This window comes from Magallana gigas, chromosome 8 (genome assembly GCF_963853765.1).
Source record: "Magallana gigas chromosome 8, xbMagGiga1.1, whole genome shotgun sequence".
Lineage (NCBI taxonomy): Eukaryota > Metazoa > Mollusca > Bivalvia > Ostreida > Ostreidae > Magallana > Magallana gigas.
Genome location: NC_088860.1, coordinates 27,795,553 through 28,038,569, shown reverse-complemented (window position 1 = coordinate 28,038,569; position 243,017 = coordinate 27,795,553). Strand labels below are relative to the sequence as shown.

At 33.1% G+C, this 243,017-nt stretch overlaps 7 protein-coding genes and 1 long non-coding RNA gene across 35 annotated transcripts; 4 read left to right on the top strand and 4 right to left on the bottom strand.

Moving 5' to 3' along the window:
- Positions 1–11,611: 11,611 nt before the first annotated feature.
- LOC117690083 (uncharacterized) lies at positions 11,612–16,027 on the bottom strand. Its single transcript, XM_034473128.2, has 3 exons — positions 15,665–16,027; positions 15,072–15,571; positions 11,612–13,675 (listed from the first exon to the last, which is right to left on the bottom strand). Exons 2-3 carry the CDS (start codon positions 15,201–15,203, stop codon positions 12,890–12,892), a joined length of 918 nt encoding a protein of 305 aa, XP_034329019.1. The 5' UTR covers positions 15,204–15,571; positions 15,665–16,027; the 3' UTR covers positions 11,612–12,889.
- LOC117690082 (uncharacterized) lies at positions 11,843–15,015 on the top strand. The gene is made up of 3 exons (XR_010708550.1): positions 11,843–11,983; positions 12,329–12,468; positions 12,645–15,015. It is a non-coding gene; the product is annotated as an uncharacterized lncRNA (long non-coding RNA).
- A 4,055-nt stretch (positions 16,028–20,082) lies between the features above and the next one.
- On the bottom strand, positions 20,083–79,563 carry LOC105327381 (serine/threonine-protein kinase 26). 20 transcript variants are annotated; one of them, XM_034473131.2, is made up of 16 exons: positions 79,275–79,563; positions 70,623–70,856; positions 66,124–66,289; positions 61,338–61,495; positions 59,884–60,069; positions 56,750–56,892; positions 55,144–55,240; positions 51,469–51,573; positions 45,983–46,075; positions 45,626–45,739; positions 40,905–41,021; positions 40,295–40,405; positions 37,954–38,058; positions 29,428–29,639; positions 29,107–29,167; positions 20,083–23,629 (listed from the first exon to the last, which is right to left on the bottom strand). In XM_034473131.2, exons 2-15 carry the CDS (start codon positions 70,848–70,850, stop codon positions 29,116–29,118), a joined length of 1,887 nt encoding a protein of 628 aa, XP_034329022.2. In that variant the 5' UTR covers positions 70,851–70,856; positions 79,275–79,563; the 3' UTR covers positions 20,083–23,629; positions 29,107–29,115. The 20 variants fall into 20 exon arrangements, with proteins under 20 accessions (XP_034329022.2, XP_034329021.2, XP_034329020.2 ...); XM_034473130.2 differs by having other exon boundaries at positions 37,954–38,055; positions 79,288–79,563; XM_034473129.2 differs by having other exon boundaries at positions 79,288–79,562.
- Positions 79,564–81,325: 1,762 nt separating this feature from the next.
- Positions 81,326–106,314, top strand: LOC105323720 (thymidylate kinase). The gene is made up of 5 exons (XM_011422796.4): positions 81,326–81,675; positions 81,786–81,894; positions 94,990–95,080; positions 96,077–96,265; positions 105,542–106,314. The coding sequence occupies exons 1-5, from the start codon at positions 81,516–81,518 to the stop codon at positions 105,662–105,664; spliced, it is 672 nt and encodes a 223-aa protein (XP_011421098.3). The 5' UTR covers positions 81,326–81,515; the 3' UTR covers positions 105,665–106,314.
- Positions 106,315–108,567: 2,253 nt separating this feature from the next.
- On the bottom strand, positions 108,568–148,019 carry LOC105348881 (phosphatidylinositol 3,4,5-trisphosphate 3-phosphatase TPTE2). 3 transcript variants are annotated; one of them, XM_066068213.1, is made up of 15 exons: positions 147,840–148,019; positions 141,103–141,436; positions 140,473–140,679; positions 134,103–134,195; positions 133,824–133,990; positions 127,220–127,284; positions 126,620–126,680; positions 125,397–125,478; positions 123,595–123,745; positions 117,363–117,443; positions 117,058–117,163; positions 115,175–115,272; positions 114,848–114,943; positions 111,471–111,544; positions 108,568–111,277 (listed from the first exon to the last, which is right to left on the bottom strand). In XM_066068213.1, exons 2-15 carry the CDS (start codon positions 141,414–141,416, stop codon positions 111,175–111,177), a joined length of 1,698 nt encoding a protein of 565 aa, XP_065924285.1. In that variant the 5' UTR covers positions 141,417–141,436; positions 147,840–148,019; the 3' UTR covers positions 108,568–111,174. The 3 variants fall into 3 exon arrangements, with proteins under 3 accessions (XP_065924285.1, XP_065924287.1, XP_065924286.1); XM_066068215.1 differs by lacking the exon at positions 147,840–148,019 and having other exon boundaries at positions 140,473–140,675; positions 141,103–141,240; XM_066068214.1 differs by lacking the exons at positions 126,620–126,680; positions 127,220–127,284.
- LOC136270799 (uncharacterized) lies at positions 134,811–140,088 on the bottom strand. Its single transcript, XM_066069488.1, has 2 exons — positions 138,303–140,088; positions 134,811–135,930 (listed from the first exon to the last, which is right to left on the bottom strand). Exon 1 carries the CDS (start codon positions 139,837–139,839, stop codon positions 138,319–138,321), a length of 1,521 nt encoding a protein of 506 aa, XP_065925560.1. The 5' UTR covers positions 139,840–140,088; the 3' UTR covers positions 134,811–135,930; positions 138,303–138,318.
- Positions 148,020–153,836: 5,817 nt separating the features above from the next.
- LOC105317077 (mitogen-activated protein kinase kinase kinase kinase 4) lies at positions 153,837–222,343 on the top strand. Of its 7 annotated transcripts, XM_034471618.2 has the most exons (34): positions 153,837–154,118; positions 155,853–155,918; positions 156,736–156,792; positions 158,753–158,797; positions 158,981–159,061; positions 161,256–161,304; positions 161,797–161,858; positions 163,539–163,629; positions 166,831–166,903; positions 167,991–168,048; positions 171,044–171,098; positions 171,329–171,407; positions 172,272–172,441; positions 173,841–173,919; positions 174,698–174,742; positions 177,136–177,362; positions 177,679–177,756; positions 182,425–182,459; positions 191,075–191,214; positions 191,863–191,877; positions 195,503–195,564; positions 197,262–197,362; positions 215,406–215,499; positions 215,606–215,733; positions 217,242–217,485; positions 217,699–217,764; positions 218,091–218,236; positions 218,355–218,418; positions 218,607–218,707; positions 218,872–219,021; positions 220,640–220,718; positions 220,837–220,917; positions 221,123–221,262; positions 221,515–222,343. In XM_034471618.2, the coding sequence occupies exons 1-34, from the start codon at positions 154,068–154,070 to the stop codon at positions 221,596–221,598; spliced, it is 3,096 nt and encodes a 1,031-aa protein (XP_034327509.2). In that variant the 5' UTR covers positions 153,837–154,067; the 3' UTR covers positions 221,599–222,343. The 7 variants fall into 7 exon arrangements, with proteins under 7 accessions (XP_034327509.2, XP_034327511.2, XP_034327512.2 ...); XM_034471620.2 differs by lacking the exon at positions 174,698–174,742; XM_034471621.2 differs by lacking the exon at positions 177,679–177,756.
- Positions 222,344–240,802: 18,459 nt separating this feature from the next.
- LOC105317059 (uncharacterized) lies at positions 240,803–242,000 on the top strand. The gene is made up of 2 exons (XM_011413596.4): positions 240,803–240,963; positions 241,158–242,000. Exons 1-2 carry the CDS (start codon positions 240,915–240,917, stop codon positions 241,844–241,846), a joined length of 738 nt encoding a protein of 245 aa, XP_011411898.3. The 5' UTR covers positions 240,803–240,914; the 3' UTR covers positions 241,847–242,000.
- Positions 242,001–243,017: the final 1,017 nt, after the last annotated feature.

Here is a 243,017-nt window from a genome sequence, read left to right as displayed (position 1 = left end):
GCTGGCTGACTTTATTTCCTTTTTTAAATGCTAACCTTGTTGATATATACAGTGTACGACAAGTTATGAATACACTTGCTCAGTGAGTGAAAACAAGACTAACGGTACCTTTTCACCAACCGAGACCGTAAAATATGACTAAATGTCATTGAATTTAAAATCGACATGAATCAAAAGATCAAAGTTACACAACAAATGTTTTTAAAAATATCACGTGAATCAAAAGATCAAAGTTACACAACAAATGTTTTTAAAAATATCACGTTGATAAATTTGTCGTCCTTTGAGGGTCTTAAATTTTTTTCTATGTAACTTTTGGTATAGCAACAAGACAAGGGAATATCTCTGATTGCATGCTTTGACATTCCGAGATCCGCACCACTGGCCATCCTTTGTTTACATCGCACAGCGGTCACCCAACATGCATCTAATAATAGCAGCATGGAATGTCGCGTGGCATGTGTAATCGCCAATGCACCCTAGACTTCACTGATATTGTAAAAGTTTGCCATTTGTTCGGATCTCGATTAAGTAAACCCACAACTCGACGTTTTTTTTGTAAAACCTGGGATCTTGATAGAAACTTAAGGATACCATGATCTTGCTATTTTTAGAATTCGAGCGTCGCTCAGCATGATCACTAGGTGGCGCTTATAAAAAGATCATGAAATTTGGTGCATCCCTAATAAGTGCTAGCGCATGCGCTTAGCGCTTAATAAAAAATGGCGTCATTATCCGAAAGAGACATTGCATTTGCAAGGGGGGGGGGGGGCTGTTGAAAGGATTGCATTAAGTATTTTTTCCATCGGGATATGTTTAAGTTTGAAAAATTGCATTTTCGTTTCAATTTCTTAGTTAAAAAAAATCCTTGTTTAATTAGTGCGTTATGTAACTCTTGAATATTGTTTAGATATTATCAAGATATAAACAACTGCGTTTTTAGATTTCATTAATTATTTTTAATTAAAAGAAATTAAAAAGTTGACTTAACCATCGTTGTCATGCATTTATAGATAATTACATGTATATTTTGCATCAGCTGAAACCAAATATTAAGCTCTAAAATATCCTGTCTGCAGTCTAAATAATATTTCCCTTTTCTTCGAATAAAAAAAATACAAAAAATTGATATAGAATAGATGAAAGCCGATTTCGGGCTCTTTTTTGCAAATCATATTTTAAAAAGATTCTTTATCGATCCATCAGATAAAATTTTGGTGTGTCGAGAAACTTTAATTAAGACAATTCTTTACGATCTCCGATCCTCAGCCATTTTCGATAACTCTAAATTATTCGGATTTTTTTTTATTCTGCCTTTTATATATAAAAAATTGAATTAGTCTTTTAGTATCACGATCAGTTAATCACTGAAATGCTTGGCGTAGTGGTGTCACGGAGATCTTCTTCATATTGGTCATGGGGCAAGATCAAAGATTTTTAGGTTGGGGGGGGGGGGGGGGGGGGGGGGGTTGGATGGGGATGGGTGACAAATATGGCCATTTAGTGAACATGTATTTTTTTTAGGTCACTTAAGACTATGGGTAACCTAATGCCGTTAGTAGTGTGTCGTCCGTTACCATTTTTACATTCTTTAAAAAGTTTATCTTGAAATCTGTAATTTCCTGTGCATTGCATGCTTGTAGTAATAAGCTATGTGCATTTTGTGTGCACTATTATTGAAACTGGATATCATAAAAGACTGACCATTACAGGCCAGCAGGTCTCGTGTTACCATAAGTGTACAATGTTTGGCCCCTGGATCTAGGGTATAGATACCCTCCTTAACGAATTGATGTTTGAAAACAATATTCTTAGATATTAATAATAAACGTAAGGGTAACAGTCAAAAGAGTCTTGGATTAGGGTTTAGACACCATAATGAAGCTTAAAATGCAATCATGGGAATCAAAGACAGGTCTATCTAGGGGCAGTGATACTCAGGTGACCATCAAGGAGGCAGATAGAGGTTCCAATTTTTTAAAAAAGACATTTACCTAAAAAAAAAATAGACAAACAGTATTATAATTCATTCAAAATTTAGATATCAGTTTTCAACAAAGATGACAATATATTGCATTACATGTATTTATCAACAGTTAGCGTTAAGTATGCACACTGCACACATTCACTGCTTTATCATACATGTAAATAAGTTCTGTAATTAATTCAAATTATATATTAGAAAGGGCAGCCTTCATTTGTCTCATATCGTCGTAAAAAGGTGAACTGGCAAGTGAAATAAACCGCTGTAAAACAAATTAAAAATAGAGGAACAGTTTGTTGTCACATATGTTTATGTCACCATGGTTACAGATGAAAAAAGTCAAAATTAAATATTCATTAAAAACACCCCAAATGCAGATTTCTCTAGTAGTTTCTCCACAAAAGAACCTGGGGGAATAAGCCGAGGCACATGCCCACAAATGGCCACAACCCTATCACGAGTATGTTCCAAATAACAATCACGCATTGAGTATAATATGATATATTAACATTCTACTGTGTTTTTCCATTAAATTCAGTGATGGTTAAATGCCTCTAAATGCAACACCTATTCACTGCGTATGAATTTACGAGTAATTTACATAAGTAGTTCTCAAACAGTGATTTCTATGTTATCGGTTAAAAAATGTATTTTATGAATGTTGTCAAAACACCATGTTTTATAATTATTCGACAAAAAAGTTGACTTTATTGTAAAAAGCAACATTTCAAGAGTTATTTATCATGGATTATATTTCCATGCTCGTTGATCTCCTCTCAACAGTCTATGTGAAAACCAGTTTAAACCGGTTTTACAAAACAGCTGTTCTTGCTGTTACTTATTCACTCCCTCCGTGATCTGCACTTAATATCGATTTATTTAAGTAAACAATTGATTTCTTCAGTAAGGGAATGTAAATATAAGTATTAAATGATTTATTTTTGACGTCGTCGTGTCAATAACTGCCGTCAGGTGAACAGACAAATTATCATAACGCGCTAACGCGCGTTATTCAATTTGTCTGCTCACCTGACGGCAGTTATTGACACGACGACGTCAAAAATAAATCATTTAATGCTATAGTGTATTCACTTCAAATATTTTCATTCCTGGGCCTACATATCTCCAATCTCCAGAGAATTTATTATGTGCATGTACATAGAATAAAGAATTCCAATCTTTTGTCTTTAAGTCCATAATTTGTACCCCGTCAGCAAAGAAACGTGTTTATTTTTTAAAATAATACTAAAGATAACTGATTTAGCAGTTATCTAAAGACCTATAAAATGATTACGTAGGTGTGTTTTATTCATAATAACGCAATTTTTACTTTCTTTACATCAAATGAGGTTTTCTAATTTAAACAAAGTAAACAAAGATATAAAAAAAAATATTTATCAAGATTAATCAGAATCGAACTACTACTTCAACATACTTATGTTCTAAGAACTCCTCGCTACCTGCCGCACCACGGAATTGAGTGCTTTAGTCCATTTAAATAACAAACTCAATTTAGTATTGCGCAAACATAGTTTGGTCTAAGCCATTTGATGATGATCTTGAAAATTGATGGAGAAAACTTGCTTTTTACCAAAGAGTGGGTTTTGAAACCATTTTTATTAACATTGAAAAAGATTGACATTTACATGTTTTATCAGTAAAAGTTCTTTAAAAAATGGTGTAATGACCCACTCTATAAAAAAACTATAGTCTGAACATCTGATTTCATTAGCGTTTTGTTTTTCAATTAGCATATACATATTTTTATGTCTTATATCAATTACATACTAGTAATAAGGTTGAAGGTTTTGAATGCAAATTATTGCATATGTTTAATAAATGTAGCAAAAGTAATATTTGTAAGGAAAAAAATGTGGGTGATTCAAATGGACTTAAGTGGTTTTATGCCTCGGCTTACTCCCCCGAGTTCTTTCAAAATCATTTTATCTGCCAGAATGATAGCCTAATTTGCATTCTGCTGTCTATATCTACTTCGTATATGAGCAAAGTTGTATAAAGGAATTAAACGTTATATTGCAACGGTATAAATACACAATTGTTTAATCATTGCATACAATCAATGAAAATGGCGATTTATTAAGAAGTACATGTATTTACCATCTCATTACATCACATAACAATGAGCTATCCGCTATACTTGAAAAAATGGCGTACGCCGGCAGATCCCAACTGAGAATAGCTGATAACAAGAAGTACCATCACTTGACGATTTGCAGAGCGATAGACAACACGTACTTTTCCAGCGTGCATAGAAGACGAGAATTACCGCTACGCCAATTCATTAAAGGAGAGGTAATAAGAACTCTATTTTATTTTGAAAAAGCCGCTGAGGGCTTTTCTGTCGCTGAGGACAGAGCTTTAAGTTAATGCATGAAATAAAAAAAAAAAAAAGCCGAGGAGGGCCATAAGTTCTTTCTGTCGTGGAGGACAGAACTTAGAGTTAATGCACGAAATTTTTTAAAAGCCGATGAGGGCCATAAGTTCTTTATGTCGCTGAGGACAGAACTAAAAGTTAATGCATGGAAATTTTTTAAAAGCCGATGAGGGCTATACAATTTCTTTCTGTTCCTGAGGACAGAGCTTTAAGTTAATGCATGAAATTTTTTAAAAGCCGATGAGGGCCATAAGTTCTTTCTGTCGCTGAGGACAGAACTAAAAGTTAATGCATGAAATTTTTGTATGTATATTTAAGGAAAAAAATTTGACACCCTGAGAAAACCATTGTCAACCTCTGCTTGCTTCGCGTCGGTGGACAATGGTTTTCTCAGGGTGTCAATTTCAACTGCTACCCTCCGAAACAGGCACTATTTATATAATACTGTATCATGTAAAATGATACAATATTGTATTATATAAATACTTCCTGTTTGGGAGGGTAACAGTTGAAATTGACACCCTTAGAAAACCATTGTCCACCGACATGAATGATTGTCAAAACAAAATTTTCTCAAACAATTAAACCTGTATTTAACTACTCAAAAAACTGACACCTGTCCAGCATCAAGATACATGTAATTGAGATGAAGCTTTGTATCTAAATATATCTCTATTTACACATCCACAGTTATATTAACTGTTTTAGTCTGACTAGGTATGAACAAAATCTTCGTTTTGTAACCAGCTCTAAGACCCTACCAAATTTGAGTTGTTCTAAAATTTAAATCCTGCCTAAGCATCTAGATAATCAAGATCACTCTAAGTATCTGAAGCTGCCATTGTGATTCATTTACATAGTTAAATCAACCATGCAAGTGTGATTAAGTTCTATTATTTTAATAAACATGTGGCCAGCTCCAAAAACCTTAACCCCCTCTAGCACCCGAAACTGATAGCTCAGATTTTGCATCCAAGCTTGTGGAGTGCATCAGTACCACAAGATGCTTCTTCTATCCAAAGTTGATAAAGATTAAACAACAATAACAAAGATCTGCCTATCACATGCTTCAAAAACTGTAACCAGCTTCAAAAACCTTACCATCCTTCAGCATCTAAAACGTATGGCTCAGATTCAGCACCAAAGCTTGTGGAGTGCATCAATATCACAAGATGCATCATCTATCCAAATTTGGTAAAGATTATATCAATAATAACAAAGATCAAACGGCACCTGCTCCAAAAACTTTAACCAGCTTCAAAAACCTAAAACCACTTCCATCATCCGAAACCTTAAGCTCAGATTCAGCATTCATGCCTGTCAATGATACAAGTATCATAAGACACATCATTCATGCAAGTATGGTGAAGTTTGGACTTGTAGTAATTGAGATATGGTCAACGAGGGGCACCTGCTTCAAGACCTTTAACCAGCTTCAAAAACCTTAACCTCATCCAGCATCCGAAACCTTCAGCTCCGATTCAGCATCCAAGGCTGTGGTGTGCATCGGTATCACAAGATACATTATCTATGTACAAGATGCAATATCCATGTAAGTTTGGAAAAGTCAGGAACAGTAATAACTTAGATATGGCCATCAAAGGGCACCTGCCCCAAAAACTTTAACCAGCTTCAAAATCATTTATCTCATCAAGCATCCGAAACCTACGGCTCCGATTCAGCATCCAAAGCTGTGGCGTGATTAACATTACAAGATGCATTATCCATGAAAGTATGGTGAAGTCAGGACCAGTAGTAACTTAGATATGGCCATCAAAGGGCACATGCCACAAAAATATCAACCTGCTTCAAATACCTAAACCTGCTCCAGCAGCTGAAATTCATGGCCCAGATTTAGCATCCAAGCCTTCCAGGTTCATAAGTAGGTCCAGGTACATCACCCATGCAAGTTTAGTGGAGATAGGACAAGTTTGATACTTTGATACAGGATTTGCAACAAAAACTTTAACCAGGTCAGGACGCCGACGCCGAAGGTATAGCATAAGCTCCCACCGACGTCGTCTATGTGAGCCATACGACACTAGTATTACACTAGTATTACATAGGTTGAACGCGCTATATTCATATTTAATAAGAACAAGAGGCCCATCGCTTAACCTGAGGAACAATAGCCAAACTCATAATAAAATCAGATTTATGGAGTCGTACACAAAATATCTGGACAATGTAGTAGAATAAAGATATAAAGATACAAACAAATTTCAAATTTTTCTTCAGGTATTATTTAGTTGAACACTGAGCCACTTTTTAACATGATGATTTCAAAGTCATATCACATAATGCGTATTACAGTTCTCGAGAAGATCTTAAGATCAAAAACCTTTATCAAACTTTGAGCCCCTGGTTGGGCCCAGAAATTTTCCAGGTTCTAAGCAATTGAGAATCAATAATGTCAAGATGCTCGCATTTAAGCAAAACCATATTATAAGATTTCAATTAACAAAACTTATTTTTTTTTCCTATATAAAAATTGCCCCTTCCCACATCGTGGCCCAACCCTACCACCGGGGATCATAATTTGTACAAAATTGAATGAACACTACCTGCTTCCACACAATTTACTACTTTTCTGGCCAATTGGTTTTTGAGAAGATGATTTTAATTCAAACCCCTATTGTGGCCCCACCCTATCCCTAGGGATCATAATTTATAAAACTTTGAATCTACCCTACCTGAGAATGCTTCCGCATAAGTTCAGTTCTTCTGGCCAATTGGTTTTTGAAAAGATTTTTAAAGATTTTTATATATCCTTATGTAAAATTCAACCCCATATTGTGGCCCCATCGTACAGCCGGGGATCATAATTTGTAAAGATTTGAATCTATCCTACCTAAGGATGCTTCCACACACGTTACAGCTTTTCTGGCCAATTGGATTTTGAGTAGTAGATTATCAAAGATTATAATTTTCTCTATATATTCCTTTGTAAAATTTGATCCCACCTTGTGTCCCCATCCCTGGGTCATGATTTTCATAACTTTGAATCACTACCTGAGGATGTTTCCACATAAGTTTCAGCTCTCCAGGCTAAATTGATCTTGAGAAAATGATTTATGTCAATTTATCAAAAATGTTCAATAATTCCAAATTATCCCCCCATGTAAAAGGGCGTGATCCTTAATTATCATAACTTTGAAACCCCTTTGTCTAAGGGTGATTTGTGCCAAGTTTGGTTGAAATTGACCCAGTAGTTCTGGAGAAGATGTTCAAAATCGAAATGTTTAAAGTTAAGGTCAGACGACACGTTCCTCAATTTTATATAACATTTTCCTGGAATTTGTTAATAGTTTACTACTACTCTGACAAGCTTTCTTGCAAAAAATTAGAATACCTTACCATTTCTGCAAAATACTAGAAAATGCACAGCGAAATTCACTATATTGGGCGGGGCTTGAACTCACAACCTCTAGAACCTACGCTCATGTCAGAGAACGGCCACAGCTCTAACCACTCGGCCATCTAGGCATCTATCCACATACAAGTAAATTTTAATCATTTTAAAAAGCATTATAAAAATAACAATTTTTATTGGAACTCTCTATTATGAGGAGATACAAAAAAGATGCTCGAGGAACGTGTCGTCTGACCTTAACGGACAGACGGACGACAGACAAACTGTGATCAGAAATGCCCTCTTGCCCTTCAGTTCTAGTGAGCTAAAAACCAATCAAATCAAAGAACCAATGAAATATCAGAGTTTACTCAGCCAACTCAATATTCAGTTGCGCAGTAAAACTTTCGGTTATTATCCCCTCGCGCAACTTGTTGCGAGGGGGATATAGCATCGCTGCTGTGCGCGTGTGTGTATGTGGGGGATATAGCATCGCTGCTGTGCGCGTGTGTATGTATGTATGTATGTATGTATGTATGTATGTATGTATGTATGTATGTATGTATGTATGTATGTATGTATGTTTGTGTGTGTGTCCATTTCAGCCTTTTTAGCAAAATTAAAGAAAACCCTCGCATGCATGTGTATCAAACCATGTTTAAAGGACAAACCCTATTTATTTTCAAGGAATTCCGTTATATATTTTTTAAGATATCGTTAAAATAACAACACTAAGAAATTTTATGTACGACTTCCGGTTCGTGAAAGTAAACATTTCAATTCAACAACTTGATATTTGTTGGATGTAAGCCCTGTAATGGTAAGGAGCAAACATTTTTGAGAAATGGGGAGTTGAAAGGATGACCAAAGTGAAAAACTGAAGCAAGCAGGAGATTAAGTTCACCCTAATTCTATGGAAGGGAATTACCGCCAAAATTCTATGTATTTTGCTTTTATTATCATTATGCTTACTTCTTTATTCTTCAGTACATTTACACTTGCATGTCACTTTATTGTTTTCATATTCATGCTTATCCAATTTCACTTTGATTCTTTTTGATCCTTCATTCTTTGCTTAATGCTATGTTGCAACATTCTCTTCTTATTCGTGTAAATTCTTTCTTCTATCTCTGTTACAAACGTGAATTCAAACACGCAAACCATAAGGCACTATGAAAAAAGACGAATACAAGTTGCATGAATTTAATGCTGCATTATGAGGCCAGGCGGCAGTGTGCGCGCTACAATTGCTGCTCCCCGAAAAAAAAAAACGTAGCTATATAGTTTAATAAAAATGTGGGATGTTTCGCACCATGACATTCGCTCCAATATTTATATGTTCAGATCAAGAAATGGAGGGGAGGTTTATGTACTAAGGGATACTTTATAATTTTGTTTGCCGGGGAGGGGGTGGGGGTGGGGGGTAGGTCGAGGTAGGTCGAGTTCTATTTTCAGTAGGTTTACTATGTGAATTTAAAAATAGTTTGAATTTTCAAGGATGGTGGGGTGACTGGACCCCCCTCCCCCCCCTATAATAACATAAAATTCTAAGTCTGCGCAGCAGTGTTATATATATGAGACGATATAATCTTACAGTTCTCAAAAATATCATCCGTATCATAATTATCATCATCGCAAGCTTGGTATGGAAGTCGGTCGACAGGTACACATGTATGAGGTTCATGTCTCTAGTTACATGTGTCATAGCTTAAACACCTTCAAATCTAAACATGGACACTCAATTACATGTTCATGATTTATATCAAAATAAACAAACCTACAATAAGCATGGCTGTAAATGATACATACACATTTTTATCACTTCGAAAATTTGTGTAAATAAGAAGCATACAATATTTATGTTTTGTATTTTGGAAGAAAAAAATATTCTATTTAGAACTTTACATAAATATTTTTATTCAGATTTGATTTAGATTTTAAACCAAAAACGTATAAACAGTCATATCACATACCGTTTTTTAATCTCTTTGCCTGGTTTGTTTTCGTTTACTCATGGTGTAATTAAGTCACTGATACTTTAGATTCGTTAATTTTACTGCGTATACGTATATTTACTTCTGCGATTCCCCCGTTTTGTTCCGAATCGCAAGAATATAAAATCGCATGCACCAAACTTTTTTTTCATATCACAAGTTCAAAACTTTTAGAAAAATAAGTGAGATTTTAAAACCTGTAGTTTTAAGTTTTTAACCCGGAATTTCACGCGGATATTAATTCATCGCATTTAATCAGGGATACACAATACTGTAGCCTAACGAGAGATACATAGTGATTCATGCAAGTGATAATTTTCACACGAACTAGAGCACAGGAAAAGCTACTTCTAAGCATTTCGTACCCCCGTCCTTTTATTGTTTTTCAAAAACATCTTTAAATTTGGTTTATTTTATTTCTATTTCATTCACATGTTCCACGGGTACCTCTTGACAGAACCGTGCACCACCCCACCTCTTTAAATTCAAATGAAAATAAAGTCCTGCCGACAAGTACTTACAATGTATGACATGTTCCTCTTCAAAAAATTAACCGTACATGCAAATAATTTGCAAATAATTTGTTATACTGCATATATACACGGTACATTGCATTGCGGATCTAGAATGAGATCAGATCCACCCCCAATGGAAAATTCACATTTATTTAATTAACCAATGAAATAATCAATACAAAATTATCTCTGAGAACCCACCACCCCCCCCCCCCCCCTATGATTTTTTTAGAACCGCGCGGAGGCATTGTATATGTATACAAAACAAGAGGCCCATGGGCCACATTGCTCACCTGAACAGCAGTTCCTTGTAACATTACATTTCGTAGCATATGCTTTTTCTATTTTAAACATTGAACCCCTTTCTGGGGACCCAGTAATGGTCCGAGGTTTATGGTTGGCTTGAACAACATAAATAGTAACATAGGAATGAAAATGTGTAGCACTGCGGTGGGACCGCACGTACACAACCTGAAAAACTGAACGTAGAAGAGTTCCACTTCAAGAGGAATAACTCTCAGACTGTACAGAACATTAAGAAAGATAACTCTTGGTTCCACTACATTAGAGTTTACACAATTTGAGGATCCTTGCATAGTAATCTCACAAACTGTAGCATTATAGTTCTCGAGAAGAACTTTTTAAAAACATTTTCAATATATCTTTCTATGTTAAACTTTGAACCCCTTTTGGGGCCACAGTATTAGTCCAGTGCTAAAGTTTTAATTATTTGGAATCTACATTATTTAAGGATGCTTGCATAGTTATCTCACAAGCTGAAGCATTATAGTTCCCTAGAAAAAGATTTTTCAACATTTTCCCTCTATATTTCTATGCTAAACTTTGAACACCTCTTGGGGCCCCAGTATTAGATTGAGGTCACGGCTTTTATAATTTCGAATCTACACTATTTGAGGGTGCTTACGTAGTTATCTGACAAATTGATGCATTGTAGTTCTCGAAAAGAAGATTTTTAAACATTTTCCATATATACCGGTACTTCTACATTTAACTTTAAACCCATCTTGGGTCCCTAGTATTAGTCTAGGGGTCACTATTTTAAAACTGTCGAACCTTCATTATCCAAGGTTGTATGCATGATAGTAATCTCACAAATTGAAGCATTGTAGTTCTCGAGAAGAAGATTTTTTAACCTGTTACCTTTATATTTCTATAATAAACTTTGACCCCATCTTGGGGCCCCATTATTGGTCCGGGGGTCACGATTTTACGAATTAGGAATCTACATAAGCGAAGGATGCATGCATAGATATTCCACTAACTAAAACATTGTAGTTCTTGAGAAGAAAATTTTTAAACTTTTCCTTTGTTTTTTAAAATGTTTAAATTTTGAACCCCTCTTGGTGCCCATCAATACACCGATCCATTTTATTTGTGGGTGTGTCGGGTTTGACCAATCAGATCACGTCATCTGATGCGGCGTATAAGGTCGGACATTGGTCGGACATCGCTACATGAAAATGGCGATTGTTTACGCATTGAAACTGTAAATCTGGGTGTTATTTTTCAATTGAGTTAAATATAATGGTGAAGCACTGTTCGTATGGGACATGTAAATCGGATAGCAGGTATCCAGAGAAACTTATGGGAGCAAAATTCATCCCATTTCCGAAGCCAAAGTCTGATTTGGAGAAATGTTTACGATGGATATCATGCTGTCGAAGACCACATGCCCAGCTTAACGTTGACAAAATTACGAAGCATACATATGTGTGTTCTAAGGTAAGTACACGTTCATTTTATTTTCAAATTATAGAATAACCTCTCATCCAGTAATTCGATATCCTTTGAACATGTTGAACACTGACTATACCCAGTAACGTTACATCACGTATGTACAACTTGAAAATGGCGTCGTTTTTGTTCCGACTTCTAAAATACCAAAATGCCCATACTGGCATAAACAAATTAGATTTTAACACTTGTTTATATGTCGGAATGCTTGTAAAACAAATGCAATAAAATTTTAAACCTGTAGCTTTGTGCTGTGACAGAGAGTCAGATAGAGCGCATTACATATCATAGAATATACTGATTGTATTACTATTTTATTTTACACTGTTTCAGCATTTCATTTCATTGGATGGCCCTTCAGATGAATACCCAGATCCTTGTGATGCCCAGACTGGTGAACTGCACAGAGCAAGGCGAAAGATCATATACTTGTCTCAACAGTCAAAATCAGATGATTTAAACAGCAAGACCAGGTTTGCATCAAATAAAACATTTCAATAATCAGCTGATAAGTGTTGGGTTTAAGATGAACATATTTGTCTCTGGTCAGATAATATATTGCATAACTTTCTCTACATCTGTATTCTGTATTCTACATGTTCTATACCGGTCTTATAAAGAAGTTTTTTATCAAATATTTTTTTTTCAGTAGTACCAGTACTGATGATTCACCAGACTCTCATGCAATGGAATGCTGTTTAACAACACAGACAACTTCAAATCCTGTCATAGATTCCTCATGCCAAACAGAAGAAGAATGTATGTATATTTGTCAATATCAGATTCTGCTTCTGTGATTTAGCTGGTTCCTTTTTATTAATTGAACACAGTAACACACTTTCATTTGTGAAATAATTCATTTCATAGCTGTAAAGTAACATTTGATGACTTAAACTATGCAGCAGGAATATTGTTCAATATTCTTGGTCTGTATTGAAGATAAAAATTAGCAAGCTTATCAAACATTTCTGTAATGAAGTCAACATTTTTGGTTATTTTTTCCACAAATAAATCTTTTCTTGTGTACACAACAAATATGCAGAAAGAAACACCTGTCACCATTAATTGTCCCTGAATTTGGAAATAATAATCATGATTCTTTTTCAATGTATATGAGTCTCCTAATATCTCAAGACAAAACTTTGGTAAGTTCACTGCCTCTGCGATGAGTAAATCTCTAGCTGAAAAGGGACATTTTATTTCCAATACCCCAGTCTGTCCTTCTATACAAACTTTACCATCAGGCGAGGCAGCAAGAAATGAAAATCTTGGATTTACTACTAATCCACAGTCATGAATATGTACATTGTGGAATTTTTCCATATATTTCTGTTTAGCTATGTTTTCATTACATTTGCCGTAGGAAGTTGCTTCAGTAGTAAAATTTTTACTTTCAAATATGCTAGAAACAAAAGTGTCGGTGATTTCTTTTTTCCTTTTACATATTCTTGCAAACTGGGAAGCAGTCACACGTTTCTTCCTCTCCTCATACCACAAAGCATTTCCAGATTGATCCACGGTTAATCTTTCTAACTTCTCGGCGTCATCTTGTGTCATGTTAAAAGCTTCATTGAGTTGTTGAAATTTAGAATTGATTAATGGCACATCAGTGTCTAGAGGAAATGTAGTATTTCCACAAGCCCCATGTACAATGGTCGGAAAAGATTTGTAGTTTTTCAACTGAAAATTTACAGATAATATAAGTATAATTAACATCTTTAATATGTACATAGGCTAATACATGGTACATGTAACTACAAAACTTATTGATAACAGAAGACTGTGAGAATAAAGTTAACTACATATTTATATATACCATATATACTTAACGGTATGCAAACTCTTGTAAGTAAGTAATGTAATTATGTATGCATGTAATTTTATCGGTATTGTTTCTGATCATATAATTTTATTTATTTTGATGTTAATTACAGTACACTTATTAATGAACTATTTTATTTACTATTCATGGGTTGCACAAGTTAGAAAACTGGAGGAAGAAAATGACAGGTTGCGACAGGAAATCAGACAGAGAGGGAAAGTTTCAGATGCTGCTTGCCAAACAGAGAGAGATACAAATTTCACTGCTGAAGAAGTTTCAAAGTCAAAGATCAAAAACTTGTTTGAATTTTACACTGGATTAAGTTATAGTAGATTTCTCATGCTTCTTGTGTTTCTCTTTCCAAGTTGTGAAAATCCAATCATTTATGAAGACAAAAGAAAAGAAACACATATTGACAAGTTTCCTTTGTCACAGCAGTTGTTTATGTACCTTTGCAGACTAAGAAATGCTTTAAATGTGAAAGATTTAGCATTCAGATTCAATATTAAGGTTCAAACTGTGTCAACAGTAATTAATGGGGTAGCGAAGTACATGTATTTGAGATTAGGTTCCTTAAGTTATTGGCCCCATCGAAATACAATCATAGGAATCATGCCAGAATCTTACAAACATGATTTTCCAAACTGTTTAGCTATTCTTGACTGTACCGAGCTAAAAACTGAAAAACCTTCATCATTGAAACAACAAAGTCAGTGCTATTCAGACTACAAATCATCCAATACATTAAAAGCTCTTGTTGTTTGTGACCCAAGAGGGTCAATTTTATTTGTTTCGGATTTATTTTCTGGAAGTATTTCTGACAATGATATCATTGAACAATGTGGTTTTTATGATTATTTAAAACATTTGAAAGAAATGGAGTTTATTGCTAATAATGATGCCTTAATGGCTGACAAAGGGTTTCTAATTGAAAAAGAGTTGGCACTTTTAGATTTGCAGTTGAATATTCCACCCCTTGCATCTAGTGCTAGGCCATTTAGTGAAAGCGATGTAAACCTCACCAGAAAAATAGCTACTCATAGAATACACATTGAACGTGCCATCAATCAAATAAAGTGTTTTAAATTATTGAAAAGAAAAATTCCTGTGAGCATGTTTAATTGTATTAATGCACATTGGTTTGTAGCTGCGATGTTGACAAATTTCCAAGATACTTTAGTAAAGTTTTGAAAATGAATGTTCTTGTTTTTATTTAATATAGTACATGCATGCAATCATTTCTGTGTCTTATACCTGATATGGAAGCATTGACCCCATCTGTACACCACCTAGTGTTGTCTCAATTAGCTGAACCTCCTCCTGAAGGAGGTAGGATAGTGGTGTTCCCACAGCTGCGGAATCTGTCTTTAGCTTTTTCACCTCCATAGCACCAATATCTGGTATTCTTAATTAATTTATATGCGGTGAGTTCATATATTCTAGTTTAGATTTATATTATTCAAACGTAACATGTCTCATGAAGACTTTATTATAAAAACCTTACAATAATTTGTCAGTACCACATCTTTGGCATAATGCTATGGATAGGCCTCTTTTTTCTTGGGGTCTGTTTAGGTTTAGAAAACACCATTGCAGAAAGTGGTTCTGGGCTGATTTTGGACCCCCGTGGTTTATGCCACTGCTGTGGCATACTAGTGCAGGCAAGTGCTGAAGGAACTTCAGTCATGCCAAGATTTTTGTAGTGAATTAAAGTGTATAGCATACCAATTGAATGGGAACAAGTACCGCTTACTCTGAAAAGAATATTTTTAAACACGTATGTGGAATATGTTACGATGGTTTTTTTTTTAAAATAAACATCATAATCTTTCGATATAAGTACATACCCAGCTTTGCATGAGCAATGACTCTCTGTGATACTTGAAGTTGTGATCGTAATTGTCATGTTTATTTTGTGGGGAGCTTCACTTTTACGCATAGATCGAAAACATTTGGCGGCGATATCTATTGATTCATCACTGGACTTGTACAATTTTAACGCATGTACATAACTATTCATGAAATAATTATAACCTCTTTCTTTCGCTCTCTTGGAAATTGATGTATTCTTGAAATAATCGAGAGAAATGTCCGAAGGGATTGATGTTAAGTTTATTTCGCCCGCCATGTTTACTTTAGAATGTCCGACCCGGAAGCGTCGCTATGACGTAACTAAGGGGGGCGGAGCTTATCGATGCAAAATGGATCGGTGTATTGCCCGGGAGTTACAATTTTTTGAATCTACATTATTTAAGGATGTACATGTATGCATAGTAATATCCCAAACAGTTGCACGATGGTTCTTGAGAAGATTTTAAAACATTTTCCTATATATGTTAAAATCTAAATCCCTCCTGGGGCCCCACTTTTGTTCGGGGGTCACGATTTTTACAATCTTCACTATATATACAACCTTTTGTGTATGTATTGGCATTTTTGGTGAAGTGGTTCTTGAGAAGAAAATTTTTAAACATTTTTCATATGTAGTTCTATGTTAAATTTTGATCCCCGCCTGGGGCCCCAGTTTTGGTCCGAAGGTCACGATTTTTACAATTTAGAATCTTCATTATGTATACAAGCTTTTGTGTAAATATTGGCATTTCTGGTGCAGTGGTTCTTGAGAAGAAGATTTTTTAAACATTTTCCTATGTATTTCTATGTTAAACTTTGAACCCCGCCTAAGGCCCCAGTTTTGGTCCGAGGGTCACGATTTTTACAATTTAGAATCTTCACTATATATACAAGCTTTTGTGTAAATATTGGCATTTCTGGTGCAGTGGTTCTTGAGAAGAAGATTTTTTAAACATTTTCCTATGTATTTCTATGTTAAACTTTGAACCCCGCCTGGGGCCCCAGTTTTGGTCCGAGGGTCACGATTTTTACAATTTAGAATCTTCACTATATATACAAGCTTTTGTGTAAATATTGGCATTTCTGGTGCAGTGGTTCTTGAGAAGAAGATTTTTTAAACATTTTCCTATGTATTTCTATGTTAAACTTTGAACCCCGCCTGGGGCCCCAGTTTTGGTCCGAGGGTCACGATTTTTACAATTTAGAATCTTCACTATGTATACAAGCTTTTGTGTAAATATTGGCATTTCTGGTGCAGTGGTTCTTGAGAAGAAGATTTTTTAAACATTTTCCTATGTATTTCTATGTTAAACTTTGAACCCCGCCTGGGGCCCCAGTTTTGGTCCGAGGGTCACGATTTTTACAATTTAGAATCTTCACTATGTATACAAGCTTTTGTGTAAATATTGGCATTTCTGGTGCAGTGGTTCTTGAGAAGAAGATTTTTAAAGACATGCACCCTATACTCACTGTTTCGCAATTATCTCCCTTTTGAAAAGGGCTGTGCCCTTTATTTTAACAATTTATAATCCCCTTTCCATAAGGATGCTTTGTACCAAATTTGGTTAAATTTGGCCCAGTGGTTTTTGAGAAGAAGTTGAAAATGTGAAAAGTTTACAGACGGACGGACAGACAGACAGACGGACGGACGGACGGACGGACGACGGACAACGGGTGATCAGAAAAGCTCACTTGAACCTTCGGTTCAGGTGAGCTAAAAACCAGTATCTTTTTGAGTCTGTGTATATCATGGCTTGTTAAATGTTGACTATATGCCATTTCTTAGTTTCGTTTTAATAAATCTTTGGGAGCAGCAATTGTAGCGCACACACTGCCGCCTGGCGTCATAATGCAGCATTAAATTCATGCAACTTGTATTCGTCTTTATTCATAGTGCCTTATGGTTTGCGTGTTTGAATTCACGTTTGTAACAGAGATAGAAGAAAGAATTTACACGAATAAGAAGAGAATATTGCAACATAGAAATAAGCAAACAATAAAGAATCAAAGAGAATCAAATTGAAATTATATAAGCATGAATATGAAAACAATAAAGTCACATGGAAGTGTAAATGTACTGAAGAATAAAGAAGTAAGCATAATAAGAATAAAAGCAAGATACATAGAATTTTGGCGGTAATTCCCTTCCATATAATTCAATCGAAACAAGCAGCCGTCTGAGCCGAATTTTGGACCATATCTTTAACGAATTACTTAGAGAAGAACAGGTTCATAATTCAGAAGAGACTTTGACAAATATCGTCAACATGATTAACCGGGAATTCGTTTCATGTTTATCGCTGAAGATATGTTACTCTTTTTAAAATATTGGGGTTAAAATTACGACATGTTAACTCGAATTTTCTCATAGAGCAGTCTATTAATCGGCAGATTTTAGCTACGTCTCCTTCTCAATATGAAACTTAAATTTGCCTACACTAATTGTCTAGGCTACATGCGTAATGTATGTCAATGGATAAAGAGAATTTATTAAACTATATCAGTAAAGTTTAACACGTTTGTGTTGTGTTTTCCCTAGTAATGGGAACAATTGTACAACCACGTAAATGCACCCATCCCCCACGGATACACACAGAGCGAGCATGGGGATAGGAAAAACGAAATATTTTAATTCAAATGGTTTTTAACAAGTTAAATATTTGGTCTCTTCAATTACATGTTTATTTCTGAATAATGCATTTCCCAGCACAATATTTTCATTTCGCGAGGGATTGCTCCGCTTTGCGGTGCACTTGTTTAAAAGTAAAACGAATAAATGCATATAGAAATACTTTTTTTTATACTATCACATTTAAATTATGAAAAGGTATGACAGTTCTGTGAAGCAGCTATAATGAGATCTTATCATAATGACAAATTCTGGTCTAAAGATAGATCTTTGGTCATAAGATTGTGAAACGGACCCCATGTACTAACACAGTTTTAGTGCACGGTAAATTGCAACCTTTTAGCACGTAAGGAACTGTAGCTCCAAGGTCGTCCATCTGATTTTTTTCAGATTGGAAGCTACAAGCCTGCAGACAAGCAAGTACGAGCTAACTTACATAACAAGATAATTTTGATGCAAAGGCTAATTTTTTAAGCCATAAAAAAAAACCAAGAGGCCCATGGCCCACATCGCTCACTTGATCAACAATAGCGAACTACTTCGACTTAAAACGCTTTAAATAATTAAGAACAGTAAAATTTAATATTTAGCAATGTTAAGTACCATAATTTTCTGATGTTAGTAGATTCAATATTTTAGAAAGAGGTAGGGGTGAAAATATATTGCGATATATAAATTATATACAACACCAGTATATTATTTCCTGCAGTTTTTGCACATATGTGAACAGTATTAGCTCTTTAAAGATAAAAAATTTCATACATTTTCTAAGACGTATATCAGTTTAAAAATCAGCACCCATTATGGGCCTGCCTTATCGTGTACAATCATAATTTGAACATGCTGAATCTACACAAATAAAGGATGCCAACATTTTATTTCATTAATATTTTGTCTCGGAGGTCATGCAATACATATCTATTTTATATGATGGAAATACTGGAAATGGTAGTTACCATTTACCTGCAATATTTTTTGCTTGGTTTATTGGTATTTATGAAAAAAAATCGAACTTAAACTAGTGTAATTTTCATTTTTCCACATCTAAGTGAATATTTTTTGCGCCAAGGACAAACTCTTAGTTTTAAAAAATATTGAAGTAAGTATATAAACGGCATTTTAAGCTTAGTAAACTTAAATGATAATTAATTTTCGATATTTAAATCAAATCTATATTATCCAACAAATAAACTAAAAGTGATTTAAACTGCAAGAAAGTCCAGGCTCGAATGACCACTCACTCATGCCTTGATTCTCGAAGCTTTTGTTTTCTTTGAAGCTTTTACATGTTAAAAAAGGCCATCACATGGCATGCTAAAATATTAAGTGATAAAATGGACATCTCATTTAAGTTTGTATTTATTTTATTTTGAAGAGAGAGAGAGAGAGAGAGAGAGAGAGAGAGAGAGAGAATAAATGAAGCATGCAACATTGTATCATTATTCTGGAATTTATTTGTGTATAATCATTAGTACATGAAATTGGAAAGCACAGTTTGAATGAACAGAAGTATATATAATATATATGTATATAAATGACTCTCTGAAATGTACATAAAACTTGTATAATCAAGGTATCTCATCTTTCTATTCCATAATTCTAATTCATATCTAATTAACAATGATCTATGTTAACAATAATAACATTTAACATTTTGACATTCCTTAAAAAGGAAAATCACTGTTGCACAAGAGTTTTTTCTATATATTGTAGAGAACAGTACCAGAGTACAATGTCGATTATTAACTGAGAAATTGCTTTTGATTTACATAGTTTACATGCATGTGGCTAAATATTCCCAATTTTTACCATCAGAATCGTTTTTTAAAAGTTTATCACAGAATATATCTGCAGGTGACTGAATTCCTTGACAAGGCTGCATTCCTGATGTCAGAGAACAGTCTATGGAACTAATCACAGATAAAAGGGATAACTGGGTCACCTATGTAATGTGGTTTATGTGGAATGTTACTGATTTCTCTGGATATAACAAAAATAAAAAAATAACTTTTTACCAGAACAAATATAACATTGCTGGAGGACTAAAGTTGATAAGACTCCATTATGCCACCTCCAGAAGGGGGCCAACTCCATAACTCATGGTTTTGGGGATCACCACCACACAAACCCTGTCCGACAGGTCTGGAAGAGCACTCCATGGTCTTGTATGTGGGGGATGGGAATTTTAACTGAAAGTTTCCTTTTTGACTGACGATTGGCTGCAATTTTCATATTTAAGAGGTTTAACACATCACTCACCCACCCCGTTTTTTTTAAACCCCTTCTTAGATTAAGCAGACAAATTACAATATTTGAAAAGGAGAAATGTGCCCCAATACATCGACTAATCATGGGTTGTTAACTGTTCTGGGGTGAGAGTGGGCAACCATTGTCATTTGGGCAATGTTAGGTAGGGACTTTTTACTGTACATATCTGTCCATCTGTCCAAACCAACATAGCAGGATAATAAACTAGATTATTTACAAGTGTTAATGATAATAAATATATAGACACACATTACTGACATCTTTCACAAAGTAAAACTTATACATATCACTCTAAATAAAGGTACAATCTACAACCATTCTTCATCACACACATTGCCAACCATTACTGATCAACAAACATACAAACATACACTACCGGTAAATGATTAGCCAAAAAAAAAATCCTAAAATTATAAGAAAACAGAGTTTAGACACAGCCTAATGTTGATTTGCATGAACAACAGTTGATTTTTCTCATTTCTTTTGAAAATAAAAAATGGTCAATAAAAAATCTTAATTAATTGGAATAATACATGTATGATTTACAATGATTTTAATGTTTTTCTCTGTAAAAACTAAGAATTTCATCTAAGACCTGTCTCATTTCAACTTTTCTTACTGACACAACTTTGAACACCAATATACATTATTTGTATGGGCTAAGGCCAATGTTCATACAGAATTAAAAAATATACACACTGATTAAACCAAAAATAATCTGCTTTAAATATAATTTTACAAACCTTTACCGTGATTACCAGAGACTCATAGTACATGAATATGAACAAAGATATAATGTTGGATATACTTGACGTTACAACTTAAAACATTGATGCAATTCATAAACTCAGGAATTATTAACTATTATTTCCTCATCCAAAACTAGTCTCCATTTAAGCACCATCAAACTTCATATCAACACATCAATGTGTTGAGAAATTCAGGAAGCTCAGACCATCAAAAATTTTTGGAAACCAGATTTTGACCAAAAGTATGAACAATTTTTTGGTCATCTCAAAGATTCTGCACAGAATATGATAGAACGTTAGAGTCTACCATTTCCTACCATCTTTGAGACAAATTGTATTTCAAAAATATCATAAAAATAAAATAACGTAATTTCAAAAAACCAATTTTCAATGTTATGATATAGAATGATATGTCATGATATACATTAATGAAGTACATACCCTAACTCACATGAAAAAAATTATTTAGTCTAAGAATACATTAATAGAATATGCAACTGAAACTGCCAGAAAAAATCCCATTTACACAAATAACACTGAATGACAACTCAACCTTGGAAACATCCCACTTCTTAGTAAAAACTTACTAGCTCAGATATACTCCTTTCACTGGAAACTTGCTCACACAATCACTCGATATGATTCGTAACATTCCGTGGACAGAACGGGAATTGCTCATCAAGAGTTTTCCCAAAATGTGTTTTAAAGTTATTCAACATCAGTTATTCCAAACAATAATGATCTCCAATCAAGCAGTCAGGGGCTTTATTAAAAAAAAACCCACAACAACAACAACCAAAAAACAGTGTTGAACAATCCCATCTAAACATTAGCACACTGAGATACATGCAGTGCTTTGCCTGTTTCCTTCTGAATTAACAAAGGCTTTTGTTTTCTTTAAAGAATTATAAATAAAAATTAATGTGTCGATGTACTACAAAGATAAAATGGACAACAATTTCGCCCCCATAATTTGCAATTTTTTAAAGTTTATCAGGTTCATGATATTATTATGCTATTTTTTTTTTAGAAGATTTAATCATTGATATATTTTTCATCTACTGTGGAATCATTATATTTCGTGGGGGCCAATTTTCGTGGATGACTTAAATTTTACAGGTTCGTGGGGACGTAATTTCGTGTATTCTCATATATCTACTAAAGGAAATATGACGTTATTACTTTAATTTATTCATTCGTGGAGGATGTTAATTCGTGGATGAGAGGTACCCACGAATTCCACGAAAATTGAGCCAATGCGAAATTTAATGTTCCACAGTATATTTCGTCTTCAATTTGAACTCACTGGCAGTATATGACATCAGAATTGGCATAATTATTGTAATTGTATCAAAATACATGTATGTCAAAATTGTATCATCGTTTTTTGAATGGGATATACAGAACGCAGCTTTGATCTAGCTTTATGATGTCATATTTCAAAATTAGGGGCAATATAATCAAAATGAAAATGATGAAAAAACTTCATATGAATATAACTGTACAAAGAAAACAAAGAATAGAGTAAAATGAATATTTTCATTTTGAAAGCAATTTTAGGCCATTATCATATAAAGTTCTTTAAAGAAGTTCTTTTGCAAACACTACAATTTTATTGCAATACATTAACAGGTGTGAGTGGTGTACTATCTGGTGTTGGTTAGGCTCCTGACTGCTGAAAGAAGTGTTATTAGTCTAAAACACAAATAAATACTTAATACAGTCCCTGAAACAAGTGAAACCTTTGGTCCTTGTATAACTTAGGAAGAAACATGGCTCCTGTGATATCATTTGCAAATTCAACTCTCTGATATCCTCTAGAATTGTCCACCATCGATTCATATCTCTCTCAATTCTACCATGAAAATGCACACATAATTTCTTTTCAATGTGAAGGGAAGTATTGGAACATTCACCCTGTAAGAAATTTGTGATTTCATAGAACCACAGAACTGTTCTTTCAGTATCCATTTAAACTTTGCCACTTTACAAACAGGACAACCACTAGACAGAGGAGTAGAATATTGTTTAAATGCTGCCCTCATACGGTCACTGACAAAGGGCATGTGACCGTCAATACAGGAGAAGGGGAGTATAATGTCATGTACAGGAATTCATCTCAGCCTTGTCTGCAACAGCAGTCCATACAGAAATAAAATAACACAGAAGAAATGTGTCCTCTCTGAGGAGGGGCCCTAATCCTCAGCCTGTTCAAGTCCTTGCCCCTCAATGAAGGATCATCCTCATTCCATTTTCTTTCTCCTCTGTCCAAGCACTGAACAATATATGTCCCTCTCTTCTTCTGCTAGGAAGGTCTGCAAATACAATTTATAAGTATACTGTTAATGAGAGTTTATTGAATCTATACAGTCATCTGGGTGAACTGACACCCTGTGAAGGCTGTACATAGCCACGTAAGATAAAATAATGAGGCAAAAAAAGGGAAGCTCAACAGGGTCTATATAAACTTTACAGATATTATCCGCCATCGTAAATTAATTTCTTTATTTGTTTTGGGGTGTTTTTTCTCAGAAAAATTGTCAATAAATGAATTTCATTAATGTAAAAAATTCTATGAAAAAGTTATAAATTTTTTTTTTTACCTAACTCTGCTTTAAGCAGGTCAATGGATATTCTTAACTAAGTAATAGTTTTTTTTAATAAATGTTACAAGATAACCTCTCATCTCAAAATGCTGTTCTGAAATGTAAAATAATGGTATGTATATTTTAAGTCCAAAGAGTTTATCCTGCAAAATTCAAAATCACAAGAAGTTTACTTTATTTCCACGAACATTGTTGTTATGTTTAGCAGGACGATTCTGAATTGGGTGAAACAGCTGCTCCAGTTTTGTTAGTAATGGCTGCTTCAGAAAATTTCCCCCCCCCCAAAAGAACTTTAAAAGAGACATGGTCACGATTTTGATCAAATTTTATATTTCTACTTTTATTGTTTACAATGCTTTAAAAATGTATTTCTAATGATCAATAAAAATTTGAGTGTCAGTCATAGAGTTAAAAGCCAGATACATGCAGAGCTCACAATTCTTTTGTTACATAAGTAAACAAGTTTTGTGCCATGTTTTTGTTTACATTGGTTAAATCAAAGTACCGAAGAACTGACGGGAGTTGATTTTATGGATGTTTATTTGTATTAAAATCAATGATATGTTATTTTGCATTACAAGTACGGGTAGTTTCTAATCTGTATTTGAATTATGCACATTTTTATAATATGAATTTTTGGACTTTTTCGACAAGAGAATGATTAAACCCCATATGAATCATGTTAAGTAATATTTAAAGATAGAATTATTTCAATCAAACTATGTATCAGTGATAGAAATATTTCTGGAAAATTTATGGATCTAAGCAATATTGAACTCTAGTCTTGTTCAATCTCCGACAAGCAAGAGAGACTCTCTGCTTGTCGGAGATTTACGGAGACAGCCGAGCGTCGAGTTGAACGAGACTATATTGAACTCTGGCGTAAGAATACATACGACTACAAAAAATATCTAAATTGTTTGTACTATTTAAAATCTGACTATTTTCAAAGTACATGTATTTATAAATAAGTTTCCAATTATAATATACAATTCTATACATAACAATATCATGAAACAATATCATATCATAAAATATCAAAGAAATTGATACAATATCAGATCATATCATATAACTTTTTACAATATAGCATATGATTTAATATTGTATCATATTAAACAATAATGTATCATATCATACAATACTATATCATAGGAATTATGTTATATCATTTAACAACAAACACATCTATTAAGCAGGTTTGAGTGAGGTAGGAGATTTTTTTAGCATCCTTGATAATGGATATCAGGCTCTGCATCTGAAGTTACCTCTACGAATCATTTATATTATAGTTAAATCAACTATGCAAGTTTTTATTTTTAAAACATGTGACCTGTTCCAAAAAACTAAACCTCATCCAGCATCCGAAACCTATGGCTCAGATTCAGCATTCAAGCCTGTTAGGTGCATCAGTATCATAAGACGCATCATCCATGCAAGTTTAGTGAAGTTAGGACCAGTAATAACTAAGATATATTCATCAGAGGACACCTGTTTCAAAAACTTTAACCAGGTCTTAAAACCTTAACCTCCTCCCGCATCCGAAACCTACGGCTCAGATTCAGCATCAATGCCTGTCAGGTGCATCAGTATCACAAGACACACCATCCATGCAAGTTTGGTGAAGTTAGGACCAGTGGTAACATAGATATTACTATCAAAGGGCACCTGCAACAAAAACTTTAACCTGCTCCAAAAACCTTAACCTCCTCCAGCATCTGAAATTCAGGATTCAGATTCAGCATCCAAGTCTTTCAAGTCCATAAGTAGGTCCAGATGCATCATCAATGCAAGTTCGGTGAAGATAGGACAAGTAATAACTTAGATACAGGACCTGCAACAAAAACCTTAACTAGGTCCGGATGCTGACGCCGACGGTATAGCATAAGCTCCCCCCCGACTTCGTCTTCTACATTAAAGCTTTATTAAGAATAATTTCACAACAGATACTTGATAAACATATTTAAAACTGTATGTATTACAAATAATTATTTAATAATTTTTATGGAAAGATTCAATTATCATCATGGAATTCGTTTTTTGATCGTAAATAATTAAATGTACCTGTGGCTGACTTTTCAATTCATGTCTATCGTTTTCAGACTTATATTTAAGATTTTCAATAAATGGTGTAAGAGGATTTAATGAGTCTAACATATTAACAAAATAACTTTAACTTTTTGAAAAAAATATAAATTTACCGGTATATTCGTGTATTTAGGAGTTACAGGTAGTGCACACCTTGTGTTCTGTTTTCTGTAATTACACAGATTTTTCCAAAACATTTTGCATGAATTTGGCATCTGGCTTTCATCATTCAATCTCACTACCAATAAATCTAGAAAATTCTGCCTCTAAACTTTATTATAAACAAAAATTGAAAACATGTGCGATGTCTGCATCGTAGTCTGCCATCTTTGTTTATTGTAGTAATGCATCACGCCACCATGCACAGGTAAATCACGTGATATCTTTATAGAATGAGTGAACAACCATCCGTACACATGGCCATGCAGGTATATACCAGTCAATGTCTTTTATAAACAACAGGTGTTGAGGGGTCTAATTAAGAGCTGTATATAGGGTGCGTCAAAAGTCGTCATTAAGGATATGGCCAGGGTCGTCAAAACGTGTCATTAAGGGTTAAAGGATAGAAACCTCTAAGGGGAAAAGAGCACAAAATTTTGCTACACATCTGGCTCAGTATTACAAATGAAGCATGGTACAATAATTTCATTTCAAATATTAAGAAAAATAACCCTGATGATAGCATTATTCTGCGTGTAAAATTTCAAAGGTGTACAATTTTTACTTTTTCTTTAATGTTATTTGTTCCCTACCGGTTCAACCAAAGAGGACTATAGCTTTCCTCTGCATCCATTAGTCCATCTGTATGTCCGTCTGTCTGTCCCAATTCAGTTTTCCACACTTTTTTCATTTATGCATTTGAGGAATAATGTGCAACTTGCTGAACAGCTTTAAAATGTCAAACAACAGATCAAGTTTACACTTTTGTAGCGTCTAATAGCATATTTTCGAAAAAATTAATTTTTTTACCGTACTCAAATTTTTTAATGTTTGGGTTCGAGATCGGGTTTGGTTTGTATTGAATAAAGGAGGCCAGTATGTGGTCAGTAATAATATTGTGCGTTACTTGTATCATTTCTTTTATCATTTCTAAATTACAAACAAATAAGTTCTGTAAAATAGTGTCAAGTATGGTGTTGTAAATCTAACCGGCAGTTTCTTTTTTTGAATTGTTAGGTCTTTCCAACTTTCAGGTGCCCTTGTGCATGAAAAGCTTCTTATCGCTACTCCTTTTCAACCATTAGAGGTAGAGACTTGAAATTTTTACTAATGTGTGAAGTTCACTTAGAGGCTTCTTCAATCTATTCATACCGAAAGGGTCTGAGGTCTCCTTCTATATAGCAGTTAATTATTTCCCCTGAAATTTTTGAAAATTCAATAAAAACACTTACAACTCGTAGAGACATCAGACCACTTGCAATGGAAGCGTCTCCCTCGGCCGCTCAAAATAGTCATTTGGAAATCTGTGTATTAATGAGTTTTCATATTTTTTTGGCATATGAAGGTATTGATAAACTTTTTCATGGATGTAGTAGGACCCTTAAGACATTTGAAAATATCATCCTTCAGCCCCTACCTTGAGACAATTATAGAACTATTTCCCCTATTGTATAAGATGCTTGTAATCGCTACTCCTCAAACACCGTTAGAGGGAGAAACTTGAAAATTTTACCAATGTCTTCAGTTCACTTAAAGGATCCTTCAATTTTTTTCATACTGAAAGGGTCCGAGGTCCCCTTCTAACAGTTATTGCCCCTGAAAGTTTTCGATATTTATTAAAAACACTAACTACTTTTGAACCAATTATCATAGATACATCAGCCCACTTGGGATGAAAGTGTCTACCTTGGCTGGTTAAAATTACATAAAGGTCAAAGGTCAATGATTTTGCCTCATTTTGATTCAGATTTAATTTTCTGCATGTAAAACCCGACCTATACAAGAAAACAAAATGGCAGAGTTGATTGCATAAATGATAACAGTAACAATATTCTCCCCAAAAAAGGAGATCAGCTTATTTATCAATCCTAAGGAGCTACAACGTAAAATATATCAGAGTTATATATATTTTACAGATTTAAAAGAAACTCTCCTAACAAAATCATGTTAGACAGCAGGTCACAAACAGTGTAAAAATTGCACATGTCTGGAAAAATACTCTTGCATTTCAATATTCAAATACATTCACAGATTTTTACATTTATCAAGCTAAATGTTATTTCAAATTAATCTTAACCGAAAACTGCAGAAGATTATTGGATATTGAATAAGTTAATTCTTTTAATACCCCTAGTTTTAGGAACCACATAGTGTTAAAGGTGATATCACAGAGATCAATGGTAGTGGTATGGGTTTGGCTGCTTAATTTAAGTAAAACTATAGACTTGTGAGAACAAGTTCTCCACAATACACTATACAAGATCTAACAACATCTTGTAGGAGGTCATCTAAAAGCAACCTTTTAAATAACCATGAATAAACATAAAAATGTTGGTAAATTGGATTCAAACTTTAATATATACAAGTACAAAATAGTTTGATAACTTTATCTTTTACAACTCGTATGCTCAGCCGATTATTTGATGCCAAGTTAAGTTTTTCCTACCAAAATTGGGAACAATGTTCGTCTGATTTGCTAATCCTTCTTGCAAACAACAATAACACAAACGACATATTCACTTTGCAATGACTTTTACTTATCAAAGCACCTCGAGGATTAGGTTTATGGGTGATGAAGAAACACAAACTACAAGCCAAGATTTAAACAGCGGTTATTTGATTTAAAAGATCACCTGAGATGACTTTGTAAGGGATGTTGTTAGATCGTGTTAGTTGCATAGCAAATCATAAACGAGCAGTTGGGTTGTTGTGTCAAATGGCATTGTTATATAGGCCTGTCTATTTAATTGCAAACTATTCAGCCACAGCTATTCAAAATCAACAAGATTTGCCTGGCTTTTGAGCAAGACTATGTAATCAGTGTGTAATTCACTTGAAACTAGCATCATTCTAAAATTATTATGAAGCAAGAAATAGATAGTTACATTCTACTGAAAGTTCAAGGCCTTTTTGAAATGGTTCTAAGACAAACTTAAAACCTCTATTTATCAGCTTGCTGCCAGATCAGTTTCCCATGTTACAGCCTTCCATTCAGGTGAGCTTAAGATAATAAAGTTATGGGATATCAAATATACAGTATATGAGCCATCCATCGAATGATTGTATGTTTTAATTGTAATCAAAGTAGTAAGCTTGATTTTTGTTGTTAGCAATATCCAATATATGAGCCTAAACAACCTGTGATTGAAAGCTGCACTAATGTGAGATGGCTATGAATTTAGTTATAGCGGTAATTAGGTATTTCCAGAGAATGGATGAAAATGTCTGACTTATCAATATGACACAATAAAACTTATTACCTTTTCACTTTGTCTATTGCTCTCCTGATCTCCACCTCTGACACTGTTGCTGTGGTAGCTAAGCGACTTATGACCCCTGTTAGGAGGTCATCTGTTATTCCAGAACATGACCGTTCTGCCAAATCAAAAGCATTTTTCAGCTCGTCTACTGCCTCTGTTCGCTGGACAGGGTGTCCCCGCCTCCTGTAGTCCTCTCTATAGTCATCCTTCAGCTAAAAAAAACCATGACAAAATCAGCAAATCAACCAAGATTGGACTGGATGCATTTATGATAAATTACTTTAAAATACAGACCTTTTGTTCATCAAAATAAATAACTGAATTTTATCACTTTATTTGCTGTTCATAATATCCAATCTACTGTTTTATAATAAATTATTCTATTATATGATTGATTAGATCTCAGCTCTCTGATTGCCTGATATCCAACTATCTGGAAAACATAGGTAATCACAGATTATCACAGATTACAAAGCTCACCTAGCGAGGCATCATTTTTATGAGTCATTGCCTTTATGAGACCACCTCTATCAATATGAAAATCATAGTTATTGATCTTTGATATTCATGAATACTGTTTTGACACAGTATTGTATTTGTTAAACATAGGTAATCACAGATTACAAAGCTCACCAAGGCGAGACATCACCTTTATGAAGCATCACCTTTATGAGACCACCTTTATCATATTACAGAGGGTTCTGCTTAATCTGATAGTCAATTTGTCAGAAAAAAATTATCAGACTAACCAATTATTAGATTAACCAATTTAGCATTTTTGTGCTCTCTGATTTCGGTATAAAATAAAATTTAACTTGTTTCAAGATACAGGTAACTCTCGATGACTCGAACTTCGATCGCTCGAAGTTCTTGATCGCTCGAAGTGTGTCTAGGGTCCCGATATTTTTCCCTATATAACGAAGCAAATTTACTCTTGATTTCTTGAACTCTTGATCTCTCAAAACTCTTGATCCCTCGAAGTCAAACTGCAGTCCCGTTGTTCATAATCTATAGTTTCTTACTCTCAATTCCTCAAAGTCGCTGTGTATCTTCAAGCGCTATACCTAATTAACACCTACTTGAACATTTAAATGGCTCCAGGCGCGGGACCCGTGTCACGGGTTGTTTATTCAGGCAACACTTGTCCTGCAAGGTGATAATTGTTTGGTTATTGACCATACTGATACCTGAACTATAATCACAACCAACCATTTTATGATAATTTGGAGACACAATGAAAATGAAAAATTAATTGAGATGAAATGATAATATTGAGCCATAGTCAAATTTTAGAATTATCAAACTGTTAAATTTATGCATATCAGCATCATTGTCATTATAATGATTATTGCTGAACAAGTTCTTAAAGCTGGTGAAGGACTCGTATAGTGGGAGCAATGGGTGATACTCAGTTATCACATTTATCATGTTTATGATATGTCAATCATCTAGCAGTATAGAACTACTGAGCAATCTGGTCTTAATATATTGCATAAAATAAATAATTATTATGAATTTATTCAATAATTGTTTTGTATTTATAGTTTTAAAAACATCCAGTTCTGCGTATTTTACTGAAAAGAAAACGTTCTTTATGCACATGCATATGGTTAGCACTCAATAAATGGCTGAATCATAACATCCGGTAAGACTAATTTTAAAACCCGTCGATCAACCCACAAAATTCCGAACTCTTGAAAACTTGAACTCTTGAAACCTCGAACGTTTTCTTTGGTCCCATGGACTTAGAGCTATCGAGAGTTACCTGTATAATTTATAAAAATTAAAGATATAATCTGTATGTCAGTAGTTTGAAATGAAATAATTTACCTTGGTTTAGCAATGAAAAAGCATTTTAGGCTTTATTTTGTTTGTAAATTCTCAAAAGAAAATGTTTCTCTTAACGATGGTTTCAAAGTGGCTGTCATTTTGACAGGAATGGCTAATTGTCTGAACAGTCCCTCTTTTCACCTGGACAATTTATTTTAATTCCTTTTCTGTTATATAAAATGTTCTTAAATAATTAGTCATACATGTTAAAAAATTATTTGAATTTTTTTTATTAAGTTTTCTACCCCCATGTAAAATTAAAAGTAATAAGAATTTCCTCGATATCAAATGTTCCAAACCCAGTCACATTTTGATTCAGAAATTACATGTTCAAATAATTCTTAATAAGTGGTGCAAGCCCCGCATGAAATCAACACATAAAATAGGTAAATTAACAAACAATAAAATGTGTTCACAGGTAAAGTCAGTCTTGTGTGCGGTCATCCGCAACAATTATCGATGTTGGTAGCTTTCATCTTATGAAGAAGGTTAGCCACCCGTATGTGTTGATGTGTAACGTAATGCCCTTCAAAGAGTTGCAGTGTACACAAAATGTTAACCAATTAAACAAACTTAAGGAATATACAGGTGTAAGTGGGTGGGAAATCATTATTACACAGTCACAATCCAAAAATGACATTTATTCCTATCAAATAATTAGGAAAAAAAGGATATAAGGGATATATAAGAAATGGTTTGGTGTTTTGATATTATATCAGATTAACCAAATTATTCGATTAACCGCTATCAGATTGAGTGGAACCCACGCTCTGTATATGAAAATCATAGTTGCTTTTGACACACTATATTATTACTTTATCAAATCTTAAAAAATTGTATCATATGATCAATTCATACATTATAATTAAATACAATGTTTATCAGTACAATAATATAAAATACGATATTGCATCCTATGATAATTATAAATATATCATATAATACAGTAAAATACTATAATAAATAATGATACAATATGATATTGTATCATATGACATTCATCATTGTTATACATTTATTGTATTTGATCACATGATACAATATCATAATATATAATATATATATGGTACAATATAGCATTATATGATACAATATCATATCACATAATAATTCACAATATTGTAACACATGATATTATACTGTATAATATAGTATGATATTGTATTGTATGATAATCATATTGTAAAATATTTGACACATAATATGAAATTTTGTTATACTTTCATGTTAAATACTGAAATCTGATTGGTTAAGACGCAGTTAATAATATTTACTATTACCCTCAGCGTTAGCAACGCACTTGGCAACGGGTAACATTAAAAAATGTTACATGCGCGAAAATTATGCGCGTACGGTTCGCTGTAGAATTCACGTTATTCCTATATAAAAGCAGTAAAATTTTCTTAAAAATTTTAAAAAAGACATTCAGTATAACAAAATAAATAGTGCCTGTTTGGGAGGATAACAGTTGAAATTGACACCCCTCGAAAACCATTGTCAACCTCCGCTTCGCGTCGGTTGACAATGGTTTTCTCGGGGTGTCAATTTCAACTGTTACCCTCCCAAACAGGCACTATTTATATAGTATCATATAGTACAATATAATTTGATACAATATAATTTGATATAGTGATATATCATGTAATACAATATTTTCTTATACAATATTATATCATATGATACAATATCATATATTATAATATCATGTAATACAATTTCATGTGATAAAATAATGTATTATATAAACCCATATCATATTGTACAAAATCATATCATATGATACAATATTATATATTCCAATATCATATGAAACAATACCATGTGATTAAACAGTATAAAATATCATATTATAAAATATTGTATCATAATATACAATATTATACATAAAAAAATCATTATACAATATCATATCATAATGTACAAAAAAAAAGATACAATATCACTTTGTATATTGTTTTCCCTCAGACTGAAATGTCACATTTTCATTGGATTAAACATGGCACATGATTGCCTCATATACCTCTATGTAGGTTCTGTGAGGATTAATATTAGGCCGTCATTGGTCGCCGCCTCACCTACTCATCTTGATATTTCATATTATTTAACACAGAAATCGTGTTCAGTAAGTCATTAAAATATCTAGAGTAGTGGCCCTTTGGAATTATTTTTAAATTAGAGTAGTTGCCCTTTGAATATTGACGTCATGTTGTTGTGTCTGGAGCAGAACAAAATGGCAGCGTCTAAATTTGCTCAAATCTCTGCAGAGGTTTAAAATTGAATAGCAACAAAACATTGTAATATGGGTGAAGCAAAGATTTTTTAAGCCTATTTTAAAGGTGGTATTGATAATTTTGAAGAGTTTAAATGAGTTTAATTGGACGAGATGTAAGGCATCTTGTACATGGCTTTGCGTAGATCACTGCTATTTGTGAATGAATATGTCGCTTGATAGTCCTCGGGAAAACAAAACACTTCGCCTCGCCATCTATGAGATTGATCAACCCAATATATTTCCGTAGTGAGTCAGTAACTAACCTAATAAGTAATATTATAACTTTTTACAATATAATAAATGCTTTAATATTGTATCATATAAAACAATAGTGTATCAATCATACAATACTATATCATAGGAAGCATTTAATATCATTAAACAACATATCAATCAAGCAGGTTTTAGTGAGGCAGTGGATTTGTTTAAGCATCCTTGATAATGGACATCAGGCTCTGCATCTGAAGCTACCTCTGCACATCATTTATATTACTGTCAAATCAACTATGCAAGCTATTATCTATAAAACATGTGACATGTTCCAAAAAACTAAACCTCATCAAGCAACCAAAACCTTAGGCTCAGATTCAGCATTCAAGGTGCATCAGTTTCATAAGATGCATCATCCATGCAAGTTTGGTAAAGTTAGGACAAGTAATAACTAAGATATAATCATCAGAGAGCACCTGCTCCAAAAACTTTAACCAGGTCTTAAAAAGTTAACCTCATCCAGCTCCAAAACCTATGCCTCAGATTCAGCATTCAAGCCTGTCAGGTGCATCAGTATCATAAGACACACCATCAATGTAAGTTTGGTGAAGTTAGGACAAGTAATAACTCAGATACAATCATCAGAGGGCACCTGCTCCAAAAACTTAAACCAGCTCTAAAAACTTTAACCTTATTCAGCATCCGAAACATATGGCTCAGATTCAGCATCCATGCCTGTCAAGTGCATCAGTATCATAAGACGACCATCCATACAAGTTTGGTTAAGTTAGGACCAGTAATAACTAAGATATTATCATCAGAGAGCACCTGCTCCAAAAACTTTAACCAGCTCTACAAACCTTAACCTCATCTAGTATACGAAACCTACTCAGATTCAGCATTCAAGCTGGTGCATCAGTATCATAAGACGCACCATCCATGCAAGTCATAACTTAGATACAGGACTTGCATCAAAAACTTTAACCTCCTCCAGCATCTGAAATTCATTACCCAGATTCAGCATCCAAGTCTTTCAAGTCCATAAGTAGGTCCAGATGCATCATCCATGCAAGTTTGGTGAAGATAGGACAATAACTTAGATACAGGACCTACAACAAAAACTCTAACCAAGTCCGGATGCCTACGCCGACGCCTGGGGTATAGCATAAGCTCCCCCTGACTTTGTCTCGGTGAGCTTAAAATAGGATGTAAAATTAACCTGCACATGACCTAGCTAGGAGGTCAACATAACATTTGATTCTCTCTATACATTGGACTTAAATAGATCTTCCAATGAAAAATTGTGTTAGAAGTATGTCCACAACAGCTAATGAAAAAATCGAACTATTTTTGAAAAAAAATATAAAAAGCTTATCTGGGTTGAAATCAGGCTCCGGGATCATGAAACTGTCTTAAATTTAAGTTAGAATTTTGTCTTAAATCTAAGATTTAGACTTAGTTAAGATTGCTTACTTAAGTGGATCACAAAACGATCTAAGAAAAAACTTAGCTAAGATTTGTCTTAGCTAAACTCCATAGTAACTCGCGCGATTTTTCGACAGAATTTGTTAAAAGTGGAACTCTTCTTCGTTTGAAGATTCCTATCGGCTGCATCGTAAACATTATCATATAGGCCTATCACAAAGTTTTAAAATTTATATTTAAATGCTTCACACAAATATTAGCATAGTTTCTTACTGGATAACAAATCAGTCATTATTCAGACGTGTTTACACACTTTCATTTTAACAAAGGGAAATAACTTCAATAGCAAGTCCACAAAGGTGAAAAACCTAGACTATAAATAGAAAACCCGAGGACGATGGAGGAACCTTCTTTGCTGATCATTTTTTCTTAAAAATCCAACGAGTGTCGCCATTTTGAACTTACTTAGTAACAATCTATAAACTTAAGTCTGCCTAATAGCAGTCTTAAGATTTAAGACAACATTTCAGACTTAACCCTAAGTCATTTTTTTGTGATCCACTTTAAGAACAATCTTAAAATTTAAGTGCAAATTTATTGACTTAAGTCTGACTTAAGATTTAAGACAGTTTCATGATCCCGGAGCCTGATTTATTTAATGTATTTATATCTCTAATAAAGGAAATATCTTATCATTTGTACACTAAGTGACAAATAAAAATCTGTCATTTTACTTTAATGTATTTGGGGGTATTAGTCTAACCCAATGACCCACTTACCACCAATATGTAGAGGATAGCCAACTGGTTAAATTATAATTGTTTTAGTTTCTATTTTGCATTAAAAATGTTTTTTTATTTATCAACTATCATTTTATTGCCAAGGAAGGTAATTTAAACAATCATGAACTCAGAGGACAGAATAAATTCAATTTCTTTTTATGAGGAAATTTTGGTGAAGTTACCGCAATCACAAAACTTTATTTATTCATTTTTGGTTGTCAATTTCAATTTAAGAATTTGCATTAATTTGATTTGATAATTTGATTTTCATAATATAAGTTTAAAACTTTAGTGGACCGATGGTCCACCAGGTCCTGAACTGTTGGTGGACCTTCCCAATTTTTGGTGGACTCGGGCCGATAGACGTTTGTTTCCTTAGGCTTAGTATAATATATACACTTGTGTATTATTAAAGAATAATACATGCTACATGTCAATGTCTAATAAGCATATTATAATGATTAAGAATTTGAAACAAGATATCTGTGAGCCAATGCTCACTAGTGATACCCCCACTCTGATGTAAATATGCAAAGTAAACAAAGTCGGCCTTTAACAGAAAGTTGGCATCCGATTGGTACAAAAATATATCCCACAATAGGCATGCCTAAACAAATACATGTACTGTGTTACAAAATTTCAAGCATCTACAATAAATAGTTGCTGAGAAATCTTTGACGAAAATTTGTTTGTAAATTTAGGCTAAAAATAAACAAAGTCGTCATTAAACAAGAAGTTGACGTCCGATTGGTACAACAAAATATCCCACAATATGGCATGCCTAAAAAAATACTTTGTTGAAATTTCAAGCATCTGCAGTAAATAGTTGCTGAGAAATATTTGACGAAAATTTGTTTGAAAATTTTGGCTAAAAATAGACAAAGTCGTTATTTAACAGGAAGTTGACATCCCATTGGTACAAAAATATATCCCATGATATGGCATGCCTAAAAAAATACTGTGTTAAAATTTCAAGCATCTGCAGTAAATAGTTGCTGAAAAAAATGCGACAGAAATTTTTGTTGCGGATGGACAGACAGACACACAAGGGTACATGTAAAAGAATATACCCCCTTCTCCTTCAGAGCGGGGGTATAAATATTTATATCAAATTGTGTGCAGCATAAATGAATCATTAATGACTTATTCTACTACAGTTATTGCCGAGATCAAAGAGATGCCGCGGACATTATTCTCCAATATACCACGAACGTCATCAGTAAATTATCAGATCAGAAATACCTATTTGTCTCGCACTGATCATGAAAGTACAACTTCAAACCGTAAAATGTTTTAAAATCATGTCAATTTTACGTGTTAGTTCCAGTCAAAACGATGTGTATTGCCGCAAATGTTTATTTTAAAGAGATCAATGCTGCTGTTCCTAGGACCTCCCTACCACATTTTCGCTGTGTGTTTTTACATAAAATATATAACGTTTAGTAGTAATAATCATATTAAATTGCCCTTAAAATATTAGGAACATGATTCACAGATATTTTATAAATAAGTGAAGAGTATTAAAAATTCAAAGAAAAATTCTGTCGTCTGCATGTGATTCCTTTGATCGATACACATGTAAACATTACTAACAAAACTGTTGGGGTTACACGGAACAGCCGTCAAAATGACCTAGATCGTCTCTCTATAGGAGAAATGATCTGTAGAAATACTGGGCTGTTAGTAGAATAGAAATAAAGTTAATGTTGCAGAATAACCTCCGGCTTTTATATTTCAAAACAACATTTCTCGACCTCAGAGGTTTTTCTGCAACATTCACGAAAACTCGTACTTTATTTCTTAATTAACTTGCTAACACAGGTTATGTACTTTTTCTGCAATGCTTGCTACTTTCATACCTGTATGGATCACCAAAGAAGGCACTTTATTGTTTAAATGATCCAATCTTAAACCAAGACACTGCTTAAATTGACCTGTGAAACCAGTCTTTAACTATCTGTTACTCAATTGAAATGTAATGCCTGACTATCTGATCTGACCACTAACCTGCAGCAAGAGAGGAACCACGGTGGAGGACAGGGAGGAGGACTGTCGCGGGACATCGTACTGTGACACCGGTCTCTGAGGGGGCTGGGGCGCTGGGTGGCGCTGCTGAAAATAGAATTGCTTGCCTCTTATGTTTGATTTTAAACTGACAGTATTAAAAAACCCATTACCTTAACAATCAGTACTGTACTGGTTATTTTTTTTTTATCAGAATGTCCATACACTTTAACTAAAAAATTGAAAATTCTTGAAATTGTATATAAAAATTTCTACCACCATATGTCTAAAAACATTAACATTTCAATAATTTTCTTTCTTTTCTCGCAATTTGACTTAAGCTGCCATAAACCCAAGCCATGATACCATATACATTGTATTTAACCAACCCTGCATTTATAATTAGAGCAGAATGCTACAGAAGAGTAGGACAATATATGACTACATACAAAATGTGTTACAATATATTTAAATCAAGCAGTAAAATTAAAAATACAACTATACATGATAAATGTGGAAACTATACAAACTTTATATATTTATATTACACAAACTATATATATATATATATATATATATATAAAAACAACAAACACACACTCTTAGGTGACAAAAGTATGTCAATTTTTTTTCTTTTCACTATACGGCAATACTTCATTGAAAACATTTTTCACAGAATTGTTTAAAGGTAACCCTTTACCGATTTTCAAAAGACCTGGATTGATAAGAATTTCTTTAGCTTTTTTACGCATCATATTCAAACATTTGTCCAACCCTCATTCCCTGGGATTTTATGTGAACAATCTAAAGGAAGATTTTTTGACTTGCATATTGCAAAAGATACATAGTAGAGCTCTTAAAAAATATTTGTGTTGTGTTTGAAATATCAAATTTAACCAATGAGTTGTAAAAACACTATTTCTATGCATGTCAAAAAGTGCAAATTGAATTTACTGTAATCAATATAATTTTTTTTTAAATCTGACAAAAAATAACACCAGAAAACCTTTTTTTTAAAGTCTAATTTTCAATGAAATATATAGGGGAAAAGAAAATATTTACATACTTTTGGCATGTGAATGTATCTATTCTCAAAATTGCTTTTAATTGTTACAGTAAAAAAATGATTGTAAAAATTAAAAACTTGTTAAGCAAAAACCTACATTCTTAGGAAATATATTTTAAGAGAAAAAGTACATCAAAGCATTTGGTGTATATAAGCTAATAATATTAATTCAAAATTTATAATTGATGCTTAGTTTGTGGAAAACTTTTTCAAGAGATCTTTGTCAAAAGGAACCAATGTAATAAAAATTTCTTCTGGTATGCATTTAAATTAAGTACTACATGTGGCATTATGAAGTTCTCACCCCCAAAGTGAAACTTCAGTCTAATTGTGAGCTTTAAAAATTTTTAAAATAAAAATGGTTGAAATCACATTGAAAATAAAAATGTAAAGAGCTATCACCCATGTGATGCCATAATCATTTCAAATTTCCTTTTTTCCAAAACTCCGGATCCTTAATTTCAATTCCAGATGGCCAAACAAGAGTGAAGAAGTATTCTCAAAATATTTATCATATCACTTTTTTAAAACTTTATGCCCCCCCCCCCTTTTAATAAGTGGGAATTATGAATTTCACAATTAATGTACCTCATCTCCTACTGATGCTATTTACCAATTTTGTCAACATTATTCTTGTAATTTAGGAAAAGAAGATGAAAATGTTCAAAAGTTTATAACTGATGCACAGAGTCAGAAAAAATGGTAGCAACAGATCACCTAACTGACTCAGGTGACATTAAAAAGAACCAGGTATCACTACATACAAGTTAGTAAAAAAGTAAAAACTGTAAAGTTATTAAATTCCTGGGAAAAAAAACAAAATTAATTTTCATTCCAATACAGAACTAAAACCAACTGCCATTAATACAATGGGAACAAGGGCTTAATGGATATGTACAGACTTTAAATCATGCCAACATGCATGTTAGTTTCAGGATGTGCATCACAATCCTCCTTGTTGGACAAATTGTTGCCAGACCATTTTTTCACTTTCATCTTATTACCGGTACATCCAATTAGTATAACTTCAGAACCAAGCACCAAAACACTTCATACCTATTCTATTGCAATTTATTTCTTCCTTATCACTCATTCTTTACTAACTAGTTTACAAAAAAATTCTAATAAAATTTTGCTGAGAAAATAATATCTAACAAAGGAAGAAGGGAAGAAAGAATTAGCATACTAAAAAAAAATAGGGATGTCCCTGGGAGGGTAGTGATGCTTCCCTGTTGTAATATTAATACAGTTGTCCATTTCCCTACAGTGAGGACTCACATAATTCTTGTAGGGTGAGGTATCCAACATGTGGTGTGAGGAACCCACATGAGTTTGGGGATGGCTAGAATTTGGTAAATCATACTGGGACTTAGGACGCGAGATGGGTGGCTGTTATACAAAGAAGAGAAGAAATTCAAGTACAATGTCAAAACAGTAACACCAATACAGAAACCATGCAACTACAGATTCGATTTGTAAAAGCCAGAGTGGGTAGATCAACTGGACTTAGATGCAATGTTAACTCAGAAACCATGTCTTTTAAATTCTTTAAAAAAAAGAAAATACAGCTTTTAATAATATTTTGACTGTACATAGCTCTGGCTTTTACCTTGGCTTTCATATCAACATGTATATACTAGTATCTTCTAAAGAGCATACCTACATCTCGATCAAAAGGGAAAAATGTTATAAAGAATAAAGTTGAACTGATATTTTCATCTCAGACATGTAATTACACAATATCTTGAAGAATAGTATTGAAGGTGTATAAAATGTTTCACTGTTATTTCACTAAATATTTCACTGGGGTATTAAGATTTCACATATATATTTTCCTTACCCACCAGAAATACTTTTGGTCAAAAGGGAGATAACTCCTTAGACTTACTCTATTGTTTATTATGGAGAGGTGGGGAGGTTGTCCAAACAAGCTTATATTGGATTTATAGGGTGAGATGATAGGGGTGGTGGTGTCAGATTTACTACGCAGGTGTACAGGGGAGCCCTGGAAAGTTAAAATCACACACAATTAACATAGGCACACAAAGATAACATATTTTGCAATAGATAAAAACCACACAAAAAAAATTCACATTCTGTCTCAGCCATTAATCATCACTTAATTAATTAAAGGTAAACATATAGTTAAATTCACAGGCTCATGATAGCACACAATCAAGTATATAGTTAAAATAGCAAAACAGACTTAAAGGAGTAAACACTCACAATAATAAAAGTACCGAAGAACTGACGGGAGTTGATTTTATCGATGGTTATTTATAAAAAATGATATGCTATTTTGCATGACAAGTACAGGTAGTTTCTAATCTGTATTTGAATTACGCACATTTTCATAATATGACTTTTTCGACACAACACACAAGAATGTTGATAAAACCCCATATGAATAATGTTAAGTAATATTTAAAGACAGAATAAATTCAATCAAACTATGTATCAGTGATAGAAATATTTCAGGGAAATTTATGGATCCAAGCAATATTGAACTCTCGTCTCGTTTAACCAAACCCTCGGCTCTCGCCGTTAATCTCCGACAAGCAAGAGAGACTCTCTGCTTGTCGGAGATTTAAGGAGACAGCCGAGCGTCGAGTTGAACGAGACTATATTGAACTTTGGCGTAAGAATACATACAACTACAAAAAATATCTAAATTGTTTGTACCATTTAAAATCTGACTATTTTCAAGGTATTTATAAATATATTTCCTTGAAAAACAATGCTTTAGCATACATTATTTCGGATTTATCAATTATTCTCAAGAACTAATTCTTGTCAGCAGCGATGATTTGTGCTTTGGTCCAAACACTGTTTCACTTTCGGTTTGTCAGAGTAACTGCATAGGAGAGTTGATTAAAATCAACTCCCAAAAATGAATATACATAAAAAATGCAGGCAAAATAAGAAATAGTATAAGAGATTTATTATCTGTTAATCCCAATTGCACATTATTCCATTATTAAAAATCTCAAAACATGAAAGTCATTCACAATATTAACACTGGTAAATCTGTTAATGAGTGTTAAGGAGGCTGGATAATGAACAAATTAACCATCAGACCTGCGTAAAAATTTAAGATATGATTCGTTCAGCTATAAACTATCATTTGTATAGAAAAAATCTATATATTTTACCTTTTAAATTTGGGTATTTTTATACAGAGCTCTTCTTCTAAAGGAGCCCACTTAAGCTATGTTTAAAACTTGCATTAAATAACAAAAATTCATAAGGAAAAAATCACCAGCACACAAATCAGTTACAAGATAACATTGAGATGGTGACCATCTCAAAGAGCTTTGCTAAGAAGTGGACAAAAGGATGAAAAGAATTACAGAAAATATTGCTTTGACCTTGACCTGTAACTTTGAATTTTTCAAGCTGGCATAGAACCTCTAATTCAATCTCATTATCCCTTACATACAGACCTTTCTGTTCAATCTGAACAGATTAAACAAATGGAAAATAATCTATGGTCTAAAACTGCCTTTAAAGAGATCTGCTTTGACGTTCACATTTTAATAGGCAACCGATGTTTGAGTGTCATTCGTTGAGTTATAAGCAAGTTACAGAGCTCACAATTCTTCGCTATGTAAACAAAGCTTTTGTTTACATTTTGAAGGTTGAAGTGAAAATTCCAGTTTTAGACCTAAAATTAATGTGTTACGCATTAGAAACTGTTTACAAATGCCTCAAATGATTAAAAAGATTTTTTACAGGTATATAAAACCTATGTTAACAAAAACAGGACACGAGCCTTGTTTACATAACAAAGAATTGTGAGCACTGTATTTTGATTATTACTAAATGACTAACGTTAAAATTTCAGTTGATAATTAGAAATGCATTTCTAAAGCATTGTAAATAATAAAAACAGAAAATTAGAATTTGACCAAACTCGATACCATGCTCCTATAAGTGCAATCATCCTTTCTTTTAATAATACAAAGGTACAAGAATACATATATTAATGTTAAAATTTTCAAATGGTAATCAGGGGTTGGGGGTTGGGGGTTGGGGGGGGGGGGGGGGGGTTTGTTCGTCAAGAATAAACAGCTCAAACTGATGCTAAATTGTCAGATTATAATCAAAACAGTTTTTGCAATTAAACACTCTAACAAAGATTAAATAAATTTCTAGAAAAAAGTGTGTATCATATTCAGCAAAATATGGTACTTTCACTTTCAGTACATATGCGTAAGTTTAAAAAGTCACCTGCCCACGGGCAAGTCGCTACCAATTTTTTACTTGTCCGATCTGAAAAACTACTTGCCCCGGGCGTCGGGCAATCGGATTTGTCAGCCCCTGCATACAGAAACTGTGCAGCTCACAGTGACCACAGAAGGAAGTGTCCTTTACAGAAACAAAAAACGTTCAAAGAATCAGCAGCATTCTAAACTATCTTGAAAATATATTAAACCTGAACAGCACCGTAAAAAGGCACCGTCACCCTGGTATATAAACCCTTCGATTTCGTTACACACGATTGCTCACCTAAAACCCATGGCCAACGTGTTGCATTCCTTTCGTGGTTTTTTGATTTTATGCATTTATTTCTAACATTATGTGCATATACTGTTTGTAAATAATGCATTGACCTGTTCATCTGATGTTAGTAGTATTCAGGCTTGAAAAAAGTGTGTAAAACTTGATAATTTCATTACGACTGATTAACTGATTAACGAGGAAAGATGTACGTTCACACAGGTGAGACCTCTACAATGAAATACTTCAAACTGTTCAGAGGTCTGAAGCTTATATATGGGTTGTAGGGAAAGTGGTGATGAAAGAGAAATATGGTGGACAGTGCCTATTTATGAGCGGTGTTTAGCTTTAATGTCTTTATTTTTCTTACTGCCTAAAGCCTTTTATTATCATTTATGATTACGTCTTATCATAATAAGGTGACTTCTACATTAATCATCGTTAATAAATTTTAGGTAGTGATCAGTAAAAAAAAAAATGGTCTTATTCCTAAGATGGTCCATTTTACAGATTTTTTCAAAAGTTTGTCTCAAAATGAGCAATTCATCTTATACCCAGCATCCAATAATAGTCCGTAAAAATACAGTAATTCTGTATGACCTTAACCTTAGACCTAGAAACTTTGCATATTTTTATTTTTAGCATCGTAATTTTGATATGTTTAGCACATAAAAAGCCTGTCTTTGTCTCTCATTAATGTGAGAGTCATTGTTTCCATCCCATCTACATTATTTTCGATATTACTAAAACATCTCGTTATGAAAAATGCTAATATCTATGAATGCATCTTCCTATAATTTTTGAAAATTCTTTTCTCCCACATCTTTTGATGGAGTGAATTAAATTTAGTTTGTCCTATACATCACAGACAGCTTGCCTAAACTGATGTCTAACAATTTTATCTTTATTTTTCATGTGACGCAGGAGATCTTAAAATCTGCACATTATAAATAAGCAGGGTAATTGCTTTAGGAAATTTTAATATAGGGAAAGTTTACTTTTGATCTGCAAGTCATGATTTCAAAAACCAATAGAGATCTGACCAATCTGACAAATATTGGTGCAAATTTAAAACTACAACAGTACTGTGGTTACTGCATATTTTTTTTCTTCAATACAGATCTGACCACTTTTATTTCTAAAATGAATTTTAAAATGCAGTTTATGGTACAAAATTGTACAATTTGAAACCTCAGAGTGTACCATACCATATTTGAAGTCCACACAGTACAAACAAATATGAAATCAAAGAACAATGTACCAATAAATAAAGCTACACAAAGCAAAGAGAAGCTATACATTCAAACTAGAAATAATAATAAAGAGTATTGAAAGAAACCTTCAATAAGAATATCATAAATGACATAAATAAATATACATAGGGGAATAAGTTATTGCAACAAACATGACTGATGCCATTCAGATGTCTTCATGTGGGAGTCATGGTTTAACAAACTTTAATCTGCTTTCATAAATGTTTCAGCTAAATCTTTTTTCAAATAAAGAAGATCTTTAAGGATTTTCTCATTACACTCCTATGTAAAAATTTGACCCCCCCCCCCCCCATTGTGGCCCAAACCTACCATGATATGGAAATCATGATTTGAACAAACTACCCTACCTGAGGATACTTCTACACAATTAAGTTACAGCTTTTCTGGTCAATCAAACAGAATTTTTAATGGTGAATATCCCCCAACTTTTAATAGAATTAAATCATTTAAGCCTGAAATAGTACAATATTGGCAGAAAAATGAGATTATGAGATAAGCACCTCAGAGAAAAAAGTTTAACTATTGTATTAAAATAAATATGGTATTTTCCTTTTATAATACATGTAATTAAAAAATTTTTCAAGGACTTGATGTTATATTGTGAGGACATTTGCAATGTTTGTTGCAATTCTTCTGGCCACCCAATGTATGTATTTAACTAATAAAGAATAAGTAAAACTTTTAGGAAAAAAATTGACTACAATAATTAAGGACAAGTAAAGCAAGCTGATAAGCTGGTGCTCTTCCCAAAGCTTGCAGGTTTTTGTGTCTCTTTTTTGTGCAACTTAATCAACAGTGAGCACATCACCAAGCTGACAAGAGTAGGAAGACTTACTGCATCTTTTTGATCAAGTAGAACTGGAGCCGACTCTGTTCGGCTGTGAATCACTGGGGCTTTATATATATTAGGTGTGGACTCAGAGTGCCCCATTTGATAGGGTAGAGAATTCTGTTGTAGGTAAAGTTGGTAATCAAATAACTTAAATTTCTTACTTAGAAACTACTAACAATTTATGTATAGGCTAATATTTACAGACATAACTAATACTAACTATTAGTTGTTCACATGGAATTGGAATGTTAGCATTCTAAAAAGTAAAAACTTATCAATATATAAAATGACTAGTTACTATATGCTTATTTGATACGACAACCAACTAAGACATAGATTATCATATGATAGGAATCTTACTGGTGCCATTGCCATGGAAACAGGTCTTCCTGGGTCACGATCAGGAATGTTATTGCGTCGGATGTCTAAACGTTGCATTCCATCATTAATATTCTGCAAGACATATAGTTGAAGAACATGCAGTGCAAGGTGCAACATCTACACAGAATTGGAGGCACTTTACAAACAACATAGGTTTACTGCACTAGGCTAGTCCAGACTTATTTTGATTACCATCCAAACATGAAATAATATATATTTGCTTCCTTATAAAGTAAGATCACACTCATTTTATTAATTTTTTTATTTTGGGGGGGGGGGGGGGTGTTAAAATTGATAGTCTAGGTTCATTAGTAAATTAGCTTGACGCCTTAAAGATATTACCGGTAAATACTTCATACAATCGATCCAGAGACTGCACAATCAAAATGAAGTCACCCTACCACTAGACCATGCTGTTAAATTTTAAGTGGGATGCGTTTTCAATAAATGTGGCTTTTCTAATACAACTGTATATGTACATATACAGTTGTATTAGAAAAGTCACTGAAATAATTGTTGAGTTTCAGTGTGAAGACCACAATAAACCAAAATTATTTCGATGTAAACGTGTACTACAATACCTGTAGAACATGATTTATTAGGATTTCTTTGGTTTAAAGTGGTTCACATAATCAAATATCCAATTTTTTATTGCATACCAACTATATATTGCTATGTATCTTTAACAAAACCTGAAGATGTTAATGATGTCATGTAAAATGGTTATGACTCTTTCAATATGGTAATTTTGTGATTTACATTTCTTTTCAATAAAATAATTATTGTATAATATTGAAAATGTTTGATGTTTGCAAAAGCACTATATTGTAGGCAAATTATGTGAAAAGGTGCTAAAACACAAGTATTAAATTTCTCCATCACTAAGTATTATAATTATTTTGTACATTATGCATTAAATGGTATCATGTGCATGTATGTTGTATTCCTTTCTATAATCTGTACCAAGTTATTGTTTCCATCACTTTTTGATGATTTTCAATAAAAATACACATACCTGTGAAAGAAATACAGTTGAAAGCGATAAAAGGGAATATATCCAAGATATCTTCATTGATCAATTATCAGTTTTCACTCATAAACGTGCACAGGAACGAAAACAAATTTCTTACGGAGATTTATAACGGGAAATGTTTACATCTTTTTCTCCATTCTGAAGTACCCGGGATACCTTGCGCAATTTTTCAACATTATCATCCGGTCTTATCAATGGCTGATGCAATGCAAATTCCCATAGACTTTCTATTTTTGGATGTGTATTGAAACCTGATGTGGTAGAGGGGGCATTTCAAAATAGATAATCTGGACATTTTTCATATTAAGCGAAAGATATTTATGGTTATCGAAATATCATTAACAAAAAGTGATGGAAGCAAAAACTTTGGACACAGTATAAGCTATATTTCCTTGTATAATATATTGAATACAAATAATAATCAATTTCAGTATCATATATTTAATTATCTACAAACATTCTATAACAAATATTCAAATATTTAAATTAAGTCTACCTGAAAAGTTTTTCTAATCAGTGTATAAGCATCAACACAACGTCCATATTCATGCTACATATCTTGAAACAGTTCTTATTGTATCTTTGCAACTGGTCACCATCCAGTATGCTCTAAATCTTTCATTATGATAATCGTATGAAACTTCAAATGGCTGCAAATCTAAGATCCGATAAACTTATTTATTATAGATATGGTAAATTAATTTCTTCTAACTTAAAAGTTGAATTCAGCTTGTCAGCTTACCATTAACGCCATGTACACTTGAATTTAATATGATATATGCCCTATTTTAAAATCAAAGGCCGGAACAGCCACAAAGACGTCGAGCTGACATTTTCTTTTATATAGAATGATATCAATAATTTGAATTTCTGTACTAATATATATAGTCGTTTATCAAATAATATTAGAATAAAAAAGGAAATAAATTACGTTTTGTGCTGTTTCAAAAACAATAATCAGTATACTTCGTTAAAAATAGGTAGTGATGAGTTTATAATACAATAACTCATCATGGTTACAAAAATCGAAGAAATTTCAAAGTTAAAAAAAAATTATTTTCTTTCTGCTTTAAAAAGTCTTTGCACATTTCACAGGCTCATAATTTGAATACATTAACAGTGTGTCCCTAATTATAATAATAAAACATACTTTTATTTATTTCAATTCCCGTTTAAAACAAGATTACCTATGCTATGGTTGTACAAACAAATCCACAACACGTGCTATCTAAAATGCTTCACCAATCCAACTGCATTATCGTGTTTATTAATTGCAACAAAATCTCTAGCTAAGTTTATCGCTTACAATTATTTTGGAGACCATGCCCGATAACAAATAAATTTACATATCAAATTTTATTTCTATCGTCTCCAATCAAAATGTAAGCGATAAACTTAAATAATATTTTAGTGAATGTTTACATTGCACCTTATTGTATTCATCCGCCATTTCTTGATTAAGCAAATTTATACCAATGCAATGAGTTGTCAATAACCAGGGAGGCAAAGTTGGTTTTTTTGTTCACAATTTAGTTGAATAAAAGGAATACAAATCTTGTAATACGTTTAATACTTCAAGGAACTTATTTTTTATGCGCATTAAAAAGGCGGTGCAGAGCATGAATTTTTGGACGATTGCCGATCCAGACGATCGCTAGAAGGCTGCCGAGCATTAGCTCGACGCCTTAAAAAAAAAACCATGTGATTGGATACCATTGTCTAATTGTAGGCCTATAAACACAATTTACAATATTTAAAATACACTTTGTTTTTACAACTAATATTTCTAAACCAAACAAATCAACGAAACTTTTTGTTTACTTTGGTTTCATTTTGTTTCGATTTTTGGTTTTGTTTCGTTTGGTTTCGATTCCTTTCATTTCAATTTCGTTTGCAATTTTCAAGTACCCACCATTTTCACCTTGAGATTTTCATGCTACAGGTATAAAAAAACTCAAGGATGAGCATACAACATAATTCTCATTTTACAGTAAGAATTTTATCAGTTTGAATTTTCCAGGGGGAGGGGTCTCTAGACATGCCCTCTTGATCTGCATATGCCACCCAATAATCAATATTTACAAATTATTTCCACTTTGAAGAGGACCTGTCCCTTTATTTTTACAATCTTGAAAGATCTTCAACCAAGAATGATTTGTGCCCAGTTTTATTGAAATCGGCCAAGTGGGTCTGAAGATAAAAATATGAAAGATTTTGAAAACAACGACAAGACAATGACTGAAACACAGACAAAGTTTGATCACAAAAAGCTCACTTAAGGTGGCTCTATACACCACTTTTTGATGACGCAGTACGCAAAAAAGTAAATCTGGAAACATGCATTTCCGGTACTGGCTGATTTAAACTGAGGTGAATTGTATGGGAACCGCTATTTTGAAAAATTTGTTAAATGGATAGATTTAATTTGATAATTGGAAAATTCATTACATACAAGTAATGTGGTATGTGACACCTTCACGTTGTGTCGTATTATTTATCGAAACAAACAATAAAATCAAGTATAAATTTTTAAAGAGTTTCTTTAGCATCTTCGATATGTTACACCGTAGCGCAGTGGGTTAGTGGGTTCACTACAAACCAGTAGGTCATGAGTTCGATTCCCGTTGAGAACAATAAATTTTTTAACTTTCCAAAAATTTTTAAAACGTATTTTTTGGTTGAATACCGTGAAAGAAAATTCTAAACAGGTGAAAATAATTCAATAATAATAGACTTTAATGCACATTAATATCGACACCTAACGGAGATGAGAGGGTTGCTTTGAATTTCTCTCAGGTTGGGATACATATAAATCCTATTAGCCTAGTCAATGTTCTCCTTTATTTATTTGACTTAAGTTTTGCATTAAAGCGAATATATTCACTTATACAGGGCAAAGTCTATAATGAAATATGTATGTATTTATCATTCACACATTATATTTAGGAAATTTTCTTCAACTCAGAAATGAAAAGTCCCCAAGGTGTTTAGGCCTTGGGACTTAGGAACGATAACCCTTACATGAGGAACTTTCATACCAAATAAAATTTAAGATATTTTTTGTGTTTATTTGCAATGGTTTTCATTCAATTTTTTTATGTCACATTTATTAAAATACATTTTCTTATAACATCAAGCAACTTTTTCAGATGATTTGTCAACAGAGTAAGAAAATATGAAAAAATATGTTTTGGGGAAATACTAAAAAAATTGCAATAATAACATCTTTGAATGTTAAGAAGTGTTATATTTTTTTTATGTGTCCGAAGGAAATATCCATCATATGACAAAATAATTTCTCTCAATTTGTTGAAAGCTGTCTTTTCAAAAAATATTTTACAAAAACACGAAAAAACATTAAAAAATTCTTTAAAAATACCTATAGTATCCCTATCGTCATTTTAATATTTGATAGGCATATGTTTTGTGGTCTTCTATTGAAAATTGGAATAAACTGTGGGTGTATAGAGCCACCTTAAGCCTTTTGCTCAAGTATGCTAATGTCAAAAGCTAATCAAAGTACTGAAGTACAGATGGGAGTTGATTTTATAGATTATTTTAATATCAATTTATCTTGCATGGCAATTAGTTTCTAATTACGCACTTTTTTATAATATATATTTTTTGACTTTTCCGACAAGAATTTTGAGAAACCCCATATGAATCATGTTGTGTTATATTTAAAGATAGATTTCAACTACTAGTATGTATTAGTTATCGAAACAATTCTAAAAATTGTATGGATCCAAGCACTATTGATATCGTACTCTAGTCTCGTCTAACTAGACGCTGGGCTGTCTCCGTTAATAACCGACAAGCAAGAGAGCCCCCTCTCTGCTTGTCGCATATTTACAGAGACAGCCGAGCGTCTGGTTGAACGAGACTATTTTAACTCTGGCATAAGAATACACGAGACTAGAAAAATATCTTAATTGTTCGTAGTATATAAAATTTGACTATTTTCAAAGTGTTTATAGATAAGTTTCCATGAAAAACAATGCTACAGCATACATTACATCTAATTTTTTTCTATTATTTTCAAGAACTTAGTCTTGTCAACGGTGATGATTTGTGCTTAGGTCCAAACACTGTTTCACTTTCGGTTTGCTAGAGTAACTGCATAGGAGAGTTGATTAAAATGAACTCCCAAAAATAGATTTACAGGGCTATATTTACATGTCAGGGAAAAAATTATTGACCTCTATTCCTGAAAATACATTATATGTAGAAAATTAAGGAAAAAAATCCTTTCAAATGCATCAAAGTGTTGAAACATGTGTTTTCTTTATTTACAAGAGACCTTGGACATTACATTAAAGAAAGCTCTTTAAGTATTGGAATCAACTGAAACAATGCCCTATAATTTCAAGCCTTTACTAACACTATCATGATGACCTTTCCTGTGGGTCAAACACTGACTGCCTTGACTTACATTGTTCTGGTTGGGGTTGTGATTTCCCTGGGGGTGAGGTGGTACAGATGGTGCTGGTCGTTTATTAGGTACATGCGACATGGCTTGGGCACTGAGAGGATGGTTCTACATAAATAAGGAACATGCAGATGACACCAACACCCATACAATGATCTCTATTCAACACTGCTCTGAAACTCCTAATCTGTTTTTTTAACCTATTTACATCTCCTAAAAGATTGATTTGCTGTTTCTGTCTAAATGTGCCTAATATTACTCACATAATCACAACAGACTTCTAGAGTTTCATTTTGTGTTCTAAACTTCCATTTCATTTCTTTTACTTGAATCTATGAAGAAGAAGATGGGGGAATAAGATAGCGCAAATGCCCATTCGGTTTAGTCATGAAATACAATCTTGAATTTATTTTACCCAATTAAATCTATTCAAATATATTATAATACAAGTTTGCTAAAGCACAATTTCTAACTATATTCAGTTTTTAATATATCTAACAAAAGATAAGAAAAAAAAATATTGCTTGAAATTTTGGTGGTATCAAACCCATAACATAAAAACCCTAGATATAAAATAAGCTTATCTCAGGAACAAAATGCTATTTTTAAAGGGAAGGAAACTAAAAATATGTTGTACAATAGATCAATAAATTATCCTCACTTTAATTGTAAATCGTATTTATTTTCATTAAAATCCCCGGAACAATGAATAAATCAAGAAAATCGATCGCTTAATTTAAATTTCCCGCCGCCATGGGGGCTGCCATTGAACTTTAATCTATGACGTCACACCATCTATTCCGGTTTGTCTTACCAACATAACATCATGATATTCGCTCTAAATGACAAGTTCTGGAAAATTTGAAACAATATTGATTTGAGACCGTTCTTTTACCTTTGCAAACTACAAACTAACGTCAAAGGAGCATGTTCGGTGAAATCTAAAAGCGGAGGTAAGTGTCGGAGAAATCTCCACGTAAATGTGGAAATTGTCAACAGATGCCAAGTATCATAGAAAATGTCTGCCGTCGTTATTTCGACATGGTAATTCCGACTTAAAAGAATGAATTTTAAACATCCCGATTACAATTATAACATTTATTCAGTTAGCAAAGAACTTGACTTGGAATAAAAAATTTAACCAAGGTCGTTTTCAACTTTGAATGATAGCAGATTAACAGCTGTCATTTACTTTTAAAAAAATGCATATATTCATGCATACAATGATACATGTATTTATTCTTTAGATTGACGTGTGAACTCAAACATTATCAATTTTGTTTTGTCGATTATTATTTGAGTAACAGAAAGGTATAAACCAGCGTTAATTATATTCAGAGCACTGTGTACGTTCATTTGTATATGTAAACTAAACCCGAATAGATGGTGTGACGTCAAAATAATTAATTTTTTTGGTTTTTAATACAAAAGAGTTCTACATCATGTCAGCCTCCAGTAAATACGATTTCTCCAACTTCAAACGTTCATTAAAGCTTAATTACGTATTTTATTTTCAAAACAGCATGACCACATGTGATAATTTACACCAATTTATTAAAATAAATAAATTATGTTTTTGACTTTCCTTCCCCTTTAATGTATAGTGGGTCATCTCTTTAAGGTTTCGTTGATTGAAATCGGTTTGTTTTCCATTAGATCTTATTTAGATTTATGAGAAAAATATGGAGCACAGAAAAGCAAAAAGAAAATGCCTTGAATTTTTAAAAAATGACACTATTTGCAGGTTTTGTTACATATACGCCTGTTTGAGTCAGCATATCCCAAACATTAAACATATTTATAGGTTAAAAATCAATGATATATTAAATATATAGTTTTAAATGATTTTTTAAAAAATATCAGATTTATTGATATTTTAATTTATATTGTCAGTAGCTTGTCCGACCGTGTATGGGCATTTTACACACCTTATCCACCCATCTTCTTTAAACATCAAATCATTCTTCATCATATATTTATAATCAAGAGAACAATCAAGCACAGAATCATTAATTAGTTAAATAATAGATACATATATATATATATATATATATATATATATATATATATATATATATATATATATATATATATATGCATTCTTTCAGTTAGTATATCAATATACATTCCTTATAGTTATAGCTGTTACAAATTTTAGAACTGACTTCATTTTTAATGTTACATAGGTTATTACAATTCATTACACTGGGTTGCAAATAAGTTAAATGATTAACCAACCGCCAGGCAAGTCAATACATGTTCTCCCTTCTTGGTCTTAAAATTTCTCTCAAACTACAGCAGTTACAGCTCTCTCTCAAACATAAATAAATTCCTCTTTTTTGAGAAGAAGGGTATACCGTAATATTGTAATAAAAAACAACAATTTTAAATTTTAAAATGAAATGAAAATATAGTAATACCTAACATTTTGTGACACAAATTTACATGTCAATAAGAGCAATGCTGAACTGAAGATTAAAAAGTCACATGCAAGATAAATCAAAGGAATATTATATACTACAACATTCAGGTTAAAAGTAGACTACAGCATTCACCATGATACATCAGGTCATTTCATGCAAAGCTGCAGTATTAACGAAACTTAAAAACAATTACTTTAATTAAGTCTTCAAATTCAGCCAAAATTTGATCACAAGTGGAGAGTGCATATTATACAAAGGAACAAAATTTGATGCAATTTTTTCAGAGAATTTTTCTGAATACCATGGGAGTATGATTTCATGTGTTTTGCAAGTTGTATGTGTACAATCTACACTAAACATAAAAATACCATATTATTAATTTTATTTCCATGTATTACAATATTAATCTTCTCAGACCACTACTCCTTGCATCAAACAAGTTCTCGCCAGTATATTTACCATACATAACCAACTACCTGTTGACTAGTCAAGAGGTCAATGTTTAACAATTTCTGGTTTTAGAAGCATGCCCCTCTCTCGTTTTGGACTTCACAGTTTATTCAAGTGCAGGAAGATTAGCAATAATTATGATATGATTTAAAACTTATTTACTTTGTGTCCTGTTATGCAGTTAAACGTTATTGTTTTACATAGACACTGTCATTGATTTTGTTTTGGTTAAGATCCGCAAACATTTTTTTTATTTTCAGTGCTTTGAAAACATTATCAACGCATGCACATCAACGACATTTCAAAAATCTCAATTGAAAATTTCTTTGTTTTTTGAGTGCTTAGTAAAAATAGGAACAGCGTTTTTTTCACATTTTACTTTCCAGTATATACATTCTAAAGCTGGAAACTTCTGCATTGTACAAATCTAGTATCATAACCCCGCCCCTTCCCAACACTATCATTACACCTGATTAAAAGTCTACTAAATTGGAAAAGGTGGTAGTGGAGTTTCATACCTTGTCCAAAAATTCTCTCTCTCTCTCTCTCTCTCTCTCTCTCTCTCAACTGCTGACATTTACATCATATTCAACACTCAGTGATCTTTACTCTACTTGGGACACATAGCACAAAAACACCCACTATTTTACAAAAACTGAGATACAAGACAATGGGAACACATCTGTATGCACATATCTCCTTTTATTACACTGAGATAGATGTAAAGAGCTGTATTTCATTCACAGTATCTCAATATCTTATACAATCTATCTTACTGTTTTCTTTATCTTGTTTGTTTTCTTACCTGATCATTCCCATTCATAAGCTGTTCTTTCAGTTCTTTATCAGCCTCCTTTATTGTCATGATCCAGTCACCTTGCATCTCATCTTCTTGAACATCTCTGTTATATACAACAGTTGCAAGTTAGGTCAAATAGTTCAGATGCTTTTACAAACATTATTTTAACAGTATTCTTAAATCCCAGTCTCTTTATAAATTAGTACATGTATCTAAAAACTATACGGTGTGCATGTATTACAGTATTATTGTATTGTATTATATTATGCCTGAGATTATAAATATGTATATTAAGAGCAGCTGGTTTGCAATTTAACAATGAGGTACATGTAATTCAGTTTCACCTCTCTGCCCGCTTACCAATTCATACTGAGAATGACATGTACTACAGGTAGTTGTGTCTTGATCTTCAAGACCACCTGACCCTTGGGCCATGAATTTCATTTTATCTATAAAGAGAGTAATATTGGGCCCCTATTATTTAACATTTTTAAAAGTGTTCCAGGTATTCTAGATGGGTCAATTTTGGTTAAAGTGTGTCTGATTATCAGGGTTTGACACTAACTTTTTTACTTTGGTGGACCGCAGGTCCACTGGTCAAGAATTTTTGGTGGACCTTCATTAATGTTGGAATTTTTGTTGAATTAATTTAATCCATGCTATGCACCCTTCTTAAATGCAATTAATTTGAACATAAACATGTCTAATCTTCTACTTTATTGAACTTATTTTATTTTCCTACATCATCATCATTTCCACTAGCAAAACATATTATATTTAAAATATTTTCACTGGGTCACAAATTTTTGTAGGGGAAGATTTTATTTCTCCCCAACAGCAAAATATATAGAAAGAAGTTTGAGAATTAAATCAGGGAGACTTCATTTTATTTATTAAGTTAACAATAATATTCACAAATTCAAAACTTAAATTTAAAATATTGTTAAATATTTTGGGACAGACTATACTTAAATACTTGTAAATTGGATTAGAAGTATGTCCACAACAGCTAATAAAAAAAATCTAACTATTTTTGGGGGAAATATCTCATCATTTGTACGCTAAGTGACAAATGAAAATCTGTCACTTTACTTCAGTGTATTTAGGGGTATTAGTCTAACCCAATGACCCACTTACCACCAATTTGTAGAGGATAGCCAACTGTTAAATTATAATTGTTTTAGTTTCTGTTTTGCATTAAAAATGTCTTTCTATTTATCAACTATCATTTTATTGCCAAGGAAATTAATTTACAGAAACTCAGCTAAAGGACAGAATAACTTTAACTTCTTTTTATGAGGAAATTCTGGTGAAGTTACTGTGATCACAAAACAGATGGCAAAGACAGAAAGATGGTAGAAAACTGATTATCTGTGTGATTCCGTTGACTATGAAAGGGTAAAAGAAATATCAATGTGCTCTCTGGATTTGCAATAAAGCTCTGAAGAAGAGTGTATCAATTTTTTAATGAATGACCTGACTGCCATTTCTAATAAAGGGCCACTGGGAACAAACAGATTCTAAGATGCAACATTGTTTTCAAGATGTAGTTTAACTTTTTTAAAGCCATCTTTTTTTTGCAAAAAGGACACTATCATAGTTTATTTCTTACTCTTCACTATCTGAATCAGAATCCGAGTCATTTCCTTTTTCCTGTTTCCATCGCTGATACTTGTCAATCAATTCTTGTAGATAAGTTGTTTTCCTGGCTTTCCTGATAAAAGGATGCCTTAACAATTCTTTTGCTGATGGCCTCTGAAATCAGTTCGCAGTACATGTAATAATAAGATCAAAACCATTGCATGTAAAAATGTACCAATCCTGTTTTAAGGGAAGTACAAATAATGACAAGTAACTAAAAGAAAAAGTGAGGAGGCCCACATACTCCACGCACCCCTATAAGTTGACAATGATACACGTAATGAATGGCAAGTTATGCATTAAATACAAGAAATAATGTGAAAAATGGTGTAACTAGCAAAAAAAACTTCCAGCAAATATGAATGTCTCTTCCTTTGTCTTTAACAATTAAAAAACTTTTAAGTTGAAAAGGGCTGAAATTTCCAGAAAAAGAACAGAATCAGAATTCCCTGGTTATATTCACATCTACATAATGTGTCCTAAATGCTGACAAAGTTTCACTAAATTTAATGCAGCACTTTAAGAGGAGTTGCGCTTACAAACTGTTCATTAACTCTTTACCCCTTAATGCCACCTTTTGACGCATAGGCCATATCCTTAACACTCTACCCTGGGCTTCCCTTAGAGTGTTTTCAGATGAACTGAAAACAGCTGGTGTGTGTTTTTGAATAGACTTATTACAGGTCTTAGCAAATCAAACACATAGAAAATTATATATCAATGGATTTGTAATGAATTAAATTTTCAATATTCATTGAAAAAAAAATTATTTAAGTCACTAATAAAACAATACAGGTGCTAACAGGTATATGAAAATAAAACTGAGTGTTCTACATTAAAGCTTTATTAAGAATAATTTCACTACAGATACTTGATAAACATATTTCAAACTGTATGTATTACAAATAATTATTTAATAATTTTTATAGAAAGATTCCATTGTCATCACGAAATTCGTTTTTGATAGTAAATAATTAAATGTACCTGTGGTTGACTTTTCAATTCATGTCTATTGTTTTCAGACTTATATTTACGATTTTTTCCAATAAATGGTGTAAGAGGATTTGATAAATCTAACATGTTAACAAAATAATTGTGTTAACTTTTTGAAAAAATTCAAATTTACCGGTATATTCGTGTATTTAGGGATTGTGTTCCGTTTTCTGTAACTACAAAATTTTGCATGAATTTGACATCTGGCTTTCATTATTCAATCTCACTACCAATAAATCTAGAAAATTCTGCCTCAAAACAGCAAAAATCAAGGTCAATTGTGACCTGAAATAGATATGCTTGTACAGTATATATGCTGTATTAGGGAATTATTCCCCCTGGTTTATTTTCACTCATTTCAATCTTTAGGCCACATAAAATTAATTTTTAGATTTTCATCCCCAACCGCCCCTCTGAAAATGGCTCGCCCCTATGTATTTTATTTTGTCTTGAAAAGAAAATTTATGGAAAAAAATTTTCAGGAAAAAAAATTGGGCTCAGTACAAAAAAAATTCAAAATATTTTAATGTGGACTACCATGTCATTCCAGTCATGTTTGTTATCATAAGGATACAAATTTTTTCATGCATTAACAGTTAAAAGTCTAAATAAAATGGAATTAAAGGATTACAACTGGGGTCTTACGATCTTTGAAAATTGTGCATTGCTCTTGCGAGTACACAAAACGTTGTAAAACATTTGTACTAATGTTCGTGCATTGCATTGCAATAATTTGGATCGCATTCAGCTGCGTCTTAATAGTGTGAATGTCCACAATTTTGAGGAGACTTGATGTGACCACAAAAGTGCATGCAACAATGCAATGTATGCATTAGCTCAGGCAAAGCCCAAAAATTCTGTTTGCAAAGTGTTGTAAAGTGCTTGTGCGCCAAGTGCAAGGGGCTTTACTAAATTCAATATATAGCCAAAATTCTAAGATCAAAAGGGCTATAATTTACAGAATAATAACAGAATTAGAATTTCCAGGTAATACGCACATCTGCACATTGTGTCCTAAATGCCGTCAAAGTTTCACCAAATTCCATACAATTGTTCAAGAGGAGTTGTGCTTACAACCATTCATTGCTTATTCAATATATGACAAAACTCCAAGCTTAAAAGGGCTGAAATTTCCAGAAAAATAATAGAATCAGAATTTCCAGGTAATATGCGCATGTGCACATTGTGTTCTAAATGCCTACAAAGTTTCACCAAATTTCATGCAGTGGTTTAAAAGAAGTTGTATTTACAAAATACCGTAGATGTGTTATGAAAACTCGGTGATGAGGTGGCGCTATCGAGCGAGCAACTTGAGTTCTGCCCATTTTAATCAATTTTAAACAACTGGTTATATACACACTACTGCATTAATACAACTTGAAAACTTGTTGACTACCGAATATCGGAACATAATTAACGATGTTATCAAATACAAATTAAGTAAAATCTCTGGAAAGCACAGAATATTTCATTCAAAATGTTTTGTAAGGACCTGTACCGTGAGTGAAAAAGTAGCCGATTTATATGAAAGCTTTCATGCCATAAAACCAGGTATAATTGTCGTGAATATTGCAGACCAAAGAAATTAAATAAAACACAGCTCATTGAACCCTTAAAAGCAATAATCATAAGCAGGAACGTATAGACTAACGGGATAGGCAACTTCAACATTTGCCATGTTTACTTCCCATGCTCTCACGTGTGCAATGACAAGTTTGTATAACTATGTTCATTAACAGTGAAACATAAAGGTTTTTAAAGCGATCTGGTTAAACCATCGTTGGGGAGGCACTGTACTCGAGAACTTGTGTCTCAACTTGTTAAAAGCACCGAATGTTTTACCAAAGATCACACTTGTGTTTTCTTTTAAAGTTTATATTTACCAGCACTGCGATTGGATCAGCTACTCGCAGCTGCAGCCAATCATAAAACGGAGCTTATCACAGAGTTTTCGTAATGAAATCTGCCAAGGGTTTATGGGGAGCAGAGTAAACCGAAAAACTTTTGGCTAGCGAAGATGAGTAAATTCCAGCATTAAAATGAAAACATCATTAAAATATCAGTCATTTCAGTTTGAACCTAAGTCCAGCAGAAGAAAATTTGAATACTCACATTATTTGGATCCTTGTTAAGGCACAGCTCTACAAACTCTTTAAATGGCTTGGTAAAATTCCCAGTCAACTGTGGGGGGTTGTTTTTGGGGATAAGAAAAAGCACTCTCATCGGATGGAGGTCTGAATTAGGGGGTTCTCCTTTTGCCAGTTCTATAGCCGTGATACCCAAACTCCAAATGTCAGCCTAAATTAATAAGTCATACATCATCAATTAAAAATTGCTAAGGAATCATTTCAACCCATGAAATTTTCAATTCAATTTTCTCCAGAATCGTTTTTGAGCAATTATGCAAATTTTTGCTACATTACAGGTACATGGGAGGCATTTTAACTGTGGTGAAGGCCTGTCCCGAGACACTGTTAGATTATTCTAACTAAGCAGAGTGTAGTGAAATTTATAGCATTTTTGTATGCTTATAGCTTTGTTATGTAAATGTCAACAATACAGTGTCAATGTATCTGTTTCGTAAATTTCCAATATCATATGCAATGTTAACCCGTGCACACACAAGTCTAAGTCTAGTTCAATGTTAAAAATATGTAAACACTTATTTGACCATGCCAAATTTAGCAGATTAATATACAATAATTTGGTACCATAAACAAACAAAAATCATGTGTACAAAATCCTGAAAATTAAGCTGACACTAGATCAAAATGTGGTGAGTCAACCACAAAAATTACAACAATCATGACAATAGACAACACACAATTATTTTTATCATAAAACATCATATAAGCCTTTGTGTAAGGTGAGTAAAAATTTGTATCTAATTCAAATTTTCCAGGCTTTACTCATGAGAGACAACTTACAATGATGGAAGATAATCTGACAGCAATAAGTCATCCAAATGACTCAGATGATCTATGAATTGTTAACAGCCAATAATGATTCCCTCCCGAAATTTTCTTTCATAAACTTAATAATAATTAATTATAATTGCAAGTTTTTATAAAGCCCTTTTAAAATTGCCGAAGCATTTCTCAAAGTGCTTTACAATTATAACCCCAGCAGACCTTAAAGCATTCCAGAGCCTTCTCAGTGCGGCAGCCGTTAAGGCGCTCAAACACTCACATTCCGACAGTATCTTTCACTGTCTATAGCCAGGTACCCATTTTACACTTGGGTGGAGTGAGGAAATACATGTAAAGTGTCTTTCCCAAGGACACAACGTCGACTTGCCGCGGCCAGGATTCGAACCCACAACTTTCAGTCATGAGTCCTGCACCTTAACCACTCGGCTACCGACGCCACGTCACGCCATTAATCAACCAACATTTGGGCCACTTTTTGACCCACCAGATTGATGGTTTGAACAGAATTAAATCTACTATATATATATATAAGGCTTAGATATTACAGCCTGCGGCTCAGGTGAGCTAAAAACCTTCAGAAACATTGTCAATGTTTATGGAAAACTTTTTTAGGAATGGATTGCTACATGCAATTACCTTGGTGTCATAAGCAGATTGTTTGATGACCTCGGGTGCCATCCAGAAAGGTGTCCCAACAAATGTGTTTCTTTTGTTTGTTGTATTAGTTAGTTGTCCTGCAACTCCGAAGTCTGCCAGTTTGACATCTCCCATCTCTGATAGCAACACATTAGCAGCTAGAAAGAAAATTCAATTGTGTTTATCATAATCATAATTCACCACTTTCGTTATTTTTTTATATTTAAGATATACTGTTGGGATACTTTACCTCACCTCTGCATGCATTTTATATCAACACATTTTACATACATCGATACCAAAATAATACTCACTACAAATGTCTTTTTACATGCCTCTAAAGTTTTAAAGGTTTCAAAACAAATAAAAAATTCAAGACTCTCAATCTGCAAGTCAATTTAACTTACTTATCTTTACTTGATTGCTGAGTTTGTTAAATAGTAAGACTTAGACAAGACAAGAGGCCCATTGGCCACATCACTTACCTGAGGAACAATAAGTATGATAAAATCAGATAAATGGAGTCATTTCAAAGATTTACTCAATATATTCCTATGTAAAACTTCGACCCCCATTGTGGCCCAACTTACCCCCCAGGGGTCATGATTTTCACAACTTTGAATCTACAGTACCTGAGCATGCTTCCTAACAAGTTTCAGCTTTCCTGGCTGATTAATTTTTGAGAAGAAGATTTTTAAAGATTTACTCTATATATTCCTACGTAAAACTTCGACCCCCCCCCCCCCCATTATGGCCCCAACCTACCCCCAGGGGTCATGATTTTCACAACTTAGAATTTACACTACCTGAGGATGCTTCCACAGAAGTGTCAGCTTTCCTGACTCAATGGTTCTTGAGAAGAAGATTTTTGAGAAATTTTTCATTAATTTCTAATTATCTCCCCTTGAAAAAGGGTGTGGCCCCTAATTTTCACAGCTTTAAACCCCCTTTGCCTAAGGATTATTAGTGCCAAGTTTGGTTGAAAATGGCCCAGTAGTTCTTGAGGAGATGTTGAAAATGTGAAAAGTTTACGGACAGATGGACGACAGACAAAATGTGATCAGAAAAGCTCACTTGAGCTTTCAGCTCAGGTGAGCTAAAAAGCAATGACATAAGTACAGCAAAAATCGTTTATAGTGAATTTCAAGGAACCATAGAAAAAACTTCATTAAAACCATAATTCAATCTACACTAAAGCGAATTCATAAGAAATCTTTAAGCAAATTCATTATAACATGGTCAGCTGAAATTCCTAAAAACTATGTAAGTTATAATAAAATCAATATCACTGCCATTTACAAACAAGAGGCCCATGGCCACATTGCTCACCTGAGGAACAATAGATATGATAAAATCAGCTCAATGGAGTCATAATACAAACTATCTGGACAATGTACATGTAGATCCTGTATCAATAAAATCCATTTTCCTCCTGGATATTCTTATGTTTATAATCACTAGTCCCTTTTCTAACAGGATGATTTTATAGTCATATCATATGTTGAGTATTGCAGTTCTCAAAAAGATCCTCAACAATAGTTTATATATGGGATATAAAGCTACATCAAACTCTGAACCTTCTCGTGAGGCTAAAGAATTGTCCTGGAGCCAAAGTCTTTACAATTATAAAGAATCATCTGGTTGATTAGTTTCTGAGAAGAAGATTCTATATATTCCTTTGTTAAACTTTGACCCCCCATTGTGGCCCCACCCTACCCCTGGGGATCATGATTTTCACAACTTTGTATCTACACTACCTGAGGATGCCTCCACATAAGTTTCAGCTTTCCTGGCTGATTAGTTTCTGAGAAGAAGATTTTTAAAGATTTACCCTATAATATTCCTATGTTAAACTACAACCCCCCCCCCTCCATTGTGGCCCTAACCTACCCCTGGGGGTCATGATTTTCACAACTTTGAATCTACACAACCTGAGGATGCTTTCATGCAAGTTTCTGTTTTCCTGGCTTATTAGTTTCTGAGAAGAAGATTTTTAAAGATTTACTCTGTATATTCCAAAGTAAAATTTCGACCCCCAATTGTGGCCCCAAACTACCCCCGGGGGTCATGATTTTCACAACTTTGAATCTACACTACCTGAGGATGCTTTCATACAAGTTCAGTTTTCCTGGCCGATTAGTTTCTGAGAAGAAGATTTTTAAAGATTTACTCTATATATTCCTATGTAAAACTTCGACCCCCCATTGTGGCCCCACCCTACCCACGGGGGTCATGATTTTCAGAACTTTGAATTTACACTACCTGAGGATGCTTCCACACAAGTGTCAGCTTTCCTGGCTGATTAGTTTCTGAGAAGAAGATTTTTATAGATTTACTCTGTATATTCCTGTTAAACTTTGACCCCCCCCCCCATTGTGGCCCTAACCTACCCCTGGGGATCATGATTTTCACAACCTTAAATCTATTCTACCTGAGAATGCTTTCACACAAGTGTCAGCTTTCCTGGTCTTATGGTTTATGAGAAGAAGATTTTTGAAAATTTCTCGAAAATTTTCATAAATTCCTAGTTATCTACCTTTGCAAAAGGGCATGATCCTTAATTTTCACAACTTTGAATCCCCTTAGGCTAAGAATGCTTTGTGCCAAGTTTGGTTGAAAATGGCCCAGTGGTTCTTGAGAAGATGTTAAAAATGTGAAAAGTTTACAGACAGACAACAGACAAAATGTGACGTGAGAAAAGCTCACTTGAGCTTTCAGCTCAGGTGAGCTAAAAAAATACCTATCCAGCTTGAGTTAGTTGTTTAAAGTCTCCTAACCCATGTTGTTTTAATGATATTTTTACCTATTTTATTTCCCCAAATAAAATTATACAGAGTTTTTCAAATTGCTGTATCCATTGAGAACTAGAAAACTGACCAGTCAGGAAGGGCCCCGCTATGACAATTAATATAGAGAAGTGAAAAAAACTTTGAATTCCATCCTCTTTATATTAACAATGATGAAAAATAAATGCCCGGTAGAAGATGTAAAGAACTGGAATATATAGGATCTAGTGATTTGTAGTTGGATATGATTTTCATCCAACAATTAAAGTGTTTTTTTCTTGAGCCTTAGTGAGGGAATAAAACACACAAGTTGGATAAAAATCATATTATACTACAAATCATATGAGATTCTATTTATCCCATGTTTTATACACCGCAATCAATGTTTATACTGTTTATAAAATCTACATTATTTTACTTCATTATGCCTAGGCAAATCCCATTGTAAAGTCACAACTGTGGGATATCACAAAAATATCCAATGAGTTATATCCACGGGATAAAGTGGGTTAACATGGGATGAAATAAAATTTGTTAAAAAAACAAAGAATTGAGACCAATGCAATGATACCTAGGCTTTGCCTCTATTCAATAAATTATTATAAATCATTGTGTACAGTATTTTAACCAAAATAAAATATGAATATTATATTTTAAATCCATATTTCAAAGAATGTACACAATACTACACATCATTCAAAATTGACCTTAACTTCAAAACAAAGTTCATTTGCAGACACAGGCAGTGCAGTAATTAATCTCAATGTGACAGATAGAGATAAAGCTTAGGATTTTCTTCCTGTGGAAGGTTAATTAATCCCAAAGGACAAATATTGCACAGCCTTCCATGTATACAATGGTAACATTCTCAGCAGTTATCTCTCTTTGCCCATTCATTCTCAGCAGTTATCTCTCTTTGCCCATTCTTCTTATGCATAGTTAGGAATCTACCCCACCACCCCAGCTCCAAACCAGAAGACATAGAGAACCAAACTTAGCATCAAAATATGTATTTCTGCCTACTGAACTACCATACCAAATTTGAACTTGATTGGGCAACCATAAAAAAAGTTATTAGAAAAAAACAGGAAATTTGTGGACGGAAGAGTGACAGACGGACGGACAGAAGGACGGACGGACAGAGTGATTACTATAGGGCACCCGCAAATCCTTGCGGGGCCCTAACTATGTTTTGGAAGAGAAATGAATAAATGTGTGGATTTTGATAAAAGTAAACTTTTCACAACTGAAATTTTTCTCAATGCTGAAATATTTCTTTTCGACCAGCGATTACCGGTAATTTCTTTCTAAACTAGTTTAAGTTTATTATCAAAATTCAATAGTTCCATGTTTTTAAGGTTAGCAGTATATGTTACTACAAGAATTGTAAAAGGTTCTGTCGTCCATTGTAGACCAGTATCACTGCAAATTGTATTGCAATTAATTTTTGCGCAAATCCAGATTGCTTTTGCTTGTATCATCTGCAAATTGTAATAGGCATAATTTTCTTTTCTCATCTTAATACATCTAATGTTTTTCTTTTGTCTTATGAAAAATCCAAACATCTCTACACATAAGTTGAATAAATATTGGAATACTGGGTCAATTTGTTGACAGCCCCTGAAAATTTCAACAATTTAAAAAAAAAAATAACACATAATTAATAACACATTTAACACATAACACATAATTTGGCCCTATTGTATAATACTGATACCCACTTGCATCAAATGATACAAAATATCATACTAGCATTTTATTTGATATATTTTGTTATCATGTTTGTTCATAAGCTTGCCAACTAAGACAACAAAATCAACAACAGACAAAATTTGATCAGAAAAGACACATTCCTGTAATTTGTGACAAAAACATCATTTAGAAGATTTTTTAACTTTCAACCTAAATTCTCTTTTCTTGTAATCTACATGATCTAAGTGAAAGTACTTCTGGTTTTTTTACTTTACCCATAATATCATATGGCATATATATACATTTACCTTTGATATCTCTATGCAATTTCCTCTCAGAATGTAAATAATCTAGTCCTTTAAGTATTTCTCGTAAGATGATGGCAATATCATTCTCAGAGAAAGCTCCAGCCTTCATTAGATCTAGTGCAGACCCTCCTCCTAAATATTCCATGATAATCCATAACTTGGATCCCTACAAAAAATTAATACATTATACTGAATTAATATATAATTATGCATTATGATTATTATTCTTTTTTTCAAATTGGAAATTTTTTTACATTCACCAAGCACTTTAATTTTATATTAAAATATTTGCAAACAAGATATCTGTGAGCCAATGCTCACTAGTGATACCCCCGCTCTGATGTGAATATGTAAAACAAGCATTCTAAGAGCATTGCATAAGCAATACACGTCCCCTACCGGTTTGTATTATTCTATGAAAGCTTCCAAGCACACAACTATTTCAGAGCTATTGTAAAATGTAAACGAGATATCATGCTTTAATCAGAGAAAAAAGAACAGAGGAAATTAAAACTATATGGTTGATATAGAAATTAAATACAAAATAGGTGAAGTAATACTCTCTATTTCATCTCCTGTAATTTCGCCAAGTCTATTCTGTATTCGCTGGTAAAAATTTGTGAAAACAATGCACTGTTATGCACAATATCATTTCTTACCGTCTTCTGTACCCCGAATCAAACCAAACAGTTAAACAGCCCAACCCGACAATGAACCCGATTGCAATAATAATACAAAAAAAAATAAACCTGCCGATTAAATTTACAACACAATGTTTAACACTATTTTACAGAATTTATTTTTTTTGTTAGATATGATAAAAGGATTGGTACAAGTAACGCACGATATTATTACTGACTACATACTGGCCTCGTTTATTCAATACACTCCGAACCCGATAACGAACCCGAACATTAAAAAATTGGAATATAAAAAATTAATTTTCTCGAAAATATGTCAATCAGACGCTACAAAAGTGTAAACTTGATCTGTAGTTTGACATTTTGAAGCTGTTCAGCAAGTTTCATATTATTCCTCAAATGCATAAAGAAAAAAAGTGTGGAAAACTGAAGTGGGACAGACAGACGGACTGACGGACGGACAGACAGACTGACGGACGCAGAGGAAAGCTATAGTCCCCTCCGGTGAAACCGGTAGGGGACTAATAAGCAAAGTCGACATATAACAGAAAGCTGGCATCCGTTTGGTACAGAAATATATCCCACAATATGGCATGCCAAAACAAATACAGCTTACTCCACTTATATTGAAATCGCTTATTTTGAATTTCCGCTTATTTTGAAATAGAAATAAATCCCCAGGTTTTGCCTCTCATATTCTTTGCATTGATTTAACGGATATAATGAAATCGGCTATTTTGAAATATCGCTTATATTGAAGCCACTGAACGGTCCCCAAAGGTGACAATTAGTTGTTTTTATAATGGTTATATTGAAGTACTCCCTGGCGGCTGTCGTCACGGTTGGTGACAGTAATTATGCCAGACTGACCGGTTGATATACAAAGGTGTGAATAAAGTTCTCATCAGGTGTGTTTTTATACTTCTATTAAAAAGCAAAAATGTTTTTACTGTTGAATTTTTTGTTTTTTACGAATACGGATGTATTGATGCTAGACCTAATATGGAAATCCCACAGAAAAGAAATACCTTATCTCTAGACGCTAAATACAAACTAGTTATGGCTATGAAAGGACAAAGCCTAAATTCGAATTAGCTAAGGATTTTGAGCTTATTGCGTGTACACTTACGATGGTATACAAGAAGCGTTCAGCAGTACTGATTTGAAGCGTTTGAGTCTGGTGATTTTTCTCTAAAACGTAAAAGAATGTGATCGGAGATTATGATGATGAGGTTTAAGATAGTAACAAAATGAAACTTACAAAACTTTCGGATATATTTAATCAAACTTTCAAGGACTAATGTTCCATGTAATCTGTTCAGTGTAATAGATAAATGATGACCAAAGAATTTGTTCGGGTTTGGTTTTCTATGCTTACATCGGGATTGGACTTTCAAAAATGGCGGCTTCACGTCAGTCAATTTCGCTTATATTGAAATACGGATATATTGAAATAATTTGCATGGTCCCCTGAATTTCAATATATCTGGAGTAGGCTGTAGTGTGTTAAAATTTCAAGCATCTGCGATAAATAGTTGCTGAGAAATCTTTGACGGAAATTTGTTTGAAAATTTTGGCTATAAATAAACAAAGTACTCATTAAACAGGAAGTTGACTTCCGATTGGTACAAAAATACATCCCACGATATAGCATGCCTATACAAATACTGTGTAAAAATTTCAAGCATCTGCGATAAACAGTTGCTGAGAATTCTTTTTGCTAAAATAAACAAAGTCGTCATTTAATAGGAAGTTGACGTCTGATTGGTACAAAAATATATCCCACGATATGGCACGCCTATACAAATATTGTGTAAAAATTTCAAGCATATGCGATAAATAGTTGCTGAGAAATCTTTGACGAAAATTTGTTTGAAAATTTTGGTTAAAAAATAAGCAAAGTTGTCATTTAACAGGAAGTTGACATCTGATTGGTACAAAAATATATCCCACGATATGGCATGCCTTAACAAACACTGTGTAAAAATTTCAAGCATCTGCAATAAATAGTTGCTGAGATAAATGCGACAGAAATTTTTGTTACGGACGGACAGACAGACACACAAGGGTAAAACAGTATACCCCCTCTCCTTCGGAGCGGGGGTATAAAAATGCATTTTGAAGACATTATGACGACCAGTATATGGCATGCCAAAACAAATAGTGTGTTAAAATTTCAAGCATCTGCGATAAATAGTTGCTGAGAAATCTTTGACGGAAATTTGTTTGAAAATTTTGGCTAAAAATAAACAAAATACTCATTAAACAGGAAGTTGACATCCAATTGGTACAAAAATACATCCCACGATATTGCATGCCTACACAAATATTGTGTAAAAATTTCAAGCATCTGCGATGAATAGTTGCTGAGAAATCTTTGAAGAAATTTTGGTTAAAAAATAAGCAAGGTCGTCATTTAACAGGAAGTTGACGTCTGATTGGTACAAAAATATATCCCACGATATGGCATGCCTTAACAAACACTGTGTAATAATTTCAAGCATCTGCGATAAATAGTTGCTGAGATAAATGCGACAGAAATTTTTTGTTACGGACGGACAGACAGACAGACGGACACACAAGGATAAAACAGTATACCCCCTCTCCTTCGGAGCAGGGGTATAAAAACAAACTGGGTTTTTCTAAAAATAGATTTTATGCACATCTCCATTCCGAACTTCTCAAATAGTTACATTCATTAATACGGAACAAGGTTTTCCCCATGTAAGTTGTCGAATGCATGGGCAGAGATTGAACAAAAACTGCTTTGTTTTGCTTTTGTTTTTTAAACATCGAGAAAAACTTAAAAAATATATGTGTAAATAAAGATGACAATGTTTAACCATTTCAAATTGGCAATCACGCAAATAAAAGAGGTTAATGCTTGCACTATTTTCTTTAGGGCATGAATAATGTAGTGCAAAATTTTCGCAGAAACGGCTATGATAACAAGGACTCGCTCGCTTCGCGAGCCGACTCAAAAAAGCAACCCGTGCCATGCTACCTAATTCTTTTACTTTTTCCTCAAAGGGGTTAACAAGAATGGTGAACAATTTGTTACAACGGCAAGTCTTAAATCAACAGTGAATACTAACAAGATAGGGGAATAAGGCATGTAAAATGCCTATATTAGAACATTTAAGATCTTGTAAAATAAAAATTTCTGCAATTCTGATGCATTTAATTATTCTAAAATTCATGAAAAGAATATATATTTAACATATGATTGATTTTTAACCCTTTAGTGTGATCAATACTTGAAATATGTTGATTTAAATTAGATATGCATATCAAAACCTCCAAATAGTGTCGTTTTTTAGAACTTCAATACCTTTTATTTTATAGAGGGGCTATGCTCCATATTTTTGTAATAGTCTACAATAGACAACAATAAAATGGTGACCATCTTGAAGGGCCCATTTAAATAGTGGAAAAAAGGATTAAAAGAATTTTAAAGAATTTTGCTTTGACCTTGACCTATAACTTTGAAATTTTCAAGCTGGCATAGAACTTCGAATTCAATCTCATTACCCCTTACATACGTTACAGTCATTTGCTCAATCTGAACAGATTAATAAAATGGAAAATAATCTATGATATAAAACTGATTATAAAGAGCTCTGCTATGACCTTGGCTACTTTAATTTTAGAACCAAAATGACCGGAACAAAAATTTCCAGATTTTTAAAAACTTTCGATCCCTCAAACTCTTGATCTCTCGAAGTTTAATCATGGTCCCCTGAAGTTCGAGTTATCAAGATTCACCTGTAGCTTGAAATTGTGCTTTTGCAAACTTTTGTTATAAAACTATCGAATAGATTTAGTTGAAACTTTGTTGACCACAGCATTTCCACTGACCTTGAGATAGGAGCCATAGTATTTGGTGACATATGGACTATCACACTGGGAGAGGACCATGATCTCTTGTTGGATGTCCTCAATCTCGTCTTCTGCCTCCTCGAGGTCAATTATTTTAATGGCCACCACCTTTTTGGTTTCATTATCCAGACCTTTATACACCTCCCCAAATGATCCCTTCCCAATCTTGTCCATTTTGGTGAAGCATATCTCTGGGTCAATCTGCATTCCACGCTGAAATGATATAAATCATGTGAAGCTTATACAGTTGGATTTTTTTTTATAAGTTATTCAGGAAAAAATAATTTGGAGGAAAAACAATTTGTATATTTTCATTTCTGTCTGTTATTGACACAAGCTGCTATGATAAAATTAATCATCTTTAACTATGACCAACAGCAGAGTGCTTCCATTTTTCACTCACAAAATCTTTAGCAACTCAGTCTTGTTTACAGTATCATAAAATTGTTGATTTAATATCACATTAAATGCTACATGTAACAAAGCACTGTGAACTAGGTTAGAGACCAGGTTGTAAGTAGCGAATACTTACAACCTGGTCTCTAACCTAGTTCACCCAAATGGCAACAGGGTGACAAGCTAAGGTTGTTTGAAATTAAATACCAATAGTGCAAAAATCCTACCAGTAATAAAAAGTAAAAATCCAATAAATAGAATTTGCAATAGCTTGAAAATATTATACATGTGTTTTGATACATTAAAATTGTCCATTTTATAATTAATTATGGGAGATTAATAGAATCATTCATTATTACGAGTGTGGGATAGTGAAATTCCACCGAGGGGACAAGATTCACTGTCTAGGACGAGGCTTTGCCGAGTCCTAGACCGTGAATCTTGGCCCCGAGGTGGAATTTCACCATCCCACACGAGTTTATAATGAATGATTATTTTTCTCGCATTATATTAGCTTAAAAAATGATGTTTGACAACTTTCTGTTATGACGTTCAAAAGATTATTTTCGGTTTATCCCTCCGCGTGCTTCAAATAGTGCAAGTTAAATGAAAGCATACGACAGTTCTTTCAATTAAAATATGAAAAATTGTAATTAATTATGCAACACAATTACTTTATGGATAATCTCAATGCACAATTGTGCATTTCCCTACCGTCAGACAACATTTGTTTACGTTTTAAAACGGCGTAGTAATACACAGTGTAAGACAGAAAAATCTCACACTGCTGTCTCACACCGGACAAACCGATCTCACACCGGTGATAATGCGAGAAAACAACATCCAGTTAAAAACATGGGGTTTTTTCTGTCTAAAGTCAAGAAACCTCGGTCTGAATATTTTGTATGGGCAAATTCTTATTAAAAGACAAAAGAAGTAACTGTTTATACAATGTATTATTAACATATAAACAAGAGCACCACTAAGTGGAGCATCCATCCCCTAGTGACATGAAATATCATGGAGGAAATGGACTTATATTACCAGTAAGCATACATACATATATACATATATCCCTAGCCCAAAATTCTGGAAATTCTGGGGTGTTCAACATAATATTCCTATACATTGTGTGTGTGTGTGGGGGGGGGGGGGGGGGGGGGGTACATTTACTTGGTTGAATACCGGTAGTTTTCCCTTTAGAGAAACACCATCTATGCTACATTAAGTAACATACATGTACATTAAATCTGACGTTCCATGTAAGCAAATCTATGATTTATAATCAATCTTAGCTGTAGATTCTAGCAATCTGTAGTCAGTCAATGCTAGGTGAGAAATTTTAGCATGCCAAATGTCAACCCAAAGGACTATGTGCGGTATCGTCAAATATCTGCCCCCGATTTCAACCAATTTTTAAATAGTATCGTATAAAAATAAAATCTTCACAAATCATTGTATAGAGGGTGCCTATAACTTAAATAATGATTTTAGTCATCATTGCTCATTCGCTGTGTATCTATGACGTCACCTAAATGGCCAAATTCCCGCAAATTTGCAATCAAATGAAAATATTCTCATTTTTGCTCTATATTATGCATTCGGAAGTATAGAGCGCAGGTCTGCTCAAGTACGATTTTAACATATGTTTTTCTTCAGATTGTTATACACATTATACTAAAAAATGGTACTTGAGCAAGCCTGCGCTCGATGTTTCCCAGTCGAAAAACCATCGGAAAACACCCATATTTCGCTACAAAACATCAATTTCTCAAAATAATGCAATCTTCATGACGTCATTTCTACATTATGACGTCACTTTGGTGATAACCTTTTACACCTTTATTTCAAATATGATTTTAACTATCGTTCACCTTATTTTTAAAGCTCTTTCTAAAACTTTGATTTTGGGGGCAAAAAATGCATAAAACCGCACATAGTCCTTTGTAAGGAGAGTTACAGATGATATGCAGCTATTACTATGAAACTAAATCACAGTGTCAGATTAATGTTCGCAAGATTCATCCAAGTCTATTCTGAATCTATCTTGGACCAGTTCCACTCTTAATATTATGGGAAATTTTGACCACAATTTTGCAAATTTACAAACACTACAAAAGCAATGCTATTCCCTTTGCAAAAAGTTTCGTGAGGGGATAATTTAACGCACATGCATAGGTGGTGCTACATCCTTTTTTGCAACAAGTTGCGAGATGTGAAATTAAATTTTGTAACGAAAAATAGGTAGTCAAAGATTACAAAGATCACCAAGATGAGGCTTCACATAGTTAATGATCTTGGATATTCATGGATACTGTAGTGTGGTTTGATACAATATCATTGTTAAAGAATTGTTTGATAATCATATGTTTATTACAGAGTTTCTGAAAACTATCGGTCCTACCAGCAAAACCGATAGAAAAACATTTGTCTAATGATATTAGAAAATATCGACGATAAATTGGGTGCTCTGCTTCAGAGAAAAAAAATACTGACTAATCGTCGGAAAAATACAGTACATGTATTACCAGTCTGTGTGACTGGTAAGTTCCACTTTCACAATCTGGAAATTTCTGTTCTTACACATCGCTTTTGTTTTTTATGATATAAAATTATATCAAGATATGATATTGTATCAAATATAAACTATAAAACAATATCATAGGATACAATATAATAATATAATATACAAAAAATTTGATACAATATCATATCATATCTGATTCATAAATTTCTTACCATCATATGATACAATATCATTTAATACAATAATATATAATACAATATTATATCATAATATACAATATACAATAAAACAATATCATATGATACAATATGATAATTTAATATACAAAAAATTTGATACAATATTTAAGCATTGAATCATTATTTTTTGAAAGATATAGTCTCATAATTGCAGCGGTGTGTGCATACAAATTGAGTAACGCACGCTAGTCTGTCTGTGACAAGTAATTCTGTGGTATTCTGTAAATGTATCGTGTTATTATTGATAGTTGAGTAAAAGTTAAGCATTAGGATTTATTTCAAATATAGAAACATATATTTTCAATCCATTTTTTATATATGTATAAAGGGATATTGATAAATTGTGTTCTTCTTATTTAAGCTTTTTATTTCAAAAAAAGACTTCTATTAACGACCAAATATAGGAATCTTATATAAGTTGGATATGTTTAAAAGTCTAGCTCTTTGGCTTGTCCACGTTCAGAGGTCTATGTGGACTACATCCTAAATTTATGATGTATTCAACATAGAAAACTTTTTCCCCAATTTCATCAAACTGTCGATAAAATTTCCCAATTCCCCAAAAATGGCGTTTCCTAAAATAGGCTGATAAATCCCAGCTTGTCTAAACTATTCAGATGATGAGTTAATATATAGAATTATCATATTGAGGAATAATAAACATATTAAACATATTTATTGCATGCCCATTTATTTTTGCCCCATTTACCCATACCATAAACAATCAATTGAAAAACATGTATATATAGTGAATTCTTGGATATAGCGTAGTTTTTTGAGTCCCCGGTAAAATTCTTAACAAATATTTGCAACATATTACGGTTATAACGAATTCGGAATTAACAAATTTACTGATATAGCGAACTGATTTTGAGTCCCGCAGAGGTGAATAATCACAACATTTACCACTTTTATAATGAATTTCTTTACATTTTAAAAAGTTTGCATTATCATTAAACATAATACTTTGAATGAATTTTTTTTTCTTACTAAATTTTCAATTCACAATACGATTATTTAAGGTAACAAAAAAATATATTTCTATTTCAGTCTCAATTTTCAAAATTCATAATCTGGTGAAAGAAAACATTTTAATAGTGAATTTGGTATAGTTATTATTACAAATTCGTTATTCGGATATTACGAATTACAGATATAACGAAGTTAATCTAATGGTCCCTAGGACTTCGCTATATCCGAGTTTAACTGTATATTGAAAACTTGCAATGGACATTTTTTCAGACAGTATTTGTGAATTAAAAGCAACAACAAACAAGGCAAATTTAATCTTGTATGAATTATTTCTCTTGGTTGAACAATATTGCATTCTTATGAAACTTGACACAAAGTTTTATGTGCACATATACCCTTGTAACTGAGATGCCCCGTATCTAACCGTATCCTCTGAATCACTTCCTTATTGCTTTTTACAATCTAGAGAGGAGCATAAAGTACACCACTACCTAAATTTAACATAGTTTACAATGTTGGAATATGTGCAAAAAATTTCCACCTTCAGGTCTTATCATTTTTAAGAATTAAGAAAAATTTTAACTGGGGGAAAAATTTGATAGTTAAAAGTATTAATGTGACTCAGTCCAAAAATGAATGGGCTTTTCTTTCTGTGCATATATCACAGGCACATATCACATCACTCCGAGATACCCAGAGTTGTTTTCGTCCTCTCACTGAACATTCTAACCTTCATTCACAACTCACACCACCTTCACTATGTAGAAGTCACAGCAAACACTACATGACTTTCAATGAGTTGTACCCTATTTCATTCATGCTTATGGCTGTCAGTGACAATGCACCAAATTTTTTTTAATCTTTGATCAAACTCGATCTTCAATGGGGATCATAGTAATATTAAAGAAAATAAAAGAAAACAATTTGTGGGGTCACATGCCAAATTCTCCCAAATAACTTAACATATCATGCTGCACATACTGAATAGCAACCTGTGCATTATAAATATATGAAGGGAGAAAGCACTGAAAAAAAAATTGCAACCTGCTTTTAATATGTATTTTTTCTATAATGCAAGATATCTTAAATTCACACACACATGAATTATCATTTTATTGTTTACATATTAAGCACAGTTTCATGAAATTCTATTCTGGTGTTTCATAGGAGTTGCAATGACAAACAGTTACCGCAGCAATTTTAATATTGGCCAGAATTCTATGTTTAAAACTTTAAAGGGCCCAATTTTTCAGAAGAATAATTGAATCAGAATATATATAACATGTTTTTATCAACTACAAACTACAAAGTTTAACAAGATTTTATCCAGAAGTTAAAGGGGGTTGCATTGAAAAACAAGAGGCCCACAAGCATTGACAGTCACCTGAGTACCATAGCCCGTAGATGCATGGACCTGTTTGGGAGTCTAACTCTTATGTTTGGATTCTAAGATTCATTTTGGAATCCTAAGTCCTCTGACTGTTACCCCCGCTTTTATCATTTAAAGGGGCATGGTCACGATTTCGGTCAAATTCTATTTTTCTGTTTTTATTATTGACAATGCTTAAGGAATGCATTTCTAATGATCAAATGAAATTTGAGAGTCAGTTGTTAAGTTGTAAACAAGATACAGCTAGAGCTCACAATTCTTAGTCATGTAAACAAGGGTCAAGCCCTGTTTTTGTTAACATAGGTTCAATATACCAGTAAAATATCCTTTCAAGCTGATTTTTTATTCTTCTTATTCATTTGAAGCATATATAAACAGTTCCTAACGTTAAATACCTTCATTTTGGGTCTAAATGTGGAATTTTCACTTCAACATTCAAAACGTAAACAAATGCTTTCTTATACACAGCAAGGAATTGTAAGCTCTGTAACTCGCTTATAATTCAACAAATGACAGTCAAATTTTGGTTGTCTATAAAAATGCCTTACTGAAGCATTATAAGCATTAAAATAGGTAAAATAATTTTTGACCAAAATCGTGACCATGCCCCTTTAATGTTTACAAACTAAAATAAGTAACCTGAGTAACTCGTGATCTAAAAGAAATTCATGTTTGCTATTGCCAAATTTGTAACAACCACACCTAAATAAAAAGCCTGAACTTTGTCTTATGGGCAATAATATCATAATTTAAGAAGAGAACATTATGGAAAAAATACATATGTTTTAGTTGGTCTCCAATGACTCTGAAAGTAGATTAGAAAATTTTATTAAATTGTATATATTTTCACTATGTGGCCATATTGGCTTTACCCAAATGCCTGAATCCCTGACTCATGGATCATGAATTTAATACTGGACATAGACAGCTTCACGGACATCATAATCATGCATTCAGTTTATCTTCCCCTGCTGTGGAAACACAGAGGAAGATTTTCTAAGATTAAATACTTTTCACTTTATGGCCAAATTGGTCCCGCCCAAGGGCCTGAACCCCTGACCAAGGGGCCATGAATTTTACAATTTAGGTAGAGGACTTCATGGACATTAGAACCGTGCATTTAGTTTTTTCCTCAAATATATATGGGTGTAGAGAAGATTTCTTAAGATGTAATACACATTCACTACATGGCAATATTGGCCCCACCCCAATGCTTGAACCCCTGACCCAGGGACCATGAATTTCATGAACGATTTTTGAAAATTTAGCCTTTTTTGAATATTTGGCCCTGCCCACAGGGGTGGTATGGTAATAAATTTTACAATTTAGATTCCTCTTATCTTAGAGATGCCACACAATGTCGGATGAAGACCAACAGCAATAGGCCCCCTGAGTAACTCAGGTGACCTAAAAAAAGGACTGACTGATGCATGGGTCAAAAAAGATATACCTCTACAACAACTTGCAAATGGTTAAATTAGGAAAAAGGTATAATACCAGTTAATGCAATACATGTATACCCGCAGAGCAATGCTTCCTTCACTAAAACACAGGTTTGTTATTATGTTTGCTTGAGTGCAACAAATATAAGAACATTATTCAAATTTCTTACTGTTATAGATATTAACCAGGTGTTATCAATCATTACAGATTAATCAAATGAGTTGGATAATGGAGAAAGAGCAGTATCCTTGTGTCCCTGGTTGTTACTATCATTTTCAGTGAAAAGATGAAAGAATGAGATATATAAACATATCTACACAATTCTCTTTTAGTGATACACTGCTTTTAATATTAAAATAGTTTTAATGAATGATTTGTTGTGTAAATGATTTACATAAAAAGGCCCTCTACACACATGCATAATGTTTTCATAACTTAGAGAACTTTATAACATACATGTATATATAAAGATATACATTTTGTATATCTATTTAATTTTGAACACAGAGTACAAAAATCCTAAAAGACAATAAGTATGGATGAATAGAAATTGTGTTAATGACATATATGGGTAGAATTCACATGCACAAATTAACTATACTATAAACGGGTTGGCCTAATGGGACTTCAAAACCTAGAGTTGCAGAGACACTACAGCATTTTCCATATAAATTTTGCATATTACAATATTTGTGTTAGGATATAAGACCTATGATGACACATCATTGCAATAATAAATTTTATTTTCAATTAAAAAAACACAATAATTTCTAATGAAATAAGGGCAATATTATTGATGTTAGGCTTTTTATCTGAATTTTGAATAAAAGTACAATATAATCTTGATTTTGTAATACAATAGGATATCATCCTGAACCCTGAATGAAATATCAAATTCATTATTCATAAGACTGTATACTGTATAATAAATATTTTTATATCAAATTATTAGCTTTTAACAACATCGAAATCAAAGTCCTCCCAGATTAAACTATCAATTATGTACAGAATATTTGAATTACTGCAAAAAACTAATTTCTGATTTTTATCAAATGGAAAGCACTCTACCTATTCAAATGTACAGTATATTGAAGGTTCTAATTAAAATACATTCTTTAACAAGCCCCACATCCCATTCCATATTCAAGGACTCTAATTTCAGTCAATTTTACTGGAAAACGCATAACACAAGTGTACATCTTAGTTATTTCATAACAAGAATAATCATTAGAGAGGAAGTCACATATCTTAACCTAAATCATAAAACTATCACCTTACAGTAGTCCCAGCATCTCATCCTTTTACCCATTTGCCCATTATCTATACAAGCATCTTTCAGTAACATAATGTTCTATAGTACAGTATAAGGATATTTGTTTTTAAAAAGAATCTGTGTCTGTTATACATGTATATTGAGTTTAGGTTTTCAATGGGCATAAGAATGCAATTCATTGTAATTCAAAAACAATACATATATCCTCATGGTATTTTTTTTTAAATTAGGCAGTAAAGAACATGAAGAAGGGACACCTGTTCTTTTAATGAATAGATTATCCAACTCATTTGGTAACATGTACGTCGGAAATTGTGAAAAGTTATGTAAATGCCATGATTAAAACCTCCAATGTTTCAGACAGTCGTAGGCGGGGGTCAGATCCGCGTACCTTGCCTTCTTACCTGTTGCTGAGCCATGATGTTTGACACTATAAGATCACAGCAAGTGTCGTCTAAAGAGTTAAAAACTTTCCCAATGACTTGTTCTCAAATTTGTATTTGTTTACTCGGCTTTTAACATTCCAGCGTCTTGTGATATATTTTGTGCAAAAATTTCCTGGTTTTGAAGTTCCAATACATAGCTGTTAAACTATTCTCTTTAACTAGTTTTAGGGTCGAGTTCATCAAAATACTCCGCCATTTTGTTTCAAGGGTGTGTCCGGTTTTCTCAACAATGTTCAGCACGCAATATAGTGCTGCGTATATGTTGTGAAAGAAAGTATGCAAGCGATGTTATTGCACTAGAATAAATAACAAATATTTATTTAGATTATCTTGTTAATTTGTACATTAATATTGTTATCAAGACTGTTAATAATTGAGTAAATCGTTCAAAAACTTTAATCTTTAGCGTAGTAATATTCGGTATTTAACCTTTGACACTCAGGTAAATGTGAACTTGTATGGAAAGCCATAAAGACCTACAGAATGGCAAAATGACAATTCCGTGAAAGTATGGAAGCTTTTAAGACTTTTGTAATATAAGTATCAAACGGTATGACTGAATGAAGAATTCATTGTGAATGAAGAACACTTTTAAAAACCATTCCATGAAGAAAATACGAATATAATCATAATGATTGATGAACAATAGATCTCAAACTATATTCCTCGGCTTTCTTAGGAATATTGAACACATCAGATTCCTTTCATATGACAGTTTCCGATGAAAATTTAGATAAAATTTATTATGGTTAATCTACTGTCGGGTCTGATTTGTAAGTATTATTATTATTAATCAGTTAATATCATTATTAGTTGAAAAACACCTTTTATGTCACTCGATATAATACACGTCAATTAATATTTTTATGTATGGAAACATATTTCCGCGCCTAGCTACTCCCCTATGTGGTAAATTATTGATTTGAACTTACATTTTATTGCATTGTAATTATACATTACAATGGGATTGGGTACGAGTTATTAAAAACTCAATTCGCCCTCTCCGTACATGTTGAACAACAAAATACAATATCGTTGCAAATACGTCTCAGTTTGTACTTATATATAATTATAATGATAAATTTCACCAGTACTTAGATTTTTGTATAAAATAAGCAAGGTAAATTATTAATACACAGACACGTAGCATCCGGGGGGGGGGGGGGGGTCATTCTGTGTTACTCGAGACAAAGTCACTTAGAAAAGTAATCCCGAGCAAAAACTGCTGCGTTTGCCATTTAAAAACAACTCTGGGAAATGATACTATTGTGGGATAAGATTAGTATTGCAATATAAATGTAGTACATTTTTCGGGAAGAACATGTGCATAAAGCAATAAATAAATAATTATATGTCAAAATTGCAGGAGAAAGATTTATAAAATAGAAAAAAAGAGGACCAAGTGTTGTATTTGAAAGTCTCAAAGGTCAATAATAACATTGAAATTACTAATACTTAATTAAAGCAGAATACAGATAACAAACATGGTAAATCTATTGATCAACTGTTTAATTAAAATCATTTATGAAAATTAAGTTGAACTTAAATCATGTCCAAGTCCGTTAAATATTCAAACGATACACAGATATGAAAAACCTTACGGGATCTATATTATTCAAAAGATATTATGTATAAAATTTATATATTTTCTATATTTATTATGCATTAAAATCTGTATCAAAGTAGTATTTAAAACTACATGTAATTGACATGTCCAAATCGTTTAAATATTTAACCATTACATAATCATATAAAGTAATTACTTTTATCTATTTCATGTATATATTAAATTCATATATTCCTGAAAATTTAAGCAGTAAAATAGTATTTAAAACTTTTTAAAATTATGTTTATGGTTTTTATAGGGTACGTTTTCTGCAAGAGAAACGTGGTACGTTCTCTCTTGGAGAAAACGTACCCTATAACTTGGGTACGTTTTCTCCTGGATACGTTTCCTCTTGGGCACGTCCTAAATTAAGTCGGGATCGAAATTCCTAAATTTGAAAGTAAATTTTAAAAATTGCTAGAAGTGCACGGTACCCGAAGTGCACCCATAGACTCTAGAGTAGACAAATTCTGCATTCTAGTCTGTTGTTCTGTAGTCAACTGAAAATTAAGTGCTTACTATAACTTGACGTTTGTAGTGATTACATGGGTTGAGTAAAATTGCTTATTGTAAAAGATTTATGATACTTCGCTCTAGCTCCTTTTCTCGCCGAATGATGGATCGAGGGGCACTAATTGTTTTTGAAGGCTGCGACCACAGTGGCAAGACGACGCAATGCAAACGACTGGTGGAGTTGTTGGAGCAAAAACGGATACCCGTCCAGCAATTCAGATTTCCAGGCATGCTTTTATTGTGTTAATTTATATATTCGTTCATGTTTTTTGGTTCATAGTTATTTAATTTATTTGAAAATTTAAGCAAAATGTTAAGAGAAAAAAATTACTTGTAGAGAGAACAACGGCAATTGGTCAAATGATTAATAGCTACCTCAGCAACAAACATGATATCGAAGATCACGCAGTTCATCTGCTGTTTTCAGCTAACAGATGGGAACTAGTGTAGGTATAGCTATAGACTGTTCCAGGTAGTGTTTCAGAATCGGAAGAGCCACTGTAACAGCCACAAGCGTGAACTTTGATTCTCGCTTGTGACGTTGCATTTTACAGGGTTCAACATTTGTGACGTCATAATAAAACTAGTCATTCTAACCTTTGAGTACCCTGTGTGTGTTACGGTCTTATAACTTCAGTGTCTTTTCACACACTTTACTCGCAAAAAATATTTAGAATGTAAATATACTTCAATTAATATGTTTTATGGTGCTACCATTGTGGCGAGCACAGCAAGAATTACACATACCTTGCGTCATTGTCAACTTAGTGTTATATTTAGGTATCAATGTCTTACGAACATCAAACAATTTTTCAGAGGTAGAGAGAGAGGGAGAGAGAGATAACGAGTGAGTGTCTGGTCCCTGTTTGTAGGTGTGTAAATTTCCACCTTCAAATTTAATGGTTTAATTATATGCAATATCTGCATAAATTTTTTAATTGTTAAGTTTTTCTTTTTATTCTTTTTTATTTAGTTCAAAAGGTCCTCTTGTTTATATTCCCTCTACTCATATTCTAACCTGCTTACTGTACATGCATGTACAATTGCGTATGGCTCTTGCTAGGATATATTTATATAATCTCTATATAAAAAAATAAAATAAAAACAAATCATGTGTCAATGAGGCAGGTTTCGCAGTCTATACTGAAATAGCTAATACATGCATTACAGATGTTTGATCCACCGCTAAATTAATCGCGGGAAATGTAGCGCAAGAGCACTGTGATGTCATCCATACCTTTTTTTGTCTTTGTTTATGTATCTCGACTCAATACAAAGGTATGTACATGTAACAAATCTCTTGGGTCTCGCCAAAGCTTGTGCGGTGCTCTAAACGTGTCTTCAAACCTCAATACACTGTAAATTAAGAGTTAAATGTCGGCCATTTTTGGCATAGCACCACGGGTGAAAACAATAGAGAGCATAATGTGACGTAGACAAAAAATGTTGTTTGATGAATCTGTAGGTTTAGCTTGTTCTTTTTCCTGCGCACACTTGTTCTTAGAGCTCACTTCGCTTGCTATTATTATTTAATCAAAGACAAGAAGTTATATTTCAGCTTGATAGATTTTGTTTCTAGATAAATAACACAATTAGTCAATACAAGTTTTTTTTCTAATTAAGACATTCAGCTTTTGCAGGTAAACACAGCTACTGTTATATAACGGAGTGTTATTACTTTTATACAGTAAAACTTGTCTAATCCGGCACAGGATGGTTCTGAAAAAAAAAACATCCCTTTTGAAGAACATTGTTGCAAATTAATTTAGGTATTTAATGCAGTAGGTCTTGGTCGTCTATTCTTGCAAAATGTTTAATTCTTTTGAAATATGTTAAGCCTCCTTGATCGTGGTTACGGTGCGATTTTCATTTTTTTTATTTGGAAAACAATAATTGCATAACAGAATATGTACGATGAAAATACTTTTCAATAAAATAATTGTAATTGATAAATTTTCAAACACCCGATTAACCTGAGAAGTCTGATACCAGACAAGTGCATGAATCACCAGAAATTGTTAATCAAACATTGACCACGCGACAAGTCAAAAGGTGGCTGATTACATGATGATGAGCAAGGAACATAGGATAAATATTCAATTAAGTGGGAATATAATAAAGAATTGGAGCATTATGACAGATCAAAATGTGATTCTGTAAGTGTAACCATACAACGCGCAATACAAACAATATTGGCAGTCTTACTCCCGCGGTATCCAGAATCATGGCCTGAAAAAAAGGGTGAAGTACAATATACAACCCCCACTTTAGATGTAATTCTGGCAGAAAAAATGCATATTTATTGATAATTAGACTTAACGGTATAAACTGAAATGAGTTGCTAGTTTGGATTATATTCACAGTTGTTCAAATTAAAAGCAACAACAGGAAAATTGATCGATAATTGAGCAGTAACTATCCCGCATAAGGCCATTCGATAAGTGGCCAGATTATGGGAGATAACTCTCAATAATTATAAATAGTTGGGTCTTTTTATCGCGGTCGGTTTAAAGAATAGACGATCCGGATTGTACAACATTTTTAGCTCACCGAGACGAAGTCAGGGGGAGCTTATGCTAAACCCTCGGCGTCGGTGTCGGCGTCGGCGTCCGGACCTTGTTAAAGTTTTTGTTGCAGGTCCTGTATCTAAGCTATTACTTGTCCTATCTTCACCAAACTTGCATGGAAGATGCATCTGGACCTACTTATGGACTTGAAAGACTTGGATGCTGAATCTGAGTCCTAAATTTCAGATGCTGGAGGAGGTTAAGGTTGTTGGACCAGGTTAAAGTTTTTGTTGCAGGTGCCCTTTGATAGCAATATCTAAGTTACTGCAGTTCCGTACTTCACCAAACTTGCATGGATGGTGTGTCTTATGATACTAATGCACCGACAGGCTTGAGTGCTGTATCTGAGCTATAGGTTTCGGATGCTGGAGGAGGTTTAGGTTTTTAGAGCAGGTTAAAGTTTTTGTTGCAGGTGCCCTTTGATAGCAATATCTAAGTTACTGCTGGTCCGTACTTCACCAAACTTGCATGGATGGTGTGTCTTATAATACTGATGCACCAGGCAGGCTTGGGTGCTGAATCTGAGCTATAGGTTACAGATGCTGAAGGAGGTTAAGGTTTTTAGAGCTGGTTAAAGTTTTTGTTGCAGGTGCCCTTTGATGATTATATCTTAGTTACTACTTGTTCTAACTTCACCAGACTTCCATGGATGGTGTGTCTTATGATACTGATGCACCAGACAGGCTTCAATGTTGAATCTGAGCCATAGGTTTCTGATGCTGGAGGAGGTTAAGGTTTTTGGAGCTGGTAAAAGTTTTTGAAACCGGTGCCCTCTGATGATTATATCTTAGTTATTACTTGTCCTAACTTCACCAGACTTCCATGGATGGTGCGTCTTATGATACTGCTGCACCTGACAGGCTTGAATGCTGAGTCTGAGCCATAGGTTTCAGATGCTGGATATGGTTAAGTTTTTTGGAACAGGTCACATGTTTAATAGATAATAGTACTATTTCAAACTTGCATAGTTGATTAAAATGTAATATGAATGAATCACAGAGGAAGCTTTAGATGCAGAGCTTGATCTCCATTATCAAGGATGCTAAAAAATAAATCTTAGTTATGACAGGTCCTAACTTCACCAAACTTGAATGGATGGTGTGTCTTATGATACAGATGCACCTGACAGGCATGGTTGTTGAATCTGAGCCATAGGTTGCGGAAGCTGGAGCAGGTTAAATTGCTAGTACCCTCTGATGAAGATATCTTAGTTATTACTGGTCTGAACTTCACCAAACTTGCATGGAGATGTGTCTTATGTATACTGATGCACCAGACAGGCTTGAATGCTGAATCTGAGCCATAGGTTTCGGATGCTGGATGAGGTTTAGTTTTTTTGGAAAAGGTCACATGTTTTATAGATGATAGCTTGCATAGGTGATTTAACTATATTATAAATGAAACGCAGAGGTTGCTTCAGATGCAGAGCCTGATCTCCATTATCAAGGATGCTAAAGAAATCTCCTACCTCACTCAAACCTACTCGATAGATAGATGTGTTTGTTGATAAATGATATAACATGATTCCTATGATATAGTATTGTATGGTATGAAACAATATTGTTTAATATGATACAATATAATATCATATGTAATATTATAAAAAGATATATGATACGATATGATATTATATAATTTTTTTTGATATTTCATGTTATGATATTGTATCATGATATTGTAATGTATAGTATTGTATATTATGATACAATATTGTATAATATTATATTGAATTATTAATTTATTATTTTATCACATGATACTTTTTCATAAGATATTGCAAAATATAATATTGTATCCTATGATACAATATTGTATATTCTATAATATTGTATCATACGGTATTGTATAATATGATATTCGTTTCTGTAATATAGAATAATATCACATGAAATTGTATAATATGATACTGTCATATTTTATAATATCGTATCATAAGATATTGTATAATATGATATTGGTTTATAATCTGATATATTATCACATCACATGAAATTGTATTGTATGATATTGTAAAATATATTATTGTATCATATGATACAATATGTATAATATGATATTGTATTATGTAATATTTTACTTTATCACATTAAGCCATTTGTTTTATTATCTCAAAGAAATTTTCTAGAAAAAAAAGTGCATATTACTGGCTAATTGCTGCACATGTTAAGCTGTTCAGCGCAAGACTGGCCATATACAATGACTTTGTAATGAAGTATATAATAAGTACGTGTAGATATATAAACAACACAAAACAGGTGTTATGATAATCAATTATCACATTAAATCTCAGCAGACTTCAAATGACACAGTCAATTATTTGTCATTATCTCATTATCAGCTTTCGAAGTTTGTCTTCTTTCGATACGGGGTCACATGTCAGATTCAAAAGTCATGTGACAAAACAGACAAAATGGCCGTTGAAAACAGGCATGTCGAAGCCACAGGACCTAAAAACAGTGGCCACTGGCCGCGTTAGACAGGTGGCCGCTTAAATCAGTTAAAATATAGTGTAAAACTAAACGGGCGGGATTAAAACTGGCCGCTCATGGGGAGTGGCTGCTGATTAAAGGTGGCCGTAACAGCAGGTGCAACTGTAATATTGTATCATTTGATATGATACAATGTTGTATCAAATTATATTGTATCATATGATACAATATCATATTATGTATCAAAAATGATACAGTATCATACAATATCATACTATATTATACAATATATAATCATATGTTTCAATGTTATGATGTATTATGTAATATGATATTGTAATATAATACTATATTGTTTTATATATTATGATATTGTATTATGTGATCAAATACAATAACGTATAACACAATACAATGTCATATCATATGTTACAATATCATATCTCATCATTGTTTATTATGGTATTTTATTGTGATTTATATGATATATGTTGTAAATATGATAGGATGCAATATTTAATTTTATATTATTGTACCGATTAACATATGAACATATGATAATCATACAATTTTTAAACAGATGATATACGATATTGTGTCACACCAGAATCCATGAATATCCAAGATCATAAAGACAATTAGTATGATTTTCATTTAATATGATAAAGGTGGTCTCATAAAGGTGAAGTCTCATAAGGGTGATGTCTCGTCTCGGTGAGCTTTGTAATCTGTGATTACCTATGTTTTAACCATAGAATGATAAGAAAATGTTGAGGGACTGAATAATGTTGCTGGATTGGACAACATGCCCGAGTGCACAACTTTCAGATTCAACAAGTTTTTCTGTAACAATCAAAGCAGTAGTAAGATATGAACATTCAGTTCAGTTATCAATTATGTAACAGAAAAATGTACCAGGTATTTACCACTATTCATTTTTTCAGATTTTCATTAGTACATATCCATATTCATTTTCAAAAACACTATTGTGTCCACCTGAGACGGTCTCATTCTAGATCTTAGATTTTGAATCATCGGAAATGCTGATCAAAAAAAAGACTTTAATTTAAAAATTATTACTGGCAATCTTCATTGACCGGGCAAAAACAACAGAGCATGTCTAGCGTGCAGGTGCAAGTCATGGCGCAAAACTGTAACTTTTTCTGTTTACCTTTATTTGCATACGATTTTCTGCAGAGTTTGCAGAATAAATGACGACCGCCATATCTAAGTTTTGTTTACTTGGTGGACCTTCTTTTTTCTTAGTGAAGCCAAAATATTTCCAAACAACCAACCAGGTAGTCCGAAATATCTGAAGTTTGCCTGGCTTTGAAACAATTTTAATATTTCACTTGCCTGGCAGGTAAAATTTCTCGTTAAAAAAGCCAGGAAAACGTCAGATATTTCAGACTACCAACAGGTTTGCCCTTGGATAAGGGTAAACCTGAGACTCTGTTGTTGCATCCTGCTCAGAATTAAAAAATGCATAGAACCAGCACAAAATGGATTTGTTTTACTGCAAGATCAAATTTTTTTCAAACATTCACCGACTATTAATGTCAGCTTTCAGCTATTGAATATCGGTATCGGTAGCAGTCTAACGACGATTTTTCGTTCGTCAGCGACAGGTAAACCAGTTCTGCTAGGAAGGGTGCGATTGTCAGATTACGGGATAGTGCTGTTCTTTATAATTTGTTCCCAAAGACAAAAATGTTTAAAAATTTTATTCTTTAATTTATGTATTTCTGTCTATTGCAAAAGAAATATCCACTTAAAACCACTGTTTAATTGTATTGCAAACCATATTTTTGATAAATTTATTATGTAAATATATTTAAGGCATCATAACTTTTCAGCCCCTCCCCTCTAGATCCGTGCATGCACCATGACCAAATATTTCATTCAGTTAACTTTTGTTGTTTAATAACTTGCTTCTTATCATTGTGCAAGAAATTAATTTTAAACTGTATCTTTTTAGAAATTCCTACATGTCCTATCTTAACAATATAAAAAACACTTTTCAGTTTAAAAAAAAAAATTTAACCGTATCTTTGTTTGATAAATCTGGCGTTGTATTATAACTCAGAGCTCTTTAATATCCCTTACCATTACTTTTATTCCTCACTTGAGCTGAAAGCTCAGTTATTATTTCTGAACACTCTTAGTAAATGTTGAAGTTTACATTTTCAACTTCTTCTCCAGAACCACTGGGCCAATTTCAACCAAACTTGGCACAAAGCATTATTGGGTGAAGGGGATTCAAGTTTGTTATATTTGAAAAAAATAAAAGGCCATACCCTGTTTCAAGGGAAGATACCATATAGCCAGTTTTTTTTTGGCGGGACACAAATTTGGTGAGCTGCAATGATATATCCCTTTCTGATTTTTTGCTCACCTGAGGTGAAAGCTCAAGTGAGCTATTCTGATCACATTTTGTCCATCGTCCGTCTGTCTGTCTGTTACAGGTCCAGTACAATCTCCAGATTTAGCTATATAGCTTGAATAAGCTAAATAGCTTTATTAAGCTATTCAGAGTAGCTTCATTTAGCTATTTTGTCATACATTTGTCTTAAATTTGTAATTTTATCAGTAGGTATAAAAAATCGCACTTTAGTCCAGTGATAGTTATTAACTTTGAACTGTTCTGTGAACAATGCATGTAAAGATTATTCATCAATTTGCGTCTCCTTAAGAGACTTTGCACTAAAAGTTTTGGGGATACTGATTCATGACCACACAGTTACTTCTTGAATGAAATATAAAGGAGGTCAGTTATGGTAAACAAGATAATTGATTGGTAATAATTTATCACAATGAGAAGAAATCATACTTATCCACGCCTCATTGCACACAAAGTGGTAAACAGTTACCCAAACAATGGAAATATATTTTTTGCTTATAAGTGATTAAAAGCTGCAGTGTTAAAACTATCTTTAATTGTGGTCAAGTTTGTAATGGTCAGTTGTGCAAATATGAGTAGCAAGTTAATTGCGATTTTTTGTCCATTTCTTACAATAAATATTTTCTTCAAAAACTGCACATAAATAGCTTTCTCAAGCTATTTTGAATAGTTTTATAAAGCTATAAAGCTTTTTCAAGCTATATAGCTAAATCAAGAGATTGTACTGGACCTGTGTAAACTTTTTACATTTTGAACTTCTTCTCTAAAACCACTTGGCGAATTTTAACCAAATTTGGCACAAAGCATCCTCATGGGAAGGCGAATATAAATTGCAGTAATGAAAGACTGATCTTTATTCAAGTGGAGAAAACCTTGAAACTGTAGAAAAAGGGGTTGAATTTTTAAAAATCTTCTTAAGAACTACTGAGTCAAATTCAGCATAATTTAGCATAAAAAATTCATATGGAAAGAAAAATATTAATTGCAAAAATTATGGGCTTATTCTGTTTCAAATGTGAGTTATTACTAAAATAATAATGAAGGAAATGCATGTTTTAATCAGATTTTAACTTTGGGTTCAACGGGATGGTGTAAAAGTAGGTTCTTTGTTTAAAGCAGCCATGTAGGACGTATGATAAACAGGCGATCTAACAAATGTTCTGCAACAGTTCGCGTGCAAAGGGAAACATGCAAGATACATTGGTGCCAATTTTGTGGAGTAAATTGAGGTTAAATATTTCAATGCATTGACTATTTTTAACATTTGACAGTATCGTTTATTTTATATTATTTATGCTCTGTAACCTGAGGAACTATCGCCTATATTTTGTAATTTTTACGTATCAAATCAAACATAGACTTCGGTAAATCAGACAGTTGACTGTTTACGTGAGCAAAATAAGCAAACTCTGCATGGTGTATTAACAAAGTACTAAAATACAATTCATTCTAATGGTAATTTGTATGTATGAAATGTTGCATAATGGATTAATGCAATATTTTTTGTTGAGATGTTCAGCATTTTCTCGAGTTTATTCAGTTTAAACACAGTTTAATATCGCTGAAGGAAATATGTACAAGGTATATATATACATATATATGATTCGTTTTAAAAAATAAATAGTGCTCTTTGTTATACAATCTAATGAAAATTAGATGTTAGATCCGCTTGCTTACTCGCTACAAAAGTTTGTGTAGCGAGTAAGCGAGCATATCTAACCTCTAATTTTAATTAGATTGTTTGTTTTAGTGCATGTCTCTTCTGTTTACAATTTCTATTTACTAACCATTTTTGAGAGTTAAAGGGATTTGGACATGATTTAAGATCAAAAATTGTATTTTTATTTTTAATGTATAAAATGGTTAACTGGTGCATTTTAAATAAAATGAATATTGAATGTTAAAGTCAAGTTACAAGTGAGATACAGAGGTAAGAATTGGTTGTTATGTAAACAAAGCTCGAGTCTTATAGTTGTTTACAAAAAATGTAATGTAGAGAATTACCATTTCTTAGACAAAATGGCATGTAAAAAACAATTTAAACTAATTCAATATCTTCATAAATACTATTATCAACAAAAGAAAGATACATTTGATTGAAACTTACACCAATACAACACATGTATAAAAAATGACAATATTGAGCTTTAATTGTTTTCAAAACAAAGAAGTATGAACTCTTGCTTATATTTGATATTTGACTTTCAAATTTTGACATAGCAATATAAACTTCTATATTTATCAGTATAAACATTGAAAATGGAAAAATAAAATTTGAAAATTTCAAATCGTGTCAAAGTCCCTTGAAGCTTCAAATTATAAGCAAGATACAGAGCTGTGCATTTACACAGATATGAGGCCATTCTTTGTTTACATTTTAAATGCTGAATAGTAAATACCGATTGCAAAATCTAGCAAATTGTGAGCTCTGTATTTTGCTTATAATTCTACGAATGACACTCAAATTTTGGTTGATCATTAGAAATGTCTCGCTGAATGTTAAATACTTGTACAAAAAATTTAAAAGATGATATGCTGCAACTACTTTCTGTAACTTACTTTTCCTATTTATATGATGAATAGTATGAATTCCACATTTATTTTGATAGTTTTTCAGACACGAGTAAATAAAAATGACACTGTTAAAACAGTTTCCATAGTTCTGACACATTTTGTTATGGGGATAAAGTCATTATCACTATTCCTAAGAAAATATTACAGCATAAAATCATCCTGGTCTGTAGCCATTTGTTGTTATTGAATAAAGATGAAAATTATGGGTGGGTCTTAGTAAAATACAGTGATATGCCTGTCAATACATTGACTATAATAACTCTTTTATATGTCACATGACAACATTTTTTATTCTAGTGTATTCATCAATCAAGTGAGCAAGGTTAAAAAGTCACGGGAGTTTACGCAAGGTAAACAACAGTCGTTTATGATGGGGAAGACCAATTAAATTTTTTGAATGTTTTTAATTTGAGGAATTGAGCGCATTGAGGCAAAATTTTCTTCACATCTAAAGGAATTTTTAAAATTAAATCTTCTTCTCATTTAGTTCATTCCACCAACTGGTGTAATATCTAACAATAAATATTATAATAAGTAGAAGAACAAAAATATAGGGAATTGGAAGTTAACAGTGAACCCCTACCAAAAGTTTAGTTTATATCTTGGATAGAATTTTCTTATTTTTGGTAAAAATGGTATTCCATAAAGGTACAATGTCAAAGATTACTTGTATGCAAAAAAAGTGTAAAATTTGAATACTTTACAATATTTACTTTTTTGTTATTCTACCGAAGGGCCATATGGCACAATATCTTTTGAACGCCCATTTAAAGTCATTGTTGCTCAGGTGAGCGTTGTGATTCCATAGACCTCTTTTTATATTTGATGGTTACTGGAGAGGGCTACAATTCAATAGGATCTCCATGATGGTGCAAAATTAATTTTTTATTGTGGCTGACTTCGGTCTGAAAAGATCGTTTTTAAATCTGACTTCCTTTAGATAAAATGGTTTTTTAATTCAGGTTGAACAAACTAACTGTACCGGTACATAAATCAAAACCAGATGAAACACATCAGCATGTTTTCCAGTTGTCTTTTTCTGCAGCCATGACAGTTCTTGTACGATTTTATGAGATTTACACTTGGAGTTTTGGTGGGCTTGATAACGTGACTGTCGGTGTAAATAAGCAATCTGACCTTATTTATCACTAAAACATTATTAAGGGCAATAGTGTATAATGGAAAATTCATATTCATCACGTTAATTATGTTTAAAATAGGGGAATTCCTATTTTCAGTTCTAGATCTGCTCCTGAATTTTCATTGGCTGTCCCAAAATAAAACTGTTCAAGGTCAGTAAATGTGGCGGACAAATTCAACTTGTTTTGTTGAAATACACGAGAAATTGATATTATGGACTATAACTATACTTGATATTTTTGGATTAATTTATGTCATACACAACTACAATGTTTGAGGTAAGAAATGCAAATGTTATTGTCATTTATATACAATTTGAGCCAAGATCATTGAGGGAGTGATTCACTATTACAGAGATCCTATGGAGTTGTAAATCCTCCCCCCCCCCCCCCCCCCCCCAGTTAAAAAAATAGGAAGAGGGCTATATTATTGCAGCTAATGTTTCATAAAATCCAGAAGTTTCTACATTATTGGGAAATAAATTATATCATTATTAATAAAAAAAAAATTAGCTATTTTTAGAGGTTGTTTTAAACTTATAAGTCAAGTAAATTGATGAAGTGACCCAATAGGGCATTAATGTAAATGAAATTCAAAATTTTTCATATGATTGTAGTGTTTTAACAATTTTAAAATTGTTTGTAATATTAAATTCTCCTTTACATATTTTTACATAGTATGCTAATTATGATAATGTTTTGGGAGTTTATCCAAGTTTAACTAAGCTCATCAAAGAGTTTCATAGTCCTAGGAGTTTTATATGGAGTTGCATTGTACCATAGGAGAAAATGAGGAAAATTTGAAATAACTAATTGCATCTGCCAAGACTCTGATTAGAAACATGTTCTAGTTTTTATCTACAGAAGGGCATTGCTTAGCTATTTTCATTTACTGCAAAGGGTCACTTAGTTGTTTTTTTTTCTTCTTTAAAACAATTAAATAAAAGAATATCACCAGATACAGAAACTGGTAAATGTATTATATATGTATTTAGAGTAAAGTTCTGACTATTATTTTGGGTCCAATTTTTACATAGGAAATATAGAAACTCAGATGTTATGATACATCACATATGTATCACTTATATGCAAGCATCTTGACATATTGTTGATTTTCTATTGCTTAATTAGACTGTATCCCCACTATAGCTATTCTTTTTATGGCCCTATCAGGGGCTCAAAATTTGATGTAGGTTTTTAAATGAATAAGATCTTTTTTTTTCTTGAAAACTGCAATACTCAGTATGTGATATGACCATGAAATCATCCTGTTACAAAAGGGACTTTGTGTTTAACATGAGAATATATGGAGAAAAATTTGAGTCTTTTTGTACAGAACCTATTCTTCTACATTGTGCAGATAATTTGTATATGACACTATAAATATCATTTATGGCAATTGTCTTTCAGGTAAGCGATGTGGCCTTAACGCTCCTTGTTTTAGATATACTTCAAGTTATAGCATATTTTAACAAAAATGCACAGCTACCAATCAATGTTGTTTTTATCTTTATTCAGATGAAAACTTATTCATATAAGATAGTTTTAAGCTTAGTTTCTATCAGGGTAAGTTTTGGTAACGATTGTAATTGTTAACATTGTGACATGTTTAATCAAACCTTGAAAAAATATTGACAAATGGCAAATGCTTTAGTCTTCAAAATTTTGGGGTTGTATTATCTCTCTCTATATTTTTTTCTTTCCTGACTTTGATAGCCAAAAAAAGAACAACCATTATCATTAGCCTATATAGTGACATATGGAAACCATTGTGACATCTATACTATGGCTGTTAAAATAATAATGCAATTAAAAAATTAATGGCAATGTGTTATACCGGTATATATTAAACTGGATTTTAAACCCATAAATTATTTACTGCAAAATGTATAATTTACTCTTTAATTTCAAGAAAATACATAGCATCCTTGGAATGATTATATATTGTCCTCTGCAATATTTTGTCACTTTGGGGCCAATATAATCAATGTTGCCCTTAACCCCAGTCAATATATATTGGGAATGGCAATTGATTACAGGTTTGCTAATTGGTTAATCGCGCAATTTGTTTGGAATGTATCAATTGGACATGCCTTTTCTTTTTTTCTTTTGAACTACAATATTTGTTAATAAGAACATGACATAACATTTTCCTTGTATTATGTCATTAAATAGTATGAATTAAAGTATGATTTTGATAAAAAATAAAAGGGTCTCATATATTAAGTCATTATAAATGTTTTTATGAGCTCTGTTATTTTTGAATATATGTGAGACTGGTGAGGGTGTGAAGTTTTAGAAGCTGAAGATAAAAGTTTAATACAACTACCTCCCACAATTACTGTTGACAATATTGGCCTGAGAATTAAGTAGTTTTGGGTCATCTTAAGGTATTTTAACCGCCTCATTGTATATTATTGTTTTTGTTCAGTCCTAAGATGAAAGTACTTCTTGAGGCTGGAACCACCCTCATCGTGGATAGATATGCCTACTCTGGGGTTTCCTTCACTGCTGCAAAAGAGGCAAGAAAAATAATCTCTCGTTCTGTCAATTTCTTATACATGTACAATTAAATGTCCTTTTAATTTATTCATACTGCTTCCTTAATACACTTTTCATTGAGATGAATTTTCCTAAAAGTAATTCACAGATACTTGGAACTTGGAACTTGGAAACTGACTTCACATTTTGAAACTTTATAAGTGGTTGGCATGTAAATGATAATGATTGAAAATGAATTTGATTTCATTTACATTTTTAGCTCACCTGAGCTAAATGCTCAAGTTGGCATTTCTGATCACCTTTTAGCCTATGAATGTTTGTCAGTCCATCTGTCTATCTATGAATTATGTACTTTTTTTACTTTTTATCTTTTTAAGCTTACCTGATCAAAATGTGTCCGTTGTCTGTCGACATTGGTGTTGGCGTTGTTGTTGTCGTTGTTGTTAACTTTTCATATTTTCATCTTCTTCTCAAGAACCACTGGGCAGATTTCAACCAAACTTGGCACAAAGCATCACTAGGTGAAGGGGATTCAAGTTTGTTCAAATTAAGGACCACACCCTCTTTAATTTTAAATTCATCAAGATTAAAGCATGTCCAAAGTGTGTTAAAAGTAGACAAACTCCTTCCTGTGATTTATTTTGTCTACCCCTTTTAGAATCAGTGTTGTTTTGGGTTTTTTCAAACCATTAAAGCATTTCTAACAAAGTGTGTAGCAATTCAAGGTAACTTTTGCATTTCTTGCAATCCACTTACTGAGAGCATGTGGAGTAGTAGAGTGTATTAGGATCTGTTACTTACTAATTTTTAAATTGTGTCTGGAAATGTAATTGATCAACAAATCATTTTGTTGTCTTTGGTTTTCGAGGAGGTGAAAAATTTAGAAATTTTCTCTGTTCTTACATTATATCACAGTACATTTATCTGATATGGCATTTGGCACATCAATAGATTAAGAACAAGAGTAAGGTTTTTTAAGGCATGATCATATTGTAACTTTTGTTTTGTTTATTCAGGGCTTTTCAATAGACTGGTGTAAGCAGCCAGACTGTGGACTTCCTCGCCCTGATCTAGTTCTCTACCTGAACCTGAGACCAGATGCTGCAGCAAAGCGTGGAAATTTCGGCAATGAGCGGTACGAACAGACAGATTTCCAGGCCAAGGTCATGAAAAACTTTCATCTTCTTAAGGAGTCCTACTGGAAGGTAGTGTTTTTAATCTTATTATTTGCATGAGTGTTTGAGATGGCCCCAGACAATAAGATTTCATAATATTTGGATGATACATTAGAAATGATGTAATTTAATTGTAGATAAAAAGAGTAAAAAATTTCTAATTTTACAGTAGTTTTAAATGCAAAAAAAAAAACCATGTTGGCCTCCTTAAATCCTCAATGTATATCATATGTCTTCATTTTCAATTATATCCAAGGTAACAAGTTGCACGGAGTATTATGTTTTTGACCTGTTGATCAGTCTGTCCATCAGTCCTGTAGTTTTTTTTTGGTTAGTGTGTCTCCTCTAAAACAACTCAACAGAATTTATAAAACTTTGTAGCTTTATAGGAGCATAATGTGTAGATTTGCATATTTACAGCAAATTCCTGTTCCCTTATTTATTTAGGAAATTATCCCCTTCAAACTTAGAATTTTGGCCATTTAAAAAAATACAGGTAACTCTTGATGGCTTGAACTTGGATCTCATGAAGTTTTTGATCCCTTGAAGTGAGAGTCTGATCCCATTTTTTTTCTCCTATACATGTATAAGTAAATTACGCAATTTTTCGATCGCTAGATCTCTGGAAACTCTTGATCCATTTAAGTCAAACTGCAGTCTAGTTATTCATGATCTTTTGTTTTTAGCTCACCTGAGCTGAAAGCTCAAGTGAGCTTTTCTGATCACATTTTGTCTGTCGTCCGTCTGTCCATAAACTTTTCACATTTTCAACATCTTCTCAAGAACTACTGGGCCAATTTCAACCAAACTTGGCACAAATTATCCTTAGGCAAAGGGGATTCAAAGTTTTGAAAATTAAGGGTCACACCGTTTTTCAAGGGGAGATAATTAGAAATTAATAAAAAAACAAGAGGCCCATGGGCCACATCGCTCACCTGAGGAACAAGCGGTATGATAAAATCAGCTCAATGGAGTCATAATACAAACTATCTGGACAATGTACAATAATTCATGTAAATCCTGTATAAATAAAATCCATTTTCCCCTGGATATTCTTATGTTTATAATCATTAGTCCCTTTTCTAACAGGATGATTTTATAGTCATATCATATGTTGAGTATTGCAGATCTAAAAAAGATCCCTAACAATAGTTTATATATGGGATATAAACGTACATGAAACTCTGAACCTTCTCGTGAGGCCAAAGAATTGTCCTGGGGCCAAAGTCTTAACAATTATAAAGAATCATCTGGCTGATTAGTTTCTGAGAAGATTTTTAAAGATTTACCCTATATATTCCCCACCCTACCCCTTGGGATCATTATTTTCACAACTTTGAATCTACACTACCTGAGGATGCTTTCACACAAGTTTCAGCTTTCCTGGCTGATTAGTTTCTGAGAAGAAGATTTTTAAAGAATAACTCTGTTTATTCCTATGTAAAACATCGACCTCCCATTGTGGCCCAAACCTACCTCCAGGGGTCATGATTTTCACATCTTTGAATCTACACTACCTGAGTATGCTTCCACACAAGTTTTAGCTTTCCTGGCTGATTAGTTTCTGAGAAGAAGATTTTTAAAGATTTACTGTATATAATCATATGTTAAACTTCGACCCCCCATTGAGGCCCCACCCTACCCCCAGGGGTCATGATTTTCACAACTTTGAATCTACACTACCTGAGGATGCTTCCACACAAGTTCCAGCTTTGCCGGCGAATTAGTTTCTGAGAAGAAGATTTTTAAAGATTTACTGTATATATTCCTATGTTAAACTTCGATCCCCCATTGTGGCCCCACCCTACCCCCGGGGGTCATGATTTTCACAACTTTAAAATTTACACTACCTGAGGATGCATCCACACAAGTGTCAGCTTTCCTGTCTGATTAGTTTCTGAGAAGAAGATTTTTAAAGATTTACTGTATATATTCCTATGTAAAACGTCGATCCCCTATTGTGGCCCCACCCTACCCTCGGGGGTCATGATTTTCACAAATTTGAATCTTCACTACCTAAGGATGCATCCACACAAGTGTCAGCTTTCCTGGCCGATTAGTTTCTGAGAAGAAGATTTTTAAAGAATAACTTTTTATATTCCTTTGTTAAACTTCGACCCTCCATTGTGGCCCCACCCTACCCCCAGGGGTCATGATTTTCACAACTTTGAATCTACATTACCTGAGGATGCTTCCACACAAGTTTCAGCTTTCCTGGCCGATTAGTTTCTGAGAAGAAGATTTCTAAAGAGTTACTCTATATATTCATGTTAAACTTCGACCCCCCATTGTGGCCCCATCCTCAGGTGAGCTAAAAAGGTTAAGTTTACAATTCAATAAGTGGGTTTCTGGAAGAACAGATTTTGAAAATTTTCGTAATAAATATTGACAATTTTTTTATACTTTTTTAATCTTTAGCTTTTAAGATCTGTGTACAAACATAGAATTGTGAGCAAATCTCTGTATCTTGCTTATAATTCGAAGCTTAACACTCAAATATGGTTAGTAAATAGAAATTGTAAACAACATGCACTACATGTATAACAAATAAAGAACACAATTTATTTTTTCGAAATGAATCATATATATATATATACATGGATATACCTACATATTTCCGTAAGCGATATCAAACTCTATTTAAACTGAATAAACTAGAGAAAATGCCGTGCATCTCAACAAAACCTATTGCATTAATCTACCATTACGCAAAAGATAATGCCGAATTACCGATAGAATGAATTGTATTTCAGTACCCCTACATCAGATTTTGCTTAATTTGCGCAGGTAAACAGTTAACGTAACTGTTTGATTTACCGAAGTCTCTGATTGATTTGATACGTAAAAATCACGAAATACAGACGATAGTTTCCAGGTTACAAAGCATAAATAATGAAAACGAAACGAAAATCAGAATAAGCTAACACCAACGTCAGGTGTGAAAACTGTCAACGCATTGAAATATTTAGCCTCAATTTACTTCACAAAATCGGCACCAATATATTTTTAATGTTTCAAAACTTCCCTTCATACGCGAACTGTTGCACAACAAGCAAATTCATCATAGTCAGATCGACCCTTTTTCGTTTAATGTCAAGGCTGCTTTAAACAAAGAACCTCGTTTTAGAAGTATGGAATACGAGTCTTGGTAAAATGGGTATGCAAACCCGGGCCGTGGCAAAATAAATGCCAGGGCAGATCAGCAATCGTCAATTCCAAATACGCATTATTTTGCAGCAATATCTACAGCGAATACAAATATACTAGTCCATCAAATATCCTGAAATTTTAATGAGATTGGCAGATTAATAACTGCCAATCTTTTGTTTGGCCAGGCCAAGTCTTGCCTACCCATTTTACCGGATGCCGAGCCCGATTGAAACACGCCTTTCCTTTATTATTATTTTCGTAATAACTTCGATTGGAAACAAAATTACCCCTTAATTTTTGCAATTTATATTTTCCTTCCCATAAGGATAATTTATGCTAAACTACGTTGAATTTGCCTCGGTAGTTCTTGAGAAGAAGATTTTTAAAAATGCACCCCCCTTTTTCTACAGTTTCCAGGTTTTCTCCGCTTTGAATACAGATCGGACTTTAATTTTTGCAATTTATATTCGCCCTCCCATAAGGATGCTTTGTGCCAAATTTGGTTGAAATTGGATAAGCAGTTTTGGAGAAGAAGTTCAAAATGTAAAAAGTTTACAGACGGACAGACGGACGACGGACAAAATGTGATCAGAATAGCTCACTTGAGCTTTCAGCTCAGGTGAGCTAAAAATTTAGAAATTTTCAAAAATCTTTTTAAGAACCAGAAAAGCTGGAACTTGTGTGGAAGCATCCTCAGGTAGTGTAGATTCAAAGTTGTGAAAATCATGACATCCGGGGGAAGGGTGGGGCCACAATGGGGGGTAGAGGTTTAACAAAGGAATATATAGAGTAAATCTTTAAAAATCTTCTTCTCAGAAACTAATCAGCCAGGAAAACTGAAACTTGTTTGGAAGCATCCTCAGGTAGTGCAGATTCAAAGTTGTGAAAATATTGACACCCCGAAGAGTACGGTTGGGCCACAATTGGGGGTCGAGATTTAACGGGAATATATGGAGTAAATCTTTAAAAGTCTTCTTCTCAGAAACGAATCAGCCAGATGATTCTTTATAATTGTTTTTGATGACTTTGACCCGAGGACAATTCTTCGGCCTCACAAAAACGTTCAGAGTTTGATGTAGGTTTATATCCCATATATAAACAATTGTTAAGGATCTTTTTGAGAACTGCAATACTCAACATGTGATATGACTTTAAAATCATCCTGTTAGAAAACGGACTAATGATTATAAGCATAAGAATATCCAGGGGGGAAATGATTTTATTTATACAGGATCTACATGTATTATTGTACATTGTCCAGATAGTTTGTATTATGACCCCATTAAGCTGATTTTATCATACCTACTGTTCCTCAGGTGAGCGATGTGGCCCATTAGCCTCTTGTTTACTCTCAATACTTCAGGTGTATATATGCAAGCGTTACCTAATTAACACCTATACATGTACTTGGTCATTTAAATCGCTCCAGGCATTAGACACAAGTTCTTACAGCTGATGAATGAACCGTACAGTGGGTGATACTCGGTTATCTATTTTACAACAATTCATCTCAGTCCAGTAGTGCTGAGCAATCTGGTCATAACTTGATGCATAAAATAAATAATTATCATGACTGTATGAAATAATAATTTGTTAATACATGTCTTTAGTTTTTGAAACATTCAGATCGGTATTAAAAAAACGTTGTTTAAAGGTCATATGAAACGATTTTTTACATTATGATTTTCTTTCATTAATATAAAGCTTGGTATAAACAAATGTTAAAATACTTGAAGTAAGATTTTTTTGCCTTTGCATTACTGAGAAATAACCGTGAAAACTCAGCACCTGAAAAAATTCTTCCCCGCTTATCGTTCTTGATTTTGGGGATTTATGACGTCACACAGACCCACCGATGTAAACAATGCATCAAAACTAGTGTAATTTTACAGTAGTTTATCGGTTTGATTTAAGTAATTTTTGCATATATAAACGTGTCTTTCTTTTCAAATGAGATCATTTGATTTCGTAGTACAGATGACTGCGTTTTAATTGGTCGTTAATGAATAAATCTAATATCAGTTTCTCACCAGAGTAATGAAGATCCCGTACTGCAGTGAACATTTAACAAAAGAAATGCTCCAACATTAACAGCTGATTAATGAATTATCCTAATCCTTTTGAAATAGAAATATAATTTTTTTTCTTCGATACGTATTATGATTGAGCTACATTTAAACGGAATTAAAGCATTCATTTGATTTTTTTTGTCACAATAAAAAGTATAAGGCAGGCCAATGAAAATGTTTGAGGCATTGTGTACATAGTTTGCATTTTTAAAGAGCTGCTGTAAAATGCCGCAATATTATTCTTAAATGTTATTTTAAAATAATATAAATTTATGACTTATTGATATATACATGTAGCAATATCTTTAGAAAAAACTAAAGTGTACACGTGTATTAACGTTTTATTGAATTAGATCGCGGAAACATGGCATTTAAGGATTTAGAAATGTATCGATAAAATAAATCGGTTGTTTGATAAAAATTGTTGTGAACGAATGTGAAGATAATCAACAGATTTTTTAAGAACAAGCATCAATAATAATAAAAGAACGAAAGAACAAATTTCGGAAGAAAGTCAGAAAGTAAACACCACACATGTATACGTTGTAAAATCAAAACACCGCACATACAAGTACACGTTTCAAAATCAAAACATTTGAAGAAAATTCTTTTAGACTTAAAATAATGAAATGGTAAATTTGAAAGCGAAACAAACAACATAATCGTGAAGCGAATTAGGCACCACGAGGCCTGTAAGTTGTTTAGGAAAAATAAATCTTGATGAATTGCATGAACGTGCAAATGGGAAAAAACCATCAGTTATTTTTGAATTTGACAATTTCATTAAAAAAATTGTAATAAAACATATATACATGCATGTATTAAAATTATATTATACTTGCATGTAGATCTATGAAGAAAATCATTTATTCTCCGCGCAGTCTCTAAACTGAATAGGTACACGCTATCAAATATTTAAACGCACACGATTTTGTTTCTTGAGAGAAAAAAATACTGCCGTGGTTGATTATGGTATAATTATACAAGTAGTTATATAAATTCTGCAAAATGACATGGACATTATTGGGTCTTACTGACGTCATAAGCAAGGGAGGTAAGCCGCGTAAGTCAATGTTCCTTTTCCCGATTAAGTGATTTTTATGCTCACGATGCATAAAATATTAAAAAAACAATGTCAGTCTTATTTTAAAATAGGCACTTATGAACTCATTCCCGTATATAACTCAGTATGGTCAGGATATCGTTTCATATGACCTTTAAGCACATGCATTAGGTATAAATGGCTTTGTCTGAACATCAGGTTAGACTAAATTTAAAACCTGTCGGTCAACCTGGTAAATTCTGATCTCTTAAAAAGTCAAACTTTTGATCTTTTGAAGTTTTACCTCGGTCCCACGGAAAACAACATGACCAATTGTTACAAATTTTGGTTTGAAGCACGAATAAGAGGAAACTAAATTGTAAAATTTATGGCTCATAGGCATGGGCCAAATATGCAAAATGCCCAATTTTAAAAAAAATCTTCTTCTCTTCTCCCACACATGTGAGAAAAAAAAACCAAATTGCATGGTTATGATGCCCATGAAGCCCTCTTCCAAAATTGTGAAATTCATGGTCCCTAGGTGTATGGAAGGGAATTACCGCCAAAATTCTATGTATCTTGCTTTTATTCATATTATGCTTACTTCTTTATTCTTCAGTACATTTACACTTCCATGTGACTTTATTGTTTTCATATTCATGCTTATATAATTTCAATTTGATTCTCTTTGATTCTTTATTGTTTGCTTATTTCTATGTTGCAATATTCTCTTCTTATTCGTGTAAATTCTTTCTTCTATCTCTGTTACAAACGTGAATTCAAACACGCAAACCATAAAGCACTATGAATAAAGACGAATACAAGTTGCATTAATTTAATGCTGCATTATGACGCCAGGCGGCAGTGTGTGCGCTACAATTGCTGCTCCCAAAGATTTATTAAAACGAAACTAAGAAATGGCATATAGTCAACTTTTAACAAGCCATGATATACACAGACTCAAAAAGATACTGGTTTTTTTGTATACATATACAATGCCTCCGCGCGGTTCTAAAATAATCAATGGGGGGGGGGGGGGGGGGTTCTCAGAGATAATTTTGTATTGATTATTTCATTGGTTAATTAAATAAATGTGAATTTTCCATTGGGGGTGGATCTGATCTCATTCTAGATCCGCAATGCAATGTACCGTGTGTATATATATGCAGTATAACAAATTATTTGCAAATTATTTGCATGAACGGTTAATTTTTTGAAGAGGAACATGTCATACATTGTAAGTACTTGTCGGCAGGACTTTATTTTCATTTGAATTTAAAGAGGTGGGGTGGTGCACGGTTCTGTCAAGAGGTACCCGTGGAACATGTGAATGAAATAGAAATAAAATAAACCAAATTTAAAGATGTTTTTGAAAAACAATAAAAGGACGGGGGTACGAAATGCTTAGAAGTAGCTTTTCCTGTGCTCTAGTTCGTGTGAAAATTATCACTTGCATGAATCACTATGTATCTCTCGTTAGGCTACAGTATTGTGTATCCCTGATTAAATGCGATGAATTAATATCCGCGTGAAATTCCGGGTTAAAAACTTAAAACTACAGGTTTTAAAATCTCACTTATTTTTCTAAAAGTTTTGAACTTGTGATATGAAAAAAAAGTTTGGTGCATGCGATTTTATATTCTTGCGATTCGGGACAGAACGGGGGAATCGCAGAAGTAAATATACGTATACGCAGTAAAATTAACGAATCTAAAGTATCAGTGACTTAATTACACCATGAGTAAACGAAAACAAACCAGGCAAAGAGATTAAAATACGGTATGTGATATGACTGTTTATACGTTTTTGGTTTAAAATCTAAATCAAATCTGAATAAAAATATTTATGTAAAGTTCTAAATAGAATATTTTTTTCTTCCAAAATACAAAACATAAATATTGTATGCTTCTTATTTACACAAATTTTTGAATTGATAAAAATGTGTATGTATCATTCACAGCCATGCTTATTGTAGGTTTGTTTATTTTGATATAAATCATGAACATGTAATTGAGTGTCCATGTTTAGATTTGAAGGTGTTTAAGCTATGATACATGTAACTAGAGACATGAACCTCATACATGTGTACCTGTCGACCGACTTCCATATCAAGCTTGCGATGATGATAATTATGATACGGATGATATTTTTGAGAACTGTAAGATTATATCGTCTCATATATATAACACTGCTGCGCAGACTTAGAATTTTATGTTATTATAGGGGGGAGGGGGGTCCAGTCACCCCACCATCCTTGAAAATTCAAACTATTTTTAAATTCACATAGTAAACCTACTGAAAATAGAACTCGACCTACCCCCCCCCCCCACCCCCTCCCCGGCAAACAAAATTATAAAGTATCCCTTAGTACATAAACCTCCCCTCCATTTCTTGATCTGAACATATAAATATTGGAGCGAATGTCATGGTGCGAAACATCCCACATTTTTATTAAACTATATAGCTACGTTGTTTTTTTCGGGGAGCAGCAATTGTAGCGCGCACACTGCCGCCTGGCGTCATAATGCAGCATTAAATTCATGCAACTTGTATTCGTCTTTATTCATAGTGCCTTATGGTTTGCGTGTTTAAATTCACGTTTGTAACAGAGATAGAAGAAAGAATTTACACGAATAAGAAGAGAATGTTGCAACATAGCATTAAGCAAAGAATGAAGGATCAAAAAGAATCAAAGTGAAATTGGATAAGCATGAATATGAAAACAATAAAGTGACATGCAAGTGTAAATGTACTGAAGAATAAAGAAGTAAGCATAATGATAATAAAAGCAAAATACATAGAATTTTGGCGGTAATTCCCTTCCATATAGGTGAGGGGCTCAGGCTAGGCTCAGGGAAGGGCTTGTACAACCAATTAGTAAGAAAGGAATAAATCCTAAAAAATCTTCTTCTTTACAATATATCTCTATAAATTGAAATGATTAAGCAGTACATTTAGAGGACCAACATATGTTTCAATTAAAAATCTTTAAATAAACTCTGTATAGCAACTGTTCAGCTTACATTAAACCTTTTTGTCTGACAGGAGATAGATGCAGATAAGACAGAAGATGATCTAGCAGCAGAACTTGGTGAGATTGTGTTAAACTGTATCCCCACAGTAAGGGAGAGGCCAATCGAAAAACTTTGGTGTAAAGAGGAAGGATAACTATCATGAACTGCAACCAGATTATGAACTTCACCTAAGACCTGATATCAATGAAGCAAATCCAAAATGTGTTAAAATCTCTGTGTCAAAAAAGAGATCTTAAATATTTCAAAGTACAGCTCCTCAGAAAAATGTTGGTTTCCAAACTGAACAGATATCTTTCATAAAATGCAAATAAAAAAAAACCTTGTAGTTTATGTATAAGAATATGCAACACTCTGACATTAAGGTTGGTTTCCAAACTGAACAGATATCTTTCATTAAATGCAAATAAAAAAAAAACCCTTGTAGTTTATGTATAAGAATATGCAACACTCTGACATTAAGGATCGTGGTTTAAAAAAGAAAATTGTGTGTACTAGTTTTAAATTTACTATTCTTATTTACCAATAATATTGGTCCAATATATCCTCTGAAATGATTATTTGATACAGAAAGTTCCTCAGCCATTTTGGTACACTGTATCATTAATTTTTGCAAAATTTCTCTTAAAAAATTAGGCAAAATTAGACTAAGTTTAAGGGGATGTGCAGGCATCTTGTAGATTTGAAGATATGAATGTAAACATTTCTTGAACTGCCTTTTTTCTGCCCCAAACTGCCCCAAACTGTTGGCAAAAGATATAAAAGAAATAAATATGAGATTCTAAATGTTGTTTTTCATGCAAACTATGCATACCATTTTAATCACTTAAAATTAATTTGATACATAATACATGTATAATAAAAAGCCCAAGGCATTCACTTAATGATTACTCATCCACAACATTGTACATGTATAATTAAAATATAACAAACTCCGTATTGGAAAAAAAGATATAAAAATCAAACAAAAGGATTAGTTTCTTTTCCACAGTCAAAGAAAGTGGACGCACAAGTATGTAAGTTTTCAGGAATCGTCGACACGAATAATTTGGGAGTTAAATGTCTATAACCTCGAAATGTTATTAGCTTAAACAAGCCTTGATATAACTCAAATGTTTTTACTTAATTTTAAAGTAATTTTTAAGTAAAAGAACATGCATGCATATTTCTACTAACAAAAAAAAACTTTCTGAAAATTTAGGTTCACGAGGGTTCATGAAATAAATCGAAAAATAATTATGTTTCAAATGTTAATGCATATATTTTAATGCAGTTATATTCATTAAATTATATCATTACATTAGTATACTAGCAATAAGAACAGAAAATGTTGTGCATGTAGCAGAAATCAATTACGACAAATTCAAATATATACACATTTGTACTATAGGTATGATGTTATTGGTATCTCAACATACATTTTTAAAGTATATATGCCGTTTTGAACGGCATTTTTGCAATGTTGAAAAATGGGCCCAAATTTTGTCAGCATGACTAAATATATGAAAAAGAACTTTACAGAAAATTTTGGAATTTTTTGATAAACATTAACGAGGTACTAGCCATTTTTTGAAAATGAATAACGGCGATTTACCTATGCATATTCATAAACAATTAAAGCTTGAGGTGGATTTGCACAGTGCGCGGGAATAGAAAAGCAGCATGGTGAACGAGGTGATACGACAGGTTTGTTAACAACAATTGCTTGAATTCATATAAACAATTTTTTGTGCTGCGAACAGAAAATAATATCAGATATGGTTATCTGTATTTTATGTGGATGGTTGCGTAACGGTTTCAATAACAATCGATGAGAGCTCTTAGTTTTATAATACATTTCAATAAGAATTTGGCAATAAATATTTATTTGAAGTAAGACTAATTTTTATGTGCAGTATAGTATGGATAAAACATAGATAATCGATTACAAAGCTCACAGGGACGAGGCATCATCTGTATGATGTCACCTTTATCATAATCTTGGATATTCATGGATACTGTTTTGACACAAAGATAATTTGATAATGATATGTTCATATAATACAATATTGCAAGATACAATGTTTATCAATACAATAATATAAAATACAAGATTGCATCCTATGATACAGTGCTGCTATCCTGAAAGTTGACAAGGATAGGATAGGATGCAGGATACATGGTAGATATATAATAGTTATAATTCTATCCTATCCTGCATCCTGTAGCCAATCAGATTTGAGTTGGTTGAACAATGTATTTTCAATGTCAATTTAATACGTTTTACAAGTTAAACCATTTAAGGGGGCTGAGGGGTGGCTGCCATTTTAGACACTATTGATCTCCTTTAGAAGAAGAGCTCCATATAAAGATAATGGAAAATGATAAAATTTTATATCAAAATATATGACATTTTTCTTTATCAAGTAGTAGTTGATAGCTTCAGAAATTGCATATAAAATTTTCAAATAAATCTGATGGTTTTATATTATATTAAATTTGGACCCCCCAGCCTCCTTAAGAATAATTATTATATCAAGAACGCGGTGCATAACATTGATGCGCGCTAAAATGTCGGCGCTACATCTTTGTCAATTCGTACGCAAGTACGGAGTTACTGCGAGAATTCGATGCAACATTTGACAACATCAGAAATAGATTTCTGTATTTACTTCATTCACCCCTGCGAATGTTATTGTCATTTAAATTTTAGACCACGTGGTTTTATTTGACCCTTTCAGTTTCGCAGTAAAAAGTCGTTCCTCGTGTTCATAGTCTTTTTCATAGAATCTAGGTACTTGTAGTCAAATATAAAATCTAGACGTTTATTGATTTTTTATTTAAACTTTATCTTCATTAATCGGTGGATAAAATGTGTTCTAGAAATGAATGTGACAATACAAAAAAAATAGTTTTTTCTGCCGTTGCAACAATTAATATGCTTATTAGAGATCCTCCTAAAGGTTTATTTTTGATCCGCGCCTGGCCTAGTAATAGCATCAATAGTGAAACAGACTATACTATTTTATGCAGAATGTTCCTTGAAAATGGCTCGATATACTAAGTTTTTATGCAAAACAGACACCCATTATTTTTTTTAAAAACATGGTTTTGCACACAACAAGCTTCAAACATGGCTATGATTTTATTAAGCAACCAATGTTTATATTTTCAACCACTCTACACGTGGTTGAACACGAACGATAACTCTGTTCTGAATATCATCGTTTAATTCAAATAACCGCTAGATGGTGAAATAAAACATACATCCAACACGAATTTCATGTTTTAACATAAATCAAAGTAGGATATGATAAGAAAACGACTATTACTTACGTATTTTGAGAATATTATCCGAACTCTTATATTTCCGCTCGAAATTTCACAGGAACTGAACAAATCTCGGTGAAGTCTCGTGAACTTTCATCCGAGCACCTCTGGATTTATTATATACTTAGCAACGAAAAAGAAAACATTCCGAACACATTCGCAGGGGTGTCATGTAATAAAAGCTTGAATTTATAAACGACCAATTCGGCATTTTAAAAGATAAGCACGTACACAAGAAACAGACATTGCTTCACGTTTCATATAATTTCTTCGATGCCCAATAACAGGGACGCATATTTCTGTCCGATATTAACCTGAACATATCGAATTAATAAATGTTAGCTAGCTATAAATGTTTAAGACTTTATACTTTAAAAATAACTCCCGATTGGTTTAACTATAAACGATATAAACTTCCTTAAGGAATTATTTATTTCAAGATCGTGTTTAGAATTTTCACCAAACGAATCGCTTGAATAATGATAATTACGCCATAAGAAGGTCCAGATGCATCATTCATACAAGTGTGGTGAAGATAGGGCAAGTAATAACTTAGATACAGGACCTGCAACAAAAACTAACCGGGTCCGGACGCCGACGCCGGGGGTATAGCACACGGGCCCTGGAAGTTATTGTTAATATATTGCATGTGCATGTATAAAAAAGTAAGGGTAGGACACTCTTTTTGGGACGAAATCGGGTTTGACGAAGTCTGGGCGTTCCTCAAACGAAATTTCGCGATAAATCGTTCAAGTATACTTTACTTACGACATATGTATACATTCGTTCCGCTCCAATGCTGTTATGTCGAAGAAAAAGGTGTTTTTATACATCCAAGTGCCTAAGAATTTCGCTAGACTGGTTTACATCCGGTTTAATCGCAGTGAATCGAAAGATAAGTTCTGATTGGTTAATAATAAAATAAATCTGCTCGTCAATAAGGTGGCGAAACTGATAACAATTTATGGTGAGTATGTATCAAATGTTTGAAAGGAGTTATGCATATAGATACTGGGTAGTTTGGCCTTTCAACAATGAAATGCGAGAATAATGAAGAAGATTGACAAATATCGATAAGAAATTAAAGAATTTATTTCATTATTGACCAATCAGAACTTACCTTTCGATTTACCTTTCGATTCACTGCGATTAAACCGGATGTAAACCAGTCTAGCGAAATTCTTAGGCACTTGGATGTATAAAAACACTTTTTTCTTCGACATAACAGCATTAGAGCGGAACGAATGTATACATATGTCGTAAGTAAAGTATACTTGAACGATTTATCGCGAAATTTCGTTTGAGGAACGCCCAGACTTCGTCAAACCCGATTTCGTCCCAAAAAGAGTGTCCTACCCTTACTTTTTTATACATGCACATGCAATATATTTACAATAACTTCCAGGGCCCGTGGTATAGCATAAGCTTCCCTCGACTTCGTCTCGGTGAACTTAAAATTATTTCAAGCTGATTTGACTATCTTATTTATTTTGAGCATAAATAAATGGTTCTTACGTTTAAAACATTAAAAAAAAGTCTAAAACTGGAATTTTTACTTCAACATTCAAATGTAAACAAAGACTTTGTTTACATAGCAAAGAATTGTAAGCTCTGCAACTTGCCTATAACTCAACAAATGACACTCAAATATTGGTTGTCGATTAAAAATGCCTTATCAAAGCATTGTAAATATTTAGATCTACTAAAAAAAATTGACCAAAATCGTAACCATGCCCCTTTAAAGCAACATTGTCATATCTCTGGACTTTGTTCATTTTCCTTCCAGAGATATATTTTGAAAAAGTACAAAAATTGGTCATCTCTCCATCTTTTTTTTAAAAGCAGCATATGTTTTGTTAAAATATGTCATTTTTAAACGTTTCAAGAGAGAGAAGACTCAGAGACATCAATATCATTTAAAAACAGCCGTAAATAAGTAGATTTTTGCATTAATTGCGTCGTATTGCTATATTCAGACCCACATAAGATAAAATCTTTTGCATAACGAATATTATTCTACCAAGTCTACGCCCTAAAGAAACCAAATAACAATTTCGATTCAAAATATGTGCAAAATTAATCGATGAAGTTTTTACTCTTCCTGTGTGCCCGGATTCCTGTCGAAACTACATCTTAAGCGCCCACTTTCTTACAATATCAATGTAAATTGTATTCCTTTATCAACAACAAGGTATAATCTCTTCTGACATACTAGTATAAATCATAAAAAATTCCCTGAGATAAAATTTGACAATCTCTTAAGTATCAGACCTATTGACGGGTCGTTCGAGATCATAAACATAAGTACAATGTGTGTATATATATATATATATGGCCCTATTTCCCTTTGAAGTGGACGGTAATACTGAATGAATCTCGGAATACTTTCTGAGCTCTCTTTTTGTGTGGGTTGTCTATTTCTTCTCTGTTCAGGTGTAATCTGTAAAAGTAGTAATAGCATATTCAACTTTTATCCATTCAGATGTATTTTTTTAAATTGTTCCTTCAAATAAACCCAAAGAACATAATTTAATTAAATAACTTGTATATAAATTATCTCTAAAAAAAAATAGGTTTCCAGAATTACCATATCTTAATATCATCTTACTAAACATGATCAACCAAACATTTACCTGTGTTTCTCTATAAAGGCAGTGTGGAACCAAAAATAAAAAGCACAGTCGTCGTACACTCTAGGAATGTTTCTCTGTATAGAAAAGTTCTTAAATTAATTATATTAAATATTAATCATTTTTGCAATGAGCAGTTATCGCTTCCGTCACTTTTTGTATATTTCTATGCTTGTCAAAACATTTGTCAGCAAGGTACATTCATACAGTAGAAAGACAAATTCCAAAAGATTCTGTATTCTATCATGTCAGGACAGCGGCATTATCAATTGTCTGCCCCAAAATCCTCTACGACCCGAGACCTTTCCTTTTATGACAGCACGTCACAGCATCAGATTTCAATTCATTAAGGTCTTCCGTTTCCAACGGAAGACCTTATTGTTATTGCTTTGTTTCTTCTTCCCTATTATTATTATTTTTTTTCTTACAAATTTTGTGCACGCCATTTCTCAGCAACGGCTCATTTAATTTTTATGAAACTTTCAGATCTGATAGGTATTGATCTGAACCTTGTTGCAAATTTTTTTCATTGATGACGTCACTTCCGTTTTTGAGATATCGTCGATTTTATGATTTTTATAGGGGTATTTTGTCGGTGGAACTCCTCTTTAACTATTGCAGATATAAAGTTAAAATTTTCAGGGATGGTAGACAAAAGACTGAAGTTATGCATGAAGGTCTTAAATCATTTTTATCTCGAATAGCGCCGACGCTCGCTTGGACCCGAAAATTGAGATTAAAAAAACGTCGTGAATTTTCGTGCTTTTCTTTCTTTATCTCTTTTCTGGAAAATATTTTATTAAAACATGTAATGTAAAAAAGGTTTATATTTACAAGACCTTTCAGCTGATATCAGAAAAAAGGGGCTGGCCCCTCAAATTAGGGACCTAGAAGACTCTAAATTCTTTAACCCATAGCGCTTCACTGAGGGATATTTTGAAATAGATTATAGAAACAAATATGTTTATCTTACAGTTATGAAGCCCAGCAGTATAACGATTTTCTCATGTGTTACGTAATTAAGGGTTTTTAGGGGTCAAAAGTCCAAAACTTTGATCACCTACATCTCAAAAAGGAAAAATATTTTGAAATGCAGTATAAAAGAAAAGATGCTCAAAATGATGTACTCAACAACATGAAACCTTAAAAATTTGGTTCAGCGGCCCCAATAAGGAGATAAGGGACCAGCCCCTAAAACATTCTTTCTCAGATATCTCAAGAACGGTAACGAATTTCTAAGCACCTGTTGAACAAAATGTCATTATAATCAAATGACCTTTCATCTGATACCAAGAAAAAGGGGCTGGCCCCTAATTTTAGGGACCTAGAGGGCTCTAAAGTCTTTTTGCTATAGCTCTTTACCGAAGGATATTTTGTAATAGATTATAGAAGCAAATATGTTTATCTTACAGTTATGAATCCCAGCAGTATAACGATTTTCTAATATGTTACGTAATTAGGGGTTTTTAGGGGTCACAAGTCCGAAACTTTGATCACCTATATCTCAAAAAGGAAAAATATTTTGAAATGCAGTATAAAAGAAAAGATGCTCAAAATGATGTACTCAACAACATGAAACCTTAAAAATTTGGTTCAGCGGCCCCAATAAGGAGATAAGGGACCAGCCCCTAAAACATTCTTTCTCGGATATCTCAAGAACGGTAACGAATTTCTGAACACTTGTTGAACAAAATGTCTTTATAATCAAATGACCTTTCATTTGATACCAAGAAAAAGGGACTGGCCTCTAATATTAGGGACCTAGAGGGCTCTAAATTCTTTTTCCTATAGTTCTTTACCGAGGGATATTTCGGAATAGATTATGGAAGCAGATATGTTTATCTAACAGTTATGTAGCTTAACATTATGATGATTTTCTCATGTATTCCGTAATTAGGGATTTTTAAGGGGTCAAAAGTCCAAAACTTTGCTCACCTATATCTCAAAAAGGAAAAATATTTTGAAATGCAGTATAAAGAAAATATGCTTGAAATGATGTACTTAACAACATGCAACCTTAAAAGTTTGGTTCAGTGGCCCCAAAATGGAGATAAGGTCCGGCCCCTAAAATATCTTTTTATAAGATATCTCAAGAATTTCTGAACACTTGTTGAACAAAGCTCTTACACCTGAAACAAAATAGTATCTGACCCTTAAAATGTAGACTCTCTTTTCCTGTTTTAAATCATGTTTAGCTGTTAAATAGCAAAATCAAGATCGAACATAAATCTAAAGTTCTAAAATCAGACGGAAGACCTCCTCGTTGCTCGCAACGAGATCGTGTCTAGTTATATTTACATTTTCCAGTGTCTTTGCCTGTGATAACACTACGTATCGATTTTGAACTATATAACCCATAATACAAATGACGCCAAATTGAGGCGCAAGCGGGGTTTGCTCATTTATATCTAAATGTTTAATCGTACGATGGCAAAAAATTATATAAATATAAATAATAAGGAATCATTCTTTGAATATTATGAGGTGATAATTTCGGTCGGGGCGTGATCAAATCTATCATAAAGCCCTCCGGGCTTTATTGGATTTGATCACGCCCCAACCGAAATTATCACCTCATAATACTCAAAGAATGATTCCTTATTCCTTATATGAAACTAATTACATCGCCAAATTCATTGCCCGATCTATCTCTGTAGGGCAATTGGTAAATTTTTGAACTGCAGGTACCGAATTTGAATACAGCATAGGCACGCTAAATCTCTATATCGATAAGGAATATATCATTAAGGTGGAATAACACACCTGAAAAAAGTCCCTCAAATTAACAGGAAAATATTTTGATAATGAAAGATATAATGATAAATACACTGTACAAATGTCAAATAAGCGAAAAATTTGCAGTTTGGGGATAAAAAATGAATATTTAAAACAATTATTTCAGTAAGTAACAACAAAAGCCCCTGCGGGATCCGAACTCGGGATGTACGGTTTTCAAGTCCGACACTTTATCCACACGGCTATGGAGTATGTTACATGCTTCAGTCCATAAAATCCTTTTAATAAAACAAAATGGCGTTTCGATCAGCGGTCAGCCATTTTGTGATGATGTGTTATTCCACCTTAAGGGTTGTATGCTAAACGTTTTCAAAGGTGTGGAGGACCCTTAAGGTTACAAAACTACAGTATCAAAGTGAAGATGAAAGGTCATGAAGATAAACTACATGTATTTTCACATACATGTACGTTATGTTTTGGACAAATATTAGGTATTTTCGATTTGTATTTCGATTAGAAAACATGAAGCACATGCAAAAACAATTCGTAAGCAAATATAATGAGGAACATTCACATTATAACCAAGATTCAATTTTCATTTAAGAATTAAGATAAATGTTGGTACTATTTGACCAATAACTTACTGAGGTAGAGATGAAGCGACACTTGACATCGTCGGTTAGAGGCGGACAGTGAAGTAAGGTAAAATCGATGTAATCCTCGTCCTTTGAGTGTATTAGCTGTAACAGATATGTGCTCACCATATAAGTCACTAGGATTATGTACTTACACGCGGATCCATCATTTTTCAAGGGGGGGGGGGGGGGTAATTGAATTTGTCTTTCGGTGATTTTTCCAGTAAATTTAACAAATTTGGATTGTTCGGGGGGGGGGGGGGGGTGCTCTGACAATGACTGTATTATATGTTGAGATGTAATAAGTTTCTCTCTCTCTCTCTCTCTCTCTCTCACTTTTATGTGGTCGGGGTTTTTCAGCGTCCACTCTCCAATTTTCTTATCACCCAAGCAGATCTGGAGGCTCAGGTCGGACCCATCGCCTTTACCAACACCTTTTAAAAAGATAAAAAATAGGATAGGTAAGATTTTCTTTTTCCCTAAGCGTTACAAAATTAAAGTACACACCGACAACTGTTTGTTTGAAGGGGCATGGCATGATTTAGTCAAATGTTATTGTTCTTTTTTGTGTTGTTTATATAGTATAGCTATAGCTATAGCTATATAGTAATGCATTTCTAGTGATACACCAAAATTTAAGTTCCAGTTGTAGAGTTATTGCTAGCACTTTCGAGCGCTAGCAACTACGTTAGTCTTTTTCACTGGATTACGCATGCTCGACTCCATAGTTGGGGATTCTGGGAATACTGTACTTCTGTAGATAAACTGTACCCTGTGACTTTCGTTTTATCTTAACATGAAGTTTTGTGTTGTAAATTGTAAATGTCAAAATGTAACAGTAGCTTAGGTCTTATTATGCAAAGTTATTTAAAATATTAAAATATTAAAATAAATAGCTAGCTTTCTCTTAACACCCTTCAAACTCGGAAAACAACATCGGATATGTGTTCCGGGCTTGCCCGAGAAGATACGATTGCTACAAATCTCGAAATTGAAATTACAGTAGATATATAGTGATTAAGGCACAGTCAATGAAATATGCCACTGCCGATGTGAAGCCCATTCTAGATTCACAATTCTAAATTGAGACCCCACTCCAGCACAATTCCAGTACATCACAGTGCCTTCTTATTGTCAATTAATCGATTTAGAAACTTAAACTATTGTTTTAGAAATATACTTCTGTGTTTTATGATGGCTACAGCGCTAGCTCACCAATCTTTTTAAAAAATGAGCTTGTTAGCAAGATACAGAGCTCCCAATTCTTTGTTTTCTAAACAAGGCGGTATCCTATGTGCAAAGTTCTTTCAAGCTGATTTTTCTATCTGCTGATAAATTTTGTACAAAAATAAACAGTTCCTAACGTTTTCGCATTCATTTAAGGTCAAACTTGAAACTCTATTTTCAACATTCAAAATGTAAGCAAACACCATGACCTGAGCTTTGTTTACAACTCTGTATCTCGCTTATAACTCGGCCACTGCAACTCAAATTTTATTAGACTGTTAGAAATGCCTTACTGAAGCTCTGTAAACATGAAAAACAGAAAAAATAAAATTTTACCAATGTACACACTCACTTTAAGATCTTAAGTACAATTATTTTTGCAATTCTTTCTTTTGTGTTAATGTTAAAGGTGTCAACATGATATTTGTTTTGAAATGCATATTCATCGTTCTTGAATAACTAGATATATGAAGCCGATGCTCAATCATTCTTTAATGTAAACAATCTTAACTGGAGGTTACTGTTCTGGCCTATTGAATTTTAAATATGTATAACACCATCTAATAGCAAATGATTTAGAAACTTTCTATACATAGTTAAATTATCAATATCATGTAATACCATTTGTGGTGTTCTTGCAAATTCAATCAAAAATTTAACAAACATAATATGGCATATTATAATAGCATAAAAAGCATAATAATCGTAAGCGATTTCATGAAAGTGACAATTTGAGACATTAAGATAATAAATCTTTAGAAAAGAATATTACAAATAAATCTCTCTTACAAACTGTAAACTTAAGAATAGAGATATATGACATATGAAAGTATGTACAACATAAAAAGAAGAACAGACACCAAGATTGTCATATGATAGGACATTGTATATGATATGACATTAAAGAAATTAATTTATGTAAATTAAATTTGCTGCTTTAAAGTGAAGAAAAGGTAAACACATTCGATCTCTTTTGTTAACAAAACTAGTACCTTTAATTGAGTTAATACGCATGGACAAAATTCGGAGTTTTCGGATGGCTGGCAGTTTTCCTCCTAGATCCCACTTGACTTTCTCGTAGTATTCGACATATCGACTCTACAGAAAAAAAATCTTATTCTAAAGCTAGAAAATCACTTAATAATTCAATTCAATATTTAATATTCAATACAATATTGTGTGTATTATTGCAACATATACATTATAGCAATACATATTTTCCAAACATTGAATAGATAATATTTAAAATTATATTCCCCAGGTTATGCAATTCTCCGAGTGTTTAGCTGTCAATCACCTGACTGGGGGTCTCCACACCCTGGAACATGCTTCCCTTCCGTCTGTCTGTGCGTCGCTCACCGAAGTAGTTTAAACTCTCCTGTAAAAAATATTTTTTTTTAAAATGCTTTTATTTATAGCAATCATCGTCCATGTATCGCTGTAAAGTCAAAACTATTTTCATACGTCAACACGAATCAACATTATCTTTTTATCACTGCGGGGAAAACATGAGATGTCATGATTTATATTAAAGAATTGTTGTTGCTTGTTTTGGCTTGGAACGTTCTTGACAACCAAACTTCCTTCAGGACTCATTTTAAGAACAGAATAATGTCCATCGTCGGAAACCCACGGTTGATTACGCGTCGTTCCTCTCCCGACAAGTAATTAACCGTGGGTTAATGTCAAATCACATGACACATGTCTGGTCGAACTCCAAGAAAATTTATTTTAGATCTAGAAATCGAGGCATTTGCAATGTTTATATCAAAATTATTGCCAAACAATAATTTTGCGTTAATAGTTTGATTGTCGTTCGATATTATTGATGATATCCACATCGTGAAAATGATGATATTGTTGTTTCTATTTAACTATAACAAAGACAGTTGGGTCTTTATCAAAATATGCAGTCTTTTGCGTCAGTATCAATTTAAAAGGGGAAAAGTAATGGTTTAAGAAATATATACAGTACCAGTGATTTTAGAAACCTAAAATTTTATCGTTAAACACATTGACAATTTTACAGCTTAAAATATTACAAAAAATTATTTTTTATGCGATATCAGTGAATTTCTGTTGTCAGTGAATTTTTGCAAACGTCTTTAGTCTACAATATCTTCAATGATATTGATGTTTTACTCTAAAAATCGCCGTTAATATTCAAAACAACATTCATTTTAGGGAGTTGATTTTAATCAACTCTCATATGCAGTTACTCTAACAAACCGAAAGTGAAACAGTGTTTAGACCAAAGCACAAATCATCGCCGCTAACAAGAATTAGTTCTTGTGAATAATTGATAAATTCGAAATATTGTATGCTACATGTAAAGCACTGTTTTTCAAGGAAACATATTTTTAAATACCTGAAAAATTTACTTCAACGTTCAAAATGTAAACAAATGCTTTGTTTATATAGCAAAGAATTTCAAGCTCTGTAACTCGCTTATAACTCAACAAATGACAATGAAATTTCGGTTGCCTATTAAAAATGCCTTTCTGAAGCATTGTAAATTATGAAATCGGAAAAATAATTTTTGATCAAAATCGTGACCATGCCCCATTAAAACTAGCAAAATATTAAAACTCAGGAAAAGTAGAGGAAATCTTTTTATAATCAGGTCAATCAAAATACTCAGAATATCATAGGAAAATTTTATATCCCTTAAGGTGGTATGGGACATATGTCGATATTAATGTGGATTAAAGTACTATATAATTGAAAAAATTTCACTGGTTTAGGATTTTTAAATTTTACAATATTAAGCCAAAAAAATAGCTTTAACAAATATTTGAAAAGGTATAAATTGTAAACCCCCCAGCAGGATTCGAACTCATGACTTATATGTTCGTAATAAACCCTCTAACCCACTGCGCTACGGAGTTAGGTGACCATTTTTTGGAAAGAAACTACTTATAAAATTACACTTTATTTTATTGTTTATTTCGATAAACAATACGTCGCAATATGGAAATGTCCAATACCACCTTAAAAAGAACCCTTATTATTGTTAGAGAAACACGTTACAATAGTGACGATAAACGTAGTGCTCAGTGATGACATCATTGTAAAAGATAATATGACAGAAAATGATAGTACGCTCAGAAAAATACAATGTTAACTGTGTCAGTGGGATAACGTGCTATTTAAGGTTTTCTATTATCAAAGAAGAAAAAACTTCACATATATGATGAATGTTTATCACATTATAACATGGGCTATGTGGCTTTGTGTAGTTTCTGTTCTCTTTGGTCATACTGCTACATTTACTATGGATACATCAGTGGTATAAGGGCAGTGGTGTAACCGAAACTTGTAGTTACACCACTGACAAAATTGTTACAAGTAACAACACATGACATTATATAATCATTTAACTTTGTCTTCCATTTATTTATGTTTTGAGCATTAGAGATATTGTTATTTATCAGTTTTACAAGTTAGACACTTTCATAATAAAGAAATAATGGCTATTTGACTGCATTTGTGTTTTCTTAAATCTCGAAAATGAGAAGTGTTCCACCATTGACATTATTTGTTACATCATTGACATTTTGTATGCTGTAGTTATTTTTTAGCCATTTATATACTTAATCAAAAGATCGAAGTAAAACAAATTTATTTGATCAAAGAAATGAGACTATCTACATTTTCTTTAAAAGAAATCAATATTTTCAGTGACTTATATTGTCTTAAAAGATTTGTTATTCGACTGACATTTCACATTCCCTTTTATGTTCCACTAAAATATGTCCAAAATGTATGATTGAAATGAGCTGGGTATTGACGATGTTGTTGAGATTAATGAGCCAAAGAAAGTTTGAACTCGGTACAATATGGATGAACCAATAGTAAAATCCATAATATCAAAAAATGGGTGAATTCATGTGTAAAAACATCTACATACCATTTTTTCTGTCAGTGGTGTACCATTGATTATAAGTGGTGTAACAGTTTGTCTATCTTCAGATTATGAAAGAATAAGGCTCGAAAACTTTATTTTAAAAGCAAATTTATCATGTTTTAAATCGAATCTAAAACAGAAATTACTTAATTTTACAAAATTTAACACACTTATCTCTCATTTATTATCTCTGGGTCAGTGGTGTAACTTTTGTCAGTGGTAAAACATAATAATCAGTGTTGTAACGTGTACATTTTTTTCCAAATAATTTAACTGGCAATAATACATGTATAATTGTATATTGGAAAACACCATAGCATTTACAGTCATGTCTTTTTTTAAGTTCCGCTAAAAATCCATTTTTTTTTCTTTTTTTATGCTCAAATCAAAAAACTGTTAAGAACATGTAACATCAAAGAATTGCTTTATTTTATTTAAGAGGTTTTTTTTTTCTTTTATATAGTATGATTGTCTATCAATGACGAGTTACATACAGTGACGAAAGAGATTTGGGGTGAACTACCGGTATTTGATTAACATGAGGTCAACAGGCTTTAAGGAGGTTGGATCCTGAGATCAAAAGTCTTTTATTTTTGGGAGTTGATTTTAATCAACTCTCCTATGCAGTTACTCTGGCAAACCGAAAGTAAAACAGTGTTTGGACCTAAGCACAAATCATCACCGCTGACAAGTCTTAGTTCTTGAATATAATAGACAAATTCGATGTAATGTATGCTGAAGCATTGTTTTTCAAGGAAACTTATCTATAAACACTTTGAAAATAGATTTTATATAATATGAACAATTTAGATATTTTTGTAGTCTCATGTATTCCTACGCCAGATTTTAATATAGTTTCGTTCAACCAAACGCTCGGCCCTCTCCGTAAATCTCCGACAAACAGAGAGGCGGCTCTCTTGCTTGTCGGAGATTAACGGAGACAGCTGAGCGTCTGGTTCAACGAGACTGGAGTTCAATATCAATAGTGGTCCATACAATTTTTAGAATTGTTTCGATTACTAATACATAGTTAAAAATCTATCTTTAAATATTACACAACATGATTCATATGGAGTTTCTCTAAATTCTTGTCTGAAAAGTCTAATTAAAATTCATATTATAAAAAAGTGCGTAATTCAAATACCGACAAAAAACTAAGCTGATTTTAAAATAAATGATAATCGATAAAAAAAACTCCCGTCAGTACTTCAGTACTTTGATTTATAAAATCTACCCACACAGCTTAACCAAAATTCAAAACAAACGTTTAGGGTTTAAATCCTCCTTTTGGCGATATTTATGTATTTAAATTGACCTTTCTGCACTGGAAATGCAACTTGCACATAAGTCGCTTTTCCGTCTGTAAATTTTTTATGGGAATGAACCGTGGAATCAAGTGCAAATTTATACTATTTAAGGAAGGAGTCTTCTCGTTATCAGACATACTTCTTATATTAAGAAATTTATGACATTTTGACACAGTCAAAAAAATTATATAGCCAAATGATTCCATCAGTTCAGGTTTGACCTTCTTGTTTTCGCATCAAGGTCAGGTCAAGGTCATTACCTTTTTCCTCAACTTAATGGATGTAAATGTAGTTTTATGCAGTAATGTAGACATCTGTTTAAGATATGAAGTTCCTATTCTTCGTTAAAATAATAGAATATCAGAATGTCTATCAGCTTATAATACTAAATTGGAATAAATATTTAAACTAAAATTGATATTGCTTCGCCCGCATTACCTCTAATTTTCTTAAATTTTAAAGATATTTTGATTATATTTCCAATAATAAAATATTTCTGATTTTTATAAATGATGAAGAACTTTTATAAAGACATAAATTGACAGAAAAGCTAATAAATTTGATAAAAGAGAAAATCCGATTTTAGTGATTTTTTCAAACACATCCTTTTATAAAATGAGCGCTTAAAAAGCTAAATGTAATTTGATCGGCAAATCATATTTCAAAAACATTTTCTGAAACAAAAGTATCTTATCATTAGTTCACATTAGTTTTAAAAAAATCATAATCTTATTGTTTTTAAACTGCTAATATACCCATGAATCTACAGCTACTCTGAATTGCAAAAGTATGTGATATTTTCATACGCCATTGTTCCGCCAAAAATATGGTCCTTGCTAGATTCTACTTTGTTTACTATTTCTATGCCAAGTTGTATGATAGTAAAAAAGAAAGAAAAATATGTTTTAATTTCCTTTTATCTTGGTTTAATGAACATTAAATTAAATTTACTTTTGACAAGTCGAAAATCAGAAAAGACATTAAAACAAATTTCACAATATTAATCCTATTGATATCCTGATCTTTCTGTCATGATAAACCATTTTATCTATTAACGATTCAACTTGTAATGAATATATATTATTTAAAACTCTCAAACATTTTCTGAGATTATAATAGACTTTTATGAAAAATCATATAAACTTAGAAAATAAAACCGAAAGAATAGGTCTATCATGTAAAATTTGAGATATGGCATGAAATTTCAGGCAAAAATTGGATTTTTTTCTTGACTTTTATGAAATATAAGTTAATATGACAATATATGTCAAAGAGATATTGAAAAATTGTTCAAGTATGTTTTTCGGAACAAAATGAAGATACCCCGGTATCCCAATGCATAAACTATCTGGAAATTTGGTCTGCACTGAAAATTAGAAGGTTAAAGTTACGGTTCTATCCACATATCCATCTCCTCCACCATTGAACTATGCAGTCACTTTGTATTCAGCGTCAGTAACTTTTAAACTTACAGTGTATATACATTAAAACTATATGACCATTTTGGCCCTTCCCTGAAGTCAGACCCCCCCCCAGGAGTCATGATATTTATGATTTTGGAAGAGGGTTTTATGGTGGCTCTAAATGCTAGTATAAAGTCATTTATAACCGGGTGTTCCAACAGAAAAATCTGGTTATTAAAATGGTGAAAATGGCGGGCGGGCGGCTGCCAAAAGGGTACCCTCATTGTACGGATAACTCCTCCTACAGTTCTCAAGATAGGAAGTTGTTCTTTTGCAGATCAATTATACATATATCAGAGGTGTGCATATTGCTAGGATTTTTATTTCCGATAATTTATGAAAAAAATACCAGCTTTTGAACTTTATTTTGATACTTGAGCTTTCAGCTCAGGTGAGCTAATAAGGAAAATGAAAATTGTCATAAAATCATTAAATCTTGTCTGATCTTCAAATAATCGCAGGTGCACATCTTCAGATCGTGATCAACATATGTACAAATTTTAAGACTGTTCCATGCAGTAGTAAAAAATTATATAGGGGGGGACAAAGTTGCGTCTACAGACAGACGGACAGACAGACAGACGGACAGGGTGAAACCAATATACCCCCCTAAACTTCGTTTGCGGATATTATTATATTCCTCTAACTCTGCATAACACCACATGTGAACATTATTAGCCATGTATTTTTCAAGAAAAAGTTTAAAATATTCAGTTGTTAACGCACGACAACGAAAGACGACGGCTAGATACCAATAGCAATAGGTCACTTGTGCAACTCAGTGGACCTAAAAACACTTGAGGTAGTCACGATTAAAAAAACCGTGTCCTTGTCGCGCCAGATTTGCTGTACCTTGGCCTCCTCGAACAGTTCCGTGTGGATGAGCCAGGTACAAATCATTGTTCCCGTTCGCCCTTTCCCGCCTTTACAGTGCACTGCAATGATGTTATTGTCGTCTGCTTTTAACCAATCTTTGACGTCAGCACAGAATTCAATCATGTCTCTAGAATTATAGAAGATAATTCAGTTAAAAGTGAATATTTACATTTGCAAATATGTTTCCTTATATGAACCTATAGAATAGCGAAAGCGTTCAATTCTGTATGAAGTTTTTCGTGACGTCACAATGATCATACACGGGCTAAGCGCTTGTTGGTTGGATTATTTAAACATAAAATCTCGGTAGATTTAACAATTCTGAACGGTTTATCTGTTCAGCAATTTTAAACAAGTTCACCGGTATATGAACTTGGTTGGTACGTGATCAAATTTTCAGGGATATGAACTTGGTTGGTACGTGAACAAATCTTCAAACCTTCAGGCTTCGCAGGATTAGATCACGTGACTAACCAAGTTGATATCCCGGTGAAGTTTTTAACTTGCTGTTTTTTTTTCTTTAATAAAAATTTATATTTCATTCAAATGTTCAAAATTTCTAATTGGACATTTATAAATACCATTCCTTTTAGTAGCATATTTGTCCCAAAAACGTAGACAATTGGTGATATTAGTTTACAGAATACACAGAAGGATGAGACATGCTTCACAAAATGATTTAAAAATTTTCAAAATAACTGTTTGTTTACAATTAGATACAAGAGGCACATGAGCCACATAGCTCACCTTTACAACACTTCTTGTAACTCTTTCAATTTTTTTTTAAATATAAAAACCCTTCTAAAATATTGTAAAACAACCAAACAAAAATCACCATATATTAACTCAAGAGTTGACAATATTTGAACCTTATTTTCAGAAAAGATCGCTTAATTTAGAAAGTATAGGACATTTCCATATTGTGACGTACGGTTTACCGAAATAAACAATAAAATCAAGCGTACTTCTATAAACAGTTTCTTTCCTGAAATAGAACACTAACAGCGTAGCGCAGTTGGCTACATGTACAATACCGATCAGACCCAACCTAACAGAAAGTAAACCCCAACTAAACCCTGGGTTTACTTTCTGGGTTTACTAGAGTTGACCCAGAGTAAACCCAAAGTGGCCACTGAAAGTAAACCCCGATCAGAAGTATACCCTGAAAGCAGACGCTACATGTGTATTCGGAATACACAAGGGACAGGAATCACAGGCAGTAGGAAGATAAAATACTGGTCTGTTTCACACTTGTCTCCAAAAGCAATTCTCGAGTAAACCATAAGTAAACCCCGAGTAAACCCAAAGTAAACCCCGAGTGGACCAAAATTTTCAAAAAGTAAACCCAAAGTAAACCCGGGTCTGATTGGTACTGTAGATGGTTCGCTTCAAATCTGTAGGCCATGAGTTTTAATCCCGCTTGGGTTTTAAAACTTTTATTTTTCCAAAAAAAAATTAAACCTATTTTTGGCTTAATATTGAAAAATTTGAAAATTCTTTACCGGTGAATGTTTTTTTTAAAATTATAATGTACTTTAATCCACATTAATATCGACAGATGACCCATACCATCTTTAATAATCTTTTCATGCGAGTTAAAAATTGTATGAAATTAAATTGGTTAAATGCAAGGTTCTTGGTAATAAAGTAGATTGACGACGATATTTTAAGAAACGATAGAATTGAGAGGAAAATGTGCAATGCCATGCTTATATACATGTAAATACAAATCAAATTGTTTACCCAGGAATGTTAATTATAAATCTTAAATCCCTTACTTGAGTCTTGGAACGTTATGATCATCAACCCGTACTTTTTCCACTCTATCGTGGAAAACTTTTCTATCATACGTCAATTCACCTGAAATAGATAGGAATATAAGAAAACGATTTGTTGGTCAGTCTTTTATTCTTCAATTTTACACAAGAGTTCAAACGTTTCTTACAGTTTTTATTCTTATTCAATTTCACGAGTTTCTCTGCGTGTTTTAGACATAAGGCACATCAAATCACTAATTTATTTTTTTAATTTATAGTACGATTGTCTACATGTAGTAATTATTCTCTTGCATAAACAAAATTTGAGACACCCTTTCCCCCTAAAGAGCTACTACACGTACAGTATGATAATCGAAAATCTAAATAATTTGATGGCAAGGAAAAATCTTGCTATACAACAAAAGAATTTATGAGTCGTACACTTCGTTACATAAAACTCTCCCCGATGGAACCCTCACTAGAGAGCTTATTTGGTCGATGTTTCAAGCGAATGTTTTTCCATACGCAGCGTTCTCTAGAATTGAATTTCTGACAAAGAAATAAGTTCTCTCATAAAGTTTTGGATCTAAGTTACAAAGATTGAGTTATTGTCTGCCGAATGGAACAGTACCAACTTGGGTACGAACTGGATAGATTGTACACTTTACTGCATGTATTTACTGCATAGATCATACACTTACTAGTAATAGTAGGCACTTACTGCATAGATCGTACACTTTGCTGCATGTACTTACTGCATAGATCATACACTTAATAGTAGGTACTTACGGCATAGATCGTACACCTTACTGCAAGTACTTACTGCATAGATCCTACACTTTATAGTAGGTACTTACTGCATAGATCCTACACTTTATAGTAGATACTTACTGTACAGTTCGTACACTTTATTGCAGGTACTTACTGCATAGATCGTACACTTTAAAGTAAGTAAGTACTTAATGCATAGATCAAACACTTTATTGTAGGTACTTTCTGCATAGATCGAACACTTTACTGCAGGTACTTACTGCATGGATCGTACACTTTACTGCAGGTACTTGCTGCATAGATCAAACACTTTATTGTATGTACTTACGGCATAGATCGTACACCTTACTGCATGTACTTACTGCATAGATCGTACACTTAACTGCATATACTTACTGCATGGATCATACACTTTACTGCAGGTACTTGCTGCACAGATCGCACGCTATATATTATAGTAAGTAGGTACTTACTGCATAGATCGTACACTTTATAGTGACTGGAATGTTTCTTATCCAAAAACTTGCCAACTTTCTGTTGAAAATATAGACATATTGAAATATATCTAAATATAAATTCAAAATAAAAAAATATTGAACATTTGAAATTTAAAAAAACATGCACCAGTATCCAAGATTTTTATTTAAAAAATTAATGATCAAAAGCAATACATCCCAAATATGGATACCAGGAATTCATGGCAAACAATAAACATTCTAAGTTTTTATTTGCATGAAAGGCTTGACTTTTCTGAACATTTTGTTGACAATTACGTCATTGTACAGTGTAAAATCAGTCAAGAATGCTTGCTGGTTACGGCAATAGGGTTTGTATTTACGGAGTAAGTATTTACGGAGTAATATTCTTTTAATTTTTTTATGTAACAGGACAGATTTTTGTTGGTGAACCGTTTTCATTTACGTCGTTCCAGTTTCTATAGTAGTAGCTATAACAATAAATGCAGGTACATCTACCTGTATATATATGGGAAGTTTACCGACATGAGATGAAATGACCCAGTGAGTGATATCAATTTTTAAAAGTTCTCTTATACGGTATGCATGTGGACTTACTTTAATAGGGTTCCTATACAATGATCGCATACCAGACGAAGGAAATGACATGGCAATCACTCTCTCTAAAACAGATAAGGGGAAACCATCGTTATTCAACGAATCGCAACTATTTGACAATCTTATATTAAAATTTATTATATTCATTACAGTGATGTGTGCTAGCTTCCACCATCTTGAGACTAATAGTATTAACTTAACATATGAGGTTTTGCCTCAATTTATTCACGTCATTTAAATCTGCTAGTACACTGTGTATAGAATATCATTTAGTACAGAGGTACAGCTGAGGCTATATTTAGCCTTTCAAATATTATTAATATGTCAATAAGAAAGAAAAAAAGATTGTATTGTTGTTTTGTTGACTTTAAGAAAGCATTTGACACTGTTGAAAGATTGAAATTATGGGAAAAATTGTCTAACGTTGGTATTAGAGGAAAGTTGTTGAATTTTATTCGTAGTATGTATAATAATATGAAATCATGTGTTAATTCAGCAGGAAAGTTATCTGAGTTTTTTAAAAATAACACAGGACTTTTGCAGGGAGAAGTGCTATCTCCAATATTGTTTTCATTATATGTGAATGATTTTGAAATGGAATTTTTGTGCAAAGGTAACATACCAATACAAATTCAAGAGTTAAACCTTTTTGTTTTAATGTATGCAGATGACATGGTAATTTTCTCCGAAACTGCACATGAGCTTCAAGAAATGTTAAATACATTGTATTCTTATACATCTGTCTGGGATCTTACTGTAAATGTACAAAAAACCAAAATTGTCATTTTTAGAAATGGTGGTAAAATTCACAATTGTGAAAGGTGGCATTTAAATGGTGAGCCAATTGAGGTTGTCGATAGCTTTATATACCTGGGCCTTTTGTTACAATATAATGGAAAGTTTAACAATACGCAGAAACAGTTGGCAAGCCAAGGGAGAAAAGCCATGTTTTCTTTAAAGTCAAAAACAAGTCAATTGTATCTGAATACAGAAACAATGCTGTCAATTTTTGATACTTATATTGCTAGTATATTAAATTATGGCTGTGAGATATGGGGCATGCATGCTGCAAATGATATAGAAAAAGTGCATTTAGAATATATTAAATTTGTGTTAAGTGTGAAGAAGAATACAAACACTGCACTTGTATATTTTGAAACTGGGAGGCTACCTATGAAAACTATACGATTGTTTAGAATATTCAAATTTTGGTTCAAATTGTTACAAAGTCAGAATTGTATTTTGCAGTCCTGTTATAAAATGCTGTATAATGAGTGTGAATCGTCTTTGGCACCTGCTGAAAATTGGGTTACTGTAATTAAGAATAAACTTTTTGAAATAGGTCTAGGACATATATGGTATGAACAGGAGTATATACATTGTGAAACCTATTTTCCTTTAATTAAGCAAAGAATCATTGATCACTTTACTCAACAACTTGTAGAACAGATTAATTCCTCATCTCGATGTTATTTTTACAAGCATATTATTGACCAGTTTTCATTACAATATTATTTAACAAAATCAATACCTTCTAAATATAAGAAACAAATTACAAGAATTAGATTGTCATCTCATAGACTTGCTATTGAAAGTGGACGACACACTAATGTACCAAAAGAAAGACGCTTATGTAAATTTTGTTCAGATATTGAAGATGAATTCCATTTTGTTTTGAAATGTCAGCAGTATAGAGAAATCCGAGTAAAATATATTAAGAAATATTATTGGAAAAAACCTTCTGTATACAAATTTATACAATTATTAAGTGTACAAAATTTTAAAGAACTGTGTAATTTGGGGAAGTATCTCCATCTAGCTTTCAATATTCATGATAATTAAGAAAAATTTCTCTGGTTTCTTCGCCTGTTAGTAAAATTTTATTTTATATACATTATCAATGAACTTCACATGTTCATGTACCATACCATTATTTCAATATTGCTATATTTATATGTAATAACCTATGCCATAAGATGTATGTCTTGTGCAAATAAAGAATAATAATAGTAACACAAAGGTATTTTTGTATAAAAACTGTATGTATAGTTGTTTACATCTTTATATTTACATCTACCGAGTATAATTCCCTCTATTTCTTACGGAAACTTACAGTTAATTCATAGCTCTATAGAAACAGCCAGACTAAAATCTACACGCCCTGTAATCAATTAGTCGAAACCTACAACGACTTCACGGACTGCACGAAATAATCATAATGTCAGACTAAAATTCCCATTGGAGACGATTTGGCTGTTTCTTTTAGCTAATTCACTGGTGTACATTAACAGTAATTAATTATTTCTACTTACTTTTCACAATGAATTTATAAATTTGTTAAAAGAAAGAGGTAAATATAAACAATAAAATGCTTTTTTTGAAGGTTCATACGGATTATGAAGATAGCGATCATTGCAGAAAAATATTAACGCGATTTATATATTTTTTCTGCAATGTTGCCACCTTCATATCCCGCATGATTAACCAAAGAAAGCATTTTATTCTTTAAATTTAAACATAGATTACAGATTACAAAGCTCACCGAGACAAAGCATCACCTTTATTAGACTACCTTTATCATGTTATATGAAAATCATAGTTAATGATTTGGGATATTCATGGATACTGTTTTGACACAATATCTTATATCATATGTTAAAGAATTGTTTGATATTCATATGATAATTTCATGCGATATTGTAAGATACACTGTTTTTCAATACAATGATATAAAATAAAATATAGCATCCTATGATGTTATACAAAATATATCATATGATACAATATAATACTCTAAGATATAATGATACAATATGATATTGTAACGTATAATATGATACGGTATTGTATAGTGATATACATTATTAAGTTCCATCACATAATACAATAATATCATATTTTTAATATATGGTCCAATATACTATAATATAATATAATACAATATCATTATTAAGTTCAATCACATAATACAATAATATCATATTTAATATATGGTCGAATATACTATAACATGATACAATATCATATTACATAATACATCATAATATTGTAACAAATGATTTGATATAGTATGATATTGCGTTGTATGATATTGTATTATATATGATACATAATATTATATGGTATCATATGATACAATATAAGTTGATAAATAAAAATATCACATCATATGATACAATATCATGTGATACAGTAATTTATTATGTAGTACTATATCATATTAAATAGTATTGTATCAAAAATTACAATGTTATATAATTCAATATATCATATGATACAACTTCATAATAAATAATACAATATCATGTAATATGATATTGTATCATATGATACAATATTTTACAATATTTTACAATATTGTATCATATGACACATTGTTATTAATTACAATTTTACATGAAACAATATCATTTGATACAATAATCTTTAATGCAATATCAAATAATACAATATTGTATCATAATATACTATATTATACATCACAATATGATTGATACAATATCATATATCATATGATTGATACAATATCATATTGTATTATATAATTTTTTACAATATAATTTATGATCTAATACTGTATCATATAAATCAATAGTGTTTCATATAATACAATACTGCATCATAGGAATCATGTTATATCATTTCACAACAAACACATCTATCAAACAGGTTTGTGTGGGGTAGGAGGGTTTTTTTTAGCATCCTTGATAATGGAATTCTTGCTCTGCATCAGAAGCTACCTCTGCGATTCATTTATACCATAGTTCAAATATTCAAGTTTGAAATAGTGCTATTATCTATTAATCATGTGACCTGTTCCAAAAAAACTAAACCTCATCCAGCATCAGAAACCTATGGCTCAGATTCAGCAATCAAGCCTGTCAGGTACATCAGTATCATAAGACGCTCCATCCATGCAAGTGTGGTGAAGTTAGGACCAGTAATAACTAAGATATAATCATAAGAGGGCACATGAACTATAAACTTTAACCTGCTCTAAAAACATTGACGTCATTCATCATCCAAAACCTATCACTCAGATTCAGCATTTAAGCCTGTCAGGTGCATCAGTATCATAAGACGCATAATCCATGCAAGATTGGTGAAGTTAGAACCAGTAATAACTAAAATATAATCACCAGAGAGCACCTGCTCTATAAACTTTAAGTGCTCTAAAAACCTAAACCTCCTCCAGCATCCGAAACACATTGCTCAGATTCATCATTCAAGCCTGTCAGGTGCATCCGTATCATAAGACGGATCGACCTTGCACGGTTGGTGAAGTACGGACCTGCAGTAACTTAGATATGGCTATCAAAGGGCACCTGCTCCAAAAACTTTAACCTGCTCCAAAAACCTTAACCTCCTCAAGCATCTGAAATTCACGGCCCAGATTCAGCCTCCAAGTCTTTCAAGTTTATAAGTAGGTCCAGATGCATCATCTATGCGAGTTTGGTGAAGATAGGACAAGTATTACATGCAACTTCGATACATGACCTGCAACAAAAACTTTCACTCGGTCCGGACGCCAACGCCGACGGTAAAACTTGCTTAAACTTGATAATCCTCAATAATCTACATGTATAAGCAATATTTCATTGGATAAAGTGATGTAAAAAAAATATGTTTACAAAAATGTAATTACTTAATTGAGGGGAGTGCATGAATTAGCTAAGAGGATACATACGATAGGACATCTCGAGATTTGTTCTGATGTTGATGCATGCATGTGTATGTTACATTAAAGTTTTAAATTTCAGATAAATCAAAACTATCTATAACAATTAAAATTGTTGTAGATAGTTTTAAATTCTCTGAATTTTAAAACTTTAATACAACATCTATACTGCTATATTAAAATAATAGACTCGAATTTTTGGGCTTTAATACAGAGAAATCGGAAGAGTACTGTCTTTTGTTTTATATATTATAAACACCATTAGTACTTGAAGATTACCAATTTGTTTTTATTGTTTCTCAATCAAGCTTCGTTAATTAATAATCAACGAAAATTCCTCAAAAAATTCCGGAAATCATCTGAATTTTTTGGATTTTACAATCTTGCGCATGACATTTAGGCTAAATCACGAGAAGCTCTTAATTTTATGTTTCCACAATATCACATTTGCATGGTTAAACTTAGAAACAATAAAACAAATGCGTGTTAATTTTCATTGGATTTTTTTTTTCTGTTCATCAAAGAAAATACGGGAGATAACCCTAACACAGTGCATTTACTACGACAAAAAATTCCGAGAGTTATGGTGTGTAAAAAAACGTTGTTGAAATATGTTGAATTCTGCAATTATAGAATTAAACTTTTCAAAGAAAGGTATTAACTGCTTCAAAATGGTTTGTTATGAACAATTTGATTGTTATTTTCAATGCAACTTTATTAATTTTCTCCAAAATCGTGCAATTTTCTGCTACATAACGGGTATATGGGAGGCATATAACTGTGGTGAAGGCCTTCCCCGAGACACAGATTATTCCAACTCAGCAGAGTGTACTGTAGTGAAATTAAAAGCATTATTTTAGGCTTGAAGTTTGGTTATGCAAATGTCAACAATATACGGTGTTTCGATGTATCTATTTTGTAACGTGTTAAATGTCCGACTTCATAATTATGCAATGTCAACCCGTACGGGTCAAAGTCTAGTTTATATATTACAATTTTTGCTCTCGCCTGGAGATTAACACTTTTATAATAACAGCGGCACAGTTTTTTGTTTGTTTTTTTTTTTTTTTGGGGGGGGGGGGGTTGTGTAACGCAAATTGGTCTAGTTGTAATTAGGTAAAGTTTTAGTTGATAAATGAATAAATATCGTGAATTTAACTACTATGTTAAGTAATATTTTACCAAACTATGTCGATTGTCCTGCAAAAGAGCAGGCATTAATAAATCCTAAATTTCTCAAATCTCAGAAAATAATAGCGAGATTTTAAAATCTGCGATGTGTTGCTTCTCCCGATTTTTCGCAGATAATAATTCCTTGCGTTTAAATAGGATTATACAGTATGTAGTTCGTTAATAAAATGTTATCAATAATGATCAGGATTCCGACCACTAATGCAACTTGACTTTGTAAGTGGATACTGTATCATTAGAGGTTAGAACAGAACTGAATAAAACCAAACAGTCAGGAGATGAAACTAAATAACCAAACAGATTCTTCTTTAATGATGCATGCGCCTTGTATTTTTAATCGTTTTTTTACCATCGCAACAAAGGTTATCTAATCATTTTCAAAAAATTTTAATCTTTGAAAGAAAAAGATATGCTATAGAAATTATTGACAATTTTTATTAATAAAGAAAATTAGTTTGTATGTCAATATTTGGTAATTTATTGGCCAAAAAATCGGACCGAGAAACTTAAAGGACCTGGGTTGAAAAAAAAAGGAAATTTCACAGTTTGTGTGATGGCGGGGTCATTGCCATGATGCTTATCACTTTTCCTCACTCTTTAAAGGAAAGTGAGGAGGATAAGATTAACAGAATCAAATTTACAAAATTTAACAAGAAGCGAGAATGTGGAATGTGTATGTTGCAAAATTCATATTATTCGGGTCATTTTTTTTTCGAAATATAAAATAGTACCGACCTGTGACGTAACAAAGGTCAAGGTCGAATCCTTCTTTTCTGTACCTCCTCTTGTTCTGGGATACGACTCTCCTGGTGGCTTTCTTGAAATGTCGGTACTCCGAATACATGATGTATATACATCGCATTCCTCGGATAACCCTTACTACTCGTCCAATGATTTTCAACCTAAATCACCAGCGTAATCGTCATAACATGCATCGTTATCAACAACAACTATCAACGCTATTACTACTAGTATTTCAAGGACATGAACAATTCAAGATTCGAGTTTACTAACCTTCCGTAGCCACCAAGAGTAAAATCGATGATAAAGGTTCCAAACACAATAATCATATCCAGAATATCTGCCCAGTTACGAAAAAATTCGTCCCTGAAAAACAACATTCGCAATTAAAGATTATAAAAAAAACCAACCTAAATACTTAGAAAATTAAAGTTTGAACGACAAGCCAGTATTTCATTCAATTAAGAGCTCTTGGATATTTCATATTAATCCTTCTCAATTTTTTTCAAACTGGTTTGACTGCAAATAGGATATTCTTGTTTCAGAATTCTCTGGATTGAAATCTTTTGAATAAAAATGAAAATTGTGAATTGTAGATTTTTAAAGATCTTTTTATATCTACGAAATGATTATCGTTTAAATTTGCAATGATCAATTCGTCATATTTTGAAATGAAAGTGAAGCGAAATTTCTTAATTCTTAAATTAAAGCTGATACCGATTGAAATTAAACTCATCTCGATCAAATGCATTCCGAGTAAAAAAAAAAACATCAACTTTTTTCAAGAATTCTCTTTGTTTAACTGTAAAAATGGTTTGTTGTTTACTAGTAATTAATTATAAAATGTGTATTAATTTCCAGGTGAATACTGCAGTGTTTTTAGTTAATTCCTAATTTTGAAATAACTTTAATCTGGATCAGTTTTTATTACAATCAAAATTGGTTCAATGTTTTAAAAATCACAAATATTTTCTTGAAAATTGGAAAATTTGTATTCAAGTTTCAATTTTATGAGTGAGTTATACTTACCAGTCATTATATACATAAGGATATCTTTCCCGTATAAACGTTCGTAACTCGCGGGCAAGCGTTTTAAAGAATAAGATTCAAGCGCTTTAAAGACTGAGATCACCTCTCAGACGCTTGCCCAAATCAGTTCATATAGGCGGGCAACAAAACGTTCCCAACCTACATGATAAAACACCTTCACCCCTTAAAAAATTTTCTTTTGGGTGGGAGGTGGGAAAGTTGACTGGTAAGTATAACTCACTCATAAAATTGAAACTTGAATACAAATTTTCCAATTTTATTTCGTTCGTTATACTTACCAGTCATTATATACATAAGGATAAATTAGATTCTAAAGCAATCTAAGTAAATGGAGGAAAAGAAAATTTTTTCTTACCTCAAAACTTTAAAGAAATTCCGGTATTTCTCCCAATACCATCTAGTAGTCTTCATATATACACTATATACACAATCACGAAGAAATATTTCTTCATGCAACTCGCCGGAGATGATCTCCTTTAAACACATTGTTTCTATTTACACAGAACAAAATACAATACATGTACTACGTTTGTTTCACTTATTTACAGCACATCTAAGAACTGGAACACAGTCATCTACATCCGTCAAATAAAATTTACAAAAAGTAGATTCTTTACTCCAATCTGCTGCTTCTATAATTGATTTAACTGAAGCACCATTAAATAAAGCCCATGAAGGTCCTAAGGCTCTTGTACTATGTCCTTTAACATTTGATTTTTTCTGGTTTTCATAAGCCATATGAATAGTCTGAACAATCCATTTTGATATAGTCTGTGAAGATACTGGTTGATGTGGTTCAAGTAAACTCAAAAATAACTTGTTGCTGTCTTTAAGTTTTTCTCTAAAAACCTCAGTTTTTTTCAAATAGAAATAAAGGCACCTCTTTGGATCCAATAATTTATTTTCTGGAAACGCAGGAACAAATATCTTTGTTCCATAATGATTAGGTCGATCTTGTTTTGCCAAACCTTGTCTAATGAAAGTTACTCCCTTTTTCTGAATATTGACCCATCCTTCTCCAAGTTTGAGAGCTTGTAGATCACTGCATCTCCTGAAAGTAGTAATTGCTATTAAAAAAATTGTTTTGAAAGTCAAATGTTTCAAAGATGCCTTAGCAATGGGTTCAAAAGGTGTACTTTGTAACATTTGTAGAACTTTAGGCAAGTCCCACTCAGGAACTAACTTAACTTTAGGTGGTCTAGAGTTAAACACCCCTTTCAAGAGTCTGATGATATATGGATGTTGACCTACTGAAATTTTCCCCACTGGTGGTAAAACTGATGACAACATTGATCTATACCCTGCAATGGTTCTATACTGAAGACCTTTAGCATAAAGATCGGTCAAAAAACTAGCTACTTGTACTAGAGATGCTGAATAGGGATCAATTTTCCTTGCACTACACCAGCTATTAAATTGTTTGAATTTGCAAGTATAATCTTTTTGGGTGCCTGATCTCCAACTTGCTGCAAGTAAGGTTCTAGTGTCTTTAGAAAAACCCTTTGCTTTGAAGCCTCTGTCGATAGAAGCCATGCAGTTAACTGTAGTACTTCTACGTTTGGATGGAAAATTTTTGTGTTTGGTTGTTGAAGTAACTGTGGGCAATTTGGAAGTTTCAATGGCACAGCTATTAAAAGTTGAAGTAGTTCTGTGTACCAAGGCCTTCTTGGCCAGAATGGAGCTATCAGAATTACCTGACAATTGTATTGTCTGATATGTTGAAGAACTTTGGGGATCAAACACATTGGGGGATATGCATAGAGAAACATCCCTTCCCAAGGAATTGTCAGAGCATCTAGTGCATAGGCTTGATTGTGAGGATACCATGTACAAAATATTTGAGTTTGACGATTGTGAACTGATGCAAACATGTCTATCAATGGATGTCCCCACATTTGAAAAATTGTCTGAACTATTTCTTTGTTCAACATCCATTCTGTTTGTCTGATCTTGACCCTGCTCAAATGATCTGCTAAAACATTCAATTTCCCAGCTATATGTGCAGCCTTCAATTTGATATTTTGACTTATTGCCCAATTCCAAAGATCCCAAGTTTGGTAACAAAGACGAGGAGATTTTGTTCCCCCTTGTTTGTTTATGTACTGAACTACTGTTGTGTTGTCGCATCTGATCAACACTGTTTTGTTTTGAATTTGTCTTCGAAAGTGTTTCAAAGTCAAAAATACTGCTTCCATCTCTAGACAGTTGATATGCCATTTCTGGTGACAACTGTCCCATGATCCTTGAACTATCTGATTGTTGAGATGACCCCCATACCCTGCATGCTGTTAGAGATGCATCTGTAGTTATGGTCATTCCTATTTCTTCCAGTTGCAGAGATTTGCCCCTGGAAATGTTTGCTGTATTTAACCACCACTGTAGGTGTAATTTGAGATGTTGTGTAATAGGAATTACCTTCTCCAAATCTAATGAACTTGGTTTCCAAAAACTTAGAAGGTGTAATTGTACTGGTCTCATATAAAGACGAGCATTGGGAATTAGATCTATGCAAGAGGAAACTATTCCTAACCATTGCAGAAGATCTCTGGCTGTTTTCTGACCCTTCATTAACATTTTGGTTGTGTGTACCAAATTTATCAATCTGTCTTGAGATGGAAGAACTATTTTTTGTTTGAACAGAAACAAAGCTCCCAGATAAACAATTGATTGACAGGGGTCTAGACAAGATTTCTTTTTGTTGATTATGAAACCTAGTGAAACCAGAAGATTCAAGCATATCTCTCGATCTTGAATTAAATTTTCTTTGCATTGGTTTACTACCAACCAATCGTCCAAATACACTACTAGGCGAATATTGCGTGTTCTCAGATAAGCAGCTACTACTGATACTATTTTGGTGAACACTCTTGGTGCCGATGTTGGACCAAAACATAGCGTTTTCCATTGGTAACACTGATTTTGTACACAAAACCTTAAAAATTTTCGGTGTTTTAGAAAAATTGGTATGTGTAAATAAGCATCTGTTAGATCGATTGATATTGCCCAATCCATTGGTTTCACTACATTCAAAACTTTGTTCAATGTGTCCATTTTGAAATGTTGTTTCTTGAGATACCGGTTGAGAGGTCTCAAATTTATTATGGGTCTCATTTTTCCGCATTTCTTTGGTACCAGGAAAAATGTACTGTAAAAACCTGACAGCTTCTCTTGTGGTGGTACAATTTCTATTGCATTTTTGCTTAATAATTCTTCTACCTCTTTTAACAAAAAATCTATTTGTGCAGTTGCAATTGAAGTTTTTTTCACCCCCATAAACATAGGTTTTTGGAGAAATTCTAGTTTGTACCCTTCTTTGATTACTGACAAGACCCATTCGTCCTGAGTAATTTGATTCCAAATTTCCCTGAAAATTTTTAGACGACCTCCAACGGGTATCTCGGGAAACATTGCTAGCATGTTTACCTGTTCTAGATTCCAGTCATTTACTTGTCTTCTTTGGGATTCGAAAGGAATTCATTCTGTCAACAGATGTGGCCGCTGAAGTGGCTCTAGAATTGTCATCCCTTTGTTTGTAATCATAAGATCGTCGATTGAAATTTGATCTTTGAAATGTTTGTCCTCTATTATGGACAACAGATGTTTTTGGTCTCTTGAAAGTTCCTGAATTTTCACTTGTAGTTTCTGGAAATTTTCTCTTTTGATTTCTTTCATTCCATTCTGGAATTAAATCTTTGATAGAGTCTTTCTGTTCTTTTCGTTCTTTGAGTTTTTCTTCTAACTTTTTACCAAAAACACCATCATTTGTCAGCGGCAAACTTATAATTTTACTATGGATGTCTTTTAAAGTGACTAAACCAGTGTCTTGAGCTGCTGCTTTCCTTCTTATCAAATGATGAAGAGCTCCAGTTCTGCCCATCTGATCTATAGCTTTTGTGGACATGGAGAAAATATCTTTGATTGACTGTACTGTATCAACGTCTTGACTAGAAATAGAGTTTAACAAAGTTCCAAGAGCTTGTTGCATATATGCTATGGCAATGATACCCATACGGGCAGCTATCTGTCCTTGATAAGCTAAAGTTTCAATGCTCTTTAAAGGTTGTGTAACTAAGTTTCTATTTTTACCCCAACCTTTATTAGCCTTGCTTCCATGCTTTTTCCGAAGCATTGGTTCTAAAATATCATCCAAGCTTGGTACTTGAAGAAAATCTGAAGAATCTTTGTGTACAGGAAAACACTGTCTGTATTCATCTCTGTAAGCTGTTAACTTCTCTGGATCAGATGATCTCCATGACTTCATCAAGATTTCTTCTTGTGCCTTGTCTAAACAAAGACCTACTTTTTCTTCCTCTGTAGAAGAAACATTTCCAAAAATGTCATTCAGAGAAGTTTTTGTTTGATTAGAATCTGTGTTCTTATTCAGCAAATTCTGAAAACGATTATTATTAGAGTCTATTCTCATCTGATTCTGATCAGACTCTAACAGAATATTTCTTTCAAAATCGTCAGATAGAGACACTTCGTCATCTCCCAATAATTCTCGTACTTCTCTAGTACTTGGGGCGAGAGATATCTGATCGTCCAAAGTAGGCACACTAACTGTCCTTTCAATACGGACGTCGCTCTCTAATGGAATAATAGGACGCATTCCCTCGGAATCGTCGTTATTCGTTTGCCTGAGTACAGGTCTCCGCGTGGCTACACCACCGGTATCCCGACACATAGGCACTGAATCGTCGTGAGCCTCATTAGACTCGTCGGCATTTGTAAACACGTTGTTAGATAAAGTCTGTATACTTTCTCTAATGAAATTCATCATTGTGTCTAATTTGTCATTAAATTTATTTTCTAAAGCCTCAAACCTTTTGTCTGTTGCTTCTTTTTTGGCCGAACTTTTCTTTGAAGCTCGTGCACCTCTCGTTCGAGACGCCATTATGGGTTCGCTATTTTGGCATTCAGAACCCGAGTTTAATTCTTCGGGTATCTCTGACTCTTCCATGTATGCCTAACTCAGTTTAATCTTACATAGAAGAGAGAGGAAAAAAAATAAATAAATCTCCGATTGAGAGAGAGAGATACTAAAAACGAACGTTCTTGTTGCACGCCGAAAGATGAACTGATTTGGGCAAGCGTCTGAGAGGTGATCTCAGTCTTTAAAGCGCTTGAATCTTATTCTTTAAAACGCTTGCCCGCGAGTTACGAACGTTTATACGGGAAAGATATCCTTATGTATATAATGACTGGTAAGTATAACGAACGAAATAAAATTGTTATTCCGTTTTAATTCATCTTAAAAGAGCGAATGTTTAATTTGTGGGAGTTTGAATTATTATTTCAATTTTATCCATTTAGTTAAAAATATCAAGAAATAACGATGTTTATGAGCATAATTTTTTAAAATAAAAAATACACAAATTTTACAAATTTGACTCTATTAAACATTTATCATAAGATGAATATATTATGCGTAAATTGAGATCAATTAAATTTTAAGCTCTGTTAATTTGCAACTGAAACAATTTTTTTTAGTTCTGAAAAATACCCCAAAATTCATATCAAAAGTCCGCCACATTGAACGCATGTTCAGATTACATAAGATAGAATTTCTCGGCTGAATTTGTCTTTTGCTCACCCTTTGTAGAAGATTCGTAACATAACCTCCAGCATGAAGTAAGTGATGATGACGCGGCTACAGATCTCCAACTCATCATGGTAGTGGGCGGACGATCCGGCCGCCAGGTCCGTCACCACAATGGCGATGTCAAACAGGATCAATAGTATTGTGAACAGGTGGAAGGCGATGTGTTCCATTACCTTACCCACCATGTAACGGGCCTTTCTAAAAGGATGTGTAATGTCTAAATGACCATAATTAAGATATTATGATAAACAGGTGCCACATACTAGTAACTGACCCCACTTCTCTAGTAACATTTTTAAAACTACATGTACAGTACTAGTATATCTGTATCCGTTTTGTATAAAATTCTGAACTTCCATTTTGGCCATGACAAGTCTTTAAAAAAAGTATTCATTAAATTTTGGAGATTTGATACCAACGGTTATCCTTTTTTTCTAATGTATATTCTTATGAATGACATTGCACCTTCATTTGACCTGGTATTAATCCTATAATATCAGGAACCCAGCATTGCTCTTGAAAGAGGGCATCTTGGCCCTCCACGCAACAACATGTAGCTTGTGAAAAAAAGGAAGAGCTATTGGGTAAAAAAGTTACATAGATGAATTACTAGTAATCTACCCAGATTTTGTGGTCGGATAGTAGTGAGCAGGATCCTGACTTTCTTCCAAGATAAACTTGTCGCGCGGATGTTCATCGAGTTCATCCTCATTTTCCTCGCAATAATCGCTCTCGTCATTTACATCGTCGTCGTCTAAGTAATCTTCAACGTTTTTACCCATTAATATGAACATCTCTGATTTAATAGCATTGTTTCCATTTCCAGCCATTTCTTCGATCCCCTGGTCGTGCTGCACACCTTTGTCCTGAGATAAATCATCCGGCTCATCTGTTTTCTCAGAGGATTCTACCGTTATCGTCACTTCTTCATTCATAATTTATCAAATGTTCAGACCTGCAAAGGTGTAAGATAATTAAACAAAGGTTTATTTAGATATAGATACCGGTTTATGAAATAGAATTACGTTATATGGTAAACTTTTGGGGTGGGGGTGGGGGTGGTTAAATATAAAACTATTATTCATATCGATTTATTGCACAAATAATGTCTTCGTAATGCATATATCAATGCATATTTAATACTTTCTTGAAAAGATACGGTAGTGACGATTTGACATCGTCAAAGTGAGTGTGTGTATGACAAGACTTTTAGATGGCATGACTTATTAATATACGGTTTTCAGCTCATTTATAGAATCGTTTAATGGTAAAGAAAGAAATAAAGCCCTAAATAAGTAAATTGATTAACAATTTAAACCTCCTCCCAAGACCTTCTTATTATACAACCACCTTTCAGTTTGTTTCAAACGTCCGGATTTTCTAAAAACTATTTTTTTTACACACATTAACTGATAGTTTCCAGTCATTACAATATTCATGAAGTCTATCAAGCATATTTTGTAAGCCCTCTAGAGATTCAGATAATAAAACCATGACATCAGCAATTTCATTAAAAACAGTGATACTTCTTGGAGTATGATATATCTCCCCAATTTGACATTATGTATGAATTCTCAAAATCATTCAAATAAAAAGAGAAAAATAAAAGAGACGCCTTATTCTGGAGGACTCCTTGTCTTACATTGAAATATTCACTAAAGTTATTTTTATATTTTACACAACTCTTGACATTTGTGTACAACAAAAGTATACTCTGGGACATTTTTCCCCTAGTACCAAGTTTCATAAGCTTTTTAAAAGAATTTTTTTTATTAACACTATCGAACACTACTGGCTCTAAAAAGTACTGAAAGTGCCATTTTTTACTGATAATTTCTGATATTTACTGATATTGTACTGTTAGTGCTGAGAGTTGCTGATATTTACTGATAATTTTACTGCTGTTACTGATAATTGCTGTTGGTTCTGATATTTACTGATATTTACTGATGCTTTTGCTGTGAGCTCTGATAATTACTGATATTTACTGAGATTTACTGTTGGTACTGAGAATTGCTAATAATTACTGAGAATATTTTAAGGCCCAAAACATTGTCTTTAAATTATTAAATAACACATATTTCAGATTTAACACAATTTATTTAATTATATATTCTTAAAATTTTTTTATTTGATATTTAGCTTCTTTTGAACTTCGGAAACTCACAGATCACATTTTAGACAATATTATAAAGCCGGTCAAAAATTGGTACTTAAACTTAAGGCAGACTCCACAAAAATTTTAATTTCTAAATGCGGTTGACATTTTTTTTCAACAATGAAAAACCCCATAACTCTTAACATGATTATTTTTCTTTTCAAAATAGAGAGATACCCGGTCAGGACTTTATAATGTCTTTGAGGTTTTACTTCACAGAAAGATTAGCGAGGCAGTATCTGTGTATAGTATACATACTTTCAGCAGATCAAGAGGTTTGAATATCGCAATTCAACCTTGTAAATTGTCAGTCTGGCACCTTGTGTATGACATTACGTAATATCCGTATACAGGAATCCATGATCTTGAGAATATTTATTCAAAAAGAAAAGTATTATTTTTATTGACAACAATATAAATAACGTATTAGAATGATTTTCATATTCATCATCTTATTTGTTCCGCATTCAATTGATTCAAAAAAGTTGGATAAATAATATCTCTCTCTCTCTCTCTCTCTCTCTCTCTCTCTCTCTCTCTCTCTCTCTCTCTCTCTCCTACCATTTGCTGAAATCAAAATAGGTAACAATCGGCGAAGAATAATTTCTATTGTCCGACCTTTTACTCTTTCTCTTTTAATACATATGTAATATATCTTCTGTTGCACGGCTAAGTTAAATGTTGTCATGATCTAGTTCTATTATTGTAAATCTGCCCACCCTGCTCTCTCTCTCTCTCTCTCTCTCTCTCTCTCTCTCTCTCTCTCTCTCTCTCTCTTGCTCGCATATATTATCTAGTCCTAAAATTTGAGTTTCCGAGTCAAAATGGCATAACGGCATTAGCACGATAAAGTTCTATTTCAGCATCACAACCGCCATTTCAAACTGTTAACTTTTCTAAGACTACAAAGAACACCAGCTTAATATAGTGAAAAAGTGTTACGGCTTATCATGCTTTAATTCTCTCTCTCTCTCTCTCTCTCTCTCTCTCTCTCTCTCTCTCTCTTCTCTCTCTCTCTCTCTCTCTCTCTCTCTCTCTCTCTCTCTCTCTCAGAGATATCTATTATAACGTTTTTTGAGGCGTCAATGCAGAAAGGCATAAGCATGATTATGTCCCATTACAGTATCATAACGACCGATTGCAACAGCGATTTGATTGACCCCCCCCCCTCTCTCTCTCTCTCTCTCTCTCTCATTAATACTTTAGTCATGCACTTGTATGCGGTTATATGACCAGCGGCTATATAATTTTGAAAATAAGACACACAATTTAACTGATTTTCCTTAATCTATGAACGCTTAAATATTTAATCTCCACGCCTAAAAGCAAGCAGAAAAAAAATATTTTGTATGTCTGGGATTAAGAAAAACCTCAGAACTAACAGAGACGTTCAGACTATACACACGACAGGGTGACCACGGCAAGGTGTGAAAATTGACCACCTGTGTATATGTCTGGCAGTCGCTGAAAAAATTCTTTTGTATGTCTGGGATCAAGAAAACCCTCAGAACTAACAGACAGCGCTCAGAATATATACACGACAGGGTGACCGTGGCAAGGTGTGAAAATTGACCACCTGTGTATATGTCTTGCAGCCTCAGAATAAACAAATATAAATGGCCGGGAAATACAATGTGAAACAAAAGTGTTTGATTTTATTTTGAAAACAAAATTAGTGATTATGGCCGGGATAAAAACATCTTAAGTTTATAATTATAAATATTTAACACGGTTCAATTAAAGAGTTGATCGCTCAAAATTTAGAATCATTAACTAGGTGTTTATCAATTACATAAAGTGGTTAAAATCTTTTTTTTTTACTATGGATTGTTCTATATATACAATGTAACACTGTAGTATCGAGTGGATTGGCGCACGGGGATGGGATATATAGCAATTCTGCAATTTCTACATTCATTTATTTATGTGCTGAATTGTGTTAATCAGCTAAAATAAAACTTAGAACAAGAACAAACAGAAAAATATGCATTGAAATAAATAAGCAGATTATAAGAAGAATAATCAAATCTAATTTTTGTGGTTGTAAAAAAGAAGTTACTGTTGATAAAACTCTAGCTAGATCTTACATATTTCTTTTTAAAAAATGCCCGGTATTTGTTTACCGATAATTTTAAATAAATATAATTTGCATGTTACAGTAATTAAAATTAATCTCTTAAAAATCCCCTGCCTGTAATTCTCAGTAATTATCAGCAATTCTCAGTACCAACAGTAAATCTCAGTAAATATCAGTAATTATCAGAGCTCACAGCAAAAGCATCAGTAAATATCAGTAAATATCAGAACCAACAGCAATTATCAGTAACAGCAGTAAAATTATCAGTAAATATCAGCAATTCTCAGCACTTACAGTACAATATCAGTAAATATCAGAAACTATCAGTAAAAAATGGCACTTTCAGTACTTTTTAGAGCCAGTAGTGGAATGCCTACAAAACAGCAATATTGTTTTTATTATTCGTAAAATGCTTCTCAATGATACCTGGAAGTGAAAAAATAGCGTATATCGTTGCTTTTGCTAACACTTAAATTTTTCAAGTGTTCAGAAAAGTTTTTTTTACAACAAGATTACAATTATACAATTACGTTCTTGTCTACAAATATTTAAAAAGAAGATGGGGGAACAAGATAGCGCAAATGCCTATTTGGTTTTGTCGTAAAAAACAATTTCAAAATAATTTTTTCCAACCAAATATACTAGATGATGTTATATTACAAGTTTACAAAAGCATAATTTCTCACTACATTCAGTTCTGAATATATTATCAAACTATAAGAAAAAAAATTCTATAGTTTTGGTTGTATCGAACCCACAACCTAAAAACCCTAGCTCTATAACACTGAGCCATTTCAGTCACAACAAACTTCATTGTTAAATGCTAAATTCAACTTCAACCACGAATTTACGGACTTGTATAGTATTTCTCTAAAACGTTCAATTGTTGGGATACAATATGACATTTTTAAAGTACAGTGGGTCATCTCTCCACGTTTTTGTTGATTGAAATCGATTTGATTTCCTTTAAAACTTATATAGACTTTGACAAAAATATGGAGCCCAGACCCACTCTATAAAAGAAAAGGCATTGAAGTGCTAAAAATTACACTATTTGGAGGTTTTGGCACGCATACGCCAGTTTAAATCAACCTATTCTAAATATTTAACATATTTAAAGGTTATAAATCGATGTTATGGTAAATATACATTGTTTTAAATAATTGAGAAAGAAATTATGAGATTTGTCCATTTTTTAATTTTATAGTATCTTATCGTTCCCCATATAGGCAGTTTACACGCCTTATTCATCCATCTTCTTTGTAAAATTCACCCGGTGAATTGCGCCTTAGGCACTCCATTTGATTACCTTGACATCCCCTAAACTTACTTTTTACACTATGCATATCCTTTAATTTTACATTCAGTCAACAATTGTCTGTTACAGTCGCTTCTACATGTTTCTTCTTCTTCGATCTGGTTGTCGTTTGATAGCCTACTAGCCAGGTCTTGTACTGTGGGAGTGAGCTGAGTCTCACATGAGCGTTTACTACGAAATTCATGCAGTGTCTGTGTAAGGATGGAGTTTTATTTTCAAAGTGGTCCATGATGTTTTCCTTTACAAAAATTTAGATTATTGAGAATCAAAATTTGTACATGACAACATGTACAAATTTTGATTCTCAATAATCTAAATTTTTGTAAAGGACAATGTTATTAGAATGGTTGATGCGTTCCGGGATCTTTGAGCAAGTCCCTGTGAGGGATACTGGACGATAGTCGGCTGATGTACTCTTGTCTCATTTCTTAAAGATGGGGACACCATGGGCCATTTTTCAGTTCTCTGGCACACAGCCACTGTGAAGTGATGTTTGGAGGCTTCTTCTTCAGAAAGCGTGCTGATATAACGTCTGGTTCGGTAGGCTTGTGTGGTTGTAGATTACTTCGTAGTTTGTGGACACCACGTGGAGTAATGGATATACTGTTCATAGCCGGGAATGGGCTAGGACCTTGTCTGGAGCTTGGCTGTTGTCTTCTGTTGTGAGTACGGATTTGAACTGTTCGTTGCCTTAGCTTGTGGGTCACTGGTTATGAGTCCATCAGTATTCCGCAATAGTGCAGCACCAGAGGCTTCTTGATTTTTTCTTTTAATAAATGACCAGATTTTCTCCACATGTTGTATTCATACAACTTTTTTTAGATAATTATATTATACAGGTATCTACAACTTTCATCAAACCAGGATTTATTTTTAATGCCACTTTTGACTCTTTGTTGATCAAAAACAGTATGTGTACAGTATGGCTCAAAATATTGTTTAGGCAATGTGTAAAAGTAAAATAGACTGCATATATATATGAAGTATCGAATTATTAAACAAATTTGTAAAAACACTGTTCATCGTCAAAACTTAATGTCCATTACTTACCCTTTAACATTCCCACGGCCAAACAAAATAATGATAACATGAGAGAGAGAGAGAGAGAGAGAGAGAGAGAGAGAGAGAGAGAGAGAGAGAGAGGGGGTGATCCTCTATTTCTCCCTCCTTTCACCTTAAATACCATAGAAGATTCCAAAACAATGCACGGAAATACGGGTGTACTTTACGTTGGTTTTTGCTTCTACGTGTCGAGGATCATTGACTCACGTGTAAAAATGAAATCAAGACTCTACTTTTACATAGTAGAGCAAACACCTTGAAATTTAACATACATGACCCGCTAGCCTCAGATACAAACTACACCCAACACTTCCCTTCACGGCCCTCCCACTTATCGACTGGTTGGGGAATGTTTACTTCGGTCATAATTTTGCCTCTTATGGTTTTATCGGACTCTGTTGGAATCTATATTTACACTTTATATCGTTGGTGAGCAGTTCGACCTCTTATTATGTAACATCGATCGTAACACAGATAATTCCCTGGCGTTAGTAAAGGGTGTACCAAACGCTGTTCCATGCAAGATTATATCTCGCTGTTCCATGCAAGATTATAAGATTCCATCCATGTTCCATACAAGATTAACTTAAAGAATGTTCGTAGTCGTGTGTTGAAAAGAGAGGGTGGTTTATCCGCCATGCTAATCAAATACATCATAGATACATGTACAGTACATCTTATAGCAGAGAGAGAGAGAGAGAGAGAGAGAGAGAGAGAGAGAGAGAGAGAGAAAATATACTTGCCTATACCGGGTTCTGTTTAGTTTCCCACACTTCTATGAACACTGACAACAATTAACATGCTCAGTCCTCACGTTCTACGAACAAGTACTGACATTTCTTTCATTTTTAAACTGCTGTATACATAAATAACGAGAGCGGTACGTTGAGCGTTTGACCATTGGTCACTAAACGGAGTGGGGCTCCCCATGGGGATAATCTGAAGAGGAATTGGGTCAAACAGTTGTGCACACATTTATACCTATTACGTTAAAAGTTAAAATTCAAAGATTTCTAAACTTAGGCATATCAATCTTAGGTAGGTTTAGAAAGCTTTGAATTTAAACCGTTAACGTAACAAATATATAAGAAATATACTAGTATCTTGTCTATCATAAAGCATGTGCAGATTTGGTATACTCAATAGTATATCGTTGAAATCTTAAGACAAAACATAATTAAGAAATTTAGGATTATGTCTAACCCTCTGGAGCATTTAAATTTTATATTTTTGCACATAAAACACTATTTGCGCCCGGGTGAATTTATCACCAGTATACTTAATTATCAGTACTGTAACCACTGGTAACGGTCTGAAATTAAGAAGCTCACTAATATCGGACTGTCAAAGGTAAAATGGAACAAAGGATTGACATCACAGCAGTGTGTTTAAACGATCGTTACATCAAATCACAAATGAAATTCATTTTTTGTTTGTAGATAACATATCTAGGTGATAATTACTGTGCGTTGTTTCAACATATGTTTTATACTTAGTGGCGTCGGAAGCAAATTGAAGGGGGGGGGGCTAGACCTTGACAAGCAAAAAAAAAACCCAACCTTATTCCCAAAATCATGAAAATCATAATCTGTGGGGGGGGGGGGGGGAGGGTATACCTACAGTTCCAAAAAAATTCTTACCTACCACAAACCCCCCCCCCCAAATCATGAAATTCCTAATCCGTAGGGGGGGGGGGGGGTTATGGTACCTATGACTCCAACTTCTCAATATTTACATCTTTAAAAGGTAAATTTAGGAACAATTATCTTTGCTGCCATAAAAAAAATATCCTATTTATACTGGATTCCAAAGATCCACAAAAGTCCTTACAAACAGAGATATATTGCAGGTTCTAGTAAATGCTTCATCTCTTTACGCCTTATTAAAATTCTTACAGAAGTGAAGGAGAAACATCAAGAGTACTGTACAATATACTCCAGAAGTGGTGTGAATCAGATGTGGATACTGAAAAAGCCCTAAAGAATTATTAGAAACTTTGAGGTCACAAAATCTTACCAAAATTAATAGCATCAAAACGTACGATTTTTCAACGCTTTATACAACCATTCCCCATGACAAATTAAAATCTACGCTTTTTGATTTCATCGACAGTTGTTTCTTCAATAAAAATGGAAGTCGTAAAAATGCTTACCTTGTCATTGGAAATCTAAAAAAAAATTTGTTTAAAACCATTCTGATTGCACACACAAGTACTCTGAAGTTGACATTAAAAAGATGCTAGAGTTTCTGATTGACAACATCTATGTAGTTTTTGGAAATCAAGTCTTCCAACAATCTGTTGGAATTCCCATGGGTACCAATTGTGTCCCATTGTTAGCAGACCTATTTTTGTATTCTTATGAAGTAGAATTTATTCAAAAACGTGTACGTGACAAAATTAAATCCCTTGCTGTGGCCTTCAACTCAATTATTCAGGTATATCGACGACGTAATATCTATTAACACTTGTTATTTCCATACTTATGTCATGTTGTAAATTTTTAATTTACTTGGTGGGTGTAAATACAAAATTTACAAGTTGTCATGTTGTAAATTTTGTATTTACACCCACCCAGCAAATTCAAAATTTACAACATGACACTTACGTGGACTCGATGTATCCCAGTGAACTTGGAATAAAAGATACCACAGAGACTGTGTCATCTGTTCCATATTTTGATAATTTTACTGGAAATGGACATTGATGGTAACCTAACAACAAAACTTTATGAGAATCGCGATGACTTCAATTATTCTATACTAGTAATCAACTTCCCTTACTTATGTAACAATATACCTTCATCACCTGCATATGCTGTTTTTGGCTGTCAGTTAATTCGATACACAAGGGCATGCTCTTCGTATGAACAGTTTCTAAGGCGAAGCAAGCTACTGACAAACAAGTTGATAGAACAGGACTATCAACAGCCTCGTTCGAAGTCATCTTTTCGTAAGTTCTATCGTCGATACAACGACCTTTTCATCAAATACAATCTTCCACTGGGTCGCATGCTGACTGACGTTTTTCATTCTAATTGTTAGGCCATAATTAATCACCTAATTGTCTACGGACTTTTCCGTTTTTCCCGAGTACGACAAAGAGCACACGGCGGGTGTGACTGGTGAGCAGAGGATGCTCACTCCTCCTAGGCACCTGATCCTACCTCTATCTTTTTTTGAGGTCCGTGTTGCTCTGCTTTGAATTTGTATTTCGTTTCATGATTTTTGAGATGGTTGACAGTTTGTTATTGTCATTTTTCATTGTCTTTGTGTTTATCAATATCATAATATATTTTCTTTCGTTCTAAATTTATATGTATGACAGTCACTGTTATATTTAAGGAGAAGAACTATTAAGTTCTTAGAAGTTGTTTTTGATCCTTCTGAGCAATCAATAAAATATGTTCATAAAAAAACTCTTTTGTGACGTTCATATCCCGAATGAATCACCAAAGAAAGCATTTTATTGTTTAAATAACGCATGATAGAATAACATCATGTCGTTTCTGGTGTATCTGGCGTAAAAACAATGGTATATAAAACAACAGCTGTGAACAAGTAATGTTGTGATAAAAAATTAAAAAGATTTTAAGAGGGCGTTTCCTAGACATAATTTGATAAAATATGAATAGCTTGAGACAGAACCGATTTTGATGACAAGTGAACAAATTGTTTGTGAATGATCTTGAATATCAAAATCATCATTTCAAATCATTTTTCAAGACTATATTGGAAAACAGCTTTGATTATCTCCATTTGTATATCTTGGGTTGTTTTTTTTTAATGTATTTACACGTTTACAATATGGTCTTAGTTCTTTGAGAAATATCACGGCATATGAGTTCATGCATATTTAGACTACCTGCAAGTTTGTAGAGCTCTCCCGGTCTGAAAAAAAAATGAATGGACGACCTGGGAGCTACAGTTCCAGACGTGTTAACAAATTGCACTAGTTTTGGACTGGTTGGAAAGCAACTATGCTACAACATCGATACTCAGTATGTAGGGCAATATGATTTTCGACTTTAGTTATCGTACTTTAAGTATGATTTTTTTTTTCTAAAGTAAAAAACAAAACCATATAAGTATATTTACATCTACTGAGTATGACTCAGACTATTTCTTACGGAAACTTAATTATAGTTAATTCATAGCCTCAAAGTCTCAAAGGAGATGATTTGGCTGTTTCTTTTATATATAAAAAAAAAATAGCTATAGTCTGTCCCAAGTTATTGCTTCCATCGCTTTTTTATGATTTTTAATAAAATTACACATAACTGTGAAAGAAATACAGTTGAAATCGTTAAAATGGGATATATCCAAGATATCTTCATTGAACAATTATCCCTTTCCACTCAGAAAAATTCACAGGAACGAAAACAGATTCCATACAGAGATTTATAATGGGGAATGTTTACATCTTTTCTCCATTTGGAATACACTCGGAATACATCGCTCATTTTTTTAACGTTATCATCCGGGCCTTTTAATGGCTGTTGCAATGCAAAATCTCCGTGGATTTTCAATTTCGGGATGTGTATTGAAACCTGAAGCGGTAGAGGGGGCGTTTCAAAACAGATAATCTGGACATTTTTTATATTAGTGGATGAACGTTGTTTGAGCACAAAGGTATTTACTGTTATTGAAATATCAAGCAAAAAGTGGTGGAAGCAAAAACTCGGGACAGAGTATAACACACTGTTGTACATAAACAGCAATTTAGGGAATTTTACTGCCTTTTCATAATCAATTTTTTAATTAGTGAAAAGAAAGTTGTTAATATAAACAATAATCATGCGCGGATCCAGAAAATTTTTCCAGGGGGGGTCCGAAGGATAATTGTGTTTGCCAGGGGGGGGGGGGGGGTCCGAGGCATATTTTCGCGATAATTTTACTATGTAAATTTAATAAATTTTCATTTTCCAGGGGGGGGGGGGGTCGGGACCCCCCCCGACCCCCCTCTAGATCCGCGCATGAATAAAATACTTTCTTTGATGATTCATGTGAGTTATGAAGGAAACGATCATTACACAAAATATTTACTTAACCCGCTAACGCGGGTTATGTATATTTCTGCAATGTCGCTACCTTCATATCCCGAAAGAATCACCAAAGAAAGTATTTAATTGTTTAAATTAATCAAAAACAGTCACAGGCAAATTATGCTAGAAACCTTGTTTTAATTCACATTCCTAGAGAATATGCTCGGGAGTTTTAATTTCTTCTCCATAAAATCATGTGAGTTTATTTATTATTTAATTTTATGTTAGAAAGAATCTGTTGCTAATATGCCATGATTCGAAACTGAAACCATTGAATGAGTTCAAAAGGGAGGAGAAATCTAGATCATTTAAAATTAAAAAAAATGGTTCCAGCTATATATAGTTTTATCATTTGACTGAAGTTTAAAAAAAAAAATACATGCATAATTTTGTTTTTCTTCTACCACTATTAAAAGTGATATGGAACACATTTAGGTACATCTAAGGAATTAAAACACATCATTTAAAAAAAAAATATTTTTGTATAAAAAGAAAAAATCCAACATACCCCCCCCCCCCTCCCCCCCCCCCCCCCACACACAGCAAAACAGTGTTCAATGCATAAGGAGATAAATATATTTGTTTTTTATTCTGTTAATTTATCAGAAAAACATAACCAAGAATGTAAAACATTTTTACAGAATACATTTTGTTTTATTTGTTTAAATTTCTCCAGCTTTAAATTTCCAGCACGAAGCAATTTTTAATACTAGTATCTATGTCTAAAACATAATGCAGATTACTACATGTACTTTGTAGCATGGTGTTCATCATCCAAACAAGTTAATGACATAATAAATTCTTAGATTTTTTATCATCTTAAGCTGTCATCTTTAAGTTCCTTAGAACAAAATTTTTTCCAAAGAATGATCCCTTATTCCTTAAGTGAATACTTCGCAAATATGGACAATTTTTCATTCGAATGCATGTAAATTTTCTGTTTATGGTAAGTTATAACTGCAGTTACGATAGCAAAACTATATGAGGGAGTTTGACAATTGTATTATACATGTATATACTAAGTAAATGTTTTAAATATGATGTATAATGAAAAATTAAATTTAAACTTCACACTTTTAAGAGGATAAAACTTTATACTGTTAACAGTTTAAAATGATTGAGAATGAGATGATTATATGCAGCACTCGGAACGTATTTTAATTAGGTTCCAAACGTTCACGGGCTATCATAACCCGTTGGTTAACAATCATTGGAGTCGTCTAAATTCATGTTTTTTAAATGAACATTTTTATTATAATAATAAGGTTTTTTCCTGGAGAGTATGGCTTAGACAACTTCTCTATACATATGCGCTTTCCTTCAACGGTGTCTGCAATTGTTATTTGTCAACTTCGTATTACATGTGCCACGTTCCCAAATTGATACGGCCATGTGAACATTATTACACGTATTTATAATCTTTCTCAAGAGAAACTACGAAATACATCAGTTTATAAAACCCAGATACATGCATCTCCCTCATTCCCTAATATGCTAATTGGTCTTTTTCAGTAGGATATAATATAACTGCATTTTTTTGATGATATGAATCATTTGAATTTAAACTGAATAAATTATTCTCCGTATATGTGTGTTTGTATTTTTCATTTTTTTTTGTGCGTCATACACCGCACCCATCAGGCATCGGTGATGTCATGAAATAATATTAGAGTTATCGCCCCCAACTCCATCTCCCACAATGCATTGAAATGTCAATCGCATGTGTAAATATAACGGAATATCAGCACGTCTGGAAACTTTTTCTTCTGAATGCAGTCGTTTGCACGATGAATGTTTATTTAAAGAAAACAAAATATCTTCCACTAACAAATTTTAATTGTTAATTTTCGCGAAATCGTCCAGAGTTTAATTGTTTGTGGACAAAAAGCTGAAGAGGAAGTGAAGAACTTTCAATGAAAAAAATACAAAATGGCCTCCACTAACGTTAGTTTGGATGACATAGATTTGTCAAGTTTAAGGGTGAGTTATGTGTTGATCTCTACTAGCACATAGTGGAAATATTTAAAAAAGAAAACCAGTTGAATATATATATAAGTACGAAATGGTCGAAGTGGGATTGAAACAAAACGGTTGATAATTTGATATAAACAAAGGGGTTCTTTTGGCCATTGGCTGAATATTTGGTTTAACCAGGGACGTATATACTAAGTATATACGTCCCTGGTTTAACTCTTCACCAATCTTCAACAACTAGGCATTTATTTAATGTTCTTTTTTAACTTCATAACTTTAAACTCATTCCAACACATTGAGAATGTTTATTGTCAAAATAATTAGTTTCAAGTTATTGTTTTCTTTTCAAGTTTATGCAACGTCATTTACACACGATCAAAAGACCGATTAATCTAATGAATAAATTCAGTTGACATCTAACCTATATCAGTATAAATTGGGTTAGGGAAATTTATCCTTTAAGACTTTATTAAACAGCTGTTAAGCATGAAACAGCATATAAAGAAGATATTATAACTCTATCAGTAGAAATACATGTACATTACTAAACTTTTGACCAAAATTGTGACTATGCCCCTTTATAAACAACAGTTGTTCTAGATTTAAGTATTTCCATTGGTGGTGAAAATATTTTTTTGTAATACATGTACATGTATAAATTTTTAAGCCAGTCAAATAGTGCACTCTACAGTCAGGTTTCATTGTTACATTCCTCACACTAATAGTAATATCTGGACAGTTGTTGCTTTAAAGGTTAGGCTCCTCAAATTATTATTTCATGATTGGTTTCAGATGAAAAGCATAGAACCCAGTTAAAATCTTTTTCTAATTATATCAATACAAATTATGAAATGAAAACATGTAGTTGCACATGTTGATACAGTTGTATTTTTATTGTAAAAATGAGTATATATGTGGATCAATCATTCTCTAGATTATAAATTTGATGACACCCTGATCATATCAATCACCTCATAATATTTAAAGAATGATTCCTTATTACATAGATTTATGTAAATTAGTTTTTAGCAATTGTTTTATTATATATTAAAAATTTGACATTTTTATGCTATTTTTATTTTGTGTTAATTATATCAGAGACATAAATAACATTATTTATTGTCTCTGATTATATGCAAATCCTGTTTGTGCCCAAATAGAGTGCATTTGTGTCATTGAGCGACGAAATGTATTGAACTATACATCACAAATTTGATTCGTAGTGTTATCACAGAAAAATGTAAATTTATATAATAGTTTAGTACAACAACTGGGAATAGCAATCTCTATAACAACTTGTAGAAATATTCTACTCCAGATATTTGCAACTCTTTTTTTATTTAACAAATGAATGTAAGTTTCCTATTGTTTCATGCTTGGAGGGAAATGAAACATATTTTTAATTTGAATTTTGAGAAAAAATTACACCATGATACATCTCTGTTATTGAATGAACCTGTAAGTAACAGCAACAACAATTAATGTAACAACATGATTTGAATTGAGCAACCCCTAATGAAAATTTTAAAAGTGGTGATTTTATCCCAATATTTTTCAATAATTTATTTTTACTTTTGTTTTAAGCCTTAGACAAGAAGACAAGGCAATTGCAGAAGAGAAATTTTTTTTTGTCGTATCATCCTTAAAATACCATACATATTCCATACATGTCCTATTAGTACAAGACAGTTGAACTGTGTTTATTTTTTATTTAGAGGTGTTTTTTTTATATGATTGTAGGATCCAGCTGGAATCTTTGATTTGATAGAAGTTGTCGGAAATGGAACATATGGCCAAGTCTATAAGGTTTGAAATGAAGTGATGAGAGAAACAGAGACATACTGTTTGGTCAGCTCGATTTCCCTTTCTTTGGTTGTCTGTACTGTTTTAAATTATATCTTGACTTATTGAATACTGTTTTTGAGCAACATATTTTTATTTATCGGTTGATTTTGGTAAACAAGATTATCACTGAATTTCTGTTCTGTGGATCCTTGGTAGTTGTAGTGTATTCAGGTAACTGTTTAGGCCTTTGGGCCTGTTGTTATAATGACTAAATGGGGACCAGAGACAATAATGATGCAGGGTGGATGCTCTGCTTGGCATGCTCATGTAGAACTTCAAATAAGTAAACAGAATAGAACTGAACAAAATTTTATTATCACAAGATTTATTTTATTTGACTCTGAACATGTCATTCTAGTCGGTTGATCAACTCTGCATAAACGTAGTAAGGTTTACTTCCTGTGGAAACTTTTGGTCATGAGCCTTAAGTGATCAGAAACATTCTTTTGGTGATTACACAACTTGGAGTTTATAAACATGCATTCTTTTCTCACTGCATATGTTCACTGTTTCTGTGTGTGTGTGTGTGTGTCAGAGAGAGAGAGAGAGAGAAAGAGAGAGAATCATTTAAGCATGCTATACTGATATCATGTAAGTAAGTCAATAACATGTATATGGAAAAAGATGAACTTGAAAATAACTTTTAAACATGTTCTTATGTAAAACATAGTAGATGTAGACTAGACCATGTCATTTAGAAGTGATAGATGGGTCGATTGTCAAATGACAAACACCATGCAGCAACAAGCAAGCAAAGTTAATGTTCTTTTGTTTTCAGGGTCGACACACCAAGACTGGGCAGTTGGCAGCCATCAAAGTTATGAATGTGACAGAGGTTAGATTATCTCTTAAGCCATCAACTCAGATAACTGAAATGATGTTTAATTAAATCAATATATTAAAGAGGGAACACCATGTTTAAATTCTTTTGCTAAGGGTTGTGGTCAAACAAAAATCACACTCATTACTCATTCACAACTATTTTTTATGTACTGGTATATCATTGATTATGGTTAGAAAACTTGAGGGGTTTTCATAAAAATTTTAATGTATCCAGGATTTCATGATATCTGAACTGGTGTTAAAATTTGTATTCTATGACTTCTCTTTACATTATCATAGGTACTTTTAGTACCAAATTTTTCTTGCAGTCATATTTGTAGGAACTTGCAATATTTTGAATTTATTTAAAGAAAAAAAAAAGATTTGTGGTGTTGATGATCATGAAATACATATCTAATATTGTAAACTTTGACATAAGCCACAAGTAGGGTATATTCATATAAGTCTCTCAAACAAAGTTTGGAGTCCTATTGTTTTTGTTCAATTTCTTCTTTTTCTTTGTTCTCGCTTTGGAACTTGTTCATCAAGTTTCTTAGACATGGCTGAACAGAATTGTACAAAACTCTAGGATATGATAGGCCTGCACATCTAGTTGTGCACCCTGTTTTAAATTTTTTAATTTGGGGTTGGTCAGTCATATTTTTTTTTTGGGGGGGGGGGGTCAAATGGGGTTGGAGTCTAAAATTGAATCCTATGGGGAAAATTATACACTATATTGTAAATGGTTATAACTGGAAAACCATGAAAGATATTGACATGGGGTCTTCAAATGCATATATTGAGTGTTATGGGCAATAAATATGGTACATTAGATATGGTCCCTGGGATCATCCCCAACCCCCAGGTTTGGGAAATTACTTAATATCTCAAAAATTGTTGACATCCCCACCCCTAAATTATATATATTCTTGTTCCTTGTGTAATGGGACATCATATGGTATTAGGTTATGGCCATATGGGGTGGTCCCGTCCCTTCTGAAACAGGAAGTTTCCTAATATCTCAAAATCCATTGAGATCCCCACCCCCAAACTATACAAGAATTATATATTCTTGTTCTTTGTGATTATCAAATGGTATGTAGGTCATGGGACCTGGGGGTGGTCTTGACCCCTGTCGAACAGGAAGTGCCCAAATATTTTGAAAACGGTCAAGATCCCCCTCCCTAAACCATATATATTCTTGTTCCTTGTGTCAAGGGGCATCAAATAATTTGTAGGTTATATGGGCCCCGGGGTGGTCCTGACCGCCTTTAAAAGGAAGTGCCCAAATTATCATGAAAACGGTTGTGATCCCCCTCCCTAAACCATACATATTCTTGTTCCTTGTGCCAAGGGGCATCAAATGGCATGTAGATAATGGGCCTTGGGGTGATCCTGGCCCCCCTTGAACAGGTACTGCCCAAATAATCTTGAAAACGGTTGAGATCCCCATCCCTAAACCATATACACTCTTGTTCTACTATATACACTCTTGTTCCTTTTGTCAAGGGGCATCAACTGGCATATACGGTAGGTCATTGGCATTGGAGGTGGTCCTGACCCTCTTTTGAACAGGAAGTGCTGAAATATCTTGAAAACAGTTGAGATCCCCCCCTATAAATTGTATATATTCTTGTTTCTTTAGTCAAGTCAGTTCACCTGATATACAGTAAATGACCCACGGGGAACATCATCAAATTTCAGAAATAGAAATAATCATGTAAAAAATCTTTTTGTCTGTAAAATTTGACCCACGTGGGTCATCCCTACCTCCAAACACGGCCTCATTCATTTGGGAGACTTTATAATCGCCCCGATTATAATTACATCTTGTTTATATTGGATATACATGTACTCATAAATATATTCAATTGAGTAAAATGAAATTTATATGCATAGTTTTATTTTAACAATAATTTTTTTTATTTTGATGCCATTGAAAATTAAAAATTAATTTGTTTTAAATTTTCAAGGATGAGGAAGAAGAAATCAAGCTTGAGATTAATGTCCTGAAAAAGGTAAGATAGCATCCTCATTTCTCAATCAGGGCAGGATCCAAGATATTTCATTTTGAGGATTTTTACAAAATAATACACTTCATTTGAACAGAGAATTTACACTTATTAAATAGGAATTCAATATTTTAAACTATTATTCAATGTTTAGCTAGACACTTATTATTCAGTGGTTTATCTTTCTAGTTTTCCAATCACAGAAACATAGCAACATATTATGGAGCATTCATCAAGAAAAGTCCCCCTGGAAAAGACGATCAACTATGGGTAATTTAAAATTGATTTTAAAAAATAATGAGAACGACATTGAATCCATTTTATGGCTCTAAAATGCTTATAACAATATACAATTATTGCTCTTTTTGCATTGTTTTGAGGTCATAACGATGATTTAGCTACAGAAGTACAATATTCACTGAACTAAAGGCGAGGTGAATATTGTACGTCAAGGGTAGGTAAATCATCGTATTGATCGAAAAAACAGCAATAATTGTATTATCATATGATTCAGCTACAAATTGATTCAGAAATATGAAATTGAGTGTTATCAAGTGAAAATTTTAGTTTGAAGCCATAGTTAAACAAATTGAGAAATGTGATATGAAGGGGTGTGATATAACAACAGAAGATTGACAGAGACGGGTGTAACATTAACTATATATCACACCACTAGGGTTTATATCACACGGGTAGGCAAATTTTCGGTTAATATTGCATAGGACGGAAAAGGGTATATTTTCTATAAGCATACAATATAATGTATTATTTTTAGCTCCCCTGAGCTGAAAGCTCAAGCGAGCTTTTCTGATCACTTTTTGTCTGGCATCAGTCCGTCCGTCCATTCGTCCATCCATCTGTCTGTAAACTTTTAACATTTTCGACTTCTGACTTTTTCTTCAGAACCACTGGGTCAATTTCAACCAAACTTGACACAAAACATCAATGGGTAAAGGGGATTCTAGTTTGTATAAATGAAGGGCCATGCTCTCTTTCAAGGGGAGATAAAAAGGATATAATGAAAATTTGTTGATATTTTTCAAAAATCTTCTTCTCAAAAACCATTGGGCCAGAAAAGCTTTAACTTGTGTCAAAGTGTGGAAGTTTTACATAGGAATATACAGAGTAAATCTTTAAAAATCTTTTGACGAGTAACCAACCAGCCAGGAAAGCTATACCTTGTGTGGAAGCATCCTTAGGTAGTGTAAATTCAAATTTGTGAATTTACATGACCCCCAGGGGTAGGATGGGCCACAATGAGGAGGTGGTCGAACTTTTACATAGGAATATATAGAGTAAATTTTTAAAAATCTTCTCAAGAACTGATCAGCCGAGAGGGTGAAACTTGTGTGGAAGCATCCTTATGTAGTATAGATACAAAGTTGTAAAAAGGATAACCCCGGGGGTAGGGGTGGGCCAGAATGGGGAAAGGGGAGGGGTCGAACTTTTACATTGGAATATTTATTGGATATCTTTTAAAATCTTTTTCTCAGAAGCTAATCAGCCAGGAAAGCTGAAACTTTTGTTTAAGCATTCTCAGGTAGGGTAAATTGAAGTTTGTTCAAATGTGGTCACAAAAATTATTAGGAATATGAATAGAAAAAATTTTTAAGTATCTTTTTTCTAAAAACCACTTTCCTAAAAAAGCTTTACTTTACTAAAGGCAACCTCAGATAATGTAGATTCAAATTCTATCAAATCAAAATTTTGAGAAGTAGGTTGGGGATCCAATTTTACAAAGGAATATATTTTAATTATTCACAAAAACTGAAAGGTTATGATATATGTTTTACTTATTTGCAAGCATTTTGACATAATGCTGATTCTTTAAAATTGTTTAGACTTTGGCCCCTGGACAATTCTTGGGCCCAACAAGGGGTTCAGAGTTTGATGTAGGTTTATATCCCATATATAAACAATTGTTTTTGAGAACTGCAATGCTCAAAAGGTGATATGACTATGAAATCATCCTGTTAGAAAAGGGACTTGATTATAAACATAAGAATATCCATGGTGAAAAAAATGGACTTTTATGTATGCAGGATCTACATGTATTATACTACATTGTCCAGATAGTATGAATTATGACTCTGTTAAACTGATTTTATTACACCTATTGTTGCTCAGGTGAGCGATGTGGCCCATGGGCCTTTTTTTTTTTTTTTTTTGATTGTTGGATATTAACCAATAAAAGAGCTAGGCATTAATCAATCATATAATAATGTTATTTATTGATCAGTTCTTTAGTAGGAATAAATTGTTAATGAGTGTATTTAAGAAAAAGAAACAGGTAAAATGTTGTATTTAATGTTTAGGGTATTGAAGATTAATCATAGTCTCTGGGGAGTGGAATGAGGTTTAAGGATTTAGATGAATTTGTGATGAAACCCTTTATCTGTATGTACAAGGTACCAGACAGAGCTCTACAGTAGACTTGACTTAAGTTTATGGTTTTTACTTGTAGCTTGTGATGGAATTCTGTGGAGCGGGGTCAGTGACAGATCTGGTCAAAGGTGAGAGATCATAACTGTGTAAGGTTATATTCATTCACTGAGGGAATGGAACTGTTATTATGTAATTCACTTGTTTAAAACTATACTGTTAACCGCTAAATGTTGTGAATTTCTGATATATCAGAATTGATTGTAAAATGGTTAACTAGCATTTATTTCTGGAAAAAGGAATCATTTCTTGACTTTCATGGAAATTTCAGTGTGGGTCAGCCACATGATCTCGTATATATATTGCGATACCTGCTTGTGCCCCAACAGTGTAATTTGACTATTGAATGTTTAATCTTGGAAAAAGACTCTGGAAAATGTAAACATACTGTAGTTTCATTAAATTCATGTATTATACATTTATGTTAATATGAAGTGGTTGGTCATATGCATGCAGATGTTGCTAACATTTCTTGAATAGAATGAGAGATGAATTTCTTTGTCTGACATGCTACTTGGTTATGTCTTCAGATTCATTCAGTCATTCATTATTTTTTTTCTTAGCAACAAAAGGAAGCAGTCTGAAAGAGGAGTGGATTGCATACATTGGCAGAGAGATGTTGAGGGTGAGTTAAGTGTTCTGTGTAATGTTTTTGAAACATTTGAAAAGCAGAACGCTTCATGAACCTCTTAAATTACTGGTAATAAAACACAGTCTAGGTTCATATATTTCTCAAGCAAGAATCAACATTTATATTTTTATTACTGTAAGTCAATTCTCAGTGACTGAGAAACAAAACATTATGTTTTGTTTTTACTTGGTAATGATCTGTTGGGAAATTATTGATTACAGCGTTCTACTATAAGTGTTAAGATGTTTCTGTTAAATCAGATCAAATCACGAACTTCATTGATATGTTCCAGTACAATCAGGCCTAAGTTTTTTTGCAATATATTATTTAGCCTTTTTAACATGGTAGGATACACCTCTATATTGTGACATCTTATGAAGACAAACAATAAAATCAAATATAATTTAATTTTTTTTTTCTTTCACATTACTGTTATCTAACAGTATTGTGCAGTGGTTTAGAGCGTTAACCATGGATTTGTAAGTCATGAGTTCCAATCACATCTGGGCTGTTACAATTTTTACCTTTCCAATAATTTTAAAATATATTTTTGGTCAAATATTGTAAAATTTGAAAATTCTTAAACGGTGAAAGTATTTTGATTGTAGTGTTCTTCTATCCACATCAAGGTGTCCCGTATCACCTTATCATTCACTCACATATTATATAATGTTATAAAAAAGTAAATTTCTAGTAGTAGATAGAAAATAACTTTAAACTTGAATATGAGAACGAAGTGCCAGGAAATAGTTAAAAGGATTTTACTCCAGACCTTGAACAGGGAACAGACTTAGATTTTGAATATTTTGATTAATTTATGACAAAAAAGTTATCCTACAGTAATTTTAAAAGATGTTGATTTACCTGTATATGTATTCTCAGTTTACAGTCAGTGGGCATATCCTGGCCAGTAGTATGTACTTGAATCAAAATCTGGTTATCATACCCCTGCAAACAAACTTGAGATGTGATTTTTTCTTAGCGGGGGGGGGGGGGGGGGGGGGGGATCAATCGTGAGCTTCCTTACAGTACTTCTAGTTTTATACCCCCACTCTGAAAGATTGGAAGGTATACTGTTTTACCCTTGCATGTCTGTCTATAACAAATTTCAGTCGCATTTTTCTCGGCAACTGTTGACTGCAGATGGTTAAAATTTTAACACATTCTTTGTTTAGGTATGCCATATGGTGGGTTTCATTGTTTTGGCGCCAATCAGAAGTCAACTTCCTGTTAAATGACTACTTTGTTTATTTTTAGCCTAAATTTAAAAAAAAAAATTTGTCAAAGATTTCTCAGCAACTATTTATCACAGATTGTTGAAATTTCAACACACTCTTCCTTTTGGCAAGTTATATGGTGGGATTAATTTTAAAACAAATTTGATGTCAACTTTCTTTTAAATGTCAACTTCACTTATTTTGTATATTCACATCAGAGCAGGTGTATCACTAGTAGACATTGACTCACAGATATCTTGTTTTATTTGATTGCAAAATCATGTCAGATAAGAAAGATAACTTTCTGGTACATAAAGTTTTCATAGTGTTAATCAAATTCAATTCATCAGCAAATTTGTTATACCACTATCATTATTTTTAAATACTAAAGGTGGTGGTTTATCAAGAGTGACTCTTATTACTTAAAAAGCATTCCATGTGTTGCTATTTTTTTCAGGGGCTAGCACATTTACACAGCAATAAAGTTATACATAGAGATATCAAAGGACAGAATGTTCTACTGACAGACAATGCAGAAGTCAAATTAGGTCAGTAAACCAGGCTCTCTCATAGACTCTACTATCCCACGTACATACCTCCATCCTTTCTATAAGTCTCCTTCACTCAGTATCACATACCACTAACTCTAACAGTCATGTCATAAAAAGAATTATCAACTAATCAACAAACAAAACAGTGTTTTCACTAGAAATAGGTTGTCAAGTAAAGTGCAATATTTTCAGCATACTTAGACATAGGTTGAAGTGTACCATCATGAAGTAAGATAGCTGCAGGTCTGTAATGCCCGATCTAAAAAAAGTTGAAATGGGAGATTCAGTTCCTTCCATGATGAAAAGTTGCAATTTATGGTACACAAAGAAATACTGTATACAGGTTTATACTTGATCCCATTTTATTTTTTGCCTTTTTCGTCAGCAGACGAATTTAAGACTGACAGAATTCCTATGTCCCAAGTTATCTATCTTAAAACACTACTTTGTCTGGGCGTATTAAAAATGGGGCAAAACTGTTTTCAAGTGCAGAAGAGCGAAAATTACATGGGACAAAAATAACCATGTATATAGTAAGCTGGTTTTGGACTTATTTACCTTATTTCCAAACAAATTCTGACAATATTCCACACAAATTCTGAGATTAATCTGTGTAAATATTTAGCACGGTTAAATTCTTCAGACAATTTTCTACTGATATTGTTGCTTTACTTGCCTTAGATTTCTCTCAAACACACTAAGTAACCCGTACTTCATAAAATTAATTAGCCCAGTGTTTGAAATAATCGTCTGCCAGAGACCCATAACTTCAGGCAAGGGCGAACAAACTTGTTTGTACGAGCGTCCAACTGGACATGGATATTTTTTAAGCCAAGTGTATATGATATCGGGATGGGGGTTTTAAGAATTTTTAACTGATTCTTGTCATACTATTGCTTTCCTTGTATGGTCATTGAACAACAGTCAAGACAAGCTTTTAATTCATGTAGACTATGCCTTGACATGTGAGCATGGCAAGGTAGAGTTCCCAGACATGCTACGGAATAATATAGGGTAATCTCAGCAAGAATTACCAGTGGTAAATACCAGTATTCCCCGTCCTGGTAAATACTACTGATTTTCACTAAACTGGGGAATACTGGGAAATACAAATTTATAATCTTTATTTCTTTAATTTCCTTAATGTAAAACGTATATTTAGGATATAAGAGATTAACAATAAGCACCGAAACACAATTTAGCATACTTTGCCAATACATTGTCAGTTTATGAATCTTAAATTCACCAGATCACATATTCCCAAAAACTTCTATAGCTGCTGGAGTACAAAGTTTAGTCTAGCTTCTTGAACCCCAAGTTTAGTGTTTTACAGATTTATAATTCAAAGCACAAAATAAACTGTTATAATTACTGTAGGTGTTACATGTTGTTTTAATACCGTAATCCGGTGATTATAATGCGCACTTTTTTCCCAGCATTTTTTACCGTGAGAAAGGGGTGCGTTTTATACATCCCTATAGGATTTGGACATATTTTTTCCCTAGTTGAAGCACGGGGTATCATACTGCCGTATTACATATGCTGTTCACAGATAGGACCGATACCCTGCTATACATCGTAACATTCCTTCATTATCACATATATATTATTATTTAACCCTTAGGAAATCATTGTTTTAGCATGCAATTAAAGAAAATGTACACTTTAAGTCTGTTAATAAATAAACTGTTTCAAAATGGCCTTTAAAAATTAATTTAAACTGCCTATTCTTTATCCCCGTGTACGCCGCCATTACAGCTGTTATTTATAGAATGCGGACTTGGATTGCCACGTGCTATTTGTAACCCATCTTTGAAAACAGCTTACACATCATTTGGCTCATTTTTAACCATTTTCATGTAATGCTAATTAATTTATTGCAAATAATTATGAATATAAATAATTCTATAACCTATTCCGTTAATTGAAGCCATTGAAACAGTTGTGCTCCCCCTCCGCTAACACTTGACACCTTGGGTATCTCAGACACCCCCCTTAGGCTATGTGTACTATACACAACACAACTATTTGTGCATATATTTTATTATGTTCCAGGCCTCTAATTGATCACTTTGATCGGAGTCATTTAAGAATTTAATTAGGTCCGTTATCTCCATACCTGTACATCGTCCGTTTTTCACTTCACAGGGATTGTAATATTAGACTAAACAATTATATAAGTAGTTGATTTTATTTACGGTAGAAAATATAATACTAGGTCTATTTAAAACATTGATTATGAATTAAAGATACTACCGCGATGTATTAGTTACAATAAATCCGTATCTAAGAAAATATTGTGTTTTTCTTATTTCCGGTAGCGTATTCCCGCGATGAAGTTGAGCGTGCATACAAATTATAACTGCTTTGTTGATACTCAGGATTACCGTTTGGTCAATTTTTTTTATGCGTATTATACATCCCAACAAGCTTTTTTTCACCATTTTCAAGTCCAAAGTGGGGGGTGCGTATTGTACACAACTGCATATTATATTCACCGGATTACGGTAAATAATTGACTCTTGACAGTTTTGTGCTCCTGTTTTGGGGAGATGTATACAATGAGAGGGATAATTGGTGGGTATTACCAGTATTTCCCACCGTCCTGGGAAATATGAGTATTTCCCACTTTTATGCCAACCCTGCTCCAGGCTGGTTGAATTTTAACAGGGCTTATAACTTATACTAGTTGTCAGCCTTGAGAGTCTAGCTAGTAGGTTTTTGACGAGTTTAAAGCACTGATTAACCTATATTAATTTATGTGCAGATTGAGTTGCCATTTTTACATTAAACAAACTACACTAATGAACTTTACATTGCTGCAGAGGTGTTTTAATTAATTTCAAAGTCAAGTAAACTGATGATATATGTACGTAGTTAAACATCCATAGAATTTTTAGGAATCGAATATTTGTACAGAATGTGTTTGGAAATAAGAATAATCAGTTTAAAACTAGCGCAAGTTTTTGTGCCATATAAATTGCAAGTTTTTTGTATGGGAGGCACTAGTTTTACTTAATGTCAACCCAATTTTTCCAGTAGAGCTACAAATCTGCAGCTAGAAATTGAAAGAAAAAGGTTTGCTAAAGGATTTTTTTTATCGAAATATAGCTGTATTGCATAATTTTTTTTAAAAATTGTCTCTGTATGTGTGGTACTATAATGTTTTGCATTGCTAAGCTATTATTCTCTTTGTAGTTGATTTTGGAGTAAGTGCACAGTTGGACAAAACCATTGGAAGAAGAAACACTTTCATTGGAACACCATATTGGTAATTGTAGATTTATGATTCATCCTTAAATTTCAGTTGTTAGTCCCCTACTGGTTTCACTGGAGGGGATTATAACTTTCCTCTGCATCCGTCCGTCTGTCTGTCCTACTTCATTTTTACACGCTATTTAGCTCACCTGAGCTATTCTGATTACATTTTGTCTGCCGTCCGTCTGTCAGCCTGTAAACTTTTAACATTTTGAACTTCTTCTCTAAAACCGCTTGGCCAATTTCAACCAGAACGAAAATATAGGGAACTGGAAGTTAACAGTGTACCCCTACCAAATGTTTAGTTTAATATCTTGTGTAGGATTTTCTTGGTAAAAAATAGTATTACATAAAGGTACAATGTCAAAGATTACGTGTATGCAAAAAAAGTGTAAAATAATATGAACCTTGCTGGACAGCTTTAAAATGTCAAACTATAGATCTAGTTTACACTTTTGTACCGTCTGGTACACATATTTTCGAGAAAATTTATTTTTAATATCCACTTTTTAATGTTCGGGTTCGTTATCGGGTTAGGTGTCTATTGAATAAACAAGGCCAGTATTTAGTCAGTAATAATATCGTGGGTTACTTGTACCATTCCTTTTATCATTTCTAACAAACAAATAAGTTCTGTAAAATAGTGTCAAGCATTGTGTTGTAAATTTATTCAGCAGGGTTTTTTTGGTATTATTACAATTGGGTTCATTATTGGGTTGGGCTGTTAAACTGTTGGTTTGATTCAGGGTTCAGAGGACGGTAAGAAATGATATTGTGCATAACAGTGCATTGATTTCACAGATTACAGGAGATAAAATAAAGAGTATTATTTACCCACTTTGTATTTAATTTCTCCATCAACTATATAGTTTGAATTTCCTCTGTTCTGTTATCTCTTATTAAAGCATAACACCTCGTTTATAATAGTTTTGAAATAGTTGTATGCTTGGAAGCTTTTATAGAATAATATAAAACGTAGAGGACATGTATTGCTTATGCAATACTCTCATAATGCTTGTTTTGCTCACTATATATGAATATGATTAAACGTTTTTAAGGTTTAGCAATGATTATATGGCATCTTAACCTTTGTTTTACAGGATGGCTCCTGAGGTCATTGCCTGTGATGAAAACCCAGATGCTACATATGACAACAGAGTGAGTTTAAGTGGGGTTAGGGATGAATCACACCTGGAATGGAAGGGGGCATACTCCTAAGATGTACATAAACATGCAAAATAAATTATGCATTAAGAAATAAATTACCTAAACAGCCGTAAAATTAAAACTCAAATAACAACAATTAAGCCCCTGTCACACTGTCACGATTTATACTACGATGGCCTACTAATGACTAAAAGTTAAAAATCGCCATTACTCGCCAGGTCAGTCTTGCAATAATTCTACAGGCGGTGCTTTTTTCGAATCTAGTACGACTCGACTATGATGTCTGCTCAACAATATCCGATGTTTGTGATAACAGAACGAGTTGTGGCGATTCATGTACGAATTTCAGCGATTAAGTAATGAACGTTTTGAGATCTTCCTACGAACAGGTAATATGGAAGACAAGTTTTATATGATACCCTTACGGAGTAGTACGAAATTGTACGATTGATACAACATATTACCACGAATATATACGAGTTTCTACGATTGTATATCTGTTTTGTTAATTTATAAAGTGAATATTAAACAAATAAATGATTGCATTATTTTTGCATAAAATACTTACCTGGAATTTTTTTTTTTTATTTCAAACATAAGATGAATAATGCAATCAGAGTAATTATATTCATATAGATTACAAAAGATGTATGAAAACAGGTAGAAGTAAATTTGTAAGTTAAGATTACCATCAAAAATACATATTGTGACAATGTTGGCAATTGTGAGTAAAATTGTTTTCATAATTTGCTGACGGATGATTATAAGTGTATTTATTAACGAACAAGATAATCGTGATATTGTTTTAATTCATGAATAATCATGAAAGTGGCAGCAGTAATGTTTGATTTATTCCCTGAATAAGATTATCAATAAAGAAAAAATTCGTATTTTAGATTGAAGAAATTACAAGTATATGTAAAATTTCGAATGAAAAGGTTCTGTAATAAACTTACATAATTACTGACCGATGTACTAAGTAATAAAAAAGAGAATACTATTGCAAACCACTAACTAGTCTCATACTGTGGAATCATTTAAATTCGTGGGGGCCAATTTTCGTGGATTATGACTGTTTGGCTCATTCGTGGGCATGTAATTTCGTGGATGCGTAGCCTAGCTACTGTTTCAGTACAAAGATAACTCTTTTTAAAATTGTTTTCGTTGAGGATTTAAATTCGTTGGACAGGGCTACCCACGAATTCCACGAAAATTGAGCCACCACGAATTTTAATGATTCCACAGTATTTTTTTAATAACTCATAGTTCACTCGCAAGGTCCTCATATTGCAATCGCCCCTAATCGCCTGTTTTCGTATTGTATTTGCATCAAATCGAACTACATTCCCATTCACTTGGAGGACACTCGGGGAAGACTCGAAAAACAATCGCATGAACTCGTAGAATATTCGAGGTAGATCGTAAAATATTTGTAGCATCGTACATACTACGTAGTTTCGCGAGTTTCCTACAAATGTAGAAGATATATTGCGACTGTGTGCATGAGTGCAGGGGATTGGGGTCTAAAATTGAATCTTATAGGAAAAATTTTAGGGTATATTGTTAAAAGGTTATATCTTGAAAACTGTTAAAGATATTGAAATGGGGTCTTCAGGTATATCTATATATTCCTGTTCCTTGTGTTAGAGGCATCAAATGGTATGTATTGGTCATGGGCCCTGGGGGTGGTCCTGACCTCCCCCCCCCCCCCTTTTTGAACAGGAAGTGCCTAAATATCTTAGAAACAGTTGAGATCCCCACCCCAAAGCCATAGATATTCTTGTTTCTTGTGTTAAGGGGCATCAAATGGTATGTAGGTTATGGGCCCTGGGGATGGTCCTGACCCCCCTTAAACAGGAAATGCCCAAATATCATGAAAACAATTGAGATCCCCACCCCTAAACCATAGATATTCTTGTTTCTTGTGTCTAGGGGCATCAAGTGGTATGTAGGTTATGGGCCCTGGGGATGGTCCTGACCCCCCCCCCCCCCCCTCTTTGAACAGGAAATTCCCAAATATCTTGGAAACAGTTGAGATCCCCACCCCAAAACCATATATATATTCTTGTTATTTGTGTTAAATGGCATCAAATGGTATGGCCTTAGCAGAATTTTGTGAAAAATCCTTGTCAGGTTTTTCTCCTCTTGCTCTAATCTGGTGCATACTTCACCAACAGAGTACCTTTGATCAAAGGGTGTGCAGTGATCTTGGCAAAAAGTAACCCCTTTTGTATGGATAACCCCTCCTACAGTTTTCAAGATGGGAAGTTTTTGTTTTGCAGATCAGTTGTACCTATATTGTAGATGTGCATATTACTTGAATTTTGATTTTTTATTATTTTGCGAAAAATTTTTAAAAAAAATGTTGTGCAGTAAGACATGATGCTTTCTTAAATTATCAGTCTAAAATATTAGCTGTTGAACTTTTTCATTTGAAAATTATTATGATACATAATTTTCTTATACCGGTAATATTATGACATATATCTACAGAATATTGCATGCTTTCTTCGAACTAATGACAGTAGATATTGAGAAGAATATGCACAAATTTGTGTATTGTTGATTCATGTAACTGGTTAAATGGTCAGAATGAATAGCAATTCTGCAATTGGTTGCTCTCTTTTTCAAAAAGATAACTTTTCTTTGACATTGAAGGAAGATGTTCTTTTTGGGGGTGGGTGGTAGGATGGTGTTTTGCTATAAGAAAGGACATGAGATGGTATTAGCTGTGAAAAATAAAGTTGGGAGCTTATTGACAGTGGGAAAAGTTGTTTGTAATTTCGGCTTTGTTTGTCCAAATTGTTACACCACTGAAAAACAAATGAATTAAAAATTAAGTGATGAAATAGATAAAATTAGCAAGATCAAAAATGTAAAAACATGTAAATGTTTGGGGTTTCCCATTAATCTTGCTAGAAGTTGAAAGATGTTGGTTATTTTGCCCACAATATTGTTAAAAAAGGTTCTATTTTGACAATTTCAGAGTGATCTATGGTCTTTAGGTATTACAGCGATAGAGATGGCTGAAGGAAAACCACGTAAGTATTCTCAACATACGCCATGGCCTGGCTCAGAAAAAGGCAAACTTGATAACCAGACTGCTTCAGGATATATTAACTGCATTAATTGTCATACATTTTGTAAAACAGGTCAAATAGTTTTGTAAAAAAAAAAAAAAAAAAAAAAAAAAATGTTAACATGATTTACTATGTGAGGTAAAAAAAAAGTTTCACATTTAATCGTTGAAGTTTTGTTGTCTGTTTTGCAGCACTTTGTGACATGCACCCAATGAGGGCTCTCTTTTTGATACCTAGAAATGCTCCACCAAGATTAAAATCAAACAGATGGTGAGTTGTCACAGCTTGCATGATTTTGAGAGGAAGATTGAAATCCTTTTGTTGTGTCTTTAAGAACTTTATTTATCATGCACATATAGAAGCAAGATGTCTGCTTTACTTCAAATATTTTTGAAAATAAAATAATGTAACAAAAAAAATCTCTCAAATATTTTTTTCTTTACTGATGAGGATTTTAAATTCTGAATTTCATTACTCAACACAATGATTTATGCTAAAAGAAGAAATTTATTATCCCCTGAGGCCTCACACAACTTATTGCGAAGGGGATATAGCATCAGTGCTGTGCGTGTGAGTGTATGTGTGTGTTTGTGTGTCTTCAGCTTAGAAGCAAGTTTAAAAGAAAACCCTTGCATGGATATTTATCATAATTCGTACACTTATTTGGCATGGTAAAAGGACAAAACCAGATAATTTTCAAGTCAGTTAGTTGAATACTTTTTAATATATCATTAAAATAACATTTTCAACAGAAATTTTACACTTGACAATAACTACTTCTGCTTCACATCTGTGAAACCAAAGTGAAAGTAAGCAGTTCAAATCAACAACTTGATATTTTTTGGATTTAGATCTAGTACAGGTAAAGAAAAAGTAGTTTTTGTAGTAATGGAGGGTTAGTAGAATGTTGTCTCCTCATTTACATTTGCATAACTATATATTCCTAAATAATGCATCCCCCACACAATAACTCATGTCGTGAGGGGGTGCCCTTGTTATATTTTCTTTTAGAATTTAAAAAAAAGATGTGTTGTTTTTCAATTTAAGAATTTGACAAATCTTTAGGCAATTTTAAAATTATTCAATTATTAATAAGTACACATTTGATATACCTTCATATTTATTGTTTTTCAGGTCATCACGGTTTTCTAATTTTGTGGAGACATGTCTGCTTAAAGATTATATGCACCGGCCAAATACCGAGACCTTACTTAAGCATCCATTTATAAAGGACCAACCTACAGAGAGACAAGTCCGAATTCAGCTCAAGGACCACATAGACAGGCACCGCAAAAAACGACCAGGTGAGTGTAGCCATCAGTGAGGAAACAATTTAGGCTATGTTCAGGTGCTTCAAGTACATTACAATCAAGATGTCATTTAGGCACCATCAAAATATGATGCCTCTTCAAAAACAAAGTAAAATGAAGTTTGAGAAGGACTTTTGAAGGACAATGAGCTTGGCCTGACTAAAGCATTAAAGCTGCTTGGTCTGATCTGTGTGGCAATTTATGTTATAAATAATTTTTCGTTTAGTAAGTAGTATGGTTAGAACTTTCGTCAAAATAAATACTGCAGATTCAGCATCTTTTCAAAGCTTGTACAGTGTGCACTACAGATTTCTAATGTTCATTACATAGTTTTATTATCCCCTCACACAACTTGGTGCGAAGGGGATTAAGCATCATTGCTGTGCGTGTGTGTGTATGTATGTATGAGTGTCCATTTCAGCCTATTAAGCAAAATTCAAAGAAAACCCTCGCATGCATATTTATCAAACTTCATACACTTTATAAGCATGGTTGAAGTACAACCCCAATCAATTTCAAGTTATTCTGTTAAATGTCTATTAAAATATCGTTAATTTGTAATTAACGATATTTTAATAGACATTTAACTTAAAATATAATTTTTTTGTGCGACTTGACAATAGACAATTCCAGTTTGCAAAAGTAAACATTTAAAATCAACAACTTGATATTTTGATGGATTTAGGCCCTGAAAGGTAAGAAATTGGGAGGTAAAAGGATGTCCAAAGTGAAAAATTAAAGCGAAAATTAAATTAAGTTCATCCTGATTTATTCAAAACAATCGTCTGAGACAAATATTGGGCTAAATTTCTCAAATTACTAAGAGAAGAACAGATTTATGATTCAGAACAAGTATCGTCAACATTATCACTTGGGAATTCATTTCATGATTATTGCTGTAGATACGTTACTCTTTTTTTAAAAATCGGGGTTGAAATTGCGACGTTAACTCTAATTTTTTCATAAGGCACACTACAAATAGCTAGATCTTAAGCTACCTTTCATATCCATTGTGAAACTTAAATTTACCTACACCTTTTGTCTGAATTCGTAATGTATGTCACAGAATAAAGATAATATAACTAAATTACTAAAGTTAAAACTATTTGTTTTCACTAGTAATGGGAGGAATCGTACTACCAATGTAACCCCCTCCCCCCAATGGATACACCCAAGAGCGTGCATGGGGATTAGGAATAACGGAATATTTTAATTTAAAGTGGTTTTAAAAAAGATAAATATTTAGTCTCTTCAATTACATGTGTATCCTAAATAATGCATTTCCCTCCACAATATTTCATTTTGCAAGGGAATGCTCTGCTTTGTGGTGCCCTTGTTTAATACTATTATGGTTGATTATATAGTGACTGTTGAATTTTGTGGCTGATTTTAGATGATGAGGACACCATGACAGAGTGGGTTCCCAGTGATGTTGAGGATGAAGAAGAAACAAACATGGCCGGTGAACCTAGGTAAGACAAAGAGTAGATCCAAAACCCTGTTAAATGAAGATAGAGATCTAAGAGGTGTTGGGAATAATTGCAAGCTACACTACATCAACAGATTACTGTCAAAGTATCAAGTTTTTTGTGTAGGTTTATTTAGTGGACATTTTTTTTCAAGTTAGCAAAGATTTGATTTGAAGAATTTGAGTGAATTGTATTACAGCTGAACTTCAATATCTCGAACACTAATATCTCAAATACAATGGATACGTCAAAGTGATTTTTAAGTCCATCCACTTAATTTTTAAAGTATTTTACCCTCAATATCTCGAATGCTCAGATATGTTTTTAAACAGTCCCATCTAGTTTGAGATAATATAGTTTGACTGTACTTAAGATAAAGATGGTGTGAATTGAAGAAAATGTTGAGCTGTATAAAAAAAATACTTTCCACAAAATATAATTCATGCATAACATGTAAGGTCCAGCTTTTTAAAAAAAAAAATTGAGTTGAAGAATTTGGTAAAAATTTTAAAAACTGTGTACGGATTTTATTATATCCTATACTGTGGTTTCATCAAAATTCGTTGAAAACCAATTTTCGTTATATCGTTGTTATGTTTATTAAAGAAATTAAATGTTTATTGAAGTGCAACTTCTATTGACATTTAGTACTGATGTACATTTCTGTATTGCCCATAAATATTATTGAAATTACAGTATTAATGAAATTACAGTATCTGTACATAATTTTATAACATTTAAACGTGTAAATTGGATAGTTAATTGGTTTTCCGTTTCTCAGCACTGCCCGTCGGAGGGAAAGTCGACAGGATCCAAACAGGCCAATGTAATCCATCAAATCCATTTATATTGATTATCTTGATTATTCTCTTACTGTACAACTGTGTAAAGCAGTGAAGATGTTGACCGGTCAATGGACATAAGATAAAGAGTAAAGGGGTGATGAGAAGTTTGTAGGTCAAATGGGATATATTGTAGGTCAGATGGGTGGGTGCATGGGGGTTGGCATTACCAAAGAGATGTCCATTGACCTAAGAATCGTCCTTGGTGCACACAGTTTGCATGTGTCTATAATGTGTAAGTTTCCAGTTAAATGATCCATTGGACCATATTCTCTTACTGAATGAATTCATGAAAGTTAATAAAAACGACTCTCTAAAATAGTTTAATGCATGACATCTTACATGACTTGCTTTACTGTGTATGTAAGTATCAGTAAAATTTCTTTGGATCCAGGACATACTTATAACTAGTCATCAGACTATCTTTGACTTTTCTGTTTCGGTATCATCAATTGCAATTGACTATTATTGTAAAAAAGAATTCAGTTTTGGACATCTTGTCTCATTTTTCTATCACTAATGTTTTCTCTCAGAAGATTTTTTAGCTCACCTGAGCTGAAAGCTGAAGTGAGCTTTTCTGATCACTTTTTGTCCGGCGTCCGTCTGTCCATCTGTCCGTCCGTCTGTTCGTCCGTCTATCTGTCTGTAAACTTTTTACATTTCGACTTCTTCTCCAGAACCACTCGGCCAATTTCAACCAAACTTGGCACAAAGCATCATTGGGTAAAGGGGATTCAAGTTTGCAAAAATAAAGAGCCACACTCTTTTTCAAAGAGAGATTATTAGGATTTATTGAAAATTTGCTGACATTTTTCAAAAAATCTTCTTCTCAAAAACCATTTGGCCAAGAAATCTGAAACTTATGTGGAAGCATCATTAGATAGTGTAGATTCAAGTTGGTTAAAATCATGGTCCCTGGGGGTAAGGTGGGCCACTCTGGGGGGTCAAAGTTTTACATAGAATATATAGAGTAAATTTTTTAAAATTTTCCTCTCAAAAACCATTTGGCCAAAAAAGCTGAAACTTGTGTGGAAGCATCCTCAGATATTGTAAACTCATGTTTGTTCAAATCATGGTCCCTGGAGGTGATGTGTGGCCACAATGGGGGGTCAAAGTTTTACATTGAGTTAATCTTTGAAATCTTCTTCTCAGAAACTAATCAGCCAGGAAAGCTGAAACTTGTTTGGAAGCATCCTTATATAATATAGATACAAATTTTTGAAAATCATGAACCCTGGGTGTAGGGTGGGGCCACGATGGGGGGTTGAACTTTTACATAGGAATATAAAGTGTAAATGTTTAAAATCATTTTCTCAAAAACTAATCAGCCAGGAAAGCTGAAACTTGTTTGGAAGTATCCTCAGGTAGAGTAGATTCAAGTTTGTTCAAATCATGAACCCCAGGGTAGAATGGGGTTACAACATGGGGGGGGGGGGGCTAAGCTAAAATATACATAGGAATATATATAGGAATATAGATAGAAATTTGTAAAAAATATCTTTTCCAAAAACTACTTGCTAAGAAAAGCTGTAACTTTACTGAAAGCAATCTCAGATAATGTAGATTTAGATTCTTTCAAATCAAAATCTTGTGGAGTAGGGAGGGGCCACATTGGGATTCCAATTTTATAATCGTTTGATGCTTGATTTAGGTATTGTTTCCATAGGACTCCGTTAAGCTGATTTTATCAAACCTATTGTTGCTCAGGTGAGCAATGTGGCCCATGGGCCTCTTGTTTTTTCAGGATTGAAAAAATCTATTGCTTTTACACAATATTGCTTTTATTTAATGGAAAAAAAATCAAGGCATATAACATAATTTTGTTTACTATTTTCACATTTTTTTTTTACTGAAACTATTCATTTGCAAAAGATTGTTTATTTTTACTTTGAATGTAAAATATTTTCTTAATAATTTTTAGAATAACCAAATGTAAAGTATATGATGAAATGATTATTGTTGAAAATCCAAATAGTAAAGAGGTCTGCAAGATGATGGTGCATATTATGCCTTATTTAAATTTGTTCAGTAGAAATTTAAATATTTATATTGAATATATATATTATAATGTACATAAGACATTTCATATATTTTTTCTAATTGAAAGTTCTACACTAATCATATTACATACTTTGAATATTAAATTTTGGAAATCAATTTTTCCCAAGAAAATTAATGAATAATGAAGAATGTGATTTTGAATATTCACTGGGCATTTCATAATTTATTTTTGAAATGTCATTCATTTTTCTACACTGATCATAATGTATAAAATTTTTGAATTTGAATTGATCAATCTTTTTTAAAAGATTTAAACTGAGTAACAGAGAACCTGTTCACTAAGATTATATAATAATCATCTTGTGTCTTGTTGCAGTTCCATCCTCCAGATCCCAGGAGAGTCGACTCTGAAGCGAAACTTTCAGTTGATTCAGCAGAGGGAAGGTCATCCACAGAACTCACGCCCTGTCCCCATCCAGCAGCAAGGTCGTCAGGGTCAAAGGCAGGCAAGCTCCAAACAGGGCTGGCCCGGGCCGTACCAACCCCCTCATCCAGGTCCCTCGCGGCAGCAACAGCAGATTAGCCGACCCCCCCAACCAATAGGTCAGTATAACACATCAAGTTAGGTTTGGTAAACCATCATATTAGTAAGGAGATTGTTAATGATATGTTAGAGGAAATAAAATGTTTATTATTTTATACATGCATTATTTCTTGGAGGTTTCAGTACCACTGTATGAATGGTTAAATTATTATCATATACTAATGTGACAATGAGAATCTAGATGTGGATTTCAAAAAGAAACTGCAAATTTTTAGGTTATAATAATACATGTACATATAAATACACAATTTGATTTCTTTATTTTTGTAACTGATTGTAAAACAGCATGGTTTTAATGCATTGTGTATGTACCAGAGGACATACCAGAGGAAATATCCAAGGACCTTAAGTCTGAAGACTATAGTGACTCGGGATCAGACGATGAACATGCAGGTCATAATGTACAAATATCTGCTTATTATTCAGAGCTATCCAGAGTTCTCACTAAAACAGGGATTTATTTATAGATTCAATTGGAAGAGAACATAAAGCTATATTCCAGGCTTCTTTCAGCTTTGAGGTGCCTTGTGCCTGTAAGAGTCTGATCAGATGTAACAGTTATATATAGGTACTCTGGAAAGCCATATAGAGATAAACTGTCTGATGTCTGCTTCAAAAATGGGAAGCCTTTTTAGCTCACCTGAGCTGAAAGCTCAAGTGAGCTATTCTGATCACATTTTGTCCGTCGTCCGTCTGTCCGTCCGTCTGTCCGTCCGTCCGTCTGTCCGTCTGTCCGTCTGTAAACTTTTTACATTTTGAACTTCTTCTCTAAAACCGCTTATCCAATTTCAACCAAATTTGGCACAAAGCATCCTTATGGGAGGGCGAATATAAATTGCAGAAATAAAAGTTTGATCTGTATTCAAAGCGGAGAAAACCTTGAAACTGTAGAAAAAGGGGGGTGCATTTTTAAAAATCTTCTTCTCAAGAACTACCGAGGCAAATTCAACCTAGTTTAGCATAAATTATCATTATGGGAAGGAAAATATAAATTGCAAAAATTAAAGTGTAATTCTGTTTCAAATCTGAGTTATTACGAAAATAATAATAAAGGAAAGGCGTGTTTCAATCAGTTTAATAGCTTCGGGTTCGGCATCCGGTAAAATGATTCCATACTTCTAAAACGAGGTTCTTTGTTTAAAGCAGCCATGACATTATACGAAAAAGGGTCGATCTGACTATGATGAATTTGCTTGTTGTGCAACAGTTCGCGTATGAAGGGAAATTTTGAAACATACCAAATATATTGGTGCCGATTTTGTGAAGTAAATTGAGGCTAAATATTTCAATGCGTTGACAGTTTTCACACATGACGTTGGTGTTAGCTTGTTCCGATATTCGTTTCGTTCTCATTATGCTTTGTAACCTGGAAACTATCGTCTGTATTTCGTGATTTTTACGTATCAAATCAAACAGAGACTCCGGTAAATCAAACAGTTAACTGTTTACCTGCGCAAATTAAGCAAAATCTGTTGTAGGGGTACTGAAATACAATTCATTCTATCGGTAATTCGGCATTATCTTTTGCGTAATGGTACATGTAGATTAATGCAATAGGTTTTGTTGAGATGCTCGGCATTTTCTCGAGTTTATTCAGTTTGAATAGAGTTTGATATCGCTGACGGAAATATGTAGGTATATACATGTATATATATGATTCATTTCGAAAAAATAAATTGTGTTCTTTATTTGTTATACATGTAGTGCATGTTTCTTGTGTTTAATTGTTTACAATTTCTATTTAGTAACCATATTTGAGTGTTAAGCTTCGAATTATAAGCAAGATACAGAAATTTGCTCACAATTCTATGTTTGTACACAGATCTAAAAAACTAAAGCTTAAAAAAGTAAAAAATTTGTCAATATTAATTAAGAAAATTTTCAAAGTCGTTTCTTCCAGAAACCAACTATAACAACTTATTGTATTGTAAACTTAACCTTTTTAGCTCACCTGAGGGTGGGGCCACAATGGGGGGGGGGGGGTCGAAATTTAACAAATGAATATATAGAGTAAATCTTTAAAAATCTTCTTCTCAGAAACTAATCAGCCAGGAAAGATAAAACTTGTGTGAAAGCATCATCAGGTAATGTAGATACAAATTTGTGAAAATCATGATCCCCGAAGGTAGGGTGGGGCCACAATGGGGAGTCGAAGTTTAACATAGGAATATATAGATTAAATCTTAAAAAATCTTCTCAGAAACTAAACGGCCAGGAAAGCTGACACTTGTGTGGAAGGATCCTCAGGTAGTGTAGATTCAAAGTTGTGAAAACCATGACCCCCGGGGTACGGTGAGGCCACAATGGGGGATCGAAGGTTAACATAGAAATATATAGAGTAAATCTTTAAAAATCTTCTTCTCAGAAACCAATCAGCCAGGAAAGCTGAAACTTGTGTTAAAGCATCTTCAGGTAGTGTAGATTCATAGTTGTGAAAATCATGACCCCCGGGGGTAGGGTGGGGCCACAATGGAGGATCGAAGTTTAACATAGGAATATATAGAGTAAATCTTTAAAAATCTTCTTCTCAGAAAATTATCAGCCAGGAAAGCTGACACTTGTGTGGATGCATCCTCAGGTAGTGTAAATTCAAAGTTGTGAAAATCATGACCCCCGGGGGTAGGGTGGGGCCACAATGAAGGATCGAAGTTAAACATAGGAATATAAAGAGTAAATCTTTAAAAATCTTCTCAGAAACTAATCAGCCGGCAATGCTGAAACTTGTTCGGAAGCATCCTCAGGTAGTGTTGATTCAACGTTGTGAAAATAATAACCCCTGGGGGTAGAATGGGGCCACAATTGGGGGTCGAAGTTTAACATATGATTATATAGTAAATCTTTAAAAATCTTCTTCTCAGAAACTAATTAGCCAGGAAAGCTGAAACTTGTGTGGAAGCATCCTCAGGTAGTGTAGATTCAAATTTTTGAAAATCATAACCCTGGGGGTAGGTTTGGGCCACAATGGGAGGTCGATGTTTTTACATAGGAATAAACAGAGTAAATCTTTAAAAATCTTCTTCTCAGAAACTAATCAGCCAGGAAAGCTGAAACTTGTGTGAAAGCATCCTCAGGTAGTGTAGATTCATAGTTGTGAAAATCATGATCCCCAGGGGTAGGGTGGGGCCACAATGGGGGCTCAAAGTTTAACAAAGGAATATATAGGGTAAATCTTTAAAAATCTTCTCAGAAACTAATCAGCCAGATGCTCTTTATAATTGTTAAGACTTAGGCCACAGGACAATTCTTTGGCCTCCCGAGAAGGTTCAGAGTTTGATGTACGTTTATATCCCATATATAAATTATTGTTAAGGATCTTTTTGAGAACTGCAATACTCAACATATGATATGACTATAAAATCATCCTGTTAGAAAAGGGACTAATGATTAATATAAACATAGGAATATCCAGGGGAAAATGGATTTTATTTATACAGGATCTACATGTATTATTGTCCAGATAGTTTGTATTATGACTCCATTAAGCTGATTTTATCATACAGATTGTTCCTCAGGTGAGCGATGTGGCCCATGGGCCTCTTGTTCTAACAGCTATTCAATTGCCAAATTATACAATTACTAAAACTAAAACTTTAACCAGTGGTCACCATCCATAGAGACTCAATACATTACATGTATTAGGAAGTATAAAAAATGTAAATCATACTGATTGTGAATTAATCAATATAACAACACCAGAAATGAAATGTGTTCACAAAAATATAATGAATCGTAATTGTGATATTTTGAAATTTTCCAGATTTATTTTTATGCCCCTGTCATGAAATGGCTGGGTCATACAGTGTTACCCTGTTCCATCATTTTATCCTTCTGTCATCATTCACTTTCCAACCATTATATCAACAACCTTTGCATGCATCAACTCAAATTTGATATATGGATGTATCTTATAAATATAAAGGCTGAGTTCAAAGTTGGTTTTGGTCCAATGATTGTTGACAGACTTATGCCTCTTGAACTTTGAAAAAAAATAGGAAATTCACTTTCCGATCATTATCTCAACAACCGTTGCACACATTCAACTCTTTGATATATGGATGTATCTTATAATTATACAGGTTGAGTTTAAATTTGGTTCCTGTCCAATGATTTTTGACAGAGTTGTGCCTCTTGAACTTGAAAAATGAAAAATTCTCAGTTTTCACTCTCAAACATTAGAAGGGGTGTATATAATAAGCTGATATTTCATATATAGGTTATTTACAAGAAAATACAGCCATAGTTTGAATTTAGTTTCGGTCCGATGATTTTTGACATGGTTATGCCTCTTGAATTTAGGGAAAAATGGGAAATTCCTAGTTTCTGCTCTTTAACTTTTTAAGTGATGCATATGTAAAGTTTATATTTCATATAAGGTTAATTTACTAGAAAATACAGATTAAGTTTGAACTTGGTTTCAGTCCGATGATATTTGACAGAGTTATGCCTCTTGAACTTAAAAGAAAATGAGTAATTAACTTATTCTGCAATTAAATAAATGTTATACTAATTTTGGCATTTGAAATTTTTGTCACCTGCGGAGGCATTTATGGCATTATGACACATCTAGTTATTCATTTAGATCTCAAAATTATTAAAATTTGACAGGCATTGCTGGTACTTTTTAGAGTCATGTCAGAAACTTTTATCAACTTATGAAAAAGAGAAATGTAGGAGGCTCATACTTGGCTTAAAAATTGCCTGTTACCTGAGAGGGTATTGTGATTCTGCAGATGTCATTTTTTTTGGACAATTAATTTTTATTTAATGATATATTGTAGAAACATTATATGTATGTATTGCATGCTTCCATCTATTCTGAAAAAAAATTTGATTTGTTTTGTTGAAGGATTTAAAATAGTGCAATGCTTTGCTACATTTAGATGAAAGGCTTCAAATATACAACTGCTTTCATAGTATACTGTAATTCGTAGAAGAGAGCCATACATCAGAGGATCATTTTACTAATATTTTATTAATTATGCATGTACACTGCAGTATATTGGAGTGACAGTCAATATAAAAAATTAAGATTTTGGTTATAATTTTGTTTTTATTTGATAGATCAAAGACCCTCCAGCAAAGCCCAGAAACCAGAGGTAAGTCTGGGATGAACATATGCAATTATCAAAAAAATCTTGCAGGCATTGACATGAGTTTCAGATATTTGAATTAAATCTTATCCTGAAATAAAGGGAATTTGTCAGTTCTTTCTGAAGGACCAAAATTCAAGAATATTAAGAAAATATTCAATTCCTTCTATTATGACAGTATTTTTAGCTCGCCTAAGCCAAAGACTCAAATGAGCTTTTCTGATCAAAATCTGTTAGTTGTCTGTCATTGTTGTCATCGTCATTGTAAACTTTTTGCATTTTCATCTTATCCTCCTAAACCACTAAGGCTAATTTCAACCAAACTTGACAAAAAGCATTTTTGGGGAAGGGGGTTCAAGTTTGATCATGAATGGCCTCTGTAAAGGAGAGATAATTTCGAATTATTCAAAATTTGTTGATATCTTTTAAAAATCTTCTTAAAAACCATCTGGCCTATAAAGCTGAATCTTGTGTGGAAACACAACTTGTGTGTCAATTCAAGTTTGTTCAAATCATGATCTCTGGTTGAATTTTTACATTTCAATAAATAAAGAAAAATCTTATTCTTAAAAAATGAAAACAACAAAAGGCATTCAATTTTAAACTAAGAAATTTGTTGGAGAAAATTTGGAAATCTATGAAAAACAGATGCTGTAGTACTTTGTGTTTGATATGAAGGTGTTATATCCTCCTCCCATTTTTATGTATAAGACAAAAAGTAGTTGGCAATGTCATATGATATAGATTGATATTCAAAAAGATTGAGACATTATTTTATTTGGCAGGAAAATAAATAATTAAATTTTTTTTCTCTTTTAACATAATCAAATTCAGCATTGTAGTTTATAGGATATTGGTAACTTTTATAAATACCGTAAAGTCTCTTGTATAGTACACACTTTTTTTCTGCTAAAATTTGATCAAAAGTTGGGATTGCGCATTATACATAGGAACAAAATATTAACCCATTTTTTTAGAACTGTGTTAAGATACAGCGGAAGAATATGTCTTCCGATATCGAATGTTATGCAAGTTGTATAAGTGTACACTAGACATATTTATTCAAAAATGCCATATTAATTTTATTTTTATGTACTAGAATATTTATCCACTTGGACCACTGTTTCTTTCATCAAACAAGTTCTGGCCAGTGTATTCGCCATTACATAACCAGCCTAATGTTGACTCGTTGCTTGGTCAATGTTTGGGTAAAAATATCCAGTGAAGCAGGCAACTGTCTCAGGTCAGACTTCACAGTTTTGTTTAGTGCAGGAAGATAAGCAATATGATTTAAAACTCATTAACTTTGTACCCCGTACTGCAACTGTTTTACATACTAATAGACACTGTTGAAAATAGACCGATCATTTGTAAGACTTAATAATCATGATATATGACATTCAGACGTCTTCTTCACAATGTTTTTAACAATAATCAAAGAATTTGAATAGTTATCAATTAAGTCATTGCTTTTCTTGAAGTTTTGGTTTAGATCTGCGAACTTTATTACTTTTAAGCACTTTAAATACATTATCAATACATTCACCCATTAACTTTTAAAAAATCTTGTTAGGTAATTTCTTTGTTTTTTGGTTGCGTGTTATACATAGGAACAATTGTTTCTTCAGTATTTTACATCCAACTTTTGTCATGTGTAATATATACAGGTGTGTGCCATACACAAAATTTACGTTGTCAGAAAAGTTTTCACCGTCATTCACATAGCGTGTATAGCTTTGATAATAATTAACTGTAGCCTACATGCTTTATCATTACAGTAAAGCAAACAAGAAATCGAGAAATGCATACCTGTCAACATTCCAAATATTTTTTGGGGGAGAAAACGCGCGACGACCTTTTTTGATAGTAAAAAGTCATCGCACGTTCTTTTAGTTCATACTGATAACTAAGAAATAACAAATGATACACTTTAATGTTCTTTATTGTAATTGTAAGCTACTGATTTAGTCAGTTTTAGACAGTACCTAGAATTACCGAAATACCCGCGATTTACCGAAATACCCGGTGAAAACACCGAAATACCCTTAAAAAACACCAAAATGCCCATTATTACACCATAAAGAGTGTATGTCTAGTATTTTATATAGAGAGTTATTGAATATAAAGTTTATTTTTTGAATAAATCAGCCGATTTTCGTGGTTATTGATTAAAATGCAATTCTTCCAAGAAAGATTACTCTTTCATTAAATTTAGTTTTTAACGTGTTGATAAAAACCCAATGTAACTAAATCTTTTTATTAATTTATTTCTTGTAAATAACCATAATTAAATTATTTTGAATAATTCATTTAAACTGGACATAAATGTTTTCATCTCATTAGTTAACAGGTTATTGCCCTGTGACCAATTATCTACTCACAATAGAAAGGAGCAATTCTGGTAGAAAAAGGAATAGTTATAGTATTATCATGTCAAATTATTATATGATATTAAAAAATAAAAGCTGATAAACTGTTATTTTTAATTCTTAGTTAATTTTATTCTGGGAATAAAATTTCACACCTCTATTCGAGTGAAAAGCAACTCATGCAAGAGTTATCGTTCTTAACCCAATGTCTACACATGTGAAAAATCGCTATTTATGTCAAAATACTTATATTATCAAACTGAAAATTGGGGAAATACATTTAAACACTTAGATTCAAACTATGATGTTAAATATTTGTGCTCAAATAAGGCATTTCGGTGTTTTTGAAGGGCATTTCGGTAAATCACGGGTATTTCGGTAATTCTAGTTACCCAGTTTTAGAGTGTCCTTAGAAGGTTTCACTTGATGGCATTCCTCTTTACAGTTTATTTTAGCACATAGAAGACTACATAGTGTCTGATTGTCCATGGAAGCTCTTTGTTCTGTCTGTATTTTTCTCACAAGGGAGAACACCCTCTCACAATCTGCATTGCTGTTTGGGATACAGCACATAGACTGAGCAATTTTACTAAGAATTGGGAATCTTGGTGTTCCAGAGACTTTGTTGTTGATTTTCTCCATCTCTCCCCAAAATGAGACTATTCTTAAAAACTTCGTACGTGATTATAATAAGGAATGCCATATTTCCAAAACTTATTTCCATTTATAAGCCGTTTATTAGTATGTTATCATATTTTGCTGCAGAGTGTCAATTCGACACTAGCTAGTATCCCGTTGTCATTTTTCTAATGTGTATTTCTAAAATTTCCACATCTGGCATGCCTGTCTCTGTTAATAAACTCTGCTAATGAGAATCGGAAGCAATTACAATCCAAGTAATCACTGGTAGCACAGTTGACACCTAGTTGATTACCTGTTATCAGCAGCAATAAACATGTATCTACCGATAAACAATGAACTGCCATCTTCTCTTTCACAGGAAATATGGTATTATTTAAAGCGAAATCGGTAAAAATTCCGGATTTCTTAAAAATCGGTAGAAATTGGGGGTAAAAAATATATCGGTAGACAAGCGGTAGAATGGGTTCAAAATCGGTAGACTCCCGAAAAAATCAGGAGAGTTGACAGGTATGGAAATGGAATTTTGCTTATAGTTTTAAAATTATTAATTGTTAAAATGATTGGTAAAATTTTAATTACAGAATCAATGTCTGATAACAATTTTGTAATGCAAGCAATGTAAGTACCGTAAAGTATTGTCTTAATACGCACCCTCAAAGTTGGCCAAAAAAATGGCAAATAAAATGGCAGGTCCTATGTATAATATTGACCCTAAAAATGTCGAAATCAATGGCCGCCATTTTCCCCAAAACTACCGATGTTTCATGATAATTTTTTAATCCAAGCATAAGTTCTGTAATTTTGTGATCAGAACTTGGCCCAAGCGATATTAGATGAAATCCAAGTGCAATTAATTATTTCATTATCATTATAATTGATGAAAAGCGTACAATGTGAAAATGAATGTTAAATGGAAGGAGTTAAGAAAAAAACTATTTTTTTTTTTCGTTCTTATAGTATTACATAAAAAGGATGGTATGATTTACATGGGCAGTATCAAATATTATTTGACACTTTGCAAAGAAAGAGTTTCTTATACGACAGCACAGAAGTTGAAGATCATCAAGTATATAGAGATGAACGTCAACCGAGCTGAGTGCTTAAAAGCATTAATGTTTGCAGATCTAAGCCAAAACAACAGCAAGAAAAATTATTTAATTGAAGAATTATTGTCAAACTCTTTGATTATTGTGACATTGTGAAGAAACGTATGTATGTCATATATCGTCATTATCAAGTCGTACAAATGATTGATGTATTTTTAGCAGTGCAATTACAATAACGTTTAACTTTTCATAACTGGACACAAAGTAATCAAGTTAAAGAAATTAAAAAATAATTGCTAATCCTGTGAAGTCTGATACAAGACAGGTGCATGCTTCTGACACCTGAAATTGTTAAACATTGACCACGGGCCAAGTCAACAGGTGGCTACGTACGTAATGGATAATATGCTGGCAATAACTTGTTTGATGCAAGGAGTAGTGGTCACTGGTCAGAGGATAAATCTTTCAATACATGGAACTAAAACTAAGAATAAGGTATTTCTGACAAAGGTAGTCTAGTTATACCCCCGCTCCGAAGGAGAGGGGGTATACTGTTTTACCCTTGTGTGTCTGTCTGTCCGTCCGTCTGTCTGTCTGTCTGTCTGTCTGTCTGTCCGTCTGTCTGTCCGTCCGTAACAAAAATTTCTGTCGCATTTATCTCAGCAACTATTTATCGCAGATGCTTGAAATTTTAACACAGTGTTTGTTAAGGCATGCCATATCGTGGGATATATTTTTGTACCAATCGGACACCAACTTCCTGTTAAATGACGACTTTGCTTATTTTTTAAGGAAAATTTTCAAACAACAGACCCTGAAACGTACTACTACACCAAAAAAGCGTGCAACTTTCGTGCGAGAAACGTTTCGTGTAAACCGTTTAGCGTTCCGTGTAAACCGTTTAGCGTTTCGTGTGAATCGTGGAGCGTTTCGTGTAAACCGTTTAGCGTTTCGGGCAAAGCGTGCAGCGTTTCGGGCAAAGCGTGTAAATCGTTTCGGGAAAAGCGTGCGAGAACCGTGTGAAACGTTCATCAGATTTCATTCGGAACTCTCTGACAATTTAATTGTTTCAAAATAGCGCTCGTGTTAAACATTACTTTAAACTGTTTGTGATTGGCAAAACTCCTTTGAGATATTCTCGTGAAAAAATCTATAAGAAATGATATACTTATCTTTTTACAAAATTGAATTGATTTTTAACAAACAAAAGAAAAGTACGCGTATTGAAAGAAGACTAGTTACTGAGACTATTCGGCTGTGTACAACCAGTACACATAACCTCGGACATCGGGTAAGACCTTCACCTGGCTGAACCTGTCAATCAAACTCTGTGTATTCGTTTTCATTGGATGATCACGCGTCTCTTTTTTTGTCAATAGCCAATAGAAATTTAATGACTTCAAGGTAGTCGGAATCAGTATTTGATGATGCACACAATTTCAATGATAGATTATTTAACATTAATTTGAACAAAATTAAATGTACACAGAGAAAGAAAATATACTGTTCATTTCTATGAAATGCGGGAAGTAAATTCTTCTGAATCCCGATTAAAGATATTTCTACAAGTTATTATTTTAATTATTTAAACACTGATAACGGAAAACAACAACAATTAACACACTGAAATTTTCCTTAAATGTACACATGCAATTAATTATTATGGGAATCTATATGCATGGTACTTAATTCAAATAGATTATGATAGATATATTGTACGCCGTTATGCGGGGCGCCGGTTATGTATACGAATATTGAGACACAAATCTAAATCATTTTATATTTTTTGTTCTTTCCGAAATCCGAAATAGTAAAGACAACTTTCTTTATTGTTTAATCCATTGACTTTTCTCTGTGATATTATGTACGGAACACTTATTTACGCGAATGATTCGACATAAAAAAAATTAATCGGTTGTTTTATAGCATTTTTCTAACTTATGTGACTAATTTTATTTTACACAACTTTCAAAATTATCAATGTAAATATTACAGGTTTATTTACAGTTAGTATTTTTACATCGTATTCTCTGAAACCAATAAAAATATTAATGTGAGAAGAAAAAACAAATCCTGCCGAATACTGAAAAACCAAATTATCAATGTAAATAATTACAGGTTTATTTACAGATAGTATTTTTACATCGTATTCTCTGAAACCAATAAAAATATTAATGTGAGAAGAAAAAACAAATCCCGTCGAATACTGAAAAACCGATTTCAGTTTGTAATCATGCGGATTTTATTTTTGGTATTGAATATTGTGTTTCGGTAACTTTTTTCTCTGGAATTTTTATTATTTACGGGACAAGATAAGAATCATGGATATTTCTTTTGAGCAATAAATATATTTATAGAAGTAATTATTTTGGCTAATTCTGTGAATAAATAATTTTTTGCTTTAAATATAAGTACCAAATTAATTTAATTTATCAATTCAATATTATGTACATATATGTTTCTTATATCAGTATCTATTATTTTGTGTTTTCTTAAAATTAATTCTTACTAACAGAGTCAGGGTAAAAATCCGAGAGGACCCGAATCGATCAGGATAAAAGCGTGTCCAAAGCGTGTGAAAAGCGAGCAAATCGTTTCGTGCGAGAATCGTTTCGTGTAAACCGTTTAGCGTTTCGTGTAAATCGTTTAGCGTTTCGGGCAAAGCGTGCAGCGTTTCGTGTAAACCGTTCAGCGTTTCGTGTGAATCGTTTAGCGAGCGTGTAGCGAGCGTGCAGCGAGCGTGTGGTGTAGTAGTACGTTTCAGGGTCTGAAATTTTCGTCAAAGAATTCTCAGCAACTGTTTATAGCAGATGCTTGAAATTTTTACACAGTATTTGTATAGGCATGCCATATGGTGGGATATATTTTTGTACCAATCGGACGCCAACTTCCTGTTAAATGATGACTTTGCTTATTTTTTAACCAAAATTTTCAAACAAATTTTCGTCAAAGAATTCTCAGCAACTGTTTATCGCAGATGCTTGAAATTTTTACACAGTATTTGTATAGGCATGCCATATGGTGGGATATATTTTTGTACCAATCAGACGTCAACTTCCTGTTAAATGACGACTTTGCTTATTTTTTAAGGAAAATTTTCAAACAAATTTTCGTCAAAGATTTCTCAGCAAATATTTATTGCAGATGCTTGAAATTTTAACACACTATTTGTATAGGCATGCCATATCGTGGGATATATTTTTGTACCAATCGGCGTCAACTTCCTGTTAAATGACGACTTTGTTTATTTTTAGCCAAAATTTTCAAACAAATTTCCGTCAAAGATTTCTCAGCAACCATTTATCACAGATGCTTGAAATTTTAACACACTATTTGTATAGGCATGCCATATTGTGGGATATATTTTTGACTCAATCGGACGTCAAACTTCCTGTGAAATGATGACTTTGTTTATTTTTAGCCAAAATTTTCAAACAAATTTCCGTCAAAGATTTCTCAGCAGCTATTTATCGCAGATGCTTGAAATTTCAACACAGTGTTTGTTAAGGCATGCCATATCGTGGGATATATTTTTGTACCAATCGGATGCCAACTTCCTGTTAAATGACGACTTTGCTTATTTTTTAACCAAAATTTTCAAACAAATTTTCGTCAAAGAATTCTCAGCAACTGTTTATCGCAGATGCTTGAAATTTTTACACAGTATTTGTATAGGCATGCCATATCGAGGGATATATTTTTGTACCAATCGGACGCCAACTTCCTGTTAAATGACGACTTTGCTTATTTTGCATATTCACATCAGAGCGGGGGTATCACTAGTGAGCATTGGCTCACAGATATCTTGTTTACTCTAATACAACTTGCATAACACACGATTTCGGCAGTCGCTACTCCCATGGTATCCAGAATCACGGCATGAAAAAGTGAGGTAAAATTTTGGTACTATGTACAATATGCACCCCCAGTATATTAAAGTGTGTGTTATACACGGGAATTTCATTAAGCAATTTTGATTGCCATAATTGACTTCAGGTTTCTCCACCCTTGATGATTTTATGGTTTATTTCATGTAATTATTGTTTAAATTTAAAGATTAATATGTTAACTATCAAATTGAACTAAAATATTGGTATCGATGTTGCAAATGTATTTTTCATGCTGTAGGAGCTAACTCTCAGAGAAATAATAGCAACGACTGCTCCCCAATGAAACATCACAAAAATACTTCACTGATTTCCATATGATAAAGCAAATTTTTTTATGGAAATAATCTTTTATTTCATGTATTTAACATTTTAAGGCCATTTGAACTTGCCAGCTATCACATTGCTATCACATTTACAGTGCATTTGATACATTTTTTCAACCATGAAAAAATGCAGGAAATGTTCATAACTTTTTTAATTTACAGTTATGATTGGTTTAGGAAAGCATTTTCTGTTCACATGATATTTTTGAATCATCTTGAAACTAAAACATCCAGAGTATTTGTTTGGATATCTGAAGCCCCACTGTAAATGGTGCTTAGCCCCACTCTTTTCATCATTACACACAATGTAAGCCAAAAGTTGATAGAACAAATGTATGTTTTGTAATTTAGGATCTGGATAAATATGCCAAACAGCTGATTGATATGTTTCCGGAGGAGAAAGGCTCCTCAGATGAGGAGGAGGGTGAGGAGGAGGAAGAGGAAGTGACTCGAGATGGAACTCTTCTGGCCTCAGAGCCAGCCAGACCTCTGTACGTAGCGACCTACTTCTCTTGCTTTTAACAATTTATTTTTTGTAGTGTAATTAATTCATGATCAAGAAAAAAAGATAAAACTGAACAGACTTACTCCTTCTTTCTACAGTAAAACTCGATTAGTACGATCACAGATATAGCGAAGGTTTTTTTCAGTCCACGGTAAATTCTTATCAAATCTTTGCAAAATTTTACGGTTATAATGAATTCGGATATATAACGAATTTACGAATATAGCTAACTGAGTTTGAGTCCCGTAGAGGTTAATAATAACAAAATTTTACACTTTTATAACAAATTTCTTTACAAATTAAAAAGTTCGCACTACCATTGAACATATTAATTTGAATGAATTAATTTTCATATAAATTTTTTCAATTATTAAAGGTATTAAAGAAATAAACTTTTATTTTAAGCATCAATTAGCAAAAATTATAGTCTGATGAAATGAAACATGTATAGTGTGAATTCGCTATAGTTGTTATTACGAATTCATTATACAGATATAACGAATTATGGATATAACAAAGTAAATCTAATGGTCCCTTGGACTTCGCTTTAACCAAGTTTTACTGTATATCTCTGAAGGGGAAATGTGTTTCCTTGTACATATGTTCAGAATTTAAAAATTTCTGTTTTTTGCAGAAAGAGAAATGCTAAGTAGGTGCCTCTTGTAAGAATAAAGTTTGCTTATTAAAAATTCACTATTTATATACAAATATATATGTATACATTTACATTATTATAAAAAAAAAAAAGAATTCTGCATATATTCACACATACCACTGTTTTCCCCAAAGCTTGCATTTAGAGTTATATCTTTCACATACCAGAAGTCCAAGAATAGCTCCTGAATGTGTCTAAGGGTCTTCTCTTTTAGTGTAAGGAGTGGGAAGAGAAGTGAAGACAATAATCTTATTGGTGAAAAAACATACAACTGTGGGGAAAGAAACTGTCCTGAAATGATGTTTAGAAGTAGAATATTGAATTATAAAATATAATATTTTTCCTCTTTTTGATTCATTTCATGCAGTAAATATTTTTAAAAAAATGAAATGTTAGAATTTCAAAAGAAATTTTAAAATAGAAGAAAAAGGATTAAAATCATTAGTTTGTGGGTTTCAATCGAAAAAAACCAACCCATCTACTGGGTTGGTAAATGCCCAATCCTTTAAAAATATTATTCTAATACAGGATAAATTCACCTTTGCTTGTCTTGGTTGATCTTCCTGCTACTGCTTCTCTGGCAAACCAATTGACAGACTTACCCTCCCCCTTTAATATCCTGAGTGTTTTATGAGAATAAAATCTTTGTAAAAGATATGTTGATGTCTGTATATAAATTGTTTTGATACCTAAATGTATGTACAATGTAGGAAAAGTACTACTTATATTACTAAAATACGTATTTTTTTTTCATTTGTTGCTAATACTAACAATTATAGAAGAATGATCAATGTTTTGGGCATTTTTTGTAAAGAATTGTCCTAAAAGCTCAGTTCAGTACATGCAAAAACTTGCAATATATTGCACCCAAAAAAATTTGCACTTGTTTAAAATCATTTCCTTAGTTTCCCAATTCATCATTATATTTATATAATGATTGATTTGTCTCCAGAAATTCTGAACAAAAACTATGGATGTTGTCACTTGGCTCAAAAATTCTTAATAACTACGAAACCAACTCTGTAAAGTGAAGTGATTGAATTTGCTTTCACGTAAAACTGTAATTGTCAATAAGCATGGAATTCAACATACTTCCTTAACCTTGTTAGTAATGGTGTTTACAAGAGTTTCTGAGGATAGAATAGAGGTGCCTTGTGTATTGTCTTCACAATATTTTGGTATATGCTATAAGAATTCAAGCCAAAATATGTGCATGTTATTGTGGAATTGTAGCTCTTTTTGTCTGTCTAAAATTTTCATATAGAACTATAGTTTTGCATGTAGTTTTTATTAATTTGAAACAAAGAATGACGATATTTTGTATATTATTCATGATAGCATGTTTGAGGTATTAACCAAGTGTTTGCAAAATAATTACTATGCATTAGGAATTACTTTGTCATGAAGTGATTTATTGATTATTGTTCAGATTTCATTGTCAATTTTCTACACAATGTCCACATTTTGAAGAGATTAATATGAACGCTTTTTGATAATTAGCAGTAGTTCATGCTGTTCCTAATAAAAATCAATTGATATGGCTGTATTTTTTTCTATTAGCTGTATTTCAAGACTTTTTGAAGGTTAGATAAATTTTTTCATCCATTTCCACACACAAAACTTTATTAAATTTTTTTAAATTCTGAAAATTTGCATCTGTTGGTCTTGAAAAACTACTATTATAAAAACTATTTAAAAAGTGACCTAACCATTAAAGAGTTTTAGTTGACAGAATTTTGTCTGTCTGTCCTGCCTCTGTGAACTTTTCGCCTATTTTACTACTCAAATTAAGGACACACAAGACGTTCCTCAATTTTATATAATTTTCCTTGATATATTAACTCCTTTTAATTCCGAAAAATTCAGTGTACATTACCTGGCTAGTTTTGGAGCTAGAATATTTAGAATTATCCTTAATAGAACATGCAAAATGCATTTGAATACTAGTACTTATTAAAAAAGTCATAGGATATATTTTCATTTGAACACTTTCTATCTAAATAAAAAAAAGTATCATAGAACATGAAAATATAATAACTGAATTACTTATTGGAAATCTTCACATTGTGGAGGCAGGAAAAAAAAATAGAAGATAGGTCGCGTCTGACCTTAAACAAAACTTTGCAGACGGCATCAATGGAATAGATAATCTCATTTGTAAGAATAAAGGGCTAAATCCTTTTCAATTGTGGAAAATAACAAAATTTAAGGAAATATTGTGTATTAAAAGTCTCCTTCAGAGAACCACCAACAGAAATGTTAAATGTTTACAACAAAGCTTCTCTTTGTAATGAGAGCCTAAATTTTTGAAAACTAAACCCCACTTGACCAAAACTAGGGCTCCAGAAAAGTGTAGGATAAAAAAATGTAAAAATCTTCTCAAGAACAGCATTGCTGTAATTTGTATAATTACTATGTAGCCTGTTACAGTGTAGAATCTCAATTAAATAATCTGGGATATCCCCAAACCAATACATGTATTAGGGGTTCAGAACTATGTCAAAAGAGATAAACTAGTATGGTGAAAATATTTGAAAAATCTACTCCACAAAAACTACTGTTGCTACATATCCTGATATAACAATTCAAGCCTTTTAATATTTTGTAGAATCTAAATTATAACCAAGAAAAAACAATGTTGAATCCCTAGAACAGTTTCAAAATTTAACATAGAAACTTACCATGTGGAAAATCTGAATCTGCTGAATCAACACTGAGGCCTTAATAGGGTTCCACAGTTTTATGTAGAAATATGGGGGGAGGGGTGAATTTTAAAAAAAACAACAACAAACCAAAATATGTACAATGCTGATTTTACAAATACCCTTATTTTTAGATTCAAAGATAGAACCATTATTGGGCCCCAGGAGGTATGCAAAGTTAAGCATACCAATATGTTAGAAACAACTTTAAAAATGATACAATTATAAAATTTGTGACTTTTTCATGCAGGCATCCTGTTATATATAGGGCTGCAGATTTATTTATTTTTCATCTCATCTCACACCTTTTTTTATGAAATTTTAAAAAAATTCAATGAACTGATGTTTTTGTGAGTGATGTGACCTTTTTGCCTCTTATTTTTTCGATGAGCTTTGTGGCCTTAATAAAGCTTTGTAACATTATAGAGATATACTTCTATAATATGTAGCATCAATTCCAAAAAATATACATGCCAAGTTTAGATAAATGTAAATATTTGATTAAATTCACTAGTCAAGAATGATAACTGATCATGTTTTCATCATAATTTTGCTCTCAACATTCAAATTAATTTGAATTTATTTAAGAGCATTTTTATAGCCTGACATCAAAGACACATGCTATGATTTTAACCTTTTATTTGTATATTGTACCTCATATATGATAAATATGCTTTGAGAGAAATAAAACAGACAAACATCACTTAGAAAATATAGTGTTTGTCTGATTGATTCTTCTTGTTGATCACCTAAATAAGTGAGTAGATATGAACATTTCATTGTTTTTATAGATTAGTCTATGCAGTCCTGTTTTTATCAGTGTAAATAAATTTGAGAAAGTGATTCCTGTCCTCATTAGAAACCAGAATAATTACCGGCATTACGCCTTAATTCTAAGGATGATATTTCTTTCACAGACCGACTGGAGGCTTTAACCATGACACATTAGAAACCTTGTCTTCCATGGTGATTCACACAGGTAAGATGTCACTTCTTCCACCCTTTTGTTTTTCATTTTATCCACAGCCTGTGTATTTATTACTATCCAACTGTCTATCTTTCCTTCCCCCAAGATTTTATATATCATTCTGTCAATATCTTTATTCACCTCTTCCTTTTTATACTATATTGTGTGTCTTTTTGTCCATCAATTAACCTCTACCCCAATGCACCAAACTATATGTCCCTCTTAATCTGTTCATTTCTTTGTTCCTCTATTCACTCATTTGTCCCTGTCCATCACTTTGTCCCTCTGTACACCAATTTGTCTATCTCTGTTCCTCTATTCACTTATCTGTACTTTTATGCACCAACCTATGCATCTCTTTGTCATCTATGCAACAATCTGGTCATCTCTTTGTCTCTCTATACAGCAAGCTGTCCATCTCTGTCCCTCTATACACCAATCCATCCATTTCTTTGTCCTTATATCTGTCTAATTCTTCATCCTTCCATCCTTTATCTGTCCCTCTGTATACCAATCTGTTCATTTCTTTGTCCCTCTACCAGTCTTTACAGCCGCACAACACATTCACTATAAGACGTCAGCAACTTTACACATGGAAAAAAGTTCCTTGAAGATTAACAAACATTTCATTTTCTGGTGTACTTTTATCAATTTATTAAAAAAAAACCTGAAACAGCATTAAATGCTGCACATTTATAACTCTACACTTTTCAACTGAATTATTTTGATACCTTTTCATTTTACGTCAATAATCTGCCTAAAGCTACTAAATGTTAAATTATGACGTCACTGGCGTAAGAACACCCAACTTGTCCCGTGAGTGATAGCCACAGTATATTGAGATAAAAATGTGATGAATTTCTGTATCACAAAAAATTGTATGATATGGTAATGTAAAATACAATATTGGATCATATGATATGATATTGTATCATATAATATTGTATTATACAATATATTTTATCACATGATATTGTGTCATGATGTTGTATTTAAATATGATATGATACAATGTTGTATCAAATACAATATCATTATGTATCATATATGATACAATATTATACTAAACAATATCAAATGAAACTAAATAATTATTTATAATATGATATTATATTTTACAATAAAATATCATTTGTTTTAATATTGTGATGTATTATGTGATGTTATATCATTTGATACCATATGATATTTCAATATGATAGTGTACTGTGTGATAAAATACAATAATTTATTACACAATACAATATCATGTCATATTTTAAGATACAATATCATAAATTGATACATTGTCATTTACAACAATATCATATTGTTTCATTATATATTACACTATTATATTGTATCATTTGATATATTCTATGACACAATATTGTATAGTATCATAGAATGCAATATCGTATTTTATATAGCTGTATTGATTAATATTGTTTCATAATACTGTATGAAATTACCATTTGATTATCAAACAACTTTTAGCATATGATATATGATATTGTGTCAAACCACACTACTGTATTCATGAATATCTAAGAACATTAACTATGATTTTCATATAATATGATAAATGCGGTCTCATATGTTTAAGGCCTCGTCTCAGTGAGCTTTGTAATCTGTGATTATCTATGTTTTAAGTAGATCGTTGTGTCCATTAATCAATATGTGTCTAAAATATTTTAATGAATAACTTATCAAGATATATTTGTCTGCAGAAATTTCTTCCTCTTCACACTCAAACCAAAGTCCAGGCAACAACATAAGTGAAAACTCTCGTAACCGTGACAATGATGACGGAACACTGGTCGTCAGACGGGTAAGTGATTTGTCAATATTGGACATGTTTGTAGGAACTGGGGTGTCAGATGCTGACCTAATCATTTCAAAATTGATGATAAATCAAATTTTATTAGATGCATTTATTTTATATTGGAATGTACACCTAAACAGGTTCAAGTTCAAAGCCATGTGGTTGGAATTTAGATTTAAATGTTTTAATATTAGAGGAATGCACATTCTGAGGTCTTCTGAAGAAAAGAGTCAGTACTACAGTGTGTGTCTCGATATTACAAACAGAAGAGTTGTATAAATTTGAGTTGGAGTTGCAAATTTTAACTCACTAAGACAGAATTCTGGGAAGCTTATGCTATACCCCCGGTGTCAAAGCCCGGACCTGGTTTAATTTTGGATGCTGAATTTGGACCAATATATTTCAGATGGAGGAGGTTAAGGACTTTGGAGCAGGTGCTTTTGATGACTACATCTATGTTATTACTGGTTTTAACATCACCAAACTTGCATGGCTGGTGCATCTTATGTTACTGATGCACATAACAGGCTTGAATGCTGAATCTGAGCAATAGGTTTCAAATGCTGTATAAGGTTAAAGGGGCATGGTCACGATTTTGGGCAAAAATTATTTTTCTGATTTTAATATTTACAACGCTTTAAAAAGGAATTTTAAATAGGCAACAGAACTTTGAGTGTCATTTGTTGAGTTGAGTTACAGAGCTTGAAAGTCTTTGCTATGTAAACAAAGGATTCGTTTACATTTTGAAATTGAAGTAAAAATTTCAGTTTTTTACCTAAAACGAATGTGTTTAACGTTAAAAACTGTTTATCTATGTTTAAAATGAATAAAAAATGGACAGATAAGCTGGAAAAAGAATTTTTTACTGGTATATTGAACCTAGGTAAACAAAAACAGGGCACTAGCCTTGTTTACATGACAAAGAAACTCTACGAATGACTCTCAAATTTTATTTGATCATCAGAAATGCATTTCTAAAGTATTGTAAATAATAAAAATAGAATTTGACCAAAAGCGTATCCATGCCCCATTAAGGGTTTTTGAAGCTGGTAAAAGTTTTTGGAGCAAGTGTCATCTTGGTTCAATATATACCAAATATAGATAGATGATATCTTGTGTTACTGATGAACTCCACAGGTGTGGATGATGAATCCGAGCAACAGGTTTCAGATGCAGGAGGACATTAAGGTTTTTAGAGCAGGTCACATGTTTATGTAAATGATAGTATTTACATATTTAAACTTGCCTAGCTGATTTAACTATGTAAATGAATCACAGAGGTAGCTTCAGATACGGAGAGTAGGGAGGTTTAAGATTTCAGAATAACTCAAACTGTGTTAGGGTCTTGGTTACAAAATTAAGTAAATTCTGTTCATACCTAGTCATACTTTTCAAAACAGTCAATATGATATTAATTATGTATGTACAAATGCTTCAGATACAGAACTTGATCTCAATTATCTCGATGATGGTTCATGTGTAAATTGTTTGAGTGGTTAAATGCAGGTTTAAATGTTAGAAAAAATGCTGTCCTGACTAACTTTTGTGGTTCATGTAACTTTGAATTTGAAACATAAGGCTAGCTTCAGATACAGAGCCTAATCTACACTATCAAAAATGCTAAGCAACCTTGTCCTACCTCACTCAAATTTGCTTGATAAAAGTGATTGTTGATACAGTAAAACTCGGTTTTAATGAAGTCCTAGGGACCAATGGATTTACTTCGTTATATTTGAATTCGTATAATGAATTCGTAATGACAACTATAGCGAATTCACTTTATACATGTTTTATAATTGTATAATATGATGTGATGCAATGTTTTATGATATAATATTTTACCATATGATACATTATCTGTGGGCCTCTTATTTAAGATGTTTATTCATAGGGAAAGGGTATACACATATTAACTATAATTGAGCCAGCAGGAATCTTAAAGGAAGTCACAATAGATAATTGATCTCTTTGGAAGGTTTGGTCAGTCAGTGTTCTATATGTATATAAGGATTTTATTTCTTATACAAATCCCTATTCTAGAAGATAGTTTATTTCTTCAAACATCTGTGATAACACAATTAATGAATAAAAATTGCTGAACAACTTTTGAACCAGTTTTGTTTGTATTTAGTAAGGGCAGATAACTTTTTCTCACCCTGGTGCAGGGACACCTGCAGTTCCTGTCAAGATGGGAAGATGTGTCATACACCTCCCCTCTAATCTCCAGCCTAACCCCCATTTGCCTGGAGATTTTATCAATTAATATAAAGTCAATACTAGGAAGGGAAAATCCTGGAGCTCAAGTCAACACTTGGGTGGGGGTCTCTGTGTAGCTTCACCTATGTTTCCTTGCCCAGCTGGACACAGGATTAGAGGGGATCACAGGAATATAGCAATATTACAGGAATAAAGCACAATTTCATAATACTGTCAACTCAAGGAGAATTAATAATCCATGCAGTCATAAATTTTAGTGTCAGCACCCATGCAGTCTTAATATTCCACAGTTTTTTTTTCTTGGTGTTGGCAACTATACAGCCCTGATGTTTCACATCAACATCTGTGCAGTCCTTGTGGTAAAGCCATCTCCCCCACTTCCCTCCATATTCATCAATCTGTTAAATTCATACCAATAACATTTTCATTGAAAAAGTATCAGCATTGTTAATCTATATTCTATAGCTCAAATACAGGCAAGAAATACTAAACAATTGTGCCTACAAGAAAAAAGGTTTATGTAAAGAGGAAGTCAATTCAAGACTCTTCATCCACTGTTTACTCTATGGAGGAGTAATCTACGTAATTTGTATGTCACAGCAGTAAGGAATACTACTACCTTCATTTGGGATATCGTGCAGTATCGTCGTAACATATGACACACCTGGATGTACTTTTCTTTTTAAGAGTCACTTCTTTCTAGTTTTATACCTTTATGATGTAATTGAAGTCTTTTACGTTAAAAATAATCAGATTTCAAAAACAATATCAGTTTGTTGCGGATAGTTAATGTTGGTTGTCCATGATGTGTTTTAGTCATGGCAACTTAAAGTGATTCATGGATAGTGTTTATTACCACTCTGTATATATACTCTGTGATCTTTTTAAGTCAATGTGTAATGAGACCCAAAACTCTCACCACATAGTGCCGGGAGTCACTAGATAAGCATGCACATTTTCTGTGGACAGAAATTAATAGATTATAGGCAGCAATAGATTTAAAAGCTGTGACCTCCTTGTTTTGAATTTTGAATCTTTTGTCATCAGAGGTCGATTTACACCTGTTCTGCACCTGATGACAGTAAGGTCAATAATTTTGCAATGGGTTTCTACAGACAAAGGATGGCATTGTTGAGCTTAACACTTGGTCTTGTGTGAAATCAGAAATTTTGAAGTTTATGTGGAAGGGGATGGCTTTGCTGGTCATCCAGCTATATACCATCGTGAAATCCATCTACAAATAAGAAATCTGAATAATTCAGATTTTCTTTTGTAATTTTTATACATAAAAGATGCAGTATATATACACTTGATATCAATCAAACTGATCAACCAGCAATTGATAGGTAACATTAGTAATATTTTAAAGAAGGAGGATAATGTTTCTGAATGATAGTGATATTAACTGTTATCGTTGAAATGAGAGAATATTTCTAAAGTATGGGACATGTAGTTTCAGCTGACAGCATAAGCTGAGGAATTTGTTCTCAGGAACAACATGAATAATTGACTGTTACTATACCCTGTCAGATAATTTTAATGTCTTCGGATATGGATTTTCTTTTTGGGGGGCCTGGCTGCCCTCTTGAGTAGGAAATTGGAGCAGTCTTTCCAAGTGTAGGGACCTTTATCATCAATCACAAGATGTGGAATCTCTCAAGGAAATTTTTTTTATTTCAAAGATGGTTTGTTAAGAAAACTTGTCAATAGCTGAGAAATGGTCCCTCTGGTCAATAAATAATACAGCTTATTCCTTCTTCAAGCTGTTTTCTGTTTCATGCCAAGATGTGAACTTTAAAAAATCAAAAGGGTCCTAAGAAAAGCGCTTCATGTCAAGATAATTGGCTATATTTTCTGACAATTTTTTCCATTTCTGAGGCCTCTCTTTTTTGTTGTTTTCCTTTTTTTTTTTTTTCGGAGGGGGGGGGGGTTAGCATGTATATTCTACACAAGATAACTTTTAATACTGGTTTAATACTGGATAGTTGAATGAAAATCGTTTAAATCAATTTAAGCACTTTACATTCAATTTTTAAAATGATTTTTTTTTCTTTTCAAAAATCAGGAGAAAATTTATTTATAGATGCAGGATTTTGCAAATAAGTATCATTACCAGAGAAAATTTATGCCTTCTATAGCTTATTTAAAGTCCATGTGTCTCAATTGGTTGTCAAAATGTAGATGTGAGAACTCAGAGATGTAACAAATATAAAATAAACAGGACTCTGGTTAGGTTTTTAAGCTTACAGAAAAAATATGTCCCTAACTTAAAATCACAATGTTAAAAAAAGCACTGCTAAAGCTTTAAAATTGGAAGCAGATTTATAACATTTCAGGGCCACAAGAATTTGAATTATGTTACTTGATATTTGTTGATTTAACTCTGTGTAAATTGTTTTTAGAGTATTGTTTTATATCATGGTTTATTTTGATACTGCTAGAATTTTTCATCCCCATGCCTTAATTCTGGAGGATTCTGCCTGGTCTGTTGTATAGAGACTCTTTATCATTATATAAACATTACCATTTATCAAGAATAAGTGCTTGCATTGATCTCAAAAATACAAGAAAATACTTCTTGGTTAGCAGCCGTAGAAGTTGTTGCAGTTGCTGCTGTTTTGTTGTAGAATGAGATCAAAGAGTTGAGGCCTGTGGGTAATGAGGGGAGGGGAAAGCACAAGTCTAAATGGAGCTCCGTTTTCATTGAGTGAATCTCTATTGAGTCGTCTCTTGCCTCATTTAGTTCCTCCTCACTGCATCACTAAATGCCAGCTGAAATTGATCATAATTCATTCCACAACAGTTTTAACTGTGGGACTTAATAATATAAATCTGCATGCTAAAATCTTCAATTGAGTTCATACACACTTTAAACAAGATGCAGCTACCATTTTTGCTTCTGATGTAGGGGAAATGTTTTATCAATTTTTTTTCTTGCAGCCAATTTGAATTATTCAGTGAATATTGGCCATGTAAAGTATGTTTCATTCATGGTCACAAAGCAAATTGTAGCAAAGTTGTAAGAATTGATGGATAGAACTTGATTAAAAATGACAATTTGAAAATACAATTCTTGATTGGAATTGAAAAAATGAACCTAGCATAATGAGCATATTAAATTATTACATTCTCTGTTCACTGAATTCACAGTACTTATATATCATTTGATAAAATGTTTTTGAATAAGCTTTCTTGTTATGTCACAAATGAGATAATTTTTATCCTTTTGCTTGATAACTGCAAAATTACAATGTTGATTAAGTTCAATTTATCAAGAAAAGATTGACAACATACTGAATATATGTTCAGGAATATTGCTCTCAATGTTTTTCTTGAAAAAAAAATTCTAAAAATTATTTGGTACACCTAGTTATAGAGTAAAGTTGATACTTTCATTTTAGAGCTAGGCCATTAGTCCTTTATAAAAAGAATAAGAATGAAAAAAGAGTGTATATTAAGCATTGACTCTAAATTTATCATAAGTCTTCTTTAAATTTATCCATGACTAATTGATGTATGGTGTGAAGACTTAAAAAAAATGAGAATAAGTTCTTTATGGCATGTTGAGAAATTATAAACAGAGTGTCAGAGAACTTGCCCAGAATCTTTGTTATGTCGGGATGCTTGCAGGAAATGTGAAAATTCATCATACACCAATAAAAGCGGCATCCACTAATATACAACAGGCATTTGTTTATTATAGTTAGATTACAATGCCTGTCCTCAGCATCTGGTGCAGCCTTTTTTTTCTGCTCCACTGAATTTTACTGATAATCAAATGGAGGCAGATTTACATTAAAGTTGTCTCTATCCTAACCAGAAAAATCTTTCTTCTTTTTTTATTGGGGGGGGGGGGGGCATTAATGCAGTCCACTGTGTTGCTTCATGGGTCTTTGTGCACAAGCATAGAAGGATAGTCTGTTTAAAACAATTTCCAACTTACTCCACTAATTAGGAAATTATAAAAATCTATCTTCATTTAGTATTCCCATTGAGAATTACGTTGTTGCAGCAAATTAATCTGTGTGAGAGCTGCTGGTCATAGCATGGATTCAGTAAAAATTCTAGAGATTTACATGTGTATGTTGCACAAAGGGGGAGATTGCATGAGCAATAGAGATATAAAGTTTGAATTTCATTGTTGGGGTCCCTCTGGATTTCTGGTGACCTTGGTGACAGGTGGGACCAGATTGCCCCAGATTTTTCTGTGTTGTCATCAGCTCTAATTTGGTCTGTAGTAAACTTTCTTAGCCGCCGGTTAATGCAGCCGACATAAGACATCTTGTACATCTTGCTTCATCATTTTTTTTTTTTGTGTGTGTTCTTATTATTTTTGCTTTTGAAACTCAGAAAAAGGGCTTTTTCTTAATCTGAACGCTTTATCCTAGTCAAAAGACAAATATAAACAAGATTTTGAGCAGTACATTAGTAATTGTGACATCGATCTGTTATTTCATGTTATATTGAATGTTTGCTTATCACTTTAGAACTATTACAAGATTGCTGAAAAACTAGGAGACAGGATAATGAAATGAATATGTGAAGGGTACAAAGGTGCTATTATACCCTCAGCAATCCACAGCCCAGTAGGCCTTGGCTAAGTGATGAGGGTGGGTCCATCTAGGGTCAGGTCTCAACGATTTGTCAAGGAAAATCTGATTAATCTCAGCTAAAGTATCCTGGTTTCGATCCCGTTGGTGTGCTTGGCTTTATCCTTCCACTTACCCATGAATTTCAAATACACGAGCATCAAAGGAATATTCAAAGAGAGACAATAATGCAATTTGATTGATCTGTAAGGAGAGTGTACATGAGGAAATTTATGTAAATTTTTTTACTTGAAATATTGTCTAATTATTTATTTCTTTTTTTAAATCTTCAACAGTTTTATGAATTATGAACTTACTTTTAAAAAAAATGTAAATGCCTCTTTTAATGTGTATAATATGAGGAAAAGGTAACAAAAATAAGTATAAATTTACTTCTGCTGATTCTTAGAGATTTAAGCTAAGGTGGCTAATCTGAACTGTTTCTAAATTGGAATGTATTTTGTTTGTTCATCAAACCTCAGTTAACACTGAAAATAGATACCTTTAGAGTTTACACAGAATTATAGGATAATTAGAGCATCTGACCTCCTGAACTTGAGCCACCTGTTTGTGTTGGCATGGTAACCAGGTGTTACCATAGACTGTTGTCTTGATCACTTCAAGGTGTCGCAAAGTAAATTTGTACAGTTGTCAGTTAAGTTAGTGTTCTGTGATTGATGAAAGGACATTGTATTTGTATTCATATTAGGACTGGTACACACGATAAGGCCTGCCTTACAAGTCTAAAACTTACGTTTTGCGGACCTTACATCTGTAGTGTCCACACGCTATGGCAAACCTTATATGATTCAAAACATCATTTCCATAATTCCCACGTGTTTTGGGGTTTTTTTTCCTAAACATTACAAAACTGGAGGAAGATATCATAACTGTAGCAGTATTTATTTTATTGGCTACGGCAGTTAAACTAATAAAAAAGAGGAAAAGGGTACACAGACAGATATGGACAAGTCTTTGGGTTCAAAGAAGAGCTGTGCACGGTGCACACAATTCGCTGCTGCATGAATTGTGCCTAGAAGACCCTAGCACTTTAAAAAAATTTGTTCGGATAGATCAGCAGTGCTTTGCAAAGTTATGAAGTCTTTTAACTGCTCACATAGCATGTGGTCACTCAAATCTACCCACATGTACGGTTTGATATAGATTGATTGACATTAGGGTAAATGATTTTCATTGGCTATGATACAAAGGTCAGCTAAGTCTTGTATTAGGAAATAGAGCAGTGCTCTATTCGTAAGTTTGACTTGTAAGGCTTGCCAAAACGTATATTAAGGTGGTACACACGGCAAGGCAAGAACTTAAGTTTAAAGACTTGTAAGGCAAGCCTTATCGTGTGTACCGGCCCTTAAATGTGCTAGGAATGGACACTGCATGACAAGGCAGTAATGATGACTGTATATAAATATCCCAATTATGACTTAGAGGGAACATCAAAGAAACTAGCTTCTATGATAAATTTTTGATTCATCTTTCACTTTTAATTGTTTGATGTGAGTATTGTATATTTATTGGTATGTCCAAAATTTCAGATAAATCAAAGAATTTAAATCTTTGTTAAATGGTGGCATTGTTAATAGAAAGTTCAAAAGCAAAAAGACCATAAGTAACTATAAACCACCCAAGAAAGAACTAGGAGTTTATGAAAAGTATGAGATAAATCAGATGAAAGAATTCAACAGGGCTAAGGAATCTGGACAACTCTGAATAAAGCTCCAAAGTACAACAGGAACCTGCTTAATTATTAAGCAGACAGAATGGCAGGATGATTCCAAACTGCTATTAGAATTAACGTAATGATGACTGTTTTTAGGGGCATTACCTGTCATGATATGAAGACCCTTGGATTAGAAAATAGAGTGAATGGGTACATCATTTATAGGCACATTGTCTCAGCTGCTGCAGGTAGACAAGATTTGGACACTTGTGACTTAAAGAAGGGAAATGATTGGCTACTGTTGTCCAGTGAAGCAAACACCTGATGCTAGGAGCCACTAACCATTGAGATAATAAGCTGTGTGGCATTCACTCACCCCTGCATCATCCCAGGTCTCTAATACAGAGAGGCAGAGAGGGGGGTCTGTTTATTATAATTATCTCCAGAGCCTGAACAGAGGGCCTTTGTGGCAATTAATTTCTCACCTGTTATTTGAATTGTACACCTGCAAGGTGAACTTGCATTCTGCTACTCTTTGTGAGAACCTCCTTTTGGAGGGAAACTGATAACTATCTTGTTTTCAACTTTTAATTTTCAAGTAAACATTCATGAAAGAGACAAAGCAGATTGTGTAAGTGGATAGGCACTGTGAGAAAGGTTGTTCCTTTTTTTCTAAGATCAATAACTTGTCGTTTCTTAATCTTCAACTCTGGTTGGTGGTCCCCGTGACATTGGAAGCCTTCCCCAAGGTCAAATCTGTATCCATTAACTTGATATCACCTCCTAGTTTATAGGATGTAAGTGATCAGATAGAAGAGAAATGACCAATCTTCCCAGAGAAAGCAGAGTCCTTGAGTATTGATCTGTGGGGACATTGACCACAGCATTAAAACTCTGCCAGAGATTGGTTCTTGTCAGTAGATTAAACTCTCTGCTTTTAATTATGTGGCTGTGTATCCTTCAGTCAGTGTGTCAATGGATCTGCTGATTCATAATGGGAGATTAAACTTTACTCGGGTAAAAAGTAACATCAACTAGTGTGTGATCCAACAGATGTGTATATTACCGGTTTGATATTAAATGACATTGTTCAATAGATAAAAGAGAGTCTGTCCAGGCAATTGATTGTCCGGATCAGAATTATAAAGTAGGTAAATCATCAATAACTGTAAGGACTACAGTGGGAGAGATAACTAGAGAAAGCAGCTGTCTCACGAGGGATGTCAGTGCTGAGGAATTCCCTCATGCTGCATGAAAGAGCCTGCAGTCAATGGATTGTCAGGGAAGTGAAATATAAAAAAAGTTCTGTGTGGAAATTGTATGGGAATTTGTAGTACGCGACTGCCAGCCACGCGCACATTAATGTTACACATGAGTAGCTAAACACCCAAATTTTCTTTTACCAGCTCACTGGAGTTTTGTGTTGATTGAATTTTGTGTGAAGTGGTACCTTGTGACTTTAAAGGCTTGCTCGGAAGCTTGCAAGAGGTACTGCTTGTCAGTGAGTTTGTTTTCTATTTGTTGTTTGATTTTACTGAATCAAATCAAGGACTTGGCTGTGTCCAAAAAATATTTTTATTTGGCTTTTTCCCACTGAAGTTGATTTTTCCTGCTGAAAATGAATGGATTTCAATAAATTCAAGGATATATTTTCAAGAGGAAAATCTTGGAGAAATTCAGTTTTGTGAACTTGTATTGCGTAGCCACTCTGGAAACAACCGAGAGTCAGGTGATTGTAAACAAAAAATTATAGAAAACCAATTTAGTTGGTTTAATAACACTACATGGGGAAATGTGACCAATCCAGTGTAATAAAGTCCCCATTCATTACAGCGGTCTAGTGCTGACAGTATATTGATAAAGGTGGGAGAATTGCAATGAGAGTACATTCCTGAGAACAGCTCTGTATTATTACTGTAGCATATTGACTGGTCTCCTCTCTGTTCCGGCCCAGTACTCTATTAATTACACAATAATCAATCAGACTTGGTATTTTTGATTGAGTCCTTGGGAAGCAAGAAAACATTCTCTTCCAACATGGTTATGATGGCTGATGAAGAGGATGAGGATTTTCAGTTTTATCGGATCGTGGATAAATATTACTACATTTTGGTTGAGGTATGTCATGATTTATTTGTTATGGTTTTCACAAATTGATACATTTTAATGGAGGACAGCTTTTAAGCTGAATTTTTCAAAAAATGGAGGATGAAAAAGTTTTCCCAGCTAACAAATACTGACATCCAAACTCAGTGTAATGGGCATATAAATGGTACCAGTCTTAACTCTACCCACCTCCAAGCTTAAGCTCTATAGCTTTTATTGATTACTTTTTCATGGTTTTTGTAAAATATGCAGTCACTTATTCATATTGATGTCGTGCTCTAAAATGCTTTTTAGAAAGTAGTTTTTATTTTATGACAATTCAATGACAGGATATGGATTTCCTGTTTGTTTGAAGACTTTGATAATTTTGACTATTCCAAGCATCTCATAATGGTCTATTAACTATAAAGATCTCATTAGTGGGTATAGAAGTTCTCTGTCAATATCTCTAATCTCTAGAAGCATGTCAGATCCCCCTCAATGCCAGTGAGGTGATGGATTTCCCCATCCTCCAGCTCCAATCAGACGGTCCTAATGACCACAAGATTGACCAGAGTCTGATGTTAAATGGAGGCTGTTGTTTTCTCATTGATGAGATCCCTCTTGTTTTCTTATTCTGTAGCTGACTGCAGGCTGACTCCTTAATGAGATGACCAGGCTGAATGCCCATTGACAGACGTCTCAATGCCTGCCTCCTCCCCCTCCTCCACCCTTCATTTCATCTGTCATCAACCAATTCTTTTTTATTGCATGTGAAATAGATTTATGATGGGATGCTGTTCTCTAGACTTAATTAGAACTGCACATGTCAGACTTTTGACAAAGGAATTGCAGGTACTAGCATTATAAGAATTGCCAGGTTTATTTTTGCAGGCAATTTACATAGAGAAAAACACAAAAATAGTTCAATGTATTTTCAAAAGCATGAGCAACATTGAAAGAAACAAGGAATAGAAGGGCCCTTTCAGTTGATATTTTTTTCAAGTCTGTTCTGCATGTTTTGCACTGCGCATGTTAAGAGATGGAAGTCTGATTTTATATCCAGGTGTAATTCTGGTAGATAATGAGAAGGGGAGGATAACAGAATTGTTTCCTACAGGTGTAGAAGTCATTTAGGTCTATGCATTGTGGTCTAGAGTGGGGGCACCACACAGGTATTGATGCTCATTAGCTGTGGGATAATCCTGTGTGTGATGGATTTTCACATCTGATTCTCTCAATGAGCCTAAATCTTCAGCTGAGTAACTTGATAAGGTTAAAGGTGTTCAGTCATCTCATTTCCATATTATTGCTTATTGTGCAGAAGAGAAGATATTTCAAAATTGGCTATGTAGTGATAGTGGTATCAAAATAGGTGTAAATTTCTGTAATATTACCTGTTTAGTACATATTTCATGAACAGTGTATTAATTTAAACACCCTACATATTGGACTTTCAGAACTTAGGTAGCATGACATGCAAGTTTTCAGGCCTCCAATAGAAGAACTGTAAACAAATATAGATACACATTCACACAAGGTTTTTCGAGTTCCTGCCCACTTAAGAATCGTACAAAGCTCTTAAGGTGACACAGGAAATAGTTTAAAGAGATTTGTGTTGCCCATAAAGATCATAAACAACCAACACCATATGATTATCAATTTTAAATTGCAGACATTCCGGGTTGTTGAAAGCAGATTTTATGATGGTGTAACTTTATACTCTTTTGATACTTATAAAGACTTTTTTGCCTGTAAATGCCTGTGTGTTTGGGATGTACCTGACCCAATTAAATGTGTTATAGGGAGGTGTGCAGGGCTAACATAGAGTACTTTAAGTACTTTAGAGTTCAGAGGAATAAAAAGATGATATATTTTAAGATCAGTCTTTGTCAAATAATAAGCTTTTAACGTGCAGCACTCTAAATAGTTGACATCTTTGATACAAAAGGCATTTAAATGGCCCTTCGATTTCAGATATTTCTTGAGATTTCCTCACGCCAGACTCACTGCTCTTATTGTACAACTTCGATTTATTTGTATTTTTATTTTACCTCATACAGCTGCACTAGAACAAAAATAGCCTACCCCTATTACCAAAGTAATTCATTCATTTACAGGTAATAATTTGTTTCCTGAAACTGTCGCTCTATGGGAAAATATGATTTTAACAGGCAGTAGAGCTTCAGGTCTGTACATACAGCACACTGCTGCTAGTCCAAATTTCTAAACACATTCTGTGGAATGAATTGTAAACCAAAATTCTGTTGTCATTTTACAACTGAACTTATCTCTGTACTTCCCTCAGACTTTTTAAAAAAGCATTTTCAAAATAAAACTTATAAGTTATAGGGGTAAGTGTAAAACTAGATCAAGTTTTTGTGTGTCACAAAATTTCATGCTTTTGCATGTTAAAGGCTGTAGCTCTATTGGTCTGTCAGTCTGAATTAGCTATTGAGCTACTGTGAGTTCTGCAGCTACTCTCTGTCATATTTTTAATGACTGTAATTCTTTCCAGGAGCTTGAACATTTTGGATGACAGGCACTTTAACATTTTGGGTATTTATGACTGCTATCTTTGTTATACCTTAGTTACCTTGGAATTACCTCAACAGGTGGAATCTGGCATTAAAAATTAATCAGTTATTTGATGCTTCAAGAATTGATGCCAACTTTTTTAGCTACTGAGTGGAAATGCTGCTTTTCTTTCAGAGGCCAACAGATCTTGGTCTATAGGTTATATATATATCCCAATCTCTTCTAACAAGCCAAGGGAACAACCAACATCTAAATAACGGCTTAATTTCATTCATTCATTTAGATTATTTCTACTCAGGCAGGTAGGCAGTCAGATAAAGCATGTGTGCATTGACAAGCTCCCACATTAATAGAATCGCTAATTTGTTAATTATTTGTTATTTTTGTAAATTTTGTAAAATATATATCAGAAGATTCAGAATTTGCTAAAAAAAAAAAAAAAAATCCCAATGGCAGGGACTCACTGGTACCATTAATTCATAAAACACAAACTTGGGTTCAGTTAAAACGGGGGTTAACCATGAGCCTACCTTGTTCAGGTGGTGCTGATTAAAGTGGGCACCATAAATGAGGACCATTATACACATTCCTGCATGGATGGGTCATTTACTTGGAGGAAATGGCTCTGGTGATTAACAGTGATCAGCTGTCTCCAATAAAACAGAAACAAACCAGTGATGGAAAGGTGGGATGTTCAGACAGGTCCTGTGGAGATCTTTTGTTATGAATGCAGAATTTAGAGAGTGTTCAGAATAGTGATTTAGGTCTATAGTTTTACCTTTCAGCGAAAATGATTGAAAGTGGTGAAGAAAGTTTGACTTGTACAATTTAAGTATGAAAACTAAAATAAGTAAATCGAAGGATTTTTTTTTTTGAAATACTTGTAAATAAATAAATCTCTTTGTAAAATATGACATCCTATTTAAATATCTATTTCAGGAATGACGACAGCTAGATTAATATTGTAGATCTTTTGCTAAATATGTAAATGACAGCCATAGAATTTAAGGCTACACAACTGCTTCATAAATTATAAAATACACACTAGAATAGAGACTTGGATCAGTTGACGAATGAAATGGAGTATAAGAATCGCAGCAAGCCTACAGTGTGCTTTCTGATAGAGGACAATGTTTTTGCCATATTGATTTCTGTTGTACGCTATTATTCATCTGTAAAAAGTGTTGACATATGGATACAGATCTGCTTACACATTCTGCTGAAGTCACTGTCAGTGGACAGGGTGATTACATTGATACAGAGGCTTCTGTAGTAGAATCAGAAACACTGCATTGTGAAATTAATTTTATTTCAATACTTAATACTGGAGACCCTTCGATTAAAAAATAAGCACAAAATTGAACAGGAATTTTAAAGCTGCAACATTCTAACCCACCCCATTCTCAAACCAATGTTGTTTACTTTGGTGACCTAGCCTACATACTGTTACTTTGTGCACAGGTAGTCAGTAATGCTAGATCTTTTATTGTCTTCTTGAAAATGGTTTAACTCAGGTGCCATATTGCTTGTGCTTCTTGAATATGCACTACAGAAATATAGATATTGGCACACCTATCAATTCAAGGGAGGTGGGGAGCTTGATAAAGACGTGATGCACCTGTAAATACAAACTCAGCATGTGGAAAAGCACACAATGTTGGCTTGTTGTTTTAATATATCATTATTTCAGCAGACATTAGAGCTTTAAGAAAAAAAATATTACCATCAAAATTTATTTAATTAGGACACAGATGATTGTCCTGTTTGAAAAATATTGGATTTTTTGGCTGTGGATGTGCCATTTTGAAGCAATTATTTTTCTAGAATGCCTTGCAAGTGGATTAGATTAAATAGTGTTAGCATTACTGTTATGTTCCTGATTTCACTGCTGGCTTTGGTTTATAAGGCAGAAGGGTATTTGAACTTTGAAGTAGCCTCCATCAAAAGAGATTACTGCTTCCGGTAAATGACTGAGTGTAGAATTTAGTCAAATTGAAAGGGATGACTCTGTAGTGTGATAATTACTTAAAGGTGATCTCACTTTCAATTAAAGTGTCTGAAGCTTGAAATGTCTGTCTTTTTCCTCTAATTTTTTCCAGTATTTATAATCCATTGCACATATATGCAGTTCAATACATGGCTTAATTATCAAAAAAAGAGAGCAACAACTTTTGTTCAAATTCTTAAAAACAGTCAAATATAATTTTCAATAATGGAGGCTAGTCTTCATCATTATGACTCACCAGGACTCTGATTTAATAGAGGCACTACTGGCCAAAAGTGTGCTTCTACCTTAACACTCTTTTTGTTCATTCCTTTGCAAACCAGATGAATTTCCAAGTATGCAAATTGTCAGCCGATAATTGTTTTATGGTTATGCCAATTAGAAAGCTTGGATAGTGAATAGAAAGTGATATATTTGATAATTTTGAAACATCCAAACCTACAGCAGAGGTTGATAAAACATGAATAGATTAATGGTGAACTGTCAGTGAGATCCTACTTATCTGTAAAATGGACACCTTATCTGTATCCCTTTGTCACAAAAGTCAATAGAAATCAATAAGATCTGGGCTAAACCCTTAACTTGTACATACTAAATCACCCACAAAACATGTCCAACAATTACCATATATAATAAGTAACTGATTTTTGGTATTTTTCCTTCTGTGAAACTGCAGTTTCTGATTGGAATAAATATGGTTCCTGTTTGGCCTGATGTTGTTCTGGTCGGAATGATAAAACATAATTAACTTGACTCTTTTAATGGAATTCTTAAACAAAGAATCCAATCTATGTAATTTATATGCATTTTGCCTTGAATCAATTTATCAATTGTTAACCTTTAATGAAGACATGATTTTGGTAACAGAGATCAAGAATTCTTTGAGGATCTGAAACCTAGAGCTAATTTTAGTAGTCCTTGGCACTAATTGGGCTCAATGTTGAAAAGTTTGGTTTTAAATGTTGGTCTAATTTCTAACAATACAGAGACATAATTAGAATGATAATTTTACTTGCGATTTTTTTTAATGAAGTCACCTCCTAGCAATATGCCTCCCCTTATGTAGCAAGGGACAGTTTTGGGTAAAATACATTCAATATTTTTGTACATTAAGAATTGCTGTATTTGAAGACTTGTAAGTTTTTATGAAATTCATGAAATGGTTCTTACTGATAATCATTAGTTAGAGGAATGTCTCCTGTGAAACTGGTATGGAATATGTAGGCTCCTAATGAGAATCAGAAGTAAAATACAAAACTTAGGGTATGACTTTTGGGTTGACTTTGCACAGTGAAATTGCAAGGGAAAATAACACATTAAATAGTAGCAGATCAGTGGCTTCTGGTCTGAAAAAATTTGGATGGATGACCTGGGAGCTACAGCACCTCCCATAGTAAAAAAAACCCCCAAAAACTGCAATTAACGACACACACAAAAAATGCGCTAGTTTTGGACTATCATGGACATTATTGGTCTATATAAGCCCCTGGACATTCAGATCATGCTCTCTTTTTAAAGCAACAGATATTAATTTTCAGTATTTATTGAAATAAGCACACAAAAAAGGGAAATAAAAATCGTTGTACATGTATTACAATCATTTTTTTTATAAATCAAAAGAGGAAGGTCAACTATTGAAACCATCAGGCTTCCTTATAGAATGCTCCTCATCCTGCACATCAGAGAAGCTGAAAAAAAAAAGATTTGATGACAACAAAAAACATGTTTAATTTAATTTACTTTTCATTCTATGAGCTCTACACCACTTAAGACAAAAAATTTTCCTTAAAAAAAACATACTTTGCCATATTTTAGGCCGCCCAAACTTTAATAATTTTATGTTTGATGTCACTTCAAAATACCAAACCTATATGAGGGAGGGCCATAAAATTAAAACAAACAAAATTTTCAAACAGATGATTTTTATCCATTTGCATTAATACAAATACAGTGAGTATTCATGCTACATGTAGACCACCTCTTTAATAGTCACTGATCTTTCCTGACAATCCCATTGAGTATCTGATATATTTGGTATATAGTCCATATTGTGCTCTAAGCATTTTGAATTTCTACAAATTGCAGTATTTTAGAAAAATAAAACAAATTAAAATAGGAGTTTGTTTTGTTTTTTTTGTATAACAATTTCTCCCTAACCTAATCTCTCGGGTTACATAAACATAACTGGATGTTTGTACCAGATTTAGTTAATATCCAGTTATTTGAGATAAGAATTTTGTGAAATAAAGTACAATTAAGATGGTGTTTCAGTCTAACTGTATGTGTCTCTCTGTCGGCATGTCTGACTTGTGAAAATTTGGTCTTTGATTGCTAGTGAGGGGTGGCAGCAAGTGTCTGGTCTTGGTTTTTAGCAGAACATGTGTTTCTTCTCATTACACCTGCAATATGCTAGGTAATTTGGTCATGTTTTTCACCTGTTTTACTTATATACTTCTTATCCATCATGCTATCTATCATAATCAAGTAATTTTGAGCTGATTTGAGGAAATATTATAAGGTTTAGTGGGTCACCTTAACATAATAGTAATTGAGTACCGATAATAAATAGTTTTCATTGATTTTTAAACATGTGCCTTGACTGACAATGAAAGTTCAAAAACAGAAATATATTTTAAGGTACATGGTATGGGATATCTGTCAATATTAATGTGGATTATAGAACATTATAATTGAAATACTTTCACCGGTTTAGAATTTTCAATTTTTACTATATTTAACTGAAAAATAGCTTTTAAAAAACACATGGAGAGGAAAAAATGTAAATTAAACTTCCAGCGGGATTCGAACTCATGACTTAAAGATTCCTAGCAAACCCTCTAACCCACTGCGCTACGCTGTTAATATTGGGAAAGAAACTAACAATATAATATAGCATGTCAATTTCATTCTCCATTTTATAATAATTGCTTTCTTGTTTAGAATAAATCGGAGAATGTCTTAAGTGAAAAGGCCCAAAGAGCTAAAGTGGGAAAAGCTAACTCCAATCCTATTGGCTCCGCTGGACATCCTAGTGGTGAGTATTGAATGATCAACTCTGTCTCTCTTACGAATGTTTCTTTCTTTGTCAATCTGTGTGTCTTTTTTTCCCGCTCTAATCATTTGTCTTGTTTATTTTCAAGGGTTGCCATCAGCTAGACACAGTGCCAGCAGTGGAGTCTTGCCTGATCTCCTTCCCCCACACACCCCACCTCAATCACGCTCAGCCCTCACCCCCCAAAGACCACAGGACAAGACCACTTCAGATGAAGTAAGAAATCTAATTTTGCTGATGTAAATCACTAGGCCTCAACTCCATCGATCCGAAGTCTCCCAACCCTCAGTGATCTCCTTTTTTCAGTGGTCTCAACCTCTTGTTTATGAAGACAGAATGCTAGACAGTATAAGCATATTTTTTGTTTTGAATGGATTGACATGATGCTAGCTTTCATTTTAGGAGGTTTTCTGTGTTAAGTGAAGAGTTAGAGCCACATAGAAATCTTAACTCTTAAAAATCAGAAGAGTGTCAGTGTTGAGTTTTTAAAAAACGCTTGTTTTAAACAAGAGAATAGAGGAAGAGTGTCATTGATACGATGTGTCTTTCTGTGGTACAGGAAGTCGTTCTGTGTTAGGGCTCCTATTCAAGAAGGTACGACAGGGGAACATGACAAATACTCACCTCCTACATTGACATAACACACTACATCAATTCATGATTGTAATTAGTAGCTAGTACTAGTGTCTCGCATCAAAAGTAGTTTACACCAAACCTTTTTAGAATTTCTTTACTTTTGAAAGATGAAGACACCTATAAAAATTTGACAGCATATCACTGTGTGTCTGATTTTTTAATTAATTTTTTTTTTAAAGACTTGACTGGGACTGGTGTACTTCATAAGTAATACTTTAGAGGTTAATGGTTCAAGTTTAATTCAATATTAATTTACAGTACATATTCGTTTGAAGAATTTATACTCTCGTCCAACTTTAATTATTAATTTATTACAGGTTTTATACTGACTTTGTTGTTAATGATGGTTTTTCCCAATATTTTTTTTAATCTAGCATTAAGACAAATTTATATGAAAGTCATCATTGAGGGCCTTTTCTGTCCGTTTTCAGGGTTGTTGTTTTCTTTCTAAAACTAAGAATGACTTCATTTTATTGTTGTTTTAATATCTCATGAGTTGTTTCTGTTCCCATTTCTGAGGTTTAGTGAATTATGGCTAATGAGTCCAGACAGCAGAGCTCACAAAATCATTGTCACGTTGTGAACTACAATACGATACTTATTATATGATATGATTTTAATATGATAAAGGATAGAAATCTTTATCTTTTGTTGATACATTTTCAACAGTGACTTTTGAACTTTGCAAGGACCCCCAAATACCCCCAAGACATCACTCTGTACTAACTTAAGCTGAGAAGATAATTTGCATTTTTTATTTATAAACAAGAGGGATTTGAATTTTAAGCCCTTTCAGTTATAAAGTTAGTAGTATATCGTAGTAATCAGGTGTAACGAGTTCGTGTTTATGACTTTAATGAAAACAATATCATTAAAGTAATTAGAGTTTATATTAGAAGAAAAATAGAAAGAGAAAGTGAAAATTGATACAGTTAAACTGTAACACATCCTTAATCTTTGATAATTTTAATATTTAGTTAAAAGCCTTTGATGGTTTCATAAATTCTCCATTATCTCTTTAATCACTGAGTTATTAATGAATAATGGTGTACTGCTTTTTTCATATTGGAAACATGTTGTATTTTTAGTATCGGCAGGCAGTTAGTAGCTCAGAGGGAGGAGTATTGAGACACCACCCCAAGTCTTTCTCTGCCTTTGGGTTTGGAGCCTCTGAGGGTTCCACACTCACATCACAGTCATCTAGGCGCGGTTCCCAGATCAACGTCAATGTAGCACCTTCCCAACCAATGTTGGAGGCTTTGAGCGACACTCCAGAAATCCGCAAATACAAAAAAAAGTTCTCTTCAGACATTTTATGTGCTGCATTATGGGGTATATACACAAATGACACAAATAGTAGTTGTGAAAGATTTTGATGTTTAGAAGATGAAGATGGAATTATTAAATTTAATGAAAATTTTGAAAGAAGACTTAAAGATTGTGCTCAATTTCACTCAAAATGTCAACATTATGAAATGGTGGTTCTAAGAAATGTATATTAATGAAAAAGAGTACCTAATAATGATATAATGCATTTTTTTCAAGGAGTCAATTTACTCATTGGAACAGAGAACGGCTTAATGCTTTTAGACAGAAGTGGACAAGGAAAAGGTTGGTCGCAAATAGACTTGATCCAAGTTTAGTAAATTAGATGCATTTCTGAAAAAATTATAAATTTTGTCATTGTCAGAACTTCACATGTTTATTAAATACAGTTCATTTTTGTATTACAATGAACAGGTGGATATGCAAGTTGTCTGAGTTATGAAGTTTAACATAATTTTGATAATCAGTTCATGCTAAAATTTATTCAGAGGACAAAATAAAGTCTTAAAAACCAGATTACAGAAGCAGCAAACGATTTACAAATTGTAATGAATGATTTTACATTGTTTTAACTTTGCATGTTTATGTAACCTTGACAATTTTTGCTGTAGTTTACACATTGATCTCACGCCGGAGATTTCAACAGATGGAGGTTCTAGAGGGACAGAACATCTTGGTCACAATCTCCGGCAAGAAAAACAAAATCCGAGTCTACTATTTGTCATGGCTGAACAACAAAATCTTTAAGAAGGACCAGGTGAGGGATTTCTCTATTCCAGCACAACACAAGCTCCTCTTAATAAGGGTTTGGAGGTTTACCTTTCAATGTCTCCATTCAACTGTAATATTTTGCAGTACTTGTTCTTTTTTTCCAGAATGATAGAAGAAATGGCTGGGTAAATGTGGGAGAGCTGGAGGGCTGTGTTCACTTCAAAATAGGTAATTGAAATCATATTCATTCTGGAAGAAAGATGTGGGCTAAATGCAAGAAAAGAATTCAATTTTTTTTTTCAATTTTGTAAATTTTATATTTCTACCTCATTAGACCAAAATGTTAAAAAAAAATTAATAGTTTCAAATGATGAAAACCAGAATGTGTCCTTGATTAAAACACTCTGATATTTCAGTGAAATATGAAAAGATAAAGTTCCTTGTCATAGCCCTACAGGAGAGCATAGAGATATATGCATGGGCCCCGAAACCCTACCATAAGTTTATGGCCTTCAAGGTAGGTCACCATTTTAAAAATTTCTATCGCATATCCAGCAGCTCAAAAGATTTTATCTTTTTTCCTCTTGGACAATTTGAGGAATCTTCAAATGCTTTGTATCCTGTCAAATATGTAATCAGTTTAGTTAGATTAAAATATAATTGTTTAACATTTTTCTTCAGTCTTTCACCGATCTAGTCCACAAACCACTGATAGTTGACCTAACAGTGGAAGAAGGTCAAAGGTTGAAGGTTCTGTATGGTTCCCGTCATGGTTTCCATGGTATTGATGTAGATGAAATGTTGGCCTATGACCTTTACATTCCTACCCATGTAAGTACAAAGGGTCATTATTTTGATAAATGAGTAATTGTACAAAAGGGTTTTTTATTTGTGTCATCCAATAATTAGAAGTTTATGGCAGTTGCAAATACATGTTAAGTGTGTACCTTGTACATCTAGAGTTGGTATACAGATTGGGATGTGGGATTGGATGTGTGAAAACCAGTTTATGAAGCCTTCTGTAGCAGAAATATTGCCAAGTAGTAAATTGGAATTGACACTTTCTTGTTACATGTTAACTACCGCGGTAATTAGAATTCCATGGAACTTTCGAATTTACACAGACATAATCTTTAAGATGTGAATATGTTTAAGAAATTACAATTCTTTTATTTTGAGTGAATTTTGTCACTTTTAAACTAAAAAGTTTGAATGTATGAGCATGCATTTCTGCAGGATATTTCGATTGATAACTTATTTAGGGAGGTATGCCCTTTTCGGCATAATGTCAACATACTTATTGTCCTATGAATCCCCTTCAAATGATTAAATTTCCCTAAATCAAATAAGCAGTAACAAGGCAGATTTTATTTTAAAAACAATGATGTCTAGCATCCTAATTTAATGTGAAATAAATGAGTAACTTTTTGAGTGGGAAGTGTTAGTACTGTGAATTAATGGAGTGTTAGGAAATCACGGTCTGCTTATCAGATAGCTTCCTGATCTCAGATTTCCTGTGTGTTCCATTTATCCTTGGGGTTTTTTCTCTCATTTCCAGAAAACCTATATTGAAATTAAATTTTGATCTCTCAACAGATTTCCTTCACTTTTAGAGATTCCTGGAAATCTAACATATCACATACCGGTAGTTATTATGCATATCAAATTTCACTCAAATTATGCAAAATACAGAATAGCAGTGTTTTATTTAGTTTTTGATTAGCTAATTTCACTAGAATATTACTCAAAGAGCTCTAATCATGGATTAGATAATGTAAAATTACAATGAATTAACATGCTGTTGTATCTAAATGTGAAATAGTTTCCAAGCTGTCTGTCTGTCGTAAATTGTCATTGCAGCATTCGATTTCTCTCGTTTTTAAACTTTGAACACCTCTGGTGTAATCAGAGTTGGTACGTAAAATTCAAAGTCTGATAGCTCTAATTTGTTGGCCATAAAGAAAATCTGCATTGCTGACAAATAAAGTTTTCTTCGGTATAATAAAATACCTATTTACCGGCTATTCGAATGATAGCAAGTGTACTGTTCCCGTCGACAGCAACTATTAATGTATAAAAGTTGCTGTGTTGGGGAACAAATAAAAGTCGTCCTCATAGCCAGTAAATATGTGTATGATTAAAGTAGTATATTTCAGCTTAATTGCAGACTTTAATGATATTGCGTTAAGTCATGATCTTTGCAGTTTGTGCATTACTCCTTGTATTTTTTAGCATTTTGCAATATGTAATTTTTATATATTAAAAAAAGCCACATAAATAAAAGAAGTGGAAATTAGAATTTGTACCCGTAGTTTCAGAAAAAGAACACTGATTTGATTTGAAAACATAAATTATTACACAGAGAGATTGATAGTGCTGAGTTGAAATTTACAGGTAGCTTTAGTGTTGTGTCAAAATGTTTACCAGTAACTCTTTGATCTTGTTTTAGACGCAAGGCACCATCTTGCCACATACCATTGTCATATTACCAGACACCAATGGAATGGAGCTCCTTTGCTGCTATGATAGTAAGTACATCTGTATGTTTACTTTTAATGAGTCTGATCGGTCACATTTCTGTCCCTTTCTTTTTCTGTCTGTCATGTTTTAGACTGTAAGTAATAAACTTTTGTCAATCTGTTGTAGATGAGGGAGTTTACGTAAACTCCAGTGGTCGTGTCACCAAGAATGTTGTTCTACAGTGGGGAGAAATGCCGACATCTGTGGGTATGTGTCACTTGAATTAAAGCTTGGAGTCTTTATTTGGAGAATATTATAGGTTTTTGGAATTATTTGTGTTGATCAATTTGTTCTAAAGTCCTTCTGGTGTAATATTGTTAGATATATACTTGTAGTATTTTAGTGATACAAACATATGTCACATTTGAATTTGCCATGTGATAAAGCTGTAAGATTTGGATGGTTTTTTCAGCATACATAAGCACTGGACAGATAATGGGCTGGGGAAACAAAGCTATTGAGATCCGTGCTGCAGAAACCGGGCACTTGGATGGAGTGTTCATGCACAAAAAAGCACAGAAACTCAAGTTCCTCTGCGAGAGAAATGACAAAGTAAGTGTTTGATCCATGAACAGTATATCTTCTTGAATGAGGATTCGCACAGAATTGGAACAAATCACAGGGTTCCATACAAACAGTTGCCTTGGTTGTCAAGACTGTGCTTTTGGGGAAATCCTTTTGTTTATACCCTTGAACCGATTTATAAATCAACAGCTGGGGGGGGGGTTGTTATTCCCTATTATTTTATGTAAAGAGATATTTAATTGTGTATGATATATGTATTCATCATTTTGTCATTTTCAGGTCTTTTTCTCGTCGATGCGGTCAGGGTCAAGCTGCCAGATTTACTTTATGACTCTCAACAAACCAGGATTAGCCAATTGGTGAAGAATACTAACTGCCATGGAGATATTTTAATTTCTCAGGGTATTTTGTGAAGAAATACACCAGTAAGACTACAGCTATGGATAACTTTGCAACATTCTACCTATATGAGTTGTTATCATGGCAAAAAAATGCCCCTTTCTTGAGCTGTACCATGGCAATTGTCACCAACTGAGCTCTAACCATGGCAAAATTCACTATAATGAGCTGTAGAAATGAGTCTATGGATTTTAAGATGTCAGAAATTTTGCATAGATCTGAAATGTGCAGCTATATAAACTGTACATTGAATATTTTCTTTTCAAAATGCAATGAGTTTATCTCTTCATTCCACAATCAAAGAAGATGACGTTTTCCTGCCCTCTCATGTTAACACTTTTATATATTGGAATGTATGTCATTTACATGATACAATACAGAATACTCAAAAAAGTGCTAAGTTATTTGTCACCGTGTAAAACCCCTGTATTGTGAAATCATTATAATTCGTGGGGGCCAATTTTCTTGGATTGGTTAACTTTTACAGGGACATACTTTCGTGTATTCTTTTATACAAACATAAGGACATATGGTTTTATAACACTAATCTATTAATTCGTGGAGGATGTAAATTTGGGGATGAGTACCATGAGTACCATGAGGGTACCATGAATTCCACGAAAATTGAGCCACCACGAAATTGAATGATTCCACAGTATGTGTAGATGGATAACCTAAAACCACCTGGGCAAGAGCAAAGGGACATAACCTCATCCACACTTTTTTTCTCTCAGTAACTTTGATACTGATGTGTAAGCCTTATTTAAAAATATCCATTGTTAATTTCCAGTATGCCATTATTTATGAGGGTTTTTTAGGGAGGGTATATCAGGAAAATAATAGGTGAAATAGGTGTAATATAATTCATACTAATTAAACTAATAAAAAAAAAGACAAGGTGAAAAACAGTAATATGTTTATTATCTTGGTCTGTAAAAGTTAATATGACCAAAATGAGTGAACCCAAATGGTCAAAGATTTGGCCCATTTATTGTAACAGTGCCCCGAGACAAAGACTTACAAATAGTGGAGTAGAAATACACACTCTTGCCTTAAGATGTAGACGATTAGTCTTTTATGTGTAGTTTTAAGTAAGGAACACCTCATTCTAGTCATTGTCTGATTTTTAATTGTGGCTGATGTAAAATGTCACGAAAGAATACCTATTTTTAACTTTTAATGATATAAAAATCACTTCCATTCTGTGATAATAGTTTGTGTAAGTTGACAGGTTACTCCGCTGTACAGTTGGATTATACAGGTGAGCTGTACAGGTGTGTTGTACTTCCTACCTGTTGAACAATAATCATGTGTTATATAAAAATGTAATTTGTTTGGAAATGTGGCAATATTTATTTTCTTTTTCGTTTGTAAAATTTTCTTTCTCTGTTTTGAATTGCAATGGTGAAGTTCATTTATGAAATCCAAATTTGTTGTTCTTGATTTTTCATTGTTATCAAAGTACGTTTGTCAAATAAGGTGTCTAAAGACCATATCAAAGTGTTTTAGACCAACAAAAAAGAAATTATACTACCAAGTTAAAAAAAAAATCGTTTTTTATTAAATTCTGTTTTAGAAGCATATTCATTTAAAGTATTTTGGTAAATATATCTGAAACAAACATCACCATCAATCAATCTTCGAATTGTATACCAGTAACTGTAATATTATTTATCATTTATTTTGCCAATGACAGTTGCCTAGCAACGGCACCAATTGTGTATCTTGTGTTAGCCATTTTATGTTTTCGTCGTTTTCAGTTGGAGAGTGAACAGTATTATACTGAGTCTCGTGGAGAGAGTGTAATCATTTGTCAAGCTTAGAAACAAAAGTGCAATTTTGATACTGAACAATAAATGCATCTGCAATACCAAGTGTTTTCCTCTCGTTTATAGAATTCAGACGTTGTAATGTGAAATATTTACGTTTGCAATTATGCTTCCTTATATGACCTGTAGAATAGCGGAAACGTTCAATTCTGTGTGAACTTTTTAATGACTTCACAATAATTACCGCGTGCGATTTTCTTATTGTAAACATTAAAAACTCGGTTATTTCAATAATTCTGAACGGTTTACCCTTTCCAAACGTAAATATAAGTAATTAACAGCAATGTTAAAAATGAACTTAGTTGTTACGCGATGAGATCTTCTGAGTAGCCCTATGGGCTTCACAATCAGAGGATTTATTTTTTAATTGATTATAGTTTTAGAATTCAGTTTATTTAAACAATAAAATGCTTTCTTTGGTGATTCATTCGGGATATAAAGGTAGCGACATTGCAGAAAAAATACATAACCCGCGTCATTCTTTTAGTTAATTAATAATTTGATTATGAAAAGTAAGTAAAATTCACCAAATTATTGTTTATATACATTATAAGTAAGTAAGCTAAAAAAAAAAACCCAGCCAAATCGTCTCCTCTGAGACTTTGAGTCTGACATCATCGTGATTACTTCGTGCAATCCGTGATTTTTCTCAGGTCGCTGTAGGTTTCGACTAATCGATAAGAGGTCGTGTCAATTTCAGTCCTGTCAGTTTTAGCCGCTGTAGATTTCGATTAATCGATAAACAGGGCGTGTAGATTTCTGTCTGGCTGTTTCTATAGAGCTATGAATTAACTACACGTTTCCGTTAGAAAAAGATGGAATAATACTTCGTAGATGTAAATATATATTAGTAAGCCGAACTTTGATTATAGTGAAATCTGTAAAAGTTTGTTGTTTCTTTAAATAATTGATTGATCTTATCAGTTTTTAGCTCACCTGAGCTGAAAGCTCAAGGGAGCTTTTTTTATCACATTTTGTCTGTCGTCCGTCTGTCTGTAAACTTTTCACATTTTCAACATCTTCTCAAGAACTTCTGGGCCAATTTCAACCAAACTTGGCACAAATTATCCTTAGGCAAAGAGGGCTCAAAGTTGTGAAAATTAAGGGCCACACCCTTTTTCAAGAGGAGATTATTAGAAATTAATGAAAAATTTTGAGAAATTTTCAAAAATCTTCTTCTCAAGAACCATTAAGCCAGGAAAGCTGACACTTGTGTGGAAGCATCCTCAGGTAGTGTAGATTCAAAGTTGTGAAAATCATGACCCCCGGGGGTAGGGTCGGGCCACAATGAAGGGGTGTTTAAGTTTTTAATTGTTGTACACTAGTGTCTAGGGACGTATGCAACAAACAGAGCAGTGATATAAACTGAAACAACAAACCATCTTTGTCTCATTGAATATCTTTTATGTGTACTACAATTGTAACTTCACTTGCATTAAAGGTGGCCCGCCATACCTTGAAATTGTTCCTTAAATCGGCATAAAACTAAAACCCTTTTTGAGTGAAATAGTATGCATGCACCTACCTTGAACAACAGCAGTAAATTATTATATATCGCTCGGCAAAAAAAAACCCGATAGAACATCACCATTACGCAAGAAAGCAAGAAAAAGGGGGATTATATTCTGAATAATTGAAGCCTCTTAATTACATGTAATCTTTGAAATAAACGGTTTTACTTGAATCATAGTACATTGCAGACATATTTTTTGGTCAACATTTGAATTACATGTAAGTTGATGTAACAGTGAGACCCGACCTAGGTGAATGAATTCCAATATCTATTGGAGCAAAGTAAATATTCTGGACTAATCAAAGTTAAATAGTAATGTGTTTATAACTTTAAGAATGAAATTTTGATAAAAGTGGAACCAACTTTCTTCTGTCCGACAGATATTAATTCAATTCAATTCAATTTATTTCACTCAAACCGTCGACATGACGGTACATCACACACACACACCACACACACGTAGGTATAGTTTCAGAGGTTCATGTACAGTACAAATTAGAGAAAAAATATTAGAAAAAAGTACAAATGTTCAAGGAGGACAGACTGATTCAAAACTTTCATGTATAAATAAACAGAGGTTTTTTTAACAAGTTTTTAAGTAGACAATAATTCACAAAATTTAAAAGTGTTTGGTCTCTCACAAAATCTAGGTTCCAATTAAGTATTTTTGTCTAATACATGAAAGAGCATTACATTGTAATATAAAGTGCATTTTATCAGCTATTTGATTGTTATTGTGCAGCATATTTCATAAGGGGAATGCCTAACCATCTACCAGTTTCTACAGGAAGTCGGTGATTCAACGTACGAAATTTAACAAGTATTTTTCGAAGTTTTGATGGTAGAATACTCGAATATTTTTCATATCCAAATTTGAAAGTTTTATATATATATGACCTTTTGAAGAATTTCCAATATCAGCCAACCATTTCTGCACAAACTGGTCTTTAAGCCTTTGCATTTACAGTACATTGTTCATCCCAAATGTTTGAAAAACCACACTTATCAAAAATAGAATGTATACAATCAATCCATGGGTTCTAAGAAAAGTCATTATTACATTGAATCAATAAGTATTTGTAAAGTATATGAACAATTTTATTTTCTTGCCCGGTGAACAATTTTGCCCAGTATGAAACCATTCTAGTATATATATTAACAGTTAACGGAAACCTTTCCGGTTTCTCCATAAACCATTTATGATGAGGTACAGCTTTTTAAATTCAGTATTTGTTTCAAAAATTTCAATTGAATACGTTCTATAATTTCTATGTTACTTCGCATCCGTATAATAATACCGGCATTACTACATGTACTTTATCGAAAAGGTCTAACTGACAATCGATAGGTAAATTAAATTGCCTTATTTTCCTGATGATCCCATACATAGCCTTCTGTGCCTGTTCACATAGATGTGTTTTTGCTTTTCTGAAAGACACTGAACGTTAAAAAAAATCCAAGGTATTTAAACTCTTTCACATTTTCAAATTATTTCATTTCTAAAGTAAAATTCCCTTTCCATCATTGGACCTTTAGAAAATACCAATATTCTGTCTTATTTATATTAACCGTTAACTTCCATTGCTCACAGTATAAATAAAACTCGTTCAGAGCATTTTGTAAATCATCAGGCGTTTCAGCAAGAATTTCAGTGTCGTCAACATAAAAAAAATACATACATGTAGTTTTAAAATACATTAACAGTTCATCCTCTATAGGTTTGGTAACACTATGTAACCCAATTATGTTTTTATCTATCAAGAACTTTTCTAAGTCATTAATATATAACGAAAATAAAAATGGCGACCAATTTTCACCTTGGCGTACTCCAACATTACAGCTAAAAAATTCGGAAGACAAGCCATTCATACTGATTTTTGTCTTAACATCCATATACATGTACATGTTTTTGTTATAATTAAAACATTTCCCATTTATTCCATTTTTGATGAACTTGCTCCAAAGACCATTTATTAAAAGCATTTATATTAAAGTATATTCTGTCACTAGACACCCATACTTGAATAATATCTTTTTAACGGATTTTCTATTGTAATTAATGTTTTCAATAAGGACGTTGTTTACTCAGGGTTTGAGTTCTCAAATCCGGATTGTTAAAAAGTTCAATTTAATGAGTAAAACTTGTTTTAAATACAAAAAGTATTTATGAAATGAACTATTATTGACATAACAATCGATATTTTTACTAAAATATGGAATTAGGCTCTGACAAAGTTTGACTTTTAGCAAAGCAGAGGAAATTCGGATTAAATTTTTCAGATTTTGTTTTGCACTGAAATATTTTTGATAGTAATATAATATTTAAAGTTAAGATTTTATTTGTTAGTCAACATACTTTTGCATATTTTCTGTTGGTTTTATCTTGCTTTTTCGTTTAGATAATCGTATGGCATACACTACAAAAATATTGAAAAATGCTTAAAAATGATAAAAGACACCATTTCTCAAAACTTTGATCATTGACCTCATATACATTTTATGCCTGGAGAGAAAGGTCATTATACTTAGTTTAATACTATAAATATTTTATCATTATCATCATTCAGTTTTTTGTTATATTGAATCAAAAATGGGTAGTAATTTGAAAACTGATAGAGGAAATTCGGACTAGAATACCCTAAAAAATTGTGAATGAAAACTTAATTCTTTGTATCTATATAATGTCACTACCATTCATAAACTGTATTTCATTTGTCAAAGAATTAAGCAATTTGTATTATTTTCACAATTAAGAAAATCTCAATCATAGCGTATATTTTTTATGGATTTTTCTTAAATTTTCAAAAAATATTCAATGGCCATTAACTCAAAAAGTAGGTCATTGACCTACTTATTTGAAGGTGAAGAATAGCGCTACCATGTAAGGTCTACAACACACAGAATTTGGTTTTTCATTATCATCAGTGGAAGGGCTTTATGATAGATTTGATCACGCCCCGACAAAAATTAGCACCTCATGATATTCAAAGAATGATTCCTTATTACTTATATTTATATAGTTTTAAGCAAGCAACGATTAAATAATTAAAATATAAATAAGCAAACTCCGCTGGCGCCTCAATTTGGCGTCATTTGAAGTTATGGGTTTTATAGTACAAAATCGATACGTAGTGTTATCACAGGCAAAGACACTGGAACATTTAAATATTTTTATTTGAAACTTTCATCCTCTATTTATCAACCATATCCGTCAAACGACCCATAATGGCCGGTTTTTCATTTTCTACCCTGGACCAAAGAATTTTAGGTTCCCGCCATAACTCAATTTCTTTTACAACATGGGCAGATTTTTTTTTACTTTTGGGTTCCAACTGTTTCTACTCATTATTTAATTGAACAAATATTTTGGTACAAGTGCAACGATAAATTAAAATGTTGAACCCTTGATCCACCCCAGTTATCTAAAAAAATGTGAATTCGTATTAGGCCTACATATACTTATTCCACCTTTGTCAACTAATCTTTATAGTACAACTATAACTTCACAGATTGTTGTTTACCTAAATGTTATGTTTTTTTAATTGCAATTTATAAGTTTTCATATAGACATTCATACACACACTCGTACAATCTCAACAGGAATATACTATAAATAGCTTGAGGAATATAGCTGATACAACCAGCGCATAGAAAAGAAAGTATACAAGTCTACGCTTGAAAAATATTTCTCCACAAAGTCCCATCTTTTGTCAAATATTTTCATTTCAGAATTTTTATAAGATAAACATTTTTCAATTTCATATTTGACTTTACAGTAACATAATAAACCAGATAAACATGGACGTTTGTGTTGTTGAGTACAGTAAAAATGAATAGTTTTTTTTCATAAAAAAATAAGGAAATCCACAACCATGTTCGTGTCTAGAAGAGAACAATCTCAAAAAATAACATTTGATATACTGAAACCGATTCTTTCTGAAGTAGTACTATTTATGTGAGTACTAAGCTAATGAATGGGAACAACTAATGCTCAATGGTTTCAGTAGAATTCCCACATAGTGTGCAATCATCATTATCAATAGCTTTTATCTTTTTCAGATAATTTTTAACTGGGAGAATTCTGTGTAAAATCCTATATTGGAACCATTGAGCAGCAGAGTCTTTAGTCAAATTAAAACATAGTTATTATTTGTCAATGAGACCTGCTTTGTATAATTGTATAATTTTGCCCCCCCCCCCCCCCCCGACTTTTCTCGCAGCATCATTTTTCTTAAATTTACATATTAAAAGTGAATAAAGACGGAGCCTGCCTACCCGGGGGCCCCTCACTTTTGTGGGAGCACGTTAAAATTGAAAGGAAAGGAAGGAAGTTAACAAGATTAAGAGTATAGTACGTTAGCCCCCTTCCTCCCCCGCGGATTAGAATTTTTACGATTTCAAGAAGTTGTAATTTCCTTTATTTTTTTTTCTTGTCAAGATTTTTTGGGGGGGTCAGTCTGTCCTCCCCCCACCCACTTTCAAAAACGTGCCCGGTACTAAAGTAGGTATGGGACACCTGTCGATATTAACGTGGATAAAAGTACATTAAATTCAAAATACTTTAACCGGTTGCAAATTTTCAAATTTTACAATATATGACCAAAATTTCTGTTTTTAAATTTTTTGAAAAAGTGAAAAAAGAAAAACCACCAGGCTGGCGGGATTTGAACCCAGTAATTAATGCTCCAACCGATTGCGCTTTTTATTTTTAGAAAAAATTTATAAAATTATGCTTGATTTTATTGTTTATTTCGATAGGAAGTAGGTCACAACATGGAGATCACCCATACACCTTAAGGAGGACGGACCAAATTCACTTCTACAACAACGATTTTCATTTAAAATTTATATGTGTTAAGAGTTACTAAAGATATATCAAAATCAATCAAAAAATAACATACAAATCAAATTAGATTTTTAGTAGGAATCATTTAAAAATTTGTTTAAATTACTTCTCTTTAATGTGTTTAAAAAGGCAAAAAAAAAAAATGATTGACAAATGATTTTACACTGCAACGTCCTGTTCCTCCTTACCTTACCTTTTACGTTCTTGTACGTTATGTTTACTCCAAGTTGCTAAAAATCATGTTTTTGAAGGAAGGGTGAGGAGTATGGGACATTCTTCCAATTAAATATGATGTTCTGGTAATGAAACTGTATTTATTGTATTTATATTGTATTTATTGATTTAATGATTTATCGAAATTAAATTATTTTGTGTAGAGATTATTTATACATATAGCTTATTTTCAAATTTATAATCGAGCTATGTGCAAATTAATATCCACTCAAAACAAATGAATATCAATTTTTTAATTCAAATGCAAAAGTCATACGTCTTATAGCACTTACAAGGTGAACATTACAAAAATATAGGCAAAAATGGACGATTAGTCCTTACAAATCTTGCAGTTTGCATACACTCATATGTTTACAGAATAATTTGTATTTGGAGAATGACATACAGGTTACTGAAAAAGATACACACAAAAATAACACACACACACACACACACACACATATATATATATATATATATATATATATATATATATATATATATATATATATATATATATATATATATATATATATATATATATATATATTGATAGTAATAATAATTGAAATCAGCAAATGGCACAATATAGTTCAAACCATTATGAGTGTGAGGGCTTTGTAAATGAATTTCCCTAAATTACACAATTCTTTGATTTAAGAAATGAAGATAATAATTTTTCTATTGATCGACGTATCAAAGAAAAAAATGACCGGAAAACTTCATCAATGCGCGTAGCGCATTGATGAAAAAGTTTTCCGGTCAATTTTTTCTTTGATACGTCGATCAATAGAAAAATTATTATCTTCATTTCTTATCATTTAATAAAACATTTTCAAATTAAAAAATGTGAAGTGTCATTGATCAAAAATGTAAATAATGTAAATGAAGCGGCGCGTATGAATACAAAACAACAACAGCAACAATATTCAAAATGGATTCGCTTTCAGCTGACGCAGAGCTATTGAGCTGAATTTAATGGATTTAACACAAATAGTGAGTTAAAATCTGAACCGGCTGAATTGAAAACGAAAGGAAAATACATGCGATAGCTTGTGATATTATTCACTGTGCAGAAAAACTCGTAATAAAACTAGTTTTCATGTGAGATCGCTGGAATATGCAACTGGACATAACCATCCAAGAAGAGGCGATCGTGGACGAAAATAGCTGATATGTCGACAAAGAATAGTATGTATAAGCGACTTTTGTAAATGTTGTGGTGACTAGATAGCCAGTGATGTACTTAAATGGTATATCTGCCGCTTGGAATGCGCCGAAGGAGTTGATGCATTGCTCATAGCTTTTCTTTACGACGCTTATTCTGATGACCGATCATGTACGTGTGTAAATTTAAAACTTATTGTTACCAAATTTGAACAGCAGTGTTACCGTGAAAGTGTATAGGCCTATATGTTCGTTATGATATTCCTGGAAAAGGAACAGCCAGCCTCGCTGCAAATGTTGATTGATCTCAAGCAGACGAAATCGTGTGAAGACGCTTAATTTTCTATTTCGTGAATCAAATAATGTGTTTTGTTTATTTTTGAAGGTTTAACTTTCAAGTTTTTATGTTTATAAAGTTGTATTTTGTTTGCTGACAATAAAACAGACACAACTTTACATTTTGTTGACAGTGTTTATCTTGGAAATTCCCGTTCTATAAATAGTGTTAGATCAGAACAGTTGAGAAAAGTAGATCCGGCGAAAATTTTATTGATGCAGGTATCAAAGAAATTTTTCAACCAATCAGAAGCGCCAATATCTCATCAAACGAATAAATATTAAATGATATTGTTAACACTTAGTAACTGTATTAATTTGTACATGGATGGTTTACACCAGTATTACTTTTTTACAAGCTTTGATCGTAATGCTAAGTACATTGGACATACAGGTATAAAATGATTTTCATCTTCAATGTCTGTTATACAAGTTTTACAAAATCTTTGTCTCTTGGTATATTTTTATGTCGTCCTGTTTCAATAAGCATATTATGTAAGGACAACCTCATTTTGGAAATACATTTTTTGTACAACTTTGGTATTGATTTTTCTAAATAATATTGTAAGCAAAAATTATCAACTAAGTGCTTGTAAATAAAACATTTTGTTTCTATTTGCATCCTGCCATGCAACGTTTGAATAAAGTTGTCTTTAAGTCTTTTCTGAATAATTGGTAGAAAAATACGGTACGACTGTTTAAATTACTTTCACCATTCCACATGTAGCCAAGTCCCAGATTATATAATTGGTCCTTTATGAATTTTGCCCAGCTTTGATAATTTTGTTTTTCGTTTTCACAAATACCATATGACCAGCCATAAGCAGCTCTTAATATACAATTTTCTGTCTGCAATAATTTAAACCAGAACTTAAACATTCGATATATACGAATGAGATATAAGGGTAGAAGCCCAGTCTCGAAATATAACATAGTTGTATTTGTATTTTTACGAACACCAAGCACAAAGCGTAAAAACTCAAGGTGGACCTTTTCAATATCTTGTCCCTTGTGGGAACCCCAAACTTCAATAACAATAACTAACTATCAATAATTGATAAATAAATAAATAAATAAATAAATACAAAAAGTTGAGGTAATATGTTTAATATAATTGTAATGTTAACTTTTCCTAATCTCTGTAAATAGGAAATAAAGAATGAATGAATAAACTCACTACATATATGTACCTACAATAATTTTATATCAAAATATATCATCGATTACTACATATAACGCACTTTTTAAAGAATTGTGTAGGGTTTGCTCGAAATACTTGATTCCCTTTTAAGTACAATAAATAATTAGTTAAATCTTGCTAAGTTCAACTGGATACAATAATCAGGGAATTCAGGGGATTCTAAGGTAACATGACAACAATTTCTTGATTAAAAATGTCAACAATTTAAACTTTAGGAACAACTCCTGAGATTTGTAATATCCTAACTGCATACCGTACTTTCATTTTCCCCAATTATTATATCTCGCGGAGATATGGAGTATTGAATACAATCCGGGGTAAATCCCCGTACACCCTTGGTTGGACCTGGACAACGAATTTATTTCCTATGTTATACACATTTTAAAATTACACTGTTTTACCAGTGCTTTGCAACTTGAAAATAAATTAATATTAATTGGAATTGTGCTGAAAATCGTTTATTCATATGTATACGTATAGAATATTAAGAAATAGGGATTTTGACAAATTATTTACCCTGCGGCCTCAGGGTGTATGGAATACAACCCGGGGTAAATCCCAAACACCCTTGATTGGACCTGGATAACTAATAATATACGCATTGTAAACTGCTTTTCTTGATGCATTGATTAGATTTATGAATGACAACTTTAATTAATTCTAGTAGCTATAAAAGTAATCTTTACATTGTTAATTGATGTCTTCTTCGTAAATTTGCCGCTGATTTTGCGTGGATTATTTCTTGAGCGATCGAAACTAAAGCAACATTGAGAGCACAGACTCCAAGGATTTGTTCGGACAGACCAGACTTTCAAGAAACTCAAGTTTCCATGGTAACCTTCATATAATAGTATATGGAAAGTTGGCTTATTCTTTTACGTAACGTTCTTATAGACAATAATTAAATTTTACGTATTTGCACTCACTTTTTATGAATAACCAATTTAAGGAATAAGGAATCATTCTTTGAGTATAATAAATAATTGATTTAAGGAATCAATCTTTGAGTATAACGAGGTGATCAAAACCTGTCGGGAGTGATCAAATCCAATAAAGCCCGAACGGCTTTATGATAGATTTGATCACCCCAGACCATATTTGATCACGTCATAATATTCAAAGATTGATTCCTTATTATTTTTCAGCAATTTTACGATTTAATAGTAAAATAGTCATATTGAAAGGCATTGGACTATACATTACAAAATTGATTTGTAGTCATTTGCATAGACAAAGACACTGAAAAATGTAAATATGATTAAAAGATAACGCTGACACGGGTTACACGTTTTTTCTGCAATGCTAGCTACCTTCATACCCGCACGAAGCGCCAATGTTAAAATGTATATATGGCATTTTACATGTAGAAATATTCTCGATTTCGTCGTATTTATGTATTTAAAATCAGTCCTCTGTTTTGAGTTACTCTGTCGTATTGCTCTACCAGATGTTCGTTACTCCTTGTAAACTTTGTTATACCGATTATATTTTAGACAAAGATGAATGATTTTTGTCTGTAGAGAAAAGCCCGAAAAATCATTGGCAAATTATGGATTTGTCGTAATATGTAAATTACATTAATTATATAAAAAAGAATATAGATAAGAAAATATCCTATAGGCAGGGATTTTTGAATGAATGATTGATGAGCCAATCGCTCAGAAATGATATGAGGTCAATGTATGATCTACGCAGACTAATCAACACTCCATTATAAGCGAATGTATTACTTGTCTACTGTTCTTTTAATCCGCACACCAATCAGAATAAGTCCAGAATAAGCACCAATTCTTTCGTTTAAAAATTTAATGTACTGTAAAAATCTCATAGCATCGAAAGCTTTTCAGATATTATATAAAAATTAATTTAAGTTATTTTTTAAGATCACACGGGGCGTTTCTCTATTTAAATATATTTTTGATGTAAAATTATATCTTTTCTATTTGCATTTCAACCTGTTACGTGTAGGCTTTATTTTGGAGTGAGAATATTTTTTTTTAATTTTCCTTAAAACAGTTTGCAAAATGTAACTGGAGCTTATGTAATTAAAATTATATTGTCCATCAACAGTATTATCATATAACATGAAAACCAGTTTTGAAATTACGTACTTGAAATTACGTACTTCTTAGCTGAAAAACATTTCCTTCTAAAATAGAAACAATTGAAAAATAACTTGCGAAAAATTAATATCAAAAGAGGTTTCACCAAATATATTGTTGCGCAATTAATAGACCATGACGCGCACCCGTGGCTGATTCAGGGAGAAGGGGGGGGGGGGCTTAAATAATTAAAATAAAGTTGAACCATACTTCTTCTGGCAAAAAATGTACAAATTGCAAGTTTAAGTTAGTCATTAACTTTTTGGAAACTCATAGGATTTCTCTACAGACGAGACCAATCACCCTCCTTTGAGCAATTCGTTATAATAGCTAGTGTTTTTAACGACTCTTCCATGTTTATTATAATACAAGCCGGCATGGTTATCTTTTATAACTTAATTCACATCGTCCCATTGAACATGACTTTTAAACTGATTAATTTACAGCCATTCCTTTGAAAAATAAATAGAAGATAATGTTTTATATTTCTGCGAGGCAGAGGTTTTGGATGGATATGACAGGTTTTAAACCTACGTACGAGAACCTTTAAAAATGATTTTATGACTTTTTAAATGTAAAATCACAAAAAACACCACAAAAGCCTAAATTTGAACATTTCATTTTACCCTACAAAATCTCTAGAATCAAAAAGCTTCCGGGTGGTTTGCCCCCTGAGATTTGCTCTGGACCCACTGAGGGCCTCAATGCAGCCCAAGACCCCTGCCTAAAACTGGCGCCCCCTCTAACTTCAAATCCTGGATCCGCCCCTGCGCACACGACAAATATAATGCAACATAATTATGAAGATATAGACAAAGAACAGCGACACATAAGAACATTCGTCAGGGTACGGCAAAAAAAACATAACAGGGAAAGGGGCGTTGGTCTCATTGTCTTCAGTGACAGAGAATTGTATTCTTCGTATAGTGCTGTAACCATTTGGATCAGTTTATTTGGTAAACCGTACTTTTTCTTAATGATCATTAGACTGTCTCTGTGCACTGAGTCCAACACCTTGTCGAAATCAACGAAGTGGATATATGTAATAGCATTCCACTCATTGGCCTGCTCCAGGATGTTTCATAGGATGAATATCTGGTCGGCAGTCCCTATACTTTACGGAAACCCGCCTATTTTTCTCTTAATGCGCGGTATTCGCCGTCTTGTACTCTGTTTATGAGGATACTACTGAGAACTTTACTGGATAGGGGCAGCAATGTTGCTCCTTTCCAGTTGCCGCACTCTTGCAAGTTGTCTTTCTTGGTGATTTTGTAGATCAGTCCCTTGGTCCACTCCTTGGGCACTTTCTCCTTTTTCCATATTTGGTCAAAGGTGAATTTGAGTTCTTGGCAGGTCTGGACAAGGTCTGATTTCAGCATTTCTGCAGTTCTCTGATCTGCTCCAAGGGCTTTCCCATTTCTGAACGCCATCAGTGCAGCTCTTACTTTTTGTGTAGAGGGTCTCTCTCTCCCTCTCTCTCTCTCTCTCTCTCTCTCTCTCTGCTCTTCTAGTGCTAGAGATTCTTCTGGAATCTCCCTATTTAGTACTTCCTCAAAGTGTTCCTTCCACCTGGCAAGTCTTGCTTTTTTACTTTTCATTAGTTCTCCATCTTTGCTGTCACTGCTGCTGTTTGCTTGTTTCCTTTCCCTGTCAGCTGCTTTGCTTTGTGAAGTTTCCTTTGTTTCCCGTTTTCAGCTGCTTTCTGTGCTCTTCCGGCTTTCTCTGCTATCCAACTCCCAAAGATATTATCGTTTTACTAACAGCGTGCCAGTTTGCTTGTCGGGCCGTGCTTAAATTTTGTACGCTGACTATCATATTACTCATCGATTGGTTGTTCGATTTCATTGAAGTTAGTACTAATTTGCATATCAAGCACAGAACCCAGAAATGCACTGACCAATGACATTACATGATTTTTTGGGTAGTGAATATCAACACGTGGACAGTCCAAAGCGTGTTGTTTGTTAAATGTATTAAATATATATGCCTAGAAATAAGTGATTTATAGTAGTATGCCTACACCATTTTACTCGGACCTCTATGACGGGATCTTCTGCATATGGTACTAACAGTTACAAACTGTTTCATCAATGTTCATATCGGTAACAAAACGCTAGAAATGGACAGATGGACAATGTATTCAAATGAAATAAACGTCCTCCACCGTTTCTACTTGTTTAACGAACGTCGCATTAATCGAATACTCCCCGGTAAATCTATCTATACTGGAAGCGGAAACGCTCTTGTATGAAATAACCAGTCTTGAAGTAAACCAAATATTAAGGAAACTATCGGATATTAACGAAGTTAAAAACGTAAAGAAATAAATTTAACAAACAATAGGCTTTGGATATTACTGAAGTTAAAACGTAAAGAAATAAATTTAACAAACAACAGGCTTTGGATTGTCCACGTGTTGATATTCACTACCAAAACATCACACCCCTGCGAATGTGTTCGGAATGTTTTCTATATCGTTGCTAAGTAAGTAATAAATCCAGAGGTGCTCGAATGAAAGTTCACGAGACTTCACCAATATTTGTTCACTTCCTGTGAAATTTCGAGCGGAAGTATAAGTGTTCGGATAATATTCTCAAAATACGTAAGTACTGGTCGTTTTTCATATCATATCCTACTGTGATTTATGTTAAAACGGGAAAAGCTTTCAAGATGTATGTCTTATTTTACCATCTAGCAGTTATTTATATTTAACGATAATATTCAGAACAGAGTTATCGTTCGTGTTCAAACACGTGTAGAGTGGTTGAAAATATAACCACTGGGTTGCTTAATAAAATCATAGCCATGTTTGATGCTTGTGGTGTGCAATACCATGTTTAAAAAAAAAATAATGGGTGTCTGTTTTGCATTAAAACTTAGTATATCGAGCCATTTTCAAGGAACATTCTGCATATAATGGTATAGCCTGTTTCACTATTGATGTTATTACTAGGTCAGGCGCGGATCGAAAATTAATCCTCAGGAGGGATCTCTTTTAAGCATGTTAGTTGTTGCAACAGCAGACAAAAAAACTAATTTTTGTATAGTCACATTTATTTCTAGAACACATTTTATTCACCAATTAATGAAGATAAAGTTTAAAATCAATAAACCTCTAGATTTTATATTTGTCTACTATATTAAGAACCTAGATACATGTACTGTGAAATAGACTTTATACACGAGGTACGATTTTTACTGCGAAACTGAAAGGGTCAAATAAAACCACGTGGTCTAAAATTTGAATGACAATAACATTCGCAGGGGTGCATCATGTACATGTAATGTCATTGGTCAGTGCGTTTCTGGGTTCTGTGTTTGATATGTAAATTAGCATTCATACCATTGAAATCAAACAACCAATCGGTGAGGAATATAATAATCGGCATACAAAATTTTAGCACGGCCCGACAAGCAAACTGTTAGTAAAACGATAATATTTGATGATTTGTTTACGGGGAGAAATACATGCACCGACGAGGCTCCAGCAATCATTGCAAAAAATGTTCACACGTGAATAAAAATTGGTTGACGTTATCAAGAAACGTATTGTGGTCCATGTACGGCGTGGACTGCTAACACTGTTGTCCGTTGATTTTATATCATCGGGGGGGGGGGGGGGATAGTTTACCATCTAAGGAGATGCATCATTGCAGTAGCTGAATTTTTTTTTCATATTTATTAAAAATTTCCACTAATTTCCACTCTTCTCCATTAGATTGATGTGTAATGAATATAAAAACAAACAGACCAAACCTACTCGAATCCGAGTGATGCTTTGATTAATATAAAAATTTCAAAATTATATCGACAATAATACCACAAAAAGCATTAGAATTGGTATCGTTCTTGAATAACAAATTAAAAAAATTGGAGCATAAATTTGTGTTCTAAAGTACATCTCACTGATTAATGGCAAACTATTTTTTGCTTGTTTCCTATAAAAATAGCAAATACAAACAAGTAATAACGAATACAGATAGATTGCTTGACACAAGAGCGAAGATGGACTATCAAAAGAAATATTTGCATTTTACTTTTGAATCATGAATATTCAGAAGTGTTGTACATCACTGGAGAGAGAGAGAGAGAGAGAGAGAGAGAGAGAGAGAGAGAGAGAGAGAGAGAGAGAGAGAGAGAGAGAGAGAGAGAGAGAAAATAAAAAGTAAAGAAGAATTTTCAAATAAAAAACCTTGGTATTCAAAGCATCAATCACGTTTTAAAAGTAGTGTGATTTCTTAAAATTATATATTTACATTTGCAAATATGTTTCCTTATATAAACCTTTAGAATAGCGAAAACGTTCAAATCTGTGTGAACTTTTTTATGGCGTCACAATGATCAAAGCACGTGCTTATCACTTATCGGTTGGATAATTGTAAACATAAAATCTCCGTAATTTTAACAATTCCAAACGATTTGCCTTTTTCAAATTTAAATATAAGTAATGAACAGCATCAAAAAAGTTCACCGGGATATGAATTTGGTTAATACCTGATCAAACCTTCTAAGAAGCCCTTCGGGCTTCACAGGATTTGGTAACGTGTCCACCAAGTTAATATCCTGATGAACTTTTAAACTTGCTGTTTATTTCTTAATTGAGAATTCTTGTTCCAAATAAATAGGACTACAACCTAAGAAATAATGATGAGTATCATGGTGACTGAAACAGTCATACATAGAGTGTCTGCTGGTCATAAAAAGTATATATGCATTTATGCTAGAATTTGTTTTTTATATACTTTTTAGGCAGATGAGCAAAGAGACCTCTATGGAAATTAAGGAATTCCTCATCTTGGATCAGTGCTTCTGGTATGCGTTTATTGGGATGTGTTGTCTATTGGTCATATAATGAATATGGAACAATTCTTTTTTAAAAAGAGTAATTTAAATTTAGTTTAAAAATACGATATCACCTTATCCCCTCCCCAATATCTCACCCTTCATTCATTTTTTTACTCATTTATTTGCCCATAACTTGAATAGTTCTTACATACTGAGTTAATTTTTGGTAATCATATTTCATTCTTATTTTCGCAGAATCAAGAGCCTCTGATGTTCTGGATTTTAAAATTTACTTTTAGAGTAGATGAATATTCATCATGAACAGATAATTACCAAAAATTGCGAACTATAAAATTTCTTTGGTTGTTCATTTTCCGCGGTATTTTGCGGGTATGAAAAATCCGCAGAAATTGAAATCGCAAAATATTCTTAAATTGTTCAGTAAATGCAATGATAATATCAACGGGTTATTTTTTTCAAATGTGGTCAGTACATGTAAGTTACTCAGTAGTCGCAGTAATAACCAAATACTAACTTGTGTTTTCAGTTATTGTGTGCATACTTTTTATATTAATTTGCTATGCAATATTATTAATAAATTGTCGTTTTGTGAATCCTCTTTTGAATCAGTTTTAAAAAGGCGACCGTTAAGGTCATACAGCCATTTGTGTCCATTAAAATTTTATTTTCTGTTATTGACACATTAGATGTTCTATCATTCAGCGTGATAACCATTTGTAGTTGGTCGCCCGCGACAGACAGACAGATAGACACGGCGTCGGAAATCTTTAGGGCGGGCTATTAAAAAAAATCATGTGCTTGCAGGATAAAGTATTTTTGTGACCTCTCGTTAGGAGCACAAAACCTCACGATTAGTCAATAATCTAAACGTGGATTCTGTATTGAAGTTCTATGGTTGCACTCCATAGCACATGCATAAATAACGAATTATTTAATGTATACGCACTCAAATGTGTACCTAACGTTGATAAATAAAGACTTCCTTGGACAGTTTACTAATCCACCTACTCGGCTCCCAAAAACCAATTACGTGATTTCAAACTAAGAGTTGTCATCCCGGTCAATTGTGATGGTAAACAATGCTAACGTCACCCAATGCCAAAAACCACTGAATGCACGGCGTCTTATACAGGACTGTTTTCATTCGACAAGGAAGAGCACGAATGACAGATGTGGCGGCAAGATGGATGGAGGCCTTGAAGGTGTAGCTCTGTTAGTTTTAAAGCCGCGAACACGACACAGTTTTCTGTATCTGTAAAAATTCGACATGAGGGTAGGATCGGTACTTTTAATTCTGTGTATCAACTTTATAACAGGTATTGGTATCAATGTAGCTCTGTAAAAAAAATATGAATATGAACTTCTAATAGAAAATGACGAAATCTATTTATTTTACCTGTTATTGGCTTTAATCAATGCGTTCTTTGAGTTAAGCTTTGATGTCTAGTGTTCATACCTTTGAATTACACTGTCAAGACATTATAGCGGGCACACATTTTTCTTATATCAGATATATGCGGTTTTGAGGTCAGTCACTTCCGACCTGAGCATGATCATGCGCATAACCATGATCATCCTAGTCCCGGAGTTCAGGATCTCCAGTGGTTCACAGAAGTAGGACCCGATGGAGTCCCTCGCGAAGTTCAAATGACACGGGCCGAAATTGACAGGCGTCTACGCGACCTGCAATCCAAAGGCATAACGGATACAAGGTATTACGGAAGTTCCGGGCTGTTAGTGCCGGAAACACCTCCACATGTGGGCCAGCTAAGACCCGGGGATGTGGTTCCAGGATCGGGGCTTGATCCGTGGTTGATTGCGGAGGAGAAACGGATACAGGAAGTGGAGAGGCTAAGACGAGAAAAACTAGAACAAGAGAGGAGACTCAAAGAACTGGAGAAAAAGTTAGCCAAGGAGAAAGCCAACAACAAGAGGAAAAACAAACCTAGGAGACCAGGAAATTCAAAGCGAAGGAACAACCGAAGGAGAAGGCCTTCTTTCAACCGGCCGAATACTCGACGCAACTTGGGTGTAGCCAAGGAAGCCCCGGTGAACAGGCCGCCACCTCAGGAAAACAGTAATAAACGTCCTGGGTTACTACGTCGTCTGATTAACAAGGGGAGGAACAACATGAACAGGTTCATGGACAATATTAAAAACAGGACTCCAAGAAGAAGAGGTATAATCTTTGTTGGATGACGCAATAATTAATAATTATGAAGTTTTTTTGCGTAACGATATTCGATTTCTATGTAGATGTTTTGTTGGGTTTTTTTTTCTATATTGTCTGAGAGAAGACTTCCGTAAGTGCAGCTGAATTTTACCATATGACATATGATCAAGTTTATTTTGATGTATTTTTTCTTTTTTTTCTGTTGTTGTTATGGGCTGCGTGCATTTGATTTTATCTAACTACAGGAACTTCTTATCTAATAAAAAGAAGACAACAATAGAAACTGTTTTCGAACACACTTATTGTTAACCCCGCCCTGGTCATATTTGTATCTTTAAGGGCAACACAGTTCAATGTCTGCAGAGCCCGCTCGTACAAGGTTCGAACATGTAAACATAGCGATACAAATGCCCAAACCACTGTCAGTTGGTGTCTTTTGAAGTGTGGACAATTGTTTGTCCAAAAAAGGTTATTATGAACTTATTTCTGAAAATTTAAACCTATAGAGAGAAATAACTCATAAAACAATTTTTAAAAAATAATTTTGAATGGGATCTAACATTATTGCTGGCAAAGAGGATAAAGAGAATTAAAGCTTTCTTATTACGTTTTTGGAGAATTCATTTTTTCGTTTTATACACCTTTTGGCCATCCGAACAGCAAAAGTTGATATATAATGCGTTCATGTGATCGTAGAAATGCCATCAGAATATTTTGCACTGAAAAAGAAAACACCGTTTGATATTATTAGTAAGTTATTTTAGTACTGCATGATTTTACACCTGAATTGCTCTCCAACGTGAAACTCTTAGGCAGCCCTATTGTGTTCACGCTCTGGAGCGATGTTGTCCCTGAATTCCGTAAACTTTTCAAACTGCCTTCAACACATTGTCAAGCAGTGTTTTTTAATGCATGTATCAAGCTGATTAAGAGCCAGAGAGACAAACAGAGGAAAGAAATGAAAACAAACAGTAAGATACTTGCTTTAAGAGAGAAAAAAGCAAACTTAAGATACAAGCAGATTACTTGCATGCGTTTTATATAGTGCAACGTTCGCTTAGTACCGACGTAAACCACCCAGAGTAGTGACTATTCTATACTGAAATAAATCGTTAGAGTATGCAAACTTGGCATTAAATGGTAGGTTCAGATGTTTTGGAATATCATGTTCATCTTTAAGTTAGCGTTGTTAATTTA

Coding starts and splice junctions, on each gene's coding strand:
- LOC117690083 (XM_034473128.2), bottom strand. CDS start 15,203: ATGGAGGTGAAAAAGCTAAAGACAGATTCCGCAGCTGTGGGAACACCA. Junction 13,676..15,071: donor GGTCAATGCTTCCATATCAG/GTATAAGACACA, acceptor GTAAATTTTCAG/TTGAAAAACTACAAATCTTT.
- LOC105327381 (XM_034473129.2), bottom strand. Junction 56,893..59,883: donor TTAACAAGGATCCAAATAAT/GTGAGTATTCAA, acceptor AACTGATTTCAG/AGGCCATCAGCAAAAGAATT. Junction 45,740..45,982: donor TTTCCATGGCAATGGCACCA/GTAAGATTCCTA, acceptor TACCTACAACAG/AATTCTCTACCCTATCAAAT.
- LOC105323720 (XM_011422796.4), top strand. CDS start 81,516: ATGATACTTCGCTCTAGCTCCTTTTCTCGCCGAATGATGGATCGAGGG. Junction 81,895..94,989: donor GCTAACAGATGGGAACTAGT/GTAGGTATAGCT, acceptor GTTTTTGTTCAG/TCCTAAGATGAAAGTACTTC. Junction 96,266..105,541: donor TTAAGGAGTCCTACTGGAAG/GTAGTGTTTTTA, acceptor TTTGTCTGACAG/GAGATAGATGCAGATAAGAC.
- LOC136270799 (XM_066069488.1), bottom strand. CDS start 139,839: ATGGAAGAGTCAGAGATACCCGAAGAATTAAACTCGGGTTCTGAATGC.
- LOC105348881 (XM_066068213.1), bottom strand. CDS start 141,416: ATGAATGAAGAAGTGACGATAACGGTAGAATCCTCTGAGAAAACAGAT. Junction 140,680..141,102: donor TATCCGACCACAAAATCTGG/GTAGATTACTAG, acceptor ACATCCTTTTAG/AAAGGCCCGTTACATGGTGG. Junction 111,545..114,847: donor GTCGCTTCATCTCTACCTCA/GTAAGTTATTGG, acceptor TTTTCTATACAG/AGAAACATTCCTAGAGTGTA.
- LOC105317077 (XM_034471618.2), top strand. CDS start 154,068: ATGGCCTCCACTAACGTTAGTTTGGATGACATAGATTTGTCAAGTTTA. Junction 161,305..161,796: donor AGTGACAGATCTGGTCAAAG/GTGAGAGATCAT, acceptor TTTTTTTCTTAG/CAACAAAAGGAAGCAGTCTG. Junction 166,904..167,990: donor TTCATTGGAACACCATATTG/GTAATTGTAGAT, acceptor TTTGTTTTACAG/GATGGCTCCTGAGGTCATTG.
- LOC105317059 (XM_011413596.4), top strand. CDS start 240,915: ATGAGGGTAGGATCGGTACTTTTAATTCTGTGTATCAACTTTATAACA. Junction 240,964..241,157: donor GTGTATCAACTTTATAACAG/GTATTGGTATCA, acceptor TTCTTATATCAG/ATATATGCGGTTTTGAGGTC.